The 235,304-nt window shown below is 41.3% G+C and overlaps 3 protein-coding genes across 4 annotated transcripts; 1 reads left to right on the top strand and 2 right to left on the bottom strand.

Annotated features, from left to right (window-relative positions):
• Nucleotides 1–23,344: 23,344 nt before the first annotated feature.
• On the bottom strand, nucleotides 23,345–60,725 carry LOC140463155 (tumor necrosis factor receptor superfamily member 5-like). The gene is made up of 9 exons (XM_072556921.1): nucleotides 60,413–60,725; nucleotides 48,829–48,913; nucleotides 46,194–46,319; nucleotides 43,264–43,410; nucleotides 43,061–43,157; nucleotides 41,928–41,980; nucleotides 34,086–34,193; nucleotides 31,637–31,674; nucleotides 23,345–24,142 (listed from the first exon to the last, which is right to left on the bottom strand). The coding sequence occupies exons 1-9, from the start codon at nucleotides 60,467–60,469 to the stop codon at nucleotides 23,927–23,929; spliced, it is 927 nt and encodes a 308-aa protein (XP_072413022.1). The 5' UTR covers nucleotides 60,470–60,725; the 3' UTR covers nucleotides 23,345–23,926.
• Nucleotides 60,726–63,447: 2,722 nt separating this feature from the next.
• On the bottom strand, nucleotides 63,448–95,246 carry LOC140463154 (tumor necrosis factor receptor superfamily member 5-like). Its single transcript, XM_072556920.1, has 9 exons — nucleotides 94,532–95,246; nucleotides 74,705–74,789; nucleotides 71,753–71,878; nucleotides 70,118–70,267; nucleotides 69,294–69,387; nucleotides 68,112–68,167; nucleotides 66,250–66,360; nucleotides 65,380–65,417; nucleotides 63,448–64,305 (listed from the first exon to the last, which is right to left on the bottom strand). The coding sequence occupies exons 1-9, from the start codon at nucleotides 94,577–94,579 to the stop codon at nucleotides 64,183–64,185; spliced, it is 831 nt and encodes a 276-aa protein (XP_072413021.1). The 5' UTR covers nucleotides 94,580–95,246; the 3' UTR covers nucleotides 63,448–64,182.
• A 3,386-nt stretch (nucleotides 95,247–98,632) lies between these two features.
• LOC140463152 (AP-1 complex subunit gamma-1-like) lies at nucleotides 98,633–233,755 on the top strand. 2 transcript variants are annotated; one of them, XM_072556919.1, is made up of 23 exons: nucleotides 98,633–98,710; nucleotides 137,397–137,601; nucleotides 142,731–142,855; nucleotides 150,713–150,854; nucleotides 163,900–163,996; nucleotides 167,423–167,499; nucleotides 177,100–177,195; nucleotides 180,392–180,472; nucleotides 189,198–189,296; nucleotides 190,784–190,839; nucleotides 192,960–193,073; nucleotides 197,121–197,261; nucleotides 199,746–199,800; nucleotides 199,900–200,022; nucleotides 207,032–207,121; nucleotides 210,056–210,183; nucleotides 213,720–213,824; nucleotides 222,086–222,221; nucleotides 223,807–223,927; nucleotides 225,358–225,453; nucleotides 226,927–227,087; nucleotides 227,883–227,981; nucleotides 231,231–233,755. In XM_072556919.1, the coding sequence occupies exons 2-23, from the start codon at nucleotides 137,401–137,403 to the stop codon at nucleotides 231,330–231,332; spliced, it is 2,445 nt and encodes an 814-aa protein (XP_072413020.1). In that variant the 5' UTR covers nucleotides 98,633–98,710; nucleotides 137,397–137,400; the 3' UTR covers nucleotides 231,333–233,755. The 2 variants fall into 2 exon arrangements, with proteins under 2 accessions (XP_072413020.1, XP_072413019.1); XM_072556918.1 differs by lacking the exon at nucleotides 98,633–98,710 and adding an exon at nucleotides 126,771–126,790.
• The last annotated feature ends 1,549 nt before the right edge of the window (nucleotides 233,756–235,304 follow it).

Genomic DNA, 235,304 nt, shown 5'->3' with positions numbered 1-235,304 from the left:
TAGTCACCTTCTCAAAAAAATTCTCAAAAGACACGACCTGCCCTTGATGAAACCATGGTGAAAGTGAGGACTGCAGATGCTGGAGGTCAGATTCAAGATTAGAGTGGTGCTGGAAAAGCACAGCAGGTCAGGCATCCCGAGGAGCAGGAAAATCGACGTTTCGGGCAGAAGCCCTTCATCAGGAATGAGGCTAGGACCCTCCAGGGTGGAGTGATAAACAGGAAGGGGTGGAGCTGGGGAGAAGGTGCTAAAAGTGCAATAGGTGGTCGGAGGTGGGGGCAAAGGTGATAGGTCAGAGAAGAGGGTGGAGCCGATAGGTGGTAAGGAAGATTGGCAGGTAGGACAGGTGATGAGGATGTGCTGAGTTGGCAAGTTGGAACTGAGGTAAGGTGGGGGGAAGGGAAATGAGGAATCTGGTGAAATCCACATTGATGCCCTGGGGTTGAAGTGTTGCAAGGCGGAAGATGAGGCGTTCACTCATTGGAGATGTTGACTATCTCCAATCAAATTGTTGCTTGCTAGATGATTATAAATCCTATCTCTTATAATTCTTTCCAAAACATTTCCTACAACAGACGTAAGGCTCACTGGTCTATAATTACCTGGGTCATCTCTACTGCCCTTTTGAACAAGGGCACAACATTTGCAATCCTCCAGTACTCTGGTACTAAACCTGTGGACAATGACAACTTAAAGATCAAGGCCAAAGGCTCTGCCATCTCCTCCCTAACTTCCCAGAAAGTCCTTGGATAAATCCCATCTGGCCCAGGGGACTTAACAACTTTCACACCCTCGAGAATTGATAACATCTCCTCCTTATTAACCTCAATCTCTTCTCGTCTGATAGCCCGTATCTCAGTCTTCTCCTCTACAATATTCTCCTTTTCCTCAGTGAAAACAGATGAGAAACATTCATTTATACCTCTCTGATCTCCACAGGGTCCACACACAACTTCTCGTTTCTGTCTTTGACTGGCCCTATCCCTACCCTAGTCATCCTTTTATTTCTCACATACCTATAGAAAGCTTTAGGTTTCTCCTTTATTCTATCTGCTAAAGACTGCTCATGTCCCCTCCTTGCTCTTCTTAACTCTCTCCTTAGTTCCTTCCTAGCTAAGCTGTAACTCTCCATCATGTCATCTGAACCATCTTGTCCCAACGTCATATAAGTCTCATTCTTCTGCTTAACAAGAGATCCAATTTCTGTAGTAAACCACGGTTCCCTTACCTTCTCACTTCCTCCCTCCCTGACAGGGACATACCTATCAAGGACACGTAATATCTGTTCCTCAAACCAGCTCCACATTTCAATTGTCCCCATCCCGTGCATTTTGCTACCCCATTCTATGCCTCCTAAGTCTTGCCTAATCGTATTATAATTGCCTTTCCCCCATTGATAACTCTTGACCTGTGGCATATACCTATCCCTTTCCATCGCTAAATTAAACGTAACTGAATTACGGTCACTCTCTCCAAAGTGCTCACCTACAACTAAATCAAACACCTGGCCTGGTTCATAACCAAGTATTAGATCCAGTGTGGCCTCCCATCTGTCAGTCCTTCAATATACTGTGTCAGGAAACCCTCATGCACAAATTGGACAAAAACTGGTCCATCCGACGTACTAGAGTTGTAGCATTTCCAGTCAATGTTGGGGAAGTTAAAGTCCCCCCATTAGCATGGACGAGTTGGACCAAAGGGTCTGTTTCCATGCTGTACATCTCTATGACTCATTGACAAGCAGCCTTTGATAAATATTTTCTAATCAATCTATTCAGCAATATTATAAAACACCTTTGGAGCAGGTAGAACTTGAACCTGGCCTCCTTGGTCAAAGGAAAGGACATTATCAGCAGGGGGTGGGAATCTGTGGTGTAGTTCCAGTGCACAGCAGGATGTGAGTAGGGAGGACATGGACAGGATTTTATGGTCACAGGAGTGTGCTGGCATTTCAACGCCAGGAGCATCCGGTTCCTTTTACTCCTCCCCAGAATCGTTTTGCCAATCCTCTCCTCCACATCCATGGAACTTTGCGGAGGCCTATAAAAAATGCCGAGCAGTGTCATCTCGCCTTTCCTGTTTCTAACTTCAGCCCATACCACCTCAGTAGACGAGTCCTCATCAAAAGTTATTTCAACCACCATTATATTGTCCTTGACTAACAAAGCCATACCTCCCCCTCTTTTACCATCATATTGATTTTAATGAAAGATCTAAACCCTGGAACCTGCATCATCCATTCCTGACCCTGCTCTATCCATGTCTCTGAAATGACTGCAACATCAAAGTTTCAGGTACCTATCTATGCTACAAGCTCACCTAACTTATTCCGGATGCTCCTGGCATTGAAGTAGACACACTTCAAACCAGCTTGCAGTCTTCCAGCACACTCCTGTGACCATGTCCTACCTACTCACATCCTCATGTGCACTGGAACTACACCACAGGTTCCCATCACCCTACTGATAATGTCCTTTCCTTTGAGCAAGGAGGCCAGGTTCAAGTCCTACCTGCTCCAAAGGTGTTTCATAACATCTCTGAACAGATTTATCAGAAACCTTTTATCAAAGGCTGCTTGTCATAAAGTCATAGAGATGTACAGCATGGAAACACACCCTATGGTCCAACTATGCTGACCAGATATCCTAAATTAGTCTAGTCCCATTTGCCTGCAGTCGGCCCATATCCTTCGAAAGTCTTCCTATTCACATACCCATCCAGATGCCCTTTAAATGTTGTAATTGTGCCATCCCCCACCACTACCTCTGGCAGCTTGTTCCATACACACACCAGCCTCTGCATGAAAAAGTTGCCCCTTCGGTCTCTTTTAATCTTTCCCCACTCACCATAAAACGACACCTTCTAGTTCTGGACTCCCCCACCCAAGGGAAAAGACCTTGCCTATTCACTCTATCCATCACCTTCATGATTTTATAAACCTCTATAAGGTCACCCCTCAGCCTCTGAAACTCCAGGGAAAATAGCCCCAGCCTATTCAGCCTCTCCCTCTAGCTCAAACTCTCCAATCCCGGCAACATGCTTATAAGTCTTTCTGAATCCTTCCAAGCACTGGGATTGATCAGCCTTAACAATATCACGTTAATTTGGGCAATCACTAAAATGATCCTATCTTCCTGCTCAGGTGCATGTAAAATGTCCTCTGCCATTGTGTGAAAGAAGAGCAAGGAAATTCTGCTGCGTTTCGCAGCCAACAATTATCTCAAATGAGTAAAGCATGTTCTTTGATCATTTTGTTATTGCGATTACATGGAAACAGGTAATTTAGCTTAACTGGTCCACCCTGTATTTCATTCCTCTGTATGTCAGGGTGACACAAAAGTTGTTCAGTGGACATGATGTGTGAAAGGCTCTCAGATCAATGCCAATTCTTGGAATAATTAAAGGTGTGCTTGTGCTTTGACTGGGAGCTACTGGCTAGGCTGAGGTCCTAGAACTGGCAGACTCATGATCTCTGCTGCCTCATAAGTTCCAGACAAACACATGGTTTTATCCATCTCAATATCATTTTCAGGAAGGAAGAAGTCATTTTTGGCGAGTCCCCTGTCCGTTCTTTCTAAGGACATTTCTACACCCCTCCCATTTGCTTTAAGTTTCATTAAGGAAGTAAAGCTATTCCATAAGCAAACACACTTCAGCAAATTCATCCCACAAACTGCAAGTAGGATAAATATGAAAGGCAAAAAAAAGGTTAAGACTTAAAATTGGGCCCTTGAAGACAGAAACAGGGGAATATATTATGGGGATCAACGAAATGGCAGAAGAATTGAATTGGTACTTCAGATCTGTGTTCACTGGGGAAGACACAATCTCCCTGAGGTAACAGTGGCTGAAGGACCTGAACTTAAGGGAATTTATATTTGCCAGGAATTGGTGTTGGAGAGACTGTTAGGTCTGAAGGTTGATAAGTCCCCGGGGCCTGATGGTCTACATCCCAGGGTACTGAAGGAGGGTGGCTCGAGAAATCGTGGATGCGTTGGTAATTATTTTCCAGAGTTCAATAGATTCGGGATCAGTTCCTGTGGATTGGAGGGTGGCTAATGTTGTACCATTTTTTAAGAAAGGTGGGAGAGAGAAAACAGGAAATTATAGACCAGTTAGTCTGACCTCAGTGGTGGGAAAGATGCTGGAGTCTATTATAAAGCATGAAATTACGACACATCTGGATAGTAGTAACAGAATAGGTCAGAGTCAGCATGGATTTATGAAGGGGAAATCATGCTTGACTAATCTTCTGGAATTTTTGAGGATGTAACTCTGAAGATGGACGAGGGAGATCCAGTAGATGTAGTGTACCTGGACTTTCAGAAAGCTTTTGATAAAGTCCCACATAGGAGGTTAGTGAGCAAAATTAGGGCGCATGGTATTGGGGGCAAAGTACTAACTTGGATTGAAAGTTGGTTGGCTGACAGGAAACAAAGAATAGTGATAAACGGCTTCATTTTGGAATGGCAGGCAGTGACCAGTGGGGTACCGCAGGGATCAGTGCTGGGACCGCAGCTTTTTACAATAGATGTTAATGATATAGAAGATGGTATTAGTAATAAAATTAGCAAATTTGCTGATGATACTAAGCTGGGTGGCAGGGTGAAATGAGGATGTTAGGAGATTACAGGGTGACCTGGTCAAGTTAGGTGAGTGGTCAGATGCATGGCAGATGCAGTTTAATGTGGATAAATGTATGGGTTATCCACTTTGGTGGCAAGAACAGGAAGGCAGATTACTACCTAAATGGAATCAATTTAGGTAAAGGGGCAGTACAAAGAGATCCGGGTGTTCTTGTACACCAGTCAATGAAGGTAAGCATTCAGGTACAGTAGGTAGTGAAGAAGGCTAATAGCATGCTGGCCTTCATAACAAGAGGGATTGAGTATAGAAGCAAAGAGGTTCTTATGCAGCTGTACAGGGCCCTGGTGAGACCACACCTGGAGTACTGTGTGCAGTTCTGGTCTCCAAATTTGAGGAAAGACATTCTGGCTATTGTGGGAGTGCAGCGTAGGTTCATGAGGTCAATTCCTGGAATGGCGGAATTACCTTACACTGAAAGACTGGAGCGACTGGGCTTGTATACCCTTGAGTTTAGAAGACTGAGAGGGGATCTGATTGAGACGTATAAGATTATTAAAGGATTGGACAATCTGGAGGCAGGAATCATGTTGCCGCTGATGGGTGAGTGCCGAACCAGAGGACAGAGCTTAAAAATACGGGGTAGACCATTTAGGACAGAGATGAGGAGAAACGTCTTCACCCAGAGAGTGGTGGGTGTGTGGAATGCTCTGCCCCAGAGGGCAGTGGAGGCCCAGTCTCTGGATTCATTTAAAAAAGTGTTGGATAGAGCTCTCAAGGATAGTGGAATCAAGGGTTATGGAGATAAGGCAGGAACAGGTTACTGATTAAGGATGATCAGTCATGATCAAATTGAATGGTGGTGCAGGCTTGATGGGAAGAATGGCCCACTCCTGCACCTATTGTCTATTGTCTATTGTCTATTATCTGTTTGGTACATAGAATCCCCAGCCCATTGAGTCCACACCAACCCTCCAAAGAGCATCCCACCCAGACCCATCCTCTCTACCTATCCCTGTAACCCTGCATTTCCCATGGCTAATCGACCTAACATGCACATCCCCGGACACTATGGACAATTTAGCATGGCCAACTCACCTAACCTGCACATCCTTGGATTGGGAGGAAACCCACAAACATCAGGAAGAATGTGCAAACTCCACATAGACAGTTGCCCAAGGATGGAATCAAAATGGGTCCCTGATGCGGTGAGGCAGATTACTAACCACTGACCTACCGTACTGCCCCTGCATGGATTAGATGGGAATTGCAGAGTTACTGGGATAGGTAGGGGGTGGGTCTGGGTGCAATGCTCTTTGGAGGGTCGGTATGGACTCAATAGGCTGAATGGTCTGCTACAACACTGGAGGGATTCTATGATGAAGTTTGAAAGGACTACTTTCAGGTGATTTCTTCCAATTCGCTTTACCTCAGCTCAGATCTAGAGGCTCAAAGGTCTCCCTGCCCCAATAGTTCCTCATGCCTGGGTCTCAACTACACAGTGCATGTTGACAAGTTGATTAACCTTTGAAGGCATCACAGATGAGGCCATTTATGTCTTCACTCAACAGTCAAGGACTATGAGTCAGATTCATCCAATGGCATTCCATAGTTGCAATTCTTGCTCTAACCTATGGGCAAAGGGACACCTTCAGTGGTTGATCAGCTCACCTAATGCCAACCAAAGATCCAAGCTCAGATGTTGCGATCCCTGTGGTTCAGTGTTACCTCACAGAATAAATAAATATATTTATTGACAAATCTGTCAGCATGCAAAGATTTTGTAACACGATGTGTCCCGGCTGAAGGAACAACAGAAAATTTTGGAAACATTCAGCATGTCTGGCAGTATTGAAAGAAAGCGAAGTTAATGTTTCAGATTAATGGTGGTTTATCAGAATTAGCAGGTGCACATAAGAAACCAGGAAAGGGGGAAGAGGAGAGAAGACGAAGAGTCTGTGAAAGGATGAAGGGAAGGAGAGATTAAATGTCTAAAGGGATGATAGCAGAAACCAAAAAAATGAGACAAAAGATAAAAGAAAAAAACACAAATGTGTTAGAAGCATAAATGGCTTCAACAATGGAGGAAAGCATATGCATTTCAGTAAAGACCTGACTGCCACAGCCCAGGAGGTAATGGAAGAAAGGCTGGTGTGAGCATCAGGGATATAAACCACCCCATCAGCACTCACTCGGTCTTTGCAGTGTGTGATGTTTCAGCCAGGATATTATCAGGTATATCCTAGAACTCTGTAGGAAGCTAGTGAAGTGATTGCTGGGCCCTTTGCTGAGTTATTTATATCATCGATAGGTGAGGTGCCAGAAGACTAGAGCTTGGATAATGTGGTGCCACTATTTAAGAAAACGTGTTAAGGAAAAGCCAGGAATAACAATCAGTGAGCCTGATGTCAGTAGTGGCTAAGATGTTGGAGAGAATCCTGAGGGACAAGATTTACATGTATTTGGAAAGGCAAGGACTGATTAGGGATAGTCAGCATGGCTTTGTGCGTGGGAAATCATGTCTCACAAACTTGAGTTTTTTGAAGAAGTAACAAAGAGGATTGTTGAGGCAGAGCGGTAGACGTGATCTATATGGACTTCAGTAAGGCATTCGACAAGGTTCCCCATGGGAGACTGATTAGCAAGGTTAGATCTCATTGAATACAGGGACAACATTTGATTACAGAACTGGCTCAAAGGTAGAATACAGAGGGTGGTGGTGGAGGGTTGTTTTTCAGATTGGAGGCCTGTGACCAGTGGAGTGCCACAAGGATCGGTGCTGGGTCCACTACTTTCCATCATTTATATAAATGATTTGGATGTGAACATAGGAGGTATAGTTAGTAAGTTTTGAGATGACATCAAAATTGGAGGTGTAGTGGACAGTGAAGAAGGTTATCTCAGAGGATAATGGGACCTTGATCAATGGGCTGAGAAGTGGCAGATGGAGTTTAATTTAAATAAATGTGAGGTACTACATTGTGGAAAGGCAAATCAGAGCAGGACTTATACACTTAATGGTAAGGTACTAGGGTGTGTTGCTGAACGAAGAGACCTTGGAATGCAGGTTCATAGCTTCTTAAAAGTCGAATCGCAGGTAAATTGGATAGTGAGGAAGGCGTTTGGTATGCTTTCCTTTAATGGTCAGAGCATTGAGTATAGGAGTTGGGAGGTCATGCTCAAGCTGTACAGGACATTGGTTAGGTCGCTTTTGGAATATTGCATGCAATTCTGGTCTCCTTCCTCCTGGAAGGATGTTGTGAAACTTGAAAGAGTCCAGAAAAGATTGACAAGGATGTTGCCAGGGTTGAAGGATTTGAGCTGTAGGGAGAGGCTGAATAAGCTGGGGCTGTTTTCCCTGGAGTATCGAAGGCTGAGGGGTGACCTTATAGAGGTTTATAAAATAATGAGGGGCATGGATAGGATAAATCAACAAGATCTTTTCCCTGGGGTGGGGGAGTCCAAAACTAAATGGGGTCTCAGTGGCAACTTTTTCACTCAGAGGGTGGTACGTGTATGGAATGAGCTGCCAGAGGAAGTGGTGGAGGCTGGTACAATTACGGCATTTAAAATCATCTGGATGGATATTTGAATAGGAAGGGTTTAGAGGGATATGGGCCAAGTGCTGCCAACTGGGACTGGAGTAGGTTAGGATATCTGCTTGGCATGGACGAGTTGGACTGAAGGGTCTGTTTCTGTGCTGTACCTCTCTATGACTCTACACAACTAACTTCTGATGTCTGAGAATAGCAGAGGGCTCAACTGTGCTGCCCCGCAGGGCGTGTTGCTGTCAATCATTTAGGTGAAGATTAGCAAATTGACAGAGCTCAGGTGGCTAAGAGGGTCATGAGGTCGCACACATATGCAAGAATCAGCATCATCGAGAAGACAAGGGAGCTAACACTAAACATCCAGGTTGATACTTCCAAAACAGCCAGTTTAGATGTGTTGAAGACCGGAAGTCTGCAAAATGAGGGAATCTGTTTTAAGAATAGAGATATGTGCGTCAAAATGTTGGTGGTGATTCCACACAACTGACTACGCTAAACATTTTTTTATAGAACGGAAATCATGCTGGGCTCAGTCACCAGTTTGATTTTAATATGTTCCTGCAGCCTTCAGAAACAGCTGCGGTTCAGTGGTCATGCACTTGTCTGTCATCAGAATGCTGTAGATACAAACAGGCACTTCAGCACAAAATGCATGCCTTCTCTTCAATGTTATGCTCAGGCTGTATTGCCCTCTCAGATGAGACACTAAACTGAGGATTCTTAGGGGAAAGTAGAAAGGTCTTGTGGCCCCTATTTCAAAACAAAGGAATGATAACCCCAATGACCTGGGCAACATTCACAACTCAAACAACTGATTATCTGAGAAGTGTCTTATTGGTGTTTGGGGAACTATGCTGTGTGACAGTTGTCTGGTGGATTTCCAACATTGCAACATTCCAAAAAGCACTTCATTAATTGTAAAGTAATTTGTGATGTCCAGAGATCATACAGAAAGTTAAATGCTTCAGTGAAACCCCGATCTCATTCGTTTTCCACCCATAGACGAACTTCAGATTGAAATGCTTTTAAGTTTTTAAAAAAACACATGCAATGACAGGGGGGTGGCTAGTTCTCCTTGCTCAGCTTTTCTCTGGTTTGGGAGAAAGTGAGGACTGCAGATGCTGGAGGTCAAAGTCGAAAGGTGTGGTACTGGAAAAGCACAGCCGGTCAGGCAGAATCCAAGGAGCAAGAGAATTGACGTTTCGAGCATAAGATCTTCATGAGGAATGAGGGGGTGGCCCAAGGGGGCTGAGAGATAAATGGGAGGGGTTGGGGATGGGTGGGGGCGAAGGTAGATGAAGGTGGAGGTGATAGGTCGGAGAGGAGCAGATAAGTGGGAAGAAAGATGGACAGGTAGGACAGGTCAAGAGGGTGGTGCTGAGTTGGAAGGCTGGATCTGGGATAAAGTGGGGGGAGGGGAAATGAGGAAACTGGTGAAATCCCTATTGATCCAATATGATTGGAGGGTCCCACATGCATGAAACAATCCCACCATCCCGTGGCCAAAGACTTTAACTCCCCCTCCCACGCCACCAAGGACCTGCAAGTCCTGGGCTTCCTCCACCATCAAGATTACCACCCAATACCTGGAGGAAGAATGCCTCATCTTCCACCGTGGGGCCCTCCATCCACACGGGATCAATGTGGATTTCGCCAGTTTCCTCATTTCCTTTCCTCCACCTTATCCCAGATCCAACCTTCCAACTCGGCATTGCCCTCTTCACCTGTCCTACCTGTCCATCTTCCTTCACGCCACCTCTGACCTATCGCCTTCACCCCCAACTTCATCTACCTTTTGCATTCCCAGCTACCTTCCCTCCAGTCCCAGCCCCAGCCCCACCCACCTTCCATTTATCTCTCAGCCCCCTTGGGCCAACCCATCATTTCTGATGAACAGCTTTTGCTCGAAACATCGATTTTCCTGCTCCTTGGATGCTGCCTGACCAGCTGTGCTTTTCCAGCACCACACACTTTGACACTTTTCTCTGGTTTGGTTTTAGCAGTCTGGCTGTTCACTGAAAACAGTCAGTCAGTTTTGAGGCTGTTGATCCAAGAAACAGCTACATGGAAGAAGATATTCTATACTGAATTTCTCTGCCATCTCTCTCCTGTAAGACCCTGTGCTGGACTTTTCCTTTATTTTGCAAGACTGTGTTTATGGGGATTGTGCTCAAAAATGTGTTGCTGGAAAAGCGCAGCAGGTCAGGCAGCATCCAAGGAGCAGGAGAATCGACGTTTCGGGCATAAGCCCTTCTTCAGGAATGAAGACGGTGTGCCAAGCAGGCTAAGATCAAAGACAGGGAGGAGGGACTTGGGGGAGGGGCGTTGGGAATGTGATAGGTCTCACCTTAACCTCCTTCCAGCCGGCCTATCACCCTCACCTTAACCTCCTTCCACCTATTGCACTCCCAACGCCCCGCCCCCAAGTCCCTCCTCCCTACCTTTTATCTTAGCCTGCTTAGCACACCTTCCTCATTCCTGAAGAAGGGCTTATGCCCGAAACGTCGATTCTCCTGCTCCTTGGATGCTGCCTGACCTGCTGCGCTTTTCCAGCAACACATTTTCAGCTCTGATCTCCAGCATCTGCAGTCCTCACTTTCTCCTCCTTTATGGGGATTGTTGCAAGTATTTAGAACAGCATCGTTAAATTGTGATAATCTGTTGGGTTTTCAGATAGATTACGTCATTCTATATTCTGTTCTCTTTTGTTTGTGTTTAATTCGGTAATCTTGCAAATAAATTGTGTGCAGTTCTGGTCTCCAAATTTGAGGGAAGACATTCTGGCTATTGAGGAAGTGCAGCGTAGGTTCATGAGGCCAATTCCTGGAATGGCAGGATTGCCTTACACGGAAAGACTGAAGCAACTGGGGCTTGTATACCCTTGAGTTTAGAAGACTGAGAGTCGATCTGATTGAGACGTATAAGATTATTAAATGATTGGACACTCTGGCAGCAGGAAACATGTTTCCGCTGATGGGTGAGTGCCGAACCAGAGGACAGAGCTTAAAAATACGGGGTAGACCATTTAGGACAGAGATGAGGAGAAACTTCTTCACCCAGAGAGTGGTGGGTGTGTGGAATGCTCTGCCCCGGAGGGCAGTGGAGGCCCAGTCTCTGGATTCATTTAAGAAAGAGTTGGATAGAGCTCTCAAAGATAGTGGAGATAAGGCAGGAAGAGGATACTGATTAGGAATGATCAGCCATGATCATATTGAATGGCAGTGCAGGCTCGAAGGGCAGAATGGCCTACTCCTGCACCTATTGTCTATTGTCTAAATTCTGTTTTGTTTAAAACTAAATGGTTAGGTCAGCAGCATCACTCCTGGATTATCTACTTTTTACCTGCTTAAAACAACAAGGCAAGTTCGGATCTGGGCTATTTTCTTGAAATGCTTTGAGGGGGTCTGGCCTGGTCCAATGGCAAACCTGTTACCTTTTCAGTAAACTGAGTATAATTTGGGTAAATGAGGCTTTCCTCCATCTCTGATTCGTGCTGCCGTACTGTTGCCCAGTCATCAGTACAGCCCAGGAACTCAACATTCACTCTTCAACAGACAGTATTGGAAGGCTACTTAACTGTAGAGGCCTCACATCCAATCCCAAGCCTCACTAAATATTCATGTTCTTATACCCACTTTCCAGGAATTCAGCAATTGGATCGAGGAAGAACTCGAAATTTGTGGAAAAATACTCAGTACCTCCAGCAGCACCTTTGTGGGCACAGGAGTAGAGTTAATGCTTTGAGTCAAATGTGACTCTTCTTCAATCCTGCTCATTTCGACTCCCCCCACTCAGATGGACGGGGGAGGCAAGGGAAGGAAGGAAAATTGCCAGTTGTCTCCCTGACTGGCACCAGGTTACCCCCAACCTCTTGGGTTTCCTTTCTTCATGTACTGGCTTGGCATCACTACCTGGGCCAGCATTTCTTGCCCACCCACAGTCAGTCTTGAAAGGTGATGGTGAGGCACCTTTTTGAACGAGGGGCAGGAATACCTGTCAATCATTTAGGTGAAGATTAGCAAATTGACAGAGCTCAGGTGGCTGAGAGGGTCATGAGGTCGCACACATATGCAAGAATCAGCATCATCGAGAAGACAAGGGAGCTAGCACTAAACATCCAGGTTGATACTTCCAAATCAGCCAGTTTAGATATGTTGAAGACCAGAAGTCTGCAAAGTGAACCAATCTGTTTTAAGAATAGAGATATTTGCATCAAAATGTTGGTGGTGATTCCACACGACAGACTATAAACTTTTTTTATAGAACGGAAATCGTACTGGGCTCAGTCACCAGTTTGATTTTAATATGTTCCTGCAGGCTTCAGAAACAGCTGCGGTTCAGTGGTCATGCACTTCTCTGTCATCAGAATGCTGTAGATATGAACAGGCACTTCAGCACAAAATGCATGCCTTCTCTTCAATGTTATACGCAGGCTGTATTGCCCTCTCAGAATTGCTATCTCAACCATGCTAACATTTCCAGTGCCTTGGTCAACGATAGATGGTGTGTCCAGTTTCGTTCCTTCTTTCAACCGTTGTTGCACAGCTCCAAGATGGTGATGGTGTAGGGCTCCTGATCCTCAGCTCCTCTGCTCCGACTACTTTCCCGCTTTTTTCTTCCTTTCATTTTTCTTTAGCTCTTCTTAGTTTTCTTTTCTCTCTACTCACCTTCTGGAGGGAGCTTGGTTGTGGTGACAGCAGCGGCTGGGGGCCAAGAGCAGGGACTTTGCCAGTCACCTACGAAGCAGTTGGTGTGCCCAGGCAGACTTCTGGTGTCAGTGGTTTTGTAGAAGCAGCCAGGGGCCCAGAGCAGCAACAGAGGAGGACTCTGGCAGTGAGCAAGATGGAGGTGTAGAGATTGTCAAGCCCAGCATGGAGTGACTGCAGGCCCATGGCTAAAGAAGGACTGCAATTTGGTACTTCTAACTTTATTTCTTATTTACTGCTTTATACTTGCAAAAACTGAAATGCTGATCTTTTAATTTATTCCCTTATTTTTATATCTTTTACCTATGATTTTGTATTTAGGTAACTTGTACTGAAGATGGTACCATTGTAAACTTTTCACTGTACCCTGTGCTTGAGTGACAATAAAACCTAATTCTAATTCTAAGAGTAACCCACTTTGCCATGGATCTGGAGTCAAATATAGGCCAGGCCAGGCAAGGTTGGCAGAATTTCCTTCCATGAGAGCATTAGTCAACCAGGTTGGTTTTTACAACAAGGTTTTCATGGTCATCATTAGACTTCGATTCCAGGTTAATTAATTGAACATCTGAACATCAGCCTGGGTCTCTGGATACTACGCCAATTACAATACCATTGTGTGGCGTTGGCTTTGTCGTGCAATGGATAAAATGTTGGATGCCAAATGAGCAGCCAGTAAGCCCTGGTCAGTGTCAGAACCATATTTGCAACAGAGCTCTGCACTAACTGAAATATAAAGGAAAGCACACAGAGTCAGGTTATATCAATCTACATAATCAGGCAAAAACACATAGCAAGAATATTTTTAATACAGATACATTACAAAGAAGTCTCAAGTTATCCAGTGTCTAGCAATACACAGTCATTGCAAAGACTAGATGAGGTACTGTTAGTAATGTAAGATGAAGCTTGCCAACTTTCCTTGCACATGTTTCTGCAGGTTCCATCACTTGATCTCCCCATCTTAATCTTAAGCCAATCTTAATTAATGAAACACAAAGAAAAATGTTTAAAAACACCACTTTTTAATCCCCCCTATGATTTTTCTCCCAGGTGTCAAAAGTAAAAGATCAGGATTCCCATTTATATAACTCTTTCATGGTCCTCCAGCTATCTCAAGTTGCTTTGCAACCAATGAGGTATTTTTGAAGTGCAGCCACTGTCTGAATGTAGCCATCAGCTTGTAAACTCCCACAGCCAGATAATTACTAGATTACATGTTCTTGTGATGTTCATTGAAGGATATTGGCTAGGACAATGGAAAGAACTTTGAAACATTTCCAATGATCTTTTACATATACTTGAAAGGTCAGACAGAACCTCAGTTTAAAATCTTATCAAAAATTGGTATCTCCAACTGAGCAGCATTCCTTCAGTATGCCTCTGCAGTATCAGCCTTGCTTTTGTGCTAAAGTCCTGAAGTAGGCCTCAATCCACAACTGTAGTGATGTCCTGAATTCTACGAGACTCTAGGAATATCCTAGCTTGGATGCAGTCCATGAAGAGTTTTCAATGAATAACTGATGCCATTTGGCAGAAGAGACAGAGAGCCAATGTACACACCTAATGTCACAGCTTAAGACAATATGAAAGGACAGTGATTTGGCAATTTGTGTGCATAGATATAATGGTGAAAGGAGCAGACCCATTGAGAGTGTGATAAGTAAAGCATATTAGATCTTGGACTTGATAACCAAGTATATACCAACTCAATGAGTACAAAAGAAGGAAGTGTTGCTGAATGTGTATAAAAAATTGGAAGGGGCACAACTAAAGTATTACATCCATTTCTGATCACCACACTGTTGGAATGTCCTTGAGACGGTGTTGGGGATATTGAACAGTATTCTTTCCGAGGTGTTGGATTTTAACACAAGATTAAATTGGAGAGCTTTGAGTTAGTCTCCTAAGGGAAGATTTGATAGAGGAGTACAAGGTTTAGACTAAACAGACAAAGAAAGCTGTTCCCATTAACTGATTGATGAGCATATATAATCATCACATCAAACACTGACGAGAGCACAAGGACAAGGAGATATGTTTAAGATATTAGGTGAAAGATGGAGGAAGTATATGTGGGAATACCTTTTTAAACATTGCAATGTTTCCCAAACGTATTCCTACTGTGACTTATTCTTACTGTGTAATAACCTCTCAGGGAGAACTGAGAGCACAGAGAGTGAGAGGTGAGAGAGCTGAGGTCTGGTAGAGCAGGAGAATGGCTGTTTTAACTCTGCCAGAGCTCCATGGCAGTCATTTTTGCCTCAGAGGTCACAATCACAAAGTTTCAGCTCATAACTCCACTTGGAGTCTAACCCCTACTTTGGGAATCCTTGTTATACAGTGAATCACGATGACATGGTACTCGCTGTCTATGAGGGACGGTGAAAGCAGAGACACTGAAAGATTTCCAAATTAAATTGGATGAGACAAGGACATAAATTACAGGCTGTAAGGATAGAGTTGAGACTTTCTCCCCAGTGTCCAAGCCAATGTTATTCTTTGGTCAACAATGCTAAAATAGTGCTGTTAGCTACTATCACATGTGCTGTTTGCAGAAGCTTACTGTGCACAACTTACCTGCCATATTTCCCATGTAGTGCTTGCACTTTTACTAGCTGTGAAGTAAGATTAGATTCCCTACAGTGTGGAAACAGACCCTTCGGCCCAACCAGTCCACACCGACCCTCCGAAGAGTAACCCAACCAGACCCACTTCCCTCTGACTAATGCACCTAACACTATGGGCAATCTAGCATGGCCAATTCACCTGACCTGCACATCTTTGGACTGTGGGAGGAAGCCGGAGAAAACCCACGCAGACATGGTGAGAATGTGCAACCTCCACACAGACAGTTGCCCAAGGCTGGAGTTGAACCTGGGACCCTGGTGCTATGAGGCAGCAGTGCTAACCACTGAGCCACCTGCTAAGGTAAGTAAATCACCCTAAGGTTGGAAACAGCATCAATGTGGTTCTTTCAGGTTGGATGTTCTGCTGCATAATACGTTACAGTTTTTAATGAGACCTCAACCTGAAGCTGATGGCCATGACCATGTTCTTCCACAAGAGGTCAATGCACTTTGATTAAGATTGGCTGAAGTCCCCACCCTGTAAGCAGAAGGCTGGACTGGCTAAGCTGCAAACATGGCTGCTAATACTAAATGGTCTTAATGTTCTCATTGCTGCTACTTGTTACAACCAAGACCTGATAGCTCAGAGCATACCCACTCTAATAATGCTATCAGGGTATGTGAGGTGTAGTCTGAGAGAGATCAGTGCCATTGTACCACAATAAAGCAGAAATTGCTGGATAACAGAAGACCAAAGTCTACTAATTCACTTTCTATTGTCCTGGTCATCATATGATACAATGATAATGTAGCGTGGGCTAACTATAGCAATCAATCACTAATAATTCATCTAGAACAGACCATGATATGAGACAAGGGAGATCTTAACGGTGGAGACCTTTTTAGAACCAAAGATCCAAAATCAACCAAATGTTATATAATGAATGCGTCATGGCCTAGAATTTGCTGGTAAATTAATGGTGAATTCACACCACAGCACTATTAGTGTCAAAATCCCAACAACGTGTGCTGAGGAAGTGTTGCGCTGTGAGTTGCGAATTGCAAAAAAGGCGCTGGATGACTGGTTGTTAAAGCCTCACAAAATTGGATCTCACAGTTGATCACCCCATGAGTGTCAAGATCTGGCTGGATTCATGTTACAAATCCAATTTTAACTCACCTCAAACAGTTGGCCTGCTGTTAAAGGTAAGAACCCTTTTTAATATGGTAATGAGATGTCATTAATCTTACTCAACCTTAGAGGCTCAGCAAGGCAACAGTTGAAATTGGAGTCTCCATCCTGCAAATTGTTCTCAGCATACACTTCCAACTTGACTTCTATTTCCTTCCTGACCTTTCCATCTTTTAGTTTTCTCCCTTTGGCTTAAACTGAAGTTTTAGATAACTGTAAACTGGGCAGCCTTAATTTTAACTCTTAACATAACCCTCTTCCCCTATCACTCCTGAGCGTTTTGACCTATACTGGCTCAAAGTGTTGATTTTAAGGTTCTCATTTCTGAATTCTAAGACCTCACTCTTCCCTATCTCAGTCATCTCCTCCAGCCCACCAACCCACCAAGAAATCTGTACTCCTCTAATTCTGATCCCTCCACAGGTTGGGTGTCAACAGGATAGTTTCCCCTTGCAAGAAAGAATTAGGAATTTTTTATTTTGATCTCTCCACTATTGGTGAGCAGGCCTTCTGTTGTCTGGGGCCTTAGCTCTGGAGTTCGCTGCCTACAACTCACTATCTCACCTTCATACTTAAAACACTTCATAATACCACCCTCTATGAACAAGCCTTTGGTGATCTGCCATACCTTCTTACATAGCTAAATGTCATATTGTTTAACAATGTTCCTGCGAGGCACCATTGGACATTTCATGACATTAGAGATGTTATGTAAGTCATTGTTGTGAACCCAATCTCCCTGATGAAAGGTTTTGGCCCAAAACGTTGATTTTCCTGCTCCTCGGATGCTGTCTGACCTGCTGTGCTATTCTAGCTTCACATTAATTGACTCTGACTTCCAGCATCTCCTTACTGTCTCCAACTCTCTTCCACATGCTTTATTTTTCTCTATATATCTATTTCCATCTGATTCACTCTATCCTTGGGTGGTCCAATGTGAGGGATCATGGTTGGCCATTTAGGATTGAGATGAGGAGGAATTTCTTCACTGAAAGGGTAATGAATCTTTGGAATCAAGTAAGGGAGCTTTGCATGCTCAATCTTTGACTATGTTCAATACAGCCATCAACAAATTTCTAGACATTAAATACAACAAGGTTATGAGGATAATGCAGGAAAATGTTGTTGAGGTGGATAGGCCATGATAAAACTGAATCATGGAGAAGACTTGAAGGGCTGAACGGACTATGCCTACTCTTCACTCCTATGTACTCTGTTGCCCCCTCAGTTGTTTTCTCTAGTTTAAATATTAAATGCTTAAGGACAGAGGCTATTGGAGCTCATTGACTTCACAGTGATGGTATCAGCTCGCAGTTCCAACTGACTTTCTCGGCCATGACGCATTCATTATATAACATTTGGTTGATTTTGGATCTTTGGTTCTAAAAAGGTCTCCACCGTTAAGATCTCCCTTGTCCCATATCATGGTCTGTTCTAGATGAATTATTAGTGATTGATTGCTATAGTTAGCCCACGCTACACTATCATTGTATCGTATGATGACCAGGACAATAGAAAGTGAATTAGCAGACTTTGTAGACACAAAAATAATTGGAAAAATTAAATAAAAGATGGTGAATTGAGCACTGAATTAAACAGAGCAGAGTGAAGCCATTTGGCCAATCATGCCTGTTGGCTGCCCTGATTAGAATCTCACTTAGTGCCACTCCCCATACTTCTCAATGTAACCCTACTGAAAGTTCCTTTCCAGATAACAGTCTAAGAGGCTTGTGAACCCCTCGACTGAGCCTGCTTCTACCATACTGTCAGGTAGTAACATTCCAAACCCTCACTACATTAGGAAGTTTCTCCTCATGCCATCTTTGCTTTTTTGCCAATGGCTTTAAATCTGCACCCTCTTGTTTTTGAGCTTTTCACAAGAGAGAACAGCTTCTCAAATCTAGTCATAGTCACACAGCATAGAAACAGACCCTTTGGTCCAACCCATCCACACTGACCATAATCCCAAACTAAACTAGTCTCACCTACCTGCGCTTGGCCCATATCCCTCCAAAGATGTCTTGTTCCTGTACTTATCCAAATGTCTTTTAAATTGGAAGAAAGTTTGCTTACTAAGCTGGAAGGCTCATTTTCAGACATTTTGTCACCACATACTAGGTAATATCATCACTGATGATATTACCTAGTATGGTGATGAAAAGTCTGAAAATGAACCTTCCAGCTCAGTGCGCAAACTAACATCCAGAACCTCAACTTGAGCTACAAATCTTCTCTGAACTCGCTGTCTTTTAAATGTTGTGACTGTACCTGCATCCACCATTGCATATTGAATTGAATTGAATTGATTGTCACGTGTACCAACACTCAAGGCCACTCTTGGAGTACTGTGTCCAGTTCTGGTCACCTTGCTACAGGAAGGAAACAATTAAACTGGAGAGGATTCAGAAAAGATTTACCAGGAAATTGCTGGGAATGGAAGGTTTGAGAGACAGGAGTAGCTGGATAAGCTGGGAGGTTTCCCACTGGAGCATGGGAGGATGGGGATGTGGGTGCTGACTGTATAGAGGTTTTTAAAATGATAAGAGGCATAGATAAGATGAATGGCATGTGTCTTTTCCCTAATGTGTAAGATTTCAAGACTAGGAGGCATATTTTTAAGATGATAGGAAAAAGATTTAACAAAGAAACGAGGGGCACAGACCCCTCCGGAAAATTCTGGAACCTGATCACAAATGATTTACATGCCAGGTCCCAAATTGTTATTTCTGCACACATGACCACCTCGCCACACACACACACACACACACACACACAGATTATTTCCATTTCAGTGCAGCAGAGGGACTGCGGCTATTACATGAAGTCAAAGCAGGTGAATGACAAACGGGGTGAGGGAGTAAAACAATGGGTAATATGAATCTTTCTAATATCAGAGTATGACTAAGTGCTGGAAAGTACAGGAGCAGCTAATCAGGGCTACAAGTCCTTCACAATAAAGAAAGATTCCACAGGAAGTCAGAGGAGCTGTTTAGTTCACTGCTGTCAAGAAGAGAGCCCTGCGACGTTATACAAACAAATGCATTTCAGTGAAGCTTTTGCTTGTTCTGGATAGCTCCTATTTCATGGTTTGCAAGGCCACAAGTCTGCACCTGGCTCTTTTCGTCCCTAAGAACAATGTGATAGAACCATTATCAACATTGAAACCCCTCAGGTTCTCATCCTTCCTGTTCCACTGTTACTCAACCCCAAAGATTCCAATCTATCCCACCCGATGACTATTTAATCCATTTAGGTTGAAATAACAGAAAAAAAATCATGCTCTTGCAAAGTTTCTACTGATGATATCGGCCAGTGTTGGCCAAATCTTTTCCTATTGTTACCCTATTTAGGAGTTAGCAATTTGTCAAGATTCTCACTGAGACCTGTGTGAGTAGTTGGGGGGGGGGGGGGGGGTAAAGGCCTGTGGAAGTGGGGACAGGGCTTTCCGTTAGAATGGGAGGGGTGTAGCTGTTATATCTGAGTCTGTGCTCCATACTGGCTGTTGCTGGATTTGAGCCAGTTATTCTAAACTTTCAGCTTGAAATCCCATTTGGGTAGCCCTAACAGAAGCTTTTTTTTCTGAGGGACAGTTCCAACAGGCATCAGTCACACTCAAATGGCCAGTATACATGAGAAAGACCTACTGTCCAGAGAGGATTTGACTACAAGTACAGCTGAACTTAAACTGACCCCTCAGCACAAATTACAACCAACAACAATCCTAGTCAACTTTCTGCCCCTGAACCTAACCCCTAAAGTCTGCACAGTAATCCCACTGAGAACAGCAAATGCAGCTCTGATTAGGGATTGGTATAGGAAGTGCCCAAACCTATATTAGTTACTCACTCCATTAACCTCAAGTGGATACCTTTACTCTTTGAACTGTCGCAAGTAACCACTAACAACCTTGCGAATCCTCAGCAACTATACGACTGTCATGAGGATCACTTGTTTCAAAATGAACCCCACCCTCCTGCTTGCTAGCTTAACTGTCACCTACCAAAGCAATATAAACCAGGGACTTCCCAAGTTTAATCCATGACTATGAACAGCCAATCTAGTGGCTAAAATAGAAGTAATTACTGTAAAAGATAAAGAGAGTGCTTTGAGCCTAACTCAATAAGCACTAATTTTTCTCAGCATTAGCCCAACCTGACTTACTCCCCTAATGTTACCATGGTGATGGACATTGGAACAGCCTTCTGGAAAATGAGTTGCTTATCGCTGAGTGATAAATTTGAAAACTCCCCCTTCTAACCTTGCAGATTGCAGGAAGGTTTGTTGTGACTATAGAGTTCCAGAGAGGAATAGGTCCAGGCTGTATATATCTAATAAAATAATTAGTCATCAGGAAGTACAGGCTACAAACACAATACATCTTAAAAATCTCATCATCTAATTGCTCCTCCTTCCATAATTTACTTGAATTGCACAAGGCTCCTTTATGAATCGAATCACAATGTTATTTGAGATTAAATATACCATTGCATTCATTACTACATGACTGATAGGATGATCGAGGCATGAGCTATGTGTTGCATTATTTAGGTGATCTCTATCTAGGCTGAATCAGGCAAGAAACCAGATTACACTGTCCTGCATGTTCCCAGTAACTGGTCAGCTCTCCAGTGAGGAAGTTCCCGAGGTCTGTGAACTTATCTGTTAACAGGCTGGGAAACACCCTCTCAATCTCAATCCTGATTCACTGGCTCCCTCTCCGTCACTGATGTGCTTCCAGACCAACTCTTGCTTCCCATCCAGAAAGTCTTCAACTTGAACATAATCGTCCTTGTGTTCAAATCCTGCTCTGAGCTCACTTTTCCCTCTAAGGCCTTTAACTCTCTGAAAACAGAGTGTTCCTCCCAAGCTTACCTCCTGAGCATCCCCTGTGTTACAGGCAGCTGTACCTCCAACTATTCAGGCCCTAAGCTCTTCTTCTTTCACTTGACATCAATTTTATTTTCCTGCTTATGAAGCCATATAGTCATATGGAGAAACAAATCCTTTGGTCCAACCAGACCAAGCCAATAATGTTCTAAAACTAAGCTAGTCCCACCTGCCTGCATTTGGCCTATATTCCTCCCTTTCTTATTCATATAATTATCCAAAAGTCTTTTAAACATTGTAACTGTACCCACATCCACCACTTCCTCTGGAAGTTCATTCTACGCACCAACCCCTCTGTGTAAAAAAGGTGCCCCTTCCTGTCCTTTCCAAATGTTTCTCCTCTCACCTTAAAAATGTGCCCCCTAGTTTTGAACTCCCCCACACTAGTTAAAAGACCCTTGTCATTCAACCTCATCTGTGCCCCTCACAGTTTTATAGACCCCCTATAAGGGCTCCTGTGAAGCATCTCATTCATTTTACCAGCTTAGAGTTGCTGTCGTAAACATAGAGCCATGGTCAAGTAATTTGTCTCCCAGCTTTACAGCCCTTCTGTCCACACCCCAGAGACATCTAAAAGTCTAAATAATCCAAGGTCACCAAGGGGTTGGCCAGAAATGTGGCCTCTCCACAACCCACTCAGTGAACAGCCATTATTCAACATTACCAGCCATAACACTAAATGTTTGTTTGTTGAGAAATTTAAGCTCCTTGATCCCACCCTTTCCTCTCCTTCCTTCTATGTAGCAAGCAGCTAGGAAGGCAAGTGGTACACTGGAGCTGTAAAAGGAATTGATGAGACCACACCAACAGCACTGTGCACAATTTGACTGTCCTTACCTAAGAAAGAACTTACATGTAATTGGAGGCAGTTCAGCGAAGTCTTGCCATGGATTTTTATGATGGCAGTACTGTCCTTATGAGGACACACTGGGTCAAGTGAGCCTGGATTCACTGGAGTGTAGATGATAGCCTGTCCCTGTGGTGCAATAGGTTAGCGCGTTTGGCTGTTAACCAGCAGGTTGCTGGTTCAAAACCACCCAGCGTCAAAAGGCTCCCTTACTTTAGTACAGCACGGTGGCATGGTTAGCACTGCTGCCTCACAGAGCCAGGGACCCAGGCAATGACTCCAGCCTCAGATGACTGTCTGTGTGGTGTTTGCATGTTCTCCCCATGTCTGTGTGGATTTCTTGTGGGTGCTCCAGTTTCCTCTCACTGTCCAAAGATGTGTAGGTGAGGTGGACTAGCCATGCTAAATTATCCAGGGATGTGCAGGCTAGGGGGATTAACCATGGGAAATGTAGGGTTATAGGGGTGGTTCTGGGATGCTCTTTGGATGGTTGATATGGACTAAATGGCCTGCAGGACATCTATGATTCTATGAATGAGAGGAGGATCTGATTGAAATAGGGCTGGATAGACAGGACACAAGAATTATGATCCTCCTGGCCAAGAGGTCCAGAGGAAGCGACTGCAGTCCTAGGATACACAATAGACCATTTTGGACTGAGATGAGGAGAGGTTTCTTCACTGAGAGTGATAAACCTGTGGGGTTCTTTACCACACAAAGACTGTGGAACTGTGTTTATGAAAGAAATACATTTCTCGTGATGTTAAAGGTTATGGGGAGAGGGTGGGAGTAAGGAATTGAGACAGAGGATCAGCCATTATCATGTTAAATAGTGAATGGGTACAAAAATAACCTACTATCAAAGAAATTAATGATGATCAGATCAGCCATGATCTTACTAAATGGTGTAGCAGATTCAATGGGCTGATTGGCCTGCTTCTGCTCTACTGCTTCTAATTTCTATGATTCTCCCAGCCCTCAAGCATTTCATTAATTCTTAGGATGTGTCCATCATTAGAAAGGTTTATTACCACATGGGTGGCCCTGAGCAGATGGTGATGGTTCCACTGTACTGCATTATTGACTTTTCAGTGGTAAGTTAACTGATTAACAAAAGCTGTAACATCCTTATTTGCAACCGGACTGAGATCACCGAACTTCACCACAGGCCCAGCATTGCACTGGAAACCTTTCTGATCTCCACAGATAAACATTTTTAATTGTAGCACCCTTTTTTGTTCTTGTTAAGTGAAGCACAGAACTGCATCTTTTAACACCAAGAGTCATTCTGGTTTCTCATGCCCAACTGCAGTGGGTGCACGACAGCCTTATTTTCCCAGGTCCTGGAACACACAGATGAGGATCTAGCTGCAGGGTTGCCTTGGAAACATGCGTTTGCAAGCACGTCAACTAAACATGACCACAAATCGTCACAACAGAGTCAAATCATTAAAAATAGAGGGGGCGGGGTGGGCTGAGAAAAGATCACCTCATTGACTTAGTGCCAAGGGTCAGGGTTCAACGTGCTTCAGACAGGCTCAAAAGCTCATCCAGCAATGAATAACACAATCTGGTGGCAAGTATGCTTGCTAGCTATTTGGCAGAGATGCCTGCTCTTGCTCTGGGAGATGACTCTCCTTGCCATCCTCTTGAGCTATGATCAAGCTCTGTTCTTCTGCCAAGGACTCGGGAATTGGCAGTGATGTCTCCTCTTGCAGTTGCTCTCCACATTGCCAGTTGGTTTCCTGGAAGATTGCAACAGCACCATTAACCTCTTCAAAGCCACGATGTTTTGGTTGCTTGAGCTGTGGAAACATTAATGTTAATTGTTACGAGTGACTCCCAACAGTACAGCATTCAAAATGAGTGACAAGAAAACTAATTCTTCAAGCAAGCTTTTGGTCACCAGTAATAATCTCTGGCTTTGTATTGAATATTTTCTGATTATATTCCTGCTTTACTAAAGTTTATAAGATTGTTTCTTTTTGAGATTGTCTCGTAAATTTTGGACAAAATAGTGGAATTAAGGGAGTCAAGTGCCCAACTCTGAATTCTGCCTGACAACAAGTTTCAGTGTTTGTTTGTTAAAGGTTAAAAAGGGATCCAGGTGGTCTTATTTGGAAGATATGCGATATTCACACCTGGTAAACAGAGACTAGAGCAACAGTGCTGACAGAGGATAGACTGTTAGTCTCCAAGTGTAACATGGAGGTGTTAGGTATGTCAGATTTGTTCACTATTATACTTTAAAGTGTCTATTTAATTTCAAGATAGAATGGATTGGAGGTCTAGACAATAGAGAATTAGCTTCTTCTATCTGGATACAAAGCCAATGGAAATGGGCTCTGAAAGAGGAAGATTCCATAGCAAGCCATATTATATCAGCTTACAGGTGTCTTTAGATATCCCTGAACCATTACACAGGCAAGTCAGGTTGTAAGAACTTGAATGAGAGAGAGAAACAAGATAAAGGCTAGCAGGTTTTCCCAGCTTTGTGAGGAGGAGAGATTTCTGGCAGAAATTCACTATGGAAGCCAATTTGGAGATGAGAAATTGTCTGGTTGTAAAAATGAAAAAGAGGCAAGTAGTCAGGTGGTAATGAGAGCTTTGGACTGTTCCATAGAGGAGAAATTTAAGTGGGCATCACTTAAGGAACAGAATAAAATATAACTGTGGTCATTTAAAAAGTTAAATGAGTATTTTCTGTAAATTACAGTATAAGTTGCTGAGGGAAGAGTGTTTAGCCACTGTTTCTTTTTGTTATTCATTGCTTTAAAAGTCTTAAACTTTGTCATGTAATCCCTTCCAATCAGTAACCAGAAATTCAAGCATTTTTTAAAGTTCAGTTTCGATGTGGACTGTAACATGAAGGGCATGGCATACTTTACAATGTTAAAGGTGATACATGAATGAAAGTTATTGTTCATGATATATAACCATCTCAATTCCATGAAGGCGGGGCATGGGGTTAGTGGCGCAATGTTAATCTATCCTCATTCATAACATTGACAAAAAATTAGCAAGAATAAGACAGAGAATGTTAACGGCAAAGTTTAATGTTATCTTATTATGTTACTGAACCAGACACTTAGGGACCTGGACTACTAATGCAGAGAATGAGAGTTCAAATTCCACCACAGCAGTTTGAGAATTTTCATTATTATTTTAAAAGCTCAGAATATAAAGCTGGGATTAATTTAAGTGCTTGTGGGAGAAACGGTCATGTACTAATGATGTCACATGGTCCAGAGACCCAAGTTAATGCTCAGGGGACAAGGCACAAGACACCCATGACTGATACTGGGATTTAAAATTCAATGAATAAATAAGCTATCCATTATCTCGTTCTTTACCTACCCCTTCCACATCTCTTTCTCTCTCTCTGGGCTCTGTCTCTACCTCTGCCCTCCCCCACTTTGGCTTCAGCACAAATACCACATTTTCCTTGCTGCTAACTCTTCTGATGAAGAGTCAGTGGACTCGAAATATCCACTGATGCTTCCAGACCTGCGGAGTTTCTTTAACAATTTCTTTTCTTTTTGTTTCAGATGTCCAGCATCTGCAGTTCTTTCTTTTATTTATAAACTAGCTTTACTCATTGTGACCAATAACTGTGCTCAATTATTGTACAATCCATTTGGACACTAATGATGTTTTGGGAAGACCTTATCTGATCTTACCTACATGTGACTCCAGACCCTCAATAATGTGACCGACTCTTAACTGCCCATCTTGAACTGAAATGGCCTAGAAAGCAACTTAGCTCAAGATGGGCAACAAATACTCTGCTTGCCAGCCGTGCTCAGATCAAAGAGTTTTATAATTGCTGTCAACTTTATTTGACTTTATTTGATTTATTATTGTCACATGTACCTAGGTACAGTGAAAACTTGTGTTTTGTATGCAGTGCAGGCAGATCATACCATACAAAGAGCTTCAGGGTAATAGAACAGAGTGAGGAATACAATGTTACAGATACACAGAAAGTGCACAAAGAGCGAGATCAACATTAAGTTTAAAATTTGAGAGGTCCATTCAGAAGTCTAATAACAGCTGACAAAAAGCTGTTCTTAAATCTGTTGGCACATATGTTTAAGCTTTTGTACCATCTGCCTGACAGAAAAGCTTATAACCAGGGTGGGAGGGATTTTTGATTATTCTAGAACTTACTCTGAAAGCCCATATGATTCCACTTTAAGGAATGATACCTGACATTGTTACCCAATCTGACCTATATACAATTGAAATTCCAAACAATCCATAATTGCCGAATGAACAGGCCAAGCAAGTTCTTCAGGTATAACACGAGAGAAACACCCAGCTCCACTTTCTCAGGGAAGTGGAGCTCGAAGGAAATGTTAGCATTGTGATCACACCCTGAAAATGAACTGATCTTAAAGGCCTACTTTATTGGCTCAGTCAAATATCCTTTAATACTTCTGGCTGGAGGCAGGGGTAGTCCCAACAAATAACATCAAACATTGCTCAATTTCATCAGGTGAAATATACAAACTGGAAAATTACGCCAGTCTAACTTGCATCTCCAGTAGGACAGAACATGTATTTGTCAAAGACAGAATTCGACTCAGCTGTTCAGTTCCTCCACTGTCAAACAGTCGGCTCACACACCAGTCTCGATATTATAATCCGAGCTGTTTTAACTGGGTCAGTGCTGGTTTTAAAACCTGCAGTGACTGACCCACATCAACAGTGACCACTCTGATGAGAGGCATTTAAGTCAACTTTTAAATCCTGCCTTCCTCCAACATCGCCAGCATCTGCCTAGACTACCTCTGCAATAATCCTGTCCTGATTCATAGCTCACTCCGTAACACATAAGACAGAACCTGAACCTTGCGCAATGTATGTGTTTGTAATTTTTAAAAATTTTATGTTGATTTGTGGTTTTCTAGGCATTGCTGGCTAGACCAGCTTTTGTTGCCCATCCCTAATTACACGTGACAGCGATGGTGGAAATTCTTAAACCCTTGCAGCTCTTGGGTGTAGAAACACCCAGAGTGTTGTTAGTGAGGAAGTTCCAGAATTTTACAGTGATGGGGAAGGAGTAGTGATGTAGTTCAATGGTGTGTGATTCAGAGGGAAATTTACAGGTGGTAGTAATCCCATGTGTCTGCTGTACTTGTCCTTATGGATAGTAAACATCCCTGGTTTGAAAGTAGTTGTTGGAGGAGCCTTGAACATGTAGCTGCCATACATTTTATAAATGGATCAGACTGCTGCTGGTGTGCATCGATGCTTTAAGTAGTGGATGGGCAATCAGGCAGGCTTTACATTGGGTGGTGTCAAGGTTCATGAGTGTTGTCAGACCTGCCAGCACCCAGGCAAATTGGAGAGTATGCCATCACCCTCTGACGTGTCCCTGTCGATGAGTTACTCACTGCAGAATACCCAGCCTATTGTGGAGAGTCCAGTTTATTTTCTGCCCAAGATGTCAATTCAACAACAATAATGCCATTAATCATCGAAGGGAGATGGTTAGGTTCCCTCTTGTACAAGATAGTCATTACCTTGCCAAAATTCCTCGCCACGGAATAACCATGTTTACCAGATCTTGCTGCATTCAGGCAGCTTCAGTATCCAAGGAATTACCAACATAAATGAATTCTGTGAGTCATCAGTGAATAGTCACACTTCAGACCTTATGGTGGACATAAAATGCTGCCTTGATGTCAGAGGTAGTTACTCCCAAACCTGTGGAATTCAGATTTCCTCCACGTTTAGACCAAGTCTGTAATAAAATCTGGACCTGAGAGGCCTTGGTGATACACAAACTGAGCACTGGTAACCAGGCTCCTGATGACAGAGTGTCACTTGATAGCACTGCCAATGACCCCTTCCATCACTCTGCTGTTGATTGAGAATAGACTGATGTGGTGGTGACTGGCCACTTTGGACTGGTCCTGGAAAACCTCCCACATTGTCAGACAGATGCTGCAGCTGTGAGTTAGGGACACTGCATGTTCTGGAGCACAAGCCTTCAGCATTGAGTCAGGATTTTTCAAGGCCCAGAAGCTGTGCAATATTCAGTGCCTTCATTCATAGAATCACTGAATTGTCACGGTGCAGAAGGAGGCCACTTAGCCCATCCTGCTAACATCATAGAAAAATCATAGAAACCCTACTGTATGGAAGCAGGGCGTTCAACCCATTGCGTCCACACCGACCCTCTGAAGAGCATCTCACCCAGACCCACCCCTCCCTACCCTGTCCCTGTAACCCTGCATTTCCCATGGCTAACCCACCTGTCCCACACATCAGGGTCCTGGGTTTGATTCCACCTGGTTAGGTGGACTGATCATGGCAAATCGCCCATATTGTCCAGGGATGTGTGGGTTAGCCATGCAGGGTTACAGGGATGGGGTGGGCCCAGTTGGGATGCTATCCAGAGAGTCGGTGTAAACTCGATGGGCCGAATGGCCTGCTTCCACGTCGTAGGAATTCTAGGAATCTCAACCACTGGCTGTTCACCCTCTCCCAGAAGAATGTCCTGCTCTGTGACCTCTTTGACCCTGGCCCTGGGGAGGCAATGTAGCATGCTGGAGACAGGTCTACAGCCACAGAAAGGCCTGTCTGTTCCCCTAACTATGGAATCTCCTATTACTATTGATCCTCCTTCCTCCCCTCCTGTACAACTAAGCCACTCACACTGCCACAAATGTAACTTTGACTGCACTCCCCTGAGGAACCAATACACCCATCAGCTTCCAATAGAAAATCCATTTGTGAGTGGGACCGCATGTGACTCCTGCACTACCTGCATGTTTCTCTTGGACTGCCTTGTGGACAGTCATTCCCGCCCTCGTCCATTGCACTTTCCTCTCAGTCATTTCTTGATATCGCACAGGCGGGATCTAACTAACTAAGGTCTGAACTCCACCATGTCGGGGAGAAATTCCAGTGGAAATTGTGATAGCTCGTCCACTTGGCGCAGTCCACTTGGCCAATCTAGCTGAAGATCTTACAAATATTTCTGCTTAAAAGCAAATTACTGCGGATGCTGGAATCTGAAATTTCTGCTTTGTCTTTTGCATTCACATGTCGGGCTCCTCCTCATTGAGAATGTAGATATTTGTCGAGCCTCCTCCTCCAGCAAATTGTTTAATTGTCCACTGCTGTTCGTTACTGTCGGACACCTTCTCCAATATCTCAGTCTCTTTTCTTTTCATATAATATAGCAACCCGATGTGCATGCAGAACTCTAAGTGTGATCTAATCAAGGTTCATTAAAAGTTTAACATATCTCACTTACTTTTCATTTTATTTTACCTTTCTACAGACTATGACCATCACCAGTAAGAGACTATCTAAACATTACCCCATGATATTCAATAGCATTACCATCATTGAATACCCCACTATCAATATCATGGGGGTTACCATTGACCAGAAACTCAACTCGACTCGTGAAATAAACACAGAAGCTACAAGAGCAGGTCACAGGCTAGGAATCCTGCAGTAAGCAACTCACCTCCTGACTCCCCAGAGCCTGTCCACCATCTACAAGGCACAAGTCAGGAGTTTGATGGAATATTCCCCACTTGCCTAGCTAGGTGCATTTAACAAGTTTGACATCATCCAGAACAAAGCAGTCTGCTTGACTGGCACTATATCCACAAACATCCACTCCCTCTACCACCATCACTCAGTTGCAGCACTGTGTACTATCTACACGATGCATTGCAGAAATTCACCAAAACTCCTCAGACAGCACCTTCCAAACCCATGATCACTTCCTTCTGGGTAGACTCCTGTGTGTTAGTCATGTAACTCACAGGAGGCTCTCCTCAATGGAAGATGGGACTTTGGTGTTTTTTTCCTGCAATGTGAGTAGCATGAAAAAGGCTGCATTGTGTTGCTCATTCTAATTGCTTTTGAACTGGAAACAGCCAAGGCACAACTGATTATTGTGGAGCAACAGTTACAGACTTCCTTCAATAAAAGAGACTGGAAACCAAATTTCTTTTTTTAGATCCAGAAGTGCTCTTACACACAACTGAGTGTTTTTTTTTATCCTTTCACCAAACCACCCGTCTTATTTTTAACATTTACTAACCATCGCCAGTAAATCACCCAAGTTCTCCAACTGGTTACTTTAAGTCAAAAGCCCAGTAAAGGTAATGGGACCATCAAGTGGGAGGAAGAGATAGGGGGCTAAATCAAAATCGAGTTGGAGGGAGGAATGGATCACTGTGTTTCTGCCTGGCCAGCACCTCTCCCCAGCGCCCAACTCCATGTAAAGGTGCCAAGAGCATTGATGGACACAGTGTGCTCACTCTCCAATGACACCGGGCATGAACATAACCATGAAAGAGGGGCAGACAGTCAGCACAGATGACCCCCGCCCCTGTACACCCTGCTGCCCAGATCTGTATATAGCCAGTTTGTTCAGGAGCAGACCAATGAGGAGGTCCGCTGACTGCTGACCAGATGGATTTTATGGCAATCAATGACAGCTTTCATAGTCACCATTACTGAAGTGAACTTAATGATTGAATTTAAAACCCTCCATCAGCCATTGTGGGATTTGAACCTGTGGCATTACCACTACACAACTGTCTCCCATTTGAATTATATGTGTATATCTACTTGCATTTATTTTGCAACTTTAGCATAGTAAATAGCACAACTCCTTACAGGAATTTCATCATGTAGACTTTGACACTAAATCACATAAGGGGATCTTAGAACAGACTCCCACAACCTGGGTCAAAAAGAGGCAGGTTTTAAAGGAACATGTGAAAGGAGGGCAAAGAAATGAGAAAAGAGAAAGCCCAGGAAATCAAAGACGGAGCCATCACTGATGGTATTGATGAAAAGTGAGAGAATTGAAAGCAGTAGGGCTGAAAGTGTCAACAAAAGCCAAGGAAGAAGCTAAAAGCTAGAATGAGGATCTTACAATTGAGCTAGTATTGGGCTGAAGCTTATGCAGCAAAACCTGTCAGGGATAATAGTGGACAGGACTTCGCAAGAGTTAGGATATGAACAGCTGAGCTTTGGTTGAGCTCAAGTTTACTGGTAGGAGATTGGTCAGGGATAGTCAAATCTAATAATGGGCAGAGGGATTAGAATAGGCACGGTTGAGGGATTCAGCAGCAGATGAAGTGAGGCTGGAGAGGTGGAATTCAACAGTCTTAGTGATGGAGATGTTAATGGTTCGAAGCTCATCTCAGGGTCAGACAGGAAGCTAAAACTGCAAAAGGCTTGTTTCAGCTTCAGAGAGAGAGAGGTTGGATAATTTTATACTTTGTAATCAGAATACCGAAGATAGTATTACTTACCCGTGTGTGGAATCGCCTCAACATTCCCTTCAGGTGATCTACATAGGGAAAACAGAGTCATTAACTGCACAAGTGAATTGTAAATAGTGATTAGTTGTACTTATGTATTGTACATAATGTCCAAACATAATGAGTAGCCTGCAATGGAAAGGAGTCACAGATTCATTACAAGGGAACCTGAGGGGCAACTTTTATTTACACAGAGGTTGGTACGCATATGGAATGAACTGCCAATGGAAGTGGTTGAGGCATGTACATTAACACCATTTAAAAGGCATTTGGACAAATACTTGGATAGGAAAGGTTTACAAGGATATGGGCCAAGTGCGGAGAAATGGGGTTGGCATGGATGGACATTTTGGTCAGCATGGACCAGTTTGAGCCAAAGGACCTGACTCCATTCTGTAGGGCTCTATGATTCTATGATTCCATCTCTGTCCTGAAAGAAGTGACAATGAACCATACCATTAGGACAGTTCAAGATTTGATCTCTCTTCTGTGCTGTTTTCAGAGTACATAATCTGTTTCATACACTGTGAGAAAGGGGAATGGGGGAGGGGTGCCACTCCCAAGTTCCATCCATGAAAGTCCATTGGAAGTGTACAAGGGTCGAGCAAGATTGGGAGTCCAATCAGCCAACCCACATTGTTCATTTTCAAACGCCAGGCTCAGACTTTTACAGGCCTCCACTGGCCGGTTTCTAGACAGGAAGGGGTGCGGCGGGTGGTAAAATGTAGCAGGAGTTTGTCCCTCCTCCCACCTAGACACCCCTCCCCCACCTATCAGAGGCTTTAAAGGGCAAGGGTAGGCATGAGCAGGCACCTACCCTCACTGGTGTTGATGCCCTAAACAGCCAGTGCAGGTGAATGGCAGGAGGTCAGGGGAGGATGCCTGGCAGGTAATTCTGCTTGGAGCTCAGGCAGGAAGGCAGGCTTGTGGCCTGCTACATCCCTGCCCCCCTTTCCCAATTAAGGCCTGCCGCCCAACCTTAAACCAGGGCCTTTCCAACAAACCCCACCACCACCACCACCACTTCACTTAGGGACTCCCTATCTGTCCCCCACTGCAAGACAGCTTTGAATTATCTTTTTCCTGGATGACTGATACTTAAAATCTGGAAACCAGGAATTGACTTTCTGAGGTCCTGAGAGAGCAGCAAATCTAGTCTCCATCATCCTCTTAACACTCTGCAGAACATTAAATGGCCCCACCAGGATAATCCTGCTCAAAGAATGGGCACTTTCATGGGTAGAGGTACAGTGTCTCCATGGTTAGCACTGCTGCCTTACAGCGCCAGGGACCCAGGTTCAATTTCAGCCTCGGGCAACTGTCTGTGTGAAGTTTGCACGTTCTCCCTGTGTCTGCGTGGGTTTTCCGGGTGCTCCGGTTTCCCCCCATAGTCCAAAGATGTGCAGGTTAGGTGAATTGGCCATGCAAAATTGCCCATAGTGTTAGGTGCATCAATCTGGGGTAAATATAGGGAAGTGAGTCTGGATGGTTTACTCTTCGGAGGGTCGGTGCGGGCTTGTTGGGCCGAAGGGCCTGTTTCCATCCTGCTGGGAATCTAATCTAAAAAAAGAATGATTTAATATGGGTTTGTTAACTCACCAGTGACTTCCTCTTCTATAAAAATGAAATTAGCAAAACACGCAAAGCAACTTTTCTACCAGCTGTGTAACTTCTAAGGATGAGCCCAGCAATATTTTTGGAACCAAACTCATCACTCTTTGTTTAAAATACAGATTGTAAAATGCTTTTGTCATTTACTCAAGGCCATCAGTCCCCTGCAGACTCTCTTTAGCTTTCAGCAACATTGTATTCACACACAGTGTGGTGTTACTGTCTGGAATACACTGCCTGAAAGCTTGGGAGAAACAGATTCAATAGCAACTTTCAAAAGAGAAACAGATTCATCCTTGAAGACACAGCACTGTGTGAAAGGAGCAGACTAGGTGGATTGACCAGGGGAAATGGAGGATTACAGGGATAGGGTTGGGGGATGGGTCTTCGGAGGGTTGGTGTGGACTCAATGGGCCAAATGGCCTGCTTCCACACTATAAGGATTCTACGATTCTACGAAATAAGATAAAGAGGCAGTATGGCTTAGAGAGCGAATTATGCAGCACAGAGATCAAGTGAACGAAGATGTTGCTCCCTTTTCATTCTCCACAGGCAAGATCTGCATTGTCTTCATAACTAATAACCCATTCACTGTTGCTTTATGTGAGGATCATGCAATGAAAGAGGTCGGAGGGCTCACCAAGTAATGACTACAACGTAGATCTTAGATCTAAAATTTCTCGAGAGAGACAGAAAACATGGTGATCAGCATTCTCTGATTAATCTGAAACTATCTGCATGTTTTCTGTACTTACACACTGTTTTAGACAATACTGTAAAACTCAGTCTGCCATTGCAACAATATAATGGGGAAGAGTGTAAGCCTTACCTCTGTGGTAGACAATGGCAGCAACTAAAGCTACCAATGCAGCTGTGACAATAACACTGATCACAATCGTTGGGATCTCACCAGGTACTGCTACAGGCCAAGGCTTACCTGGATAAAAACAGGCACATGGTCATTCAGAGCTAACAAACCACTCTGCTTTTCTCTGGTTTATTTAATTAAAATAAAACTTTTTTTAAAAAATCAATAGATTTAAAGCAGACAAATAAATGGACAATGCCAAAATCCCCCAGCACCACTTCATTCCCAGCAGCATTGCCACTGCCAACAAAACAAAGATTTGGTCCATACTTTTATAAACACTGTTAAATACAAAGAAAACCAATTGTATCAATAATTTTAATGGTTAGATAGAACTAGTTCCAAGCAGAACCAAGACATTAAAGTACAGATTACGGATATTACCGTAATCATTTGTAGAATAAGCTTTAAACCTTCTCACAGCATCATAGAATCCCTACATGTGGAAGCAGGCTATTCGGCCCATCGAGTCCACCCAGACCTACCTGCCCTGTACCTTATCCCTATAACCCTGCATTTACTGTGACCAATCCACCTAGCCTGCACCTCCCCAGACACTATGGGCTATTTAGCATGGCCAATGCACCTAACCTGCATATCTTTGGACTGTGGGTGGAAACCATAACACCTGGAAGAAATCCATGTAGACATGGAGAAAATGTGCAACTCCACACAGATAGTCACCCAAGGGTGGAATCAAACCCAGGTCCCTGGTGCTACAAGGCAGCGGGGCTAACCACTGAGCCACCATGCTGCTGTATGTTCTGCTCCTTCCTTCTGAAGGTAGCTCTGGACATGCCCAGCTCCATGCAGTACAGAATCCTAGAACGGTAACAACACCAAAAGAAACCATTTGGTCTTTTGTGATTGTACTGTCCTTCTGAAGGAGAAATGAGTCTAAAGCCACTCCTTTGCCTTTTCCTAGTAGCCCTGCATCTTTATCCTTTCAAGTAATGATTCGGTTTATTCTTGAAAGCCTTCATTGACCCTGCCTTAGTCATACACCCAGGCAGTGCATTTCAAACGCTAGCCACACAAAGTGTGAAAATGTTTTCCCTCATATTGCCATTTCTTACCTTAATCAGTGCCCTGTGGTTCTCTGTCCTTCCACCAATGGGAACAGTCTCTATCTCCTTTGTCCTAAATCCTCACAATTTTGAGCACCTTTACCAAACTTCCTCTCAGCCTTCTCTTCCTCAAGGAAAACAGTCTTTCGCTATGCCTGATGTTCCTCACCCCCGAACCATCCTCGTGAATCTCTTCTGCACCCTGTTTAATGTTTCACATCTTTCCCAAAGTGTATTGTCCAGAACCAGACACCAGTTGAGCCTGTTTTTTTTTTATTTTAATAGAGGTTTAGTATAACTTCCTTCTTTTGTAGTGTAAGCCCTCATTGGGGTAAAACCAATGACTGCAGATGCTGGGAAACCAGAGTCCAGATCAGAGTGGTGCTGGAAAAGCAGAGCAGTTCAGGCAGCATCCGAGGAGCAGGAAAATCGACATTTCGGGCAAAAGCCCTTCATCAGGAATACAGGTGGAGAGATAAATGAGAGGAGGGTGGGGGTGGGGAGAAGCCATCATTGAACGCCCAAGGTGTGAGATGCTTTACTAATCACTCTCTCAATATGTTCTGCCACGTCCATTGGTTTATCCACACTCACACCCTATGCTCCCTTTAGAATTGTGCTCTGATGTGATATTTAGGTTTCCATTTGGACATCCTCTCCATCTGATATCAGCATTGCCCATACCCCAGGAATGAAGAAAATGCTGTCTTTATAGGTAAAATGGATTAAAATGCCCCACAGACATATTTCTTATGAAAACCATGTGCTTCTTCTAATGCAGTGCAAGCCCAGCGTTCAATTGGCAACCAGTTTTCCTGAGAACCTTCCTTTAAAGACTTACATTGGAATTTGTCAGGCACTTCTCTGTTCCAAAGTACTCTGGGTTAAACCCTGCAATTTCCTGCTCATCTCTGCTCCAGCACAAACTGCTCTTACACCCAGCAGCATTTGTAATTTAAATGAAATTGACCTTAATTGGGTCGGTCTGTTTCTCCAACTAGTGTACACCAGGAAGAAGGTCAGTAATATACGTCAGTAATGGCATGAATCCTAACACTGAGTTCTAGGAAACTGCACTACAAAGCTGCCTCCTTTCCAAAAATGCACCATTTATCACAACTCTCCATTGCTTCCTGCTCAGTTATCTCGTATCCATATTGCTACTGTCCACTTTGTTCCACAAGTTCTAACTTTGCTCACACATCTGTCACTTTATCAAATGTCTTTTTTAAAGTTATAGAAGTCATAGAGATATACAGCATGGAAACAGACCCTTCGGACCAACTCATCCATGCTGACCAGATATCCTAAAGTTTTCTGTTATTTAATCAAAATACTCAAACAAGAATACAGGTTTCCCTTAATTTTTCTGAGTTAATCCGCATTTGCCTACTCACAAATGATCATTCTGAGAGTGTTCTAAGTTGGATTGACTGACTGTTAGTAACAGGGTTTATTGTTATGGCTTTTTTTTTTTGAATGAGGGTCCCTCATACTGCAGGATGATACACCCAGTGCTCTCAATCGCACAGCCATGAGGCAGTGGCATTCGCTGCTGCTGGAGTTGCTGTTGCTGATGATAGTTCTTGCATACATGATTGTCCAGGATGTAAATACATATGTCCTGGAGTTCCCACATGGAACATGATGTGCATCCCCGGGATAAGAGCCACCCTATCATTCCTCGATATAAACCACCCTCAGCAGTGGTACTGTAGCTTTTTAAACTCATTTAATGAATGCGTTGTCATCCTTGACTCTCTTCAGCAACAACAACTTATAACAAACTACATGAAATATGGTGCAGTACGTGTATTATCATAAAGACAAGATCTCAGTGAGATATAACTAATAACTAGACTGATGATATTGTTGTCCTGACTATGCACTGGGGTATAACAACTAGTTAGGTTCTCTCCAAGGATGCAGCCTGACCCACTGTGATTTCCAGCAACTTTTTGTTTTCAGTACAGATTCCAGCATCTGCAGTAATTTGCTCCTTCCTAGCCAGTTTCAGGTGCCTGCTTACCACTCAGAGGCTCCTAATGCAACAAGAACATGCACAGAATTCAGGGGAGAACAATACTCCATATGATTATAATGTCCCTTCCACAATCAGTTTGCTGATTAATCATTGTCTACAACAGCAGTGAAATGGGTGAGGTAACATGACAGTTGGGAGGAGATACTCTGTGTCGGTATTATGAAGGACACGGAATCGAGGGAACACTGGGAAATAAATCGAGATGTCAGATTACAACCAGTGACAATGGAACAGTTAACCAATTTTACCCTGGATTGCATACTGAAGAAAGGGTCACCAGACTTGAAACATTAACTCTGTTTCTCTCTCCATACATGCTGTCAGACCTGCTGAGTTTCTACCAGGGACCTGATCAAAACGTTGTGGGAAGCTAGGGAAGAGATTGCTGGACCCCCTTGCCGAGATATTTGTATCATCGACAGCCAGAAGTAATGTCCCTGTCAAAGTGGCAGAATATTCCAGGGAAATCTATTAGGGGAAAGTGAGGTCTGCAGATGCTGGAGATCAGTCGGGAGTGTGTTGCTGGAAAAGCACAGCAGGTCAAGCAGTATCCAAGGAGCAGGAGAATCAATGTTTTGGGCCGGAGCCCTTCAGGATTCTGGGTAATCCAAGATGGGGGAACGGGAAAAAATTTCTAGCTGTAACAGCTGCTCCTTTTTTGAGGTATTTTAGGTGCTGGAGGTGATGTCCTCAAATTCCAGGAGCAGCAATTACTGTTTTTTTGCTGTTGCATTGTTTTGGAACTTTGGAAAAAAAAGTCAAAACAACAGCAGTTTTAAAAGGGAGAAGAACAGACAAAGGAAGCACATGGTGAGGACAGTGCAGGAGAGAGAGAGAGAGAAAGAAACTGGCACTGCCTTTGCTGTTTGAATTCATGGATCGCTGGACATCGGAGTGTGTCTGGGAAAATTAACAAACAGTGAAATTCACAACTGATCTTGCAGGAACTGTTGGGTGAAGTTCACAGCACAGAATTAGAAAAGTGTATTGTTGTTTTAAGTGTGACCTACAGAGAGGCTGCAGTAGTTAATAGAGTGGGTTCTTTCTTGATTATGTGTTTTTGGAGATATGTCTCTTGATTAAACTTAAATGATAAGCCATAACTATTAATTTAACCTGGGGCAGTGTTTGTAGAGGAATAAGACGGTGTTATTTTCTGGGTATGTAGATTGTGAAGAAGCAGAAATGGCCTTTTAGTAGAGTGAAATATACTTGTCAGATATGGGACTTTAAAGAGAGTTGAAGGGTTACTGCGGATTATATCTGCCATAAATGCTGTTGGTTGCGAATCTTATCAGATCAAATGGATTGGTTGGAGAGACAGTTAGAAGCAATGAGGAATTTGCAACAGCAACAGTATGTGATGGACGGCAGTTATAGGAAGGGGGGAAAGTCTCAGATACAGTCACGTAGATAGGTTAAACTCCAGGAAAGGTAAGAGAGGTAGGCTGGAGTGCAGGAGTCTTTTGTGGATATACCCATTTCAAACAGGTATGCTGTTTTTGAAAATGTAGAAGGAGGAATGATTCTCAGGGGAATGTAGCACAAACAGCCATGTTTTTGGTATTGAGACTGGCTTTAATGCAACGAGGGGTACATCGACTTCCAAGAGATCAATTGTGTTAGGGGATTCTCTAGTCCAAGGTATAGACAGACATTTCTGTGGCCAGCAGCGAAAAATCAGAATGGTGTGTTGCTTCCCTGGTGCCAGGATCAAGAATGTCTCAGAGTGGGTGCAGAATATTCTCACGGGGGAGAGGGGCCAGCAAGAGGTCATTGTCCACATTGGAACCAATAACATAGGAAGGGAAAAGGTTGAGATTCTGAAGGGAGATTACAGAGAGTTAGGCAGAAACTTAAAAAGGAGGTCCTCGAGAATAGTAATATCCGGATTACTCCCGGTGCTACGAGCTAGTGAGGGCAGGAATAGGAGGATAGAGCAGATGAATGCATGGCTGAGGAGCTGGTGTATGGGAGAAGGATTCACATTTTTGGATCATTGGAATCTCTTTTGGGGTAGAAGTGACCAATACAAGGACGGATTGCACCTAAATTGGAAGGGGACTAATATACCGGCAGGGAGATTTGTTAGAGCTGCTCGGGTGGGGGTGGGACCCAGGGAGATAGCGAGGAAAGAAATCATCTGAGACTGGTACAGTTGAGAACAGAAGCGAGTCAAACAGTCAGGGCAGGCAGGGACAAGGTAGGACTAATAAATTAAACTGCATTTATAGAGTCATAGAGATGTACAGCATGGAAACAGACCCTTCGGTCCAACCTGTCCATGCCAACCAGATATCCCAACCCAATCTAGTCCCACCTGCCAGCACCCAGCCCATATCCCTCTAATCCCTTCCTATTCATATACCCACCCAAATGCCTCTTAAATGTTGCAATTGTACCAGCCTCCACCACTTCCTCTGGCAACTCATTCCATACATGTACCACCCTCTGCATGAAAAAGTTGCCCCTTTAGGTCTCTTTTATATCTTTCCCCTCTCACCCTAAACATATGCCCTCCAGTTCTGGACTCCCTGACCCCAGGGAAAAGACTTTGTCTATTTACCCTATCCGTGCTCCTCACAATTTTGTATCTACTAGAGAAGGTGCAAAACTTGACCTACTCTCAGGAAATAAGGCAGGGCAGGTGACTGAGGTGTCAGTGGGGGAGCACTTTGGGGCCAGCGACCACAATTCTGTTAGATTTAAAATAGTGATGGAAAAGGATAGACCAGATCTAAAAATTGAAGTTCTAAATTGGAGAAAAGCCAATTTTGACGGCATTAGGCAAGAACTTTCGAAAGCTGATTGGGGGCAGATGTTCGCAGGTAAAGGGACGGCTGGAAAATGGGAAGCCTTCAGAAATGAGATAACAAGAATCCAGAGAAAGCATATTCCTGTCAGGGTGAAAGGGAAGGCTGGTAGGTATAGGAAGTGCTGGATGACTAAAGAAATTGAGGGTTTGGTTAAGAAAAAGAAGGAAGCAGAAGTAAGGTATCGACAGGATAGATCAAGTGAATCCTTAGAAGAGTATAAAGGAAATAGGAGTATTCTTAAGAGGGAAATCAGGAGGGCAGAAAGGGGACATGCGATAGTGTTGGCAAATAGAATTAAGGAGAATCCAAAGCATTTTTACAAATACATTAAGGACAAAAGAGTAACTAGGGAGAGAATAGGGCCCCTCAAAATCAGCAAGGCAGCCTTTGTGTGGAGCCACAGAAAATGGGGGAGATATTAAAGTAGATTGGATAGTGAAGAAGGTGTTTGGTATGCTTTCCTTTATTGGTCAGAGTATTGAGTACAGGAGTTGGGAGGTCATGTTGTGGCTGTACAGGACATTGGTTAGGCCACTGTTGGAATATTGTGTGCAATTCTGGTCTCCTTCCTATTGGAAAGATGTTGTGAAACTTGAAAGGGTTCAGAAAAGATTTACAAGGATGTTGCAGGGTTGGAGGATTTGAGCTAGAGGGAAAGGCTGAACAGGCTGGAGCTGTTTTCCCTGGAGCGTCAGAGGCTGCGGGGTGACCTTGTAGAGATTTACAAAATTATGAGGGGCATGGATAGGGTAAACAGGCAAAGTCTTTTCCCTGGGGTCAGTGAGTCCAGAACTAGCGGGCATAGGTTTAGGGTGAGAGGGAAAAGATATAAAACAGACCTAAGGGGCAACTTTTTCATGCAGAGGGTGGTACGGATATGGAATGAGTTGCCAGAGGAAGTGGTGGAGGCTGGTACAATTGCAACATTTATGAGGCATTTGGATGGGTATATGAATAGGAAGGGTTTGGAGCAATATGGCTCAGGTGCTGGCTGGTGGGACTAGATTGGGTTGGGATATCTGGTTGGCATGGACGGGTTGGACCAAAGGGTCTGATTCCATGTTGTATATCTCTATGACTCTATCAGGAATGAAATATTGACCACATTCCTGATGAAAGGCTTATGCCCGAAATGTCAATTCTCCTGCTCCTCGGATGCTGCCTGACTTGCTGTGCTTTTCCAGCAACACACTCTCAATTCCTGGGAAATCGTCCAGTGAAGTTATTTGGGTGGAACTTAAAAATAAGGAAGGAATGATCATCTTGTTGAGATTGTATTATAGGCCCACCAATAGTCAGCAGGAAATTGAGAATCAAGTATGTAAGGAGATCTTAAATACCTGTAGGAAAGGTAGGGTTGCAATGGTTGGGGATTTTGACTTTACGAACATAGACTAGGACTGTCATAGTGTTAAGGGTTTGGATGGGGCAGAATGTTTTAAAGTGTGTACAGGAGAATTTTCTTCTTCAATATTTGGATTTACCTACTAGAGAAGTAGCAATACCTGACTTTGTGCTTGGAAATCATGTAGGGTAAGTGACTGAGGTGTCAATGGAAGAGTACTTTGGAGCAAGTGGTCATCATTCTGTTTACTTTTTCATAACTATTTTAAAATTAAGAACTGATCAAAAAGTTAGAGTTCTAAATTGGAGTACGTGTATGAAATGAACTGCCAGAGGAAGTGTTGGAGGCTGGTACAATTACAATATTTAAAAGGCATTTGGATGTGTATATGAATAGGAAGGGTTTAGGCGAATATGGGCCAAGTGCTGGCAAATGGCAAATAGACCAGATTGGCAGGAGTTGGATCAAAGGGGCTGTTTCCATGTTCTATGACTCTATGGTGATCTTTTGCTAGAAGCTTGATGTACTTACATTTCACATCAGTTGTTGCATTGCCTGGTTTCAGCTCTCCTCGTGACCCACAACTGAAAGCAAAGGGATGTTGGTAGTCAGAGAATCAGAGCACAGAAAGTACCAAAGACTGTGTATAATCAGAGCTCCCAATTTCAGGTAATAAATATCCCATTTACTTTGTTCACTGATGCCAACCTACACCAAGGAACACATGTGGAATATCAAGGTATCAATTTAATCAGTTGGGCACCAATTAGTTGCAGCCCATCCAAGCTCATCCCCTGTTTAACTGCCCTTTTTTTGAGGCAAAAAGTCCTCTCAGGCTAGTCTTATGTTTTACGCTTTTTATGTCGGCCGTGATCAGATTATTGCATACCCACGACCTAATCACTTTGTAGGTGAAGGAAAACAGCCACTTGGAAACAGCGCCACTTCTGAACTCCCTCCAGGTCACAAAATATCACATATTGTTCCTATCAAAGTCCTGAAATTTCTCTCTAACCATGATATGTCGGTGCACTGAAGTGGACAAGGCTAAAAGTCACACAACACCTGATGAAGGAACAGCACTCCAAAAGCTAGTGGTTTCAAACAAACCTGCTGGACGATAACATGGTGTCGTGTGACCTCTGACCGCGCTCTCATAGTATCAGCAGAATGCCTTCACCATCAGAACAGCAGGGGTTCAAGGCTAACAAGTGATGTGCTGCAAATACACATCTTGCCAACAATGCCTGGGCATGGTTAAACAGACTGTTGGGAGAGGAGGACAAAAAAGGTCAGAGGACTAATTTCTCTCCAGAGTAATTTCGAGCTTTTGAGCAGTTTTGTCAGAGGGAGTGACATATAGGTGATCTAGCCAGACCTAGTGTTGGATGATTAAATCAGCTTTGTACCAGATCTGAGCCCCTTAGATTTGACAAAGCAAAAGTTGGGGCCATCTTAGGAAGATCCAGCAACATGGAAAAGAGTAAAGATATTGCTTGTGACAAGGCAATCAAACAAGAGAGTCAAAGAGTGGTTCAGCATAGATACAGGGTCGATGTAAAGCCAGAGGCAGCTTGAAATCCTGCCCATTGAATCCATGGATACTGACCTACCCCATTCAACCTAAATTTTCCCACTCCCCCCAGTTAACCTGGGTTACTTACTTTGTCCATTTCCAACAGAGCTCTACAGCCGAAGAGACATTTGAATAATAACCATGTTTACATTCCTCACACTCTGTGTCCTTGTGTTGGCGATCCGCTGGCAAACAAACCGCATTAGCACATCAGCAAACGACAAAGGCAGTAATAATACCACAAACTATACATTATGAATCTGAGATATTTACAGATGCTTATGTTTTTACCTGGTTTAGTTACTCCAGAACCAGGATCACAAATCTTGTCCTCCACACACATTTCACAGTCCTCATTAATGCAGTGCTTCCCTATCGCACACAAACACACAGCATTGGTCAAGGTGTCGCCAGGCGACTCGGTCACAAATCCTCCATCTGAAGATAGGAAAAGGCAGAGTGTAAGGATCCTTGTGATTGCAGAGATCTCCCTCTTGGTTACAGTGATAAGACTGTGCACCTCACAAAAGAGACAGGGATTGTGTGCCTGTATTTTTAAGATTTCCGTCCTGTTTGGAAACTGGCTTATGGTTTCACTTCGACACTTCCTATAAGTCAAGCAGTGCACTCTTGTATGAAGTGAATACACTTTGGGAAACTGTTAAACTGCAGGCCCTGTCATAAAATAGCCCAAACCTGACTTAATCAACACAGGCGATTGTTTTATCTTGACCCCTGTAGGGCTATGATAATTTTTCTTTATTCAGGTAGTATCTCATTGGGAAGCGATGGTATATTTTAAATGGCAAATAAAAATAATTCTGGCAATTTTGTTGTTTTGCTTGCACTGTGGATGAAGAAATATCCTTCTTATTTAGTGGTCCAACAGAATGCTGAATTTGCATTAATAATACAACATCCATTTCAAATACAAAGCTCTCCAAATTCTGTTGGGGATTTAATTTGGCCACGATCTCACTTCCCTCCTCCCTTCCCCCAAAGAACAGTTCTATATTTATTCAAACTCAATTGTGACTGACAGGAAATACTCTCCATTTTGTGTGCAGCACAATTTCATCAAACCATAAAGCTGGCTTGGCCAATAGGTTCACACACACACACACACACACACACACATGCAGGAACACGCACGCGAGCACACGCAGGAACAAACACATGCACATACACACAAAAATATTGTACACATGAATGCATGCACACAGAAACATACGCATACACTGGTGCACAGACACACAGGAACACTTGCATGCACATATGCATACACACATGAACAGACACAAACACACATGTACATACACAGGTGCACATACATGCACACACACTGGTGCTACACACACACACACACACACACACACACACTATCAGATGAGCGCGCGCACACATACTCACACACAAACAAAAGGCATGCACATGCGCACATGCACAGTCACAAAAGCACAGGAACATGTACATGTATTCTAGGGGCCCTCACTGGCTTTCTTTTATTTCCTCTTTGTTTTTGGTTTGGAAATGTAAGGTCAGATTAAGAGTTGAACTTTGAACAGCAGCTTGTTTTAAACAGGAAGAGAACAAGGACAGATGTTTGTAGTTGGGTACTGGCCTGGAAGACGATGCAACTTAATTACTGTGCCAAAGGCACTGTGAACAAATTGGCAGTGAGCAATTTCTATGCTCCAGGCCAGCAGCAGTTCAATGTTGAATTTGTCAATCGGGGAGAACAGGTGCCAACCGTTCACCCATAAAGAATGCTGACTTAAAAGGAAAGGAAGGAGAGAGAACCAATTCTGATTTGTTTTTAGTAGAAGTGTGATTATTTGAAAACTTTCAGAGATGATTGCTGCGTTTTGCTCTTTCCAGTTTTCTATTCAGTTATAAAATTGTTGAATGTTCTAAGAAAAGGCCCAGTTGGTAAGAAATAATTTTAAAATATTTCTAGACGTCTTTCTGAAACTGTTTGTATTAACTGGTGACATTGAATTCAAGCTGGAGTACTGCGTACAATTATGGTATGCTTACTCAAGGGGGAAGCGTGGTTGCATTGGAGACAGTTCAGAAGAGAATCACTAGATTGATTCCAGATATGAGGGGGTTGTGTTATGAAGAGAGACTGAGCAGTTTAGACCTATACTGTCTGGAATTTAGATAAATGACAGGAGATCTAAGCGCAGTTTACAAGATGCCAAAGTGGATTGACAAAGTAAACAAAGTGAGGATGTTTCTTCAGGTAGGGCTATCTGGAACAAGGGGTCATAGTTTTAGGATAATGGGTAGCAGATTTAGAATAGGAATGAGAAGAAATTACATCTCTAAAACGGTCGTGAATTGTGGAACTCATTACCCTTTAGGATGCCACAACATGGAATAAGTTTAAGAAGATGGACAGATTTTAAAACAGTAAGAGGCTGAAGGGCAGGAAAGTGGAGTTAGGGCCAAGATGAGATCAGCCATAATTGTATTAAATGGTAGATCAGGCTTAAGGGGGTGAATTCCCTACTTCTGCCCCTAGTTCTTATACAGTTCCTGTGGACAATCCATTGTCTAAGGTTTTCATGGAGGCCTAGTATCCATCATTGGAAACTGTTTACTTATTTGGCAAATTAAAATTCATTTCTTTTCTTTTTAATTCATCCCCAAACCATGTCTATCTGTTCGTCTGTGTCTGAGTGGATTTATGATAAGAAAAATATACTTTAGATCATAGATATTAATTAGATTAACTTGTTACTTATCTGTGTTCTGCTCAAGTTACATTATTAATAATAAATTGTTAATCTTTGTATAAACTTAATATCCAAAGGCTGTCATTTGTAAAATCTGGTTAAAAAAAATGGGCACTTTTTTGCAGATCCAGTGTTAATGAGACTGATTTGGTTTGACTTGCTAGCCTCGTATTATAAAAATGCACAGGCATGCGTGTACACACACACACACACACACACACACACACACACACACACTCACATGCAGGCATCCAAACAGGAACGTGCACATACACACATGCACACTCACTGGCACACAAGTATAGGAGCACACCTACACAGGTGTGCACACAGACACAGGAGCATATGCGTACACTTGTGCATATGCACAGAAACACACAAATGTATATTCACACATGAACTTACACAATTGCATACATCAGTAAAACCCTACCAGAAATGTAAGCAGAAAGAAAACTAGGGAAAATTATTTGGACCTACTTGGATCACAGTATGTGTGCCGCTGACAGTGATCAGCCAAGTTCCACTTTGACTGATACAGTCCCTCTTCACAGGGCTTGCACTCAGTGTCTTTCAGTATTGTGCATTTACTGCTCAAATAGGTACCTGCAAGATAAATACCACAATACAAATTTATTGCACAAGAATACAACTCTCGAATCTGGCTCAAATCCTCCACCTTTTCCTACAGAACTGAATAGATTTTGATAGAGTCTGATACTAACAAATCTTTGGTCATTTATGTAGAAATAAACTTCTTAGCAGGTTTTTCCACACTAATTTTGGGGTGATTTGAACTAATGTAGAAAACATTCAAAAACCGCCTTATAGAAGAATGTAAAGGTAATAGGAAGAGATAAAGGATTAAACTGCTACGCCTGAGAAGAAAGAACTTGCATTTATAGTCACATCTTCCTCAAGGTGCTCCAAATGAAAGAGTGAAGAAAGTAGACATTAGTGTATTGTAAGAAACACTGCGTCTGTTTTAACTCATCTTAATAGCCTTTCACTGTTCCATTTTTCAAAGCAATGCCCTGACCAATCAAAGTCAACCTGTCTGAATTATAATGTAAACAAAGCCTGTCAGTTAACTGTCAAACATCACTGACTCTGCAATCTCCATGGCAACATCTCCACTAATCAGACTGCACTTGCCAACAAAGCAGTACTGTCCTTTCTTAAATATAAACGTTGATTTTTCTTATTGAATTGGGATGTTTTTTGCAAATTGTCCTGATAAGTTCAAGATAAAAAGCTGTGACAAAATGTATCCTTTTACAAGAAGACACAAGATAATTTATTTTGATTATTGAGTGACAATAAAATGGCCTGAATCATGCTCAGTTCTTCTTCACGATAGAGTTGGCTAATCTTTTGCATCTACATGAGAAGGTCCCTACAGAAAAATTTAATGTCATTTCTGAAGTATGCTCCTTTGACATAACTGCACTCCCTGAGTATTGTACAAAGGTGCCAGCATTGTTCTATGCTTAAGTGGGTCATGAAGTCACAACCATCTGACTCAGAGGCAAAGATACTACCCACTGAGCCACAGCTAGAGACTTGTAGGGATGAACCTACTGTAAATTTCAATAAAACTAAAGGTGAGTATTGAGATGTCTGAAGATGGTAAAAAGGGAGAGCAACTGATGAGAACATTGACCAGACAGTAGTACCATTACAGCAAGAAATGATCCTACCAATATGGAGGGAAGAGAGTGGAGCCTGTAGAAAAATACAATAAACCCAAAGGGAGGGGGACAAAGTATCAGCCTGACAAGACATATACTGTCCAACCAGCAAGCACTGGAACCATGGCCAGTCAGATACTTCCTGACCCAGAGACCACCTAGAGATGCATAACAACCTCAACAGAGACAAAGTAAAGTCAGTGCAGGTCAGCAACTGACTTAGAAATGCAATCTCGGAAATTCCTGACCTCCTCAGCTCAGTTGCTCACACACTCAACTGCAAAGCCCAATCTGCTTTCAATTTATTCTTAGATTTCTGTCCCTTCCTGTCTCCTGCCCTGAGGGTGCTAAAGGTTAGATAGGTACGATCAGTTTTTAAGTACTTGAGGCAACTCTCTTCTTCACGTGTACATCTGGCCATTTGGGAATGGAATCAGGAAGCATGTCCTCATGCACAGACCAATAGAAATCAAGAATACTGTCCAGTAAAGGGCTGGGGTTTTCAAGATATGGATCATAGCTTCCCAAAACGAGGTTGAGACTCAAAGTGGGGTCATGAGTCGAGGCTATGACTGGCGACAGGATACTCACTCTGAAGGTTATCACACCTGAACTGTAGCTTTACTAATCTCCCATGCACTGCTCGAGATTGACTATCAAGCCTGAATCTGACCCCACTCCTGCTCGAAGTTTCTTCTGAGCTTAGCACCCCTTGTCATGTTCTTCTAATTTAGTTCTTAATTTGTTACCTAAACACTCAAATCAGTTCTACTCATTCAGACACCAACAAACTACTCATCCTGGAACTCCCTGATAGACAATACATAATGGGTAAACCAGTCAATAACTTGGATCCTATGCAATGCCATTGATCCATACTTTTTCACAGAATAAGGTATAATTGTGAAAATCAAATTGTGAAAGTTATATCAATGCAAGCAACCTTTCTGGTTAAAGAAAGAGGACGAGGCTATTCAGCCCCTTGGCCGTTCTATTAAAACCTGTAACTCAGCATCACTCTACCTACAACTAGCTCTACTGATCAGAATCAGCACTTCTCAAGCTTCTTCCACTCTGTAACTCCATTTCAAAGCTTGGAAATTGTCACAACCTCTCATTGTAAGCTTTCAGAGTTAGGAAGGAGAGTTATACACTTGGTTAGAGCTGTGCTAGTACCTCAGAGTTTGTAACTCCATAGATTCAGCACATGACTCCACGTGGGGTCCCTATATCCCACTTCAGAAAGCTCTGATCCATATTTTGAAAGCCCCAGCCCTACAGTGGACAGTATTCTTGATTTTTATTGGACTGTGTGTGAAGACATGCTTCCTGATTCCATTCCAAAATGTCAAGCAGTTGCCCAGTTTATATTCCAGTTCTCTCTCCAGCCCCTCAGTATTCTCCATCATTAACCCTGTACTTACCTGGTGGACACTTGGCACAGCAGCGGGAAGACAATGAGTACTGTGTGATATTGTTACATTTGGTGGCAGACTCACAGTGGTACAGCTGAAAACAGAAAGGCAGACAATGAATTACAATTATAAAGCGTTCCGCTCATTCTACACTGTGTTCTGCGGGAATGAAAGATTAATCTCCAGGACAATGGGATGAGCAAATCCAGGAGAAAAAAAAAACCGTAGGAGAAATTAAATGTGCAGATGTAATTTTATTTGCGCACTTTTATTTTTTTAGCTGTAAATATATCAGAAATTGAACAAAATTGGCTGTATGAGCAATGGTCAAAGAAATTTTCCAATCAACTCAAAGTCATAGAACCATAGAATAGATACAGTGCAAAGCAGACCATTCGGCCTGTCAGACCGCTGTTGTATTAGGAAAGTGCCAATTGCGGATGAGTGATAGCTTTCTCATTGCCATCATAGCACCCAATAGAATCATAGTCACACAGCACAGAAACAGACCTTTCGGTCCAACTAGTCCATGGCGACCCTAATCCAAAACTAAACTTGTCCCACCTGCCTGGGCTTGACACTTATCCCTCAAAGCACTTCCTATTTGTGAATTTATCCAAATGCCTTTTAAATGTTCTAACTGTACCCGCATCCAACATTTCCTCTGGAGATTCACCCCACACACAAATTACTCTCTGTGTAAAAGGTTGCCCCTTGTATCTTTGTTAAATCTTTCTCCTCTCAACTTTAAAAATATGCCCTCTGGTTTTGAACTCCCCCACCCAAGGGAAAAGACACTTGCCATTCACTTTATCTGTGCCCGTCATGATTTTATAAACCTCTATAAGATCACCCCTCAACCTCCTATGCTCTAGTGAAAAAAGTCCAAGCCTATCCAGCCTCTCCTTATAACTCAAACCCTCCAGTCCTGGCAACATCCTGATAAATCTTTTCTGAAGCCACTCCAGTTTAATAATATCCTTCCTAAAATAGGGCGACCAGAACTGCACACAGTACTCCAGAAGAGGCCTCACCGATGTCCTGTACATCCTCAAACTGACGAAGGAGCAGTGCTCCGAAATATTGTGATTTCAAATAAACCTGTTAGACTATAATTTGGTGTCATGCGACATTTGATCTTGTCCACCCCTGTACAACCTCAATATGAAGTCCCAATTCCTATACTCAAAGGTCTGAGCAATAAAGGCAAACGTGCTAAACACTTTCTTAACCAGCTCAGCAGGTCTGGCAGCATCTGTGGAGAGAAATCAGAGTTAACGTTTCAGGTCAAGTGACCCTTCCTCAAACTGAGGCAGTTTTTTTCAGCTTTTGCCTTCTTAACCACCCTGTCTACACGTGACGCAAACTTCAAAGATTTTTGCAACTGAATCCCTAGGTCTCGCTGTTCTACAACACTGCCAAGGCCCTAAAATACATTCTATTTGCTCAAAGCAAGTAAACCCAACGAAAATCCAATGAAAAAGGCAGAGGATTTTAAAGTCATTAAAGGCTTAATTATTTTACTGAGGAGTCTTGACAGTATAGACTTGGACATGGTGTTCCCTCTAAAGGAAGAATCTAGAACAAGGGGTTTAGAAATCAGACATCACCCATTTCAAACAGAGATTCTTTCTCTGTGGGTCTTAAATCTTTGGGACTGTCTTTTGGAAAAGGTGGTGGAAAGACAGTCCTTGAATATTTCCGAGGCAGAGACAGATAGATACTTATTAAGCAAGTGGGCAAAAGGTGCAGGTGAGAATGTCGACTAAAAGTTACAATCAGACCAGCCACGATCTTAGTCAATTTCACAGCAGGCTGTAGGAATGATCTCCTCCTGTTTTTATGCTTTTAAATGGCTTCGAAGACACAACAATCCTAAAAAAAAAGTTTTTTTTCCTACAATGACTTATTTAAATTTTTCTTGGAAGTCCAAACTTGCTGTATTCCCCTGTGGTGTGAGAATTGCACAGAAAATGATGGGTTTGAACTAAGCCTATCATAGGCCACAACGGAATAACTAATTGTGGGGGCAACAGGTCTGCCACTCGAGTCCTTTTACGATTCTATCCCATACCAAGTCATACTGGAAACTGAGAGACATTGGAGATGGCAGAGTGTTAAAGGAAGCTTCTGACAATGAAAAGGTTGCAGCCTTGTTTAAGTAGCCTACCATTGCCCTTTACAGACTGCAGTTAGGCTGCTCTCTTGCTCTCTCCACAGACCTGCTGAGTTTCTCCAGCATTCCCTGTACTTGTTTCAGATTTCCATCTGTGGGACTTTGCTTTTAAACAAGTTTAACAATCCACTTCTGGAATGGCACAAGAACTGTCTTGAAAATGAAGCAATGCACCAATGAATTTTCCAGCGAGCAGACAACGCAGATCAGACCTCTGCCATCCTCAAGTGTTTAGCACGACATTCAATTCGCATCCATAAAACAGACACCACAAATACATACAGGAGAGGCGATGACCTAGTGGTATTATCACTGGATTCTTAATCCAGAGACCCAGGTAATGTTCTGGGGTCGTGGGTTCAAATCCAACCATGGCAGAATTTGAATTCTGTAAAAGTCTGGAATTAAGAGTCTAATGATGACCATAAATCAATTGTTATGAAAAGTCCGTCCATTCTTTAGGGTAGGAAACCTACCTACATGTGATTCCAGATCCACACCAATGTGACTGATGCTTAATTGCTCTCTGGGCAATTAGGATGGGTAATAAATGCTGGTCTGGCCAGCAATATCCACATTTTATGAATGAATTTAAAAAAATGTTAAACTTAGACCCCATTATTCCTTTTTAAAATGATTATGCCAATTAATTCTTGCTAAAAGATTACGCTGGTTATTCATAAACACATGAATTAGGAGCACAGGTAGGGCCACTCAGCCCCTCAAGCCAATTCCACCATTCGTGGGCGGCACGGTGGCACAGTGGTTAGCACTGTTGCCTCACAGCACCAGAGACCTGGGTTCAATTCCAATCTCTGGTGACTGTCTGTGTCAAGTGTGCACATTCTCCCCATGTCTGTGCAGGTTTCTTCCGGGTGCTCCGGTTTCCTCCTACAGTCCAAAAATGTGTAGGTTAGGTGAATTGGCCATGCTAAATTACCTGTAGTGTTAGGTGAAGGGGTGAAATATAGGGGAATGGGTCTGGGTGGGTTGCGCTTCGGCGGGTCGGTGTGGACTTGTTGGGCCGAAGGGCCTGTTTCCACACTGTAAGTAATCTAAATGACATCATGGCTGATCTTATCACTCTATACTCCTGTCTATCCATGTCACCTTCCATTTATCACGACTAATCCACCTAGCCTGCACATATCTTGACAGTATGGACAATTTAGCACAGCCAATTCACCCTAATCTGCACAACTTTGGATTGTGGGAGGAAATCAGAGCACCAGGAGGAAACCCACGCAGACATGGGGAGAATGTGCACACTCGACACAGACAATCACCAGAGACTGGAATCGAACCCAGGTCCCTGACACTGTGAGGCATCAATGCTACCCTCTCTGCCCTCTGCCATTTAATATTTGATACATATTAACATTTGCAAAGGTTGAGGAAGAGGGAACGGTTCTTGTATATATTGTTTCTACAACAACGCACCCACAGGCATGTGGCTGATCACCACAGCTAACCCCAGCTTCCCACAAGAAAACTAATGGGGATGTTTCTGTGCTGCTTTATGTAATTTCTTGTTACTGAACATACCAATGTGTTCCAATGTCTCCTGAAGCTGATCTCCAAACTCAAACATTTCAAATAATTTAGTGATGTTAACTGCTGCGTTTGCTTCCCTCTTGGTGATTATATCAGTGGGAGAAGTGGAGTTTGCAAGTGATCACTTATCTCACAGCCTGATCTTGCAGTGGTTACACACTCATATCAGAAGGAAGTGAGAGGCTTTCAGAACTGCTAATGGTCCTGCACAGGATCTGAGTGTTCTATACATATTGTATACATCACCTACTATCACGGTATGCAAGAGGATTGCTTCATCAGAGAAGATCCTGGGTTGGTGACAAGTATGAAACACAGTGGTTTTGGCTTCTCTTGTCTTTTAACTGGACATAGTGACCAATTTTCCAAGGCGGAGTGTTGGCAAGCATTCTGGCAGCATGGAAACAACAGATACATCAAGATAGGTGACACAGAGAGGCAGAGTTAGGTCTGATAGGCAAGAATGCTGACCCCACATGTATGGGATACTGGAAACCTCATTAAATCACGGGAATCTTGGAGTTCTCCAGAGACACACTACAGAGTTGAGAAGAGAAACCATTGCAACAAACTGATATAATGAAGCAAGAGCAGTGTCAGTGAGTTAGGCAGTGAAGGGGTTTTCTTGAAGGAGAACCATAGGTTAACTGTGTCAAGGATTTCAGAGAAGGAGAGGATGATGGTGGTTTTGAAAAATTAAAGGGACAGTCCCTGAAGAGAGAGAACTTTTATCAAGCTCATCCTCACTTTGAACAACTTCTGCTTGAACTCCTCTCACTTTCTTCAGGTCAGAGGGGTGGCCATGGGTACCTGCATGGGCCCCAGTTATGTCTGTCTCTGTGTGGGGTACATGGAACATTCCTTGTTCCAGTCCTAATCCCAGGCATACACCCACAACTGTTACTCCAGTACATCGATGACATCATTGGTGTTCCTTCCCTCTGGGAGAAAGTGAGGACTGCAGATGCTGGAGATCAGAGCTGAAAATGTGTTGCTGGAAAAGCGCAGCAGGTCAGGCAGCATCCAAGGAACAGGAGAATCGACGTTTCGGGCATAAGCCCTTCTTCAGGAAGGGCTTTCCTTATTCCTGAAGAAGGGCTTATGCCCGAAACGTCGATTCTCCTGTTCCTTGGATGCTGCCTGACCTGCTGCACTTTTTCAGCAACACATTTTCTGCTCCTTCCCTCTCTCATTCTGAACTGGAGAAGTTAATCAACTTTGCTTCCAATTTTCACCCTGCTCTCACATTCACTTGGTCCACCTCCGAACTCCTCCTTTCCCTTCCTTGATATCTCTTGTTTCCATTTCTGGGCATAGCTGGTCATTGACATCCATCACAAACCATTGATTCCAAGTTCCCTGGACTATACATCCCTAAATCTTGCTTTGTGTAAGAACTCCATCCCATTTCTCCCAGTTTCTCCACCTCCATGGTATCTCTAATGATGTCACCTTCCGGTGGGGGAGGCCTCATAAATTTTTCCTCAGCTGAGGAATCCCAACCACCATGATCAACAGTGCTTTTCATCATGTCCAACCCAACTCGCACATTTTGCCCCCACCCCATCTCTTCCCTCCATCAACAGCGATAGGGTTCCCCTGTCTTCACTTCCCAACCTACCAACCACTGTATCCAAAGGATTATAAGCCACCAAATGTATTAAAATGCTGTGACCAGACACATATTCCCCTCCCCTCCTCCAGCAGCCTTCCACGGGGACTAATGTCTCCACAACACTCTAGTCCACTTCTTCTCCCCTCCCAACACCTCTCTACATCATCACCTTCCCTTGACCTGCCTGTTTATTTCCTCCATCCTCACCAACAACAGGCCCCAGACACACCTTCCCGATGAAGCAGCGCTTTTTCTGCATTTCAGTCAATCTAGTCTTCTATATTCACTGCTCACAATGTGGTCTCCTCTACACTGGGAAAATGAAGCATGGATTGGACAACCATTTTGCAGAACATCTTCGTTCTATCCACAAAAATGACCTGAGCTTCCAGTTGCCTGCCACTTCAACGTACCCCCCTGTTCCTTGGCCAACGTCTCTTTCTCAAGCTTGTTGCAGGGCTCCAATGAAGCTCAGCGCAAGCTGAATCAACAGCATCTCAATTTCCATTTGGGGATCCTGCAGCCTTCAGGGCTCAATCGCAAGTTCGACACATTTAAGGCCTCAGCACTTTCTGCTGTGTCCTTTACACCAGCCCAGAGATTGGTGCGACTCAGGGGATAACCCTTTATGGGGTGGGGTTTTCTGTGGGCCAAGAACAGAAATGATTCTTCTCCCTCACCACACCTTTATTAAACAGCATGGTTACCACACCCTGTTGCACAATAGATCAATAAACATTAAGTCATAGTTCACAAATTAACATAGCTGGCATGATTGAACTTGCGTTTATACAGCAGCTTTCAGAATGTCTCAACTCACCTCACACACATCTAAAATGTAACTGCTGTAGAAATGTAGAAGACACTGCAGTCAAGTTGTGGACAATGACAAAAAGCAATAAACTGGATGATCAGCTAATCTGTTTTAGTAATAATGCTGGACGAGGTGTATATGTCAGTGAGGACCATGTTCTTCCTCAGAATAGTGCCATGGAATCTTTCACAAACACCTGAAAGAGGAACTTGGATCTCAGTTAAATGAATCATCCCAAAGGCAGTGCCTCTGACAATGCCCAGCTCCCTCATCACTGCAGTGATTTATCAGCTTCATGTGTGATCTGAGCCCACAAATTTCTGACTCATCTTCACCCTAGCCAAAACTACTACATCAATGGGGATGATAATAACTGATCATGTGCAAAATGAAATGATGATTGAATTCTATGTGATGGATGGGTGCAGAACCAGGATATTTGCAACAAGTGACCATTTGCCACTGGAAGTTGGGAGCAATAGTGGACACAGGGACATGGGGGAGCAGGCTGGTCTCAAGATATGAACAAGAGGAATGCAGGCAATTAGAAAATTGGCAACAGCTGACTTCATGGAATTTAACACAATGCCAGAAAAGCTTTAAAAAAAACCAACCTGAATGCAGCTCACAAGACATACCTCTAGTAGGTGCCTCTGTTTTACAATGACATTACATTTTTAGACAATAGACAATAGGTGCAGGAGTAGGCCATTCTGCCTTTCGAGTCTGCACCACCATTCAATATGATCATGGCTGATCATCCTTAATCAGTATCCTGTTGCTGCCTTATCTCCATAACCCTTGATCCCACAATCCTTGAGAGCTCTATGCAACTCTTTTTTAAATGAATCCAGAGACTGAGCCTCCACTGCCCTCTGGGGCAGAGCGTTCCACACACCCACCACTCTCTGGGTGAAGAAGTTTCTCTGTCCTAAATGGTCTACCCCGTATTTTTAAGCTGTGTCCTCTGGTTCGGCACTCACCCATCAGCGGAAACATGTTTCCTGCTGCCAGAGTGTCCAATCCTTTAATAATCTTATATGTCTCAATCAGATCCCCTCTCAGTCTTCTAAACTCAAGGGTATACAAGCCCAGTCGCTCCAGTCTTTCAGCGTAAGGTAATCCCACCATTCCAGGAATTGACCTCGTGAACCTACGCTGCACTCCCACAATAGCCAGAATGTCTTTCCTCAAATATATGGAACACCATGATTTTCACAAGTGAGTTAGGGTATAGTCTACAATTCAACGTGGAAGCTGAAATTTGGCTCACCTAAAATAAGGAGTTACATTGAGAATGCAGTGAAATGTGAGCTTGCTATACTTGAGCTATTGGTGTCTACCCCTTCCTCTGTCATTCCATTACTGGTACACCAGGACAAGACTAATAAACACAAAAGCTTGCGTTTTACATTCCCAAAATTATAGAATTCTGAAGGAGCATGGGAAATGTAAGGTTTCGTCTTTAAAGGTATCTGTGGGCACATACTGATTAACACTTTTCATTTGCTACATTTTATTTGACCGTCCTAACTCTTAGCATTATGGAAGTGGAGATGCAACTTGCACTGAATAAGTGCTGCTATTAATCATTCCCCTCTCAGTACTGAGCAGGAGCTATGGATTGGCGCTGCATCACTGTCCCAACATCCAGCTCTGGTCGGGATTCGGATCACGTGTGCTGAATTCCAAGGTTCGGTTGACACTTTTGAGAGCCAAGAGAATGATGCATTTAGTGCCTCGGAAGATGGTGCACTATGGCCCACTCTTGGGAACATCTGCATCTGTTTGCTTTGCTTAATAACAATAGCATCCATTTTATATAACACCTGTAATATTAAAAAAAGCATGGCACGTACAATGTGGGCATGCAGTCACCCATGCATCGATGCAAACCAGGGTCCCTGGCATTGTGAGGCAGCTGTGCTAACTGATGGAATAAGTTGGTGGACAAAAAGGCAATGAGCCAGGAAAGCAGAGCGAAATGCATTGGGCACAAACTTGGTTAAAGGAACAGGTTTTGCAGAGCTTCTCAAATGAGAACATAACCATTTAGAGTTAGAATTCCGGGGGTAGAACATTGAAGGAGAAGGCCCTGTCACTTGCATATCAGATGAAGGGAATGGACACATCGAAGGGGCTTACATCAGAGGATTGGCGTGTTGGGGTAGGGATATAGAGTGAAAACTCTCATTGCATTGCGTAGAGGGTCAGGAGACCCACTCAAGGTCAGCAAGAACTGGAGAGATGATGGGTATTCTGTAAGGTAGTTAGTATCCAAAGCAGTTAACCAACATTAATGAGATAAGCTCTGCTTATCAAGAGATAAAAAATTGTTCCCAGGAGGAGCAAACCGGTGTGTTCATGTGCTCTAACTCATTGCAATATGTCATGTTGTAATTGTTAGGGTGCATAGTCCACATAGCTAGCAATATTGTGTACTCTTCAACTGAGCCTGATGTCTTCTAAGAGGTCATCAATGTAATGTGCTAATTAGCAATATATAATAAACTTTTGCTGTTGATCAAGGTTGAGCCTATCTCCTACTGTGCAGGCATCCTTCTCCACACGGTATCAGGAATGTAGCTTTGATACCAAGGAGGAGGATTGTTGGCAGTGCATCTGTCGAAGACTGCTCAGCCACACCATTATGGCATGGGCATCCGAAATTATAATAATGGGCAAGGGAGGGAACACAATGTGGACTTGCTTTTTTTAAAAAGTTTGGAAGTGTGAAAGAGCAGTGGGCAATTTAAATTTTGGTTGATATCATAAAACAGGTGATAATGATCAGCAGCCTTAATTCTCTCCTGGGAGAAAGTGAGGACTGCAGATGCTGGAGATCAGAGCTGAAAAATGTGTTGCTGGAAAAGCGCAGCAGGTCAGGCAACATCCAAGGAGCAGGAGAATCGATGTTTCGGGCATGAGCCCTTCTTCAGGATTCCTGAAGAAGGGCTCATGCCCGAAATGCCGATTCTCCTGCTCCTTGGATGTTGCCGGATCTGCTGCGCTTTTCCAGCAACACATTTTCAGCCTTAATTCTCTCCTGACCTAATTTTTCACAACTGAAAACTGGAACACTTGGTTGATCCCTTATCTCCAGTTTTACACAATCACACAAATTCAAACTTACTCGTACAGACTTTGGAAATGCCAAAAGATATGTATGAAGGTTTCGACACAAGATACACTGAGCTGGGGACAAATGAACAATGTTGCTGAGACGGAAACAGACAGTGTTTCCACTTAACAATGGGAAGCGGAGGGGGTTTAAAATTCAGACTGGAATTGAACAGAATGGCAGGTATGCAAAGGGACGAATACAGCCTAAGACAATGGCAAAGATTGTAACATAAGGAGAAGGGTTGTGGCAGAAACTGAAGGTTGAAAAAAATAACATAAAACATGAAGAAAACATTGCATCCAAAGCTCCATTAGCTTTTTCACAATATCCTGAAAACTCTATTTAATATAATTGCGTACAGGAGCTTAATGAGTGACTATGATAAGGAAAAGAATAAGCTTGTGTATATATGATATGCATTATATAATGTATATAATATATACAAAATTTAAAAATCTTACGTAGAACAGCTGATTCCTGTCCATAAGCAATTACTATTGCCAATTCGTTTTTGGTCAAATGTTTCTATCAAGTAACCACCGGGGCAGCACGGTGGCACAGTGGTTAGCACTGCTGCCTCACAGCGCCAGAGACCCGGGTTCAATTCCTGCCTCAGGCGACTGACTGTGTGGAGTTTGCACGTTCTCCCCGTGTTTGCGTGGGTTTCCTCCGGGTGCTCCGGTTTCCCCCCACAGTCCAAAGATGTGCAGGTCAGGTGAATTGGTCATGCTAAATTGCCCGTAGTAAGGAGTAGATGTAGGGGTATGGGTGGGTTGCGCTTCGGCGGGGCAGTGTGGACTTGTTGGGCCGAAGGGCCTGTTTCCACACTGTAAGTAATCTAATCTAATCTAATAAACTGCTATGTCAACTCTCCCACTATAATCTGGCCAATAGGCTGCACAGCCAAACATGTTATTTAAGTATTTCTCCTGTCCATAGAGAGAAGTTATTCACCATCACCCTGGGTAATGTGCTGATAATCATGAGTGGATCCTACATTCGAGTCCTTGTACTTGTTGCTAACCTGTTCCGCCAGTCCCAAGTATCCAAACAACCATCTATTTTTTTCCTCTGAATGCATTCCTCATTTACCCCTTTGAATTCAAAGCGATTCACTCAAAACATATTTGATTTTTCTTTTAAAGTAAACCAAGTTTCTGCTTTACCAGCATTCTTCCAGGGTTGCAGCCAAAATTCATCATTAATCCAACGCAGATGGATGTGGTCACGTTGGTATTTGAGTCTAATGTGTCCAAACAGAAGTGTGCACTTCCTAAGTTACACCAGTCATTACAAAAGTGCTTTTAATTGCCAGTAAAGTGTTTTGGGACACTCTGCAATTGTGAAAGACACTAAAAAAAATCGTTCCTATCTCATGGCCGCCTTAGTGCCAACATGACTGAAACCAACACTCCCTTTTCTCCTTATATTTTAAATATACTTCCAGTCTCCGTCTCAGAGATTAATCTGAATCAGGGTTTGTTAAATAGATTTAGAGATTACATTGGCAGACAGCTACATCAAAGGAAAGGGAACATTGAAAGTAACGCAGGTCAACAATTAACAATTTTACATCATTGCCCAGTGAGTCCACCTTTTCAGATGTTACATATCACTGCCCAGTGAGTCCACCTTTTCAGATGTTACATATCACTGCCCAGTGAGTCCACCTTTTCAGATGTTATATATCACCGCCCAGTGAGTCCACCTTTTCAGATGTTATATATCACCGCCCAGTGAGTCCACCTTTTCAGATGTTACATATCACTGCCCAGTGAGTCCACCTTTTCAGATGTTACATATCACCGCCCAGTGAGTCCACCTTTTCAGATGTTATGTGTCACTGACCAGTGAGTCCACCTTTTCAGATGTTACATATCACTGCCCAGTGAGTCCACCTTTTTAGACGTACATATCACTGCAGAGTTTGAGTGCCCAATGATTACACTTTCTGCTGTCACTGAAATTGAGCCCTGACCATTTGCAGTGTTGGTGTAGGGGGTCACCCCTGCGCTGGGCCGAGCCATTCGGGAAAGGCCTGCCGCCAAGGACAGAGAGTAATCCCGTTTTCCGTGCTCCGAGCCCCGTACAGTGAGTGAAGCCTCGCTGCTGCAGTGAGATATCACAGCACTCCCCGGTTTCTGTGTATACACAGAATGTTACTCAGACACCTCAGAGAGATACATAACCCCCGACACAATCCTGCTCCCCTTCTCGATCGTTAATCTGAAACCTTTGTAAACACAGAACAACAGCCTGTGATTTCAGCACTCTCCTGCAAACACACAGAGACACAGACACAGAAATAACCTGAATCGCCTGAACCAACAGCCAGAGGTACCGCCGCGCTTTCATTCTGCATGGCATCCGATTTCCCAGCCGGAATGGTCTGATCCCTGACTTTGTCCGGGTCGCATCTCAGTCGCTGGCGCTCGCCCCAAGCTCACTCCCAGTAAGGACTTGGTTTGGCTTTGGGGATGAGAGGGAGGCCTGGACTGCGGCTCCGAGATATTCCCAATCACGATCCGGGAAGGACTGGCTTATCGAGCGGAAGGCGGAATCAGAGAGGCCGTGGAGGCGTCCCATTCCTGACACGAGTGGAGTTTACAGTCTCTCTCACTCTCTCACACACACACACTCCCCAACCCATCCTCCTCAGCCAGGGTTTACATTAACATTTCATTCCAAACTGGGAAATTCGAGTTTGTAAGAAGTTTACAACTGCAGAGAGAATAAGGATGGATCATTCAATTCTGGTCGATCTTAAAAGGTTGTTTTTATCTCTATTTTTCCACTGACGCTGCTTGACCCACTGAATAAAACCTACATCTTCCATTTATTAAAGGATTTGCAACAGACAGTGCATTTTGCTTCAGTCACTCCGGTAAGTATGTGATTCTTCGCTGGGAATGTGCTAATTCTCGTGTGTTGCGGACCCCCTGGATTCACGTGTAAAATCCAGGGAAGCATTTGCAGTCCTGAAGGAGTGCTGTACTGTCAGAGGTGCCTTTCTACCCCTTTAAACGAACGCTAATCAAGTTGAATGGCCCTGATGGGGGATTGCAACAAAAGTAAAATCAAATGATCAATAGAAATTCACAAAACTACAATGGAAACTTATGAGAATAATATTAAAACATTGTTTAAAAATACTAAGTTTAGTATTGATAATGATGCAGCCAGTCCCTGAGAGCCGGTCTCTGAAGAGATGCTGGAGGGCACCACATGCTACTTCTCAATGGACACTGACGTGCAACAGTGAGAGGGGCAGTCAGGCACTATAACCCCAGAGGTGTCTTTCTAACTTTGGTTTCATCAGGCCCTGTCAGGTGAATGAGCATCATTCCAGTGTAAAAGAGGGGAGTTCTTAGTGTCCCAGACAATATTTATTACTTAAGCAGGTTACTAAAGCAGGTTAGTATCCACGTGGCTCTCTGTGGGATCTTGCTGCATTTCATTCCCTCAGTAATAGCAGTTCTAGAGAACGTTATTGGTGGTAAAGTGCTTTGGGATGCCACAGGACTTTGATAATTGCAACAGAAATTCAAACGTTTTAACTTATAAGGAATTTACAGCTTAACCAATGCCTGTCCTTTAGGAAGTGGACAAGAGCCATTTTGAGTCAACCACCCACAACTGATTCAGTCGACTGTAATCCCTCAAGAAGGCAGTTAGCATTGATCCCTGTCCTGCCTTCACCCAATTTCCATGCATGAAATCTTTTCCATAAATGAGCAATCAAGAGCATCAATTATTGCCCGGTTCAATCTTCCACTGGGAATATCCCATTCCTTCTCTTCATCAGATGCCCTGAGGTCAGTCACTAATACTTATTGACAGGATGAACTGGGTAACTGAATACAGACAAACAACTATTACCTGTGACTGTCTTTTATTTCCTCTCTGCCACTGAAATAACTCCACAGAGGCCGGTATCCCATCACCAAGTCACCCTTTATTTACATGTGGAGGAGTCCTTGACACTGATCCAGCTCCCTCAGAGCCAGCTCTCAGAATAAACAGAACCCTTGACATTCCTGTTTAATTCTTTTTTCCTTTCTTTACCCATGTTGTGTGTGTGCAGGTGTTACTGGGACTGTCTACTCTGTGTGTCTTATTGAGACTGTTTTAAAATGGTCCTCCTAAAAAATATTGTGTCACTGCCTAATGGTCAGCCAATGAGAAGGGACTCTTTTACATTAAGACCCACTCCACAGAGCCAGCTAGTGGCTGGAGCCTGCAACTACACTGTGATTGTTGCCTTCAAAATGGAATGGGTCTTATTGAGGTTACAAAGACTCTAAGTTTGTGTCCGGGAGCAACAAATGAATACAGAGGTGCTGCACAATTTTGCCAAACTGTACTTGCCAGAAACAACATGCATTCCATTTAGTTTAAACATTTTAATATGGGAATAGACTCCTAAAAATAAATTGAGCTGCATTTGTCTAAATAGGTTTGCGACTTACCCCATCCTTCTGATTGTCACCAGTGTTAAAAGTGTTGCTTCCCACCAATACCCATTCCCCCGGTTTCTTAAGTCATATTTATGGCACAGATTTTAAAAATAGCAGTCACTACATCGCTGTGGTAATGTCATTAAATCTTTTTTTTAAATAGTGCATTGGAAAGTAAATGATGATGACCCATTTTCTAGAAGAAATATTAAACTGCGTCATCCCTGTCCTCCTAGGTTGGTATAGAGACATCTCAAAAAGGATCAGATGGAATTATTTCCGGATTCTCTGGCCAATATTTGTTCCTCAATTAACATCACAAAATCGATCACTTTGGCCATTATCAAATTGCTGATTGTGGGAGCTTTCTGTGCACAAATTGATTGCCATTTTCTCTAGATTACAATAGTTATACTTCAAAAGCATTCCATTGACTGTAAAGTGCTTTGAGAAGGCTGGTGGTCACAAGTGGTACAATATAAATGAAATTCTTTCTTTTGAACGTATCTTATTATCCTTTGTGGAATCTTGCAGTGCAGAGTTGGCTTTACAATGGTGATTGGGCTTTGAAAGTACATGGAAAGCACTTTGGAACATCCTAAGCTTGTGAAAGGCACTATTTAAATGTAAAGATATGTTATTTTATGGAACTGAATATTAACAAAACTCAGGGGCAAGACAGAAAGACGAGAAGAGCTAACGTTATAAAACAATCACTAAAGCTTAGAACAGATGAATAGTGAAGACACTCAGAGAACATAACAGCTCAGTGCAGGCCCTTCAGCCCTCAATATTGCAATCAGTTGGATCAATTGCTGTCAGTGATCCTCCCTCATTATAAACACTGGCTTGCATTCAAGGAAATAACTTGACTTCATTAAATGACAGTCAGTTATTCATTTTATTCATTTTTACAAAGTCATCATGCTTAAATCACACCTGTACATTTATAAAAATATACATTGTTTCATAAGAACCATCAGGGAGAGATACAAGGGCATCTTTGGAGTTATACACAAGGGACAATGGCCTTAGTATGGGGCCTCTAGTGTAGGGTCGGAACTGTCCATAATTCCAAACAAATTTGCAAGAAAATTTACACAGACTGAGCACAGTGTTGGGAATTTAGCATTTACAGTCACTGATGTGTAGGAAAAATGATCGGCTTTCAGACAGTTCAAGACAGAGACCCATGATTGGAGATGAACGGGAGGGATGGAACAGAATGCAACTTTGCTGCTCTGAGAAGGAAGCAGCAATCTGACTATAAGCGCTCAGGATCAGAAAACATTTCATCTTTATATCAAATCAGAAAAGGTACTTTAGCTGAAGCTGCTCTGTCCATGCTCTGTCACTGAGTTGGCAGATTATAATATATTGTCATAGGATACTGCACCGAAGAGGGTTTTGAGGCACCTTGCCTGTGTCAGTTGTTCCATGCAGAAATCTTTGATGCTGGGATTAGTAGGTCCATAGCTGGATGCCCATTCTGGTCTTTGACCATGCCAAGAGTGATGCTGAACTCGAAGAAACCCCACAAAAAACACAAAGCCATCAGCATCATCACAATATCCACTGCCTCCTTACATTGGAGCTTGTTTGAACAGTCCTTATAGCAGCACTTTACACAGGGAGCAGCTCAGTCCCATCCTCAGGGCTGTTGTCCTCATCTCCTGCTGTGGCTAATATCCTTCCATTCTCAGTCTTCACATGTTCCTGGACTGGCTTCCTCATATTGCCAGGGCACTTCAGTTAAAAAAAAACAAAAACAGGTTATCTTTCAATGAAAAGATAAACACAAAACCCAATTATATTATTTTAGAAAGAGTAATTGTCACTTTATAACATTGGCAAAGGAAGGTCCAAGATTCGAAACTTGGTCTAGACTTACCTGCTCTCCATCCGACAAGCAATCAGCACATGGAGGGAGATTCAGGTCACCAATTATCAGTGATCCCACTTCTGGTCATGCTCGGTGATCCCTCACATAATCACTCTCAATGAGTCCCTCCACCCAATCCCTCTTAGCAATCCTTTCGCTGATCAGTCTTGGTGATCCCTTAGCCAATCATGCTCTGTGGCTCCTCAGATGCTCATTCTCAGTGATCCTCACCCGATCACTCGGTGATTCCTACCCCAATTCCAATATAGCCTTGTTTGGAATATGGCACTAGGTAAACAAACAACAGCAACTAAGTTAAAAATCACACAACACCAGGTTATAGTCCAACAGCTTTAATTGGAAGCACACGAGCTTTCAGAGTGTCGCACCTTCATCAGTGATAGTGGAGGGCTCAATCCTAACAGAATTTATAGCAAAAATTTACAGTGCTCAAAAACTGCATGCATTCATGTAAAACTCTGATTCTAATCTAACAAGTGAGATAACAATCTAAACATCATGGCATAGACAGAGAACACAGGGGGCTAACACCTTCAACATATTGTCTAGCTATCGCCCATTGTTAACAGCTAACCTGAGAATGCAACTTTTAAAAAAAGGTTTTGAGATTTACGCATGAAATAAGTGAAACTATCATGCTATTCAAACAGATAAAAGACTTAACAATCAATTTTTCAATGTATAATTTCAGTTACATCACACTGTAAATTTTTGCTATAAATTCTGTTTTAGGATTGAGCTTTCCATTATCACCTGATGAAGGAGCGATGCTCCGAAAGCTAGTGCTTCCAATTAAACCTGTCGGACTATAACCTGGTGTTGTGTGATTTTTTAACTTTGTACACCCCAGTCCAACACCGGCATCTCCAAATCATGACTACTACAGCAACTAACATTGTGTACAAAACCAAACTTACCAGCCTGTTAATGATGTCCCTTATTTTAGTCCGATGTTCTGAAAGAGAAAAAAACAGAATGTGATCACCTATGGGACTGTACCCAGCACCTGGCACCCAGTCCAAACTGAGAGGAGGTCTGTATCAAATGATGCTGTTAAAAATGGTGCAATGACCTTGTACTGTCCTCACACAGCTCCTAGCTGACATCATCTACAGTGCATAAGAATGACATCTGCCATTACCCTGTCCTTAGGACATCCCATTGCACTTCAGAGAACACAGCACAATCCCAGGAATAATAACTGACTAATATGTATGAAGTTAGTCTTACCGGAAAGAGAAATATAGGTCAAGACCTGAATAGCATTCCATTCTACCCTTCATACAACACCAATGGAATGGCTCATGTTCAGCTAATGAGTTAGATGGAGCTCTGACTTAAAGCTTCATTCAAAAACAGGATTCCTCAGTACTAATAGTAACTATATTAATGCCTGGAAAAACTACAGAATAGTGAGTACTGTATAGAAACTAAACATTGTCCCACTCAGATGATAGCAGATGGTTTTCTAAGGTTGGATCAAGGCACTATTGGATAAACATAGATAGAGGTTTGACCCTTAACTAATAGAATCTGCCCCAAGATTGCTTGACAGAGATGGAGAGAGAACTTTACTCTGCATCTAACTCCATTCTGTACCTGCCTTGAAAGGGGACAGTGTGAAGGGAACTTTTCTCTGTATCTGTCCTGCACTTGAACTCTGGGACTGTTTGTTATTAAACATCGAATGTCTCTTTTCTCAATTCGAACATCTCTCACTCTGACAAGCACAAAATTAATTTTAAGGAGTGTGAAAATGCACAAAATGAAATGTTTAAACTACTTACCCTTATTACTTCCAATGCATATAAAGGAAAGCAAGATGATAATAGCAAGGAGTACACTTAGGAAGACGATCACGGTGATTAATCCCACTTTTGATGGAGGTTCTAAAATACCTGAAAAGTACCAGAAAGACAGAAGTTAACAAGATCTACCACCCCACTGCCAGTCTTTATTTCTTGCAGGAGAAACCAAATTCTTCCAGCAACCTAACATCGTTGTAAATGGTAACAAGGTGAGTGAGAATGCTGCATCTTTGTTTTACTCCACTCCCTCTCTCTCATTATGGATGAGCAGCTTGTTTGGAATCAGGCAAGGCTGCTCACTGTGTAATGACTGCAATTCAGCCTTAAGAGAAGAACAATCCTGACTTATACAGAGGAGATGGATATCGGAATACAGCACTTGAGTAGTTCTTTCAGCCCACTCAGGGTTGATCACATTGTGCCGTTGACTCACACAGCTGAACCTAGCAACTGAAGAAAAAATGTACCCTGGTACAAGATCACTAGATTCATCAGGAGGGGAATAACAGGTGAAAAGTTCACTCACTGGCCAAGACATCAGCTTGTATCAGGTGCCTCCAATGTTCTCAGCCAGTGTCACCAACTGACACCACTTAATGAACACCTACCCAGTAATTTAGCGTGTGATGCCTGAGGTTTGATCAGATTTCAATTGGGTCCAGATCTAACCTAAGCCCATTAAACCTCGCAGCAGAAGGATAGAGTGCCCTGTTTTTAGAATCTGTTCAGAGACAGATTTTTGCATCAATCAAATTCACAAATGTGGGGCTCAATATGCTCCCAGTTAATGTTACAGCAGGAAGATGGTGAGGATTGAGGAACAAGACAAAAAAAAAGTCAAATATGTTCCCTTTTTGTTTCTTCGCCACTCTGTTCTAGGGTTCCAACATTCTGCATTTATGAAAGGTAGTAAGAAGATAACCAGTTTTGAATTTTAGTAAGATCTAAAGTGCAGAAAGTTTTGAAAGAACACAGGAAACCAAAGAAACAGCATGTAACATTCCTCAGCAGCATGAAACAGAGACCATTCATGGGAGTTTAGCAGTGGTGGGGGGATAGTACAGGATGATCAGACAGGGTTTGATAGACGCTCCAATGTCACATCCCTAACTCCTCAGTGTGACAAGGTGAGAACATTATGACCAAAACTTTCAAGATCAAGCCTTGTTTAATTAAGGTTCACCCCACCCACCCCAAGTACCTCAGATGGCAAAACGTTCACTAGAAAACATGGCAAATAAAGGGGCAGTTGTTAGATTATTTTGGTTTATAAAACTAGGGGGCATACTTTTAAGGTGAAAGGAGAAAGATTTAAAAGGGACTTGGGGGGCAACTTTTTATACAAACATTGGTTCTTATAGAGAATGAACTGCATGAGAGGTGTTGTAAATGTAGATAGAGTTACAACATTTAAAAGACATTTGGACAGGAACACAATAGGAAGGGCTTAGAGGGATATGGGCCAAATGCAGGTAAGTGGGCCTAATTTAGTGTTGGTTGACATGGAGGAGTTGGACCAAAAGGTCTATTTCCACGCTATATGACTCAATGTATCTCTAGGTAAAATGCAAGGGATGTTCTTAAATAAGGAGATTAATGTGTTTGATTTCTCACAAAGAATGTTGTAGACTGTGAGAATATGAGTAATTGTAACTTTGGCAAGAGGGGGAGAAAAGGGACTCTTGATCAGCTGTCTCTCCTAATGTTTATTTTCATTGACTTTCTTCAGGCAACTTCCACTGCTCAAAAATTAAAGTTACACATAATGTGTCTTGATCATTTGTAATCATTGCTTGCTTTCCAAGAAGATTTAGGAAATAAACTATCTTCAGTTGACTCACCACATTTCATGTCCTTTGTTGCAGTTCCATTTTCCAGCATTTGGAGTGACCCACAACTAAAACAAAAGGAGAAAAGTAGAAAACGTAGTTATTATTTATATTATTAGTTATTATTTTTCTTCCCACTACAGTTGCACTCCACAGAGAAAACTCCTAACTTTGCACAACTGGGCAGAGAACATCAGTTTGGCCAATCAATAAAGGCAGCTCCTCATTGCAGGGAGTGCATTGCCACACTTGACCATCAGGTGGTGCTGTTGCTGCAGGATAATGTATGATGTGGCGGTGCTGGTGTTGGACTGGGGTGGACAAAGTTAAAAATCACACAACACCAGGGCCATAGTCCAACAGGTTTATTTGGAAGCACTAGCTCTCAGAGCGCTACTCCTTCATCAGGTCTTATGCTCTGCAACCACCTGATGAAGGAGCAGCACTCAGAAAGCTAATGCTTCCAGGATAATGTAGACAGCAGGATGGGAAATAGAACACTCAAGAATGGATAGGGAAGTATAACCCAATGAAACCAGCCCTTCCTATACACAAACTCTCCCATGGAGAAATCGTATCTAAACTCTCTAGTAATCTAAACTCACCCACTAAATCTTGCTCCCCAACTGACAATCTCCCAGTGAAACCTACCTTTCCAATACCTCTTCTATTCAATTTAAACCCTCATGCCTAATTCTCCCACTAAAATCACCCCTTGCATCTCCCCATTCTACCAAAACTGATTCCTCTAGTACCTACTTCTCAATTAACACCTATTCCTTGAAAACATATGCTCTCACTCATCAAATTTGATCTGTCTGCTCTTTTTAACTCCCTCATCACAGCAAAATTATTTGAGATTTTTAAATCATTGCTTTTGATCAGTGGTCCTAGATGAAATCAATGTTCTCCCAACTCATATGAAGGCTAAGATTGTAAACACAGCATGGACCAGGATATTTTGTTCTCAGTGTCACTAGGTAAAAACAATGACTGCAGATGCCGGAAACCAGATTCTGGATCAGTGGTGCTGGAAGAGCACAGCAGTTCAGGCAGCATCCGAGGAGCAGATGCTGCCTGAACTGCTGTGCTCTTCCAGCACCACTAATCCAGAATCTCAGTGTCACTAGACCTAGCAACATCTTTTCCAATAGCTATCTTTATAATTTGATGGGAGATTGTATCCCAACTTACTCGCTCCATTTTCTGCAAGGCTCCAAATTAGAGGACACATTTGAAAAATATCCAGGCTCGCATCTTTCACACACTGGCCTTGAAAGTCCCCGATCTGATAACAAAAAAAAACAAAAGTACAGCATTATTTAAAATTATATAACTTCGGCTGGAACCTTTTCCTTGCAATTTTTTTCTATACCATCCAATTGTGTCACCACTTCAGCTCCCTCTGTGTTTCATCAATTAGCATTGAATATGCCATCTTAATGTAGTTATAGTCACCCAAAATTGAATATTAAAAAAGATTGACACTGAGCCCATGAAGGAGGAACTAAAATAAAAATATTAAATTCGAGGAGTGGTTTAACATGGTGAATAGGTTAAAAATGGATGTTCCAGAACTTGAGGCCTAGGTACCTATGGTTGGGTGGAAAGAGCAGGGTATGCATACAAAGCCCAAGTTGGGGAGATGCAGCAGCACTCTCATAGTGTTGTGGAGCTGCAGGATATTACAGAGTTAAGCAGGACTGAAAACACAGAGGGATTTGAACACAAGAATCAGAATTTAGTGAATTAGTAGATCAAAAGTCCATGCAGGTCAGTGACCACAGTGACAACAAGTGAATGGGACTTTGTGTGAGTTAGGATACAGATAGCAAGCGGCGAGTTGGATGAGCTAAAGTTTACATAAAATAAACTGGGCTAATGGCCTCTTCCCATGGTTAACGTCTCTATGTTCACAAAATCACAACACAAGAGTTAGTTACTTCAGTAATTCTGAGCAAGTTCCCACTATTCCTGATTTTTCTTTCTGCCATGACCCAGAAATGCTGTAGGTTTACCTTCTTTGTAAATGACTCCATATCCAGGTCCACACACCTTGTTTTCTTCACAAATCTCACAATCCGTATTGATGCAGTACATTCCTAACTGGCACTGACAGATGGTGTCTGAGGTAGTGGTACCAGGCTTTTCCACCACAAATCCTCCATCTAAACCAGGAGAGAAAGAGAGAGAATTAAAGGAGCAGCAATGGCAATGCATTACATTCAGATGATGAACATGTCTTCATAAAACACCAATTTTTTTAAAAATCATGAGATGTGGGTATTGCGGGCAGAGGCAACATTTGTTGCCAATTCCTAATTGCCCTAAGAAGGGCTTATGCCCGAAATGCAAAATTTCCTGCTCTTCGGATGCTGCCTGACCTGCTGTGCTTTTCCAGCACCACACTCTCGACTCTGATCTCCAGTCCTCACTTTCTCCTGCCCCAAGAGCCACACTGGAGTGGAGCAGGTAAGGCTGGCAGACCAAGTAAGGATGGCAGATTTCCTTCTCGAAAGGAATTGAGTGAACAAAATGCCTTTTTACAACAGGCAATGATAGGTTCACGGTCATCATTACTAAGACTACTTTCAATTCCAAATTTAGTTTAAATTTAATTTAAATTTTAATCTACCTTAAACTGACACTACAGTGATATAAATACCACAACATAGCCATCACCACTCAAATAATAGTATAACCAAATTATGTGATTGTAGAGGAGCATTGAGACTGGTTCATTTATTAATAGGTTACTAAACGGCCACCATTTTGGTGAAATGTTCGCAGATGTGTTTTCAGTTGGTCTTGCTCTTTGTGCACTGTAACGTTGTATTCCTCGCTCTGTTCTATTCCCCTTATGCACTTTGTATGGTATGATCTACCTGTTTCCCATGCAAAACAGAACTTTTCACTGTACTTATAGAGGTTTATAAAATCCTGAGGAGCATGGTTAAGGTAAATAGACAAGGTCTTTTCCCTGGGGTGGGTAAGACCAGAACTAGAGGGCATAGGTTTAGGGTGACATGGGAAAGATTTCAAAGGGACCTAAGGGGCAACCTTTTCACGCAGAGGGTGGAATGAGCTGCCAGAGGAAGTGGTGGAAGCAAGTACAATTGCAACATTTAAAAGGCATCTGGACGGGTGTATGAATAGGAAGGGTTTGGAGGGATAAGGGCGGGTTGCTGGCAGGTGGGAGTAGATTGTGTTGGGATATCTGGTCGGCATGACGATTACTCTGTGACCTAGGTACATGTGACAATAATAAATCAAAATCAGAATAAAAGTTTCAAACCACACCACAAAAATGGTAAAAATAACCTTCTCTCTGAAATGACTGGCCAAGTACTTTTCAAATAAAGGTGGTGCCAACTTGGTTATAATGCCCTGGTGGTTAAATGGCTTGGTGACACTCAGATGCCCCAGGTCCGCACCTGAAGACTGGGCACTAGCATAGGATATTAAAGCCCCTGGCAGGTAATTAATGATGGATGCTCTTAGAGACATTAGGCAGGGGGGGAGTGGGAGTGTAAATTTGCAGCAGTATTAGATCAATAAGTCAGAAGTGGTGCAGCTCATGTTCTTCTGGATCTGGATCTGGATCTGGATCTGGATCTTAATCAGTGCGACAACAGGTAATAATTAATACTTACTCGGGTTACAGCTTTTGTGCAGTTGGCAATGATCCAGTGTATTCCACTCTGATTGATAACGGCCGGAGCCACAATGTTGGCATTCTGAGTCCTTAGCCTCTGTACATTCACTGCTCATGTAAGTGCCTGCAAAGAACAAACATTCTGCACACTTAACAGAGCAAATACACTCAGCTTTACAAAGAAATCTTTCATTTTCAGTCTTTGAATTAGTCACTGGACAAACAATGCAGATTAAAGGCATAATCCCGAAATATTAACTCTTTCTCTCTCCACAGGGTTTCCTGAAACTTTCTATCCCTTTCTATTTTATTTCAGATTTCTGACATCTGCCATATTTTGGTTTCGTGTCACCCCATGAACAGGTGGCTGCTCGGTTCAGACCTCTGAAAGGTCTAGCCATATTATCAATCCTATGGACTCCCCCACTAGCTCTATGGGTAATTGTACCACAGTGCATACTCCTTATCTACATAAACATGATAAAATCTCCCCACCGTTCAGTTGACATTCTGTCACCTGACGTCTGTGAGCAGATATTCTGTCTGGTCTTGGTGAACCCCAGGTGAAGGTGGATTTACCAATACTGGAGAGTGGAAGTTGGGGACAGAATTGACCCATCAACACCCATTGCACAGGCATGCAGCTGAAACGTGGCTATTGATGTGAAGCAGTAAGGGTGATGTAGTAAGATAAAGTTAGGCTGGACAGAATGGCAACTTCCATTCATGCTCCTTGGTCAGCCATCACCGAGGAGGAAATTCTTCAAATGCCAACATTCCCTCCTCTTCTCAGTCTCCCTAGCTGTTAACTCTATCAGTGTTTCTCCTTTTCCAGAAGCCCAGCTCAGACTGATGACATGAAGCCCCTGAGGGAGTCCCATTGTGCTTGTCAACTGCACCAAGGGTTGGAATGTATCTGTCCTCATTGGGTAACTCATGCTGTTGCGTTGCAGAATGGCTGTTGGGCTGGAGGAAATCGGGGCTTATTTAATCATGGGTGTTTCATATCGAACCAAAGTGAAGGGACTGCAGAAGGAAAGTCTAAATAACTAAATATAATAGAATAACTGACAAAAATGAATCACAAACCATGAAAACAGTCAAAGCAATGCCTTTAGGAAAGAGCAGAGATACGGTCATATTTCAGTTTATTCTCAGCACCATTCACTTCTCAAATCTAAAATTTTATAGTGTGTTATGTTCATTTTATGCAAATGTTGTATTTGAAGGAGGAGGAACAAGAACCAATCATGACCTGGGATCAGCCCAGAGCAGTCTTCAGCTGATGAAATGTTGTTGAAGTACTTTAATTTAGGAAAAACAGTAGATTGTTTATACACCATGGTGTCCTTCAAACTGCACTGAGATAACAACCAGGTTGTCTCTTCCTTTGGCCATTTTATTTGAAGAATAAACGTTGGCCAAGACACCAGGGATAATTCTATTGCTGCAAAATAGTGGCACAGTATCTTTTACATTCAGCTAAGAGACCAATTGGCTTTGACAAGACCTCTGCCCTTTGGAAGCTGGCCTGTCAATGCAGGACTCCCTCAGTACTGCAGTGAGTGTCAGCCCAGATTTTATTCTTGACTTTCTGCAGTTGGCCTTGAACCCACAATCTTCTGACTCAGAGGTGACAACGTTGTCACTGATGAGTCAACAGTGGCACACATTCACCACATTGAGACTTGTCACTGCTTGGAATAAAATGAGAGATGATTAAGGCATCCAGAAGATTATTGAGAAATGCCTACTTCAGATAAGTATTGACTAAAGCTTCCTCTACACTTCCCCAACCTCAGCACAATGCCCCTTATTCATTTGCCACCCAGCAAACCATTTGCAGCCTCTCCTAATCAGTCTACTGCCCAGGTGGAGTGACTGAAATGTCCTGGGGTCCAGGTTACTGGTGCAGTATTCTGTGCTCCTGAGTGTATTATATTTTTGCTCAGACTCTCATAGGCCAACAGATAAAAGATTAGATTAGATTAGATTAGATTACTTACAGTGTGGAAACAGGCCCTTCGGCCCAACACGTCCACACCACCCCGCCGAAGCGTAACCCACCCATACCCCTACATCTACCCCTTCACCTAACACTACGGGCAATTTTAGCATGGCCAATTCACCTGACCTGCACATCTTTGGACTGTGGGAGGAAACCGGAGCACCCGGAGGAAACCCACGCAGACACGGGGAGAACGTGCAAACTCCACACAGTCAGTCGCCTGAGGCGGGAATTGAACCCGGGTCTCAGGCGCTGTGAGGCAGCAGTGCTAACCACTGAAGAGTTGTGTCTCTTCAACATGGGCTAGATGTGAAAAGTCAGTCAAAATCGCAGCCACTGTTCTGATTTGGACTCTTCCAGAATGCCATTCCTCCCATCCCACAATTGGAAAATGTATTCAGGCAGGATATGCTGGAGAGGGAGCAGTGCTGAGTCAACACCATGAAACCAGGACTAAACAGCAGAAACTCTGAGTACAAGTTGTACAGATGAATCTTATACTTCTTTCTCCTTTGAATATCGAAGAGAAAGGGATGAGCTAATATTAATGTTTGAGATTATTGAACTATTTGATAGAGTAAATGGAAAGGAACAATGTTGGAGGGAAGTCCAGAACATGGGGGCAAACCCCAAGATTGAAACAAGGCCATTTAGGACTGATATCAGGAGGTACACTTTTACCCAAAGCTTAATGGCTATCTGGAATTCACCTGCACATAAGAGTGTTGAGGCGGGGAATCCATTGAAAATTTCAACAGATAGAACTTTGATAGGCAAGGCTGGAAAGGACGATGGAACCAGAGCATGTAGATGAAGTTTAGGTGCAGAGCGGCTAAGCTATGATCTAATTGAATGACGGGTTATGTTCGAGGGACTAATGGCCTCCATGTGTTTTCACATTGCGATAGCTGAGATCATTGCTGTTATAATGTAGTTACTCACCAGGTGGACACTTTGAGCAACACTTGTCCAACTTCCAATACTGGGACCTGGTGTTGCAGATGTTGCCTGACACGAGCTGACAACCCTGAGAAAGAAGCACAGTCACAGAATGAAAACCAGCACCTGCATTTCCTTCCAATCCACTGGTCAGTCAAACACTCAGAAACCATTTTCCCATGGGCAAACTCAATGCCTTGCCACATTTCAATTCTGAAATATCTTAAATTGGCAGGAAAAAAAAGACACACTCATGAATTCAGCAGATCGCCTGGGTACAATTTATGGGAATGGAAACTACATGTCTCTCTAATCTCCCAAAACATTTCTCAACCTCTCTCTCCTGCTTTAAAATTCCCCTAGAAACTCTATCCTAATGACTCTTTCATTGGCTTGGTGCCAAATTGTATCTAATTACAATGCGTGATGTTTTAGAGGAGGTGGTGGAGGTTGGTACAATTACAATATTTTAAACGAAACCAGACGGGGACATGAGTAGAAAGAGTTTAGAGGGATCTGGGCCAAATGCTGGCAAATGGATTAGATATATCTAGAACGTCTGGTCAGCATGGGCAAGTTGTTTCCATGCTGCACAACACTCTGACTCTAAAGGTGCCAACTACGATTGACATGAGTTGGAATGAAATCTTTGCAGGCTATCATGTTCCCGTTCTTTCCAGAACATTCCCAACTGCAGCTTCTCCTCCTCCTGCCCTGATAATCCGTACTTTTGCCTGTAACCATTCTTCTTAATTCACACAAACTTCCCTCCCTTCCCTCTCCCTAGTGAGACCTGGTTGTTAATGGAGATCTCCTGGTCAAGGTGGCAACACAGTTGAATGTGGGTCTGGCTTGTCACAGGGTCACCTTCCAGCAGGTGTAACAGAAAGACCCCGCCCATTCCATACCCCCCCCCCCCCCCCCCGCCCCAAACCCCTGCTTAGGTCAACACCCCCAAGGCCAACAATAGTGAAATTAATTGAAATCAGCAAGCTAAGCTCAAAACAACGCGGGTCACAACAACCAAAAATAGAGCTGGATCCTTTTCTTGAAAACTACAAGAAGTACAGCATGTTTTCTAAAGACTGACCACATCACCATGAATCATTGGGTTTTCCCTGTCAAGGCAAGTTTCAGAAAAAAACAGGAATCACATTCGTGAGAAAACATCTAACTCCAGAAATCCAAAAAGTTTCCAAACTTCAGACAACTGACAGGGAAACAATGATTTCCTTGTAACTGAAAAATCCCAAATACGTTTCAGAGCTGACACTTGAAATCACAACTGCTAGTTAGGTTAATTTAGGCTACAGAGATCAGTCACCACAACTTTCGGGTCTTTGCTTGATTGCCTTCAGAAATGAGAGTGGAATTTCCCTGACCTTCCCATTTCCTTAAGTTGGCCCCAAGTTGTCTGTTTTCTGTTTCTTTTTCACCCCGACCTGGGGTTTGTGTGAGAAGGGAAGGAGGGGCTCATGTTTTATCTCCATTCGACCATAAGATACATCTTGATGGAATAAGCCTAATGGTCAGCTGATCTGTTCTGGCCCTTTTCCAGTTCCCTGACTCTGAACCTGTCCTCACATCCCCTGATGTTTGTGCCACCCAGGTGATTTCACATCAAACTAAACCTGAGAGTCAGATCAGAGTTGAAGTGTGATGCTGGAAAAGCACAGCAGGTCAGGCAGCATTCCAAGGAGCAAGAGAATCGATGTTTTGGGCATAAGCCCTTCGTCATGATGCTTTTCCAGCACCACACTCTCGACTCTAAGCCTGAGAGTTGGGTTATTCCCATGGTCACTTTCTCACTAACATTCTCCTTTCTCTCCTCAATGTCTGGACTCTTCCTAGGGAATAATCTTACTTGATTTACAGTCCTTCTGTATTTTGCTCAAGTGATTGTGGTTTGGATGCAAAAGCACATTGAGTTTTCAAATGGGTATGGGCCAGAGTTTATCCAAAAACCTGGCCCCAAAAATGTTTATACACATGCACTTTCCATCAGGTTCTCATTGGATAGCAGGCAGACAGAACCCTTGACTGGTTTAGCCCTCTGTGGCCACATTGCGTGGAAATCAACTGTAACCCCTCACGAAAACCAGCAAGACCAGACCATTTACAAAGGAATATCCAGTCCATAGGGCTCAGATCTATTATTGTTAGCACCTGACCACAGTCTTTTTTTTAATTCATTCACGGGCGCTTGGGCATCACTGACTTCACCAGTATTTATTCCTCATCCCTAGCTGCCTTGAGAAGATGGTGGTGACCTGCCTTCTCGAACCGCTGCAGCCTATAACTGTAATAGACCCACAATGCTGTTGTTAGGGAGAGAACTCCACGATTTTGACTCAGCAACACTGAAGGAATGGTGATATACTTCCAGGTTCAACAGTCAATGACTGGTTAAAATTCTGGAATCATATGACTTCTGCACTATAGAAATTCTATGATTCCATGATGAATGCATCCCAAAGTCAAACTTCCCTGTTCTTTCCTCAATGTCCTGCAAACCTTTCCTTTTCAGTTATTTGGGAATTTGCCTTCTAGGTTTCCAGCAATAAGAAAATATGTTTCCCTTAGGTGATTATTGGTAACCAATGCCCATTCCAAGTGCATTCTGCCAAGAGAACATTGGCCAAAAATGGCTTTAACACCTGCCAGTACAGAATGAGGTGACTTCAGCAAGAGCCACAATTAAATAAGGGAGAACAAGAAAATAGTCTTTTTCATTTGGTTTGGGCTCCTGATAGTGAAACACATTGACACTCATCAAAATGCTTAGCATTATTTTCTTCATACCATGTGACCACTTTATGGTATGACACAGCCTGGATCTTACACGAAAGTTTTTGGTCTGAGACAACGAATGCACAATCTTCCGACCCTGAGGAGAGTGCTAACTGTGAACCACAACCACCATCTGATGGCTGCTGGAGCCCTGAAACCTTCCAGTGGCAGTCGATGCTGACACCAGCAGGAAAAGAGGGACGAAAGTAAGAGCAAACACAAGCTTTTGTAATATTATAGAAAAAGTAAACTGTGAGCAGCTTCCTAAGTATTTCAAATAGTGATTAAAAAGGGGTTTCTCACAGAATTCTGCTCTTTATGTGTGGTCATTTTATCAGAGAAGCTTTAAAATAAACCCATTCTGATCATCCACTGCTCAAATGTATCTGTTATGATTTTTGCTGTTAGTCAACATTTTTCTCAGGATTACCTCCTACTGAAAACACTGCAGCCATTGTATTCTGTAGAAGGTGTAATCTACTGCAAAAATATTGCTCTACTTTATACAATGAATAGTGATGCTGCACTGTGTTCCAGGGAGACACCTCTCAAGTGGGTTATAACTGGAGGAATGGAAGTATGCTTTTTGTATTTGAGCCTTAACGTTAAGAGTAATTTTCACTGTCTTTAACATATAGGTCAAAGTGAGAATCTGTCAGCTCCACAACTGTACTTGACTGAATACAGAATATAGCAAAGTCACTCCGGCAAATGGGACTAGAGTTGGTTAGGATATCTGGTCAGCATGGACGAGTTGGACTGAAGGGTTTGTTTCTGTGCTGTACATTTCTAGGACTCTATGTCTCTGATGTGCCATAATGAGCAATTTGTTTCATATGGCTGAATTAGGGCTAACAACAATATTTTATGTTACAGAATTTCCAAGTGTATTTTCAAGACAAGAATACTTTGGTGGAGTCTGTTTATTGATTGCCACAAAGCTTTGACCTCCAATCTCTAAACAATTCCCCCTTGTACTGCCTGGCTCTTCTTTCTCCCTTAGTATAGTTAACTAGTTAAAACCCAAATATCCATTTACCTTGTTTCCTTCAACTGCTAGGCATTTGACAGCATTCAACAGAACTTATTAGGTACAAACATAGTACATTCTCCAATCAAAAAAATGTTGAAGGGTCACTGTGTCCTTTTGAAAAAAAAAGGGTGACACAGTGGTTAGCACTGCTGTCTCACAGCGCCAGAGACCCGGGTTCAAATCCCGCCTCAGGCAACCGTCTGTGTGGAGTTTGCACATTCTCCCCGTGTTCTGTGTGGGTTTCCTCCGAATGCTCCGGTTTCCTCCCTCAGTCTAAAGATGTGCAGGTTAGGTGAATTGGCCATGCTAAATTACCCATAGTGTTAGGTGAAGGGGTAAATGTAGGGAATGGGTCTGGGTGGGTTGCTCTTCGGAGGATTGGTGTGGACTAGTTGGGCTGAAGGGCTGTTTCCACACTGTTAGTAATCTCATCTAACCTAATCCAATCCAAGGACTGGTATGTTCATTTGCAAGAAGAAAAGTATTTCCTAAACTTCAGTCTATGTCAAGGAGCCAACAGCACAGAAATCTGATTTCCAGCATCTGGTGTTCTTTGTTTTTCTGTCTATCACAGAAATCAACCCGAACTTCAAACCATTTGGCACTAAACTGTACAGATGGTTCTGCTGATACATTGCTGGAAGTCTTTTAATAATTTGCCAGCCAACAACTCACTTTCTCAAGAAAATTGGACTGGGAAAACAGAAAAATTCCTACAGCTGACAAATAAATAACATCTGTCCTGTCAGAATGTCTACTGTGTGTGCCACGGTAATGTTATAGATCCAAGCACTTTCAAATCAGACAATCTTTTTGTCAAGAAAAAAAATTCTCACAGAATTCTGCTCTTTATGTGATAATGATTTTCTTAAAGGGGGCTTGGTTTGTCTTCAGTTATTGTAGTCAGGATTAAAATGATAAAACTTGCTTTTGCAACATAACACAACAATGATTCTGTAATTCTGTAGCTTGTGAGTATTTTCACCCCTGCTTTCACATTGATGAGAGTGTTCCCAAAGAGTAAATAGGGAGAAATTGTTGCCACATGCAGGCCAGTCAAAAGTCAGATCAGGTGATTAGCAAAAAAAAGAGAATTTTGTTTTAATGCACTGAGTATTTATGATAAACGCTACTTAACTCATTTACCTCTGACATAAATTTACGTAACCTGATACAGGTATCTGAGTGAACCTGATGTCAATTGAAGATTCAGTATTGTTTAGGACATCAGGAGGACTCATCTGCTCTAATCTGAACAGTGCCTGATGGTGTTGACCAGCCCCTCAGCTTGAAATCCCCACTAAAACACACACACTCGCTCAGAGTATATTCAAGTTTTGAAGTGGGACAAGTTCAAATGTGGGAGCGACCTTCAGAGGTAAGGATGCAAAGAATGAATTTAGATTTTGTACAGAGTAACATCCCACAAAACAGTATTGTAACAACTAGTTGATTGACGTTTTTTTGGTGATGTCAGGCGGATTGTGAGAGCACAATGCTCTCCTTCCAATAGTGCTGGGGGAGGCTTAACCTGAATCAGGACCTTGAGGTTTAAGATCTCCTCAATAAATGCAATATACCTCTTAGTGGCTACTTAAATAAGAAATGTAAACGAGTGATAAAGGGAACTTAAATTCTTAAATCTCTGAGCCAGGTTTACATAACTTGATAACAAATGTCTGGGTGAACTGATGAGGAAATGCTCAAGACCAAGACTGCACTTCTGAATTCCTGGTAAAGTATTTTTCACCCCCTACAACACGGTGGAAAATTAAACCATTGGCTGGGTAGATTAGCAGAGAAAAGGAGAACCATAACATTCCAGTTCAAACACAGGACAATTCAGTTTTAACATCCATATTCCTTGAGGCAAGGGATGTTTGTACAGAGGAATAGAACTAGCTCAGCCACCCAGTCCCAACTTCAGGTCTAACAGAGTCAAGCTCCTTCCATTCTGCTTAATAACACCCTCAAGTCCTTGTCCCAGCATCCACCACATCCCCAAATGTAATATTTCCATTTCCTGCCTCTGAATGCTTTGAATGAAATTTCTGTACCATGCTGTTTTGCTCTTACTGGAGGCTTCATCAAGACTATTCTAACTTATTCACATCAGATCCCTGCAGCCAGCAGATGGAGGGGAACCTCATTTAGAGTGAGGTGACGTTAAGCTCAAACCATTCTGGTTCTCTCTCTAAAAGTGGGACCTGGGTATAGATGTGCACAGATCATTGAAAGTGGCAGAAAAGGTGGACAAAGCAATTAATAAAGTATGCAGTGATAGATAATAGAATACAGGAGCAAGGCGGTGATGTTGAATTTATACAAAATGCTTAGACCTCAGCTGGAGTAATGTGTATAGTCTTAGTATAACAATGTAGGAAAGATGTGAATATATCGGAGACAGTGCAGAAATGATTTATAAGAATGGTTCCAGGAATGAAAAATTTCAGTTATAAGGATAAATTGAAGAAGTTGGGACTGTTCTCCTTGGAAAGAAGAAGACTGAGAGGAGATTTGATAAAGGTTTTCAAAATCATAAGCAGGCTGGATAGAGTAAATAGGGAGAAACTGTTCCCACTGGTAAACTGGAACTAGAATGAGAAAGCATAGATTTAAAGTGAGATGCAAACAGGGCAAGGGTGACGTAAGAATGAACCTTTTCACACAGCGAGTAGTTAAGGTATGGAATACACTGCCTGGGAATGTGGTGGAGGTAGATTAAATTGAGATATTCAAGGGGGCATTAGATGATGATTTGGATGGAAATGGTGTGCAGGAGTATGAAGAAAAGGCAGGAGATTGAGATCAGGGTAATTGAACTGGTGTAGACATAGCTTCCTTCTGCACTGTCACAATTCACTGATTCTGGCCCATCTAATGGACAATATATGGTGAAGTCCAAGGCCTCTACAAGGTTGCTGCTAAATTACACTGTAGAAGTTCTCTCTCCTTCTCCCCCTGTGCACCTGGTCTCTGCTCTGGCCACTGAGATCTTAAAGTACACTGCACCCTTTGATCTACTGCTGACGAGATAATAACAACATTCTAATGTGGCAGAAACATGAATGCCCTCTATACTGTTCAATTGGAGATTTTTATTTCTGCTGCTGTCAACCTGGAAAAATATTCGACCAGGTTTCTTCAGATGTGCTGACCGACAACAATTTGTAAACTGTCAACCTACTTCCCTCAGATGCAAACTCCCTCATCTCTTTTATCCTAAACACAAGAGCTTTGGTTTGTAAACAAAAACAAAGCAGAAAACATTGTTACAATGAAGCAGAGGGTGATGTGACTGTGCCTTTATTTTGTACTGTATCTTGTTGGCTATGGGGTTTTCTTGTGAAAACTCCCCTGTCTTCCTGTGGTTTTACAATTAACTGACATCTGGTTCTCACCCCCAGCCCTGCAACCTCTGTGAGTAAACCATCAGAACACACCCATCAAATTTTGTTCTGTTATTCTTACAATCATACAGCCTTAATATAGCCCTAACAGTCAGTCTATGCAAAGTAACGGAGGAATTGTGTCCTGTGCTGTTATTTTCCTTGACCCTCATCTCAGGCATAAATGGTCTATCCTATATCCTTAGACTAATCCCTGGTTTTGGTCTCCCTGGTCATTAGGAACATAACATCTGACTGGTCCTGTTAGAACGTTATAGGTTTCTATGAGATCCGCCCTTCATTCTTCTAAACGCCAGTTAATAAAGTCCTAAATGATCCAGTCTCTTTTCATTCATCAGTCCTGCCATTGTAGGGATCCTTCTGGTGAACTTTTATTGCACTTCCTCCACAGCCAGAACATCCTTCCTCAGATATGGAGACCAAAACTGCACACAGTATTCCAGATGTGGTCTCACCATGGTCCTGTACAATTGCAGCAAGATGTCCCTGCCTCTGTACGCAAATCCTCTCTCGATGAAGACCAACATACTATCTACCTTCATCACTGCCTGCTGCACCTGCATGATTACTTTGAGCAACTGGTGTATAAGGACAAAGGTAAACACCCAGGTCTCATTGCACCTTCCCCTTTCTCAAGCAATTTCCATTCAGATAATAATGTTATTTGCTGTTAAAGTAGATAAACTCACATTTAAGCACATTATACTTCATCTGCCAAGTATTTGCCTACCTACTAAATTTGTTCAAATCAGAGCATTCAAAGCTCAACCCAATCCTATCCTCACCCAATTCTAACACATGCATGCAAGGCACAAGACATGGTTGCAGGTTAGCAATCAGAGGCAAACTGACCTCGTCCCTGCTCTAAAGGTACTGAGGCCAATTATTGTGTATTTTTGTCTCCAACTAACAGAAAGAAATCAAATTTGGGAGTGAAATGGCTAAGGGTCGTCACATAAGGAATTGTTTTCTTTGGTGTAAATGGTAGGATCCATGATAGAACATCTTTAGTTTACCACTTATTTACTGTTAGTCACAAAGTGGAAGTTTGTCGATCATTGATCAGCAAGGGAGAATGCAGAACGTTGCAAAAGGTTGTAAAGCGTTTCAAGGAGAGACCGAGGAGGTAGCAGAGACAGCTCAGTATAAAAACTTGTTTTGTGGTCTGCTTGAAGAAAAAGCACAATGAAAGGCTGTGCATTCTAATTATAAGATTCTTCAAGGAACAGAGAACGAAGAGAGTGTGGACTCATAGATCTTTTCTGGTATTAGAAAAATAATTTCAGTTGTAATACATCTGTAGAACTTGGCATCTTGTTATAGGAGGTACATTCCAGTCATGAAAAGGGGAAGTGAAAATTCATTGGTTTGTTGTTGGAAATGAAAGAATAGGGTTATGGGAATGGCTCAAAAAAAAATCCCACTGCCAGAGATTCTAATGTCCCAAGGATTTTTCAAAATGATGAAAGGTCTTGACAGATTATGACCTGCAATCTATCCATCACCCTCTCCATCATTATGTATCATTGCAGCGGTGTGAACTGTCGACAGTATGTACCTGCCAAAGTTTCTCTGAAACTGATCATATAACAGGATACCAGTAAATTACTTGTGTGAGTTTCTATGGCCAGATTATGAACATATGTTTTATATTCAAAACGGTAACTTTCCATTCTGAGTTGAGAGAAGTACTGAAGAAATTCTCTCCACTGCACCAACTGATGGTCACAGGCTTTTTAAAAACTTTGCTCCTGGGACTTGAGTGACACTGGCTCAGCCACTTCTACAGTCTGACACTGGAGGCTCTGAATAGCTGCTGGTGGCCATTCTGTTTGAACTGCTGAACTCTCAGAGATAGAGCCTACAATCACATAGCAGGATTGAAGGGCAAATGTTGATATTGCAAATTACAATGGTAAACAATCTCAGTAAAGGTACCCAAAAATCAGAGAACTGCTCAAAAGGGTCAGTAACAAGTTATTTTGTTCAAGAACTTTGCTGCCATTTAGATAAGAAATGGGCCAGAAAATAGGTTTAAGAGTAGACCATGTCAGTCTAAAAACTTGCACTGTCCTACTGCAATGGAGAAAAATGGACTCCTTCTGTGCAATAATTCTATTGCCCTTTTAATTCAGATCAACAATTAAAACGGAGGTGCCAAACCATTTTAGACCTCAGTGCCTAAATACTAAGGGATGAATAAACTGGGGAAAATCCTTATCACTTTATGTCACCCAAGAGAGCAGACATGTTTTAACAGGTCATTTCAACAATACTGCCTCTGACAATGTTGCACTCTCTCAGAACTACGTTGAGCTGTCAGCCTGGATCATGTCAGGGTTAAACCCATGACCTTCTTACTCAAAGACGAGAGTAAGAGACTGCCATAGTTGCCACATAATTGGTAATAGGAGCAAATTACTGCAAGTGCTGGAATCTGCACTGAAAATAACAAATGCTCGAGGTCACATCGGATGAAGCAGCATCCCTGGAGAGAGAGCAAGCCAATGTTTTGAGTCTAGGTGACTCTTCATCAGAGCTCAACCTGCGATGCTCATAATCAAATGTGGTTAAACTTTCACATTTGCTTGAAGGTGGCTGGCTTTTAAGCTGGCTTTTAAGCATTTTGGCAAGATTGGAGATTAGAAACGTTTTTAGATTTTAGATTAGATTACTTAAGTGTGGAAACAAGCCCTTCGGCCCAACAAGTCCACACTGACCCGCCGAAGCACAACCCACCCAGACCCATTCCCCTACATTTACCCCTTCACTTAACACTACGGGTAATTTAGCATGGCCAATTCACCTGACCTGCACATCTTTGGACTGTGGGTGGAAACCGGAGCACCCAGAGGAAACCCACGCAGACACGGGGAGAATGTGCCTGAGGCGGGAATTGAACCCGGGTCTCTGGCGCTGTGAGGCAGCAGTGCTAACCAGTGTGCCACCGTGCCACCCAAAGCTATGTCTTCTTCCTTCATGAAATATTTTACTGCACACTGAAATCTGGACAAGCATCAGTTCAACCAAGCTGAAGCACAGCAGGCTGTGTAATGGGCCTTTTAGGTAATTCCCTTCAGAGCTGCAGCTGCAGTATTATCTGCTGTAACTCTGCCATTCTGCTGGAAGAAAGATATTTTGTTTGTCTCTGACAAAGGGACTTTTGAAAGTAAACCACTGTGCCTCACCCACAAAGGTGGAGTTTAACAGACTTCTTTGGGTTTAACAGAATTCTTCAGGTTGTATCAGATGAAGCATTTGTAAAAATGTACTGCTTTGAAATGACTTTGTTGCTTCCTTATATTAATTGGACAAGTATTATAAAATTAAATGATGAACTAAAGAGATACTTTTACTTGAGCACTTTTTTAAAAAGTGGAAGGACAACTTGCATTTATATGGCACCTTTGATGTAATGAAATGTCCTAAGGTGCTTCACAGGAGCAAAATCAGACAAGAAAAAAAAAGACGGTGAGCCAAGGAAGACATGGCAGATGGTCATAGCTTTTCCAGAGAGGTGGGTTTATAGAGTGGATTGCAGGAGGAAAGAGGTGGGGCACTAGTGGTATCCCTCCCCGTGGACTGGGAGGCCTGGGTTCAAGTCCCACCTGCTCCTGAGGTGCGTAATAATATCCCTGAACGGGTTGACTAAAAGGAAAAAACTAAGTATAGAGGGGTTGAGGTGAGAAATTTCAGAGCCCTGAGCCTGGATGCTGATGTTCGTCAGCAGTGGAGAGATTAAAATAGAGGGTACTCAAAATGCCGTCTTGACATCTCAGGCAGTTATAAGGCTGGAGGAGCTGGGGAAAGTAGACCCATGGAGAGATGTAAAAACAAGCATTGATCGACCAGGAGCAGGTGTGGGGACTCTGGGTGCTCCAGTTTCCTCCCACAATCCAAAGATGTGCAAGTTAGGTGAATTGGCCATGGAAAATTGCCCATAGTGTTCAGGGATGTGTAGTTTAGGTGCATTGGTCTGGGGTAAATATAGGGTAAAAGGGTAGGGGAATGGATTGGGTGGGTTACTTTTCGGAGGGTCGGTGTGGACTTGTTGGGCCAAGGGCCCTGTTACCACACTGTAGGAATTCTATTCTATATGTGCTCACTAGTTGAGGCCATACTTACCAGCATAGGGGGAAGGGGTAGACTGAGGAGATGGTGTGAATGCTTAAATAGAGAAGTAAGTCAAGCTGCAAGAATGTATTTCAGACCTGTTCAGTGAAAGTGATGTGAGTGTCTGGGTGATTTCCAATTTATAAATATCAAAGGAATGTGGTCAGCAAGTAATTTGGGTGAATTGTGAAGTGCAGTCACATGGTAAATCCCTTTCTGGAGGATAGATCATCTGCCACCAGATACTTGGGTATCAGTCATGGTCTAGATTAGAGTGGTGCTGGAAAAGCACAGCTGTTCAGGCAGCATCCGAGGAGCAGGACAGTCGATGTTTCAGGCAGAAGCCCTTCATCAGTCATGCCTCAGTTGCTAGCATTCTGGCCTCTGAGTCAGAACGATGTGGTTTCAAGTTTCATGCTGAATGTGTAAGCACAGAACCCAAGCCTGAGACTCTAGTGTGGTGCTGAGAGTGGGGTGGTGGGGCATTATTGAAGGTGCAGTATTTTGGATAATCTCACACCCTGTCAGGTGCATGGAGGAAAGAGGTGAGGCACTGGTGGTATCCCTCCCCGTGGACTGGGAGGCCTGGGTTCAAGTCCCACCTGCTCCTGAGCTGCGTAATAATATCCCTGGGTTGACTAAAAGGAAAAAACTAAGTATAGAGGGGTTGAGGTGAGAAATTTCAGAGCCCTGAGCCTGGATGCTATTTTGAAGTACAGCACTGGAATTCCCAAAGTCCTGGCTAATATTGATCCCTCAATCAACATTATAGAAACAGATTAGCTGGACATCATCGCCTTTCTATTTGAGGGAGGTGGTTGTGTCACTTTTCCTTATTGTCATAGTGACAACACTTCAAAATGTGGCTGCGAAGTGCTTTGTGTTGTTCTGTGGTCATGAAAGGTGTGGTATGAATTCAAGACTTTCTGAAAGACTGCAAATGGATATATAGTATTTGTTTGAAGCAAAGACTGGATTTATTGCAAGTGGTGGCTTAGAAATTCCTAAAATGGTTTAGCACCTCCCTTTTAATTCAGATCAACAATTAAAATGGCAATAGGATTATTGCGCAGAAGGAGTCCATTTTTCTCCATTGCAGTAGGGCATTGCAAGATTTTAGACTGACATGGTCTACACTTGGACCTATTTTCTGTAGGTATACAAATGAACATTCCACTTGTGGAGGTGACAGTATTCTTACCTTTCTTGATGTGTATCCCTAAAAAGAAACATTACCAGTTTTGTTTTTAAGATATGTCCTTTGGAATGGACTCTGTATATATCACATACCCTGCCTTCTCTCTAGCAAATATCATTCAGCAGACAGGAGTTCTGTCCACAGCCACAGTCAGTTACATTCCAAGAACAGTCCCACAACCAACATGTTCACTGTATTGTAAGCAGTGCCAACAAATGCAAACTCATTGAAGTTTAGAAGAATAAAATGTGACCTTATTGAAAAATATAAGATGCCTACGGGACTAGTGAAGGTAGATTATGGAAAGTTTGTCTCCCCCTGTAGGAAACTCTGGGTGCAGATGGCATAATCTCAGCATAAGCGGTTGCCTAACTAGGAAAGAGTTGAGGAGAGATCTCTCCTCTCTGATGTAGTGAACTTGTGGAATTCTTTACCATACAGGCTGGTTCATTAAGAATATTCACGGCTGTGATAAACATATGTTTAATCAGTCGGAGAAACAAGAGTTAGAGGAAAATGTCAGGTAACTGGAGTTACGGATTATGAAATGAGGCACGATCTCATTGAATTGTAGAGAGAACTCAATGGGCTAAATGAAGAGTGCTTGCCCGAAACGTCGATTCTCTGGCTGCTCGGATGCTGCCTGACCTGCTGTGCGTTTCCAGCACTCCACTCTCAACTAATGGGCTGAATGGTCTACTTCTGCTCTTACATCATATTTAAACATTCCTTGATCAATTCCTATGCTCGCACACAAGATGTGTTGCTTTACAGAGACCTAGCATGGATTTGGTTAGCTGAATGGCCTTCTTCTGAGCCATAATTCTTTTTTTATTCTTGTTTGGGAATTGGGTGACACTGGTAAGTATTTGTCGCCCTTCCATAATTGGGTTCGTTCAGGCATTCCAGAGAACAGTAAGAGCCAAAGACTTTAATGTGAGAATAGAGTTGCTTGTAGGCCTAATTAAGTGCTTACAGACAACAGATACCTGTCTCCAAATGAGTTTTTAGAACAAACAATGATGGGATTTGAACCCATGTCCGCAAACATTAGCCTGGGGTTTTAGTTCATCAGTTCAATGACATAAGCATAATGCCAATTACTCCTGTAATGACTCTATGAAGTTTTAGATGACGTGGGCCAAGACTGTGGGGAATAATAGATCAGGTGCAAGATTTTTTTTTAGTAAGATATAGATGCTTTATAAAAGATATTCAGTCCCAGTTTAAATATCATACTTTTATGCAAATGTTTCTCAATTTTGTTTCTGACATTGTATGGCAGCACGATAGCTTACAGAAATGTAAGAAGTGGAGAGACAGTGTTGGATGGTTCAAGCTGATAAATGAGAATTACAAAACTGCAACGATATTGTGTTACTTTTTTTTCCTATTAAAAAATGAGCGACGTTGCCTGGCCATCATTTATTGCTTATCGCCAACTGCCCTTCAGAAGGTGGTGGTCAGCTGCCTTCTTGAACCACGCAGTTCATGTGCTGTAGACAGACCCATGCTGCCGTGAGGGAGGGAATTCTCCATTGTTCTCCTTTTTAATCAGTCTCTTTGGATCGAGGATGACTGGTTTCCTCTCCATTTTGTTGGGTCTTGAGGTGGTTGGTAAGTTCAATGTGCAATCTGCAGATTCTGCCATGTACCATGAAGGTGATGGTTGAAGGGTCAGACAACTGAATTGTTTAGAGGTTTCTACAATCTCACCAACACCTTGTCTTCACCTCTCACTGCTTGTTGTGAGTCCCCATTTTCATCTGTCACAGGCCAGGGACTACAGTTATTTGGCAGAAATAATTAAATTTCTTCAGGGATGTTGTGGGGACATTGTTACTCTGTCCTCTGAAGAGTGTCCTGCTGAGACTGAGTTATTTCTGCAGTCTGGTCTCAGGCATATGGACTTGATGTCTCACCCGCTGGAACTGCTCTGAAGGAATTAATGCCTTAATGCTGGGACAGGACGCAGCACATTTTTGGGCCAATTTCTTGCCAACAGATTTGGATGATCTTACAAAGATACCATTACCATTGTAAGACCTGGGAGTCTTTGTGCATTTGACACTAGGTATCAAAATAGCTTGTTGAACTATATAACCGCAAACATTAAAATATAAAGTGGAGGATTTAACAATCAAATCTTTTATTGCCGAAGTCAGATTGCACCTGGAAAACTACATATTGTTCATCTCTAATTATCAAAGGTACTGTGGAAATCTTAATGCACAGGTTGCAAGGAGAGCCACAAAGCTGATTCCTAATACCAGGAGTTGTGAGAAATTGGACTTTAGCTTTTCTACCTTGAGATGGCAGTGATAAAATGCTTCCAGTGCAGAAGCAGGACATTCAGCACAATCAGTCTACACAAATGTTTGTGCTCTGCATGAGCTTCCTCCCGCTCGATTTACCTCAAGTCTTCTTATCAACAGAAACGTCTACTGACTTCCTTTTCATGTACCTATCACACTTCCCCTCAGTCTTTCCAACTGGCACCTCTAGTACCATACTCTAGTTGTATACTCTCACTACATTAAACCATGTTGGCTTAAAGGCAGGTTAGACTTTCAAAATCATTTCACTACTTTCTGACAACTGGCAAAAGTAACCAATAGTCATCAGTGAATTATGTTCATAATGTTCCGGTCCCTTTGAAATTCAAAAGGTACAAGTGAAATATTGCAATTAAAAGGTGGCCAGACACAAAGGAAATGATACTTCCCACTCAGTAATTTCTTGTTCCCAGCAACTATCACACGTTTTGCCTCAGGTTCATCCCTCGTGCTTGAAACTCAGAGTGTCTGCAGGCAAAACCATTCTACCAAGCAACAGATCATGTTTGACCCTCACATGCACTTCCCAACAATTGATCCATTAGATAGTGATCAGAGACAGGAACCCTGGCTTTCACTCTCCATTCATTAGTCCAGGACACTGAGACAAATCAAAGTAGTCTCGTAGGCACTTCACTGGAGATCTGGACTTCAGCAAACATCTGATGAGGATGAAAGATTTCGCCTCACTTCCCCCCACCCCACCCTCTTTCTCTCTCTGTCAGTTCTTCAAAGTAAAAAAGATGCTTACCATGAAGTACTGTGTGTGGAAAGAACCTGTGGGTGGAGTCTTTAACATGGGAAGGCTGGTACATAGAGATGTCCCTACACCTCAAGGACTGCAATGCATCAAGAAGGTAGCTTCACCATCACTTTCTTAGTGACAATTACTGATGGACAATAAATGCTGGCCCAGCTAGTGACACCCACATCTTACAAATGAATAGGAAAGCTCCCATAGCTCCATAGTGGAATCATATTCTTCCTGCAAAGCAGTAACCAGAATTGTTTCCAATACTTTCACTATGGCCTAGCAGGTTTTCTCTCTAATGTCTAATTCTAGTACAACCTTCCTGACTTTATATTCAGTGCCCTGATTAATGAATAATATATTCCGTATATATGCCCCAAACGATCTATCCTGCTGCTTGTGACTATGCAATCCAAGCCCCTCTGTTACCTGACAATCTATGGCATCCTGTCATTTGCTGCATATCCTTGGTCCTGTTAGCTTTCCCCAAACGTGTACCCACACCTCTCTGGCCTGAATTACATTTGACACATTTTTATCCATCTGATCAGCCCCTTGCTATCTTCCTGCACTCAACAACTTCCATTTTTATTATCAAATACTAGGCCAACTTTTATATCATCTTTAAAAAAGTCCCCTGCAATTCAATGTAAATTACTGGTCACCAAGTAAAGCAAGGGACCTTGTGCTAATCTTCATTGGAAACATCTTTCCAGACACAAATACACCTATTGACTCCTTCACTCCAGCCACTGAGCTCAATTTGGATCCAACTTGTGACTTAAACTTGATCCTTTGAGATTTTACATTTCTGATGTCATCAAAGCCTTACAAATATTTAGGTAGGTATTTCAAATGAACCACCTCCTCAAAAAACAACTAAACACAGTAGTCAAATATTATGTTTTGTTAACAAATCCATGTTAACTGTATTTGATAAATCCACATTTCTCTGAGGATAACTTATACTGTGCTTCAAGATTTCTTTCCAATTAAATGTGTCTACCAACAAGGTTAACCAATTGAGTTGTAGTCAAAAACTGAAAGAACTGCAGATGCTGCAAATCAGAAACAAAAACACAAATTTGAGGAAAAGCTCAGCAGATCTGGCAGCATCTATGCAGAGAAATCAGAGTTAAGGTTTTGGGTTGAGTGACCCTTCCTCAAAACTGATGTTAGCTAGAAAAATGTCATTTTTTTGCAGAAGATACGGGGAGTGGGGAGGGGTAAGGAGTAAACCATAAGTGGGAACAGATTCCTCTGGGGTTCCTCCGGGTGCTCCGGTTTCCTCCCACAGTCCAAAGATGTGCAGGCCAGGTGAATTGGCCCATGCTAAAATTGCCCATAGTGTTAGGTGCATTAGTCAGGGGTGAATGTAAGGGAATGGGTCTGGGTGAGTTGCTCTTCGAAGGGTCGGTGTGGACTTGTTGGGCCGAAGGGCCTGTTTCCGCACTGTAGGGAATCTAATCTAATCTAATAATTATCAATGGGGATATTAGTGGCTAACAATGGAAGTGTAATGCCAGACCCTGTGACAACAAGGCCTGGTGTATGGGGGTTGGGCTAAGGACATGGGAGAGTTCAAGCCCTAAATTTATTGAACTTGATATTGAATCCAGAAGGCTGCAGGGTCCCCAAATTACTTGGCTGATCCCTTTCTCCATTTTAAACAACAGTACAAAGTGACTAGTCCTGCAGTCCTCTGGCACCTCATCTTTAGCCAGTGAGGATAGCAAGCAGCTGCTGTAGGTTCACTTGGTGCTCTCAGTAGCCTGTTTGAAAAGTGTGTTGCTTGAAAAGCCAGTCAGGCAGCATTCAAGGAGAAGGAGAGTCAATGTTTCTGGCACCGTCCCCCATCTTTTCCTCTACTACATTGATGACTGTACTGGCATCACCTCGTGCTCCCATGAGGAAGTTGAACAATTCATCAACTTCACTAATACTTTCCACCCTGACTTCAAGTTCACCTGGACCATCTCAGACACCTCCCTCCCCTTCCTGGACCCATCTCCATCTCTGGTAACTGACTCAACAAGGACATTTACTTTAAACCCACTGACTCCCACAGCTATCTGGATTACACCTCCTCCCACCCCAACCCTCTGTAAAAATACTTCCTCCTCCTCCGCCATATCTGTTCCCAGGAAGAGCAATTCCACTCCAGCCCATCCCAAATGGCCTCCTATTTCAAAGACCTCAATTTCCCCTCCCACATGATCAATGATACCCTCTAGTACATCTCCTCCACTTGCCACACCTCTGCCCTCAAACCCCATCCCTCCACCCGCAACAAACTAGAAACCCCGGTCCTCAACTTCCACCCACCAATCTCCGGATACAGCACATTATCCTCTGCCATTTCCGCCACCTACAGTCAGACCCTACCGCTGGGATATATTTCCCTCCCCACAACTATCAGTATTGCGCAGAGACTATTCCTTCTGTGACTCCCTTGTTAGATCCACGCCCCCCACCCTCCACTGCTGGCACCTTCCCTTGGCACTGCAAGAGGTGTAAAATGTGTGCTCACACCTCCTCCCTCACTTCCATCCAAAGTTCCAAAGATCCTTCCACATCCAGTAGAAATTTTCTTGAGCATCCAAACATTTCTCTACTGTGTCCATTGTTCCCGATGTGGTCTCCTCTACATTGGGGAGACAGGATGGCAACTCGCAGAGTGTTTGAGGAAACAGCTCTGGGATACACGCACTAAACAACCCCACCGCCCTGTGGCTGACCACTTCAACTCCCCCTCCCACTCTGCCAGGGACACGCAAGTCCTGAGCCTTCTCCACCACCAAATCCAAGCCAGTTGAGGACTGAAGGAAGAACACCTCATCTTCCACCTTGGGACCCTCCAGCCACACAGCATCAACATCGATTTCACCAGTTTCCTCATCTCCCTTCTCCCCACCTTATCCCAGATCCGACCCTCCAACCTCAGCACCACCCTCTTGACCTGTCCTACCTGTCCATCTCCCTTCCCACCTATCCTCTCCACCCTCCCCTCTGATCTATCACCATCAGCCCCTGCCTTCATCTACCTATGGCCTTCCCAGCTACCTCACCCCCCGCCCCCACCCTCCGATTTATCTCTCAGCCCCTCCCCCTCCCCACATTCCTGAGCTCCAGCCTCTGCAATCCTCATTTGCTCTCAGTAGCATAGCCTGGTAATGGTCAAACATTTGTTATTTGTCTTCTATGTTTATCACGTAAGCAATCGTTCTCACTCAGCCTCCGCATCCACAGTGTTTGCATTGCCACCTATTATTTGTTAGGTTAACCTTTGCCCCTCTCCCGCAGTTACGTCTACATCTAACAAAATTGTGACCATGACCATGCAAGTGCTGGTACTCCTGCCCATCTGCCGTCTTCATTTCGCAAAATTGAGGAAAATATCCCCCTCCCATTGTTGAGCTGTGTTGGAAACAACACCATCCGCCAATGTCTTTTAAGAATTCTGCGCCCTCGATAACCTTTCACACTAACGCTAACTGACTGAAACCTCCAACGTTCATCGTTTCTGCACTCGGCAACATTCAGCCTATGACACATTTCAGTTCTGAGGATCTGAAAAGTTAACTCTGATTTCTCTGCACAGATGCTGCCAGACCTGCTGAGTTTTTCCAACAACTGCTGTTTTTGTTTCGATTACACGTTTGCTTTTCTATCTCCCTCTGACAGGGGATGTACGGTATATTCCCAGCCGTAAGTGCTCAATATTGCGGACATCGTCCGTCCTGATTTGATTGTCTCTCCTATGCACTCCCACTTCCATCTGCAACTATTTTTCAGCTGCCAATCCCTCTCTGAAACCCTGTACACCAGAAATGTCCACTTGCTCTTCCTGCCCTCCTCTAAGCCACGTTTCATTGGTAACTGTGATGTTATATTTGCAAGTGTCTGTGTCCTAGGCTCACTTATCCTATTGATCAGACTCCCAACATTCAAGTGTGCTTCCAAATAAACCTGTTGGACTATAACCTGGCATTGTCTGATTTTTAACTTTGTCCACCCCCGGCATCTGCAAGTCATTAGTCAGTGAACAATCCCCCCCGCGGTCTATTTCCCAGTGTTTGTTCTCTCGCACTCACTCGCCAAATGCAGAAAGAAATTCCAGTCCCATTTCTTTAAAAAAAGGTTTTCAACAGGGAGCAAGCTGACTCCATCGCAGTAATTTTAAACACATTGAAACTTACCTGAAACAGACATAAAACACAGCAAGCCAGGATACTTGGTCTCAGCATTTTGTCCTAAACACTTCCTCCTTTTTTGTTTCAATTTTGTGTGAAAAGGTGATCTGGAAGGGATGTTTGATTTTCTTTTGGGTTAACAGTAGGTTCCTGCCCGAAATGGTGGCTTTTTCTTTGCTTGTTGCAAATACGTTAGCGATCAGGCGCAGGAGCGATTTATACAGAGCCCTGGCTCCTTCCCCCACCCGCCTTTAGGCGGTATTTTCCGAGGGGCTTTCCAACCGCAGTCTCTTTCACCTAAACCTTGCGTTACTTTGTTTTGCTTTTGGGTTTGTGTGGTGCTGCTGACAAGACCGTTATTCCCATCTCATTACATCAGCTCTGCTTCAGTTTCTGCCGCTAAATTCAGATAATCTCAAATCATTCAATTGTTTGCAATCGTGAAACCAACAGCGTCCGATTTCCTCCTGTCCATTTCCTTCTAACAAAATAATGTCGTTTCCAAGTTATTGTCCTGACGGTTTAAAGGAATGGAAATCTTGCACAGAGTGGGTTCAAGTGTTTTTTCTCCCCTCCCCTGTTTAATATCTCAGATTGTGTGCTGGGTCTGGCTCCTCTTAAACTGGATCCTTCCTGTTACACTGAAGCGTTAAGGAGAGCTGACCAAGCTCCTGGTCATTTCACACTTGAATTGCTCAGCAGAAAGAAAGTTCCAGCCAGAGTCCAAAGCGTCCGGGTTAAGGGTCAAGACAACCGTGGGTGGTCCTTGGAAAGGTCGAATTTCTCCCTTGCCCCCCTCTACATACATACACACACATACACAACAACATAAAACTAAAAATAATAAAGCCAACAGATTTAGCGGCAGTGACCTCAATGCCTTAACACAAAAGAAATCCCCATGATCTCAGACTGAGGTTTGAGGTGAAACTGGAGCGTCCTGAGATTGGGCATAGCAGATGAGGGAATTCTGTGTGATGGAGGTTCGAGTTTTGCTCCACTTTTACCAGTAATCCAAACGATTTCCCAACCCCACATCACATAAGATCATAAGAAATAGGAGCAGGAATAGGTCACCTCACCTCTCCAGCCTGCTCCGTCATTCAATAAGATCATGGTTGACCTTTTTGTGCAAAGTTAAAAAATCACACAACACCAGGTTATAGTCCAACAGGTTTAATTGGGAGCACACTAGCTTTCGGAGCGACGCACCTTCATCAGGTGATTGTGGAGGGCTGTGTTCACTGCCACATTCTGTGTTACGATCGAGCTAGTGTGCTTCCAATTAAACCTGTCGGACTATAACCTGGTGTTGTGTGATTTTTAACTTTGTACACCCCAGTCCAACCCCGGCATCTCCGAATCATGACCTTTTTGTGGACTCAGCTCCAACAACACGCCCCTCATCATCATCCTTCATTCCTTTACTGTTCGAAAATCTATCTTTGCCTTAAAAACATTCAACGAGGTAGCCTCAACTGCTTCACTGAGCAGGGAATTTCACAGATCAACAACCATTTGGGTGAACAAGTTCCTCCTCAACACAATCCTAAACCTGCTCCCTGTTATTTTGAGGCTATGCCCCTAGTTCTAGTTTCCCCGGCCAATGGAAATAACCTCCCTGTTCCTTCATAATTTTATATAGCTCTGTAAAATCGCCTCATATTCTTCTAAATTCCAATTCCAGTCTACTCAATTTCTCCTCATAAGCCAACCCTTTCAATTCTGGGATTAACCTAATGAACCTCCTCTGTGCCCCTTTCCAGTGCCAGTATATCTTTTCTCAAGTAAGGAGATCAAACCCGAACACAGTGCTCCAGAATTGGCCTCACCAGCACCATATATTGTTGTAGAATAACCTCCTTAATTTTAAACTCCATCCATCTAACAATGAAGGACAAAATACAATTTGCCTTCTTAATTACCTGCTATACCTGCAAATCAACTTTTTGTGATTCATGCACAAGAACACCCATATGCCTTTGTACAGCAGTATGCTGTGATTTTTCACCATTTAAATAACAGTCTATTTTGCTGTTATTTCTACCAAAATGGATGACTTCACATTTACCAACATTGTCTCCATCTGCCAGACCATTGCCCACTCTTTTAACCTATCTATGTCCTTCTGCAGACTTTAAGTCTCATCTATGCGTCAATCTCATTTAGCTGTTGCTACTTCACAAAATAGTGAAATGTCACCTGCCATTTTTGTATCTTTTCTTAAGCACTTGGATTACCAGTGGCCTAGAGTCTGATACCTAAACATTCTGTTTCCTGGGGGTGTAATGCTGTTATTTGTCTCTGTACTAATGTTTTACACCAAGTGAAGAAACTTTTTGGTCTGGGTAAATACCTTGTAGGATTATAAGGAAAATCCTGTTTCTGGCCACAGGGCTTTCTAATGCACCCAATGTACATTTTTCACAAACAAATTTACAATGTCATAATGCAACAACATCTACAAATGATTTCTATTAAAAAGATCTTGGCATTTAAATTGATGATAAATGGATGTAAAATTATAGTTTATAAATTCATGTAAGCTGAACTGATTTCTGCTCCATTTTACCACTGGCTGCAAATCAGCTTTGGTTTCTATAAATTTTACCTCACAATTTTTTACTAATAGAACATAGAACATTACAGCACAGTACAGGCCCTTGGCTCTCGATGTTGTGCTGACCTTTTATCCTACTCTAAGATCAGACTAACCTACATACCCTTCATTGAACTATCTTCCACATGCCTATCCAAGAGTTGCTTAAATGTCCCTAATGTCTCTGACTCTACTACCACTGCGAGCATTGCATTCCATGCACCCACCACTCTCTGTATAAAGAACCTACCACTGACATCTCCCCTAAACCTTTACCCAATCACCTTAAAATTATGCCCACTCATGATAGACATGTCCGCCATGGGAAAATGTCCCTGGCTATCCACTCTATCTGTGCCCCTCATCATCTTGACTAAGGAAGCTCTGAGGGAGGATCACCAGACCTGAAACATTAACTTTGATACCTCTTCACAGACACTGTCAGATTGCTGTGCTTTTCCAGCAACCTCTGTCTTTGTTTCTGATTTAAAGCATCCGCAGTTCTTTCAGTTTTTATTCAAGCAGACCAGTTGCTTCTGGACTCTGGTGTCAGTGAGAATACTGAATATCCAGAATATGGCTTATATAACAATCAATTTTAACATGGCATAACGCTCACAAACATCAAGATTTCAACAAATACTTGCATGTGGTACATCATGGGTCTACAAACACACTTCACCTTGTGACATTTGGTCATACTTTTGTGTAAACATTTGTCAAGTACATTGGCCTACTCCAGTTCCTGTTTATTTTGGATTGTCAGTTTCTATACTAACAGCTATTGTGTTTTATACTTGTGGCTCATCTTTAACCAGAAATAGAACAATGGATAAGATGTTAATAGAAAGAATTGTGCTGGGTTTAAAGTACCAGCTTAAGGTCTGAGTTCAGTAAATATATACATAAAATTTCAGGCAAAATTGTAATATTGTACTGAAATAAAATCGGACAAGACTGGAAAACCTCAGCAAATCTGGTAGCATCGGTGGAAAGAGAAACAGAGTTCACATTTCAGATCGTGACCCTGCATCAAGCACAGTTCAGTAAAACATTATTGAGTCAGGTATTTTCGATTGTGAGATTGTATTTTGAAAGTTAAATCGGATGTACAGACCACAAATTGTCACAACTCAGTCCAATTCACAAACAATGACGTGGGGAAACGTTTCCCAATTAGGCTGTCAAAAATTCCACTTCTTCCTTTATCCGATGCAATTTACGGGAGTACATATAATCCGCGTTGATTCCAAGGGTTTTGTTTTAACGGATCGCTGGAAAATCCCTTACGTACATACTCCAGGTGGAAATATTGAGCAATGACTCCTGCTATGAACTGGGATTGCGAGTTGAACTACAACTCCCATAGTGCACTGTGCTCCACCCGTGAGGAGAGCGCCTGCGCATTAAGTGCTGCTGGAATTTGTAGTCTCACGCGGCGCCGAAAGATGGAGGACTACAATTCCCGGGAGGCGCGGCGAGCGGTAGCGCATGCGTACTGGGCCCATACTAACCTGAAGCGGCCGCCATCTTTCGGCTAGCGGGGATAGCGGGGAGACTGTTGTCGGTTCGCGCTTTGGGTGATGGTGAGTATCGGAGGCTGACAGCAGTTCCAGGCGGCGGCCGTGCGTCTGTTAATTCCTTAGCGTGCGGCCCGAGCGCAGTCTGGGGGAAAAGGGCGTGCCGAAAACTGGTTCCGATTGTGTTTGGGGACGGGGCGAGGATGAAAGCTGACCACCCCCCTCCCCTCCCCCTCCCCCTCCCCCTCCCTCAGTGACAGGTGCACAGGCGGACCTCAGTTGCAGGGGGTCTCCCTTCCCCTTGGAAAGGGGAGGCACTAACGATAGTGGGGGATGAGAATAGGGGATTAGGAGGGAGTGGAGAGGGTGAGGAGAATGAGTCTGGAGGGATGAGAGCAGTGGAGGGAGCTAGGAGGAGGAATGAAGGGGATAAGGGAGGGAAAGGTCCTCCTGGGGGTGATGACAGGAGGAGGAGGAGGAGGAGAGAGCCTTCACCTCGGAGGGGCTATGTGCAGATCCCTAATTGCAGAAGTGGGAAGACACTGTGTACCTGGTGGGAGGAGGAGGAGCAGGGATTGAAGGAGGACCAACATCTCTGTACAGCGAAGGAGAATGGGATGTGGACGAGATGGCAGTCACCTGTGGTTAGGAGCTGTCACACGAGCCAGCAGAGATGGTTTGGGGGAGGAGAAGGTGTCGGTGGGGGAGGGGAGGGAGGGGGAAGGAAAGGTGGTTGGGTGTGTTGGAAGATGGCTTCAGGGACCTTCTCCAGAATTGAGGAAAAAGGGTGTGACATGTGTAGCTGGGGCACTACGTTATCAGCGGCGTGAGGCATGTTGTTAGTGGTGGGACCCTGAACTGGCCAGGAAAGGTGGGCTTTTTGCACATCTATCTCTGGGTCATAGAGGAGGCTTTTTGATGTGCTAGTGTAGGCCTGAGAGGTGCAGGAAGGTTTTCATCTGGGCCGATATGGGGTGTGCCCTTCCTCTGAGCGGAATGCAGCTTGTATAGTGACATTTCCTTATCCATGCAGTACAATATGTACGGGGGGGCTGGGTTGTACATGAATGTAACATTCTGTATATTCGCAAATGATGCTGCTCAGTAATCAGTGTTCAATTTGCATATAGTTGTAAGAAAAAGTGGAAAATGCCAGTGGATTCAGTTTTGTATGGTGAGAATGAGACAACCCTTCAATGCTCCACACGTTCATGGGTCATGTTAGATGACTGCAAGTAAAGAATTGGACTGTGTAGGAATATGGGCTGATTGGTATTATGTCATATGGTTCCAGCTGCATGTGCTGTATAGATCTAGAACAAACCCACATTCACAGGGATATATGTGCTTCAGGTTTTTCCTTTATGTCTCATTTGTACTCTTTATATGCAACTTAAAAAGTGATTTTTCTGTTTTCACACTCTTGTTTGATAATTAGCCAGTCAAGTATCATCTGCAGCAAAGAAGGTGTTGACACTGCAGATGATTTGCTGTGTTCAGTTAAAAACAAAATCTACAAAGTAACAAAGCTTGCATACTCCAACTTCTATATATATTTTGTAGGATAATCAAAACATTGTTATCAAGATGTGCATGTAAGATGGTGTAATGTCAGATACCTCAGTGTATATACAGTATACAGTCTACTGAACAATAAAGTACTGTATCTGTTCCAAGTATCTTTAATTCTGTATACTGTTATGTCGTTTCATTTCTGAAAAGCATGTTCAAAATGGGGTCGTGGGATCCTGGAGTGTCTGCTGTATATAGTTTATGCAATTGTGAGACTTTTTCACAATCACAACCTTTCCGAAGTTTATAGTTTTGATCCGAGGAAGAGCATTAGAAGGATGTGACTGTTTATTAACATTTAGTTCCTTAGTAAACACAATGCTAATTTTTTTTGAAAAAGCCATGATATTTGAATGAGTCCTTGGGGTAAAATTCCCTGAACTGAAGAACTGTGCTCTAATAGCTTTACGTTTTCCTGTGCTACTAAACTGATAGATGTATTGTGGAAGAAATTATTTTCCTTGCACAGTATTTAGGAACCTGGGGTGTGTACTTATTTCATTCCTCAGGGAAGGTTGCTCTTAAATATGTCTTGAATACCAATATGCTTCTAACCCAGGTGCTTTCATCTTTCTTAAGAACAGTTGAAATGAGAGGTAGTGAGATAATGAACAGCTGCAACCACCCCTGCAAGTTGTTGTCTAGAAAAATGAAAAATAGCTGATGGTGACCAAGGATCAACAGTGTTTGGCTGTCAAGCCTGTGGACATTTTACAGCCTTACAACTGGCAAAAATGCTGAACTGCTTGATATGAAAACATTTTTCTTAAATCCTAGGTAGTGCAATTATGTTATTTCTGATCCTATAAAGTGATGCCAATTAGTCAGAGCTGGATTGCACAGCAGGTTTATATTTATTTTCAGCTTGATAATCTGCATTTGAGTCCAAATAAATGTCCTGTCTATTGATGTTGAGAGTTCTATGTCAAAATGAGTTTCAATCTTTATATTGCTGAGGCTAAACACCATCTCGCGGACACCTCCTCCTACTGCCCCCTTGACCATGACCCCACCTCCCACCACCAAACCATCATCTCCCAGACCATCCATAACCTCATCACCTCAGGGGATCTCCCATCCACCGCCTCCAACCTCATAGTCCCACAACCCCGCACCGCCCGTTTCTACCTCCTGCCCAAAATCCACAAACCTGACTGCCCCGGCCAACCCATTGTTTCAGCCTGCTCCTGCCCCACCAAACTCATTTCTGCATACCTTGACACGGTCCTGTCCCCATTAGTCCAAGAACTCCCCACCTACATTTGGGACACCACCCACGCCCTCCACCACCTCCATGATTTTCGCTTCCCCGGCCCCCAACCCCTTATCTTCATCATGGACATCCAGTCCCTGTACACCTCCACCCCCCCCTCACGAAGGCCTCAAAGCCCTCCGCTTCTTTCTTTCCTGCCGAACCAACCAGTACCCTTCCACTGACACCCTCCTTTGACTGACTGAACTGGTCCTCACTCTGAACAACTTCTCTTTCCAATCCTCCCACTTCCTCCAAACCAAAGTAGTAGCCATGGGCACCCGCATGGGCCCCAGCTATGCCTGCCTCTTCGTTGGATATGTGGAACAGTACATCTTCCACAGCTACACTGGCACCACCCCCCCACCTTTTCCTCCGCTACATCGATGACTGTATCAGTGCTACCTCGTGCTCCCACGAGGAGGTTAAACAGGTCATCTGCTTTACTAACACCTTCCACCCCGACCTCAAATTTACCTGGACCATCTCAGACTCCTCCCTCCCCTTCCTAGACCTCTCCATTTCTATCTCGGACAACCGATTCAACACGGATGTTTACTATAAACCGACTGACTCCCACAGCTACCTAGATTACACCTCCTCCCATCCTGCCCCCTGTAAAAATGCCATCCCATATTCCTAATTCCCTCACCTTCGCCGCATCTGCTCCCAGGAGGACCAATTCCAATACCGAACAACCTAGATGGCCTCCTTCTTCAAAGACCACAATTTCCCCTCAGACGTGGTTGACGATGCTCTCCACCGCATCTCCTCCACTTCCCGCTTCTCTGCCCTTGATCCCCGCCCTTCCAATCATCACCAAGACCCCACTGGTCCTCACCTACCACCCCACCAACCTCCAGATACATCGTATCATCCTTCGTCATTTCTGCCACCTCCAAACAGACCCCACCACCAAGGATATATTTCCCTCCCTACCCCTATCAGTGTTCCGGAAAGACGATTCCCTCGTCAGATCCACACGCCCCACCAACCCAACCTCCACTCCCAGCACTGTCCCCTGCATACGCAAGAAATGCAAAACTTGCACCCACACCTCCCCCCTCCATTCCCTCCAAGGCCCCAAGGGATCCTTCCATATCCATCAGAAATTCAACTGCACCTCCACACACATCATTTACTGCATCCGCTGCACCCACTGTGGTCTTCTCTATATTGGGGAGACTGGCCGCCTACTTGCGGAACGTTTCAGAGAACACCTCTGGGACACCCGCACCAACCAACCCAATTGCCCCGTGGCTGAACACTTTAACTCCCCCTCCCACTCCACCAAGGACATGCAGGTCCTTGGCCGCCTCCATTGCCAGGCCATGGCAACACGACACCTGGAGGAAGAGCATCTCATCTTCCGCCTAGGAACCCTCCAACCACAAGGGATGAATGCAGATTTCTCCAGCTTTCTCATTTCCCCTCCCCCTCCCCCCCCCACCTTTTCTCAGTTCCAACCCTCAGACCCAGCACCGCCTTCTTGACCTGCAATCATCTTCTCGACTTCTCCGCCCCCACCCCCTCTCCGGCTTATCGCCCTCACCTTAACCTCCTTCCACCTATCGTATTCCCAACACCCCTCCCCCAAGTCCCTCCTCCCTACCTTTTATCTTAGCCTGCTTGGCACACGATCCTCATTCCTGAAGAAGGGCGTTTGCCCGAAATGTCGTTTCTCCTGTTCCTTTGATGCTGCCTGACCTGCTGCGCTTTTCCAGCAACACATTTTTAAGCTCTGATCTCCAGCATCTGCAGTCCTCACTTTCTCCTATTGAAAACATTACCTCAACTGTGATGCATGTGTTTTGAGAATGATTGATGTTGGCTGGGAAATGGGATGTTGCATTTTCATTTTCTCAAAATCCAACAAAAAAGATGCTGAAGGAATGATTCTGTGGATTAGAATGATCCCTTTTTGCACGTCTGGCCTTTTATGTACCTTCCCATTTCCCTCACCTGACCATTGCCTGTACTTGCAGATTTCCAGGCCCCAAATTTGTGAATTCCTGTTTTTAATGTGCATCAGCATTCAATAAAACCCACTTCTACTGAGCTCATGATGCTAATGTCATCTATTGCTCAATGCCAATTTTTGTTTGGTTGCATTGCTGGGAAGCACCTTGGGTTGTCTAGTTAATGTTGGTGCTATCTAACTGTGCTATACTTTTACAATAATTTACAGTTGGATTTTAGTTTAGCTAAGGAGGTACTGAACTAGGATTAATACATTTTTGAGCAATAAAATGTTTAAATTTTCAGGGCATAGTTATATTGTGAAAATGCATTGATTTAGCAAGCATCACAATAACTTCACTGAATTTTTTTTTACTGAAGCAGTGAGTGGAGACGTGGTGGTATGTGGGGAAACAAAATCAAGAATGCTGCTGAGAGAATAGGGTACTAGAAATTCCACTGAAGAGTACAGTTGAAAAAGGAAGTCTCCTGGGCATTCCCCACTTCTGCAAGCTTTAAGGCCATGTATTAGATTACCGTTATTATCTGAGCTATGAATACTTTGAAGTACGAAATGAAAATTTATTCTTAACCAGTGCTGAATTGCGGATTTTTTTTCCTTAGCTAATTCTTTCTGTCTCACGGCCCCTGGCTGCTGTAAGAGTATGGTTCTATTGGTAAAGCCTGAGCACTTTCTCAGGCCATGAGAGCTTATAGACTTTTTTCAATCAACCTTTTAAAATTTTGTCCTTAGTGTTTGATGAAGTGCTGTATAGCCATAACCTGCTATTGCTGTATTGCCCCATAACTAGTGTGCGGAAAAGCAAAGCTGCAATTGCTATAAATCTGAATGCAAAAAAGGGATTGTTCAGCTGCTGGAGTAGCATATGAGGAGAGAGAAACTTCAAGACCTGTAACCTATCATCAGAACTAACAAAATTTGGAGATGTGATAGGATTAAGGTGAAAAGTGAGAAGAATAAAAGAAGGATGGAGAGCAGATTAATTAATTAATTAAAATGTAAGTCCAAGAGGACTGGTAATGGGACAAGGTCAAAAGTAGAAATGTGCCTCAGAGAGGTGTGATCCACAAGATCCTGAATATCTGACGTCTGAAAGTGACGACAAGAAAACGAAACTGACAAAATCAAATGAAACCAGTGGGTGTGGAAGAAGCGTGGGGAAGAGTTATGATCTAAAATTGTTAAACTTGATATTGAGTCCTGAAAGCTGGTATGGTATTCGGTCAAAAGATATGATACTGTTCCTCAAGCATACATTGGGCTTTATTGGAATTCTTTATGAAGCCAAAGATATAAATTGACCCCACGTACTGAATCCTCTCTCAGGATATGGTGCTCCACAATTTGAGTTGAGTCACCTTGAAGTTCCCTCTGTGCCCTTCAAAATGGCTTGGAGGAATTGCCAAATGGATTGTCGTTGCACACATTTGTCCACCACTCCAGTCAGTCTTGATGTAGCACCCTATCTTCTGGCGGCAGGGATCTGCTGTGCAGGGCCCTCTTGAGAGGGTCCTCCTTTCATTGGAGATATGGCTTTGAGAGAGTTGCACAAATTAGTCCCACATAATAAAAGGTTAAGTAGGTTCACAAGTTGTCAGGTCATATTTGGTTTTTATGGTTTGAAGAAAGCTGTTTCATGTTTCTGTTGAATTCTTTTGTTTGCAGCCCCCTGTTTGTTTTTTTTTGCAGCTCACTGTTAGTTTCTTAAAGGTTTAAAAAATTTTGTTGCACTTCAGCGTCATGCTTCTAATCTGTGGGCACCCTGTATGGTGATTCTCCTCGTTGGCCTGCTTCTGGGCTTAAGCCACATTGGCCATAAACAGATCCAGGCAGCAGGTTATGGAAGGGGTAGTAGTGAGAATTGCCATACTTCCATGATAATGCCAAAATTTGGATATCCATTGCGAAGGAAAATTGATGTCCACTATTGGAATATTGCATGCACTTCTGTTCTCCCTCCTATTGGAAGGGTGTTGTGAAACTTAATAAGGTTCAGAGAAGGTTTTCAAGAATGTTGCCAGGGTTGGAGGGTTTGGGCTATAGGAAGAGGCTGAATAGGTTGGGGCTGTTTTCCCTGATGTTTTCAGCATTGGAAACTGAGCAGTGACGTTAGAGATTTATAAAACCATGAGGGGCATGGATAGGGTAAGTAGACAAGGTCTGCAAAAAGACCTTGGCTATTCACCATTTCCTCGTGATTTTATAAATCTCTGTAAGGTCCAATGCTTCAGAGAAAACAGCCCCAGTTTTTTTTCCTTGGTTGGGGAATCGCGGACTAGAGGGTGTCAGTTTAAGGTTGGAGTAGAAAAAATCTTTCCTATAGCACAGAGACCAGAATTGAACGCAGTATTCCAAAAGTGGCCAAACCCATGTTCTGTACAGCAGCAATATGACCTCCTAACTGTTGTACTCAATGCATCAACCAATAAAGGCAAACCTACCAAACACCCACTTCACTTACCCTGTCTACCTGCGACTCCACTTTCAAGGAACTATGAACCTGCTTCCAATGTCTCTTTGTTCTGCAACACTTCCCAGGACTTGACCATTAAGTGTATAAGTACCACCTTGATTTGCCTTACCAAAGTGCAAACCTCACACTTACCTAAATTAAACTCCATCTGCCACTCCTCAGCCCATTTTGCCATCTATTCAAGATTCTGTTTTGCTCTGAGGTAACTTTATTTGCTGTTCACCGCAACACCAATTTTGGTGTAATGTGCAAATTTACTAACCATGCTTCCTCTATTCACATCCAAATCATTTATATAAGTGACAAAAAGCAGTGGACCCACCACTAATCCTTACAGCACACCGCTGGCCACAGGCCTCTAGTCCAAAAAGCAACCCTCCACTGCCACCCTCTGTCTCTTATTTATTTTTGAGCCAATTTTGTATCCATTTGGCTAGCTTTTCATGTGATCTAATCTTGCTAACTAGTCTACCAGGTGGAACCTTGTCGCACGCCTTGCAGAAGTCTTTATAAATAACATCCACCAATCTGTCTTCGGTCATGTTCACTACTTCTAAAAATTTAGTGAAGCGTGATTTTCCATGCACAAAGCCATGTTGACTATCCCAAGTCAGTCCTTGCCTTCCCAAATACATGTAAATCCTGTCCCTCAGAATCCCCTCTGACAACTTGCTCACCTGTCTATAGTTTCCTGAATTTTCTTACCACCTTTCTTAAATAATAGCACCACATTAGCCAACCTCCAGTCTTCTGGCATCTCATCTGTGGCTATCGATGACACAAGTATCTCAGCGAGGGATCCAGCAATCTCTTACCTAGTTTCCAACAAATTGGGTGGCACAGTGGTTAGCACTGTTGCCTCACAGTGCCAGAGACCCAGGTTCAATTCCCACATCGGGCAACTGTCTGTGTGGAGTTTGCACATTCTCCCCGTGTCTGCGTGGATTTCCTCCGGGTGCTCCGGTTTCCTCCCACAGTCCAAAGATGTGCTGGTTAGGTGAATTGGCCACGTTAAATTGCCCATAGTGTTAGGTGAAGGGGTAAATGTAGGGGAATTGGTCTGGGTGGGTTGCTCTTTGGAGGGTCAGTGTGGACTTGTTGGGCCGAAGGGCCTGTTTCCACACTTAAGTAATCTAATCTAATAATGTCTGGTTTATACCCAATCAGGTCCTGGGATTTATCTACTTTTATGCTTTTTAAGACATCCAGCACCACCACTTCTATAATATGGGCACTTTTCAAGATATCGCTGGTTATTTTTGCAAGTTCTCTACCTTCTGTATCCTTCTCCACAGCAAGCACTGACATTTAGTTTCTCACCCATCTTCTGCGGTTCCATACATAAGTAGCCTTGCTGATCTTTAAGGGGTCTTTCTCTCTCCTAGTTCTCTTGTGACCTTAAAATTTTTGTCGAATCTCTTTGGATTTTCCTTAATTTTACTTGCCAAACTACCTTCTGTCCCCCTTATGCCCTCCTGAGTTCCCTTTTGAGTATAATCCTACTCCTTTATATTCTTCCAGGGATTCACTCAAACCTAGCTCTTTATATCTGATGTATGCCACCTCATTTTTCTTGATCAGAGCCTCAATTTCTCTAGCCATCTAGCATTTCCTACACCTGTCAACCTTGCCCTTCACAGTAATGGATGCCATATGTGTGTTGGTTTCTGCTGAGTACTCTGGTTTCCTCCCTCAGTCCAAAGACACGAAGGTTTGTTGGATTGACCATGCTAAATTGTCCAGTGATGTGCAGGCTGGGTGGGTTAGCCATGATAAATGCGAGGTTACAAGAAATGGGTGGGGAGTTGCTTGGTGAAATGCTGTTTGTCCAGACCTGATAGGCAGAATGGCCTCTTTCTGCACTGTAGGGATCCAAGGTTCTATGGAGAAAGATGGAATTTCAAGGTCTGGACTCTGAAAGTAAGTGTCCACTTGCATTATTGTGTGGCTATGCTCATACTGCTGTTCCTGAGAAAAAAATGTGTTCACAAAAATAGCACTTTAATCAGAGTATTACCCTGGGGGCAATAACAATTATTTGGAACAAGGACCAGCAACGTGATGAGTAAAGTAGTAAGTTGAGGAAGGAGGTACTTCTTTGCCCAAGCTCTTGGCCTATATGTGACATTCAAAAAAAAGAAGCTAACTAAGGCTGAAGGAGTCACTGGATGTGGATCATAGAGTGTTTTCAAGAGTTTCTTGGTGCACCATTGTGGAAATAATAGGAGGGTGGGTCATGCCAGAAATGGTATTGTGTCCATGACATTTCTAAGCAGCTCGCGTAAGCTACATTGCTTAGAGAAATCTATCCAATTATCTTGTCAGTTGAACTGTTGTGTATCTTAGCAATGGGTATTCTTGTTTCATCTCATATGTTTAAATTACATCAGTTTTTTCCCTCAATGCTTCACTTTATTGTCCAATGATGGCAATGCAATATTGTTTAAATTGTACTCATTATTACATTGCAAGTGACTGCAGTATTGTTCAATCAAAGGACAATATTATACTGTCAACAGCTGTCTGAAGTCGCAAGTGTGAAGTGGATGATCCATCTCAGCCTTCTCATAAAGGCTAGTCTTCAGCCATTTCAATTCATTTTATGATAACTTGATATGACTGCAGCATACTGCAAGACTACACACTCTAACAGCATTCTGGCAATAGTATTGATGACATGTGCTCCAGAATTTGCTGCACCCAAGCTGAGCTATTCCCATACAGCTACAACACTGGCATCTGCCCGACAATGTAGGAAAATTTTGCAGGGTTGTTCAGTACACAAAATGGTCAAATCCAACCCGGTCAGTTACTGCCTATGAATCTATCCTGAATCATCCCTGAAGCACTGGAAGGTGTCATCAGCAGTAATATTAAGCAGCACTTCTTTAGCAATAAAATTCACACAGTCATCAGTTTGTGTTCTACCAGGGAAACAAGCTCCTGACCTCATTAAAACCTTGGTTCAAGCATGGATAGAAAATCTGAATTCCAGCAATGAGAATGACTGCTCTTGACCGTAATACTGCATTTGGCCATGTGAGGCATCATGGAGTCCTTTCAAAATTCGAGTCAATGGGAATCAGGGGAAACTCTCTTTTGATGGAGCCACACGTGGTGTAAAGGAAAATGATTGAGTTTATTGAAGATGAGCACCTCTGCTCTAGGATAATCTGTAGGAGTTCCTCAGCATCCTAGGTCCTGTCAGCTTGAACTACTTCATCAATGACCATGCCTCTGTTGTGAGGTCAGAAGTGTGGATGTTCGCTGATGTTCAGTACCATTTGCAACTCCTCAGGCATTGAAGCAGTCCATTGTCCAAATGGACAAAATCCAGCTTTGGACTGAAAAGTGACAAATTACATTTATGTCCTACAAATGCCAGACATTAATTATATTCAACAGGAGAGAATCTAGCAATCGCCCCTTACATTCCATGGCATTGCCATTGCTCAATCTCTCACTTTCAACAACTGTACATTACCAATGACCAGAACCTGATTTGGACTAGCCATGTAAATACTGTGGCAACAAGAACAGGTCAGTGACTAGGAACCCTGCATTGCATAACTCACCATCTGACTCAGCAAAGCCTGTCCACCATCTATTAAGCACAAGTCAGGAATGTGATGTATTACAACTCACTTGCTTGGATGAGTGTGTCTGCATCAACAGTCAAGCTTGATATCATCGAGGACAAAGCACCCCACTTGAATAGTACTCTATTCACAAGTATTCACTTCAACACTAACATTCGGTAACAACAGTATGTATTATCTATAAGATGCACTGTAGAAATTCACTAAGGCTTCTTAGAAAGAATCTTCCAAACCAATGAATACTGCCATCTAATAGTACCAGTCAAGCAAAAATATGGGCACGCTACCACTTGCAATCTTGACTTGGAAATATATCACAGTACATTCAATGTTGGTCAGAATACTGAAACTCCCTCCCTCCTGGCATTGTGGGAGTATCTATACCAAATGGACTGCAGCAGTTCAAGAAGGCAGCTCACTACCACTTTCTCAAGGGTAACTGGAGATAGGCAATAAATGCTGGCCCAAACAATGATGCATATATCCCATGATTATTTTTTGAAAGTACATATGTTAAAATGTACACAGAATGTAGGAGTTGTAGATATTGCTGAATGAACAGTATTATTGTGAAGTGTGAATAAAATCTATTTGCTTAAGGTATTTTCTCCTACTCACTCATCCCTACCTTTTCTTGTGTGTATGTAGAAATCAATAGTTATTGATTTTCTTTGGTATCTTACTCCAAGGAGCTATCCTTCACACATCAACCTAGTATTGGCAGGCTTCTCAAAAACTCAGGAATTTGCAGGCAAATTCAATTCAGTCTGTCCTAATGAAGGTTGCTGGTTAGCAGATGGGAACAGTAATTGTAGCCAAAACAATATTTTTCTGAATCATTGTAGCATTCTGATGAATTACATTTTGGACATGGGTCTCTTGCAGCCAATTTGTCTCTGCTGCTTGTTAAGCAGTACGCTGAATCCTTGTGTACTAAAACTTGAATATTGTAAATTTCAAATGATAAAGTTCACTTTTCTCACCCATTCCATAGCCCTGCTCCACTCTCTCTCCATCCTTTCAGTTTTGTGATAAGGTAATTTATGTCTCTCAATTTTTGCAAGACTAATGGCATCATTTAACCCTATTTTATGAATGTTACTAGCAGAGTGAGTTGAAACACAATATAAGTTCAGTTAGGACACTTAGGTTTTTTTAAAAAAATCCATTCCCTAAAATTCACTGGTACAAAGAAGGACTGATTGCAGCAAGTCACAGAATGGAAGTGGCTGTCTTTTGAGACTGCTGAGTTATTTAAACAAGCAAATTTGAAATTTCGCTTAGGCTACCTGCCAGTGGTGAGATTGTAAAATGAAGTGCTGACAAATGGCATTTGTTTTTGGGCTGGTGAATAGGATGCTAGATGAAGTAACTTGAGTGATACCAGGCTATTTTTAGTATTCAAATGTTGTATACTCCCAGAACTATGCAAGTCAACTGCTGGTCTCCAGTCAATGCTGTTTACAACTGAGGCCAAGAATTTTGCTTAGAGGTTTTAGCTGTTGTTTTCTTAGACATGCATCAGTTTACAATGGAGAAATGAGCTGAAAATACAGGTGGATGCTTGTACCTGTATCATGCAGGTTTTTATTCTTTAAAGGAATGTGTGCATCACTGGCTAGGCCAACATTTATTCCAATCCCTCATTACTCAGAGGGCAGCTAAAAGTCAACTACATTAATGTGGGTCTGTAGTCACCTGCAAGTAAGGATGGCAGTTTCCTTCCCTAAAGAACATTAGTAAACCAGATGGTTTTCTGACAGTTGCCAACAGTTTCATCATTAGGCTCTTAATTCTAGTTTTTAATTGAATTTAAGTTCCACCATTTGCCATAGCGGGATTCAAACCTAGATCCTCAGAATGATACCTGGGTCTCTGTACTGTCACTAGATTATTAATCCAATGAGACCGTCACTTCCCTATTTTCTAAATGTGGAACAATGTAAGATTTGGTCATTTTGTTATCATTGTGTTTTTCCCAAAGCCCCAACATATACTTTGTAACCTACATACTTCTCAATGTCATAGTTCCCAACCAAAGGTACAGAAGGGGCTAGAATGAAGCTGTTCTTCATCTGTGACTGATCTTTACAACTGAACCTGTTGTGTCCCTGCAGTGGGAATGTGCTGACAGGAAATTATAGTAACCCAATATTGCGTGCAGTTCTGGTCTCCTTCCTGTCAAAAGGATGTTGTGAAACTTGAAAGAGTTCGAAAAGATTTACAAGGATGTTGCCAGGGTTGGAGGATTTGAGCTATAGGGAGAGGTTGAATAGGCTCAGGCTGTTTTTTTTTCCCTGGAGTATCGGAGGCTGAGGGGTGACCTTATAGAGGTTTATAAAATCATGAAGGGCATGGATAGGATAAGTAGACAAACACACTTCCGTTAGGTGGGGGAGTCCAGAACTAAAGGGCATAGGTTTAGGGTGAGAGGGGAAAGGATATGAGACCTGAGGGGCAACTTTTTCACGCAGAGAGTGGTACGTGTATGGAATGAGCTGCCAGAGGAACTGGTGGAGGCTAGTACAATTGCAACATTTAAAAAGGCATCTAGTTGGGTATATGAATAGGAAGGGTTTCGAGGGATATGGGTTGGGTGCTGGCAGTGTGACGACATTGGGTTGGAATATCTGGTCGGCATGGACAAGTTGGACCGAAGGGTCTGTTTCCGTTCTGTACATCTCTATGACTCTAATTGCTGCCGTGGTTCAGAATAAATGGTACCTCAAACTGTCTTGGTTTGGACTGCTTGAGGTGATGGTGTAGTCTGTAAGCCATTGGGCTGGCATACCATTTTAAAAAATATCTTTGTTTAAATGCTTGCCATTGGCACTGAGGATATCTGGTAGGAGTTGTTGAAATTGTCAAAGTAGTAGTGGTTAAGTTTGCTGAAGCACCAGCAGTGCAAACCAGGGGATTATAATGTTCAACTTGAGACACCAATATCGGTCAGACCCACTAAGGGAAACTCTTGAGAGTGCAGGCTCCATGGTGAACTGTGGTAATTAATCCAGTGACAAGAATGGCAGAGTTCTGGATTCAACTGGAGAAATAGTGACAGAATGAAATATTATCACTATTAGTTTTGTCATTTAATATTCAACTCTAATTGACCATGAAGGTGATGGTAAATACCAATTTTTTTTACAACGAGTAGCTTGCTAGCCTGTTTCAGAGGGTAGTTAATAGTCAACCAAACCCGTGTAAGTCTTCAGTCATAGACCAAACTGAGTAAGTACAGCAGATTTCCATCTCCAAAGGTTTCTAATGAACAAAATTAATTTTTATGGCAATCAAGAAGTATCATTGTCACCATTGCTAGCTTTTTAAAATTATTTACATTAAAACTTTCCCTGCCACCATGTCAAAATTTCTTTTTTTCCCTGGATGCTGGTCATGTAACATAACCATTATATTATAAAACAGTATAAATACAAATGGTCTTGTTTTTGCCATTCCTAAAGCAAAGACCTGAATTATTGCAATGTATTTTGATCATTGCATCACAAAGTCTATGGAAATTTTAAAACTTGTTTTCTCTCCTACTTGCTCAGTATTGAGCAGAAAATGTTAACATCAGATACTTTTAAGTGGAGCAGTAGTTAACTGGAGAGTAGAGGTCTCAGTGCTTTAATTCTGTATCATCTGTCAAATGGATAAATGTTTTCCAAAGCACGCCGCATGTGTTTCAAATTCCATTACGTTGCTGCTCCATATAAGGGTATCAGATGATGCTCTTTACACCACAACCCTCCACTTGTATGTATCTGTGAACTAAATGAGGATCTGCTGTTTGTCAAAGACTTTTATTTGATGAGTTTGACTTGTTCTCGACTGTCCTTGATAGAGAACAGCGGTATTGAGCAAAATCAGATCAGTCAACCATAATATCTTTGTATTTTACACTGTACTCGAATAAGATATCAGAAATTTAATCATCACACAACAATAACTTAATTCAGAGCTTTTCAGTATCTTGTGTTTAAGCTTTGAATCTGCTTTGTATCAATATAGCAATTGATACCTGAAAATACAACATGGCCTTGAGACTATTTAGCACGTTTCTCAGCAGAACGTACAATGACATTTGTTTTGAGGGCTTCCTTAAAGGTTTTCTCACTCTCACTGATGACAGAGCATTTGGACTCCCACAGAAGTAGAATTGCATTAACACATCCCCCACCTGCTCCCACAGCGACTTCTACACCATCGACAATACTTTGTTTAGCTATTCACTGCACCTCAAGTCATACTTTCTTTATTTCCTGTGTTTGTTGCTGGTAAGTTTACTTATAAATCTGTCAAAAACAAGCCTGGGAGAAACCGACCTGTGATCGGAAGAGCACCTTCTCAACCTTTCCTTCCAGTTTGTTTCAGGTGCAGGTTTTTTCCTGTTAGGTCACTAGGTAAATTTTCCTGTTGATTTGGGGTGGATTTCTCTGTCACCCTTGTGAAGTTTGAGTGTTATTTCTCATATTAATACTGGGTTTTGGTGAGCATAAAGAACATACAACACCTTTGTGTAATTTACTAATTGTCATACAAAATAATGTAACACCCCTTAGTGAGATTGAGATATCAACTCTACAACACATCAGTTATTTCAGCCACTATTTTGTCTTGCCTGGTTTGTACTATACTTTTCAGGTTGGCCATACTGAGATGCTTCTGAACACTAAAATTCCTGAGATTGTCTCAAACCTTGAGAATCTTTCTGAAAGGCTTTATGAATCTTCCAAAGTTTCTACTTAATGTCCACAAACTTTCTCCCATTTGGTGAGTGAAGTCTTGCTACATGCATTCAGCATAATAAGCAAGTGGCTCACAGGCCACAATGTGACCTGACTAGGGGTCCTATCCAGCCTGCCACTTAGGTTTCAAATGCAGAAAGTAAAATTATAAGATTATTTTAAGGGGATAGATGCTTGTTTAATCAGAGGCAGTTTCTCTCCAACATTTGCTACTGTAGGTTCACAACATGACTGTCGTTGACATCAAGGATCCATTTGACCATGTGTGGCACCAAAGAACTCCAGCAAAATGAGAGTGAATGGGAATCAAAGAAAAACCTGTCTGACTGGTTGGACTTGTATCGCGTACAGAGGGTATTGGTCATAGTTGTTGTTGGTCAGCTATTTCTGCTTCAGCACTTCTCTTCAAGTGTTCTTTAGGGTAAATATTTTCTAATTAATTTGTTTAGAGATGTTATTATACACCTCTGAAGCAAATGGAGCTTGAACCCAGGTCTCCTTCAACTGAAGAAGTGGTAGCGATGCTACTACTGCACCATGCGTACCCCCTAATTGGAGGCAGGCTAGAGGGGGTGTGTGCATTCAAAGGAGACAGGGAGGGAGGTTGCATGTGTCAGAGGAGTGGGAGAGGGTGATATGCACATGCGTATTGTAGGGAGGGCATGTGAGGGGAGAGGAGAAGTGGGTATGTGTCTGTGTGAGATGTGGAAGGGAGAGGGTTTGTGTGCATGTGAGACAGGGGAGGTGAGATGGATGAAAAGGAAGTGGGTGTGCACAAGGATGACTTATGTGTGTGTGTGTGTATCTATGTCTGGAGCAGGGAGGACGGTAGGAGTGGAGGCTGTATGAGAAGGAGGGAGGTACAGTGGAAAGAGGGAAAGGAAGAGGTTGGGCGAGCATGGCCTATGTGTCTTCCTTTGGTTGAAGCTGCACCAAGTTTAAATATTTTCAAAAACACAAATTGCTGATAAAACTCAGCAGGTTTGGCAGCACTTGTGGAGCGAAAGCAGAATTAATATTTTTGGTCCAGTGACCCTTCTTCAGAAAGATTGCCATTTTGAGGACAGGAAAAAATGGAATCAGAGATGCAAATATTGAATGCTTTCTGGGAAGAATGCTTACTAAAGCCATTACATAATGTGAGTGTATTCTATTTGTAACTGTTTCGAGCTTCACTCCAGGCCATTTTCTGACAGTTAATTTAAAAATTGCTGCATTGTCAGAATTCAACTGAGAACATGAGGTAGAGGTTAACGATTTCTCAGCACTCTTAAAAAGATATCCTCTGGTATCTTGGCTAACATTTATCCAGAAACTGACTTTATAATAGATTAGTTGATTTCTTTACAAAATGATTGCCACATACCGATGTGGCCAAGTGTATGTGAAGTACTTTCAGACCTCATGAGGTCTAGATGCAAATTTGCTAATTCCCTGTTGTTGGAGTTTCCTGACTATTATTACTTCCACAACGCCTTCCACATTGAACTTTTAAAAATTTGTATATTTTCATAATTTACTCCTATGCGGAATTGAAGTTCACACCCTGGTACTTAAGATGCAAGAGTTTTTTTTATAGGTACTTGGATTCATTATTGCTGAAATATTGATTAAGAGCTTAAATGTCATAATTATTACTTTGTGCCATCAAAGATTAGAATATATCATTGATTTTTAAAAAGCTGCCAGAATGGTGCTGTTGGATTTTTCAGTTAGCTTTCAATCCTGAAATGCTGTATTTTTATGTGAAATTGCATGCAATGTATTGTGTCCAGTATACAAGATTTTTTGCTACATTTCTGAAAGTGTTCATTTTGGCTGCAGTACCAACAGGCAACTTTTGACTGCTATATTTTACTGCTCTGCAGCCTGAAAATGTGGGAACCAGAGATGATGGTGTAATGAGATTTGAATCAAAATTGGTGGAAATATCTCTACTTGTGCTTACATAACTCTTTTTGGAGTTTTCTGGATTGCTGGATTACTGTGGGGAATAATTTTCTGAATATCACCGGTCAAGTGAGAGAAAATTGTACTTCCAGTAGTCTGTTCACAACCTGAGAACCTTTGGCAGAAAATCGCTCGATGACTTTAACTTTACCATGATTTGGGCTTCGTAAAATACTACTTCTGCTCAATGAGCTAACTGCCTGAAATAATACAGCAATTTCAATGTCAAGTTGAGCAATCAGGAATAGTTTTGATAAATGGGATCAGTATTCAAAAACAACATTATACTGAGGTAGAGTCACGGTTCAGCAAGCTGTTCTGCAAGGGCTGATGCTGAGTTGGTGTCCTTTGATTTGGACACTGGCAACAAATTTTCCATTTAAGGTTGTAAGTTTCAAAATTGTACTGTGTTAAAGCAAAATTTTTGTTTGAGGAAAAAGATCAGGGTGCGCGTAGTGTGCTGAGGTGTGTCTGAAAGCCCATCCCATGGTTTTCTAATCGGAATAAATTGTTTTGTTTTTTCTTAAAGAATGTTGATTATTGCACAGTTGCCTCTGCTGAGGAACTGAACATCTGTCAGCTAAATCAGACTGTCATCCCTCATTTTCTAAAGCACCTGCCATGGTTGAGTTGTAGCACTTCCTGCGAAGATAGAATCATTGAGTCATACAGCATGGAAACAGACTCCTCAGTCCAACACATCCACACCAACCAGGTTTCCCAAACTAAAGTAGTCCTATTTGCCTGCATTTGGCCCATATCCTTGTCTATCTCTTCCTTTTCATGTGCCTGTCCAAATGTCTTTTAAATGTTGTAACTGTATCTGCATCTCCTACTTCCTCTGACAGTTCATTCCAGATACAAACCACGCTATGTGAAAAGGTCCCTTTTAAATCTTTCTCCTTTCACCTTAAAATTATGCCCTCTAATTTTAAGCTTCCCTGCCTTATGTATGCTTCTCAAGATATTATAAACCACTATAAGGTCTTAACCTCCTATGTGCCAGTGAAATTAATTACAGCCTATCCAGCCTCTCCTTATAACTCAAACCCTCCAATTCTGGTAACCTCCTTGTAAATCTTTTCCAGTTTAATAACATCCTTCCTAGGATGACCAGAACTGCACAAAGTACTCCAAAAGCAGTCTTATTAATGTCCTATGCAACTGCAACATGACATCCCAACTCATACTGAATGGTCTGAGCAATGAAAGCATGTGTGCCAAATGCCATTTGTTACCATCCTGTCTACCTGTGACTCTACTTTCAAGGAGCTATGTACCTGAACTCTGAGGTGTCTCTCTTCGATAACACTGCCCAGTGCTCTACCATTAATTATGCAAGTCCTGCCCTAATTTGTCTTACCAAAGTGCAATACCTTGCATTTATCTAAATTAACTTCTCAACCCACTGTCCCAGTTGATCAATATCCTGTTGTACGCTTGGATAACCTTCACTGTCCACTTTACCACCAATTTTGGTGTCATCCGCAAACTTACTAACCATTACGTAGTATGTTTTCATGCAAATCATTTATATAAATGACCAACATATGGACCCAGCACTGCTCCCTGTCGAACACCACTGGTTACTGGCCTCCAGTCCGAAAAACAATCCACCACCACCACCACCACCTATCCACTTAGCTGAATCAAGAAAATATATAAACTGTACAAAGGTTACGTAGCTAAAAGACAGTCTGTCAAGAATTTTCACATGGCTAACAGCAACTATACTTTTCTTCAAGGTACAAAGACTCAAAGGAAATGTCAGCCAACTGTGGCTAACAAAAGGAAACTAAGATTAAAAGAAAAGGCTTAAAAGTGGCCTAGAGTAGTCATAAATCTGATACTTGGTAAGATTTCAGAATGCAGCAAGAAATTGATGAAGAAAGGGAGAATAGAATACGAATGCAATCTAGCAAAAACTAAAAATATAGTCAATTTTTGCTACTACGTAGAAGGAAATGTTTGGCTTAAATGAATATGGGTCTGTTAAAGGCAGTGTTGGGAGAATTTATAATGAGGAATGGAGAAATGGCAGAGCAGCTAAATGATTACTTGCTATCTCTTCATATTGAGAGAGATTCGAGCAATCTCTCCATTAGAAATCCACGTGACTTGAGCTAATAAGTTGAAGGAAATTAGTATTCGTAAAAAGATTGTACAAGAGAAATTAATAGGGTAGCAAGTTGGTAGGTCTTCAGGACCTTATAATCTACATCAGAGTTGAGGAAGTGGCCAAAGAGAGAGTCAGTGCAATAATAATCTTCTAAAGTTTCATGGATTCTAAACGATTCCTTCAATCAGAAGTGTGCTAATGTCACCTCATTCCTTTTTAAGAAAGGAAACGAAGGGAACCACAGTGGAAATGGACACTTGGATAAAAGTTATCTGAGTAGACAATTCTTACTGCAACAGTAGGAAGTTCTAGTGAGACCACATCAGGAGTAACGTGAGCCCCTATTTAAGAATTATTTTAATTTGAAGCAGTTCACAAGAGGTTTGCTAGGATGACCTTCTGGTACGGGGGGGGATTGACTTATGAACAAAGGTCAAACCAGTTGGGACTCTACTGAGTGGAATTTAGAAGAATGAGAGGCAATCTCATTGAAACATACAGGATTCCTAAGGAGCTTATTACGGTAAATGCTGAGAGGAGAGAATGTCTCCCCTCATGGAAGAGTCTCTGACCAGATGGCATAGTCTCAGAATAATGGGATACCAAGTTAAGCCTGAGATTTGGAGTTTCTTCTGAGCGTTGACAGTGTTTGAAATTCCTGGCCATAGAGAGCTGTGGGGGCTGTTCCATTGTGTAAGTTTAAGGCTGAGATAGATTTTTGGTTATTTGGGGAAATCGCAGGAAAGTGTCATGAAGGATGTCAGGTCAGCCAGGATCCTGTTGAATAGTGGAGGAGGCTCAAGGGGCAGAAAGTCCTACTCCCTTCCTGTTTCTTACTGTCTTATGATTAGCGACAGTTATCATGGACTTACAAATGAGAAATAGTATTTATCAAACCTTTTGGGAGTTTGTTGAATACATTACTAACAAAATTATCAAAGAGAAGTCTATGGATGTAAAATATTTAGATTTTCGGAGGGTTTTTAATAATGTCCCCACAAGACTTGATTTACAAAATCTGAGCACCTGGAAAAGGGGAAGTGTACTGGAATAGATTAAAGATTGGCCAACATTCAGAAAGCCAAGAGAAGGAATAAATAAACCATAATCATGTTCGCCGACTGTGACTAGTAGGATATTGCAAAGTACACACTATGTGTCAATGATTTGAATGTGAGGACCAAATGTAATAATTCTAAATTTGCAAATTTGATACAGAGCTAAGCAGGAATGTATCTTGTAAGAAACGTGTAAAATGTTTTCAGGAGGATTTGGACAGATTGGGTGAGAACAAAGCAAATCATTTAGAGAAATGAGAGATTATATACTTTTGGTAAGAAGAACAGATATGCAGAATATTTCTTAAATGGTGAGAGGTTGAAAAGTACATAGATGCTTGGGAATCCTTGTCAATGAGTCACCAAAGATGAACATGCAAGTTCAACAAACTATTATCAAGGTTAATGGAATGTTAGCCTTTATCTCAAAAGTATTTGAGTGCAGGAGATTTGCAGTATTGTTTTGATTGTGTAGGAACTTAATTAGTCCATACCTGAAGTTCAGTGTACAGTTTTGGTCTCCATATCTTAGAAAAGACATTGTTGCCATATCCTTATAACAAAGGTTCAGCAGACTTGTTCTTGAGGTGGAAAGGCTGTCCTATGAAGAGAGAATGGGCAAATAGGGCCTGTATTCTGCACATTTTTGAAGAATGAGAGGTGATTTCATTGAAAGTCTACATATTACTTAGAGAAATAGACAGGATAAGATGTTTCTTCTGTTTGGGGGAATCTGGGCACCGTTTAAAAGTAAGGGAGACGCCATTTAAGACTGACATGATAATTGTTTTTTTACTCACTGTGATAAATGTTTGGAAAATCTCTGCCCCAGACGGCTGCAGAAGTCTTTGAGTATATTTAAAGTAAGGGTTGATACATTTTTGGTTATCAATAGCATAACAGGTTATAGGGATAGTGTGGGTAAACAGCAATGAAGCAGTTGATCTGCCACGATAGTGTTAAATGGCAGAGCTGGTTCAATGAGCAGAATGATTTATTCCTGCTGCTATGTTCCTAAATTTATGTAAAACTGATGCTGGTAAGTTGGAAGATATCACATGATTGGAAAAAGAACATTTTTTAAAATATGTTCGAACATTACAAAATTGCATGGGGCAAGTGTGACTAACAAGAAAATATCACAAGGTCATGTCAGAACTTATTTTTCTCTCAAACATATCAATGTTTTCAAATAGTTCTCATCCGTCTCTGGTACAGTGTTTGTGACTTATCTTCAGTATAGTTATTTTGTGTGTAGGAGTGCAAAGTTAAATTGTAAAGTTTCCAGAATTCCCAATTATATTTTTGAGGGATTTCTGAAATATGTACTTGGTTTAAATTTAATGTACAAAATATCCTTTGTCTAGACTATTTTGTATTAAATCCCATAATAGTTCTTATTTGAGTTACTTCAGTTTTAAAGGTGTGAAGCAGAAGCTGTCTGTTAGACTGATAATGAACAGACAGAGCAAGTAATCTTGGATTGGATGCATGGTACCTACTGAAATCTTAGATATTACAGTTGGGTCTATTCCTTTCTCCCCCATGCCCACTCCTGGTCTGTAAATAAGGAAAAGCAGTCAAAGTTGTATCCTTGTGTATGAGAGTCAGTTGGAACATCAGTACATGGGCTTGAGTGTAGTAGGATCAGATTCTTTTTACGGTGGCCTACATTGTTAAAGTTTTTTATTGTGAAGAAGAAGAAATGGGTGGGAAGTAGAATGATGGGAGCTTGACGAATTCTGGACAGCTGAGATACCAATTGCTTTCTCCTATTTATCACTAGTAAACCAAATATATCTGCCTCTGGGCTTCATCAAAAAGAAAGACCTGTTTCACATATTTTAAGAAACTATAGGCTGACTAGCCTGACCGGTCTTTAGAGCCCATTATTAAGGATGAGATTTCAGAGTGCTTGGAAGTGCATGGTAAAATAGTGGGGAGTCGGTACAGCTTCATTGAGAGGAGATCATGCCTAACAAATCTGTTAGAATTCTTCGTGAAGGTAAGGAACAAGTTAGACAAAGGAGAACCAGTGGATGTGATCTACTTGGATTTCCACATGGTCTTTGTCAAAAGTGCCGCACAGGAGGTTGCCAAATAAGATAACAGCTATGATATTTGGGCACGGTACTGGCATGGATAGAGGATTGCCTTCTGCCAGTCAGCCAAAGAGTAGGGATAAAGGGGTCTTTTTCAGGATGTCAGCTTGCGGAGTTCTGCACTGGTCTGTATTGACTTTATTCGTTAACGTTTGGGCCAAAGAAACTGAGGGTATTGTTGCTAAGTTTGCAAATGACACAAGTGGAGGGACAGGTGATGTTGACGAAGCAGGGACACTGCAAAAGAATTTAGACAGGGTAGGAGAGAGGGCAAAGAAATGGCAGATGGAATATGTTGTGGGAAAGTGTGAGGTTATCCACTTTGGTAGAAAACAAAGAGGCATAGATTATTTTCTAAATGAGGAAAGAAGGGAAATCTGAAGCTCAGTGGTACTTGGGAGTCTTAGTTCAGGATTCTTTTGAGGTTAGCATGCAGGTTCAGTTGGCAGTTAGGCAAATGCAGTGGTGGCATTAATTTCAAGAGGGCTTGAATACAAGAACTATGATGTCCTGGTGTTATGGTATTGAAACTTGAATAAATTATATAGTATCAAATGTATCTAAATTACCGGTATATGTGAAATACAGTTGGTTCTGCTATAACGCATGTTTCTTCAACATGAATTGGCTGTAATGCGATTGAAGAATTTGGACCGTTATTTGTAGAATGTGAACTTTCCTTATATGAATTGGCTATAATGTGATTTTGACCCCATTAGTTTAAGTGGTGCGGCTATTGTGCAATTTTCTCTAATGCATGATCACAAGAGAACAGAACTATCGTGTTCTATTGGAACTGAATATAGTCATTGGATCTTGATGGGAATGTGTACTGCTCCTGTACATATTATGGAAGAGAGTGGCCTTGTTTAACTTGATCAGGTCAAAGCTTGATCTGTATCTATGAAATGGTAGTGTACAGAGTAGATATACATGACTACAAATAGCCATGCTTGTAAGAGGATGGAAACAGCATTCATTATTGAGCATTGCTGGAATGGTATGAATCTGACTGCACATTAAAAAAACTGTGTACTTACTCATACAGTATGGTCAGGTCACATTAGCTTTGGACGCAACTTAAAGTCTTTTTGGCTGAATGCATTGTAAAATATTATAGTTATGATACATTTTATATCTATATGAACATACTTTCCCTGAAATGTAAACTGTATAAAATCAGAGTTTTTAAGCCAGCTGTCTAGTCCAAGTAGCTTTTTGTCAGATTCACTGCCCCCTTGTTTACCCTCTGAGTAAGGGCACTGACTCTTTGAGTTCCAAGAGCACAATATGTGCTTCAGTACTTGACCTAAAGGATTACCCTTTTTATATGGTAGTGTGCTAAGTGTCACTGACTATTTAAGTGTGGAGTGCATTAAATCCAAGTTTAAAACTGTGCATATGTGCATGCTTTCTTTCCAGGCATCACTGTAGATGATGACCCACCAAGTCCAGTGTTTCCAGCTCAGGTGGGGATCTGAATCCTTCCCACCGTCCCCACATGTCCACACTTTCTCTCTGCTGTAACTACACTTGTGACTGCAGGCCAAGTGATTAGCTGAAACCTTATCCACACATGTAACATATTTGGTTTCTTCCCATTTGAGAGTGGTGCTTATTCCTTCCATGTTAAGTCTCATGATATTGTTTTAAGAAAGTTTTAAATGTTATGATTAAGGATTAAAGTATTTTAATGAACATTAACCAAGAATAGTGATCGATGCTACTTGACCAATAGATGTCATGCATTCCATTTCAGACAATAAAGAACGGCTAGCTACAGTTACGCAGTATCCAGTTGTGTGCCAGTTGTAGCAAACTGAATGGAAGAGTGGGCTGATGTTCAACATTTTATCGGCTCACTGATGCTTTGCAGCTGTGACCTTCTAGACACTGTTGTCACAAGTTAGTTTCAGGTGTGATGTAAGAGAAATTCTTTTGAAATAGGTTGTGGCACAAGGACTAAATCAACAGCTACTAGCAATTGGCTAACAAATTCCAGATTCTCCAACAGAGCCTTGAGATGTACCCTAATCCTGTCTGTAAGATCTACCTATTGCATCAGTAGATGTTTTTCAAACTCCTCTTCATCAACATACAGTAGTCCCCGTGGGGGATACGTTCCAAGACCAACCATGCAAGCCTGAAATTATGGAAATTTACCTCCTTGGCAGCCCCTTAGTCCCTAGTTCTGGAATGTTCCATGTAATATGTTTGGACCATGGGAAACCGCAGAAACCAACTCTGCGAATACAGTGGTTGCCATGTACATGCAAACAGCATATCATTTCTTTTAACTGTTTAATTTTCCTCATACCTTAATTTTCATAGGTAATCTGTATAATTATTGCTCATAAGAATGATCCCAGGGCTCAGGAAAGGTCTTTGGATTGGCCATGCTAAATTGCCCAAAAATGTCCAAGGGTGTGCAGACTATGTTGGTTAGCCATAGGAAATGCAGGGTTACAGGGATGGGGTGGGGGGTGTGGAGGTGGAGAGCCTGGGCGTAATGCTCTTCAGAGTGTTTGTGTGTGCTTGTTCGGCCAAATGGCTTGTTTTCACACTATAGGGATTCTATGAAAGTTTTGTGGATGAAGGGCTTGTCGTGTGCAGTGTGTTGAAGACTCTGGGTCAGAATACTGAGAGGCCCGGATAGAATGGACATGGACAAAATGTTTCCACTCTGTTGAGATACTTGTTTATGGACCCGGCCAGATCCCCGCAAAATATGTTAAAAGATAGCCTAGACCCTAACTTTCTCTTATTTTAAAGGCAGATGTGAAGTGGATATTCCAGGTGTGATACAGTTGGTCAAACCACTTAGCTTTAAGCAAAATAGAATTTATTTAAACACTGCAGGTGAAACACGAACAAAAGAAAAAGGAATTTAGAATAACCTATTAGTAAACTTAACCAACCTGGTACAGTAACTATTATTAATTAACTGCTCCAATTCAGTAACTTCCCACAAACATAGCCCTTGGCAAAAAGGTAAATTCAAATACAGATTCTTAACCAACAGGAGGGAATAACGTACAGATATTTCAGAAGTAGGTCAGAGGAGTACTTCGTTGAAGTTTGCAACTTCCCTGGACTCTCATATCTTGTGACTGCTACAGCTAAAAACAAACTAGAAAAATCCTGAACAGGAAGAACTGGCCACTCCCCTTCCATCCTTGAACTAGCCTCTTCCTAAACTCTTCGGCTCCTCTGCCTTGACGACCTTTCTTCAAAAAAAAATCAAGGACAAAATAACCTTTTTAAAGTGACAGCATCGTCACACCAGGACCTGAGGGCAAGGAGTGAAGGGATAACCATTTAGAACTGAGATGAGAAGGTAATTCTTCAGCCAGAGGTAGTTCGTCTTTGGAGCTCATTACTGCAGAAGGCTTTGGAAGGCAAGTCAATTTAAGACTGAGAGAAAGATTGATAAGGGGATCAAGGGTTGCAGGGAAAAGTGGGATTGAGAATCAGCCATTATTCAATGACAGAGCATACGCGATGGGCTGACTGGCCTATATCTTAGGGTCTTATGTTAGACTTTACAGACAGTGGTAAGTTAGTATAAGGCCTTCAGAGTTGCTTATCTGCTAATTAGAATATGTGTGGGTGAGCAACCACTCTCACCCTCAACACACTTTTGAGAGTATGCCTGCTCATTGGACCTCCTATTTTTTTCAACAATCTGATAGCACATTTGCTGCCCTAATGGTCAGTGCAAGTGCACGTTTACTGTGCAAACTTGTTTTACAGATGTTCAAATCATGTGAATGAAATTCAGTAGAGCAGCTTTTTTTTTTAACAAGCTGAACCTGCCTGAGATAAATACAAATCTGATTTTGGGGTTCTACTTATATTGCTTTGTCAGTACTTCACCTTGCTGTAGCATAGGAAATATCCACAACTGTAGCTGACTTTTCATGTGGTCACAGCCAATTGCACTGCCATATCTGCTGTATGACATAGTCACTAAGGTCAAGAGTATAGGAAACGTTGCATACACCAAGTTTTTCTTCGCTCAGGGAAGGTCCTTCGAAAAACACATACTCGAAGCAAACAACCCCGACAATGGGAGCAAATATACAGGCAGTATCTCACTTGGGAATTGCATGCATTAGTTTAGCGATGTAAGTCAGTGTAGCTGCAAATCAGGTTGTCATAGAAAGCCTTGTTGAATAAAATATTCTGCTAATTCAGGCCTAACATAAATACAAAATGACAAACTGAAATTTGTGTAGCTGTGCAATCGTGAGGCCGTATTAAATCCCAAATCAGCAGTTAGGTAACATTTAAAGTGCAGAAAACACTTGAATGTTAAGTAAAATGGGGAAACTATAGCATGAATAGACAAAAAAATTGCACCATATGTTTGAAATGGGAATTAAAGTGTATGATGAAAATTGAGTCCAATGTCACGTTGAAGGATACAGCAAATTCCAAAATTCGGTTTAATGTCCACTGAGTTTTGGTGATTGAAATCTGCGATCTTGTGTTTTTTAATGTATTTTGTCTCTTCATTGCTTATGCTTTGACAATGTTTTTTCACAGAAGCTGTACAAATCAGGAAGTTCACAAATTTAATTTACATGGTTTGTGTTAGGTTAGTTGATATGAGCCGATGTAATCAGTGTTCTGATTACATGAGAATGCCACCTCCTGCAAATCCCCCTCCAAGTCACTCACCATCTTGATTTGGAAATAGACCATGGTTTCTTCACTGTTGCTCCATCTATAATGTTTATCTGCATGAAATGGATTGAGGCAGCTCACCACCATTTTCTCAAGGGCACTATGTGCAATAAGTAAAGGATGGAATGAAAACTACATTTCCATAAATGAAGTAAAAGTTCCCTATTTTGGTGGGGAAAAAGAACAACCTTCTACTGTGTTGGACATGATTTGAAAACAAGTGCCTAATTCCATAGTGAGGTACTTTTCAATTATGGTCATTTTAACTAGGTTAAGTAAACTGGTACATTTATTATTATATTGGGCTTGCTGCCAAAGATCTGAATTTCACTTTGACATAAATGGGGTGACTTAGGAGTAGGGACAGTCTTAATATGTGGTACAACTACCACAATTTGAACACGTTTGAAAATTTAACAATGGTACGCTTCCCAAAGATGTACTTCACTCGTTTTTCCAGCCTCTGTAGAAAGTATATTGCAAGAGCAAATTGCAGTAATAAAAAAAAGTTGAGATTAATAAGAACCGAACACACCCAAGATCATCAGCCTGAAACATTAATTTGTTTCTCTCTCCACAGATGCTGTCGAACCTGTTGAGGTATTTTCAGCATTTTACATTTTTAATTATTATTTGATGCAGTACTCATCTTTGATTGCTACTGGATGAATCAAGCGGATTCACTTAATCAGTAACAAGCTAGCATCTTTTAATGCAGTTCATATATCAAGGTGCTTCATAGGAGAGTAATTGCATAAAAATTGTCAGTGAGTCACAAAAAAGGATAATACAGCAGACTGTCTAAATCATGACTGTCAAAAGAGATAGCTTATTTGAGGATAGAAGAGTAAGTACAGCAGTGCAAGCAGTCATTTTGCATTCATTTTCACTTTTAATTTTAGGAGGAGATTTTAAAAAGAACAGATTGCCAGATCTGCTTTCCCTAAGGCAACACTATTTTGAAATAAGAACAAATCATTTCTGGTACACAGGCTTCAACTAAAAGAGGAATGAACTTTATTTGCTGTTCAATTCTGCTTGCTTCTGCTGTTTACAAGCAGAGTATTGCAGGTGTTGAGTTTTCTCCCTTCTTAAAGCACCAGACAATATTTTTATAAGAGCAATGGTTTGTATTTAGTTAGCATCCCAAGGCAACTTACAGGGACACTATCAAACAAAATTTGAACCTGAGCCACCTAACACATTAGGTGACAAAAAGCATGGCGAAACAGGGTGAGCTTTAGGAAAGATCTTGAAGGAGGAGGTAGAGAGAGAATTAGAATAGACAGGTTTATGGAAATAATTGCAAACTTTAGATCTTGTCAGTGGAACTGTAGCTGTTAATGGTGGATTGAGAACAAAACCTGAGGTGCACAAAATGTAGTAATGGAGTAAGCCACACAGTCAGGTTGAGGAAGACTTTGCTAGAGGGAAACTGAGGCAGAATGAGTAATTGTGAATTTGAGTCAAATTAAAAATCCTGAACAAAGGTGCTTTAATTCAGGTTAGCTCCAAAACATAAAGTCTTCAGAGCAAGAGGAGTGAGGAAATAAGGTATTGATTGAAAAGCCTGTCATTACCAAGACAAATGGTACTTCAACATCAAGTACAGGGAACACAATTGAATGGTATGATTTGGTTTGATTGGTATTTCCAACTTTAACACAGACTAAATATCCAGAAGTTGTGAGATGACTTAATTGAGACATACAGGATAATCAACGGGTTAGATGGGGTGGACAGTGAGAGCCTTTTTCCTCTTTTTCCTTGGATGGTGATGGCTAGCAGGAGAGGACAGAGCTTTAAATTAAGGAGTGATAGATATAGGACAGATGTCAGAGTTGTTTCTTTACTCAGAGTAGTAAGAACGTGGAACGCACTGCCTACGACATAGACTCACCAACTTTGAGCATTTGAAAGGTCATTGGGTAGATGTATGGATGAAATTGGAATAGAGTAGGATAGATGGGCTTCAGATTAGTTTCACAGGTCGGCGCAACATCGAGGGCCGAAGGGCCTATACTGCGCTGTAATGTTCTATTTCATTTTTAACTTCCTTTACTTTTTTTTTCATTTTTCTGCAAAATAGTTTATTTTTTCATAAAGTCCATACTTATTCTAAAGTCATCAGATAGCTTTGAGAGTTATAAGGTAGCAAGTTAGAAATGCCAATTGGAGTGTATATTCTGCAGTATATGTGAAGTCATGGACATACCATGTGTCCCACGTAAACCCATCCACAGGAAGTGTCATCAGCTACATTAGCTTGAGGTCTGGGTTTTGGGACTTGATCAATGGTAATGTGCATCCATGAGGCAGAGGACTATGCGGCTACCTTGTCCATGGAGATGGTCACACCAAGTTAAAAATGTATAGGTAGAGAAGGGATGGGTGACTTCTGGGTAGTCTACAAAAGTCACACAGGTAATACAAGAGTCCCCTGAGTGTCTCGTGCTTGCTAATTGATATTCCATTTTGGATACTGGTGAGGTTAACAGTTCCTCAGGGAATTGTAACCAATGCTGGATCATGGGTGACTCTGTAAAGGGGAGAAGAAAGAGTTTCTGCTGGAATTTCAAATCCGGTTTGAGGACAAACTGGAGTCAGGTTCAGGTGTTCTGATGTTAAGCAAAGCTAATTACATTGTATGAGGGTAGATTTAGCCTTAGGGGACTAGGCAGAAAGATTAAAAGATAAGGCAGTTGATGAACAATAGTCATTTAAGAAGGTATTCCGTTCCTTTCAACTAAACTATCTTCCAAAGAGAAAATTAAGATTGTAAGACTGAGAGAAAGCATTCGTGGCTAGGCAAGAAAGTTAAAAATAACGTAATGTTAAAACCAAGGTGTACCATCATGCAAAGATCAGTGGCAGGAGAATTGGGGAATTTTTAAAGACCAACAAAAGATTGCAAAAAATATGTAATAAAAAGACCAAGGATCGATTCTAAAGAAAACTAGCAAAAAATTTAAACACGCATAGCAAACATTACTACTCTTTTCCTATTTAAATTCTTATAGAAAATGTTGGTCCTTGGACAAAACCAAGGAGTTAACAATGGGGAATACAGAAATGGAAGGGGCACAAAATTCACAGTGGAGGACAATGAAACTATCCCAAACGTAACAGATAATGCAGAGATTATAGAAAATCAGGAACTTTAAATAAACATCACCACAAGCAAAAAAGTATTAAGCAAACTATTGGGAATAAAGGTAGGTAGGTCCCCAGAGCCTGATGGCCTACATCCTAGGGTCTTAATAGAATTGGCAACAGACAGAGTGGATCCATTGGTTATAATATTCCAAAATTCCCTGGATTCTGGAAAGGTTTCATTGGATTGGAAAGTGCTAATGTAATTCAGTGTTCTTCAAAAAGGAAGGGAGGCAGACAGTAGAGAATTATTGAACATCTGTTTTTGGGAAATTGTTGCAATTGGAAATTGGAGTAGAAGTAATGGGGCATTTAGAAAGTCAGAACTCAATCCATCAGCGTCAACATGGCTTTCTAAAAGGTCATGAGGAAGGGTGTATGCCCCAAACATCGATCCTTCTGCTCTGCGGATGCTGCCTGACTTGTTTTTTTCCAGCACCACGCTCTTGTTTCTAAAAGGTCAATGATGCCTTAATTAATTTGCTCACGTTCTTCGAAAATGTAATGAAGCAGATTATTTGGGTCCTGTAGATGTATATCTGGTTTTCCAGAATGCATTCAATGTGCCACACAAAAGATAATACACAAGCTATGATTCCACTAGGTTAAGGGTAATATTAGCTTGGATAGAAGATTGGCTAATCAACAGGAAGCACAGTTGGAATAAATGAGTCTTTTTGGTCTGCACGCTGTAACTTGTGTGTGCCATAATATGCAATCCTTAGGGCCCCAGTGTGTACAAGCAGTAATTATCCGTACATCCAGATCATTCAGATAGAACGTACTATAGCCACATTTACAGATAATACTAAAATACTGTATGTGGGAAAGTAAGTTGTAATGAGGAAATGAGAAATTTAAAAATTGATATGGGTAGATTGGGTGAATGGGCCAGAATTTGGCAGAATGAATTTAATGTGGATAAGTGTGAGCATACCCATTTTGTTCAGAAGAGTAAATAGGCAACTCACCACCTAAATGGAGAGAAACTTCCGAATGCTTGAGTGTCCTTGTGCGTGAGTTGCAGAAAGATAGTATGCAGGTACAGAGGAAATATGGAGGGCAAATGGAATATTTGGAATTGCCATAAAGGCTTTTGATAAATGCTTTTATATCAAGTAGGGAAGTGTTGTTGCAACTGTAAAGGCATTGGTGAGACTGCATCTGGAGTACTGTGTCCCCATACTTGAGGAAGGTTGTAATTGCATTGGAGGCAGTTTGGAGAAAGTTCATTAGATTGCCTCCAGAGATGATAAGTTTGTCTTATGAGGAGAATTTGACCAGTTAAGTCTATACTCAGTAGAATTTAGAAGAATTTAAAAGCTCTAATTGAGATATATAAGATGGTAATTGACAAATTAGACAGAGTGGATGTTTCCCCTTGTGGAGCAACTGGAATGGGAGGTCATAGTTTTAGGATAAGGGGTGACAATTTTAAAACAAATGAGGTATTACTTCTGTCAAAGAGTTGTAAATCTATAAGATTCACTACCCCAGAGTGCATGGACGAAGAAAGCTTAATAATTTGAGAGGAGATGGACTGACATTTAATGAGGAAAATGTTAAATGGTTACGGAGCATAGGTTGGAAAGTGAAGTTGAGGCCAAGATGAGATCAACCATGATTGTATTAAATTGCAGAGAAGGCTTGAAGGCCTGAATTGCCTACAGATGTTTCTAAGAGAAAGTGAGGACTGCAGATGCTGGAGATCAGAGTCGAGAGTGTGGTGCTGGAAAAACACAGCAGGTCAGGCAGCATCCGAGGAGCAGAAGAATTATCCCTGATGACTAGCTCTTGGCTGAAACGTCTATTCTCCTGCTCTTCGGATGCTGCCTGACCTGCTTGGCTTTTCCAGCACTACACTCTCTACAGATGCTTCTCGTTCTAATGATTGAGTCCTGGTGAGACTTGTACAATGGACATCAGTCACTCTTCATGGAACTGGGACTGATATTCTTGCGAGGAGATTTGCTAGTGCTTTTGGGATAATTTTAAACTAGAGTGTGCTGCGGGTTTGGGGGGGGGGAGGTGTTGGTAGGATCTGAGGGGTTGTACAAATTGGAAGGAAATAAAGTTGTTAACAAGACGCTGCAAATATGCTCGAAAAATGAAAAGACAGGAGAAATTAGCCAAGCACTGGTAATGGAATGATATCTAAAATACAAAGTTAAGTGCAGTCTATCCTAATTGACGCAACATTTGTAACAATGTAGATGATCTAAAAGCACAAGGAGAGATGCATCGGTATGATCTAATCACCATTACAGTAACGTGGCTGCATGATGAAGACTGGGAACTGAGTATTTCAGGATATTCAACATTTAGGAACAACAAAGAAAAGGAAGTGGCGTTGCACTGAGAAGGGATATGGTCACAACGTTAGTAAGAGAAGATCTCAGATTGGAAGAACAGTGCATGACATCTGTTCAGAAGAACTAATGGGCAGCTGGCATTGGTTGGAATGAATTATGCCACCAATTGATAATGGTAGTGCAAATCAGGGTTTTGTTCATCTATAAGAGAAGTATATAATGGCCACAGTATTCTTATAGGTGACTTCGATCAACAAATTGAGCACTATAACCATTCAAGACAACTTTAATGGAATGTGTTAGGGATGTTTTTGTAGAGTAATAAGTTGAGGATCCAACTAGAGGACATGGTATTTTAGAGTAGTATTAAATAATTAAAAAGGACTAATTAAAATCTTGTAAAGGAACCTTTAGGGATGAGTGACCACAGCATGATAGAAGTTTGCACTGTTTGAAACTGAAGTAATTTGTTCTGAAGCAAGGGTGTTAAATTTGAATATGGGAAATCATGAAGGCTGAGGAGGATTGGGGAAAATACATTTAAAAGGCATGACTATGCATTGGCAATGGATCATCTTTAAAGAATTATAACATGATTTACAGAGATTTTACATTCTTTCAAGGTGAAAGAAATGGCAATAAAGGAAGCTCAGGATTATGAGATTTAAAGAAAAGGCATGTAAAGTTGCTAGCAATGGCAATAATTCTGAGGATTCGGAGATTTATAAGACTATAGCAAAGGAGGACCAAGAAATTAATAAGGGAAGGGAGAATAGAATACGAATGCAATCTATCAAAAAAGGTAAAAAGAAGGAAATATTTGTCTCAAATGAACGTGTATGTAATACAGGGGCAATGGCAGAGAAGCTAGATTATTAGTTTGTTTCTGAGGAAGAAGCCAAAAAACTTCCAGAACTGGAAATCCAAAAGGCTAGGGAAATGAGCTCAAGGAAAGTAACATTGGCAAGAAGATTGTCCTGTAGAAGTTGATGGGGCTGAAATTTGACAAATCTCTTGTCCTAATGGTCTGCATTCCAGAATGCTTAAGGAGGTGGCTAGAGAGGTAACATATGCATTGATGATTATCTTCCAAAATTCAATAAATTATGGAATGATTCCTGCGGTTTCAAACATGGCAAATATTACCTCATTATGTAAGAAGGATGCAAGAAAGAGAACAGGAAATGACAGATCTGTTAGCTTACACCAGTAGTAGGGGAAAATGCCAAAGTCTATTCTAAAGTTTGGGATAAATAGATACCTGGTTGATGCTGGGATTGGGCAATTTAGGCATAGTCAAAATTGATTCGTGAATGGGAAATTGTGTTTGAAGGGAATTGTGTGGAGGATGTAACTAACTAAATTGATGGCGTTCATAGGCAGAGTATACTTCAATTTTCAGAAGGCTTTTGATAACCCCCTCCCACACACACACAGGAGTCTAGTGAGAAAAATTAAAGTATATATCGTAGGAGATACTGTACTTGTGTGGATTAATAATTGGTTAACAGAAAATAGTAGGAATAAATGGGTCATTCTCCTGTTAGCAGCCTGTGACCAGTGCGATGCCACGGGATCAGTACTTGGCCCCAGCTGTTCACAGTACAGGTATATGTTAATAATTTGGACTCAGAAACTAAATGTAACATTTACATATGATATAAAGGTAAGTGGGAATGTGTGTTGTGAAGATCAGATAAGAACTTAGTTAACAGTGGGGTGTTGAAGGCAAGAGTAATAGGATAACAAGGTGGAAAAACATTCAATACATAGATCCATTTAGCAATATTGGAAGCATTCAGTATGCAAGATCAGCTAACAAGGGGAAAAATATCCATTGTATGAATCCAGTTAACAAGGTTAAGAACGTTCATTGTATAACAATAAATGGTTTGATCTGTGCTATTGATACTCGCTGATTGTAACGGTCACCCAATTAATCTGTTTGTTGCCTTAGCTGGATGCTCCTCCCTGTAAAATGACTATATAGTTCATTGAGAAACTGCTCTTCCAGAGAACTCATCTCTGTGCAAGTGGGCGATTATTCACTCTCCCTTTAGGGCCCAGAATAAAGATGAAGGAGGTAAAATTATGCTGTGCCTCTGAGCATTTTGCTTTGACTGGTGTGGGGGGGATGGTGGTTGTGGGGAACGACACGACAGGGGGACTCTCTAGATGGTATGAAGTTAAATGTAGTGGAAATGCAGAGACTTGGGTGTTCCATGCATAGATCTTTAAAATGTCATAAACAGATGCAGGAAGTAATCAAGAAAGCTAATGGAATGCTGACCTTTGTATCTGGAGCACTGGAGTACATGGATGCAGACATTATGCTGTAGTTAAACAAAACCCTGGTTAGACTCCATTTGGAGTACTGTGAGCAGTTCTGAGCACCACCCCTTAGGATAGATTCGCCTTGGTGAGAGCACACCACAAGCTTACAAGAATGGTGGCAGGATTTAGGGATTAAGTTATTGGTGATTATGTGAATTAAACCTGACTTCGCTAGGATTAGAAGTTTAAGGTCTTCAAGATATAAACAAGAAAAGCCAGGGTCGATAAAGATAAATCATTTTCATTGGCTGGGGATTCTGGAACTCGGGGGCATGGGAATTAGGGCCAGGAGAAATGTTAGGAAGGGATATGGATGAAAAGCAGGTTTATGGAGTTAGGCCACATCAGCCATGATCTTACTGAATGGTGGAACAAGTTTGAGAGGCTAAATGGCCAACTCCTGTTCCTATGTTCCTTTTAAAAGCTGACTGCTCAAAACTGGTCATCCATAAGATGCTGTGGGTCAATAACAGCAGCAGTAAAATCGTATTCCATCAAAATCTGCAATCTTGTGCTGTGATGTATTGCCATCACTGAATCCCTTGCCGTCAAAGTCCTAGGCTTAGCACTGATCAGAAATAGAGATCAACTGTATAAATGCTCTGGCAAGCTGGACACAAACTAAATGTATGTTTAAAATGCTCTTCACTTCCCTGGTTGAGTGAAACTCAGTTACTGTGAGCTGTATACCATACGGGATAAGGCAACCTACGTGATTGGCACCCCAATTAACATTTCTCCCTTTATCTCAAGTAGTAGCACAGTGGCAGCAGATTGCACTAGTGCATTCTCACCAAGACTCCTTCAACAGCATATTCCAAATCTGGCACCATTGCCATTTAGAAGGACAAGGAGAGAAGATGCATTGGAATGCACAACCTATAAGCTCTCTTCTTAAGCATACACCCATCCTGAGTTGGAGCTATATCATTTTTACTTTGTTACACACTCATGGTTCTGGAACTCCTTCCCTAACAGAGTGTGCCAGCATCAGACTCCAGCAGTTCAAGAAGATGCCTCACCAATACCACCACAAACATGATAACTACTGACCTCGTAGGTGATGTTGATGTCCCATGTTCAAATATTTAAAAAGAAAATCAACAATTAACTGATCGTTGTTCAATGCATTCGAATTCCTAGCCAAGATGGAGTCTTGTCACATAGATTGTTCAGCTTTTATCAGTGTTGTCTTGGTAAGAATCAAATCTACGGCACTCTGAATCTTCTATTTCTGACTATACTAATGTTCAGGTTATTTATATTAAAATGAAAAAATAGTGCAAATGTTTGTTTTGTTTTAGGAAAATGAGCTTCACTGGCTAGACTAATGTTTATTGTGTATCCCTCTGCTTTTGCAAAGCTGGTGGTGAGCCTTGAACTGCTGCAGTCCATTTGGTAAAGGTACACAGTGCTGTTAGAGATGAAGTTCCAAAATTTTGACTTTGTGATATAGAAGGAATGGTGATATATTTCCAAGTTAAGACCATATGCAACCTGGAGGGGTACTTGAAGTGGTGTTACCACGTATCTACTTGTCTGTGTAGCGGTTGCAGGTTTGGAAGGTGCTGTCACAGGAACCTTGGTAAATTTCTGTGCATCTTGTAAATTTTATACACTGTTGCTGCTCAGTCCTGGTTGAACGAGAGAATGTTTGTGAATGTGCTGTAAATTAAGTGAGCTACTTTGGATGGGGTCAATATTGAGTGTTATTGGATCTGCAATCATTGAGACAAGTGTGGAGTATTCAATCACGCATCTGATTTGGCACACAGGCTTTGGAGTCAGATGAGTTGCTTGCTGCAAGATTCACAGCCTCTGACTTGTTCTTGAAGCCACTATATTTATATGGCCAATGCAGTTCCAGGGTTTGCTGAATTTGTTTCCTGAAAACGTCTGCTAATCAGATAACTGCTGTGACCTCATTTTGAGACTTGGAATTTTTTAAAAATGCTCTTGGACTCCTGAAACTTATTGAATAAATCCTGTATTTTATAGTATAGGCAGTGAGCTGTAAATGGTACGAATGTCAGAAGCTTTACACTTGATTTCAACATCCCTGGCCAATCTTGTGCAAAAGAAAAGCAAGACATTTTATTCCTGCTTTATATCTAGACACTAGAAAGAACGCATGTGAATGTCTCAGGATATGTTTAAGGCTGTGATCTCACTACCATACTGAGACTTTGTTGTCATTGTAATCACATGAGTGAGTTGCCAAGGGGTGATCAGATTTCATCAATCTAGCAGCAGTCAGAAAAAGGGGGAAGAGACTGACTGTAGGAAGGAATACTATTCAGAAAATTACAAGGAAATGGATTTTTAATCATTAACTGTTTTTAAACAGACAAGAATGCTAACCGGCAATATTTTTGTTGGCTTTCTCAAGTGTATTCCTGTAAATTGATATGACTAGCAGATAATGTTAGTCAAATTAGTTTGAGTCAGTAGTGAGATATTTATTGGACATTCCTTTAAATCTGAAAACCAGAAATTACAGGTTTGGCAAGATACTTCGATTTAACCTTGTCATTCATAATATTTCAGATGGTGAGAATATTTCAAAACTTTTTATTGAATTTTTCTGTTAAGTGTTTCATTACATCATCTGTTGTGTGGAATTTTACTAGAGGATTGAAGTAAAATTTAACTTTTTTTTTCAAATTCTGTTTTAATTTTAGAAATAAACTTTCATAGGGAGCGTTGAAGGGGAAATCTTCCTGAAAGGGAAGAGGCCATGTTAGCACGATGAAAAGAGCATAGTTTACATTGCTGATGATAGTCAGCTGGTTAGATTTGCTGGGGCACTATAAAAGACAGTTTGGTTGTCAACCTTTGAAACAGAAGTATGCGCTTGATGCTGCAATTGTAGGCTTTCCAAGTGGTCTAGCTGGTGAGTCGGTCTTTCATTATGAAAAATAATTAGAACTTGGAACTAAACAAGAATTGATATTGCAGTTTTATAAAAACCCTTTTTTTGGTTCTTGTGTTGGAACCTTTCTTCTACCCTCCTTTCCCCTCTGGAGGAGCTGGATCGTGTTCATATTTCTCTTGGCATGGGCAGCCACTTTGGTCCATGCCAATATTCTCCAGGTCGATGTCAAAACTTGAATGATTACCTGGCTATAAATGATGCGACAGTCTTGCCCAATAGCACACATGTCCACTATCAGCAGAGGTATTGGACAGCAATCAAGAATAAAAACATTTTAAGGGTGTTGTGTTGACTATTATAAAAGTAATGAAGCAACAGCAAAGTTGTGAAAGCCCTTAATAAGATGTATCTGAGATTTATAATCATTTGCTTTTAATTAACAGCACCTTGAGATGACCTATTAAGTCCTAAGTTGCATTCTTTGTACCATGTATTAATCTGATGTCTAAGATAATTAACTTCATTTTCACAGCAAGATGCCAGCTCCTGTCCGATTACGAGAGTTGATTCGCACTATCCGTGCTGCCAGGACACAAGCGGAAGAACGAGAAGTCATTCAGAAAGAATGTGCACTTATCAGGTCATCCTTTCGAGAGGAAGACAACACATACCGTTGTCGAAATGTAGCAAAACTTATCTACATGCATATGCTTGGATATCCAGCACACTTTGGTCAGGTATGTTATGATAAATTAATTTTGAGGTTTTCTTTGAGTTACTCTTCAATTTTGTTTGTTGATGCTCTTTTTGGTGATGGAGCAATATTTTAAAATGTGGTCACCTATTTAGGATAGAGATGAGGAGAAATGTTTTCTGTCCGGGTTGTGCAACTTTGGAAACTTTGCCTCAGAAGCTAGTGGAGATGGGTAAGTGGATATTTTAAGACAGAGATACTTTCTTAATGGTCAAGGAAATCCAAGGTTATCAGAGAGAGAGCAGAATGTTGAAATCAAAACATAGTATTGATCAGTCTGCAGAGCAGGCTGGAGGGGCTGATGGCTTACTAATGCTCCTAATTCCCATGTGTCAATGAACTAGTAATATAGATTAAGTTTTCTTTTAGAACATAGAACATAGAACAATACAGCACAGAACAGGCCCTTCGGCCCATGATGTTGTGCCGAACTTCTAACCTAGATTAAGCACCCATCCATGTACCCATCCAAATGCCGCTTAAAGGTCGCCAATGATTCTGACTCTACCACTCCCACGAGCAGCGCATTCCATGCCCCCACCACTCTCTGGGTAAAGAACCCACCCCTGACATCTCCCCTATACCTTCCACCCTTCACCTTAAATTTATGTCCCCTTGTAACACTCTGTTGTACCCGGGGAAAAAGTTTCTGACTGTCTACTCTATCTATTCCTCTGATCATCTTATAAACCTCTATCAAGTCACCCCTCATCCTTCGCCGTTCCAATGAGAAAAGGCCAAGAACTCTCAACCTATTCTCATACGACCTATTCTCCATTCCAGGCAACATCCTGGTAAATCTCCTCTGCACCCTCTCCAAAGCTTCCACATCTTTCCTAAAGTGAGGCGACTAGAAATGCACACAGTACTCCAAATGTGGCCTAACCAAAGTCCTGTACAGCTGCAACATCACTTCACGACTCTTGAATTCAATCCCTCTGCTAATGAACGATAATACTCCATAGGCCTTCTTACAAACTCTATCCACCTGAGTGGCAACTTTCAAAGATCTATGTACATAGACCCCAAGATCCCTCTGTTCCTCCACCTGACTAAGAACCCTACCATTAACCCTGTATTCCGCATTCTTATTTGTTCTTCCAAAATGGACAACCTCACACTTGGCAGGGTTGAACTCCATCTGCCACTCCTCAGCCCAGCTCTGCAACATATCTAAGTCCCTTTGCAAACGACAAATGCCCTCCTCACTGTCCACAACTCCACCTATCTTCGTATCATCTGCAAATTTACTGACCCACCCTTCGACTCCCTCATCTAAGTCATTTTCTCTAATTTTCTCCTTTCCTATTGGAGGCAGTCCTTCATATTGTTGGATAGAGTCAGTGTCAGTTGACCTTGGTACTTTGCTTCAGTGCACATTTTTAATTGAAAGCCAGTTGGGTTGCCGGAGCTAGGTCACAGGCAGTCTCCATCTATATATGTACATGTGCACTTTTCAGCATGAGTCACTCTGTATAGATCTCAAGCAGGATTTCTGGTTGACTTGCTTAGTCATTTAACTGTGACCAACTCGATGTAATTTTGAATGGAATATTTTCAAACAGCAAGATGTCCAGGAAACACCCTTCATAAATGTAAAATGTGTAGCACAGAAACTGGCTATTCAGGTGAAATAATCAATACAACGTTTGTTTCCCACAGCTTGCTTTCCCACTTTATCTAACCCTAATAGCAGACTTTCCAAACCCTTTTCAGAGTTCATCCAGTTTCATCTTAAATATATCTTTTGTTGTTTACTTCAGCTGTTCAACGTGGTAGCATTCTATGTATGGATTAAAAAGATTTCTCCTGAATTTCCTATTGGATTTAGTAATGACTATTTTATATTTGCGACTAAAATTAGAACATTGTTTCTTTATCTACCCTATCCAATATTTACATTATCTTAAAAGTTCACTAAATTGTTGCCCCCTCCCTTTTTTCTCTTGATAAAAAGGCTAATACTCTATCCCATTTGGTCTTTCCTCATCTCACAACTTTTCATTTTTGATGTCATCCTTTTCTAATTTGTGCCTTTCTGACTCTATCTACACCTTTTTAAAATGTAAGGAGCAGGATGGTACCACATTAAGATCAGCAACTTCCCTGTTTGTAAATATGTCCCTCGTAAAAGAACCCCACTGCTTTGCTTTTTATAATGGTCTTCTTAACCTATGTCATTGCAGTTCATGATTTGTATGACTGTATGCTGAATCCCATTGCTCTTCCATGCTTTGTACTATTTTCCACTGTGTGTGTATGTGTGTGTGACCTTTATTATTCCTACCAAGATGTACCATCACATATTGAAGGTAAAGTTGCCATAGTCCCAGAGCACCATAAGGCTGTGCTCTCATAGAGAAAGACAACTGGTGCTAGAGGGTCACCGTGCCTCAGGCAAGGGGAGAGTTTGAGAGACCTTCAAGGCAACCTCAGCCAGGAATTGAACCCATGCTGTTGGTATCACTCTGCATCACAAACCAGCTGGCCAGCCAACTGAGCTACGTGACCTCCTCTCTCATGTAGTCTGTAGCACAGAAATAATTTCAAGTCCAGCATGGATAGGGTCAGTTATGTATCACACAAACCTTCTCCTATTATACTTCATCCAATTCTGTCAATGTATTACTATTTCCCTCGTATGCTTATCTAGCTTCCACTAATATATGATGCTTCCAGACAATCAGCTGTGGATAACTTGTTTTCTGGATGCACATAGTGATATCTTCATCAGTAGTGACATCCGTAGGGAGCATATTACCAAGGCATGAGACATTTTCTACTACTTTGATCAACTGTCCTGCCTGAATCATCATTGTTTTTGTCTGATGGTGACTAAAATATACCCTGCATGTTGCAGACACCGATCTGGAGACCAGTGTTTTTGGCCACACTTAAATTTTTTGCCACATCATTCTTGCAGAATATAGAAGTTGTTTGATTGCTTTTTCTGTGACTTTGAAGATGTATAGTCTGGATAGATTGAAGAACTGCCCTGAATGAATCCTAATTTTGTCTAAAGGCAGTTCTCTGGTGATCTTAAATGTTCCTGTGACTGAGAGAAGACTTTTTCCTTGTAGATGCTACATATGTTTTCCTCCTCCAGTTACTGACATTGTTGGCATTCTTAAGATCCTGACGAACATTTTCCTGATCCCATATACACTTGAAGCAGTTCTAAATTTGTTAATGAGCTCTTTACTATTACACTTGGAAATATCTGTTGGAATGAAATGCCACTGAGGATTGGTGGTGTTAGTTGATTTGATCACTTTTAGTGCCTCTTTGCAGAAAGAAGAAAAGATGGACCTTGTTTCTAAAGTAACTGTTCAATTTGATGCAGAGAATCTGCAAAGGTGTGTAAGTTTCTAACCTTAGCAAAGTGCTCAAGCTGCCTTTCCATTATAACTGCATTGTCGATGACTAGTTCACTTCCATCAATTGTTAATATAGGAGCAAAGGTTGTGGAGAGTGAATCATAAGCCATCTTCGGCACATTGTAAAATACAGACTGTGCCTCCCAGGTAAATATTGTCGCTCATAATTTCTTGTCTTTCACTGTTCTATGGCACTTGTGATCTCTAATCTCCCTTGTTCCCCAACGTTACTTTCCTGACCTTCACTTGTGTTTTGTTTGCTGCTCTCTCCCGTTTTGCCACAGCATAAGGCTGATCACTCATTTACCTCTCTTCAGTTCTAAAGAAGATACATATTAGACTAGAAGCATTAACTCCGTTTTTATTTCCACAGATCCTGCGAGACCTGCTGGGTTTCTCCAGCATTTTGTTACTATTTCATTCCATAAATCATTCTTCATTTCCCTTGCAGCATACTGGAGCTTGTCTTTATCACCTTTTATAGGCATAATGTTTGTTTTTTTGATTAGTGGAGATTCTAGAAGACTTGCATGTACTAACTTTCAGTTTGAACGAATAAACGTATGTTTTCATCATTTGCTTATAACATAAGTTATCTAATCTAATCTAATCTTGGTGCTTTTGTTTGTGGTGTCCCAGGATGTATACTGAAGTCTTGACCTTCATTGCTTGAAGGAGGAAGCACAAACTGTGGAGTCGTAAAATTAGAGGCAAAAGTAGAATTATTGAGAAATTTGGCATCTAGCTTTGGTCATGCCTTAGTAGTTGGCTCATGATCTATTGACTGAATCTTAAACTCAACTTGTATTGGATTAGGTGGTGGTCTGTCCGGTAGTCAGCTCCTCTCTCCATTCCAGTTATTTTGACAGTAGCCTTTTCCTTTTGCCTGATGAGCAGTGTGTCAAGGAAGTGATAGAGCTTAAATTCTGGGTGTTGCTGCATTGTTTTATATTTTCCTTTCAGGTGAAAAATATTGATTATGGCACGATCACGCTTTGCACACTGCAAATGCAGGAGATTGCCAAATTGTTCACCGATATGGCCAGCATGCTACAAATAAACATCCTCGCACATGATACTCACCCCCTGGAAGTGGACACGAACAACAAACCAAAGTGGCTCAGTCGTAAACCTGAACATCTCAGTAGAAAAGTTACCACTCCAGTTGGTAACTAGCAAATCAAATGCCCTGCACAGTTTCACTCTTATTGAAATAGTAATGATTCTTAAGGAGCAATTTTGAAAATGACTAACACAGGTTATCACTCTGGTTGAAATAAGACAAAATGGGCACAAATAAAACCTGTGCACTACAGGTTTATCCAAGACTGAGTAACTTTATGGACTTATTTAAAAACATCCCTTATTTTGCTTTCCAGAAATTGGATTTAAGTGCCACCTTCAATATAGACAATGCATTCTAAGGTGCCTTTTTAAGAGACTACACAAGCAAGAAGTATTGATGTCGATTGTTCAAATCTAGAAGCGATGTTTTAAGAATGGCAAGTGAGAATTGTATTGTGGAGTACTACTTGCAATTAAACTGCTTTGTTGATGTCGAAAGTGTTTCTTACGTTCACTACACGTTCATGTGTCTGCCTCTTCACATTATTGAATTAGAACCACACATTGTTATCAACGTTATTCTTGAACTGAGAGAACCCCACTGATTTGGTACAGCCATATTTTGAAATTTATAATTTGATTTTTCTCTTTTTGTCTCATTTTTGCACAGCTTGAATGTTTAAAGTTGATAGCATCTCAGCGATTCACAGACAAGAGAATTGGTTACCTTGGAGCTATGCTGCTTCTAGACGAGAGGCAAGATGTCCATCTACTGATGACTAACTGCCTTAAGAAGTAGGTGCTAACACATTTTGTCTTAAATCATCCCTTCAAGCTTCATTTGATGATATGCCACAACCTGGGCCACTAGCTTGAAATAAATTCTAGTTTTTCATTTTGGAGGGAATGAACTAATGCCCCAAATTCTATTCCTTCCATTCCAGAAGATTCTGCCTAATTCCTGTACTGGTATAGATTCATTTATAATAGCAGTCATATAATTTCTATTTCAGGTGAAATTCTTGTGTTTTTCATTTTTGTCAGTGACGGCAGTAGCCATAGATTGTGGGGTACATCAAAACTAGTCTGATCCTGCTGTTGCGCACGATATGACTGCATACCAGTGTATAAGAAAGAAATCTGGCTAACCTTTCCTTTGCACTCACCAGCATACAGGTGCTTTGATAAGCCTAGTTGTTGATTTATCAGGATATGTTTTATAAAAATTTGATCTGTTACCTTTAGCACAACATTACCTATGGCTTCCATGAATGTGGTGTCTTTGGATTGAGAGAGAGCTACTAAACAAGCATTTCAATATTGTTAAATAATGCAGATGCTAAAGGTTTCACTGGAAACTGACAAGCAACAGTACTTTAAAAGCTAGTGTCCCAGAGTATTACATGGTGGAATGGTACAATGCAGGTTTAAATGCAGCACAAGTAAGATGAATCCACAGATTTTGGAAAAAAAAGATGAAATCCTATTAAAATCTGTTCGGTCATCCAAGGTCAGAGTAATTTATCCAGTATATAATGGCCTAACTTATTAACGGAAGAGGAAGGTTGCAGATCCCTGTACAGATATATCCACCAGTTTCTACAAAGATGAAAGTGGTGTATGGAAACAAAGTGAGCGTTGACTGCATACATTCTTGTGCAGATATGCATAGGGAACAAATAAAACTGATTAACTCACTTATGTATTGTTTACTGCAGAAATATATAAAATGCTTTAAAATTTCACATGCATGCTAAGGATGGATGCGTTGCACTGATCTGAAAGCCAACCACGCAGGATTCCTTTTGAGCCCAAAAGGATGATTTGCTACACAACCTATAACAGGAATGAACCAGAGCAAATAAGGATATATTAAAATTTGAACATATAGTTAATATTGATCGTAATGCTTTAAGACAATTGAGAACAATGCAAATATTATGCAGATGGTAATGGATTGGAACTGAGATCAGAACTTGGGGAAAATACGTTGAACAAAATATTAATGGGTAATAATATAGAACAACAATAGGAAACAAATTAAAATATGTCCAAATGAGTCCAGGAAGAATGGCCCAGAAATTCGGATTACCACTGGAACAGATGCAACCAATGCTAATCCTCCTTAAAATTACCTATTATTTGGCAGGTTTTATGTCCATTATTCTGAGTCTGGCCTGTCCCAGATGTGTTCATCTCAGGATATTAGGGAGAAGTCCACTCTAATGCTACAGGTCAAAACTCTTGGTGTTGTATTTTGGGAGTTAGAGATCCCCAAAGCCATTTAATAGGACTAAGATAGGATAAATGAAGGATATAGAGTGGCCAATGAGTAGTGAAGTCTGTTGGGTCAATAACATGGAGTAGGCTTAGAGAGAGAGAGAGGTATGCAGGCAGCCGCATGCTATTGGGAGCAGAGCTGGAGTCAGGGTTGGGTGCCATTTAGACTATAAAAGCAGAAGTGGGCCATTTCGCTCATCATGTCTGCTCTGCCAATCAGTGAGATCATGGCGGATCTGAAAATTTTCAAGTCCACTTTCCTGTCTTCCCATAACCCTTGATTCCCTTTTTGGTTATAAATCTGTCATGATTAGCCTTGAATATACTTAATTACCTTGACTCTACAGCCCTCTGTGGTTAAAAAAAAACTTTCACAAATCCTTTATCCTTTGAGAGAAGAAATTCCTTCTCATCTCTGCCCTAACTCTGTAACCCCTGACTGAGATTGTGCTCTTTGATCCTCGATTCTCCCTTAAGGAGAAACAATATCTCTGCATCCATTCTGTCAAGTCCCCTATGAAATTTACATATTCCAATAAGGTTGTCTCTCATTCTTCCAAACTCCATTGAGTACAGGCCCAAACTGCACAGTTTCTCCTCCTGAGAAAATCTCATACCCAGGTCAACCCAATGAAGTTTCTCTGGATTCTCCTTCTATGAAAAAATCCTTTCCTTATATGAATCTACTCAGGTACGGTAGCTACGGTAATTAGCACCTCACTTAACGAATGGATTTCAGGTGCTTAAGTGCTTACTGCCACCATCATGGATCCATCACTCTCAATTAGTATTTTCAAGTTAGACTTGGAGTCTAAAACTGAACTTGGACAAGATATGCCAGTTGAATTCCTACTTTGAACCAAATTTCAAGTTTCACATATTTGGTCCTTGTTTTAATTAGCTGAAGTTTCCTTTATATTGATCATGCACCTGGCAGGATTGGACAAGTGTAGGTGATGTCGAGTTGGGGGTCACATTTGATAGGGTTTGGAGGGTTGGTGGGGAAGGATAGATGGTCAATAGGGGAGGGAATGGTAGAGGTTGAGTGTCTGATCCAACAGGGTATCATTGGTGTGGTGGGTTTGGTCTGGCATAAGATTGGGTCAAAGGTTATAAGGGTGTTATAGGGGGATCAGATAGTTGCAGGAAGGGGTGGTTAGTGATGAGTCTGAAGGTTGTGTTTCCTAGAGGTTAGTGTTGATTTTGAATTTCTAATTTCTCTGGAGTGACTCTTCAGCTACATTGAACCGTCTGAATTCTCTGAACATAAGGGGCATCTTTGGAAGCTTCCAGGCTCAGGAGAAATACCCAGTGGAATCTTGATTTTCTGGGCGATTCCCATGGAGTCAGCCTTGTTGGAAGTGCTACATGATCCCGACAAGCAAATCAAGTTTTTGTGCCAACAACTCTTTGGCTGACGGAATATCTAGACAATTTAGACAGTGTGAGTAAAGTGTCAACAGCTGAATAGCAAGCGAAAGGATGACCTATAATCTGATTAAATGAAGCAGAGAGATAATTACAAAAAAATTACAAACTAAATTACTGGAATAACATGATGGGTGTAAGAGTCGCATGTCGAGGGTCTAACCAAAGTGTTAAATAATCCAAAACCATACAAACTAAGATAAAGAGATCATAACAATTTATCACGGTAGTGGTGTAAAAACAGGACAGTAAGGAATATTTTATAGGTACAGAACAGTATGGTGAGGTCACATGTAGCGCGACATGAACTCAAGATCATGGTTGAGGCTGTCTTCATGAGTAAGGAACTTGGCTATCAGTTTTTCGAAGGCTGCCTTGGAGCATACTTACCCAAAGATTGAAGGCTGAATGTCCTTGACCGCTGAAGTTTTCCCTGACTGGGAAGGAACATTCCTGTCAGGCAATTGTTATGCGGTGTCCATTAATTTGTTGTCGTAGTGTCTGCATGGTCTCATCAAGAATACCATGCCTCCAGGCATCCTTGCCTGCAGCGTATGAGGTAGACAATTTTGGCCAAGTCATGTGAACTAGGAACATTTCTCGTCTCATTGGAGTGTTTCGGCACTCTACACCAGCATCTCCCATTTTGAATGCATCGCTGCAACAGCCTCACCACTCAGTACCAACAATGGCTAATTTCCAAAAGTCATCCTACAACTCATCTGCTTCATCCTCAACCATGACATCTTCACCTTGGTGACAACCATTTCTTCATCCAGATACACAGCCATGGGCATCAGATTTGGATCCCAAAATGCTAACATTTCCGTGCACAAGTTCAAGCAAGACTTCTTTACTGCACAGGACTTCTGCCCAATGCTATACACCAGATACATTGACGACATGGCAAGGAATCAGTGAAATGACTACGTAGCAATATCAACAAGTTTCATCCCACCATCAGATTTACGGTGGACTACTCTTCAAAATCAGTCTCATTCTTGGACTCGTGCATCTCCATCAAGGATGGACACCTCAGTATCTCACTCTACCACAAGCCCGTGGCTAACGTCATGATGCTGCTCCTCTCTAGTTTCCAGCCTAAACATATTAAAGAAGCTATCCCCTACGGACAAGCCCTGCGTGTACACTCAGATGAGAAAGAACACAATGGGCACCTAAAGATTTTGAAGGATTCCCTCATAAGAACAGGATACAATGCTCAACTCATCCTTTGCCAGTTCTGACAGCAAAAAAACCACAACAACCTCAAGGCACACGGGATACGAGCGATCGAGTATCCTTCTTCATCCAGTATTTCCCCGGAGCGAAGAGACTATGCTATGTTCCTCACAGCTTTCAATATGTCATCGATGATGACAAGCATCTCGCCAAGATCATCCCTATACCTCCACTTCTTGCCATAAAACAACTGCCAAACCTTAAACAGACCATCGTTCACAGCAAATTACCCAGCCTTCAGGACGACATCAACCACAACACTACATAACCCTGTCATGGCAATTTCTGCAAGACATTTCAGACCATTGACATGGATGCTACCATCATATGTGGGAGTACCACGTACACAGTAGATAGTCGTGTGACTCTGCCAATGTTGTCATCTGCTGCAGGCAAGGATGCCCAGAAGCATGGTATATTGGCGAGACCATGCAGACGCTACGACAGTGTGTGAATGGACACTGCGTAACAATCATCAGACAGAAATGTTCCCTTGCAGTCTGAACGTTTCAGTGGTCAAGGACATTCAGCCTCCGATCTTCAGGTAAGTGGCCTCCAAGGCAACCTTCAAGATATACAACAATGCAGAATTGCCGAGCAGAAACTGACAGCCAATTTCTGTACCCATGAAGACAGCCTCAATCGTGATCTTGGATTCATGTTGTGCTACATGTGACCGCATTGCACTTCTGTATCTGTAAAATCTTCCTTACTGTTCTGTTTTGACACCACCGCCTTAATAAATTATAATCTCACTATCTTAATTACCTTCTACAGTTTTGGATTACTTCTTAATTTAGTTAGATTCTCGGCATGCAACTCTTATACCCATAGTGTTATTTCAGCTTTTTAGTTTGGCTCCAGCACCACCTTATTTTTAATGTTTTGTAATTAATCTGATTAAATGAGGCAGAGAGATAGATATAGGTTATCCTTTCACTTGCTATTCAGCTGTTGACACTTTACTCACATTGTCTAAATTCTTGGTCATCTGCAGTGACTGATTATTTGACACTCTAATCACATCAGTTGTATGATCTTTTGATCTCTCTGCCTACAAATTCTATTAAAAATCACACAACACCAGGTTTAGTCCAACAGGTTTAATTGGAAGCACACTAGCTTTCGGAGCGTCACTCCTTCATAACCACCTGATGAAGGAGCAACGCTCCGAAAGCTAATGTGCTTCCAATTAAACCTGTTGGACTATAACCTGGTGTTGTGATTTTTAACTTTGTACACCCCAGTCCAACACCAGCATCTCCAAATCATGACTACAAATTCTGTGTCTGGTGATTTTCTCTCTTATTCCACCTAACGAAGGGCTGCACTCCAAAAGCTTGTGATTTCAAAAAAACCTGTTGGGCTATAATCTGGTCTTGTGTGACATCTGACAACTTACAAGATATTGGTAAAGCCACATTTGGAGTACTGCACACAGTTCTGGTTATCTTGCTAGAGGAAGAATGTCATTAAACTGAAAAGTGCAAAAAAGATTTGAAAGATGTTACTGAGACTAGGAGGTTTGAGTTATAAGGAGAGGCTGCATAGGCCTTTATTCCCTTGGAGCATAAGAGGTTGAGGGGTAATCTTATAGAGGATTATAAAATCATGAAGGCCATAGATAAAATGAATAGCCAAGGACTTTTCTGCAGAGTAGGGGAGTCCAAAACTAGAGGGCATGGATTTAAGGTGAGAGAAGGAAGATTGAGAAGGGACTTGAGGGGCAACATTTTTATGCGGAGGGTTGTGTGTAAATTAAACGATCTGCCCGAAAAGTGGTAGAGATGGGTATGGTTTCAACATTTAACTCACATTTGGATAGGTACATGGGTCGGAAAAAGTTTCGAAGGATATGGGCCAAACGTAGACAAATGGGACTAGTTCCGTTTCGGAAACCTGGTTGATATGGATGAGTTGGGCTGAAGGGCCTGCTTCCGTGCTGTATGACTCTGACTGAAGTCACTAATTAGGGAATTGTAGTTTGAGGCAGGACCAAACAAAATAGCTTCAGTCTTTCTTCCCAGTACTTTAATAAAGAAACTTGGTCATCTGTACTGGATGTCTGGTAAACAGTGTGATAATAGCAACATTGGAGTTTACACAGGTAGTGTCATCAGTGTACATGCGGAAAACTAATGTGACATCAACTGAAACCAAGGGGGGCAGTCTTTGGATAAGAGGTAGCAGAGGTCCTTGAGGATAGATAATGTCTAGGTCCTTGGAGACTCAGCAGGTTATAATTTGGGAGTGAAAAGAGAAGCCATTGCAAGCAGTGGCCTGACTGTGATTAGGTGAGAATGGGACCAGATTATGGCTTTAGAGAAGGGTGAGGATTTATTTCTAGAGGGGGATAGAATATAATCCTAAAGTTATGCTGATTAAAGGGTGTAGGTTTGCTCGCTGAGCTGTAGGTTTGATATCCAGACGTTTCATTACCTGGCGAGGTAACATCATCAGTGGCAACCTCCAAGTGAAGCAAAGCTGTTGTCTCCTGCTTTCTATTTATATGTTTGTCCTGGATGGGGTTCCTGGGGTTTGTGGTGATGTCATTTCCTGTTCGTTTTCTAAGGGGTTGATAGATGGCATCTAGATCTGTTTGTTTATGGCGTTGGGTTGGAGTGCCAGGCCTCTAGGAATTCTCTGGCATGTCTTTGCTTAGCCTGTCCCAGGATAGATGTGTTGTCCCAGTTGAAATGGTGTTTTTTTTCCCTCCGTGTGTAGGGCTACGAGGGAGAGAGGGTCATGTCTTTTTGTGGTTAGTTAGTGTTCATGTATCCTGGTGGCTAACCTGAGCTACAAACCTTCACAAACCTTGCAAAAAATATACTGATTAAACCTTAGAGTACATCTCTGGAGTTATTGTGTATACAATTGACAATTAATTAACAGTCATGCATATTGAGACATTCAGTAGTCATGGTAAATGCTGTAAAGTGCAACTGTATCTATCTTTATAGTCCCGATGACCATATTTTTGGAAAAAGAAAAGGCTGAGCAGAGGATGCCAAAGTGATTCACAATAAGGAGACCAGAAATGCCTGAAAGGTTCAGAAAGATGCTTTCCCCTTCAACAAGTTCTCCCCACCTACCACCACCAACCCCCCATCTAACCACACCAATATCACCACCACCGATGCCACACCTTAAGCATGGTGACCCTTGGTTGTATCTTGCTAATGAGAGTAGTCCTCAATGGTCCTCCTGGACTTTGGTGGTTCTTGCTTTCATAAGAAGTAGGGTTACACCACTTGAGTTTTTCTTTTTCCCTGCAAAGAAAAGGCGGCCAAGGATGATCCAATAGAAATCTTGAAAATTGAGAGGGTTTTATGGAGTTAGCATCAAGTAAAATGTTTCTATTTATTTATTTGCAACAAGCAAAGAAAGCTAGACTTGCTCTGATTGTACCTTGCCAACTGGATTGACAAGTGCACTGATGAATTATGTTCAGGGTGATATTAGAAAATTTAATTGAACTGTATTGGGCTACCCCAATAGAGGAGTGCTAAATGAATTTGATGTAAGAATTGAGAGTGTGTTGTGGATGAATAGACACTTTCAAATTATGTTGCCATTTTCAAAATGTACTTGGTTTCTTTTTCTGTATTTAATCGTTATCCCTGAAGGAAGAGCTCTCAAGGCTGTGAACTTTGGAGTTGATATGATTTAGTGATAAGTCAGTACATTTTGCTTTCTCTGCAGTGACTTGAGCCACAGCACCCAGTTTGTCCAGGGGCTGTCTCTCTGTACATTGGGCTGTATGGGATCATCGGATATGTGTAGAGATCTGGCTGGAGAGGTGGAGAAACTGTTGAAGAACTCCAACTCATACATCCGTAAAAAGGTGAGACTTCATCTCTGGGACAAGTTTAAGGATGCAAATGACTCAAATGGACAAAAGGCAAAATCTACCTTAAACCTGTAAAGTGTTCTAAATGTTTTTGTCAATTTCCCTTTAATCGGTTACCACATCTGGTGCACTGATTTGAACTACTTATTCTAGAGTAGATCCTCTTTGATCCAATTATGTTAGCGAGTTTGGCAAATGTAATATTATGACAGGAAGATTAGAGGGGCTGAATATAATTTAAATGGAGACAGATCGCAGAAAACTACAGCACAGAGAGAGTTGGAAGGCCTTGTGCAGTAATCACAAAGCTGGCATAAAAGTTCAGCAAGTAATAAGGAAATAATAAGGAATGAACCTGTTCTGAAGAAAGGTAATTGAACATGAAACATTAACTGATTTCTCTCCACAGATGTTGCCAGACCTGCTGGAAAATTACAGTAATTTCTGATAATATCAAATGCAAATGGAATATTCACCTTTATTTATGAAGGAATGAAGTACTAAAATAACGGAAACTTTGCTGAAACTATATAGAGCACAAGTCAGACCACAGCTAGAATACTGTAAACAGTTTTAGACTCCGATTAATACAGAGCAGGAAAGGCCCTTCGGCCCATTGAGTCTATGTGGACAGAACTACCGCTAAAAGTGCACAAACCCCAATTTCCTGCACTTGTCCCATATTCTTGAATGTTATGATATCTGATGTGTTCATGTAATTATTTTTTAAAGGTCGCATGTTTTCCAGCCTCTACTACCTTTTCAGGCAGTACATTCCATATTCCCACCACCCGCTGAGTAAAAAGAGTTTTATGAAATCCGCTCTCTTTTCCCCCCCCACCGAATCACTTGGCTCAATTTCTCCAAACCAGGCAATATCCTGGTGAACCTCCACTGTACCCTCTCTAGTGCTATCACATCTTTCATGTAGTCAGATGACCCGAACTGCACGTGGTACTCCAGCTGTGGCCTCACCAGCACTCTATACAACTCCAGCGTTACCTCTTTGCTCATGTACTCCCATATGCTGCTTTAACTATCCTACTCGTATGCTCTGCCGACTTCAGGAATCTGTGAATATTAACCCCAAGATCCATCTGTTCCTCTAAGCTACCCAGTGTCCTGCAAATCATTATAAGTTGCCTCATCTTGTTTCTTGTTTCTTCTTTCAAAGTACATCACCTCGCACTTGTCAGGGTTAAATGCCATCTGCCACTGATCTGCCCATTTGACCAACCGATCTAAATCTTCCTGTGACCTACAACTACCTTGTTTACTATTAACCACTCTACCAATCTTGGTGTCATCTGCAAATTTGCTTAACATTCGCCCCACGTTTTCATGTGTATCATTTATAAGGGCCTCCGTACTGACCCTTTTGGTACACTGCTGGACATGGCCTCCAGTCACTCAAACAGCCTTCTACTATTAGCTTTTGTTTCCTATTACTGCCACCACAAGAGGTATATAGCCTATGCCCAACCCTCCCCCCTCACTGCCATCCAAAGCCCCAAAGGATCCTTCTACATCTGGCAGAGATTTTCCTGCACGTCCAACCACCTCATCTACTCTGTCCGTTCCTCTTGATGTGGTCTCCTCTACATTGGGGAGACAGGATACCAACTCACGGAACGTTTTAGAGAGTTTCTTTGTGACACAGGCACCAAACAACCCCAGTGCCCTGTGGCCAACCATGTCAACTCCCCCTCCCACTCTACCAAGGACATGCAGATTCTGAGCTGCCTCCACCACTAAATCCTAGCCACCCAACGCCAGGAGGAAGAATGCCTCATCATCCGCCTTGGGCCCCTCCAACCACTTGGCATCAACTTCAATTTCACCAGTTTCCTCATCTTTCTCCCCCCCCCCCCCCCCCCAACCTCATCCAGATCCAGCCCTCCAACTTGACACCACCCTCTTGATCTGTCCATCATTTTTCTACGTATCCATTCCACCCCCTGCTCCAACCTATGACCATCGTCCCCACCTGCATCTACCTATCACTTTACAAGCTACCTTGGTGCCCAGCTTGCCGTGCCCCGCCAACCCCTGCCCTTCCCCCACTCCAAAATTCCTGATGAAGGGCTTATGCCCAAAACATCAATTCTCCTGCTCCTCAGATGCAGCCTGACCTGCTGCACTTTTCCAGCACCACACTTTTCAACTCTGATCTCCAGCATCTGCACTCTTCCTTCTTCTTTCCTATTACTAAGCTAATTTCTGATCCATCTTGCCAAGTTATCCACAGTTCCATGTGTTTTAACCTTCTTGATCAATCTCCCATGTGGGACCTTATCAAAAACGTTGCTAAAATCCATTTAAACTACATCACCTGAACTTCCCTCATCCATAAACTTGATCACATTTTCAAAAGTTTCCAATAAATTTGTCAGGCATGTCATCTCTTTGACAAAGACATGCTGACTATCCATAATTAACTCATGTTTTCCAACTGAGTATTAATTTGCTCCTTCAGAATGTTCTCCAATAGTTTCCTACCACTGACTGATCTGTGATTTCCTGGTTCTTCTCTACCACCCAAGTTGAAAAGCGGAACGGCATTATCCATCATCCAGTCCTCTGGCACTTTCCTTGTGGCCAGAGAGGAATTAAAAATTTCAGTCAGAGCCCCTGCAATTTCCTGCTTCACCTCTCACAGCAGTCTGGGATACAGTTTATCTGGGCCAGGGGATTTGTCCATTTTTAAGCCAGATAGAGCCTTGCAATATGTCCCCATTTCTTATGTCAAACTGTTCAAGGTCTTGTCAGTCCCTTTCCCTAAATTCCGTACTACTTTGTCCTTTTCCAGAGTGAAGGCCAGAAAGAAGTATTCCTTTACCACCCTTTTCAGTATCCTGCAGCTTTACACACCGATTGCCACCTTGGTCCCTAATGTGCTCTATCTTTTCCTGGTTAACCTCCTCCCTTTCAAGTATTTATAAAATATCTTAGGATCTTCTCCTGTAATTCTGTTCGCAGTCTTTTTTCATACCTCCTTTTTGGTCTTTGAAATGCTTAAAGTTCCCTTCTGCACTTCCTATAAGCCTCCAAGGCTGGAGCTGCACTGCTTCCTTTGGGCTTGCTAAAAGTCCTTCTCCTCTTCCTCATCCAGTCCTGATTTCCCTAGATATACAGGGTACTCTGAACTTATTGATCCTTCATTTCCCATAAAGGCTACATGTTGGACCTGTATTCTTCCCAGCTCCTTTTTGAATGCCCCCCACTGCTCCAGTGTAGACATACTCGCAAGAAGCTGTTCCCAGTCAACTGTGGCCAGATCCTGCTTTCTTTTCATATAAATCTGCTTTCCTTTAATCCAAAGCCATTTTCTTCCTTGTTCAGAACAAATTTGACCCCGTACCATGTTGTGATCATTATGGCTAAAATGTTCCTCCGCTGCCACATGGAACATTTGTGTGGCAGTGGGGGTGCATTTTCCCTAGATCCAGATCCAGGACTGTGCTGTCCCTTGTGGATCTTCTATATTGATACAAAAAGCTCCTCTGGATACATTTCAAGAAAGCCACCCTTCTAAACCCTTAACACTATGACTTTCCTAATTTATGTTGGAGAAGTTGAAATCTCCCGAGTATAATTATTCATTTATTATTCTTACACACCTCTGTGAACTGTCTACATACTTGCTGTTCTATTACCTGTTGACTCCTTGGGGGCCTACAATACACTGCCAGTAAAGTAGCTGCTGCCTCCTTAACATTTTTAAGTTGTACCCACAAAGTCTCATTTGAGGACCCTTTCAAGATATCAGCTCTCCTTACTGCAGTAATTGACACCTTAATTGATAGTGCTACACCACCACCCTTTTCCTACCCTCCTCTGTGTCGCCTAAAGATACTATACCCTGTATTGTTGAATTGCCAGTCCAGCCCTTCCCTCATTTTTTTTTTTGGCAACAAGTCCTACTTGCATGTGTCAATCCACACCATTAACTCATCAGCCTTACCTATTACATTCCTACCATTAAAGTACAGACCGTCTAGCCTTGCCTTATTCTCTTGATGCACAAAATAGCTGAACTCAATATGACTTGCTTCCTTTGCTGTGGGGTGATTTGTCTCTGTGTCATTGATATTCTCTGTACTCTTCCCCTGTTAGACTAGTTTAAACTCCTTTTAACAGCACCAGCAAACCTACCTGCAATGATGTTGGTCCCAGTGTAGTTCAGATGCAGAAAGTCCAGTTTTCCACACGTCTCCCTTCCTCCAAAACGATCCCAATGATTCAGGAATCTTAAACCCTCCCTCTTGCACCAACTCTTAAACCACTCATTCATCTGTCCTATTTCTAAACTCACTAGTTAAAAATCACACAACACCAGGTTATAGTCCGTCAGGTTTATTTTGAAGTACTAGCTTTTGGAGCACTGCTAGTGCAGCAGGATTATATGACACAGAATGTATGGCACAAGACCACAGTATCATGCAACTGATACGATGTATTGAACAAACCTAGATTGCTGTTATGTCTTTCATCTTTTAGAATGGGTTGCAGGATTCGATTCATTAATATGTAAATCCCACAACTTCTTTCAAGTCGCATTCCGGAGATAATTTAAGGTTTTATATTTTTTAAAAAGTGACAGCTCAGCTCAGACAATGCATTATAAGTGTGAGATTAGAGCCTGTCTGTATTCCAATTTTGAGTCAGACTGGTTCTATTTCCAAAGTAGGAATTTTAAAACTGTCACATGGATCGATTGGCTACAGATTGTGTTTTCTGAGCAAAATAGAATGTATCTGCAAATGCAAATTCACTCCATAAACTTGTGTGTGTACGCCTACATGAGAGAGTGTGTGTGTGTGTGTGAATGTGACCGAGTATAAGCCTGAGTGCTTGTGTGTGAGTGAGTACCTACGAGCACATGGTATTGGATGTAATCCAGAGATTCTAGCCATTGAAGTCCTGTTTTTTAATCCACTGCCTAGCTCCCTGAATTCTTTTGCAAGACCCCATTCCTCACTCTGCCCATATCATTGGTGCTAACATATCACAACGTCTAACTCATGATCCTCCCCTTTCAGGATGTCCTGTAGCCTTTCAGTGACATCCAGACCCTAGCACCAGGGAGGCAAAACAATCTGGTGTCACATTTTCAGCTGCAGAATTGCCTGTTTGCTTCTCAGACTAAAGAACCCCTGTCCTCTAATCTTCCTTTTTTTTCCCTCAACCCCTGTACAGTCAAGGCAGTAGTGATTCCAGAAGCTTGGCACTGACTGCATTCCTCAGAGATACCAGCACCTCGTTCACCTTTCAAAGTGCAAAACAGTTAATGCATAGGACCCCTGGGGACTCCTGCAGTACCTGCCTGTTCTTTCTGGATTGTCTGGTGGACACCCATTCTGAGCTGCAGTGTGACTGTCTTTCCAAATTAGCTTTCGGAGTACTGCTATCGGGTATCTAGTGCAGCAGGATCATAAGACACAGAATGTATAGTACAAGATCATAGTGTCATGCAACTGATATGATATATTGAACAAACTTAGATTGCTGTTAAGTCTTTCATCTTTTAGAGTGGTTGCAGGTTTCAATTCTCTCTAAACGTACTGTCCACGTAACTCTCAACCTCATGGATATGCCGTAATGCCTTCAAACGCTGCTCAAACTCAGAGATCCAGAGCTCCAGTTTCTGTAGCTAAGAGCACTTTCTGAACATGTGGTCATCCAGTGATTAGCACTACTGCCTCACAGCACCAAGGACCCAGGTTTCATTCCAGCCTTGGGTGACTCTCTGCGTGGAGTTTTCACATTCTCCCCATGTCTGTGTGGTATTCCTCCCATAATCCAGGGATGAGCAGGCTAAGTGGGTTAGCTGTGGGTAAAGCAAAGTTACAGGGATAGGGTACAGGGCTGAGTCTGAATGGGATGCTGTTCAGAGGGTTGGTGTGGAAACATGACCTGCTTCCACACACTCTGGTTTTTGTGATTCTGTATGACTCCCCACATGACATGCTACATATTCACTCAGCCGGCCTCTTCTGACCGTAAATTTAACATTAACACCTTAGACTAGTTTTGGTCCCTTATTTAAGAACAGGCACACTGGCATTTGAGGCAGTCCAGAGGAGATTCACCAGGCTGATCCATGGTTTAGGTGGACTGTCTTAGGGGAAGAGCTTGAGTGGTTTGGGCCTGCACTTAGTAAAGTTTAGAAGAATGAGATGCACCATATAAAGATGTCTCCTGTACTATATTTCTGCTTCTGCTATGCTTTTGTGATTCAAACTCCCAGGTGATATTTTCTTTTAGTAGGACTGAGTCTTCACAGAGTGTGACCCCAGGTAGCCCTGGTGAACTTGGAGTTCAGGGAAAATGCACTTCTCTGGTTAGAGTCCTAGCTGGCACAAAGGAAAATCATTATACTTGCTGAAGCTCATCAGCTCAGCTCCAGGACATCTATGCAGGAGTTCCTTAGGGTAGTGTCCTAGGTGCAGCCTTCTTCAGTTGCTTCATCAGTAACTTTTCCTTCATTATAGGATCAGAAGTGGGGATTTTTGCTGATAATTACATAATGTTCAACATTGTTCATAACACCATGTCTGAAGATTTTTTTTTAAGTGCAGCAAGTTCAGTTTTGGACTAATAAATGGCAAGTAATATTTGCCCCACACAAGTGCGAGGTGATGTCATTTACACGAAGAAAGAATCTAACCATTGCTTCTTGATATTTGATAGCATTATTGTCAGTGAATCTGCCGCTATCAACATCCCAATACACTCAGTATTCACTCCTTTCTACCTCCAATTATCAGTAGCAGCAATGCGTACAATCTACAAGGTGCAAAAATTCACCAAGGCTTAGACAGTACCTTCTAAATCCATGACCACTGCCAGTTGGAAGTTATCATCCAAGCCACTCACCATCTGAAAATACGTTATCATTCCTTCAGTGTTACTAAGTCAATAACCTGGGTCTCCCTCACTAGCGCCATTGTTGGTGTACCTACACTAAATGGATTGCAGCAGTTCACAAAGGTAGGTCATCACCACCACCACCACCATCTTACGGTCAACTTGGGACAAGCAATAATTCTGGCCATATCACCAACATCCACATCCTATGCATAAAAAAAAGTAATAATTTCAAAAAGTAGTATATGGTAAAGAACCGAAACAATAATGGCTGTGAGGTTTAAGAATCCTTGGAGTCCATTATGTGTAAGGTTTTTACGAGGAACAATACTGCATAGGACAGGCCCTTCGGCCCTCGATGTCTGCGCCGCCACATTTTGCCCCATTGAAACTGTCTTCACTTACAGAATCCATATCCCTCTATCATCTTATTCATGCTCCTTGAATGCTACTATTGTGTCTGCTTCCACCACCACCTCTGGCAGTACGTTCCAAGCACTCACCACCTTTTGTGTGGAAAAGCTTGCCTCACACATCAATTCATAGAGATGTACAGCGCAGAAACAGACCCTTTGGTCCAACTCGTCCACGCTGACCAGATATCCCAACCTAATCTAGCCCCGTTTGCCAGCACTTGGTCCATATCCCTCTAAACCCATTCTATTCATATACCCATCCAGATGCCTTTTAAATGCTGTAATTGTACCAGCCTCCTCCACTTCCTCTTGCAGATCATTCTGGACATGCACCATCCTATGCATGACAAACTTGCCCGTTGGGTCCCTTTGAAATTTTTCCCCTCTCACTCTAAACCTATGTCCTCTAGTTCTGTACTCCCCCACCTTATCCATGCCCTTCATGACTTTAAAACTCCTATAAGGTCACCCCTCAGCCGTTGATGTTCCAGGACAAACAGCCCTAGCCTATTCAGCTTCTCCCTGTAGCTCAAACTCTCCAACACTGGCAACATCCTTCTAAATCTTTTCTGAACCCTTTCAGGTTTCACAGCATCCGATAGGGGACCAGAATTGCACACAGTAGTCCAAAAGTGGCCTAACCAACCTCCTGTACAGCTGCAACATGACCTCCTAACTCCATCTCACTTAAACCTCAACCCTCACACCATGAACCTGTATCCTCCAATGATTGACCATTCCACTCTGGGGAAAAAGCCTCATACCTTCCATTCTATCCATGCCATTTGCAATCTTATAAAATTCAATCAGGTTGTCCTTCTCGTGCATTCCAGTGAAAATAAACCCAGTCTATCCAACCTTTCTTCATAGCTAAAATCCTCCATACCAGGCAACATTCTGGTAAAACTTTTCTGTACCTTCTCCAGCGCATCCACATCCTTCTGGCAGTGTGGTGATCAGAACTATGTGCAATACTCCAAGTGTGGCCTAATTAAAGTTCTATAAAACTGCAGCATAACTTGTCTGACCTTGTGCTAAATGCCCCTTCTAATGAAGGCAAGGATGCCATAGGCCTTTTTTATTACCTTATCTACCTGCACTACCACCTTCAGTGATCTATGGACCTGCACACCCAGATTCCTCTATGTATCAATACTCATAAGCGTTCTGCCATTCACTGCATAATTTCCACCTGTTATTGACCTTCCAAAATGCATCATTTCACATTTGTCAGGATTAAACTCCATCTGCCGTTTTTCTGCCCATACCTCCAACTGATCTATAATCCTGCTATACCCTCTGACAAGCCTCCTCAGTTTCCACAACTCCACCGATGTTTGTACCATCCGCAAACCTACTGATTAGACCAGCTATGTTTTCTTTCAAATCGTCTGTGTGGATCACAAACATCAGAGAGCCCAGCACTGATCCCTGTGGAACACCACTAGTCACAACCTCCATGCTGAAAACAATCCTTCCATCGCTACCCTCTGTCTCCTATGACTAAGCCAGTTCTGTATCTCTCTTGTCAGCTCACCGCTGATATCATGTGACTTCACCTTTTGTACCAGTCTGCCCTGAGGGACCTTTCAAAGGCTTTACTGAAGTTCATGTAGACAACATCAACTGTTTTTCCCTAGACAATCATCTTCACCTCCTCAAAAAAAACTCTATGAAGTTGGTGAGGCACAACCTTCCCAGCCCAAATCCATGCTGTCTATTCCTAAGAAGTCCTTTTGCTTCTAAATGCATATAGATCTTGCCCCTGAGAATCTTTTCCAATAATGTAACAATAGACAATAGGTGCAGGAGTAGGCCATTCTGCCCTTCATGCCAGCACCACCATTCATTAAGTTCCTGCCTTATCCCCATAACCCTTGATTCCACTATCCTGAAGAGCTCTATCCAACTCTTTCTTGAAAGTATCCAGAGACTTGGCCTCCACAGCCTTCTGGGGCAGAGCATTCCATACACCCACCATTCTCTGGGTGAAGAAGTCGTTCCTCAACTCTGTTCTAAGTGGCCTACCCTTATTTTTAAACTGTCCTCTGGTTCAGGACTTGTCCATCAGCAGAAACATGCTTCCCGCCTCCAGAATGTCCAATCCTTTAATAATCTTCTACGTCTCAATCAGATCCCCCCTCGGCCTTCTAAACTCAAGGGTATACAAGCCCAGTCACTCCAATCTTTCAGCGTAAGATACTCCTGCCATTCCGGGAATTGACCTCGTGAGCCTACACTGCACTCACTCAATAGCCAGAATGTCTTTCCTCAAATTTGGAGATCAAAACTGCGCACAATATTCCAGGTGCGGTCTCACCAGGGCCCTGTACAGCTGCAGAAGGACCTCTTTGCTTCTATACTCAATTCCTCTTGTTATGAAGGCCAGCATGCTATTAGCTTTCTTCACTGCCTGCTGTACCTGCATGCTTGCTTTCATTGGCTGATCTCGTTGTACTACCCCTTTATCTAACTTGACTCCATTTAGGTAGTAATCTGCCTTCCTGTTCTTGCCACCAAAGTGAGTAACCACACATTTATCCACATTAAACTGCATCTGTCATGCATCCGTCCACTCACCTAGCCTGTCCAGGTCACCCTGTATTCTCCTAACATCCTCCTCACATTTCACCCTGCCACCCAGCTTTGTGTCATCAGCAAATTTGCTAATATTACTTTTAATACCTTCATCTGTATCATTAATATACATTGTAAAAAACTGCAGTCCAAGCACTGATCCCTGTGGCACACCACTGGTCACCGCCTGCCATTCCGAAATTCTGAGTTTATCACTACTGTTTCCTGTCAGCCAATCAATTTTCAATCTTTGTCAGTATTTTGCCCCTAATGTCATGTGCCCTCATTTTGCTCACTAACCTCCTATGTGGGACTTTATCAAAGGCTTTCTGAAAGTCCAGGTATACTACATCCACTGGATCTCCCTTGTCCATCTTCAGAGTTACATCCTCAAAAAATTCCAGAAGATTAGTCAAGCATGATTTCCCCTTCATAAATCCATGCTGACTCTGACCTATCCTGTTACTGCTATCCAGATGTGTCGTAATTTCGTCCTTTATAATTGACTCCAGCATTTTGCGCACCAGTGAGGTCAGACTAACTGGTCTATAATTCTCTGTTTTCTCTCTCCCTCCTTTCTTAAAAAGTGGGACAACATTAGCCACCCTCCAACCCGCAGGAACTGATCCTTGAATCTATCGAACATTGGAAAATGATCACCAATGCATCCACGATTTCTAGAGCCATCTCCTTCAGTACCCTGGGATGCAGACCATCAGGTCCAGGGGACTTATCCACCTTCAGACCTAACAGTCTCTCCAACACCATTTCCTGCCTAATATAAATTCCCTTCCATTCAGGTCCTTCAGCCACAATTACATCTGGGAGATTGCTCGTGTCTGCCCCAGTGAAGACAGATCTACCAACCATCAACCATGAGATTCGCAGGCCTGTAATTTCCAGGATTATCCATGTTACTCTTATTAAACAATGGGACATTGTTTTTAATCTGTGAAGCAGTTTTTAAGTTGTTGATTCATGGCCTCAGTTTGTAAATATCATTGAGTTCTCTTTAAATAGTTATTTCTCCAGTTTTACCAAACATTGTCTTCCGAGAGACCAAGAGAAGTGGGTGCGAGAGACAGTCCAGCTCTTATTGTTACAAATTCATTTTTATTATCTCTGTTGCTCAAACATCATTGCTGAAGTATGGTTAGTTTATAAATTTCAAAGTCTGGCTCAATTGTCTTTCTCGGTGGTGGGCAAGTTGTTGAAGGAAATCCTGAGGGACAGGATGTATATTTGGAAAGGCAAGGACTGATTAGGGATAGTCAGCATGGCTTTGTGCGTGGAAAATCATGTCTCTCAAACTTGATTTAGTTTTTTGAAGCAGTAACAAAGAGGGTAGAGCGGTGGACGTGGTCTACATGGACTTCAGTAAGATGTTTGACAAGGTCCCCCATGGAAGACTGGTTAGCTAAGTTAGATCTCATTGAATACAGGGAGAACCTGCCATTTAGGTACAGAACTGGCTCAAAGATAGACGACAGAGGATGGTGGTAGAGGGTTGTTTTTCAGACTGGAGGCCTGTGACCAGTGTAGTGCCACAAGGATTGTTGCTGGGTCCACTACTTTTCATCATTTATATAAATGATTTGGATGTGAGCATAAGAGGTATAGTTAGTAAATTTGCAGAAAGCACCAAAATTGGAGGTGTAGTGGACAGTGAAGAAAGTTACCTCCGTTTACAACAGGATCTTGATCAGATGGGCCAATGGGCTGAGAAGTGGCCAATGGAGTTTAATTCAGATAAATGCGAGGTGCTGCATTTTGGGAAAGCGAATCTTAGCAGGACTAATACACTTAATGTTAAGGTCCTCGGGAGTGTTGCTGAACAAGGAGACCTTGGAATGCAGGTTCATAGCTCCTTGAGAGTGGAGTCACAGAGAGATAGGATAGTGAAGGTGTTTGGTATGCTTTCCTTTATCGGTCAGAGTATGGAGTACAGGAGTTGAGAGGTCATGTTGCAGCTTTACAGGATATTGGTTAGGCCACTTTTGGAATATTGTGTGCAATTCTGGTCTCTTTCCGATCAGAAGGATGTTGTGAAACTTGAAAGGGTTCAGAAAAGATTTACAAGGGTTAGGGTTAGAGGATTTGAGCCACAGGGAGAGCTTGAATAGGCTAGGGCTGTTTTTCCTGGAATGTCAGAGGCTGAGGGGTGACTTTATAGAGGTTTACAAAATCATGAGGGGCATGGATAGGATAAATAGACAAAGTCTGTTCCCTGGGGTGGGGCAGTCCAGAACTAGAGGGCATAGGTTTAGGGTGAGAGGGGAAAGATATAAAAGAGACCTAAGGGGCAACTTTTTCACACAAAGGGTGGTACGTGTATGGAATGAGCTGCCTGAGGAAGTGGTGAAGGCTGGTACGATTGCAATGTTTAAAAGGTTTCTGAATGGGTATATGAATAGGAAGGGTTTGGAGGGATCTGGGCCGGGTGCTGGCAGGTGGATTGGGTTGGGATATCTGATTGTCATGGACGAGTTGGACCAAAGGGTCTGTTTTCATGCTATGCATCTCTGACTTGCAGTTAATCTTTAATGTCCAAAATATACATGCACTATTCACATATGAATGAAAACAAGAGATACAAACTTCTTAATGCTGACTCGGTTGCTTGGTTTCAGTGTGTTTAGATAAAGTCATAATTTCAGTTTGTCCTTTTATTTATTCCACACTAGTCTCCTGACATTGTCTCAATTGGTGATCAGGTAACCATAGCAGACACTTCAGTCAATACTTGCCTTTTTATAAACAACTTTTAAAATCTACTTCTATAATCCATGTTCCAGATTTGAACATGGTAAATTTGATCTCTCGGAAATTGGTAGGTGGTAAACTGAAGTGTGCCTCCTGTAGGATATCTGGACTTAGATCTAGTACCTTCTCTCACTGAACTTTTACATCAACTTGATTGAACTTCTTGAGGTTTGAAACTTGGTTCTGTGCCTTTGGTCATAGTTGCTTAAACTTCTAATTTGATTTGAAAAAATATTGTGCTTTGTTGCCATACTGCATATTAGTTTATCTTGTACTTCAGACTTCATAACTTTTCATTTAAATATAAAAAAACTTAAGTGTTCTGTTGCTTTTGTCTGTTGCAAGAATTTCAAAGGTTTGTCTGATTGGTGTCTGGCACTTAGTAAAATGACTCATTGTTCTCTTGTTCACAGGCTGCGTTGGCTGCTGTGCATGTTATCAGAAAAGTACCAGAGCTGCTAGAGATGTTTCTGCCTGCCACAAAAAATCTCCTTAATGATAAGAATCATGGTATGTTGCCCATGAGTAATTTCTGTTTGGTATTTGTTCAATATATAATGGTTTGCGCAGGAGCGCCACTCTTTTAGGTAATTGTTTTATTTCTGAGAACCCATGTAAACAAGGTAAGGAATTAAAATTCATTTTCTAAAGACAGTTTTGAAACAATTAGTTTTTGGAAAAAGTCTTAACTTTTTCATAATTTTTTTGTGATAACACCTTTTTATAAACAGATTTATTTTTAAAATGAAATCGGCGTCCCTCAAAATGCAGTGTTGGGTTTTGGACTTTGATGCTCTAGATTATTAATCCAGGGATATGATTACTATATTACCATGCTCAATCCTTTTGTAAAGGGCTAATTTTTTTCAGAAAATAAAGAAATGATGCATTTAGAGCAGTACTTGAATGAAGAAGCAACAATGATAAGTAGCATAGGAGTGAGTAGTTGCATGTCCAAATAATTCAAGTGCATTCATAACCTGAATGAGGGTCATGCAACTATAAAGTTGATGAGCGCAGCATACGTGTTGGTTAATTGGGAGACAGCTAATGTGCCATTATTGAAGAAGTATGAAAAGGTTAAATCAGGGAGTGAGAGGCCAATAAGTCTAAGATTAATTGCAGGGAAGCATCTGAAGAAAGTTCTGAGAGACAAAACTTATTTTGGGGAGGTGAGGGTTAATCAAGAATAATCGGCATGAATTTATAAGGGGCAAATCATATAGTCAGATTTGTTCAACGTTTTGAGGAAGTGACTAGATGTGTAGATGAGAGTCATTCAATTGATGGACTTTGGTAAGATTTTTGACAATGTATTGCATAGGGGACTGGCCAAGAAACTAAGATCCCTTGGGATTCAACACAATTTGGTGAATTCAGTGTTAATTTGCCTTGTTGGCAAGAGGCAAAAGGGTGAAGGTTGTTTTTGTAACTGGAACTCTGTGTCTCTTGGTGTGCCAAAGGGTTCAGTGCTGGGTCACTTGCTCATTGTAGTGTACCTTAATGATTTAGACATGAATGTAAAAGGTCTTATCGGTAAATTTGTAGTAAAAATCAAGGAGAAAAGCTTTTTGACTGCAGAAAGAAATTAAGGCCGGTCAGATCGTCAGAACAGTTGCCGAGATGCAATTTATTCCTGAAATGTTTGAGGCAATGCATTTTGGTAGGACTTATAAGGCAAGGGAGTACATGGATCACCAGGACATTGGTATACATGTACACAGATCCATGAAGGCAACAGGACTGGTGAATAAGGTGGTTAAAAAGGCAAATAGGATATTTTGTTAGTTGAAGCATTGAATACAAGACCTTATGATGGAGCAATATAGAATCTTAATTAGACCACAGTTGGAGTACTGTGTGCAGTTCTGGTCACCACCCTACAAGAGAGATGTGTTTACACTGAGAGAGTGAAGAGGAGATTGACCAGGATGTTACCCAAGTTATAACATTTCAGCTATAATGAGAGACTAAATAGGCTAGGAAATGGGGTTAGAGTAGTTTGGTGCTTGACGACTGGCAGAGACATGAGGTACTGAAAGGCCTTTGTCCATTCTGTATTATTTTAAACTCTGTGAACAGCCTCAAACGTTCCTAGTACTTATTATTGCTTATGCCATTTATTGCCTGCCTTTTACAATTGTTATTTAATTGTGTTTTTGATTCACCTTTTTTATTCTAGCTACCCAGATGGTGCAGATTATTGCTATTTTTCATGACAATGTTAACACTATAAAGAAAGAGAGAATACTAAAGCAGTAGTGTGCATGACATTACAGACGTGCTGAGAAATAATTTGCAGCTGATTACTAGGAAGTATGACTTGGCACTGTTGAATTGGCTGTACATCCAACCAGGGAGAGTGCCTCAGGAAACATGCGACTGTGCTAAGATGGACCTGTACGTGATACTTGCTTGGAAGTATATTATTATAAATTTATTATTTTTATTCTTAAATCGCTGCCAAATACAGTCTGTCTAATTGTACAGTGGATTTGAGCAGCTTCAGAATCTGACAAAAAGGTCAATGTTCAAAAGAAAAACAGGAAATCTATACAATATCATGTGATTATTGAGAATTTGAGTCAAAAATCTATTTTAAGTGTCAAACTACCTTTTAAAATGACTACTGAATTTAGATCTTTTTTCAAGAGTATTGTAGTTTTAGTCTTAATTAACATTTAATGGTTTATTTTACTTTGCCAGATATATTTTGAATACTAATGAATATAAAAAGAATGATTCAATTAATCAAATATTATGCATAAAATGGCAGAATTGCTCTGAAATTGAAAACTGCATTGATCCTCCAAGTGAAGTTAAGAATGTTTCATCTTAACAAATATGGCTGTTAGACTTATCATAAAGGCAGCCCAAAATATCAGTATCTAATATCTGCCCATCCTGAAATTTGAAGTTAGGGTGTCTTTTAAAACATAATTGCATTCATTTAACTTGCATATTCTGAAGGTATGGTTGAATTGAAAATGCACAGGGCTGCTGAATGGCCTTCTCCTGTTCCTATGTTCTTCGTGCTGGAATAACATATAACATGCACAAAAAGCCCTTTAATTCCTCCACATTCTTTATCACAATCACAATCATTGGACACTTTAATTGTAGGGGAATAAGTGAAATTTCTGTCAAAGCTGTACTCACCAAATATTTTTAATAACATGAGTTATGATCTTGATGACCTGCCAATTGATATCCTGCTTTACTCCTTTACTAAGGTTGGTGCTATTGAAACAAACCAACAAAGGCTCAGACCAACAATTGAAACTGGGACCTTCCTGGTGTGTCACAACAACGAGACCAGAGTTCACTCTTAAAGCAAACCTTTCAAATGGCCCTTGATAATTTTTGCACAGCTGTATTTCTACTTTTTTTTTGTCTTTCTACAATATACATTTTCAGTGCAAAACAGCGTGAGTAGTTCAGTCCAAATATCTCCCAGTTTTGTTGGCAGGCATATGAATGGCCTGATTGCTGCCATACATTATTTGGAGAGGAAATGAATGGTTGGCCTTCACACATTTCTCCATATCTGCACAGCTGATATGGGTGCTTTAGATAAAGCTGATCTTGGTTGTGACCATGCACCTTAGAATTCAATGAATTAAGTTGCTCAAGATGTAAAATGCTGATTGGTCTCACCTCCCCTGTAATATTTTTATAAAAGTTTCCAAGAAAGAATGATGTATTTGTTTGTGGTCTGTTTAAATAATAAAATTGTGTTGATTTGGTTCATGGCCTACTGCACTCCTGTTTTGAAAATTGGATGCAATCTCATGCTTTCTGTTTCTGATGAGCAGAGATTAGAATTAACTGAGTGTGAGGTAGCTGGAAGCAGTCATCAACATTATATTCATTGCCTTGTCATTTATTTGGTGCATTCATCAGTTAAAACACTTTTTCTCTTTCTTTGTCTTAAAGGTGTCCTCCATGCTGCTGTTGTCCTTGTCATAGAAATGTGTAAACATAGCCCTGACACTCACGCTTATTTTCGCAAGGTATAACCACATCATATTGCCCACTGCTATCAAAAACTGGGTTTTCAATGTAGTCACTTGTGTCCAGCTTTTTATTTATTTTTGAAAAGTTTAATTTGTTTTGAAATAAAATCTTCTGCATTTTGAACTCGCAAAACTTAATTTGTTTTAAAATGTGATAAGTAATGAGAGGTATAATTTGAGTAAAGTAAACCATTTATTGTTTACACATTGTTCTGTGAACTTGAAATTTACTTTGATGTAGACTTGTACTTCTGTCATTCAAGCCACGTGTTTCTCCGAAAATGGTATTTTTAAGTATACCATGAACTTCTCTGGCTTTGAGAGTACTTGACTGCACATTGATTGCAAACTCACAAATCTAATCACCAACCTGTGTACGTTTATTGACCAATCTTAGCTGGGTCCCTGGAGGGGCAAAAGTATTAACCTCGTCCTTGAAAATGGAAAATATTCCTGCTGGATGGTGCTCTAGTCTGGATGTGACATGAAGACAGGACTAGAGTCTGCTGTCTGGGTCACATTGTTTCTGTTAGCCTGTGGTGACTCCCTATTTGCTTATGATTGGAAGCATGGCCATCCAGGCAAGGGATTGGAGGATGCCTGCTGCCCATGCATCTATATTGAAGGTAGATCACTATCTTCAAGAGCAGGAGGAGAAAGTTGCAAGGTAAAGAGAATTAAATGCAATAGATTTGAAGTTACTGTAGTTTCAATATTAATTTAAAATATTAAACTATTCTGTCTCGTTTATGGAGATATAACTGGAAGTACCTCAGGGTGCAGTTCAGCTTAAAGTTCCTTCAACAGCACCTTTCAAACCCATGACCTGTACCCAAAAGAAAAAGCAGAAGCATGAAAACCCCACTTGCAGGTTCCCATCCAAGCCACACAGCATCCTGAGTTGGAACTGTATCACTATTCCTTCACAGTCAGTGGCTCACAATTGTGTAATGTGCCTCCTAACAGTATTCTGGGTGGGCTAACCTTCATGAACTGCAATGGTTTAAGTCAATTGCTCACCACCGCCTTGAGGGCAGTTAAGCATGGGCTGATCTAGTTCGTGATTCTCTCACCCTGTAAACAAATGAAAAAAAATTCTAGGGATCTCTTAGTCAGACATATGCAGTATCTGAACAGAGAATGCTTGATAGTTATTGGGTACAGTATGTGGTGAACTTTAATTTTCCAATGGTGTTATCCATTAATTTGATTATAGAAAGTATCGCTTTAAAATGAGTAAAGTTGAATCCAGAATTCTTGAGTCCTGAATGTTGGAAATTTCACAGTAACAGGTTTATGAGTTGAAGGAAGGAACGAAAGAAAGCATGTCTCCTGTAATGTGCGCTGTTTGAGGCATCTTTGATAGGCTGTGACCTTCTGATGTTTCTTGACTACCACCTTTCCTGGCCATCCAGGCTAGCTAATAGCGTCTTTTAGTCCTCTAGCTTTGTTTACTAAGTTTTTATTTTCTTCCTTTTTGTCCTCTTTCAACATGGTTAACTTGTAGCTTTTATAGCGCTAGTCACCCTCTCATTCAATTTTCTTTTCACTGATTGGCAGCAGCGCACAGTTGCAGCACTTTACTGTCTGCTCTTTCTATGCAAGCTGCGATTTTGTTCTATGGAGTAATAGTCTCCTTCACATTGTGCTATCAGCTTCTATGCTTCTACATGAGCATTCAAGGGAGCAAGAGTTAGAGGGATGTGTTTGGCTGTTGTCATCCTTCTCTTTGGTCACAGACTCTCATTTCTATAGTTTTGTACCAGAGTATTTTGCTTCTCAACAGGCTTTGCAAAGACTTAACTAAATATACTTTAAAGGTATTGATAGCCTAAAAAAGATGACCAACCCTTGAAGGTTTATTGAAGTTTCAAGTTCTTATCACAAGGCCCTACACAACAAGTCCCTGACTTGTGAATGCTTGTACTTCATGAATGCTATCCTATACAGGGGTATTACAAGCATTACTTGTACTATCAAACAGCTATTTCATACTGTCCAGTATTGTATTGTGAGTAAATCACCACCAGTCACCTTTAATTCAGTTACTTATTAAGAAATCTCACAATCAAGTACTGAAACATTAATTTAAAGTTTATGCGTGTAGCAACCAAAGTAGACCCCTAGAGTAAGCAAGTGAAACCCCTTAACCCAACTTGGCTATTACCATTACTAATGAACGGAACTTGGCCATGATTTGTCTAGGGTTTGATCCTTGTGCAGTATTGTTCTTCGAAGTTCTCCCGAAAGTAGAGTTCTGGTGTTCAATTCTTATACAGACCTTCAGCCTTCAGATTTGTGATGTGGAATGTTTACTATTTTAAAGTTCTTTCAATCCAAATCACTATATGTATGCAGCTTGCCTTATCAAAAATAGTTCTCCATTCCTTGTTACATTTGAGGTTAGTGTCTGTTTAAAACATAACTTTTTCTGCAGTTAAGCCTTTTACTTCAAAAGGTTTCTTCTTCAGGCAGACTTAATTGTCCATTTGCCACAAAGCAGCAGATTAACAAGCAGTTGTCATTTACAACCCCCCGAAGTTGTTTATGTTGTTTCAACTGCTTTCTTCCATGAATGGTAAATTCGGCATGTTGCTTTTAATTCCTTTATAACAGTTTCTCCTTGACTTTTTAATCTGAAGGAGCAGTTTATTCCAGAGGGAGTTTTTGCTGCTGCTTTTCATGTGTAACAGTTTCTCTTTCTTGATTCGTTCAATCCATGAACTTTTTTTTTCCCAAGTTCTGAAGTCTATAATATCACAGTTGTGTTCTGGCATGCGTGCAAATTGACTTGCAAGCAGAACTCAATCACAGCCAGGCGACTGCCTATGTATGCATATCCAACATGGGAAGGAGCTTTTACAGATTACCTAAGTGAAGCTATTGCTATAAAACTAGCTAGGAACGTCACATTTATGTTTATTGGAGGAAAATCTGGTTAGGGTTTCTACCCCTTCTAGAATGCAAAAGTGGCTCTTCTTGAAGACTTGCATAATTGAAACAGTGACTATCCTGTCATCCTCCTTTATCTAAAGCCATTGACATGATTGTCTGTATCATCCTGCTTCAATGTTTTCTTGACCAGCTAGGGGAACCACACTGATCAGGTTCCTTTCATTTCAGTCCAAACCAAAGAATTACTTGCAATTGTTTCTCTTCCCACTTTCACAGATTTATTGCTTGGACCCCTGGTATTTCTTGTCTACATGCTATTCCTCAGAGTTACCATTTGAAATCACAATGTTTAGTTTTCACATGTATGCTAACATGACCCAACTCTACTGTGCCGCCACCCTCCTTCATTCTTTATTCTCTCTAAAGAGTCACACTGCTAGTTCAACATGCAGTGCTCGATGAACAGAAATTTCCTTCAACCGAATATTGAGAAAGTTGAATCTATTATCTTTGGTCTTGTCACAAATTCATTTGCTCATCACTGATTCCATCATGATCTGTAGCTACTGCCTGAAGCTTAATCAGACTGTTTATAATCTTCATGCTCTATTTGATCCCAAGATGAAGTTCCAACCAAGCATCCATGTCATTCATTAGACTGTCAATTTTTACTACTTCTCATCTGTCTCAGTGAGCTGATGTTGAAACCAGCATTTATGTCTTTGCCATCTCTAGGTTTGACCCATTCAGATCTGTTTCTGCCATCTTCCATGCTCTGCAAACATCTCATCCACCATTATGCTACCTCTGTCCTAAGTGCACAAAGCCCCATTCACCAGTTACCCTGGCTGAGCTACGTTGTCTCCTGGTTAAGTAATTCCTCTATTTTAAAGTTCTTACCGATGTTTTAAAATCTGTCTGATCTGCTATAAGTTTCAAGCTCACTGCACCCCTCTAATTCTGGTTGCTTGTGTATCCCTAATTGTAACTGCTGCACCATTGGTAGCTGTGCCTTTACCTACAATGACCCTGAATCCAGGTATTCCATTCCAAACCACTTGCAATGGTTTCTTTTAAGATGATCTTTAACACCTCTAACCAAACTTCTGGTCTTAACATCTAGTATCTCCTTAGGTTATTAAGTGTCAACATTTGATAATATCACTAGAATGATTTACTGTAATAATTGTTCTATATAAATGGAAGTCACTGTTGCTAATTTGTGTAGAATTTTATTTTAAAGTCTTCAGAGAGTGTTGAAATAGATCTCAAGTTTGTCTTCTGAGATTGTCCCTGATATGCCAGATTTTGGGAATTGAGATGAGAGACAGCTTTATGGAGTAGGAACCCAACCCTCATTGCTCAGCAACTTGTATGATGTACAGCATGGCAATTGATCATTCTGTCAAATAGATCTATGAACAGGTCGTTATGGTATTAACATTCTACACAAACTTCCTTCCAATTCACTTAATCTAATCAATTTATTGAAATATCTTCCTGTTCCTTTTTCTCTCATTTATCTAGCTTTGCTGTAAATGTATTGACATTATTTTCCACAACTTCTCCTTAGGTGGTAGCAAGTTCCACATTCTTATCACTTTTTTAGTGAGTAAATTTCCTTATTCCCTATTGGATTTACCAGTGGCTATCATATAATACAGTTTTAGATTCTTAGCAAGTGGAAACATTTTATTGGCATGTCGCAGAATTGACCATATTTTGTGATTCCCTCGTATCTTTAAAGACCTTTTAACGGATCATCCTTCAGTCATCTGTTTTTCTAGAGAGAAGAGCCTCACCATTTTTAAGCTTTATTAATAGTTATAACCTATTTGTTTTTGTATAATCCTTGTGAAGCTTTTTTGCATCTTCACATGACTCCATTTCCTTTTTTATAATCTGGAGAAGAAAATTGTGCATAGTACTCAATTTAGCACATGAAAACTTCTGCACAATTTTATCACTATTTTCTGCTTTTCAGTCTAGTTCCTAGAAATGATCTCCATTGCTTTGTTCCTTTTCTGGATATATGAATCCACACCTCTTTAGTGATTTGTATATCCATGTCATATGATTGATTTACTTCATTATTCCATCCATACTACTTATCCAAATATCTTAAAAAGCACTACTTCACATTTGTTAATACTGAAATTCATTTTCCAGTTGCACTTCTAATTTTCAAGTTTATGAACATTTTGCTGTACCTTGTCACAAGTATAAACTCTTCCTAATTCAGTGTCATCAACAAATTTTGAAGTTCTACTTCTGATTTCTGAGTCCAAGCCATCCGTGTAAATTCTGAACAACAGTCATCCCAGCACAGATCCTTGTGGACCTCAAGTTGCCTCCTTTTGCCAGTCTTAGTGACTGTGTTTAACTCTTATTCTTTATTCTGCTTTATAACCACTTTGATATTCATTCTGCTACCATCTCCTGACACTATCTGATTTGACATGCATCTGCAATGTGACAGCTCAAGGAAATGTCTTTTGGTGTTGCTTCAAAAACATTAAGTAGGATCTTCACTTCTGGAATTACATGTTATCCTTACAGTTGTTGAGTATTATTCTGTTGCATCATTGAGCAATGATTCCATTATCTTTCCTAGCACTGAGTTTAAGCTAGAAGTTGTTCTGCTTCATTCTTTTAAAACATTGAAAAAATATAGGCACTTTAATACTTCCATGTACCTGCTCCAAAATACTAGAAGAAGATGAGGAATGTCATTTCAGAAGCTTCATAATTGGGAATCATATTCAACAAGTATTTACTCTTCGGCAGAAACCAAAACTAATAATATTGTGGCTATGAGTGAGAAAATGCAGCTCAGCTCCCCCAGTGGACGAGTGATCAGTTTTACCATCCCATATTAAAGATCATGAGCCTTCCATGTTCACTCGCTTGTAAATACTGGATCAAGTAGGTTTGCTGCAGTTGCTATGGACTGGAGAACGAAGAATGTCAACTGTGATTTTGAATTATTTTGGCTTTCCTGTGAATTGTCTTAGTGAGTGCACATATATTGGTGTAAATGAAGGCTATATTCCAAGTCTGCTGTGATGTTTTCTTGCGCTCAGGCTATCCTGCCCATGCCTAGTTGTGCAGACTTAGTCATAAAATATGATCACCAGAATGATACAGTGGAAACTTTCTGTGTATCTCAAATCTACATCTGCAAGAGTTAGTTACTGTAGGAAAGAAACTGGGTGTGATTGAAGTGGTTGAGCTGTTACACTTTGTGAATGAAGTTGTAGTATATTGCTTCAAATTCATACTGCATGATCAATTGGTAACTAAACTTTCAATGCTGCTAACTTTAACTACTGTGCAGTTGCTTTGCTCTGTCTACATCTGGCTTCCTTTAATGACTATCTTTCTTTTCTTCCTGCTTTCCTTAATTTGGATTCTAGAATGAGAAGGTAAGGCTGTAATCAGGGAGTGGGTTTCAGCCTATACTCCTACCTTATCAAGATTACTGCAAAGAAGCTTTAAACAGTTGCGTAACAAAATCAGTGATAAAGTTGACTTGTAACATTTATTAGGACCAAGAGCTTCCATTCCTGATGAGATAAGTTGTATCAGGTCAGTTGTACAAGTACACTAACAATTGCTAAGAAATATATCCAAGACACAATGCTGTAGTTACGAAGTGGATCCTTCTAAATAAGTTTGAGTAATGCAGTTTTTCTCTGTCAGTCCTGTTAAAGCTGTTATTTCATTAAGGGACAGCTTGCAATTGAATATGTTGAAATCTAGGAATGGGGAAAAATATGATTAATTTCAAGGTGGTCATGTATTAAACCATATGAAATTACACAGCACAGTCTGTGTTCGACAATGCTGCCCCACTTGCTACCTGACAGAGGAGTAACGCTCCGAAAGCTTATACTTCCAAATAAACTTGTTGGACTATAACCTAGTGTAGCATTATTCTTAATTTTGTCCACCCCAGTCCAACATCAGGTCCTCTATATGAAATGAAACTGAGCTTATGGCTGTGCTCAAAAGCATGAGAAGACACCATTTTCAGCCTATCCTGTCTCTGAATGGTCATTAAGAAGAACTAAGCATAAATGAACAAGAGCGATTTATTCAGTTACTTACACAAATTCAGCTAAAATCTGACTGCGTATGCTGAAATTGAAAGTGATTGAGAAAACCTAAAAGTTCTACTCTATTTGTGAATGACAGGGCAACGTTGCAGATCTGTCATGGTGTTGTGAAATATGTTTCATGAGTGGGTGTTTTTTGGATATTTGAAAGAGGAATTCTTGAAAGGCTATAGGAAAGAAGCAGAGAACAGAGACTAATTGATAGATTTTTCAAAGAGCCAGAATAGGGGTGGTAGGCCAAATAACTTCCAGTGTGTCGTCTTGTAATTTTAAAGTGACTCATAGGGTTAATTTTGTATGATAAAATACTGCAAAATTCAATGCAAATTCAACTAGCTTTGGTATTTCCAGTAAGCTCAGAGCATTTTTTTTGGATTAAATAGCCGGTAGAGCCAGCTGCACTTAAAGTCAGTACTTCACTATATTCACAACCAAATTAAGCAGTAACTTTGTCTCTGCTTGTCATCACGTTGTTTTGGCTAGTTATAGCAAATTTCCATAAGCATCAGTGCAATACTGATTAGAACATTTGCGTTGATTCAAGGATAAATATTGGCCAGGATGGCAGAAATAACTCCTTTGCCTTGCATCCACTTCAATGAGCTGACAGGACTTAAAGTTTAACATTTCATCCAAAAGACAGCTTACCCAGTGCAACACTCCCTGTGCACTTGCTGGGGTGTCAGGCTAGATTAATGCGCTGAACTCCTGGTGTGGGTTCTGACTTGGGCAAGAGTGTTATAATTGAGCCAGGCTGTCACTCTCAGATCTGCCTCAGCTCCACAACCCAACTCCCCTGCATCCTTCCATCCGTGCCCCTCATTTTCTTCATGTTCTCCAGTCTCACTCAAACCGAAAGTCCTAAATGGCAGTGCAAGGTGAGTGACCAAAATCCTTAGAGTAGTCATCATACGAATTCAAATAACATACTGATAAGTTTGTAAAAGGTACATTTTCTGAAAGCTTAGGTTTTTTTCAAAATTGAGCCTATGAAATTAGCAGTTTCATTACTTTGTGTTGGAGTGCAGTATAAACTAAGTATTGCAGTAAACGCGTTTTATGTGTAACATAGCATGAAGTATATGCAATGTTTGCAAGGTGTTTACTATATAGCTTGTTTGGTTTGATGATATTTAATTTTCTGTGGTGTCTTATTTAAATGTGAAATTGAAGGTAGAAGTGTTACCAATGTTGCATTACTGCTAGTATGGAAGTTTTGTGTTCTGCTGGATACTCTCTTAACTTAATAGTTAGAAATGATATTGAGCCATGCAGGTTAGGAGACTTTGCTGTAGTGCAGTCCAGCAGTAATTATCCTCACTCTGAAAGTAGAAAGGGTTGCACTGACCTCATCAGCCCCTGGTTTAGAGAGGGTGGAAATTTGTCAGGGTTCCTCCTGTTATCCAATGGATTATGCTATTCTAGTGAGAAGAATTTCTCAAAGTCCAGCTTAAGAACCTTTTACTCTGATACCTCCATTAGTCTAATAATCTATTGACAGAGTATTTTTGTATTTGTCTTAGTTACTGTCATATTTTCTCTAATTAAAATGGTATTGGTGTATGGAGACAAAGTTTTACTGTATTTTCCTAAATACAAGTGACAATAAATTACTAAACTGTATTATGAAGAATTGTCACTTTATCAAGGTAACAGTGGTTAATTAATGCTTAAAAGAGATGATGCTTGAAGAAAAGGTTTAGTGAAAAATCATCTTCACACTTATTTGGAAGATATTTTGCATTGAATATCTTTACCCTTTGAAGATTGTTAAATATCTTTATTTATTTATGTCTTAATGCTTTTCTGTTCAAATTGCTGAATATATTCAGCAACACTGCAGCCATTCAAATGGAGCAGGATGCCTACTGGCTTAAATCTTACTCCCTGACAAATTAGTCCATCTTAGCTGAGATATTGGTTTAGAAAACCAACTACTGTAATGTCTGCTGATGATTACCTAGTGACCCCTGCTGGATAGAGGGTGTTAAAACATAAGCAGTTGGAGCTGGAGCAAGTATTTGACCCTTCAAACCTGCAATGCAGCTCAGTAAGATCACGTCTGATCCGATGTGGCCTTAAATGCACTTTGCTTTCTTTATCTCACATTACTAGTGTTGAATTCTATCTACCACCTCCCGACCTTTCATCACCTTATCAATGGACACTTGCTAACCTTTAGTCACAGAAGTGTTTACTATGCTTCTGACTTGTATACAATCTGCATACGTAGACACTTGCTTTTAGTCATGTAGTCAAATAATTGGCATGTACAATGTAAATAAGTAATCCCAAAATAAAATTGTGATACTGTCCTAAACACTTCCAATTATTGAGAAGCTATCTTTGAATTCCAGTCGCTTCTTTCTTCCTTCTAACGCGATTTTAATTCAATTTGTTATCTTCATCCGACATAAGGCAATGTTATGGAATTGGTGATCAATGCAACAGCATCATTATGGATTTATTTTAAAAGTTATATAAAAATTGATTTATATAATGAAAAAAATGTTAATTTTCTTGGAAGTTATTTATGAATGATGCACAAATTCTGCTATGTGATATGTGTTCTTTTCAATCTTAGGTTGTTCCACAGTTAGTTAAATCCCTGAAGAACCTGATTATGTCTGGCTACTCTCCAGAACATGATGTTTCTGGCATTAGTGACCCTTTTCTTCAGGTAACTTCCTAAATTTCCACTGAAAAAAATAACCATCTAATATGTTACTTGTTGTCGTTTTTCTTTCCTCAAAGCACTTGGTGCCTTGAATATGGGAATAACAATAATTTTGAATTGAACAATACAGATGAATTGTCTTTACCTCTTTGTTTTAACTAATTACACAAATAGGCAACATTAATAATTTTTTTCCCCTTTTTGTTTATTTATCATTTTCTTTCCCCCCCTCATCTGACCCCTGTAAGTATTCATTTCTTACTGTGACAGTACTAAAGGGTGTCATTTAGTACCCATCTGTCTTGATCGTTCTTCAGATGTAGATCTAATAATAATTGTTGACAAAATGCCTGCAGCAGCCTGACTGAGTCCAATCCAGTTCCTATTCATGTATGTCTCCAGCAGAGACAAGAGAAAAGAATTTTGTTTGCAATAACCTTATGTACCTTGGACAAAGAATTTTTTTTATTATACCTTTATTCATATGCTTTTTGTTCCAAATTTCAAAATGCTAATGGTCTTTTCTATAGCTTTCAATGCAAACTCTTTCAGGAAATGATGTACTCGCAAGCACCAGTTTGTTGAAGGTGTACCTAACCATGCTACAGGTGTTCCTACACTGTATGGACTTCAGTGATTTGCAGTAGCAGCTTACTCCCTCCCGCCTTCTCCAGAGAAGCTAGGGATGTATAACAAATGCTGCTTTTGTTGTGATTCACACACATCCCATGATCCATATCATTTCATTGACTATGTTCTTTAATTTCTTCTTTTTCTTTCTAAAAGTTGACTTCTCAACTTTTGTTGCATTTGCAATCTTTGACTGCCCTTTTGAAGTTTTTTTTACGTTACCTGGTATTTGTTAAACCTGCTGCAGCTGTGTGTTTGTTAAATTTCAAAATCACATTCTCCTGCTTTAGATCCAGAACAAAAGAGGGCTGAGAATTGAAGTACACATCTCAAACAGTTCCGTCTGAGAAATGACCATTAAGTTATTTTTAAACAACTTTCCCGAAAGATATCTATTTAAATGTCTTCCTGAAGTCCAGAGACACCAGACCTACTGCTCACCACTCATTAACCTGATAGATACAAAGAACATTACATCATAGGAACAGGCCCTTTGGCCCACCAATCATGTGCTCATTCCCAATCCTTATTGCAAATAAGTAATTCTATCCCTCTGTTTACCTCCTGTTCATTTGTCTATCAAGATAGCCTTAAACCTTGCTAACATGCCAGCTTCCACTACATCCACTGGCAGTGCAATCCAAGCACTCACTACACATTTCTTCCCTAAATGTACGTACCTCTTACCTGTACCTGTGCCCTCTTATCATTGGCCTTTCTACCCTGAGAAAAAGCTTCTGACTATCCACTCTATCTATGCCCCTCATAATTTTGTAGACCTCTATCAGGTCATCCCTGAGACTCCATCTTTCCAGTGAAAACAATAGAGTTTATCCACCCCCTCATCATACCCAAAACCCTGCAGACCAGGCAACATCCTGGTAGGCCTTCATTGCACTCTCTCTAATGCATCTGTATCCTTTTCATAACGCAGTGACCAGAACTGTATGCAATATTCCAAATGTGGCCTAACTAAAGTTTTATACAGTTGTAACATAATTTGCCAACTTTTATATTCGACTCCCCAGCCAATGAAAGCAAGCGTACTTTATGCCTTCTTGACTACCTTATCTGCTTTTGTTGCCACTTTCAGGATTCTTAAGACCTGAATCCTGAAAGCGGAGAGGCAGTGGCCTATTGGTATTATTGCTGGACTGTTAATCCAGAGACCCAGATAATGTTCTGTGGACTCTGGTTCGAATCCTACCACAGCAGATGGTGGAATTTAAATTCAATAAAAAATCTGGAATTAAAAGTCTATTGATGACCATGAATCCATTGTCAATTGTTGTAAAAACCCAGCTGGATCACTGTGTCCTTTAGGGAAGGAAACTGCCATCCTTATTTGGTCTGGCCTATATGTGACTCCAGACCCATAGCAATGTGGTTGACTCTCAACTGCCCTCTGGGCAATTAGGGATGGGCAATAAATGTTGACCTAGACAGCGATGCCTTCATCTTGTGAATGGATATTAAAAAAAGTATACCCAGATCCCTCTGTATGTTAATGCTCCTAAGGGCTCTGCCATTTATTGTAACCATGCAATGTTTTTCCCACTGATTTCAATGGTCAGACTTGTCTAAGACCTGACGATGGTCTTTACAGCTTTATGAGAAACACCTAATTATGTCTACTAATGGCATCAATATCATGACCAGAAAATACTACCTTATGGAATGTTTTCATTAGAAATTTAGCTTGCATTTTTGCCTTTTAAATAAGGACTGTTATTAAGAACTGACTTTTTAAGAAACTCATGGTTCTTATTTTATTTTAGAAAGAATGTACACGGGTTTTCAAAGTCATATTTTACTAGTTTGAATAGTGGTGCCTGCATATCTGTTTCCTTCCCTTCGGCATTATTTTACCTTCCCCTATCTTTGTCCTAATCTTCCATTTTTGTTTGTTATTTCTCTCATATTGCTTCTATCTTTCTAGATTATCCAACTCTTATTCTTCTTGCATGCTCTGCTACTTTCCATTCTTCACTTGACCCCTTGGTCCTATCCCCTCCTGCTCTCCATTTAATTTTACCAACTGGCTGACAGTTATGCACAACCATTAGCAGAGTAAGTTGGTGTCAGCTCCCTCATCATGATCAACACTAAGTCTTCTATAAGTTAAGGGCACAGTTGCCAGAAATTATACTGTGAAATATCATCACCAGTTTCTGCTGCTCATAAGTTCCAATTAAAACTTCATAGTGTTGAATTATTGAACTCCACCCAGGGTTTGAATCCTCTTAAATTTTTGAGCACACATTCCTTATATGCAACCACTCTATCACATCTAGTAGCTGTGGAGGCAACATTTATCAGACTTTATATGCAGACTTTGTGTGGTACAAATTTTCACTTGCCATTTTCTGTTGGAACCTAGATTTTAATTTTAATTATTTTGCTTTTTAGTACTTCTAAATATTTTTAATCTTTAAGTTTATTTCCCTGTCGTGTGTTGAGATACTTTAACTTCTGATTGAAATGTAAAGTTGAGTATTGTCTATTCTGTTTCAGTGCCCCTGTGTTCCTTCAGATTGACATATTTTGTGAGTTTTTTTTTACTTCGCAGGTCCAGATTTTAAGATTGTTGAGAATATTGGGGAAAAGTGACGATGAAGCCAGCGAACAAATGAATGATATTCTTGCTCAGGTGAGTGGTTTAATATGAGTTCAGAGCACAGTGACAAGTTCATTTGGCAAATTATCTCTTAGGTATAAGACCAAAATATTGGATAAAGAAAAGATCACTTGTTATGAATTGTTTGCTATGGAATTCTAGTCTTGCATTTTCAGACTTGCGTTTTAATGACCTGTAACCTTGGTGTGAATATTTACTGGGTTTTATTACAGCAATGCTTGAACATGACAGTGCCCTGCTCCCCAAATTGCAATGGCTCACGATTTAAGCACTTTGGTTCCTGAAGTGCCGATACCAAGTACTATATATTCCTCAACACCCAGTTAAATGTGGAGGACCTTCCATTGAGCAAGCCAGAAATCAGTGTACTGTCTGGCAGTCTCAACCTAGAGGCTTCCATCAGTTACCCCATGGCTTCATCGTTCAATCTTGACCCAAATAGCTATCTTTAGAATAAAGGACCACAAGAAATAGAAACTGATGTAGGCCATTCGACCCTTTGAGCTTGCTCTGCCACTCAATAGGATCGTGGCTAAGTCAACATTCCTCGCGTCCACTTTCCTGCATTTATCCTGTCACTCTTAATTCACTACTGATCATAAATCAATCTACATCAGACTTAAATATGCACAATGCTCCACCACTGTCTGTGACAAAGAGTTCCAAAAACTGTTAATCCTCAAAGTCTCATCTCAGTCATAAATCCCTTTTTTCTAACACTATGCCTTCTCCTCCTGGACTCCCCTCACAAGAGGAACGTCTGCTCAGCATTTACTCTGTCAAGCCCCTTAAGAAACTTATATTTCAATTAGATCACTTCTCATTCTTGTAAACTTCGGTGAATGGAGTCCTAACATGTTTAGCTTTTGCTTGTAAGATAATCCCTCCGTACCAGGAATCATCCTAGTGAACCTCCTCCAAAGAAATTATATTTTTTCCTTAAATAAGGAGACTAAAACTGCTAACAGTGCTCCAGCTGTGGTCTCACCAATACCTTGTACAGTTGGTATAAAGCTTCCCTACTCTTATACTCCAGCCCCAATTGAAATAAGGGCCAAATTTCCATTCACCTTCCTGATTATCTGCTGCATCTGTGTGCTAGCTTTGTATTTCGAATGCAACTATTCTCAAATCCCTCTTGTGTTGCAGCTCTCTAGTTTTTTTACCATTTAAATAATATTCTGTTCTCCCTTCCAAAATGAACACATTTTACCATATTATACTTCATTTCCCAACTTTTCACCCACTTAAACTTGTTTGCATCCCTCTTCACTTATTTTTGTTTTACCTGCAAAGTTGGCAGGAAATATTTTCACTTGCTTCCTCCAAGTCATTAACATCTATTATACACAGTTGTCGTCTCTGATCTACTAACCCCTGTAGAACTCCATTGGTCACGGTCACCAGTTTGAAAAAAGTCCCCTTATCCTCACTTCTGTTACCTGCTCATTAGCCGATTCTTTTTCTGTGCCGCTATACTACCACCAATGCTATGGGCTCTTGTCTTACAACTTAACCTTTTGTGAAGCTCTTTGTCGAGCGTCTCCTGGAGGTCCAAATACAACACATCTTCTAGTTTCCCTCGATTCACTGTAGTTGAGACTTCCTCAAAAATCTCTAATAAATTAGTCAGATGACGTTTCCATGTCATAAAGCCATGCTAACTCTGCTTGATCAAATGATGATTTTCCAGATGTTCTGCCATTACTTCCTTAATAACTAATTCCAGTACTTTTCCGATAATGTATGTTAGGCTAATCAGCCTATCATTACCCACTTCTTGCTTATAATATTATAAACATTGTCAATTTGTTTTCATAATTCCAAAATCTTTCATCTAGTCAGCATATTTTAAATATGCTTTTCATTCTAGTTTTCAAAGCCTTGTATTGCTGATTATAGTATGGAAAAGCAACAGTCTTATTGCTAACAGCTCCCCAAAACTCAAGTATATTCAACGCCACAAGAAAGCCACGAATGCATCATTTCCACACCCACACATGCATGTAACACCATCCTCTGTTTACTGTACTCCTTGTTCTGCCTATGATTTCCTACATTGCATTCTGCAGGGCCTCAAACAGCTGCTGTGAAAGGCTTAATGTCTCTACATAAGGAAAAGAAATAAATGAATCATTAGCAGTTTGCAATGTTTTAAATGTACTGGAACCTGCATTAATTCTCATTCATTAATAGAGGTAATTTCCAGTAATATGACAGAATTCAAGGTCTGAGCAGAGGCAAAAGCCTATTTTCATCAAATTTGTTTCCATTTCCAAACTTAATTTTTTTTTAAAGAAAGGCAAGTTATTTGTTGGCATGAATTGGCAGATGTCTTAATCCTATTTTATTATGTATCTACAAGAGAAAAGATTACATTTTTCCCTGGGTGCTGAAACTTTTATTGATTAAAATGGGATTGAGTTGCTTTGAAAGACTTCACTACGGAATAATTTTACAATTATTGGGGTCTTAGAGAAGCATGATGTTTACGGATCTTGAGATCAATCAACCCATGGTGTGTCTGCTGGGTTTTTACTAGAGCAGATGTGTTCTTTAAACAAGGGCAGATAAAGACACCTGAAGATGGATGTTAAGGTGAGTATAGAGGATAACGTGTTTAGTCTAAAATTTCCAGTGTGTGGAGTTTACATGGTGTAGATTAAGTTGAAGGTGCTGCTTCCATGCATGTAAACTTATGTGCTTCTAGACATTGTTACACTGTCCTGCTTTCTCTGTTTGCTCCTCTGCTTTTTTTTCCCTTGAAAGATACACAGGTTTCTGCTTCAGCCACTTTGTGTAATAAAGCAGTCAATGTTTTCTCATCTCTCTGTAGCCATACTTTCTTTCTTACTTTGTCTTCTTTGATTTTAAATAATTTACTGATATCATTGTAGGGAAGGACATTTTCAGTGTTATAATTTGAGAATTTTTTCAACCTGTGTCCTTCGAAAATATAAACCATTTGAGCTGAAATTTTGACTTTACCTGTATTTTTAAAGTACCAACTCAACTCCTTTCATGGAGATCCTTGAGCAGTATTATATTGATAGCAAGCCTTACAGTATCCTTATGCCTCCTGGAGTTCCTCTACTGCAACTGAAGGGTGTGAATTCAGTCTCGGCTGAGGGTTGCCTAACCCTGTGGAAGTCGCATTAAACCTAGAGAAATTGTGATTGAAATCTTAACCGTTTCAAAGCTACTTGCTACCTGGGGTTTTTTCCAGGACTCAAGCTTGCATTTACTGGCAACATGCCCATCTGCACAATCTTATGAGGAGGCGGTCTTCTAACTTGCTGCATTTCCACTTCATTTTAAAGGCTGTAAGCAGCTTCTGAGACTCTAGCCCCAAATGGAAGGCACCTCCATCTTTAGGTGCTCTCTAACAGTATTTAAATTTGGTTGAACTAAATTAGAGCTGTATCTGTCAGATCACTACTGTGAAGTGATAACCTGCAACTCAAGTGGGCCATGGAGGAATGGTATAAATATGGAAGATCTTGCAGGAGCCTGACAAACTATCTCAGGAACGTTTTGTCCTCAGCTAAGACTCAAAAGAAAATCGTGATGTATGAAGTTAAAAATCACACAAGACCAGGTTATAGTCCAAGATGTTTATTTGGAAGCACTAGCTTTCAGACTGCTGCTCCGTCACCAGGACAAGCCTCCTGTGGAAGGAACAGCGCTCCAAAAGGTAGTGCTTCCAAGTAAACCTGTTGGAATATAACCTGATGTAGTGTGATTTTTTAACTTTGTACACCCCAGTCTAACAGCGCCACATCATTATGTATGAAATGCACCAAAGCCTCAGGAAGCACAAATAAATTGCATTGCAGCTCCAACTTCTGACTTTCTTCAGAACTCAAAGATTGATGAACCACTTCATGTGGTTTTATTCAGTCCTGCAGCAATAGCACCAGCACTAAAATTCAGATATCATATTACTCATTTGTGTGAAGGGCCAAACGTCTTTTGGGCTTAACCGCTGCATCCTTAGTGCATGACGTTGACAAAAACTTAACACAATTAAACAGAGCCAGCATGGTTTAATGAAAGGGAAATTACGTTTGACAAATTTGCTAGTCTTTTGATTTAACCAGCACAATTATAAAAGGGGAACTGGTAGATGTATTTGAGTTATTAGAAGGCATTCGATAAGGTGTCCTAATAAGTGTTATTTCTCCAGATGGGAGTTCATGGCATTAGAGGTAATGCATTAGAATTGGTATGAAGATAAATAAATCTCCTGGTCCTGACCAGATATATCCAAGAACACTGCAAGACACTAGAGAATAAATTGCGGGACTCTGGCTGATATTTTTGCATCATCATTAGCCACAGGGAGGTCCCAGAAGACAGGAGGGTAGTGAATGTTGCAGCCTTTCTCAAGAAGGGCTGCAAAGAAAAGCCTAGGAACTGTAGACCAGTAAGCCTAACATCTGTGTTAGGTAAGTTATTTGAGAGGATTCTGAGAGATAAGATAAATATGCACTTGGAAAGACAGGGTTTGATTAGTGATAGTCAGCATGGCTTTGTGCATAGAATGGCCATGCCTTGCAAATTTTTTAGAATTCTTTAATGAAGTGACCAGGAAGGTTGACGAAGGCAGGGTGGTAGATGTAGTCTATATGGATTCAGTAAGGCCTTTGATAAGGTTCCACATGGTAGGCTGCTCTGGAAGGTTAGATCGCATGAAATCCAAGGGGAGCTGGCAAATTGGATACACAATTGTTTTGATGGTAGGAAGCAGAGGGTAAATAGTGGAAGGATGCTTGTCAGACAGGAGGCCTGTGACTAGTGGAGTGCCTCAAGGGTCTGTGCTGGTCCCATTGCGGTTGTTATTTATATCAATGATTTGGATGAGAATGTACAAGGCATGATTAGTATGTTTTCAGATGACACTAAAATAGATGGTATCGTGGACAGTGAGAAAGGTTATTAGAAATTGCAGCAAGATCTTGATCAGCTAGGGAAGTGGGCCGAGAAATGGCAAATGGAGTTTAATATACATGAGTGTGAGGTCTTGCATTTTGGAAAGTCAAATCAAGGTAGGAGTTTCATGTTGATTGATAAGGTCTTAAAGGAGTGTAGTGGAACAGAGAGACTTCAGAGTTCAGGTGCACAGTTCTGTGAAAATGGAGCCACAGGTAGACAGGGCAGTGACAAAGACTTTTGGCACGCTGGCCTTTATCAGTCAGGGCATTGAGTGTAGTAGGTGGGAAGTTATGTTGCTGTTGTACAGGATGTTGGTGAGACCGCGCTTGGAGTATTGTGTTCAGTTTTGGTCACCTTGCTATAGGAAGGATGTTATGAAAGAGTACAGCATAAATTTGCAAGGATGTTGCCAGGGCTCAACAGTCTGAGTAATAGGGAGAGGTTGGACAAGTTAGGACTTTTTTTCTTTAGAGCATAGGAGACTGAGGAGAGATCTTTCGGCATGTACAAGATCACAAAAGGCATGGATGGGGTTAATGCACTCAGTCTTTTTCACAAGGTTGGGCAATCAAGGGCATCAGTTTAAGGTTAGAGGGGAAAAAATAAAAGGGAACCTGAGGGACAACTTTTTTAGAGTGGAACACATATGGAATGAGCTACCAGCAGAAGTGGTTGAGGCTGGTACATTAACAACATTTAAAAGACATTTGGACAAATGCAAGGATAGTGAAGGTTTAGAAGAATATGGGTCAAGTGCAGGGAAATGTGGTTATTATTGGTGGACGTTTTGGTTGGCATGGACACCTTTAGGCTAAAGGCCCTGTCTCCATGCTGTAGGACTCTACGACTCTAATGGATGTAGTGCAATTGGAAGCTGTTCAAGAGTTTCTCTGATTCCTGGAAAGGGGGCCGGTCAACTTATTCAAAATAATCAATCTGGTTAAGCCTTTATTCATTAGAATTTAAAAGCATGAGAGGTGATCTAAATTAAGCATGCAAAATTCTGAGGGGATTTAACCAGGTAGATTTTGAGAGGATGTTTCCAGTAGTGAGGTGGTCTTGTGCTAAGAGACATAGTTATGCAATAAGAGGACAGAGCTGAGATGCAAAGGAATTTGTTCACCAAGAGGATAATAAATGTCTATAGTTCTCTCCCATAGAGAGTAGTGAAGGCTGGATCACTGAAGCTATTTGAAGAAAAGGTAGGTAAATATTTGAAATAGCAGGGATTTGATGGAATTGAGGCCTGAGACAGATCAGCTGTGATCTTGTTGAACATCTGAACTGGCTTGAGGGTCTGAATGGCCTACTCTAATTTTGTATGTTCTTTTATTTTAAAATTGGATTTTGTACTGCTTTTTCAGATCTGCTGCATAGATTACAATATAATTGGAACCAATGCATCACAGCCCAGAATGTCCAATGTTTTACCCCTAATCCATTACATGTTATCTAATCTAGTACTTAAAATACAACAATTATCCTCTCCAGCCATGGACTAAGGATTGGTTCCCATAATTACTCTGTAGAATAGAACTTAAATGTTGCTGGAAAAAATAAATGCATCATTGAGGTTTTTCTTCTTGCCCAAGAACATTAAATTTTAAAGGAAGTAACAATTTATATTTTTTAGAATGATGCTGATTGCTTAATAAGTGGTCTCTGGTTGAGGTATTATCACAGTGAATTCTGATATCAATGAACTGCTTGCCAATAAACCTCAATATTCAACATAACTTCACTGTTGGACACCACTTGCTAAACATTTCTGCATGTGCTAATAATTGAACAGCAACCAATTTAAGAATGAGGTAAAAACAATGACTGCAGATGCTGGAAACCAGATTCTGGATTAGTGGTGCTGGAAGAGCACAGCAGTTCAGGCAGGGCTTTTGCCCGAAACGTCAATTTCGAAGTTCCTTGGATGCTGCCTGAACTGCTGTGCTCTTCCAGCACCACTAATCCAGAAACCAATTTAAGAATGTTGGGCTCGCAATGTGGTTCACTTACACTTACTATAAGCTACATCTGTTCATTTGCAGGACTCTGTTATCTGCAAACACGACTAGACATTTCACTTTTTTAAATAAACAACAGGGAGTAAGGCAGCTCCCAAACTATGCTTCAATCAATCGAAGTCAACATGTTTTTTAAATGTAAAAACAAAAGTTTCAGGGAGAACTGTTTTCTGGTGTAGTCTCTGTCATAAGCCTCATACAATCTGTGCCCTTTTCTTCAGTATAAATTGTTATTCCCTTTGAAAATTAATATTCTCGCATCTGTCCTGATCAGTGTAACATGAAAAACTTTGACAGTTTTGTTTTAAAAAGGTCCATTTGCATAATTCTTTGAAGTTAACATCAAATCTAGGGTGGTTAAAAAGGCATTTGGTATGCTTGCCTTGATTGCTCAGATGCTTGAATATAGGGTTTGGGACATTATGTTGACGTTGTACAGGACCTTGGTGAGGCCTGCTCTAGAGAACTGTGTTTTCGTTGCCCAGTTATAGGAAGGACGTTATTAAGCTGAAGAAGGTTCAGAAGAGATTTCCCAGGATGTTGCCAGGAGTGGAGAGTTTGAGTTATAAAGAGAGGCTGAATAGGCTGGGACTACTTCCACTGGAGTGTAGGAGGTTGAGGGATGACCATTACAGAGATTTATAAAAATCATGATAATATGAATGGCAGGTGTTCTTTCCCATGGGTGAGGGATTTTGAGACTCTGGCATATTTGTAAGGTGAGTGGAGTAAGCTTCTAAAAGGACATGGGGGGATAGTATTTTTTACACGGTGGTTCTTGTATGGAATGAACGTGCAGAAGAAGGATGAATACAGGTAAAGTTACAAAATTTAAAAAACATTAAGTAAGTACACAAATAAATGTTTGGAGCGATATGGGCCAAACACAGGTAGGTGGGACCAGTTTAGTTTGGGATAATGGTCGGCATGGACTGGTTGGACTGAAGGGTCTGTTCAGTGTGTTTCCATGTTGTATGACTCTGACTACAAATCTACCACTCAATACTTTGGTTCCCACAATGGTAAGTTCTGCACAAAAGTGTACATCTCATCATTGAGTGAGAACAGGATCAGGCAAAGCTGTAGCTCTGTATGACCAAATAGCCTTTCAGCATTTCCAGTGATGGCACAGAGATGAAGGATTGCACTTGGAATGTAGTGGAGAGCAATCACTTCAGGTGAGACAAAAAAGGGGGAAAAAACTTGTCTCTGGGCATTCCTTACTTTCCATATTAGAACAATTGCAGTCTTTTGGGGAAAAAATCTGTTAATTGAGCTTAAAAGTTCTGAGGAATCTTTGTTTCATCAGCATTCACAGTTATAGACTTTGTTTTAATAGAATAAAAATATCATGGAAAAGCATTTTGGCATAATTGATAAAGCTGTTTTGTATTGAAGTATTATAGAATGAGCTTTTCTTGAAATGAATGCTGTGAACCACTCTGGGAATTCACGAAATATCTGAACTCTGAGGTTGCTTTGTACAAACGGATTTTGATACTGGATTCAATTTAGTAAGGTTCTGATTATAGTCCCCTTCCATCCTGACATTTCAGTCACAAATTGTTTGCATTGCATCATTACAGGTAAAACTTATTGTGGAACAAATAACAGTTTGTTTAAAATGACCACTTCGTTGACATGAGATAATTCAACAATTAACACTTGAGTAAATGTAACGCACATTCATATCCTGCAAAATCTCATCCCTTTCTCCTAATTTATAACTGGACATGAATGTAAAATTATGGTAGTTTTGTTATATTGTGGTGTTTTCATTTTAGGTTGCAACCAACACTGAAACCAGTAAAAATGTAGGCAATGCTATTTTATATGAAACTGTTTTAACAGTGATGGATATTAAGTCTGAGAGTGGATTGAGGGTAAGTGATATTTACTTGTTACTAAATTGAAATTGTTCTGGAATATACTTAAGTAAACCAACTTGAATTATTCTAACTGAGTAATGATCCAATCGTATTGTCACATTTATAGTTGTCAGGCCTCTATTGCCATCGTGATCCTGTGATACATGGTTTTGAAAAAGAAAAGCTGATTTTTCTAGTGACCCTTGGTCATTTGTTAACAAAGCAATAAAGATTCTAATATTGATTCCAATCCTGTATTAATTTAGCTGAACTCAGTTGGCATCATAGTTGTAGTAACATATTTGACCATGACATCACATGTTAGGGGTAGGGAGACCTCAATCAGCTTTATTACTCTTACTCCTGTATGATGTTTGTACTAGAGCATGTAAGTTGATAAATAATGGTTCATTGAATTTAGCTATGATCTGTTTAATAACTGTTGGGCCATGCATGTGATGTTTGGCTACAGGCATAAGGCATTCAAACCAACTGTGGAACTGTTAGCAGCAACAGTGAATATGTGAAGAGGAGGCTTCTTTAGATATTGCAGAGCATTTACAGTTCAATTTGATCATTATGTACGGTCCCACTTTGTCTTCCTGTATGGACATACTTAATTTCAGTTCCTTTTTGCAAGTATTTTAATGCATAATTGTATGCAGAAGACTTCACAGTAGGCAGTGACTGGATCGAGCAAGAATTGTGGCTTCAGTAATATCTCAAAACTGACTGGTTATCATCCAAAGGGCATCAAAGAAAATGAACAGATTTATGTTTCAGTAAAGTGTATGTAGATGTTTTATTTTCTTTCAAAAAAAACTGTCATTCACAAAGGTGCATGGGATTTTTGAGAATGCACATTTCTACCATGGTTCATCACATTGCCAATCCAGATAGAAATATCAGCATTACGCATCAGAACAGATGTTCCCACAATAGAGAAGGCATGGCATTTATGTCATTATTCCCATCTTGCCCTGGAAGTACCACCAAGGGTCGTTCTTCTCAACAAAGGACACAAAAACATTGAAGTACTGATGAAAATTACTTCTAAAGCGTGAGAATAATGGGCTATTTATAAGAAAAGAAACTCTAAGACAGTATATTTATGGGGATATTGAAATTCAGAATTTGCAAATTTAGTCCCCATTTGAGGTTAATATTATTATAATTGCTACATACCATTTGCCTTTTTCCTAGCTTATTCCCCTCCTTTGCTAATGGGGGAATGCAATTCCATGGGTGTCAGTAACCATCCTATATTTTGTTGTGATGAGTATTTTCAAACTAATCAAACTTGGATTCTGCATTTGTGGAATTTAGAAGCGCTTGCTCAGCAATACGATTCAGTGACATCACTTTCAGGGACAATAGTTCTGTAAAATACATAGTTGCCAGAATTGATTAAGCAAATGGATAGTTATTGATAAGTCTGTTGTTTATTGAAATGTATTTCTGTTAATTTTGTAATAAGTGAAGTTTTGTTTGTTTATTCTTAGGTTCTAGCTGTAAATATTTTGGGTAGATTTTTATTAAACAATGATAAAAATATTCGGTAAGTGTTCTTTCAAACTATGTTGACTATAACCGTTAGCTCTGATTTGGAATCTAGTTTCTCCTGGGTAAAACTAGTAATGGGAGCATTAATCCTGTGCTATTCAACTTCGATGTATGTTGTCAAAGTCTCACATTTTTTGCATGATTGCCAATAATTAAATATTTAAAATAATTAATTAAAGGTTTCATTTTAATTCTACAGTGACTTGTAATTCTGCTTATCTTTCAATAATGAAATGATAAAACAGAAAATAATAACATGACAAGGTGATCCTTGAGAATTCAGTGATATTATAAATTCTATAAATTGAGATAAAAATCAAGTGGCAGATATAAGATATGCTTTCAGTTTGGCCCTCTTTCTGTTTCTGGTCTTGTAAATGATGTATTAATTACATTGACTTTTCCTTTATTAATTTAACTATGCCCAGTGACTTTTCAAATGTAACTGCTGTTGCTAGCTTTTTGGTTAACCTTATGGACAAATGCTATAACAAGGATTTAGGAGGCATCTAAGTATGAAAATGGCATTTTGTAGATTATTCATGTGTTAATCTCATTGAGAGACAGGAGAAATTTGACAGTTTTGATTATTTAATCAATCTAATCAAAGGTGTTAGTAGACATTTCTGAAGAGGTAGATTTAATTTTTTTAAGTGTTTTTACTTGACCTATTTTCTCCTCATGCTGTTAAGAGATGTTGTTACACGCCTCTGAACTAGCTGGGACTTAAACCCAGGCCTTATGGTTCAAAGGTAGGAATACTACCGCATTGCCACAAGAGCACCCTCTTGACAGTTCTATGGCAGAAATATTGAAGCATGAAATCAGTGTGCATGATGTTACCTTGGAAGGCAACAATTTTGAAACTGATATCTGTGCAAGAGTGTCAGAGTCAGCAGCATGGAAACAGACCCTTCCTGTTGAGAGTACCTTCCTCCACCACTCTCTCAGGCAACATGTTCCATATTTCTTCACCCTCTGCGTGAAAAAAGAAGTTTTCCTCCACATCCTCTAACCCACTTACTGCTCACCTTAAACTTGTGCCCTCTGATTTTGCATACATCTGCCATAGGGAAAGATTGTAATGATCTGTCCTGCCTCTCATAATTTTGTATGCTTCAATCAACAACCCATCAGCTCCCCCTGCTACAGGGCAAACAAACCCAGATTATCCAGTCTCTCTTCATACTTTTCATCCCTGACAACACCCTGGTGAATCTCCTCTATGCCCTCTCCAGTGCAGTCATGTCCTTCCGATAGTATAGCGACCAGAACTGCATGCAGTGTTCCATCTATGGCCTAATCGATATTTTATCAAATTATAACAAGACTTCCTTGGTCCAATATTTCACATTTTGGCTGATGAAGGCAATCATTCTGTAAGCCACCTTCAGACTGTCAACTGTGCTGACACCTTCAGGGATCTGTGAAATTGTACGGTAAGGTACCTTTGTTCCTTGGTACTCCCCAGGAACCTATCACCCTAGCCACTGGCCACCATTTTCTCCCCCTCCCACCCCCACCCCCAGGCCCCGGCTGCCATCCAGGTTACATTCTAGGCCGCTGACCCGCCATCTCCCCAAGGCTGTGGAACATACAAATCTACGTCGACTGGTTAGGTCGACCAGCCTATTATGTTATAAATTGTATCAGACAGTGTGGGCTTCTATTAGTTGTGTAAACACAGTTGGGTTCTCAATGAGCTTATTACTTTCCACTTAACCTGTGGCTTCATGCGTCATCCTAAAGGGAATTAAAAGTTCACTCTTGTTCATTTTTGATAAGTACAGTGTTCAAGATGACCTGCAAAATTTATTTCCCTTCGTTATGATAAGTATGGGACACCCAGAACTAAGCTTTGTTTCCTTGAAGAGGTTGAATCCAGGATAATGCTGAATTTACTGTAACTCAGTAATTTGGCTTCCAAGTATTACCATGTGGATTTTTTGTTCCTTTTTCAGTCATTCTCACTCTCAAGAGACAAAAGTCTTGTTCCTATATTTGACCATGTACATGTTTTGTGGGGGGATACAACTTCTTCTTTCTAAACTAATTTACTCTTGTGCCAGTAAATATGTAACTTATGCTAAAGGCTTTTATTTTTTCCCTCTAAAGGTATGTTGCATTGACGTCATTGTTGAAAATGGTACAGACAGACCACAATGCAGTACAGAGACACCGGAGTACTATCGTGGACTGTCTAACAGACCTTGATGTCTCCATTAAAAGGTGATGGTCACGTGATTTCAAAAGCAGAACTTGATCTGTTGATAATGGGGCAATTTCAGTTTCCCCGCCAACACAGTCCCTTATAGGCTGCTGTTTCTCGGTTTCAAAGAGAGAATATTTCTGCATTTTAATCTTTTGGATTGTGTGATGATATCAGTTGGAAATTTTTCAGTTCACAAAATATTATCTCAGCACGAGTTTTCTTTTCTCTCTATTGTAGTTGGTTATATTCCTCTTGAAATAAGAAATATAATTATTTTTCTGTTTCTTTTCCTTCTGCTCACATGTATCTCCACGATGGCTTTCAAAATCTACACTCACGCAGTTTATTGCCCAGACTGCGATTGTTAACAGATTACTTACTTTTTGAGGGTCTCGCAAAACACTTTACAATAGGAGTAATTGGATATAACTCTATTCAGATCCTGGCTAATTTCCATCTACCTTGATCAGCTTTGGAACACTGACTTATTTTAGTGCAGCTTTAAAAGTTGGCTAAGTCATTAGAGACGTGAAATTTAACCTGACAACTCCTAAATTACGTGGCTCAGTTCCACCCTGTCTTTACCACTAGATAAATGGAGATAAGTAGGTTATTTGTGGATCTAGCTAAATTTCTCTAACCAGTTCCCAGCAGCAGTATACGGTGATGTCTATACTTGGTTTTGTAAGCTTGCGTGTGGCCACATTGGAGCACTCCAAATGTTTTCAGTTTATTAGGTCACTTTATCTGCCATATTTTCAATCAAACCTTTTTATAAATCAAAACACTTACCATTATAAATCAGATTTTCCTTCATGACCTCATCCCACTGGATATCAAGAATTCTTTTTAAAAAGAAAAATATAATTTTACATTACAGAAAACACTTGCAGTCTTTCTATCCCTTTATCATTTAAATGTTTTGCTTATTTATTATGCTGGTGCTGTCTGATCGAGCCAGTATCTTCACCACTCATTACTTAGATATACAATAGACCACGCTTCAGCAAGTTTCTCCTCTGCCTCAGCTGTATACTCAACATTATTCAAAATTCACAAGTGTGTAATATACAGCTTTGCAAACCAACCAGCACTCTAGTAAGTCCTGTAATTTTTTTGTCAAATTTCAGGCAGTGTTGTTTGTACCCACAGGTTTAGCTTAGGCAAAAGTCATCTTGTGTAACATCTCTACAAACAATAGATTTTAATCATTTCAATTTGGACTGAGGTCAAACCCTTGTGTCTCCAAATTCAGCCAGTGGAACCAAACTCCCTGATTTTCTGTGATCTTTTAAATTATAACCATTCTCTCAAGATCACTTAGCAGATTTTGCCGTCACGTAGCCATTCTCTCAAGAGAACAAAAAATTGTGTTAGCTGCCCCAGTCACCTTATTACTGAGGGTTCCCTGTCCAAGGACATTTTAGGCATGTCAGTGAAGCTTTCTTTGCAAGATTCTGTAAATATTCAGAGGGGTCCAGGTGTGCCATCTATGCAGTACATTTATGAATGTAAAGCACCTCAAGCTTTCCATTCTTTCCATGATTTGGAGATGCCGGGGTTGGACTGGGGTGTACAAAGTTTAAAAATCACACAACATCAGGTTATAGTCCAACAGGTTTAATTGGAAGCACACTAGCTTTCAGAGCGACACTCCTTCATCAGGTTATGAAGAAGCGTCGCGCCGAAAGCTCATGTGCTTCCAATTAAACCTGTTGGACTATAACCTGGTGGTGTGTGATTTTTAACTTCATTCTTTCCATGGCAGAGTTAACTTGAAGGCCCATCCACTGATTCCTTCATAGAAGGAAGGTGTAGAGAAAAGACCAAGTGGATGTGCTTTTAGGTCATGATCTACCTCCACCCTGCCAAAAGCTTGAATCTGACAGCTCCTGAGCGGAGCTTGTGTATTGATTTTTTAGAAAACAGCATTAGCATTTCAGGACCCGTGACCCTTGTCCTGAACTACTCCTCTGCAGCTGCTACCAGACCTCCTCAGTTTTTCGAGCAATTTCTCTTTGTTTCTGATTTCCGGCATCCACGGTTGTTTTGGCATTTTTAATAATATTTGGAGAGATTAGAGGTATCTTTCTTGTTAGTGCTCTAGTGGGTGTCTGTCAAATCTGTAGTTTGCTTACTGTGAGAGGTTTAACCAATTTGAGATTAATCCTCTATACCATCTATTTTGAGAGGCTTGTTTATAGTTTGCTGTTTGGAGTTGCCCTACAGGACATCAAATATGTGGACACAAAACAGAGTTAGTATTTCAGGTCCAGTAACCCTCCTTCAGAGCTATCCTGTCCACAGATGCTGCCAGACTGCTGAGTTTACCCAGCAATTTCTGTTTTTGTTTCTGATTATTAGAAATGTATTTGTACAGTTGATGAACAAGAATCTAAACAGTCTGGAAAAAAACGAGCTAATGGTTAGAGGCAGTTCCCAGAGATCCAGAAATTTGTAGATAATAGGGAAAATGAGAACAGCTGCACTGGGTGTAACAAAGCTTTTCCTTATGCTTTACTACAGATAAGGTCCGTTTTGTTCTTCACATGGCATGCGTCAACCATGTTTTATGATTAAATCTATCCCATCCATGCTACCATGAATTTGAGATTCTTAAATTTGCTACCATGAATTTGAGATTTGCTCTGATCTAAATGGAAACTGACAGTTGCTGCTTCTCATAACTCAAGAGAAGTCGATTGTGTGTAATTCTGTTTCGGAGAAGTGCAATGCTGACTTTTGAATACAGGTTGTTCCGCTATAATGCGTGTTTCATTAGCTATGATGAGATTGACAAGTTGTGGATGTTATTTGGATGGCACGAACTTTATACTGAATGGGTGGAGCAGTTTTCTATAAGGGATCATCTCCAGCACTATTTTCAATACCTGTTTTCCATAGCATGATTTTCTAAAGTGCGAGATTGCAGAGGAGCACAACTGTCAAGTTATACCAGAATGACCTGTATTGTACATGGACTTCCTGGAGGCAATTCTTTCCACTGTGTGCAAGGGATAAATATCATTCAAAGAATGAAGTAGATGCTACAAGGTCCTTAAATGATCTTAGTTGCTTTGTACTTATTCAGATGTAAGTTTGTGTGAAATTGCCACTTAATTGGGTGCAATAGAAAAGAAGCCATATTAATCCATTTAACTGGCATATGCAGTCTGTTTCAGTGAGTTTAAGATGACACCAAATCTGTTTTGGAATTCTGTCAAAATTGTGAAAATTTCATGAGAGAAAGTTGTAAACTGCTTCTAGTGACAGGGCATTTTACTGGAGTAAAATGCACCCTTCACCCGATTTGATTTATTTATTGTCCATGTATCTTGCTGCAAAATAAAGTGCTATATAGTGTCACCACTCTCTGGCACCACCTTAAAACACAGAAAAATAAATCAAAACGTAGAATATAAAGGCAGAAAAATAAAGGAAAAGTGTTCAAATTTACAATCCTTCTTGGTAAGTGCCCAGAGACTAATTCCCTTTGTCGAACAGCCGCCACTAGAACAAAAGTTGCCAGTTTTCGGTGCCATCTTGCCTCCACCAATGTCCTCGCTGGACCTCACCGATATAGACCCCCCGATGGCGCCAGGTACCGCACCAATCCAAACTCAGTTTCACAGCTGCCTCCCTGACTCTGCCACCAGGCACCTCAACTCAGTTCTGCTGCAGCAGCCATGAGTTGGTGCTGGGACTGCCTCATCAATGCAGAGGCTGCCAGGAACCCAAATTCACTTCCACCACCAAGAGTCTCTGCTGGGCTCACTCGCTGACAACAATGCCATCACTGCAACTGAATTATTCAACAAAAAGTAAATAAAGGGGGGGAAGAAACAAAAGAAATCAGAAAGAAGAGAAAAGCAGGTAGGGCAAACAAGTCCCGGGCTCAGAAGCCCTACTCCATCACCACCTTACTGGATTATCTTGCCTAAAGTCTTGTTAAGATCTGTGGTTATTTAACTCCTGTGATAACTAACTTTAGACATTCTGAATGGCAGTTATATTTAACTTCAGACCAATTTTAATGCAAATCTTCTGATCTCTGTCACATGAAGGCGTGCAATGGATCTGTGCTTTGCTTTGGTTAATGGCAGCAATGTCCGAGGAATGATGAAAGAGCTGCTCTACTTCCTGGATCATTGTGACCCAGAGTTTAAGGCTGACTGCGCTTCTGGAATATTTTTGGCAGCAGAAAAGTAAGTGAAGGAAAATTACACCTCTAAGCAGAATCCATAGATTTGTTTTGAAAAGGAAGTTCCCATTTTCTTTTATATCAACCTGATGTACTCTCACAATTGGGATAAAATTTGGAATGTTGATTTGTTTTTAATCTACAGCAGTCACAGTTCATGTTCCGATTCTCTGTGCACAGAAGGAGCCAGAAGTGGTTTTAAATGTCTCTGGATCCCCAATTATAAGGCAGAATCATCTTTATAATTCTCTTGCTACAGACATTGACCCAACTGCCGTGAATGAATTATCCTCACGGAACTAGTCAATTCACAATGACTAGAGTTTACAGATCTACGCTTGATAAAGCACTTACTAATTACAGACCTCCAGTAAACATTATTTGATCATAACTCACAATGTTATCATTGCTATATCTTGGAAAATTGCATTTACCTCTCTGAAAATCTCACTGAACTCTTGAAATATCTCCCCATTCTGAGACAGTAGAAAACTCACAAACACTCGATGCCATGCTTGGATTTGAAACATGATCAACACGTGACATTTGAAATGATTTCCTTTCAGCAGTCACAATATACATTCTGCAACATTTCAGTCTTGATCAGTAAATTATACAAGTCCTTCTGGGAACTTGTGCTACAAAGAGCAACAATGCTCGCTGGCTCACTGCCTTTTCCCCATCCTCTGATATTGTATCACCAAACCCTTACACACTGCACACTACCCTTTACACTTCACTGCAATTTTCCTCCAGATGAAAATACCACCAACTGAAAGAGGCCAAGGAATCCAATTTAATGCTGAGAAGATGTAGAAGAGCAGTCAAAACTGATCTGATGCACTGTTTGTATGGATTTTGTGAGAGAGAATAAGGCTGCTTTCATGAAAGTATAATTATTCATCTTTAAAGCAAAAATGCAGAGTAAATTCTTGAATCATTGTTCTGCAACAAACCTTTGCATTCAAAAGTGAGCACTTTGTATATTTTGTTATATAAAAATTGATAAGTGCATCTCAAATCACTTGGGCTTATGTAATAATTAGTAACTGCGGCCAACAATTGAGTCATACAACGAATGTTTGTAATTAAATAAAAACAAGCGCACACACAAATGTTTGGCCTTAAAAAGATGCATCATTTGGATTTAGTTCTGTTTTCCAGTTCTGTGCCATTGAAATGCATAGGGGAAAAGCAATTGTGATGACAAAATTAGAGTCACATTGCTTCAGTGAAAAACAAGGTGTATTTTTTTGCAGATCTGCCATCACACACACACACATCTAATGCAAGCTGTAGTTTAGATGGCTGTTGATTGTGATCTGGTGTTTAGTCATAATTCCTGCCATTGTATAAAAGTCCGCCTTCCACCAGACTCCATATGGACTAGCATTCATTGCATTGCAAAAGAAAAAATAAGTAGGAATAGAATAGAATAGAATCCTTACAGTGTGGAAACAGGCCATTCAGCCCAACAAGTCCACTCAGACCCATTCCCCTACCCTATTACTCTACATTTCCCCTGACTAATGTACCTAACCTACACATCCCTGAACACTATGAGCAATTTAGCATGGCCAATTCACCTAACCTGAACAACTTTGGACTGTGGGAAGAAACCAGAGTACCCAAAAGAAACCCACGCAGATATGGGGAGAATTGTGCAAGCTCTACACACAGTTGCTCGAGGCTGGAATCGACCCTGCGTCCCTGATGCTGTAAGGCAGCAGTGCTAAACACTGAGCCCGTTCTTTCCCTCACTGCAATTGGGGAAATCCAGGACTTGGCACACAGCTGAAATTAATTCTCTGCCACAGTAAATTCTGTGCTGAGGGGTGGGGTATGGGGTCTCTTGTGCAGTGGTAATGCCCTACAGCTGAGCTAGGTGAACCTGCTTCAAGTCCTACTGCCTCCAAAGGTATGTCATAACATCTCCAAACAGGTTATTCAGAAAGTAATTAGTCCTGGAATTCTGTGATGGAAAAAAAGACATATCAGTGCCAGCTCCTTGAATTTCTCAACTTGTGGACCAGCTAACAAGCTGAATCACTGTCCAATCCTCTTGGTTGTGAAGATTTGGCTTACAAGCGGCCTCTAATGTTAAGACATTTCCCTACAATTATTGGTATTTTACTTGAGTATTTTGTCGAGGTTAGAGCCCATGTTCAACTTAATTCAGTTGCTTTGAAGATAACTAATTCCCAAACAGACTGCCTTTTTCTTTGCATTTCCAAATTGGAGACTTCTTAATATGAGACAGAAACAGCTTTCCCTCCCTGTGGTGTAGAAGTGATACATTCAGGTCAGACAAAATAGGAAAAATATTGTGAACAAAATATGAACTTAAAGTCTAATTGAAGTCCAAATGTTGTATTTATATTGGATGCCACAGTTTTTTGTCGAGTATCCACTGCATTATTTTCATTTAATCAACTAAACCCAGGAACATCATGGCTAATTTCCACACTATGGGTGATGTCTTTTCCAGGTATGCACCAAACAAGAGATGGCATATTGACACCATCATGAGAGTGCTCACCACTGTATGTATCACATCCCAGCAATTGCTTCCAATTTTTGCTGTTTTAAGTTGAGAATGTTAAGAGTCATTTTCACTGGTGCAATATTTTCTCTTCTAACAGGCTGGTGGTTATGTCCGTGATGATTCTGTGCCTCTGTTGATTCAACTTATCAGTAATGCAAACTCCCTTCATGCATACATTGTACAGAAGCTTTATCAGGCTATACGGGTGGATATTTCACAGGTAGGTAATGAGGATGAAACAGCTACATTGCAGGAATAATGGTCAATTTTGGATGAGAGTGAGCATTAACGATGGAAAATTCAAATGGATTGATGTAAGCGTACTTGACTTTAAAAATTTAAACTAATAATATCTAAATGTAACAGGGAACATGAATTTCTCTAATAGCCATCAAGCACTGGAGCATGGCGTACAATGTGCTTGCTTCCATTTCAGTTGTCCACAATTGATGAATGTTATTCTGGTTGATTCAGAAGGCATTTGGTTAGCAGTCATGGGTAGCATTGCTTCAAATGTTTAACTCTTATAACTAATCAGAGGTAACAAAAAATGGATTGCAAACATTGTAAAATGCAATGAGCTACAAAGGAACATGGTGACCAAGTAATAATCTCTCAGTTAAAATACTTTGTCTAAATCTAAGCAATAAAATAGTGTTTGATAAAATTAGAGAACTTAATTAAGCTCCTTAATAATACAAGCTTGGTTAGATTCTTCTTTACATGTTTGGTGTTGTTTTGATTTTTTTTTAAATGGGATCTCATAGTTACTCGATCTGTGATGACTTGAATATCATTGGCCATTTCAACTGGAAGGAAAGGTGTGCATTCTGTCTGTGGATGAATATTTCAAATGTCAGTATGACTGGGAAAAGTACTGAGACACACCCAAGTCCATGTTAGTGTGGTGACTGTGGAGAGGGATTTCATTGTTTTAAAAAGTCTGAAAAAATACATCACATTTCCCAGGAACAATTAAGCCACAGATTTGTTTTGTATAAGGACAAGTCTTCAATTAATCATGCAACCAAAAAGACACAATGATACCTGCACCATGGAAAAACTATGGAAATGGGCTTGTTGTAACCGAGTTAATTATCGGCTTGTAATCCATTGACGTCGATTCCAGGGAAAATGCTGGAAATGTGATGACTGCAGCGGAGGTTTCAATTATCCGTCATAACTGGAAATCCATCTGTACAGTCCTGCTTACACCAGCACCATGGAGAAACCATGGGAATGTGAGGGTTTGAGGAAGGATTCTATTATCCATTCCAGCTGGAAATCCTTTGGCACAGTCACACTGGGGAGAAACTATTCATCTGCTCCATATGTGGGAAGGGATTTTGTCTACCTCCTTTTTTTAAACAGTGCCGTCATATGTGCTGTTTTCCAATTTGCTGGAACTGCCCCAAAGTCCAGCAAATTTTGGAAAATTGTTCCAAGTAAAAAAGAGGAGGTATAGCTCAGAAACAGGCAGCTGGGAGCAAGGGAATCCCCGGAGATATAAAGGGGATACAGGAGTTTAGCTAGAAGGAAGTCAGGAGGGCGAAAAGAGGGCATGAGCTAGCCTTGGTTAAGAAGATTAGGGTGATATATTCTTTCAATATATTACAGGAAAAATGAATAACTAGAGAGAGAATAGGACCTGGGGCAGCATGGTGGCTCTGTGGTTAGCACTGCTGCCTCACAGTGCCAGAGACCTGGGTTCAATTCCAAGTTCAGGCTACGGTGAGGAGTTTGCACTTTCCCTCCGTGTCTGTGTGTTTGGGTTTCCTCCCACAATCCAAAGATGTGCAGGTTTGGTAAATTGGCCCTGCTAAATTGTCCATAGTGTTTGTGGATGTGTACGTTAGGTGCAATTATCAGGGATAAATATATGATAATAGGGGAGGGGAATACGCCTGGGTGGGTTATTCTTTCGTGGGTCGGTGTGGACTTGTTGGGCCAAAGGGCCTGTTTTCATATTGTGGTGATTCTATGTGGGTGTCACTAAGTGTCCTTGAAGCTTGTTGCAACCCATGTGATTTAGGTAGACCCAAGTAATATTAGGAAGGGAATTCCAGAATTTCCACCCAGCAACAATCAAGGAACAGCAATGTAGTTCCAAGACACACTGGTGTATAGCTTGGAGGAGAAATTGTAGATGGTGGTGTTCCCATGTGTCTGCCCTTGTCCTTCTCTGTGTGGGAAGCTGTGGATTCTGTCGAAGGAGCTTTGGTGAGTTGCTGCAATAAATCTTATAGGTGCTGGTGCTGCTGTATATCAATGCCACCTATCCAGACTGACAGATTAATCCGTCAGAAATCAGCCAGCTCAGGCAACAGCGTTGCTACCCAGTCCGTCCTGGTGATGGGTAGAGTATATACTGTTCCCTTGTCTTCCTCAGTGGCTCATCATAGAGGAGTAATGTTTCCTCTTCTGAGAGAGGGCAATAATTGATAACTGCTATCAACAGCTAAGAGGGTAGTTGATGGTAATTCGTAGGAGGGTATCCTTGCCCATATCTGACCTGATGCTGTGAGACTTTATGGGGTTTACAGTCCCCATAGTTGAGGATTACCAGGACAGCTGTACATCATTGTTTTGATACCTCTGGTGGCTATGCATTGCTGGTCAGTCAAGATATACCCAGGCATTATGATGGTGTTGTCTAAGATATTGCCTGTATGGTGTGGTATGACAGGCTGTTGCTTTATTAGTCTGTGGGAGGCCCAATGTTAGTAAGGAGGACTTTGCAGGACTTGGGTGTGCTGTTGCTTTGAATGGATACGACGACACCAGGTGGTCCATTCAGTTTTTATTCCTTTTGTACTTGTTAGTTTGTTACACCAGAAGTTTGAAATGCTAGGCAATTTTAGAAGGCATTTCATTGACATGCACATTGCTTTGGTCTGGAGTCAGATGTAGGCTAAACAGGTGGTGGATTTTGTCACCAAAGCTGTTAATGATTCTGCTGAGTTGCCTATTTCCAATTTATCAAGTAACGTAACATAAAAATTTCATAATTCCAATTATATCTGCATTTTTACTATCTAAACAGGCTCAATTTTTTTGTAAGAAAAATAAATTGTGCTGTAAGCACACCACAGGGCAGGAAGCATCTGTGAGAACAGGAAGATAAATGTAATGTTTCAGATTGTTAACATTTCCTTAGAACTTGTGTATTTTGGTCAGCCACTTGGGAGTTACAGTTGAATCTGTCGTGTTGCTTCATTCTACCCCATGGTCACCTTCTCAGCTCCCCCTGATCTTTGTCCCTTGTTCCCCCTGCTCTGGCCCTGTCTGCTACTTCCCAATCTCCCATTCCACTCCCCTGCCCATATTCTTTCCCATACTTGTTGCATATTTTCTCCTTTCTGCCCATGAGCTTCCCCTCTTCTAGGTCAGTGATACAATGATAATTACATTGGTTACTATTCAGTTAAATTTTATATGATAAAATGCATGACTTATGCAAATTTGATTTGGCAGAGGGATTTTGAAACATTGATTGAGAATGTAATCACATCATGTAGTTTCCATACAATTTGTCGCATGCCCAGTCTATTACAATCATAGAGATGTACAGCACAGAAACAAACCCTTCAATCCAACTCGTACATGCCAAGCAGATATCCTAACCTAATGTAGTCCCATTTGCCAGCACTTGGCCCATATCCCTCTAAACCCCCCTATTCATATACCCATCCAATGTCTTTTAAATGTTGTAATTGTACCAATCTCCGCCACTTCCTCTGCCAGCTTATTCCATACACACACCACCTTGTGTGTGAAAAAGTTGCCCTTTAAACCCCTTTTATTATCTTTCCCCTTTCAGCTTAAAACTATGCCCTCTAGTTCTGGACTCCACTACCCCCAGAGAAAAGGCTTGGTCTGTTTATGCTATCCATGCCCTCTGTTTTTATAAACCTGTCAGCCTCTGATGCTCCAGGCAAAATAGTCCCAAACTATTCAGCCTCTTCTAAAGCTCAAATCCTCCAACCCTGGCAACATCCTTGTAAATCTTTTCTGAACCCTTTCAAGTTTCATAAACATCTTTCCGATAGAAGGGAGACAAGAATTGCACACAATATTCCAAAAGTGGCCTAACCAATGTCCTGTACAGCCATAACATGCCCTCCCAACTCCTGTACTCAATACTCTGACCAATAAAGGAAAGCATACAAATGCCTTTTCACTATCTTATCGACCCGCGACTCTGCTTTTAAGGAACTGTGAACCTGCACTCCGAGGTCTTTGTTCAGCAACACACCCTCGGACCTTACCATTAAGTGTATAGGTTCAGCCTTGATTCGCCTTTCCAAAATGTGGCAGTTCACATTTATCTAAATTAAATTCTATCTGTCTCAGCCCATTGGCTCATCTGATCAAAATCCTGTTGCACTCTGAGGTAACTTTCTTTCTGTCCACTACACCTCCAATTATGGTGTCACCTGCAAACTAATTTACTATGCCTCCTGTGTTCACATCCAAATCATTTATATAAATGACAAAAAGAAGTGAATCCAGTACCAATCCTTGTGGCACACCACTGGTCACAGGCCTCCAGTCTGAAAAGCAGCCCTCCACCACCATCACCACCACTTATGTATTCTACCTTCAAGCCAGTTCTGTATCCAAATGACTAGGTCGCCCTGTATTCCATGTGATCTAGCCTTGTTAACCAGTCTATCATGAGGAATCTTGTTGAACACCTTACTGAAGTCCATATAGATCACCTTCACGGCTCTGCCCTCATCAATCCTCTTCATTACTTCTTCAAAAAACTCAGTCAAGTTAGTGAGACATGATTTCCCATGCACAATGCCATGTTGACTATCCTTGATCAGTCCTTGCCTATTCAAATAGATGTAAATCCTGTCCCTCAGGATGCCCTCCAACAACTTGTCCACCACCGATGTCAAGCTCACTAGTTTAATTTACCCTGTCTTTTCCTTACCACCTTCCTTAAATAGTGCCACGGCATCTCCAATTTTCCAGCACCTCACATGTTACTATTGATGATCCGATCGAAATACCTCAGCAAGGGGCCCAAACTTCCCACAAAGTTCTCGGGTACACCTAATCAGGTCCTGGGAATTTATTCACTTTTATGCATTTTAAGACATCCAGCACCGCCACCTCTAATATGGACATTTTTCAAGATATCACCATCTATTTCCCCACATTCTATTATCTTCCATGTCCTTCTCCACAGTAAACACTGATGCAAAATGTTCGTTTAGTATCTTCCCCCATCTCCAGCGGTTCTACATAGGCTGCCTTGCTGATTTTTGAGGGGTCCAACTCTCTCCCAGTTACACTTTTGTCCTTAAAGTATTTATAAAATCCCATTAAATTCTCCTTAACTCTATTTTTCAAAGCTATCTCATGTCCCCTTTTTGCTGTCCTGAATTTCCTCTTAAGTATATTCCTGCTTCCTTTATACTTTTCTCAGGATTAATTCGATATCTGCTGTCTGGACCTAACACATTCTTCGTTTTTCTTGACCAAAACCTCAATTTCTGTAGTCTCCAGCATTCCCTACACCTACCAGCCTTGCCTTTCACGCTGACAGGAAGATACTGTCTGTAGACTCTTGTTCTTTCATTTTTGAAGGCTTCCCATTTTCTAGCCATCCATTTTCCTGCGAACACCTGCGCCCAATTAACTTTTGAAAGTTCTTGCCTAATACTGTCAAAATTGGCCTTCCTCTGATTTCAGCCTTTAACTTTTAGATCCAATCTATCCTTTTCCATCACTATTTTAAAACTAATAGAATTATGGTCATTGGCCCCAAAATTCACCCCCCACTGACACCTCAGTCACTTGCCCTGCTTTATTTCCCAAGTGGAGGTCAGGTTTTGCACTTCCTCTGATAGGTATATCCACATACTGAATCAGAGAATTTTCTTGTACACGTACTTAAACTCTTGTCCATCTAAACCCTTAACATTATGGCAGGCCCAGTCTATGTTTGGATAGTTAAAATCCTCTACTATAACCACCTTATTATTCTTACAGATAACTGAGATTTCCTTACAAAGTTGTTTCTCCATTTCCCTCTGACTATTAGGAGGTCTATAGTACAATCCCAATAAGGTGATTGTCCCTTCCTTATTTCTCAGTACAACTAAAATAATACTCCCGTACTTAAGAATATCCTCCCTAAGTACAGCCGTAATGTTATCCTTTATCAAAAGTGCCACTCCACCTCCTTTCTTGCCCCCCTTTCTATCCTCCTTATAGTTTTGTATCCTGGATCACTAAGCTGCTAGTCTGAGCCATGTTTCTGTAATTTCTGTAAAATCCCAGTCCCATGTTCCTAACCATGCCTTGAGTACACCTGCCTTCCCTGTTAGGCCTCTTAAATTAAAATGCATTTATTTCAATGCATCATTCCTATCTTATTCTCTGCTTCGTTCATGCCTGCCCTGACTGTTTGACTTCCTCCTTTTCCCATCTGTACCAGTTTCAGATTGATCTCTTTCCTTGCTACCTCCGTCAGCAACAATACCTCCCCCACCCCCACCCCCCACTTTAAATCCTCCTGAGCAGCTCTAGCAAACCTACCTTCCAGTGTTTTTGTCCCCTTCCACTTCAGGTGTAATGCATCCCCCTTCTACAGGTCACTTCTACCCCAGAAGAGATTTCAACAATCCAAAAATGTGAATTCCTCTCCTCTGCACCAGCCGCTCAGCCATGCATTCATCTGCTGTCTCCTCCTATTCCTACTGTCACCAGGATTAACCCAGATATTGCTACCCTGGAGGACCTCCTTTTTAAATTGACTTCTTATATTCTCCCTTCAAAATCTTATCCTTTTCCCGTTCTATGTCGTTAGTTCCAATGTGTACAACAACTTCCTGCTGGTCCCTCTCCCCTTTTGAGAATATTCTGCAGTCTCCCCGTGATATCCTTGATCTTAGCACCAGGGAGACAACACACCATTCTGATTTCTCACTGTTGGCCACAGAATCATCTGTCAGTGCTTCTGACTAGGGAGTCCCCTATCACAATCAATTGCTTGGAAACTGATCTACCCCTTTTACATTTGAGTCTGCCTCAATACCAGAAACTTGGCTGGTCGTACTACATTCCCCTGAGTCTATCACTCCCCAAATTTTCCAGAGCAGCCACTTGTTTGAGGTAGGCTCATTGTCAATGCTTGTATTTGTCTGAAAACAAGCTAATCTGTAACTGGCCTACATGTTTGAACTTGGGGCCGGCCCATTTCTGTTTTACAGCAACCCTTGGTGCAGGTGGCAGTTTGGTGCATTGGAGAATATGGGGATCTACTGTTGTCTGCCGAGTTTGAGGAAGAATCGCAAGTTCAGGTATGGTTTTGTTCAAGGATGATATTAGCACTCTAGGAAGACTTGTCTTCTTCTGAATGAATCAGTGGGCGTCCCAAACAGCTGAATTGCATCTACACTGAACTGGTCGAAAATGAATGATTCTGCATTTTATAATATTCTGCTGAATGATTTCTTGGTATTTGGATTGTACAAATGAAATGTCAGTGTTAAAATGTGCTGCTATGTTCTGGATAAGTGGGTTCAGAGCTACTTTCTATCATTTAGAAACTTCTGGTTACTATTCAGTTAAATTTTTCCCCCTCCCTGCTTCCCTTCTCTGGGCTTGAAGCTGCCTCCAGTTTTCTGTTCATTCACTTATCCTTCATTTCTCTGATTTTAAGGTCTTTTATACATCCACCATGCATGTACAATTCCATGAATGTTTCAGCAATATTGACCTCACTCTGGCTTGACATCACAAATCCTGCCAACTCTCTTTTTTTTTCCCCATGTTAGATTCCTAGAGATACATCTTTTAAACTGAGCTTTTGGTAAGGTACAAACATTCACATCTTAGCTCATTATCTGTTTGTTTATTCACAATTATTTTCCTCAGTTCCTTTTGTAGTGTTCTTCTGGAATATATCCTAATTTAAAGGCAGATTATAAATAAGAGCTCTCTTCCCAGCAAGAAACAAATATCAGGCAGGGTTTGAGGTTTTTCTGAGTATGAGCCTCCCTGACGTACATTTTGGCAGTCGACAGTCATGGCATTGGATAGGTCCAGGACCTGGATTCCTTGACTCTCTCCTAAAGGGAAAAGAGCATTTAAATCATGGAGTGAGCTTGGAAAGGCAGAGGAGGATTGGTGCTGAATGGGTCATAGAAGTGTGAGGAGAGAATCACTTGCTCTTGAATTGTAGCCAAAAATTCCATTGCTGAAGTTAGCTGAATTGAAAACTTAAAGCTTTCACCATTTATTTGCCTGTTGTGGTTTGCCATAGCCATACGTTGTTTTTGTTCTTTCTGGGGATTCCTTGAACGTTTGAATGCTTGTGAATGATTGGATGACCCCAGTGGAAATTCTACATCTTGGTTGAAAAACTGTGGGAATTTAAATAAAGTACACGATTTGCTTGAATTCAAAATATGATGTTCACTGATGTCAGTCAACCTTGTGCACATAAAACTGCAACGTTACCAAATATGATAGAGGCATGTATATATTAAAAGTTTGATATTGTGAAAATTACACTTTGATATAATGCTGTGGCCAAATACATTGGTTGTGATAGATGATCATTGATTAGCTTGAGAAAGCTCCATGGTTCGATACATATTGTGGTATATTTAAACTATGCCAGTTATATTCAAACTCTTGAAAATAGAACACAAAGGTGCTTAAAATACTTGAATATATTGATTATAATTAAGGTTTGTGATAAAAATCTTGGATAATTTTAGATTTTAATACTGTTTCTGTCTCCAGTAAGCCAAATTGCTGCTTTATAATTAATTATTTTGGTCGTTCTGCTGTTACTTTCCCTGCCAAAGCACTCCAACATTTGACAACAGGGCTGTTGTTTACACTGACTTATTTATGAACAGGAAGATTGTTTTCTTGCCGTTTCACTCCTCGTCTCTTGAAGATCCTGACTCTTGTCATGAGGCAGTTTAATTGACATCCGTGCATATGGTGTCCACAAAGCTTTCGGCTCTGAAAGGCATTATTGCCAAACGCAATCTATTCCCTGCACAACAGATAGTATCTTAACAGGTGCTGGGATGTGATGTTGAACAGGTCTAATTCTGTTTATTCCAGGAATGTAAAAGTGAAGTTTAGCACTCAAATCGTTGACCTGACTGTTGATTAGGAGTCTTCAGATATCCTATTAACTGACCAAGTGCCTTTACGCATGTAACATTTGACTTAATAAGTGCATAGTATTGAACACTGAAGGCATGGAGAGTGTGAAGGGCAAACCTTTGAATATCTGGATGCATTTTTGCTCGCGCTCTCTCTCGTGCTCTTCCTCTCTTGCACACTCCCCCACCCCACTCCACTCCACCCTTTAACTTCTATTTGTGTATCTTAATTAACCCAGTTTCAGAAAGCCAAGGAATTGTCCAGCTATTCAGAGACTGAACATAGCACTGGTTTTGGTGATAACAAAGTAGTTTGAGTCACAAATTCTCCTGTACTGTTTTAATTAGCATGCATACAATTGAACATATTTATTGTCATTATATTGTTATACGCATGGTTATTTTCCATCACTCTGTTGAATGCACCTTTTAGTTGATTATTCTGATCTGCAGTTGCTTACATTTTCGGATCTTCTGAACAGAGCTGCCTCTTTGTTTGATTGCCATTAAACCACTGCAATCATTGCTAGCCAGTGTGAAAATCAGATTTAATTTTTCTTGATAATCAACTGTACTCAAGAGTACAAGTATTGGATGTAGGAGGACTAACCCACCGACACTAGCCTTCTATCAAAGGTTTTCTGAGCTGGATGGGAAAACCGGCTCTTTCTCCTCCTCATTTCTCCACCCACTACCACCATTTTCTGAATACACCTTCACCACATGCTGTGTCTGAAATTTATACTCCCATTGTATTTAGGAAGTTTGATTCTGGATTAGTGGTGCTGGAAGAGCACAGCAGTTCAGGCAGCATCCAAGTAGCTTCGAAATCAACATTTTGGGCAAAAGCCCTTCATCAGGAATGATTATTCCTGATGAAGGGCTTTTGCCCGAAACATCAATTTCGAAGCTACTTGGATGCTGCCTGAACTGCTGTGCTCTTCCAGCACCACTAATCCAGTATCTGGTTTCCAGCATCTGCAGTCATTGTTTTTACCTTTAGGAAGTTTGAGATGATTATAGTTGGAGAAGGCTGGAATTGGATATTTATTTGGTAGAGAACTGCAGCCTTGGTAATTATATTTGGTTTCTTGCTTTCCTATGTAGGTTACAGAAGATGAAGTGCTGGATGTTTTAGAGAAGATTCTGCAGTCCAGCCTCTCAGCACTCACAACGCGGGAATATGCGCTGACTGCCATTATGAAGCTTAGCACACGACTACAGAGCAGCACAAAGTAAATAGAATGTATTGGTATCTTGCCCTTTCCCCTTTCCTCTTCCTAAAACATGCAAAGTGCATAATAATTGATTTTCTTTCTGCAAGAAATCTTAAATCTATATGGGCTCATTCAGCTGAAACACTGACAATAGTGTCTTATTAGAAGGCTTTTGAGAAGCACTTTATCACAGAATAATAGGACTTTGCTATTAAATGTCTTTTCTATTTCCAAGTTACTTTCACTGGTAGATAACCAAATCCCTAAATAATTCACAATTTGAATTGTCTATCAGAGTTGTGCCTACAGTCTACACACAAGAGCAGCACAAGAACTTTGGTTTCTCCTTCTTGTTCTGTACCTTAGCCTGGTTATGGATGCCATTGTCTAATTTACAGATTAACCCATTCAACTAATGATATTTTATCCAATGGGAATCCAACTCCATCCTCCAGAAGGTTATCAATCTAAAGTTGGCATTTTCTAGATCTGGCTGTGTTACTTATCAGCCACATGACATTGGTCAATCACAGACAATACAAATTCCTGTTGTAACATCTGACCTCTCTACTACATAATTAGAGGAGAATAATAAGTATTTGTATGTCAAATTACTGCCCATTTTGTGCTCACATTACATGTTTAACTATTTAACTGTAGGTAGTTCTCTTATAATGCCATTGTTGTGTTCCCGTATGACACCATGTTACAAAAAATTGTGCAATAGAAATTATGCAGCCTATGGGAAATTTAGGGTTGGGGCAAACCCCCCAAAATACCAGTAGAAATCTAAACAAAAATAGTAGTTAGTCTAACACAAATGATAGCACCGACTAAGTAAATTTTGACCTGTTGTTTGGTACTATACAGTGCAATTCATCAGAATCTTCAACCAATTACTCTCGATCGTCATCTGTATCTGCTGGCTGCATTACATTATAGCCAGTCTTCTGATTCCATCCACTGATAACACTGCACAAAATGAAATGTGCCTTGATAGATGAAGGGTTGAATCTTAATTTCTTTCGCTAAGTGTCAGTTTTGTCAAACGTTTCGGAGGATTTCACGTCGTGATGCTCGGGGACATCGTATCGCCTTAATTTAAAAACCTTTCCCATCCTTTCTTCCCTCCTTACACACTATAGCACCATCATACCATGTGCCATTTCTAAAACAACTTACCATTTCCTGGATATCTCAAAATTGACCAATGTCCGTGGTGCAGCACTATCTTTTAAAAGATGTTGTGCAACCAGACAAGTGCTATCAATCCGGAGCTGCCCTGCATAGTTCCTGACATTGGCCCTGGATGTGGCAGACAATGGAAAATTGGTGCCTCTCTTTGTGGGATGGGTGATGCAGAGGCAAGACGGCCTTTTCTCCCAGGCCATCTTGAAGACGCCATCATACTGGAACCATGCCAATCTGCACCAGGGTTGCCATCCAGGCCAGTGTAGTTTCAACCATCTGAAGGAATGCAAAGAATGGAGGAAGATGATCAATGACTTTCTCCACTCTGCCAGTGAAATTACCACCATCTTCCCATTGATACCTCACACTCACCCTATCTGTGGTACTATCCCCACCATTTCCCACAACATCTTCCCCACTCACTCATCCTCGCTAATATCTGACCCTGACTAACCCTGAACCTCTTCTGCAAACCTACTCACCCCTGAGGACATTTCCATACATGCACCAAATGTAACAGTGTACTGTCCACCTTTCTCTCTCTCACCCACTGTGTGCAGAGCTTCCTTACTCTGACCACCCTGAACAGCTGACTGACCATGTCCAAGTCCTTGTACTGTTTTTTTATTTGCAGTTGGTTACCATTTTGATTAGTCACTGAAACAGATTCATGTCAGTCTGCAGTTGTTCTTTAACATCTAAACATACTTTTTAAACAAAAAGAGAAAAATCTCTTAATACAAACAACAAAGCCAAGTTTCAAACTGTTTCTCAACACCATCCTTTTACTGTTAGTTAATTCCAGTGAAATTTCACTCTGAACTCAACTCTTTAAGTTTTTAAGTTAACCGATTACTCCCAGCTGCTTGTCCTCAGGCTGTAGAGACACTTTTGCAATGCTTTTCCAAGTTCACAAATGCAAACATTTGACAATACTTTTCATGAAGCTCTTCATGAGAGAGCACACAAACCAACTGATCACATGATGCCAATGCAGTGTTCAGTCCTCTGTGCACCGTGACACCTAGTGCCAGGGATGAGAATCGCATAACAGCAAATGGGAAGTTTGCTTCAAAAAGTTCGGCAATTCATTAACTGCATTTAATAAACCCACATTATAGGAAAACTAATGTACTTTTTTAAAAAATATATGTAAACCTAGCTAATGGTAATCTTAGATAAGTCAAATCCTGAAGTGAAACTTGGCTTTATAGATCATAAGGTTTATTTTTGCAATTCAGTTATCATATTGTTCAGTCACAATGTGTTACAAGATGCTGCCAATATATTTTTAACAAAAAAAATGAAAGTTTAACACACAAAAGAAAATAAAAAGAGTTATATATGACAATTTGTAAAGAACTTACAATAACTAGTAAAAAGAATTCAATTTATTTTCCCTGCAATCATGAATGGACATTCACTCCCACTGAAGTATTGCTCTTATCTCTTCACCCTCATTTTCTTACTCAGTTAACAAAGTCACAAACACTGATCCTCCACATGGTGATTTGCTGAATTATAAGAAAAAATACTCTGGGTTTTAATTAGCCCCTGTCTAAAATTGGATTGCGAAAATATGTAGAACTTCTTCCCTTTTGCTTCTGCTATTTCAAGCACTGATAAAATCTGAGTTTCTGACCCTTTCAAAAAGATGGCAAAAAGAAGACCAATCAGCTTCCAGCACTGAAAACCCAAAATCTATTTGTCTCTTAAAGACTAGAACCCAGGTTCCCTAATAATCTGCAATATCATTACATTTGTATCACCTTCACGGAAACCAGACCAATCGGATATCAAACAGGAGGCCTCCAGATGCTGATGTCAATAAAGAGAAATCAAGGAGCTTACAGACAATGAGGGTTCATGGGGACAAGAGAATTTACACAATTACTAATATAAATCAATTACCTTTTTTAATAAATAGTATATTTAACAGAATCTCTGAGGTTCAGTTCTATTTTGTTAACTGATCTCAGCCAATGTCTGCAGTCAAAGTATTATAGTTGGCCCCTAAGGAAGACCAATTTCAAACTGGGTCTTTGTTACTGAATGCTGCTTGATGTTCCCTTCTGTCAAGTTGGTGTCATGGGCCAACAGTTAGTTTGGCTTCAGCTGGCCCAAAATGTAATACTTTTGGATGAACGTGATTTTGTCCCCCATCTCTTCTGAGGCTGCGCTCTCTCTTATGCAATGGCCAAAGCTGAAGTCTGCCAGCAAAAGTTGGCACTTTCAAGAAAAAGGGTGGGGCAATTGTGATGGGAGTAGTTGTACCTAAAATGTTCCTTGAAATGTTAATTGTTCAAGTTACTAAACTTTCAGAAGCTATTTCACAGTTTGACTTTAACCTGTGATTCCTACAGTCGCATCAGGAAAGCAGTTTCTATCTACGGAAGCAGTTTAGATGTAGAACTTCAACAACGAGCAGTGGAGTACAGTGCACTCTTCATGAGGTTTGACCATATGCGGTGAGTAGGATTCAGCCTTTTCTTGTGAAAATAATTCCTGCAGCATTTGTTGAAACATAAAAGTAAGGTGCAACTCATCACCACTATCCTTCATGGTCTATGCTCCCAACCCCAGGTTTGTGGAGATTTCTTGAACTGCTGTTATCCATTTTTTTTTTATTCCTTACTCTTTTTTATGGAGTATGAACATCACCAGTAGGGCCAATACCCTTACTAGGTTATTTCCGAGGGCAAGTAAGAGTCAACAACATTCTGGTGGGTTTGCAACCATATATAAGTGAGGATGGCAGATTCCTTTCCTTGAAGGATATTGGCAATTTAAGTCCCAAAAATGCCCCATAAGCATTTGACTTCCTTGGCAATAAAAATCTATCTAATCTTAAATCAATTCAATGATCTGGCCTCATTGTTTTTGGAGAAGAGAATTTCACAGACTAAGGACTGTTTGAGAGGAAAACAAAACTCATCCTGATCTTTTTAGGATAACCTCCTATTTTTAAGCTCTGTTCCCTGATTCTCATTTCCCTCATGAGGATATTGCTCCTCCCAGTATTCACCTCAGGATCTTAACAAGAAGTGATCCTATTAAAATATGCTCTGAACTCCAGTGAGTAAAGGTGAAATCTGTTAAACCTTCCTTCATCAGATATTTAGTAAATAGTTCCAGCATTTGATTTTTTTTTTAAGGACATGCTTTCATCTCTCTCTTAATTGAATGTGTAAGCCATTACACTTCCTTTGTAACTTTATAGTTTGTTCCCTCAAAACTCCTTATGTTTTTAATTTAACTGTCAGAAGCTCATGTGGGTGCTGTAAGCCAGCTTATTCTGCGAAGTTTTTAAATTAATATTCCTTAAACTAACAAATATACGGAGGGTGGTGATGAAGGGTTGTTTTTCAGACTGGAGGCTTGTGACCAGTGGTTTGCCACAATGATTAGTGCCGGGTCCACTGCTTTTTGTCATTTAGACAAATGATTTGGATGACTCCAAAATTGGTGGTGTAGTGGACAGTGGAGAAGGTTATCACAAAGTATAACAGAACCTTGATCAGATGGACCAATGGGCTAAGGAGTGGCAGATGGAGTTTAATTTGGACAAATGTGAGGTGCTGCATTTTGGTAAGCAAGTCCGGGCAGGACTGATTAATTGGTTCTCAGTGGTAGGCCCATGTGGAGTGTTGATGTACAGAGGGACCTAGGAGGTGCAGATGCATAGTTTCTTGAAAGTGCAATCGCAGGTAGACAAGGTGGCGAAGAAGATCTTTGGTTCGCTTCTGTCATTGAATATAGGAGTGGGATGTCATGTTGCAGCTGTATAGGACATTGGTTAGGCCACTGTTAGAATACTGCGTTCAATTCTGGTCTCCCTGCTATAGGAAGGATGTTGTTAAGCTTAAAAGGGTGCATAAAAGATTTCAAGGATGTTGCTGGGGTTGGATGCTTTGAACTATAGGGAGAGGCTGAATAGACTGTTTCCTCTGACAGTCAGAGGAGTATGGATAGGGTGAATAGCCAAGGTCTTTTTCCCAAGATAGAGGAGTCCCTATCGAGAGGGTATAGGTTTAAGGAAGAGGAGAAAGATTTAAAAGGGACCTGGGGGGACAATGGTTTCGCACAGAAGGCAGTGCATGTATGAAACAAACTGCCAGAGCAAGCAGTGGAGGTGGGTACAATCACAACATTTAAAGGGCATCTGGATGGCTCCATGAATAGAAAGGGTTCATAGGGATATGGGCGAAATGCTGAAAAACTGGTGTATATCAGTTTAGGATATCCGGTTGGCACGGATGAGTTAGACCGAAGGGTCTGTTTCTGTGCTGTATAACTCTATGACTCCATATAAAATCCTTCTCCTCTGATTGAGTCCAATGAACCATCTCTGAATTGTTTCCAAAGCAATTGAATCCTTTTAAAGTAAGGAGACAAAAACTGTGCACCGTGCTTCAGATGTGGTCCAACTAAATCCCTAGGAGAAAGTGAGGACTGCAGATGCTGGAGATCGGAGCTGAAAAATCTGTTGCTGGAAAAGGGCAGCAGGTCAGGCAGCATCAAAGGAACAGGAGAATCAACGTTTCGGGCAAAAGCCCTTCTTCAGGAATGAAGAGGGTGTGCCAAGCAGGCTAAGATAAAAGGTAGGGAGGAGGGACTTGGGGGAAGAGCGTTGGGAATACAATAGGTGGAAGGAGGTTAAGGTGAGGGTGATAGGCTAGAGAGGTCGGGAAGAAGATTGCAGGTCAAGAAGGCGGTGCTGAGTCTGAGGGTTGGGACTGAAAAAAGGTGGGGGGAGGGGAAATGAGAAAGCTGGACAAATGTGCATTCATCCCGTGTAGTTGGAGGGTTCCTAGGCGGAAGATGAGGCGCTCTTCCTCCAGGCGTCGTGTTGCCATGGTCTGGCGATGGAGGAGGCCAAGGACCTGCATGTCCTTGGTGGAGTGGGAGGGGGAGTTGAAGTGTTCAGCCACGGGGCGGTTGGGTTGGTTGGTGCAGGTGTCCCAGAGGTTTTCTCTGAAACGTTCCGCAAGTAGGCGGCCTGTCTCCCCAATGTATAGGAGGCCACATCGGGTGCAGCGTTTGCAGTAAATGATGTGTGTGGAAGTGCAGGTGAATTTGTGACAGATATGGAAGGATCCCTTGGGGCCTTGGAGGGAAGTGAGGGGGAGGTGTGGGCGCAAGTTTTGCATTTCTTGCGGTTGCAGGGGAAGGTGCCGGGAGTGGAGGTTGGGTTGGTGGGGGGTGTGGATCTGACGAGGGATTCGCAGAGGGAGTGGTCTTTCCGGAACACTGATAGGGGAGGGGAGGGAAATATATCCTTGGAGGTGGCGGAAATGACGAACGATGATACAATGTATCTGGAGGTTGGTGGTGTGGTAGGTGAGGACTAGTGGGGTTCTGTCCTGGTGGCGATTGGAGGGGTGGGGTTCAAGGGCGGAGGAGTGGGAAGTGGAGGAGATGCGGTGGAGAGCATCGTCAACCACGTCAGAGGGGAAATTGTGGTCTTTGAAGAAGGAGGCCATCTGGGTTGTTCGGTATTGAAATTGGTCCTCCTGGGAGCAGGCGAAGGAATTGGGAATATGGGATGGCGTTTTTACAGGGGGCAGCGTGAGAGGAGGTGTAATCTAGGTAGCTGTGGGAGTCAGTCGGTTTATAGTAAACGTCCGTGTTGAGTTGGTCGTCCGAGATAGAAATGGAGAGGTCTAGGAAGGGGAGGGAGGAGTCTGAGACGGTCCAGGTAAATTTGAGGTCGGGGTGGAAGGTGTTAGTAAAGTGGATAAACTGTTCAACCTCCTCGTGGGAGCACGAGGTAGCGCCGATACAGTCATCGATGTAGCGGAGGAAAAGGTGGGGGCTGGTGCCAGTGTAGCTGCGGAAGATGGACTGTTCCACATATCCAGTGAAGAAGCAGGCATAGCTGGGGCCCATGCGGGTGCCCATGGCTCCTCCTTTGGTTTGGAGGAAGTGGGAGGACTGGAAAGAGAAGTTGTTCAGAGGACCAGTTCAGTCAGTCGAAGGAGGGTGTTAGTGGAAGGGTACTGGTTGGTTCGGCAGGAAAGGAAGAAGCGGAGGGCTTTGAGTCCTTCGTGGTGGGGGATGGAGGTGTGCAGGGACTGGATGTCCATGGTGAAGATAAGGCGTTGGGGGCCGGGGAAGCGTGGGTGGTGTCCCGAGCGTAGGTGGGGAGTTCTTGGACTATGGGGGACAGGACCGTGTCGAGGTATGCAGAGATGAGTTCGGTGGGGCAGGAGCAGGCTGAGACAATGGGTCGGCCGGGGCAGTCAGGTTTGTGGATTTTGGGCAGGAGGTAGAAACGGGCGGTGCAGGGTTGTGGGACTATGAGGTTGGAGGCGGTGGATGGGAGATTCCCTGAGGTGATGAGGTTATGGATGGTCTGGGAGATGATGGTTTGGTGGTGGGAGGCGGGGTCATGGTCAAGGGGGCAGTTGGAGGAGGTGTCCACGAGCTGGCGTTTAGCCTCAGCAATATAAAGTTCGGTGCGCCAAACTACCACCGTGCCTCCCTTGTCTGCCGGTTTGATGGTGAGGTTGGGGTGGAGCAGAGGGAGTGGAGGGCTGCACGTTGTAAGGGTGAGAGGTTGGAGTGGGTGAGAGGGGTGGACAAGTTAAGGCGGTCAATGTCGCGGCGGCAGTTGGCTATGAAGAGATCGTGGGCAGGTAAGAGGCCAGCACGGGGTTTCCAGGTGAATGGGGTGTGTTGGAGGCAGGAGGAGGGGTCGTCAGAGGGTGGGCGGGAGTCCTGGTTGAAGAAGTAGGCGAAAAGGCGGCGGAAGAAATACTCGATGTCTTCCAAACCCCTGGACAGCTGCAATAAAACAACAACACTTTCATTTTCTATTTCTCTTGCAAAGAACACCAACAGTCTACTTGCCTTCCTAATCACTGCCGGTACCTGCATACAAAATCTGAGATTCATGTAACAGGGCACAGCACTCCCTTTGACCAAGAGTTCTGCAATCTCTCATGATATAAATAGTATGCTGCTGTTTGATTCCTCCTATCACATTTCCCCTTTTATACAACATTATTTTTTTTTGCCATGTCACTGAATTTATCAAATCCCTTTGTAAACTGTTTACCTCCTCTTGATAACTTCATTTCCTACCTATCTCAGTATCATTCCCAAATCTAGCTATCATATATTTGGTCTTGTCATCTAAGTAATCGGTATATATTGTAAATGGTTAAGGCTGTGGCATTTGCAGTGTTACATTAGCTATTTTCGAATTTCCTAAGACCCTTCAGAATTTAAGGAATTTTAGAAATTTATAGCCGGTGTCTTTACTATCTCTGCAGCCACTTTTCAGGCCCTAGAATGCAGGCCATCTAGGATGTGTGCACCTTTATGTTTTCTATTTTGCTCATTACCTTTTTCTTGGTTATGATTATTGTTTTAGTTTTCTCCATCGCTTTGCTCCTTGATTCTCAAGTATCTTTGAGAAGTCTTCTATGATGAACATGGCCATGAAATACATGTTCGTTGCCTCTATATACTTACTTAATTTCTATGATTAACTCTCTGTATACTGGATGACTAGCACTCACTCTCATTGCTTTTTGTCTTTTTCAGGTTTTTGTAAACACTTAGTTTTCTATCTGATTTTATTTTAATTTCATATTGGTTTCTCTTAATCTCTAATTTTTTTTGTCAAATTTTGCTCTTTGTTAAATCTGTCCAATTTTCTGACCTGGCACAAATCTTTACAAAGTTGTAGTGTTTCATTTAATGTGTGACTGTCCTTGGCATCTTTTTCAGCCACAGTGATGCATCCCTTTCTCACTGGATAAAATCTTTGCTAAGAGTTATTAAGTATCTCCTTAAATATCTACCATTACGTCTTCATTGTCTTACCTTTCACCTAGTTTCTCAGTTCACGTTAGCTAGCTTTGTCTTCATTACCATTACAATTATCTGTATTTAGGTTTTAAAAAGATTTCCCTGGATTCTCACTTTGCCCCCTTGAATTGAACATGAAATTCTATTATGCCCTGACTGCTGCCACCAAGACATTGAGAGATTATCGAATATCCCTGTCTCTTCTACTTTGAAATGTAGAATAACCTGCACCCTATGTTACAGAATAAGGGCATGAGAAATATGACAGGAGTAGTACAGTTAGCTCTTTGAGCATGCTGCATCACATAGTGAGATTATGGCTATTTGTATAATTCAACACTGTTTTACTGCAGTATCCTCCTATCCATTGATGTGTTTAATATGTAGAAATTTATGAATCTCTGTTTTGAATTTAACAGTCAAGCCTCTGAGTCCTGTGGGATTGGAAATTCCAGATTCATCACCCCTGAGTAAAGACATTCCTCCTCACCTCAGTGCTAAATGACCTGCTCAGGATATGAGGCCGTGTTTCCTTGTTCTTGACAATGTTTCCACTCATCTCCCCACCAAACTGAATTTTAAAAAAACTAGCCTATTAGTCTCTATGTTTGAATGAGATCACCCCTTATTCTTCTATAGTGAATATAAACCAGGTCTGTTTAATCTTTCATTATAGACAATCCTTCTATTCCCAGAATCAACTTGACCTTTTATTGCACTTCTACACATCTTTACTCATAAACTCAAATAACCTTTTGTAATTAAGACAAAATACCTGCCTGCTTAATTGTTTGCAGTGAGAGAAAGTAAATTAATCTAATTGTAAAGGAAAATTCAATGTACCTTACATTGTTCGAAATTGATATAGTTTATTCTGAAGCTAGCATCTTAAATTTAAACAAAGGAAACTATGTGGGTTTGACAGGCAAGTCATCTGTGGAAAATTGAGAAACTATATAAAAAGCTATGACAGTAGACAAACAATGGGTTAGATTTCAAGAAAAGAATAAGTAGTTTACAATGAATATGCATCCCTTTTTGACATCAAAACCTAACAGGCAAAGTTATCTAACCATGGCTAACAAAAAATGTTGAGATTTGTATTAGGTCAAAGAAAGACACATGCAAAGTAGCCATCAAAAGGTGAGTCGCTTGTTGGAAATCAGCAGAAGAATATCAGGAGGCTGATAAAGGGAAAATCGAACATGAAAGTGTACTGACAAGAAAGCTAAAAGCAGACTGTTAATGCTTCTAAAGATATAATACAGATAAATATTAGCAAAGGCAGATGTGGATATATTACAAACAAAAATAGAAGAATTTAGGGTGTAGGTTTGCTCGCTGAGCTGTAGGTTTGATATCCAGACATTTCATTACCTGGCTAGGTAACATCATCAGTGGCGACCTCCGAGTGAAGCAAAGCTGTTGTCTCCTGCTTTCTATTTATATGTTTGTCCTGGATGGGGTTCCTGGGGTTTGTGGTGATGTCATTTTCTGTTCGTTTTCTGAGGGGTTGATAGATCTGTGTGTTTGTTTATGGCGGTGTGGTTGGAGTGCCAGGCCTCTAGGAATTCTCTGGCATGTCTTTGCTTAGCCTGTCCCAGGATAGATGTGTTGTCCCAATCGAATTGGTGGTTTTTTTTCATCTGTGTGTAGGGCTACGCCCTAAACCTCAACCTGAGCTACAAACCTTCACAAACCTTGCAATAGAAGAATTTATTGTGAGGAGTTAAAATGGCTGAGAAACTAAACAATGACTTTGTATTTGTGAAAGAAAACACAGATAAAACCTGCCAGAAATAAGAGATCCAAAAGACTATCAGAAATGGGAAAACTGAAAGAAGTTTGTTTATTAAAAAAAAATGTAGTGCTGAAGAAGTTAAGACTGAAAGTTTGGTAAATCCTCTGGGTGTGCTGATCTATATCCCATATTGAAAGAGGTGGCTGTCCAAATGATGAATGCATAGTAGTCATCTTCCAAAGTGCAGTAGTCTCTAGAACAGTTGCTGCAAATTAGAATCTAGCAAATGTGTTCCCACTGTTTAAGAATGAAGGAAAGAAAGAAATTGGGGAACTAGAAACCTTTTATTATGATAACTTTAATCAGGATAATTCCAGAATTTATTATAAAGGATGTGATGACCAAAAATAATGGTTGAATTTAGGCAGAGTTAACATGTATTTGTGAAAGGGAACTCATATTTGATGACACCTGTTTGAGTTCTTTGTGGGTGTAATTAGCAGAATAAATAAGGGGAAACTTATGAATGTGTGTATTCAGATTTTTGATAAGGTTCTATGCAATATTAATAAACAGAATTAGCATGAGGAATTTGGATAATATGCTGGCATGTTTGGCTATTGATGATTGGACAGAAATCAAAGTAGGAACAAACAAGTCATTCTCAGGTTGGCAGGCTGCTTCTAGTGGTACAGCTCAAGGATCAGTCCTTGGGCCCAAGTATTTGCAATCAACATCATTGATTTGGATCTGGGAATCAAATGTTCAATTGCTAAATTTTCTCATGTCACCAAGCTGGCAGGGGATGGGAGTTTTGAAGTGGTAGCAAAAGAAGTTTCAAGAGGATTTGGAGAGGCTGAGTAAGTACGTTAGAACATGGCATGTAGACTATAATGTACGTAACCTACAAGGCTGTAAACCAAAGGCAGGAGTGTGGGAGTAGCCTCAATTATTACCTTTTGACTGGCTCAGACTAAATGAATAACTTCCTTCTGGGCTATAAATTTTCAGTGTTTCTGTTTGCACCAAACTGGTACGAGTGGAAATACACAAAGGCTGGTGTTAAAACAATTGTGAAATTTGAGGCCTTCGGCAGGGAATAACAAAGATGTTGCGCTGAGAACCCATCGAAGGTAATTGTGTGATACTGAGCATTCATATTACTTGTAGACCAGCTTTATTGGAGCGAATGCCTCTCATACAGAAGGGTGCAGCCAATGGACCAGTGCAAACTGTGGTTAATGGTGAAGAAAAAGAGGAGGGCGGCAGCTTACCAGCACAAGAGCAGCTATCCCAACAGGCCCAGGTACATGGATTGTACTGCGTGTTTTTCAAGTTTTGATGAAATATAGAATCTTCTGAATAGTAGAAGTGTTGCTATGGAGAATGCACCAGTTAATGATGATTGCCATCATAGACCTTGTTTAAATTTTAAACCAGGTGGGTTGATTAAGGCTGGTTAAGGCATTGCCCTGAGAAATGAACCTATTTTGCGGCATTGAAGCAGATGCAGTTCTATATGCTGTAATATGTTTCTGTGAGGAAGAAATGTAAGTAGGGCTCAAGCCATTCAATAATTGTGCAAGCTTAATGCTGAAATAAATTGCATCAAAATCATCCTGTGGCATAATGGCTACCCTTACCAAATTTGACTGCAGGACAGAACCTATTAAGACATGAAAGGAAATTCTGGCATGCACTTATGGATTAAAATGTCAAAAACATGCCATCAAATCAGAAATGTACACATGGATAGGAGGTTAGGCATCCTTTTTCTTGAATTCAATAAAGGTGTTTCCGAGAGCTGCATCTATTGGGATTCCACACTGTACCATCTATTTGGGGATGTATGGTATTATTAAACTGTACTCAACTGTTCAAGTTGCTAAGTTCATTGTCCATGGAAACACCTCTGCCAATCAGTCAGCACTCTTGTCTCACATAATATAAATGTTGGGTTCTGCTCCGTCCCTTAAATTAGTTTTCTTGTGAATTGTCCTGATGAGTGCAAGACAAAAGCTGTCTCCAACAATATTCAAGTTCTGTACCAACAAATGACTATAAGACATTGTATAGAATGTTGTAAAAATACTACCCTTGCCCACAAATAAATAACCTATTAATTACTAATTGCATTCACTAAGCAATCCTCAGTCAATGGTAATATATTGCCCTCATGTTCTAAATCCAAACTTTGTGTAATAACCTTCCAGATAATTAAATTCATGGAGTTCAGTTTTCTACTACTTCTGCGTACTCAAATGTTTGAGGCAGAGCGCAGACTTAAATCTGCATGTAAATAACATGTCTATATTTAAAACAAAATGTGAAACAATACTGAGAAAGCCAACTAATTTTTCTCAGCTAATGATTCTGGACAAAAATCCATATTTGCTGACCAGGTATGTTTTTCATAATTTAAAATTTAAGAATGATTAATCTTCAAATCCAACAGTACATTATCTCCTGAAACTATCTACAATGACTGGATCCAAATTCCATCAAACCTTTGCATTCCCGACCCCCCCCATCAACAGCAACTTGACAAGATGTCCTATAAAAGTAAAAACCCGATTTCACAGGTAGGAAAGAAACAAAATTCACAAATATTTTGCCAAAAGTGTATCAAGGTCAAAAACACTGGTCCCCATTACTGGTCTGATCTCATAAAGTACGATACCATGATAGCAGAGCATGTAACAACCAACTCAGTCAGCCAAAGTTTAAAAAAACAAAGGGGACAGCAGACTATGACAGTGGGGGTGAACTCATATGCAACAAAATTCTTTGTCTGCAGTTACTCAAAGTTTGTGACTACTTGGTAAGTCCACTCATCTTTGGATGGGCTAAATGCATGATGCGATGTTTTAATTCACAAAATGTTGTTTCAGGTTAGCAACTTGCTTGATCTACTCGACGTCAGTAACCCAGCTCCATCAGTGCCTCAAGAAAGCAAAGTACCTCATGCAGGTGGAGAGTTACTAGACCTTCTGGATGGATTAAACCTGCCAGGTGCGTAAGAAGTTTGTGAATTGCTAATGCAATTGATAGCATAGGCGCTTTATTAGTGCATATCTTTTGTTTCCTTCTCTTACTCATATGTTGATGCCAATAACATGGTAACTTGCATTTCTACAGTGTATAAAAGTCCTAGGATTTTTCTGGAAATATTCAAATTCTGTTTTGGGGATGTGGGCACAGGAAACACCTTTTTTTTTTAAATTTTTCATTGACTTGAAGGGCATCAACTACATAGTGCAGATCCCAGGCAAGGGTGGCAAATCCTTCCCAAAAGGATATTGGTGAATAGGTGGGGCTTTTACATAATAAGTCATGTTTAAAAATTAATCTCTTGTGCAACCACTAAACTATTGTAGGGTACAGAAATAATCTCATAATGCAGTCTTGTGAGTGATAGAGGGATGAGAGGTAAGACTCCAGCTGACTACTGTAAAAGGTTAACTCATTGGTGTCTCTGAAGGTATGTCAAAATTGGCCGACTGAGATTGATATACTCAAAATACCCAGAAATAATTTCCCTGGTTAAGAGTTTTGGCCCACCTCACCAGCCAGATCCTGAACTTCTGTCCCAATATCTAGATTTCTCCAGTCAGTTGAGCAGGCAGAAAGGAACAAAATATTATCTTTTATTTCTTAATTCATACTCTCTTCCTTTGTCTGCCCTTGTCTTCTGAAGATCCTGACATCTTGCTGGGATACAGAAGCATATGTTTATGACAGCCCTGACACCTCATCTAAATGACTAATATTTACATTAGGTTGTTTGTTTTGTCAGGCGAAGATTCTGGACTGATATAAGGAGGTGTTTCTTCAGAGTGATTAATGCTAAAATAGTTTTCTAATCTGGTTATGACACACGCATTTTATTTTGAGGATTTAGAGTTTAAGAACTACAGGCTTCAAAAAAATGAATGGACTTGGTAAACCACATGAGCTCTCCTCATTGTAATAGGTACACCTTCATAGTGACTGTCAGCAGTCTCTTTAAGGCTATGATTCCCCCGGAATCAGTCATTTCCTCATAAAGTTGCCAGTGCTATCACAAGATAACTAATTTCTATCCTCAATCACCCAGGTATCTTGCAGCTTGCAGTGTAGCCAGCTAATGACTCTCGCCAAGGATAAAACTAGCCATTTCCTAGTCTTATTCACTCAGCTACTCCCTGTGTAATGCCTTATGAAGCCTGACAAATGTGATATTAATTAGATTGTTTAAATTATACTCAAATGCTTTATTTTAATGACTGTATAAACTGATTTCCTCTCTTTTAACCACTGTTTCCCAAACATGGTTAGTATTCAAAGCTTTTAAAATATATACATATTCTGGGGTCCAAAAGAATTTTAACTGGCTTTGCTGAGTTGCGAAGGAGGCGGAGGAAAATGAAATCCATTCATCCCCCTAATTTCTTTTATTCCAGATCCACAGTCATCGGGTCTATCAGGAGCACAGCCACATTTGGTACTTGATGGTATTGCTGCCCCTAATTCACACAGTACTGTCAACTTAAAACAAGGTAAGCAAGCCCGTGGTGCTGCAGAAAAACACACAGCAGTATGCATAAACATAGTTTGCAAATTATTTGCAGCTGTATTTTGCATAAACTCTGTAGATTTTCAGTTGTTCTGAGACATGAGCATGCGTGAGTAGAGCTGGGATTATCAGTACCTCAAAGTGAAGGTCATTTAAAGAACAAAGAACTGATCAAGTGGATAGGGCAGTGAGTTCAAAAACTGTCCTTGAACAATTGGGCCTCATCAGCCAAATGTTCCGTTTTCCTGTTAGTCATAAGGATCTTGGCTCATCGATTCCCTTTTTGCTTGTAATCTGAATCCATTTCCAGTATCTGGATACTGTGTGCCTGAATGGTGGAGGGTGCTGTTCAGCGAACACTCAAAATCAAAAGCATGGTCTCTTTTATTTTAATCCTCATCACTTAATCTGCTATTTCTTTCTGGATGCCTTTCATTTGTTTAAAAAAACGTAATTTGTGACACTGAACTAGTATTTGGAATTACTAGGGAAGATCAAAGTGGAGCAATTTCTCTTTTGACTGAGGATAATCCTTGATGGGTTTGGTGAATTTGAAGTGGCTTTGTCATTTCCTGACCAAAGGTTGATTGCCTCTGGATTATTTAAGAGTTAAGTTCAAGTCCTGAGCAATCATTGTCCGGGCCAATAATCAACCTTCTCCTTTAGTGTCAGATTTTTCATCAGCAAGTGGACCTTGGAGAATGTAGCACAGGATTTGGATTTAAACAAATGGTTTGTTATAAACCAGCTGAATGGATTGGAGGGTGAAGGCTCTACTGATGGTCAAAACTTATCCCGATAATTCTTGGTCTGTTCTTCTCTTTTCAAGCTATGTTTCATTACTCTACAACGATTTCTTAAAAATGTAAAACAATTTGTCCTGCATCTCTCACTGGTGGCCTCTTGTGCCAGAAAGCTGTCAAGTTGTGTATTTTCAAGGCTGAGATAGATTCTTGATCAGTCGGGGTATCAAGGGTTACAGAGAAAATGCAGGAAAGTGGACCTGAGGAGTGTCAGGTCAGCTGTGGTTCTGTTGAGTGGCAGAGCAGGAGTAGCCTAAGCCTATTCCTATCTTCCATGGTCTGAAGGTTGTGCATTCATGTTGCAGTTCTAAACTTGAGTGTACCTCCTTGTGTGATGTTTAAGTGTAGCATTGCTGAGCATCACGAAGATCAATATTAAACCAAAATCCCATCTGATTTGTTTAGGTGGATGTGAAATTCTCCTGGTGTTCTGGCCAACATTCACCCCACTCCCTGACCTAAAGCATCATTCACCTCCTGCTTATTTGAGATGCTGCATGTAAAAGGGCTGTCACATTGAATAAACAGCAGCTGTGAATGCCTTTTGAAGATGCAATCATGTAATGCAAATCACATTGGGATGACTTGGGAAGTATTCTATTCATGAAATTTACTATTTCTGAAATCTGTTAAAGAATCCTGTTATGTTCCAGATATACCTTCAATCATCGCATATGATCAAAATGGTCTGAAAATAGAATTTTCTTTTGAACGGTCCAAAGCAAATACGAACATGCTGTTTATCACCTTACGAGCATCAAATTCCACTGAGGTGGACATGAGCAACTTTATTTTGCAAGCTGCTGTACCAAAGGTTTGTCTGAACAGTTTCTAGAGCTCTGGAATGAAGATCATTGGCTGGTAACTCGAGTTTTCCATTTTATTTTGTCAGTCAGCTGCTTTGTTCCTACACCAAACTGTAGACAGCCTTGCACTTGTGTATTTCTCCAGTTTGTCTCCTACCTCCCCTGATGCTTTCACTCATCTGAATCATTTTCCTAAACTGAAAATACTGTCTAATGTAAAGTGTTTTTTAAAAAAATTCGGTCATGGGCTATGGGTGTCACTGGCAAGATTTGCATTTATTGCCTATCTGTATTTACCCTGAAGGTGATGGTGAGCAGCTTCCTGTACGTGGTGTAGGAACACTCCTGGAGAGCGTCCCAGGAAAAATTGCGTGATAGTTGCTAATGAGATAAAGTGTACATATGACTTCAAGTTTGAGATGCCCTAGGGACTATTCCCATTATGTCCTATGTCACATTAACCAAAGACGTGGTGAAGGTGTTAGCTTTAACATTTCTTGGTTATGGAGAAAAAAACTAGCCAGGGTTCCTGAAGCTGAGTGCTCACCAGAAATAGTTTTTGGGAGCCTACAGGTTTGGGAAGCGGAAAATCATGACATCACTGAATTTGGCTGGATCAACCCACAGGAAAATAGTTTGCTAACTCAGGGCCATGGGTAAGATAGCAGAAGGTGCTGTGTCCCACTAAGGACCCTAACCAGACAGAAAAAACAAACAAACAAAGGAATTATTGAGACAGGAGAGAAACGAGTGTCTTGGAAAATGAAGAAGTCGTACACTTATCCCTTCCCTGTTTCTTGTAGTCCTTCCAGTTGCAGTTGATGTCTCCCAGTGGCAGCAACATTCCTGCTCGGAATTCTGGAGCTGTGACACAGTTAATGAGAGTTCTCAATACACAAAAGGTATGTCTCTTCCCCATCCACCCTAATTACATATCCCTTTAAATACATCTGTTTTCTCATGCTGCCTCTTTCCTCCTTATCCACTTTGTATGGAAGCCCATTCAATTAAAAAAAAAAGTAAGTTGGGTTGAGATATTTTGAGTAATTGCATCTTTTCTTAGCAAATGGCAATGGACACCCCCACCCCAACCCCAACCCCAATCCCCACCCCCACCCACGTCTCTCTTCACTGGCTGCTGTGAAGCTCTGAACCCCCTCCTCCCCAGGTGTACACCCTCAAGTTTTCTTTCCTCCACCCCTTGCTCCAATAGGTCTGCTCAGTCCCACTGTCTGAGGGCTTATGACCTATTTCGCCTATCAGATAAGGTGGCAATGGGAAAAGACTTTGGAAGCAGAATGTTAACATGCTTATTCTTGTTTAGCCTCATAATGCTGCTTAAGGGTCTTTCCCTGAAATGCTTTAATAAAATTGGGCAATAATTAGCTTCAAATTACCCTGTGAGGCCATGGCAAGTTGTGAGCCCACACAGAGCATTTAACAACAGTTCAATTGAACTTGATACCATTCTCGGCTTCAAGTTTCTTCTGTGAACCTCTGATTTTGTTCAAGACAATCCACACCAGTCATAGGGTGCTGAGGGCATTGTACCTGTTAACCACCAGAACCCAGCAAACCTTAGGTATTTACCTTGGTTAGTGTGCCTCAGGGCTGTGTGTCATTAAATGAATGAGCTGAATGTTAGAATCAGAAGGATTCATCAAACAGTTTAGAAATGCGATGTAGGCATTCTTAACACTGAAATTAATCAAACTGGCTAATGTTAGGGACCTGATTCCTGTTGCCAAAACCCAATGAAAAAGATGCGATTTGCTCTGGAATCTTCCACACAGATTTTGGTTCATAGGTAGAATTGAATCGCCCACTTCCTCTGGCAGTTAAGTACAGTTACAACATTTAAAAGACATTTGGACAGGTTTATGAAAAAGAATCGTTTAGAGAAATATGGGTCATAAGTAGACTAGTGGAACTAATTAAGTTGGGGAACATAGTCAGCGTGGAGTATTTCCGAAGTGTCTGTTTCCAAGCTGTATGACTCTATGACTTTATCTCTCCACCTGCATATGTCTCTCTCTCTCTCTCTCTCTCTCTCTCTCTCTCTCTCTCTCTCTCTCTCTCTCTCTCTCTCTCTCTCTCTCTCTCTCTCTCTCTCTCTCTCTCTCTCTCTCTCTCTCCCCCTTGCTCTCTCTCCCTTGCTCTCTCTCCCTCGCTCTCACCCGGTATGTACACATCAGTTCTCTCCACAATCTAGGTCATAGCAATTTCAAGCCTTTAAATGGACTAACAGTGGGAAAAGATGTGGGATGCACTGCTGTGATGTGCTGCATTCCTATTCATTCAAAAAGTCTTTTCAGAGTAAGATGTGCCTTTTTTCAAACTCAGGGATTGAATTCATTCTTTAAACATGATGCAGTGCTGTATTTTTATCAAGGCATCAAAAAAGGTAAAGCAGGCTCATGATGGTAGTGCTGCATGTTATAGTATCTGTAATGTTCCTGCTTTGTTGGTTAAACTGGTGTAATGTACAGGGGTTGTTGATGCCTTGTGAGTGGAAGAAAGTCAAAGCTCATTCTGCTTCAGTTGAACTTATTTTGTGAACCTGTGCTGTTTGCACTCATTGTCGTTAGTTTTAACCAAATTAGATTAGAATCCCTATAGTATGGAAACAGGCCCTTCGGCCCACAAGTCAGCACCAACCATCCGAAGAGTAACCCACCCAGACCATTCCCCTACCCTGTATTTACCCCTGACTAATGCAGCTAGCACTATGGGCAATTTAGCATGTCTAATCCACCTGACCTGCACATCTTTGGACTGTGGGAGGAAACCAGAGCAGCCGGAGGAAACCCACACAGACCAGGGGAGACGTGCAAACTCCACACAGGCAGTTGCCAGAGGTGGGAATCGAACCCAGGTCCCTGACACTGAAGCAGCAGTGCTAACCATGGAGCCACCATGCCGCCCAATTTTGTTTTATTTTCTATCGTAAGTTTTATTTATTTCTAATAGATCGCCCGTGACATCGCTGACAGAACATACTGTTTTATGGTGGGAACAAAAAATGAGGGGCAGTCAAATTTTTAGATAATCTTTCAATGATAACTGCGCAGCGTACAATGAAACTAAACATATAGAGTAGAATGTCTTGGGTTCACCTTTAACATACTTAAGCTCACCACAGCATCTCTGGCCTAGGGGGGGGAATGAATCAGTAAAGTTCCTTAATCTTAGCTGAAGACAGTGAGGATAGCTGTGATTGAACAGCCCACCTGAGCTTGCTTGAAAACAGTGGCCACTTGTTTATGTTGTGAACGAGCCTCCAAATGAGCAATCGACACCATTCAGACAGGTATTTTTAGGCAGGCTGTTCATTGAGAGTTTCATTGGATATTCAGAGTATTTAGATCTCCATCGTTCAGCGTTGAGTAGATGTAAATCAGTATTGTTTACATAAAGATACAAGAGCTGACTAGTTGAGGCTCAGTGAGTATTCAGTCTGAAGTCTGGCCTAATGATGATAATACCCACTTCAGAAAGTTACAGGTGTCTGAGCAACCACTGTGTCATAACATACACCTTTTATGAAAGCAACGGATAAAAGCTTCGACCAAAGAAATGTCTTACCTTGCACTGAGGTGACCCATTGTCCTGACCTCTGTTATTTTGTACTCATGTGGCCATTCATTTGCTAGACAGTATCCTGGAGTTAGACAGGGGACGAAACGTTTGCAACACAAATTCCCAGCTCGGCGAACAGAACCACAACATTGTTGGCCTTCTAGTGTGTGTCTGTCATCCAAGGGAGAATCTTTGTCAACAAAATCATGATTGGCAATTTCAGTTTGGACTTTCCGAAATGCTGGCTAATAATAGGAGTACAATACTCCAAAACGTGCTGCACCAAATGGAATGTCTTTGGATTACATCTCAATTCAGTTTGTTGGAGAGGAGGGAACTTTGTCTTTTGGGAAGTGGTATATCTAGGTGTGTCAAATTGATCTCAAAGTCTCCCATTTCAATTCTTATTTTCTGCAGTTCTTCTGTTTGAATAATTTCAGAACAATATTACTGTGAGGACAGTGTTGGGATCATCTCCTCCAGTACTTTTCCATAGTTCATGCAAGGTAGTTATCGTTCAACAGTACATTGAAGTTTGACCTAAAGAGCTTTGTTTTTTCCGTTTCTTAAAGCACCCACTGAGGATGAGGCTGAAGTTGATGTATAATCACAGAGAAGCACCGATTGAGGTCATGGCAGACATCAATGAATTTCCACTCCAAGCCTGGGAGTGAGTGAGCATTACAATGGAATACATGGACTAGACTTTACACTGTGGTTGCTGGCCAGAAGCTGCTGCAATGTACAATCATCCCTGTGAATGAAACTGGCATCAGACTGCCTAGTATTGGAGAGGAAATTGAATATTTCCTAATAACTGTGTAAGGATAATACTTCTGTGGTGGATCCATTGCATATGAGATGGAATCTCATATCTTGAATTGTCTGTTACTAATGGATCTGGTTGTAATAAGATGTTACCTTGCTTCGATGAACAAAAGTAATACCTATGTTAGTAGGTAGACAAAAAAAATCATGAAGTTAGAACCCAGCCCATTTGGTTTAGGTCAGAATTCTATTTATTTGAAATATTCAAACAAAGCAAAAGAATTATTAATATTTAGTACTGTGACTCCTCCTACAACTTAACATGGCCATTAATTTAGTTTGAGATTCTGTTGCACTTGTGGGCAGCTGCATTGTAGGTTTCATTAAGGTAGAACAGAAGCTCTGAAAGAGAGAAACGGTCATCTTTACACATTCTAGACACCTCTGTCTTCTCTCCCCCCCCCCCCCCCCCCCCCTCCACCAACAGCCTGGCAGACATCCCAGTGATGGAATATTTTCACTAATATAATGTTGTCATGGGATCCCACTGTGACAGTCCTGCAGTCACAGTCCTGAAGACACGCCATTGTCAACTGAAGAACTGGACAGGCACTGGAAGAAATAGTTTAGTTTGCAGTCCAGATTCTTCTGTTCTTCCTGAAGGAAGTCTTCTTGTCAGTGCATCTTTTAAACCATACACTAAGCTATTAGAAAATGCACCACTTCATTTTCCGAAGAACTGCAGACCTAGTTACAAACTGTTTTGCACTGATCTTAAAAATGAACAAAATTAGATACTGGCTATTCACCAAAATGTAATCATATAAAACAAGAATTCATTTGAGGCTTTAGCCACCAGGTGATGAGCCATTTCACACTTTCAGGGATGGCTATTCAGGGACTTGAGTTCCAGTTGTTTATGCATCTGTATGGAATTTTTTGTTGCCCATTTTATTGATTTTGTTGTAACTTGGTACAGTTCTCACATTTTTGTATTTTCTTTGCTCACTGTTTCCAGAAAAGGTGCAAATCTGTAACATTTTGCTCACCAGAAAATTCATTCCATTAACACACCACCATTTTGTTTAAACTTGAATGTTTTCCCTTACTGAAGGATATTGCAACAGCTTTCCAAAACAATTGATTATTTTCCATGCAAACTGTTGACCACTTCATGAGTAACTTTCTCGTGATTTAATCTAAACTCTAAACTCAGCTTGCAGCCTGTATTTGCAATATTTATTATGCTGCCTTCACCTTAAAGAAGGTGATTAGTTAGTTATCTAACTACAGTTTGTGTTGCTGTGAAAACAAAATTCTGTTGATGTTTAAGAAAAAAATCTTCCTATTGCTGCCTAACTGGTCAAAGGCAGATTGTATGGATGGGGAGTGCTAACTTGAAATAATTTGTCATTGCTATTATTTCATTTGCTGCCACCCAAGTCTGTCATCTTTTAGCCACAGTATGCATAATTTGCCCTAAGTTCTCAATAGATTTCATGCAGCTCCAGGTACGGAAAGAGCAGCAAGATTTGTGTTCCAAATTCGCAGGCGGAAAGTCCTGCCAGGGTTGGAGATACGAAGGATTACTACCATAAGCTTTTATATACCCAATCCCCAGTGGTGGTTTGAAATGTCCACCAGTATGTATTTGGTGGTTGGTGTATGTTTGTAAGGTTCTATTATGTTACTGATGGGTTATTCTGCTAATGTCAGTCTGTAATCTGTCCGTATTGCTGCTAAAGCGGTTTTGTAGTCATGCAATGAAAAGGAGATGGACAACTTCTGCTGGAGTGAACCGCCGCCACAGCAACACAGTAGAATGCATAGATTTCAAACCAAACAACAGTAGTCATAAATGCCATGCTGGTGGTCACTTTTCTGTCTCTACTGCAACTCTATGGCATATACTATTTTCCAGGTTCCAACCAAAAAGGAAGGAGACCAGAAAAATGCTCTGATATGCTGACTCTGCATTACTCAAGAGTTCTGCATATCTCTTGAGGTGCATGAATCTTGTGGATCATGTTGCTTAAATGTTGATGTGTTCAGAAATGATCCAAGCTATCCCCAGGCCCAAACTGCAATACAATTGACAAAGGGTCCTCTCACTAATACACTGAGTTCACTGGAAAACTTTTCTTCAGCACTACGATTTGCTGTGGGGGAACAAAGTCATGTTTACAGTTTAATTTTCTTTACATATTGGAAGTGTTCAAATGAGCTTTTTTGTTTACTTTGTTCTGTGAATGTTGTACAAAAGAGTGGTGCAGACCTAAATGTAGATCATAAACTTTGTATGCAATAATAAACTACAAATTAACCATGATGGTTTCTTGTACATCTGGAGAATTGAGATGAAAGGTTATTAGGAAATATTCATGACACTTTTCAATCATTCCCGTTAAAGCTACTGTTCATAGAGTACAGGCAAACTTTGCAAGGCTAAATGCTATGAGGCTAAGTCTAATAAGCAAAGGACTCTGTGCAGCACTGAACCTAGCACATGATATAAATTGATTTCAACAAAATTAATTGGGAGATTCTTTGACTACGTGGTAGAATTTTAGCTGATATGTGTGTCTGTGCACATAGTATAATTCTGCTTCAAGTGTGACTGTGTTTGTCTCTGCAATGTAATTCTTCCCAGTTTTGAATGTGAATTTAGTTTCCTATTGATGTGTTGCACTGATGAGGTGCAGTAGCAATGATATCCATTGAGGTACTTATGGATGATAGATACTAAAACATCATCAATTTTTTTTCGCAGTAACAATACATTTTATGGCACTGAATAAAAGCTATTTTGAAAGGAAATCATATTTCTTTTTTTTAATATTTCCCCCTATATTCACCTCTACATTCCTGTTTAAGTAACAGTTCCATGGCTGTAGAACTTCCAAACCCCTTATTGTACTTGAGAAGATTATGGTAAGTTGTCTTCTCAAACCACTGCAGTCACTGCCGCTGTTAGGTAGTTCCAGGACTTTGATTCATTAACATTGTAGGAATGGTGATATGATTCCAAGTCAAGATGGTATACAACTTGGAGAGAGACTTACAGTACTCCAGCCTGTGGCCTTCTATTTGGTAAAGGTTGCAAGTTTGGAAGCTGCTGATGAGTTGCTGAACTGGCCGTGTGATTTTACATACTGATATGTACTGTTACCACTGTCAATTATGGCAGGATTGAACACTTCTGGTGGCCGGCCTGCTGATATTATGAGCTGTCTTGCCTTGAATTGTTATCGGAACTGCACTCATTCAAGCAGGTCAGATTCCTGACTTGATACCTAAATGATGGAGAGTCAGTAGATGACTTATTCTAACCTCTTTTTTTACAGTATTTAGGTGGCCTGGTATAGTTAACTTTCTGGTCAGTTAACCTCCAGGCTATTGATGGGAAACTCACTCACTGTAATGCTGACAGAAGTAAACAGGAGGAAATGGATAAATTTTCTCTCGTTGGAGACAGTCATTGACTAGTGCTTGTGTGGCACAAACGTTACTTAACACTCATCAGCCAGCATCATTTAACTAGGTCCTAACACATCCAGGCACGGACTGCTTTAGTTTCTGAGTATAATACTAAGCACTACTCAACTTCTGATTTTATAACAAGTAGTGTTCATTCCAGATTTCCGTTGACTTATCTTTGATCCTTCATTTAGTCAAATGCTGCCTTCATGTTGAATGCAGTCACTCTTGCCTTGACTGAGATCCAGTTCTTTTGTCTATGTTTTAACCAAAACTGAAAGAGCTCTGGAGACAAACTTCACTTGTAGAATCCACAATGAATTGAATTGGCAGAGAACTGACATCTCTGATGCTGAGAATCCAAGGAGGCCAAACTGGATCATCCGCTCAGCAATTCTGGC

The sequence above is a fragment of the Chiloscyllium punctatum genome, chromosome 37 (assembly GCF_047496795.1).
Source record: "Chiloscyllium punctatum isolate Juve2018m chromosome 37, sChiPun1.3, whole genome shotgun sequence".
NCBI classification, from domain to species: domain Eukaryota; kingdom Metazoa; phylum Chordata; class Chondrichthyes; order Orectolobiformes; family Hemiscylliidae; genus Chiloscyllium; species Chiloscyllium punctatum.
This window is presented reverse-complemented; position numbering and strand designations above follow the sequence as displayed.

Coding starts and splice junctions, on each gene's coding strand:
- LOC140463155 (XM_072556921.1), bottom strand. CDS start 60,469: ATGCCATGCAGAATGAAAGCGCGGCGGTACCTCTGGCTGTTGGTTCAG. Junction 43,158..43,263: donor TTCTGGAGTAACTAAACCAG/GTAAAAACATAA, acceptor TTTGTTTGCCAG/CGGATCGCCAACACAAGGAC. Junction 31,675..34,085: donor TGCCATTGTCTACCACAGAG/GTAAGGCTTACA, acceptor TTCCCTATGTAG/ATCACCTGAAGGGAATGTTG.
- LOC140463154 (XM_072556920.1), bottom strand. CDS start 94,579: ATGCTGAGACCAAGTATCCTGGCTTGCTGTGTTTTATGTCTGTTTCAG. Junction 74,790..94,531: donor GTGTTTTATGTCTGTTTCAG/GTAAGTTTCAAT, acceptor CTTCTTTCTCAG/GGTTGTCAGCTCGTGTCAGG. Junction 71,879..74,704: donor TTGCTCAAAGTGTCCACCTG/GTGAGTAACTAC, acceptor TGTTCTTTGCAG/GCACTTACATGAGCAGTGAA.
- LOC140463152 (XM_072556918.1), top strand. CDS start 126,771: ATGCTGTCGAACCTGTTGAG. Junction 167,500..177,099: donor CTCACGCTTATTTTCGCAAG/GTATAACCACAT, acceptor TTTCAATCTTAG/GTTGTTCCACAGTTAGTTAA. Junction 227,982..231,230: donor GAGTTCTCAATACACAAAAG/GTATGTCTCTTC, acceptor CGTTTCTTAAAG/CACCCACTGAGGATGAGGCT.